The following is a 282,668-nucleotide window of genomic DNA, read 5'->3' on the forward strand; positions in this document are numbered from 1 at the left end:
GCAAGGGGATCTGCTCTGCTGGCTGGGAATGGTGCGGATCCCCAGGGCGCCTCTGGACTCCATGGGCTTTGATGCAGTCTGCTGACTGCCAGGTCAGGCTCCCTTTCCCATGCTGTGCCAACCCTCTCATTGGGAAGTAATAAAGCTGTGGCCTTGTTTATACCCAACATTGGCCTGTTGTGTCTTATTCCAGCCTAAAATGCCCTCCTGTGAGTCAACTTCTCCTATTGCTACCCTAGGTCTGCAGTCTCTTTGCCTGGAGTGCCTAAGCCCTGTCTGCTGCAAGACCTATTAATTGCCTTTGCTTCTAATCCCGTTTTTAAAAGCATTCTCAGAGCATTAACTGAAACCAATCAATAGTGGCAGTTTCTGTTTCTTATGTTGTTGATCTCCCCCATGTGGCCTCTGAGTTCTGCTGTATGCCTCAGGGGAACACAATCGTATCTATGTATTCCTTACATTCTCTTAGAACAATAATCTTCTCTTCACTGGATTTAGTGTCTTTAATACCAGTCTTCACAAGAGAGAAGCAGGCAATGGAAGGTCATTATTCATACTTGGAATATCCAGGGGGAATAAGTGCAAATGCCTTCAGAAATCATTTGAAGGAAGATTTAATTTTGGTAAAGGTGGCATATGAAAAAAAAGCCAAGGGGCCAAGGGATTATATTATTTAAAATGTCATGCAAAATTTCATTATGATATTTTCTGATTTTTAAATTTCATTCACAGCTGTTTTGCTCAGATAAAACACTGAGTTGATCTCTGGTGCTAAGGCAAACCATATAATGACCTGGGTATTTCTCTGATCAAATCCGTTCTCAGTCACAGACCCAGTAGGTAGCCTCAGGTATGCTTCTCATTCTCAGCCTCATTCCCTTAGCTCTACTGTGGGCATAATACTGGTCTACTTTGTAGGGTTGTTGTATTATTGAGAAAATGTGTACACTGCTGTATAAACGAAGCCATATTTTTAGCCTGGCATGTTGATATAAAAAGACAGTATCGTGGAAACAAGCTTCTTTATACCATTTCCTGATGTTCTTTTTCTCATTCTTTCTGGAGTGGCATCTGGAATGTGCAATTTCATATCCTGAATTCAGGATATTTGGCAGCAGGGGTGCACTCCTTAATAGAATGCTAACTGTTCACTGACCCTTTTCTCCAAAATGCTAAAAGAATAAATTATGTCTGTCAGCATGTTCCAAATGGAACATTGTTTGAGCTTCATGCCAAGATGATAGAAAAGCCCTTATCTGTGCCTGATGCATTTTAAAGCTCAGCAAGGCCACAGGTGCCTCTTCTAAATATTGCTATTCACATCGCATCACAGAGGACCAGATTAGGTGTCAACTTGTCTTATTATAAGGAAACTATGAGATACCTTCTTGGAATGCTTCAGTGGTGTTCAAACTAGGCAGTAACACATGGTATGGGAATATGCAAGGAAAGCAAGTTGGTTATATATAGTAAGATATTTTGGGATTGTTTTGCTGTCTTAACCCGTGAGAACTTATTGCAAATAAATGTGTGAATAAATGGAAAAAATAATTCCTGTAAAATGAGACAAGGTAAAAGCCGGAATGGCTTGGAATGGGCATTAAACAAACAACTTTTAAAAAGTGTGATGCATTATGGACACTCAAGAACAATATTTTAGAAATGAAAAGGTGGAAATCCCATACCTTTATTAACCCTTACCAGGCCAAAAAGCCTCCGGGACACCCTGGAAAAGGCTGGAATAATTAAACAAACAAGAGTACTGAAAAAAAACAGTGGGGTAAATTAAGGATATTCAAGCATAATAATTTAGGAATGAAGAAGTGTAACTCATCCCTTTATGCCTCCAGAAAACCTTGGAATGGACATAATGTTGGTCTACCAAACAACCAAACGAGAGAACCACAAAAAGAAAGAAAGAAAGAAAGAAAGAAAGAAAGAAAGAAAGAAAGAAAGAAAGAAAGAAAGAAAGAAAGAAAGAAAGAAAGAAAAGCAAAATGCATTACAGACACTCAAGAACATTACAGACACTCAAGAAATGAAGTGTAACTCTCACATCTTTATTAACCTGTCCTGGGCCAAAATGCCTCTGGAATGCATGCCACTGTTTTTGTTTGGTTGGTTGGTTGGTTTTTGTTGTAGCACTCTTGTTTCATGCACATTCTGCCCTGGCTGCAGGCAGCAGGCAGGAGTCAGATGTGAGGTGACATGCCATTCCCCCAGCTCTCTACATGCCACCACAGGTGATCTCAGGCCACACACAGTTCTTGCCCTCCAGAGAATGGGGCAACGTGCCAGAATTGGGGTTTTTTTTTGTTTTAATCAATAGACCAAGTTATCAAAGAACAGGAAACAAAACACTTAACGGGAATAGTTAGGACCTAAAAGGCTGAATGCATGTGTGAACTGGACAACAAGGTACAACGTGACTGAGAGTAAACATTCAGTTGGAATTCGGGTGCTTACTGGAGTTGTTGAGATATCTAGTGAAGCTAGAGAGGTCCTGATAAACTCTGAGCCTGAAAATGAAACTGGATATGACACAGCTATCAGATGTGACATTGATAGAGATGAGGTTGAGCTGGATAAGAACAGGGATAAGGCACCTGAGGAGATTGGGGAGATGAGTGTACATAGGAATGTTAAGCTGGGAAAGGTTGTTAGGATAGAAAGGGAGATTGAGTCAACTGAGGTGTTTGAGAGGAAAGGGGGGAAATTTTAGTGAAGGATAATTGTGATGATGGATGGGTAGTGGAGTTTCCTGAGGTATCTCCAGCATACCTGATATGTAAAGGACATTTTGGCAAACTTAGGGCTTTAGAAAAGCATATTAAAGGAGTACATGGGGTGAAGTAGTGATGTATAAGTGTAGGTCTTGTGAATGTAGAAGTGGTAAGGTTCAGTCTGTGTTGATTCATCCAAATACATGTCAAAGTAAGAATATGAGAGAGGTAGAAGGTGCTTTTGGATTAGAAGATTGTGAGTTGCGGTTTATGGCGAAGAATGGACTATCACAGCATAGAAGGTAGGCATCCTGTAGAAAGAGGGAAAAAAGGAAAGAATTGAAGTCAGAGCTTTAAAATGGAGATCTTTAAACTGAAGCCACAAGGGAAATGAGATGTCCAACATAGGGATTCTAATGTAGGAGAGCAAATAGTGATGGCCCTTCCGGGAAGGACAGGTAAAACCGAAACAAGGGTAAGAGGCTTTAGGTGCCTATATACTAATGCCCAAAGCATGGGCAATAAAAAGGAAGAGAAGCTTCTTATGCAGACAGATAGGATTCAGTAGACATTGCAGAAACTTGGTGGAATTATTTCCATGACTGGAATGTAGGAGTAGATGGAAATGAGTATATATCCTATGACTTTCATCTGCACAACCATTGAAGTGATCTATTGTGAATTTGAAGCCTAGTTGGCCTAGGGTTTGTTCTGTCCACTCCTGAACCCATGAGCAACAACTATTCAGCAACTCTCTGGAAACCTCTGCTCAGTTTGGAATGTGGCCACTTAACTGTGGAATCTTTCCTCCTCTCCATTCTGGAAGTATTTTGGCCTGAAAAGAGTTAATATGTGCATACTATTTCTGTATTTTGATTTCCAAAATATTGTTCTGGAGTGCCTTGAATGCATCCCACTGTTTTCTGAGGTACTATGGTTTGTTTAATGCTAATTCCAGCCTGTTCTGGGGGTGTTTTGGAGTTATTTTTGTCCCAAACAGGTTAATGTGCACAATTTTTCTACATTTGGAATTCCAAAACATTATTTTCGTATGCCTTATATATGTTCCACTGCTTTTTGATGTACAATTATTTGTTTAATGCCTGTTCCAGCTTGTTCCAGGGGTATTTTGGCTTCAAAAGGTTTAATAAAGGTGTGGGAATTCCTCTTTTTAATTTTTAAAATATTGTCCTTCAGTATCTGTAATGCATTCCCCTATTTTTTGTGGTACTCTTGCTTGTTCAATGCCTGTTCTGGTGTGTTCCAGTAACCTTTTGGCCTGGAATGGGTTAATAAAGGAGTGAGAGTTCTACTTTTTCATTTCTAAAATATTATTCTCAAATTTCTCTAATGCATGCCTCTGTTTTTGTGGTACTCTTGTTTGCTTAATGCTGGTTCTGTGGTGTTCAAAAGGCATTTTGGCCTGGAAGGATTGATAAAGAGGTGAGAATTCCACTTTTTCATTTCTAAAATATTGTTCTCAAGTGTCTGTAATTTATCCCACTTTTTGCGTGGTACTCTTGTTTTGGCCTGTTCCATGTGTGCCAGAGGCTCTTCGGAAGGTGTGGGATTTCTGCCTTTTCATTTCTAAAATATTGTTCCCAAGTGTCTGTAATGATTTCCACTGTTTTTTGTGTTTTTTGTTTGCTTAATGCCTGTTTCAGTTCTCTCCTGCTTTTACCCTGTAAAACCACACAATTAGTTTCTGCTGCAACCTTCTGTATATGTACTTATTTTTTTCTGTCTGTAGGAGGAAAGTCACCATAGCTGTGAATTTAAATATTATCAATAGGTACCTAAGTACATATGAAAGGTGGACCTATATTGACATGGTAAAGCCTTTAGAGAGTAACAACATTTTACTTCAGATTTTTATATCTTTGCCAACAAATAGTTAATTGAGCAACTTATTCAGCATAATAAAAAGGGGATGGTAAGAAAAATGGCTTTTAAATCACTCTTTGCCTTTGAAGAGTGGACCATGGAGAAACATACATAGCTATAAATTTCTAAACCTGTTTCTTTCATCCACAGTGAAATGGTTTAAGGTGGTAAATAATTAATTACTTCAGAGCTTTTTGGACTATTTTCATTATAGAATTCATGATTAAATGATGCTTCAGTTCTCAGTTAATAACAAAAAGGTTAGCCAAGGTCATAGCAAGTTTTCAGCCTAAGACAAGAAAACCTTGTGTCATCTTCAGCAGCTCATTGTTAAACTGAATGTATGACCAGCTGCAAATGTACATGAATTATAAGATCTTAAAACAGTTCTTCCAGCCCAGAATATCAACAAGTTTGTGTTCTGCTGGATTGCTTTTTTAAAACTACTAATTTCTGCTGTAGATTGAAATTAGATAAATGGATGAAAGCATTCTGATCTCAAGACTGCTGTGGTGAAGGTGGGACAAATGAGAAAGCCCTGATCATGCAGGGGTTGAACCTGTGAAGCCAGGCATGTCATGTGATTTGCTTACATATGATTGTATTGAGTATGGGGTATGTGAAGGGGATCCCTGAGGGAAACTTTATTGGGAGGTCCTGTGGTAGGTCTCAGTAGGCTGGTCTGAAAATATTTTTTCCCCAAGCCTGCTTGGATGATAATATTAAGCAGTCGTTTTTTATACGTTTTAACGTTTTGATGATAAATAATGATTACACAAAGAATGTCCCAGTCTGATAAGAAATCTTATAGAATTCATGGATTGTCCATCATTAACCATTTAAGTAATGTTTTTTATATTGCCATCTGTTTTATCTAGCCTCAGTACTGTATTAAATACATTTGAATTTAACCATTAAGTACAACCTAGCCTCATTTTGAATGGCAATCTAGAGACAGGCATTAGATATTGCCTTGACCTTGCATTCATAGAGTGACTTCTTTAGCCAAGGTTTTCTACCTTTCAGTCTCTTACTTGTTTTGCCTTTTAATATAGTTGTGAGAATGAATAAGAAGTATGAATCTCTTTTAAAGTTACGTCAGAGCTATACTTTTGTAAATATTTATTAGGAAGTAACTGCTTGAATGTAACTTGCCTACTCAGAAGTTGGTCCCACTTAATTAAATAGAATCTGTTCCCAATACATTTGCATAGTACTACTATATCTATGTGATAATCCTCTGGATTTTCTTACGCATAATAATGTGCTGAAGTCAATGAGACAAACTTCCAAGTAAAAATATGCAGGATGGTGGGGGGGGGGGTCAATGAATTTCAGGGAAATGATATTTAAGATGGGGCTGTTAGTCTGTTTTACGGAGTTACCAAAAAGCAAGCATAATTCATCATATTTGTGGAAGTAACCCATCTTTATTTGTGTTAAATTCTGACTGCCTAGTCATTTTGAATATAGGCTTTTTATAAAAGACTAGAGGCAAAACCTGTTGTATCTAGGAATACAACAGGCACTAGAGTGTGGGGGTGGTAAAAGCAAGTGGTGGGGAGGGGTATTAGACAGAGGAGCATTGCAGGGTAGGGCTGGAGTGTGGGGTAACGCAGAATTTCTGGAGACAGTTGCAGCAGAAGGTGTTTGGAGGGTGGGGGGGGGGGCTTTGGAGTCTTTGCTCACTTTGCCTTAGGCCACTGATGGAACTAGAGCCTCTTGTGGTGCAGAGTGGTAAAGCAGCAGACATGCAGTCTGAAAGCTCTGCCCATGAGGCTGGTAGTTCAATCCAGCAGCTGGCTCAAGGTTGACTCAGCCTTCCATCCTTCCGAGGTCGGTAAAATGAGTACCCAGCTTGCTGGGGGGTAAACGGTAATGACTGGGGAAGGCACTGGCAAACCACCCCATATTGAGTCTGCCATGAAAATGCTAGAGGGCATCATCCCAAGGGTCAGACATGACTCGGTGCTTGCACAGGGGATACCTTTACCTTTACCTTTTATTGATGGAACAGGGAGGTGCCTGGTGAGCAAGCTCCCAGGGAGTGGCCATTCATTGACCCTTAAATTGTGAGGCCAAAGGCAAGAGCATTCATTGGCCTTTAAATTGTGAGACCCAGAAGGGCATTGTGAGGCCCAAAAGCTCATTAGCCTTTTATTATAGTTACACATGGGTAGGAAGTGAAAGGGCTAATTATCTTTAACCACTCCTGCGGAGCAGATTAAATAAAAGGGTAAGAGCTATTGGGGAGGAGTTAGGGTGGGCCCTGTCCGGGATAAAAACTTGAAGGGCCCAATCAAGAGCCACGAAGCGGCTCCTGATTGGGCCCTCTGAGTGTCCATCCAGGGCCAAGCCGCAAAGCGCGGCTCCCCATTGGCGGCTTGGCCTGGCCTTGCCTGGCCCGGCCGGGGACTTGCCACACAAACAGACCAGCCAGCCAACATGGTAAGTCCTCTAGCCCGGGTTCTCCTCAAAGTCACGGCGTCCCTGCTCCTTTCCTGCCCCAGGTCCCTTACCGCTGGGGGGGCCCCGCGGTAGGTGGGGGCCTTCTCCCAGCCCCAGTAACAGCCTCGGGATGCTGCCGGGTGGGTGGGGGGGGGCCACGGCCTTCTCCCGGCTCCGGGACCAGCGTCCCAGCCCCCGGGAAGCCTTCGCCCTGCGAAACCTTCCCTGGGGACACGAGCCTAGCGCCCATTTATTCAAATTTAAAATGGGCTTAATTTCTAGTAAGAGCATAAAGGGACTATATTACTGCATTGCAGTTTTCTTGTGAGGCTTTCCTGATCCTTGGAGAGGAATTTGGAGTCAAATAGGATGCTGCTTGGGGGAGTGACAAGAACCATTCTACCAGCTCCTTATGGAAATTCTTCCACTGCATTTATCCCAATGTGAATCTGTCACTGCAGTCAGTCACATCTCGTAGTTATAGCCTCATGGTTGAGAATTTGATCTGGAAACTCCCAGATTAAATCTCAGCTCATTGACAAACTTGGCAAGGAATTACATCTAATTTTGGCAATGTAGAAATGACAATACTGACCAGTGTTCAGTGGATTGTAAGGAGAGTTATGTGAAGTGCGTTGATCATGCAGGAAATGCATTATATAAACTCAATAAGATGTAAAAGAATTGTTAAAGTTCCTGCTGATAATACAGCCCATTCTCTACTTCATTGATCAGACTAGCTGTCTCCTTAGCAGCAGATCCTCCCTGATAAAAGAAAATAATTCAAAATACTCAGCAGAGTTTTCGAAGGAGGTGGAGGCATAAATCAAGAAGGACATCATCTTTCTCTGAATATTGGATTTATTTACACTCATTTGGGATGACCACTTTACCCACTCATGGCTCCATTTCACTCTGTCACTCATGAGTAATCCTGTCAGCACAATTTTGTGTACATAAATCTTGTGCTGGAAGGAAACTGAAGCTCTGCAATCTTCCCTGTTGACAAAACCAGAAGAAAACACAAGGATCTTAATGTGTAAGTTTCACATGTGCCGATAACACTGTATGTATATCATGCTGTTAACATGGAGATGTGCATTGAGATGAAAAGAATTACAAGACAATAACATGATTTCCACTGGGAGGGCCTGGTGTTAATAAATAAATAAAGAAAGAATGGTCTTCATTCAAGGAAAGGAGGCGCTGCCTCATTTAAGGATGCACTATGGAAACCATTTAAAAGATGTGGAAAAATCTATGGTAGGATTGCCACGTATAGCATTACTTTGTTTAATCATTTTGCCCAAGGAGATATTTCAGCAGATTCTGCGGCTTCTTATAGGCTATTCTTAGAAACAGATTTAGAAATCTTATCATGTGATAAGAACTGAAATGCTACTTGTGTCATCTGTTGAGAAAGGAGTGAAATGCTCAATCCTATTTTGTACTGTGTCATAACACAGCATGATACCGCTGAAGCAAACTGAAATATAGGCTTTCTCCAAACTTATACATTCCAAATGTTTAGCATGTTCTCTAGGTACATTAAGATATCGTAAAACCTTAGCATTGAGCACTCTAGATAATTAGAAATTATGCCTTAGAGGTAGGGCCAATGTGATCAGCAGATGGCATTTCGCTTATTAGTTCTTTCAGACTGCAGAGCTGGGAGGTCAAAGTTGTGTTCTTCTGGTGTGCCTCCTTTTGGCTCAATGACAATCACTGCATAGCCTGCCAAGAGTCTCTGTGTTTATATGCCATGAGGAGAAGGCCAGAGAATGACAAATAACAACTTCTGCATTAGCACTCCGCTGTATCTTTCAGCTGGCTCAGAATTCCATGTTCAGCCCAAATTATTCTAAACAAGAGGGTTTCATAAGCTGCTAGAACCTGTATTTTTCACTGGGATTTCCTGTTGTTTAAAACATTTTCCAAAATAATCCACATCCAAGAGAGTTGATAGAGGAAGAAAGTAGATGACCTGGGATGTATTGCAGTTTATAAATCTATTCAGCTTTATTTCAAAATCATTTACACAAATATTATTGTTTTTCACCTCTTCCATAAATTTACAGGCTTGACATGAGCCACATTTATAACTACCTACTAGCAAACCTCGATCATTAAATCTAAACTGTTTTCTACAAATAATTTCTTTGATGTTTCTCCTTCTCTTCCATGCAAAGATTGGTTTTTGTTCACATCCCTTAATATGTGAGATAAGGTGCCAATATTTCAAAAACACATTTTTAATCTGGTGAGAATATACTTAATGTTCTAGCACACATACCACCATCAAGTTAGTAGTTTCCCGCTCTATAAGATAACTAGTAAAAAAAGCCCATTGTATAAAGAAGACAATGGGCTCTAGCAGACGGGGACAGAGCGAGGCGCAGGCGAGGGACTGAAGCTACCTGTAAGAGGAGGCTGGTGGCGCCTCCGCGGCTCTTCACGGGTGCTCCTCGGCGGCTGCTGACGCGGCTCGGCAGCGCTTGTCGGCTGTTTTTTTTTCTTTCTTTGGGTGGCTCCTCAAAGGTTTTTTTGTTCTGCAAGCAGGAGGGCAGGGAGGGCCCGGCAGGCGCACTGTGCGCACGCGTTGGAGGAGGGGCGCTCCTCGGCGGCTTCTCATGCGGCTCATCGGGGCTTTTCGGCTGTTTTTTTTCCTTTCGGTTGCTCCTCGAAGTTTACTTTTCTTCTTCAGCCAGGAGGGAGGCCCCGGAAGGCACGCTGTGCGCACGGGTCGGAGGAGGAGCGCTCCTCGGTGGCTTCTGTCGCGGCTCGGAGGGGCTTTTTGGCTGTTTTTTTTCCTCTCCATGGCTACTCAGAGGTTTCTTTTCTTCTGCAGCCAGGAGTGCAGGGAGTCCTCGGAAGGCGCGCTGTGCGCACGGGTCAGAGGAGGGGTGCTCCTCGGCGGCTTCTGTCGCGGCTCGTAGAGGCTTTTTGGCTGTTTTTTTTCCCTCTCCGTGGCTACTCAGAGGTTTCTTTTCTTCTGCAGCCAGGAGGGCAGGGAGGCCCCGGAAGGCGCGCTGTGCGCACGCGTTGGAGGAGGGGCGCTCCTCGGCGGCTTCTCATGCGTCTCTTGGGGGCTTTTCGGCTGCTTTTTTTCCCCTTTCGGTTGCTCCTCGAAGTTTTCTTTTCTTCTTCAGCCAGGAGGGCAGGGAGGCCCGGGAAGGCGCGCTCCTCGGCGGCTTCTGATGCGGCTCGTCGGGGTTTTTTGGCTGTTTTTTTTCTCTCCGTGGCTACTCAGAGGTTTGTTTTCTTCTGCAGCCAGGAGGGCAGGGAGGCCCCGGAAGGCGCGCTGTGCGCACGAGTCGGAGGAGGGGTGCTCCTCGGCGGCTTCTGATGCGGCTTGTCGGGTTTTTTTGGCTGGTTTTCTTTTTTCTTTCAGTTGCTCTTCATAGGTTTGTGTTGTAGGGAGCCCCCGGCAGCCGCGCTGCGCGCGGCTGCCGGGGGCTCCCTTGCGGGCGGCGACAAAAAAGCAACTGCGAGCCGCGCTGTGCGCGGCTCGCAGTTGCTCGGGGCTGGGAATCGGAGGGAGCAATCGGCAGGCACTGCGCGCCTGCCGATTGCTCCCTCCGATTGTCTGTCCAGAGGAAGGGTCCAATCCGGACCCTTCCTCATCACGGACACATCCCGCCTCAGAACGCCTTACCATTTTATTTAGTCCGTGGCGCCTGTGGCGCCACGGGCGGTGTTAAGATAATGATTCTCTAGTAATAGAGCTCACCCTGGCTTTTGCTCTATTAATTGTCTGGGGTGGATAGTGTCTTTCTGTTAAAGAGGCAGCAAGTTTATCTGCTGCTTTCTCAAAATCTGCTTTAGAGCTGTTAATTCTACGATGTCTCAAAAACTGGCCCACAGAGAGGTTCTCTTTCAAATGTTTCTTTCATCCAAAAAGCGTGTGAAGAACACAATATTATTAAAATAAGGATTATTTATGTGATGTCGTAACCATTTCAACTCAAATTCATACATAAATAATATAGCCAGGTTAGGAGAAAGGGCAGCACCCATGGATACACCATGTGTTTGTAAATATAGTTCATTACTAAATTGAATTTTTTACAATATCTAAAAGGTCCAATAAAAAATGTGCAGGTCTATCAGTTTCTCTATGATCCAAGTATATACTAACTACATTTCTAACTTCATCCAATTCAGAAAAAAGGTAGAAAACTATTTTAGTTACATAAAATTTATATTTTCATGTTATATAAGGTCTGCATGAAGACATGATATACTTTGATTTTGTTACAGTTTATTGAGGAAGTAAAATACAAAAATGAGGTTTTTATACCTAGGAACTTGTTCTGAATAAAGCTTTTTGCCATTGCCCGCTTGGAATTTCTTTCTGCTTAAAGTATACTACAGCAGACATGATGACTGCTTCAATCACTATCAGGTTTTTCAATGGTAGCTGAACTATAGAAATAGGGTTGCCCCATTTCTCCTGGCAACTGATGGGGAATGAGTGGGGGGGACTTACCAGGAAAAGTGAGAGGCCCAGACCTCATCTCCAGCATTGCATAGAAAGTGGCATTGTCATGCTGTGACATCCAGGTGACACTCTGGTATTTGGGCAAAATTTTATGGTAAAACTGGGTATTTGCCCAAATACCAGAGCATTGCTCAGATATTGCTGGTGTGTTGATATCAGTTCCTGTGCAATGCTACCCTCTAGCTAAGTCAGCTTTGATGGATACCAGTGGGGGGGAATGGTACATAAAATGACCACTCTCAGAACAAAAGTATTTGTCACTTTAAATCTAATTATAGGCAAATAATGAGGCAGGCCTACCAAGAAAACCCCACAATTTCTGAAAAATTTAACTAGAAGAAGATGGAAGGGAACAATTCCACTTTTCCCCCTTTAATTTTGCAGCAGGTGAATCACTCTGTTCAAACAGACAGACAAATAACCAAGCAAGAAGCCTGAAAGCCTAGGTAGTAACAGGGTTAGAATACTCTGCAGGGCAGAATGTTTATTGCCTGCTGCTTGTTCAAAGTGATGAAAGAGTTGGTATTGAGCATTCAATTATATTCCCCAAGCCATTTGTAAACTGCCTTGGTACCATTTTTTTTATTTTTCTTCATTTATTCATTTCTCTTGGCTCATAAAAATATAAATGTTTTATCCATCATCTGGCTTAACTTTTTTTCACCCATAAATCTTGTCGTCTATTGGCATATTACTGCTACTAACACCCTTCCTACTAGAATGCCACCTGTAGCTCCTTACTTAGTCCCAGGTATGTTTTAGGTGTTTTACAGAAAGCCATAAAGGATATTGGTGTAATCCTAATTAGGCAAATGTATTCAGAATGCTACTTAAGATGATTCAGTGGAGCTTACTTCCAGGAAAGTGTTGTGATTGCATTGTATGGCATCCAGCTATCTTTCTATCCCTACTTATTTATTTAGAAATGGGAACCTGTCCAATATGGCTTACAAGATAAAACATAATAAAAACACGAAATATAATAAATTATTAGTTAAAACCTTGCATTAAAAACCAAGCCAGAGAATAAAAAGTATACATGTATTTATGCATAATTTATAAATAATAAAGCAGTTTAAAAATGAATTTCACATGTTAAAAATCAACCCATTAATTAAAAGCCGGGGTAAAAAAAAAGAAATATTTTGACCTGGTGTCTTAAAGACTGATTATGCATGGGAGGGGGCTGGGATGGCAGTGACACTGGAAATTTTAAAACAGAGGCTGGATAGCCATCTGATGGAGAGGCTGATTCTGTGAAGGCTTAAGGGGGTGGCAGGTTAGGGTGGATGAGCGATAGGGTTGTGAGTGTCCTACATAGTGCAGGGGGTTGGACTAGATGACCCATGAGATCCCTTCCAACTCTATGATTCTATGATTCTGTGCGCATGTGTGGATTAGCCCCACTACCCCATTGCCACCAGCCTGGCCTTTCTGCCCCATACATAATTGGTCAAAGAGAGTAACATCAAGAGAAAAGGCATTCCACAGCCATGATCCCACCACTGCAAAAGCCATCAATATGTCTTTCCCATATTCAGGCAGTTATGTGCTTCTAGGTGTAAATATGAACAGTTCTAATGAGTAGTACAAAAGACGAGGCAAGATGGAGCTAAAGTAATCTAGAGAAGGATTTGTAAAGGAGGTGGATTCTAAAAAAATAGTAAGGGAAGCCAAAGATGTAGTCTGAAAGAAGAAAAATGTTCCAGGAGAAAAAGAAACATGACTGAATTAGGAGAGGTTATGCAAGTGAGACAAACAATGTGTGCTACAATTCATAGAACTGTATAAACATCAACACTTGACAGTTGCCATGGGGAACAATGCTATAAACAGTTTGCATGTGGTACCTTTCCACATAGTTTAATGCTGATCATCAAGGAGATCCCCTGGTGCCATGGAGAAAATTGCTACAGCTATCATTGCCTTGAAGGCTTTCCACATGATACAGAGGACCAACATGGCAAATCGTACTGTACAACATGTATATTTTTGGCAATCTGCACTTGAAAAGAAGGAGCCTAATGTGTAGATTGACCTGTTCAATAATTCCTAACTTCTCTGTGAAAATGAGTGCAGTCCCAGGATCAGTCCTATGCCCAAAACCACCAAATGTGTAGAATTATGAAAGATATTATGTGAATATAGAATGGTTTCTGAACTCTCACAACATATTGATGTTCTCCTTGTGAAAGGATATTTCACACATGCTTCTCATGATACCATTTCAGGCAATGGAGTGACCTGGGCTATAATGTTGAACAAGACGCAGTCCTATGAGATGTTGCTCTGGTTTGTAGAAAACCTGTGAGATGTAACAGAATGCCAGTATTGAAATGCTTCTGCTTAAAGGAATCATTTCTGTTCTTTTAAAGAATTGCTGGTTGGGGAACTTTTGGCTGCCTTGCACTCTGGCATGACCTAAGTTGCTCGGCAGATGGCAGATCTGCATTCTCTAACACTTCCTCAGAGCATATTGCATATTATTCAGAACCCCCAGTAATTTACATCACATATTTCTGCTATAAAAAGAACGGGTAACGAAGTATTAAATAATAAATAAGTATATTGAGAATGAGAGAAATACCTTCTGTTTCTTTACAGTTGGACTCATAGCTGGACATTGGACTTCACCAGTGACCTGTAGGGAATGCATAACAGGGCTGTCATTGATGGCAATGGGCTTGCCAGGGTGTAACTCTGCTTTGGATGGCACTGTAAGATACATATAAACAGAACTTCTGTGCACATTGCTTGCTAGGTGGTTTATTTTACTTAGTAGCCTAGTTAAGCAAGCAGAAGTTTGTTTGTGTAAAAAAGTATTGGTTTGATCATCATCAGCAACAATTTTAGAATCCATACCTCACACACTTGGAAGTATTCTTCTAATGTCACACTCAGATGGAACCCAAGATAAGATACCATAGGAATCCCACCACAGCCAGGGCAGGCAGGATTACAATGAAAAGCATAACACAGTGGAAAAACAAATAGAAGGAACTTCCAGATAGCCTCAGAAATTATCCAAAGCACTAGTGAGGGTTTTCACATCATATACAATGAATAAGTATGAGGACTAGATTTACTGGGTTTGACTTATGATGCCCCAATAAATGGTGCTCCCAAAAAGTGCTTTCTGGCAAAATGACAGGTGAAGGTTCAGGAATGTATAGAATAGATCATGTGCAAACTGGGGCACTGGGGGCATTCCTTGGATACTCCCCTACATGCCCTCCAAGTTCCTTATCCTCATTGGGTAAACATATAGGTCTAGAAGATGGTCTAGAAACGTAGCCATTCACAAATGGGCATGAGCTGCCATGAACTGTTTGAAAGTTCGTGGAAAGTTCATGCCAGTTGATCCACCATACCCTTGAGCTCTCTAACCACAAACTAGTCAAAATTTTGCCACAAATTTTAATTAATGAGCTGGTTCGTGCCCATCCCTAGATGTAACACAAGCAGGTAGGAACTATAGTGCAGAGCATGATTGGAGAATATCAGTCAGACTTAATGGATAGTCTGAGCCTATCAATATAACCATCATTCAGATTCACCCCAACTACAGATGCTGTAGAGGAAGAAACTCAAAGGTTTTATGCAAGTATCATGAAGAAATGGATCAGACACCTGATAATCATGAGTGACTGGAATCCGAAAGTAGGAAACAAAGCAGAATTGAACACTGTAGGAATATTTGGACTATGAATATGAAATGAAACAGGAAAATAACAGCATTTTTTGAAGACAGCATTTTGTTCATTGCAAAGACATATTTAGGGCCTTTCCGCAGAAGGACCAATGTTGCTAAATGTTTGCAGTATGCAGAAACTCTATATTTAATAGTGGAATTTTGTCATTCCGCATACCTTCAATTCAAGTGGAATATTGAAGTCCCAGTAGCGGTCTATTCATTCCCCACAGGTTCCCGGTCTTGTTGGAATCGCAACCAAGGAAGCAATATTTTTCCATGCTTCTTCCCGCCTCCGGCCGTCAATCAAACAGAACAGCCAATGAACTGTTGTGTTTATGTTCCCGAAAAGCCCCTTTCCCTTTAAAAACTGTTTTTTAAAAACCCAAACACACCAGTCGCAACGAATATTTGTTCAATCATTGTCTCAGAAAGACCTTTTTTGCTTGTGTAGGAGCTGGCACTTAATCATTTCCACGCTCTCCAAGTAAAAAACCTCCCTCCCCCCAATGGGTGCAATTTGTGGCCAAAATTAGGGGCAGTGTCGAACAGGTGGCTGTATTGTTCTCAGAAACTTTAAAGACACTTGCAGAAAGGAGATTTGTTTTACTGTGAAGCACTTCTGTGGAGGGACTTCAGCCGGTGAAACCTCGCTTATTCGTTGCTTTCGTCGGTCTAAGGGGAAAAAATGGCGATCGTGTCTCTGGAAGCTCGGGGCAAGAGTGAGGGAGGAACATTCTTTCTACCGCTATTTTGAGAATGCACATGTCTTTTGCTGATGTGTTGCGGCTTTTGCTCAGAAGTGTAGCATTTTTTTCAGAGGGAATCCACTTTTCTATATTTCCCTCTAACCGCTATAAAGTTTAGATTGTTGCTGGTGTTCAGTGGAAGTTTTGCGGTTTGTTTGCGACATCATGCTGAACTTTGAATTAATAGTGTTTACAAAAGGTAAGACTTTGGCTATATTTAATTTGTGCGGAATGGCTCTTGGAAACAGACATTTATATATGTAACCATTGCCGGATGGCCAATATAGAAATCAAATAGCTCAAGATAATTAATGCCATAATACTCCCTGTTATTTTGCATAGTTGGGAAAGTTGGACTACATAGGATGTATGAAGTGAATAGGTAATAAAACTGAGGTAACGTTGTATTTACAAAAGCACCAAATAATTTGTTGCCCAAAATGTTTCTGCTATTTAACAAGATTTTTAAAACTTTGAGGAGAGAGGCTTCATTTTCAATTTCTGCTTAAACCCTCAGACATAAGTTTCCAAGTTTCTCTGACACAAAGTTTAGAAGGCAGGAACATGCAACCATGTTCCCCAAATTATTTATACAAAGACCAGGGATCACTTCTCTTCACTTCTTAAGTGGGCAGGGAACACTTATCTTTACTAGAAGCTATTTTCCTTTTTGCTTAAATGGGTATTTTCCTTGATCTGTTCACTCTCTTTCCCAGTCCACAATCAGTGCTCCACTGTCTCTTTAACTTTCAGTTCCCAACTGCCTCTCTCAACATAATTGCATTCAAACAACTTGTCACTTACAGGTTCTCAAGGTCTGTTCGGCATTAACCCTTGCTAAACCAAAAAAGGAACAAAATCCAACCTTAACAGGTAGGAACTCAAAAGTTGAGCTGAACAATAAAAATAATGTAAAACTTGTTAATTATTTATTATAGTGCACTATAATAAATAATTAACAAGTTTTACATTATTTTTATTGTTCAGCTCAACCTCGGCATTAACCCTTGACAGCCCATCACAGTGCACTAGGATAAAGGCAATGAAAAGTTGTGTCAGAATGAATTACTCTTTCCTTGCATATCCTTGAAGTCACCGATATCTATATCAGGGCTAGAGTTCTTACAAAGATGCTAGCTTGGAGCTTAGTAACTATCATAAGATGCTCAGGGGCAGGATTTATGATGGTGTTCTTAGTTATTTTAAACATGAATATACAATTTATTGGGGGGGAGGGGAGACTGTCACAGCCACCAGTCCTAGCATGCAACTCCCTATTCTATTTCCTTCCTGTTGTTTGGGATATTTATTATGCTTAATCCATTTGAGCACCTTTGCCAAAGCATCTAGGCAGCAAATACTCTAATGGCTTTTCTGTTATCTTATAGCAGAAAATTTAGCAGCCAATATGCTGTTGGAAGTGCCATGCATTTTTAATGGCGAGCAGCATTCTTTTCTTTAATTAACAATTTCTAACATTAACAGTAATTAACAATTACTAAAGCATTACTACACAAGCCTATAAAGGGCACTCATTCAGATAATGTTCCTATGTTGTTTACAAATCGGAAATTACCACTTAGATTTATCACACCATTATAGGGGAAGAGTCAGGAAAAGTGATCTTTATATTTTTTTTCCCTACATCATGCTGAAGGGTATCTTTTGGTCTACATCCTGCTGAAGGGGTTTTGTTTGTTTGTTTTGGACACCTACCCCCCCCCAAAAGAACTAAACTAAATTGGAATATAAATATCTGCTTTTCAAATTATACAGATGGACAGTTCAAAGCCTCATCCAGAGCCAGATCAATTTATACCAGCGAGAGGGTGAAATAGGAATTTGCAATCTTAAATCCAGTTTAATAAGATGCTTGTGTATTAGGCAGTAAAGAGGATGTCTGGAAAGATCCTATGCTTAGCTACTCATTACAGCATTTAGTTGTACTAGATCACAGTTTTGAAAAGATTATGTTAAACAGATCCTTATCCATGATTCCTCTATATATTTGTGAAACAGCTTGGGGAGTGGAACGTGTCTGACTGCACTCTGACTGGCCCTGCCCCTGCAGCCCCTGCAGCTCCCATCCTCCGTCCCTAGACTCTAGCCTCTTTGCTCTCAGACGTGCCTCAGTGCCTGGAGCCAGCAGCAGGAAAAAGGAGAGGGCCCTGGGCAAAGGGTCCTGGTGGAGGGCCTGCTAACAAGGGCCTCTTGGCCTGCTAAGCAGAGTCTGCTAATGAGGGCCTCCTGGCCTGCTAAGCAGGGCTTGCTAACAATGGCCTCCTGGCCTGCTAACTGCCTGCTAAAGAGCTCTGTCCCGGGCCTGCTAACAAGCTGGCCAGCCCCTGCCTGCCCCACTTGATCTGGCTGCAAGCTGCAGCCCAAAGCCACCTTAAGCTGCCTGGCCGGGGGCCAGGGGAGGGGACCCTTTCAAGGCTCATTCTTAGGAACATGCTTTGAAGGTAGTCTTCTAATAAAAACACCCCAATTATTGGGAAATCATAAGACTTTTGTGTTCCATTGTAAGAACCATGAAAGTAGAGTTATTACAAGTGGAAGGAAAGTCATTAAAAGTGTTTTAAAAAGCCCCAACCCGGTTATTTAGAAGGGTGTATGTACCTAATCAGCTCCTGTAGAACTGACATCTTTATAACTGTGTTCTGAAGTTTATTTCTTGTAACTCAGTTTGGTTCAATAAATATATATTACTTGTAACCATTCTGTGTCTTGGCAATAAAGCTGCCAGATTTCATGTTGGCTAAATCCACTTTAAATGGTTTAAATCAAGGGCTTTAATTATCTTCCTGTACTCCAATTTCCATGTAGCTGTATTCTTTAGAAAGAAAGATGGAATGTGCCTTTCTTCAAGAGATCTGGGAAATGCACTGCTAAAAATTTGGAAATTGCTCTGGACCTAGAAAGTATTATTGATTGTCCCTAGAAGTCCAAGTTTCTAATCTGGGGTGTTTCTTTCAGCGTACTTGTGAAGGAATGTGTTTGTCTTTATAGTTGTTTATATTGATTATAAGAAGAAAGCCCCCCCCCTTGATCCATGCTCTAAGCTGAGGTTAGAAAAGCCCTACACCACATAAAAACATAAGAGAAGCCATGCTGAATTAGACCAATGGCCCATTCAGCCCAACATTCTGTGTCACACAGGTGCCAAAACCCACATGTCAAAACCCACATGCCAAAGTATATCACATTAGATGATGTACTCAGAGTGCATGGTCTCTACCCAAGTGACCAGTGCTAGCTCCTGAGATCCTGGCTTGACTGACTTCTGGGGTGTTTGCTTAAATTTAACCCACATCTGCCCCCATTTTTTTGCTGACACAAGCATCTTCACAGGTAAATTTTCCAGGTTTTTGGGCATTTGTGTCTCAAAGTTGAACTTTCTGTACCATGGTCCCATTTTCATCACTGCCTGGAGTTACATGGGTTAAGACATGCTTATTTCACACAAGCCCATTCTGCACAGTGGCAGCCAAACTGCTGGTATGGTGCTATAGAACTTTATGTTCCACAGCTTTCTGTGTCCCCATAGGGATCTGCTCCAGTGCTGAAATGTGTCCCCCTGGGAAACACAGTGATGGTGGAATGGTTCTGCTACACAGGGGGATGTGTTATTTTAAATTTTGCAGAATGGTGGGATTGTGTGGAATGCAATCCTACCTTCCTGAAAAATAAAAAGAAATGCTCCGGTCTGCCCTGTGCCATGGTAAAACACTGCAAAGCTGACTGGGGCATTTTTTGCCCCCTCTGGGCCACCATACAGTATGGAGGAGCCGGACATGGAAGGCCCAGCTCTTATCTGTTCACACAGACCTGCCACAGGACAGGCCCTGTTGGACCCCACAGCAGGCTATGGGAATGCGAATTCTTCCATGTTCCCTTAGTCAAGGGCAACTGAGGGCCCAATGTGTGGCAGGCTCATAAAGGGCTCTACCATATGACTGCCTCATGTGGAAGTGGGAAGACCATACTCCTAACCACTATGCCAAACTGGCTCTCTTGGTGAATGGAATTTGTTGATGTGCCTATAGAAATGCTGTGCTGCTTTGGATCCTACCTATGGTTTTTGTATGGCTACAAAAATCTACTGAGGGATTGAGTATGCTTGCATTACAATTTTAACCATGGAGATATGTATGCTTTAAGATTTTAAAGCACTGGGATTCATGTTTGGATTGGATTTTTTTTAGTGTTTGATTTTTATATATAAATTTGTCTGTGCTACTAGATAAAAGCTTTGACCAGACCCATGGACATGAGCAAGAATTTTATTTTATTTTAAATATTTCATTTTACATAATCTTGCCTTCCCCCCTTTTTTTTCTTCAGATTTTGAAGGCAGCTGGCAATTTGAAATATAACATTAAAATGAAATATAAATTGAACAAATATATGAAAGCCAGTGTTAATACCACAGAAAAGAATTGTTAATACAACAATTGATAATACAACAGAAACTGATAATATATTCAAATGGTCCAACAGCAAAGAAAACTGACCCTCATAACAATCTCCCATATCAGTAAACCATCAGAAAATTTGGAGGAGCTTTCTATGGTTTACTCCTTTGGGGCCAGGATGCTCATTGCTGTCAGGCAAGGGTTAATTGACTTAGTGGCCAACAACCAACAACAAAGGGTACTAAAAATCTGGGGCCATTCATCCCCCCCCCCAAAAAAAACAACTAAAAATGAAGTCGCAAACTTTTGAGTGGCTTTGGCTACACTTTCAAATATTCATTGAAGATTTATTCTTCTGCAATAATGATGCCCAGCTGAAAAATTCATATTCCTAACTTGTTTGTTCAGGTTTGTTTTCAATATGAGCCACAGGGCATTATTGGAAAAATATTGAAATTAAAAGGAAAGACAATCAATTCAAAAGAACCAATCAGGTAACTAACTTTCATCATGGCAATCATAAAGTCAGTTGGCAGCATGTGATTTTGCAAAAGATTAGAATTTTTGAGGCAAAGGCATAAACAGCTGAGCTATTTTCTGATTCACTGATGTGCGGGCACTGTATCACTGGCCGTGTTGCTTCATTCACAATAGTAAATCAAGATATTCTGTCAACACTTGCTGAAATGTATTTCATGGAAGCTTTCCTATCAGGCTCCATTACCCATACCCTACAGATAACAATATGATTAATCTTCCTCCTTTTTTGGATTTGGGAGCAAACAAATTGTCTTATTGACTTGAAAATGCTCATATTTATCATTTCATACCTCAAGCAAGACAGTTGAGGATGTTGTATGATCAGATGAGGGGAGGGGGGTTGTAATATTTGTCTATTATTTTAATCTTTTTCCACTATTGACAACTCTGTAGATAAAACAATTTCTCTAGCTCAGATTCACACATCACTAAGTTTTATACACATTACGGTCATGCTTGTGATAAAAATATTCCCAGTGTTCTCACTTATAGGCTCTGTTACGACATTAAGCAGGCTGCCAGATACGTTTCATTTCAGAAATAATGAAAAGAAATGAGAATTAATTTTATACTATTTCACTTAGGATTTGAATTTTTTAAAAAACCCACCCTACAAAATCACTTATCTTATCTCCTCTTTTTTTTGTTTTTGTTTTTGTTTAAATGTCTCATTGGGTCTGGACAAATTGGAAATCCGTTTTACAGAGCAAATATTAACTGTCAAAGGTGTGAGGTTATTTTTGCCATTTTCAGAATGAAAAGTAATAAAGGAGTAATAGATGAACCTCCCAATATACTTGTCCTGCCCCTTATCCTACCTACAACTGACTGAAGGAATATAGTTTATAAAGATCCAAAATATTTGAATAGCTTGTTAGCCTGGAACTGATCTGTACCAAATAGATATATGAGACCAGAGCTAGGCCAAAGAACTGGAGGATGGTGCCTTATATAGCTTCCTCCTATATTACCCTTACTGGGAATGCCTGTGCCTACTGCCTCCTTTCCATGGGCTTCCAGCAACCCTGCCCCTTACCCTTTGCTGGGGAGGGCATTAAAGAACATTGTAACTAGAAACTGTTGACAGAACTTGGTATGCATTTGAAGGCATGAAAGCTGGACTTGTATAGTGTGTAATTAAACAAGCAACCGTTTGTGTGAATTCTCATCTGCAACACAGAGCGTTTTTGTTAGAAGATTGAAAACATCTGGAACACTTTGATTTTTACTATATAATTTTTCTGCTATTGTTGTTGCTGCTGTTGTGGGATCCAGTAGTGTAGGCAAACTCAAAGCATTCATTGCTGTATGCTGTGTAACTGTTGGAATGTTGGACTAGAATCTCAGACATCCAGGTTTGAATCCACATTATGTCGTGGAAGCTTGCTGGATGACCTTGGGGTCCCAATGTGAGGTCTCCTGAATTTAGGTGGAGGAATTAGTAAATTAACTGGATACATAATGAGAGGCAGATAATAACGAGATCTTCACCTATGTATACCAAGTTATTCTTTTAAGAAACTCTGAATCAACCAGTCCAGAGTAAACTGGAAGTCATTCTATTAAAGGAGAACTCAGAGCAGTACAAGTACACAAAGGATATAACCACACACAGAGAAAATATCCCAGGAAAAGCTAGGTTGAATGGGAATAATTTTGGGAAGCAATAGCTTTGGGAAGGGAAGTCATCCACAGATTCAGCAAAATGGCCTGCATTTAATGGAAAGGAGAAAGGAACCTATGCACAAGTAGGTGGTGTATCCAGGGTTCGCAGAGAACACATATACAAAGACAGCTTCTAGGTGCTTTACTTTTAGGGGAAAATGGTGAGCCATTCCACACCCAATTAAAAAAATGAATTTTTTTCCTTTTGTAAAAGCCATATTTTTGGTGTTTTGCATGATGTTGTGAACATACAGCATTACAGCAGCAAATCGGCAGCTGCAGCCTCCATTTTAAAGCACTCGCAGGGGAATCACATAAACTGGATTCTCCTTGCCATGTAGCACGTGCAGGAGGAGAGCAGCCAGCAAGCCACTAGCAAAAGACACGCCTGGAGCAATGAATAGGTGCACAATCCCCCAGGCAGAGCACAAAACAAACTTTTCCTCACCAGTTTGCCTATAAAGCATGTCTCTTCCCCACCAAAAAAACAAAATAAACAAATTGCCAAAAATTTTTTTTATATAGCTTCAAGGATCCAGATTGCAAGAGGGCTTGCAGTAAAAGGAGCCGTATGCATCTATGCATCTATGAATAGATGCGTACGCATTTAAATACATAAGTCTCATTTTAAAAATTAGCTCGCATCACAGTCCCTTTAAAAGAGGGAGAAAGCAGGTATGTGAAATGGCAGTAAGCGCGAAATGGCAGCAGAGGAGCCAGCAGGTGAGGAATTTCATTCATTCATTCATTCATTCATTCATTCATTCATTCATTCATTCATTCATTCATTCATTCATTTATATACCGCCCTCCCCTGAAGGTTCGAGGTGGTTTACAGGGAACAGGAAACAGATACAGATAACATGAGGTAACACATGTGACTAACAGTACAGCAACAATAACCCCAACATGATAACAGCAATAATAATGTGATAGAACTGCAAAGGAGCCTCAACTCAACTCTTACTGGGACCCAGTGCGTTAGACAGATTAGTGGCAGTCATAATAGGAGGGGGGATCTGAGGGCCAATTGGAAGCGATGGTCCGGGTCAACCTCAACCAAATGCCTGGTGGAGGAGCTCCCTTTTGGAGGCCCTGCGGAACTGTTTGGGTTCCTGGAGGCATGCTTTATTTTAGCATTACACCATTGCACTGTTTTTTTTTTTTTTACTGTGTAGAATTTCCCTGTATCTTCAGGATATAACTGGTGTGATAACCCCCATGTAACAATGCACTGATTTGATTTCATGTGTATGACAATGAAAGTATAACAGACTATAATTATGATTGCTGTAGAGCTAGAGATGTTAATATTTCTTGACGTTTCCTGGATTGTTGGATAGGAAGCTGTCAAAGTTGCTAGTGCGGAGAGATCTGGCCACTAACAGGCTAGTCTCACACACTCGCAGCTTAACCATTCTCTTCAGAGTTGTTATAAGAATTAACTGGAAGAAGTGATGATTAAAGCCGCTTTATGAAGAAAGGCAGGTTATAAATTATTCAAGTATATAAATAAATCTTTCCTGACTTCTACTTCCTCCAGTAGCTTTTTGCAATGCCATAAAGTCCTATTTGAGAATTGGGACACCGTTGAGAAATGCATGGTAAATGGCACAATGTCGATGTGATTATTGTACCAAATTGCAATTTTTCTCTTGTGCAAGTGGACTGGGGAGCATAGACCAGTATGATGTATATTACCTTTAAAGACTGCTAATTCATATGGACTTCCAAGACATTATGCCATAAAATCAAAAGATTTTCTGCAAAAGGAGGGGATTTGATCTAGATCTAACTATAATGATGTTAATATAACTGAGATTCAATGGAGTAATACTGGACAAGAACATTAATAAATATGATGGTGGAAAGAAAAGGAAAGGAAAATTTGTTATGCTCAGATGGACTTGTTTAAATGTACTTGTCTCTGGTCAGCATTTACACAATTTCTTGACTGGGGTCTGGTCCTCTTCTTTCTATCATAATAAATAGGAATCCAAAAATGTATTTTTGGAGGGGCAAGAAAAGGGGCAAGAAAATATGGTTTGTGCAGGGGCAAGAAAAGATGGTTCAGTTGTCACAATGAGTTCAATTCATCATGACATCTATTGATCAGCCCAAAGTACTGAAGAAGTATTGATGGTGATTGTTTGAATATGCTGTCCAGTACACCCAGATACTAGTTTAGGGTACTCCCCTGCAATTGATACTTTCAAGTATTTCCTTTACTGCTATGCAGAAAACATAACTGTGTACAACTGATACACTGCTAGTCCCACTCCTGTTTATGCATATGTATTCTAGTGACAGCACAAAGCCTACATGCACATATGTACTACTACTACTACTACTACTAATATAATTTATTTTTTATATCCTGCACTTCCCTGGTCAGATTAGGGTGGGTAACACCAAATTAAACAAAAATACAATAAATGTACTGGATTATACGTGTATAGGCTGTGTGCTAAAGGAACAAAATGCTGGTAGCTGGTAGGGTTAATGGATGTAATCCTGCTTCTCTTTTATTTGTTTGCAAGTTTACAGATGTATATAAACAGATGACAGGGAAAGCCAGAATGACAGGGAGAGCTCTCCTTGCCATCCTATCTTTGGGGATTAGGAGCTTAAACCTTCCACCTAGGGTAATCCGACCCTCTTGTTACTCAAACATAAGGTGTCCAGATTGTCCCACTTTTGGAGGGACATCTGGGGGTACCTGACAAATTGTACTTATGTTGAAATTAATATATATACAATACTATTTTTGCATTCTATGCGTTCTATGAAACTTTTCGTTGCTCCATATAGACCAAATTGTTAATCAAGAACCCCCTGGTCAATGGTGTCCCGCTTTACCAATGTTAAAATCTGGTCACCTTATTCAAACAGCACCCTGGGCCTCTGTCCCAGACCCCAGCTGAGCCATGAAAACCCTTTCCCAATGAGTATACCAAATCAGGTATCCTGGAATGCCTCAGGAGGTGTAGACCTCCCACAGCCCACTCCAGTCTACCTTCTTTGAGTATTTGGGCCTACCCATCTGGGTTGGCCTTACTCAAAATTTCTGCCTCATCCTGAGGCCCCACCAATCAGGTGAGACCTAATCATTACCTCTTTCTCTCCCCCATCTTGTTTAGGCTCCTTTCCCTTGTCCTCAGCCAGCTGTGACAATGTAATAGACAACCATCTCCTAACCACAACACTTTTATAACATATACCAACTCCAAAAAATATATAGGGTGGGAGGGTGGGTAGCTGCATGTTAGGGTATCAGGGGGTAAAAGGCTGCTCTCTGGCATGTGGCACCTTTTATAGTGCCACACTCTATCCCGCCTCCCTCCTGACATGGTGTATTAGTGCCGCACATGCCCAGACCCCTGCTGGGCACTCACGCTTGGAGTGCTGTCCCTTGCTGCCCCTCCTCACTGCTTCATCAATAGTGGCTGCAGTAAGTTTATCCTCACAACAACTCTATTAGGTATATTAGGCTGAGAATATGCAATTGGCCCAAGGTTACCAGTGAACTTCCATGAAAGAGTGATGATTCAAACCTGAATATCTCAGATTCTAGTCTGAAGCTCTAACCACCATACAGCACTGGCTTTTGTGGGATGACTGCTGTTGAACAGTAGCAAGCAGTGGTCATGGATATGTCATGCAAGTTGCATAGTAGCAAATTTCTCAGTAGTTGTGGCTGGGCATACCTAAAATAGTCCTAGAGAGGATTCTGTCTCTTCCCGCTCCCTTTCACTGAATTGAAAGCTGGCAATACTGTTATGGTTGCTTAGCAAGGCCTCTGAGATTCCATGCATTTCTTAATGCCATAGGCACTACTTTTATTATTTTGTAGGGTTTTAATCCCTAGTCTATTTCTGATTTTTCTGCAAACCTGGACCATTTCTCAGGCTTGTAGAAAGATCTGTCTTGTCTGCTTGGAGCTCCAATTTCTGGATTTAAATATCCACAGATTTGGCCATGTTGAGAATCAGATACATTGATATATTAATAGTATCAAAAAGAGTAATTCCATAGGAAGATAAAAATATTAAATCACATTCTTGAACCATTGCTTTATAATATAGCCTATTGCCTTTATATAAATGCCCTCATGAACAATGTTATATCATTGGCCTGCATTCAGTTGACAATGTGCTGTATCCTATCATGTTCAAATGAAAGAACTGAACAAGCAGTTCTTTCCCAGACTTACCTAACAGTTCCTCATGGGGGACCCCGTGAACAAAACAGGGATGCTTTAAGTGATGCAGGGATGCTTTAGGATGCTTTGGGCTGATCCTGCATTGAGCAGAAGGTTGGACTAGATGGCCTGTATGGCCCCTTCCAACTCTATGATTCTATGATTCTATGATTCTAAAACATTTAACGGCACAGGGTTTGCAATATGGAAGGGAAATCAATCAAAATTATACCCATTGCACTAGCACAGCAAGCATGAGTCTGCGCTTTATTCTGGTAGTGCTGAGTGAGAGAGGTCGATCCTTCAATCATTCTTCCTCACAACTCTCCTTTCTCACCCTATAGTATTTTCTGCACAATAATCTCCTGAACAGCAGTAGAATGTTTTTAGGGAAGAAAGGGGACTGTTTAGGGAAAAGGATGCTAGTGAATATTAACTTATGTAGGATCGAACCTAATACCTTTTGGAACTCATTCGTCATGGATATAAGCAGTGGTCAACATATGTCATTTCTAAATTACCAAAAAAGAGTAGATGACGGTACTTTGAGAAATCTTGTTGTATTTCAGAATCACTTTTTAAGCAACCCATGTGGATATTTGGATTATTTTAATGTTTTGTATGAACTAGTATTTGTATATTTTGCAAGTTTGGGGATCTTCAGAAACGTTGCAATTTAAAGCACTAATGCTAAACTTCAGTAGATCTTTGATGATGGATCAATCGTTAATGACTCAGCCGACATGCAGTCAAGTCACCAAGCTGACACTGACAACAGTTGCTAGGGTAAGTTGACCAGATTGTCCCACTTTTGGAGGGACATCTGGGGGTACCTGGCAAATTGTACTTATGTTGAAAATAAAATATATATATTACAATAATATTTTTACGTTCTATGTGTTCTGTGAAACTTTTTGCTGCTCCATATAGACCAAATTTTTAATCAAGAACTCCCCACTCAATGGTGTCCCGGTTTACCAATGTTAAAATCTGGTCGCCTTATGCTAGGGGCCAGTGGGGTATGTCTAGCTAGGTATGAAGGTATAATGTGCTTCAAATGAAGATTGTAGAATTTGTTCCAGACAAAATGAGAGTTTTATTGGTGGATCTTTTCTGTAGAATATTTGGAAACTGCTAGCATATAATGTTTGGCATATGCTTTTATAAGGTTTGCAGCCCTGTAAAAGGCTATGGTGAGTCTTTGCTTCCCCTTATGACAAAAATTACAGCCAATATCCTGGAAGAATGCTGGAATCTTTCTTTTGATGGAAAATATTCAATGGGAAGCAGTTTAATGTTCAATGGGAAGGAGTTAATGTTCTCACTTACCCTTTGTTGTCTCAAAGCTTTCCTGCCAGAACTTAAGTTACCCTTATTTTAAGGGAATGAGGAGTGGTAAAAGGACTTTAATGACAGAGAAGACGCACAAGGGGTACAGAAAAAGAAATTATCTTATTTCTTTTTCCCTTGACTGCCTCATTCTGTAAATTGTTTCTATTACCTTTGTTTCTGTCTGGCTGCAATTTAAGAACATGGCACTTAGTTCTATATAGACCTGCTTTGGATTGTTCTGCCATTTCCTTGTAATTTCTTCCCTTTTCTCATTCTTGTGCCTCTTGGCACCCCACAAAGCCAAAATAAAACTGATTCAATCAACATGTTGAATTTCCCTGCACAAGATTTTACAGAGTTTGAAAATGCTATGAGACCCACATTGTTCCTGACAAAACCAAACAGCCAACATTTATCTTAATTAACCCTAATGGATATGGAAACTACTTATGGTTGACAATGACTGCTCCATGTATAATGGCAACGGATAACATGGTCAAGTACCTATGTTTGCTATGCAGGAAACAGAGAAACATATCTTTCTCTTTCTGGCTTGTATGACCTTACAAATCAATGGAACTACTCCTTAGAGCTGCCTGCTTTGAGTCAAGAGTTGGAAGGGATGTAGGGGTTTTGTATGCCTTCCTGTTGTCCTATTCACTTGTCAGTGTGGTTAATCCGTTGCTAAAATCAGTCTCCTGGCACCTTTCTTATTCTTCACTGCTCAAGACTGCTCTGGGCTCTCGTTGAACTGTGCATTATTCAGACATCTTGAATGCATGATAAACAGAACAGATGCTGTTGAGTTTCCTCAGTTACCCACAAGTTCTTAATGATTTTGTTTATTTAAAATAAAAACATATTTCCATTTGTTTGGTCCCTAACTACATGACACAAATAGCAAAATGTAAATGGGACATTATGAAATCTCTTTTCTCTTCTTTATTTTAATAAATTCTAGCTGCATTTCACTAGGCTTCTTAATCCACTGGTGTTGAGGGGGGAAATACCCAGCTGCAGTCTTTCAAAAGAAAGTCAGTTGATCAAAGCATGTCAGGACAGCTCCTGATGGGAGTTTTGAGGAGTGAACCTAACACCTGCTGATCATTGGTAGTTGAAATGGACAGGTGGGATAATGAAGGTGGCACAGCAACAGTTGGCGCAAAACGACTGGTGGTAATATTACAGTTCCATGCTCCTTGGTATCTCATCTATGAGATACTTCTTCCTGCTTTTTTTCTTTGTGCCATTGTCACAAGACTCTGCTAGTTTCTTGGTATTTTCAACCTTACCTGGAGAGTTCTTAGTTCCTTGCACCTTTAATCAACAACCAGAAACAATTAATTCAATGTTTTCTGTTTTACAGTTTAGCCTGGTGATAACTTATAATTTATCAGTGGTTTTCAGTCCCATAGAGAAGACTACCCATGCTGTGTATGATAAGGGGGTGATCTTGTTGCTCTTCATATCCATTTCCAATTGCTCATTCACACATACATATGGCGAAATGAAGAATGGCACAGGAATGCAGTCAGACGATTTTACACTCTAGATTGTAGGCCTAATGATGTTAAACTAAAGGATTCCTTTAGTTGCTGATGTACGCTTTAGATCCAAAGCAGAGCTCACGATCCAGGGTTCTGACAGCACTACCAAATTAGAATATATGGGGCTATATTTTATTTTCAAACAATCCTGTGAGTAGGCTTACACTGACAGAATGGTGTAGTGCAGAGAGTGGCGGACTAAATCCCATGAAGTTCATAGGTAATCTTGTTGGCAGACTGAATAACACAGGGAGATCCACAGCCTGATTAAAGAGTAGATACATGTTCAGGAATTACCATACTTGACAGGGCAGAGTAGAGACAAAGATAGATTTCTAACTGTATCTCTAGGTGAGAGAGAGAGACTGAACTGTGGCTTCTGAGAAGAAGTAGCTTACTGCCCCTAAGCGTAGCAGTCTGGAGACAGACAAGGAATGACACTTAATAGGAGAGAAGGTCCTGACCTCACTATCCTATCTTATAGTCTTCCTGCTTCCTGCAGGGTACCCTTCTCTTCTTATTTGTACACCAGACATTACTTATTTCAACAAAACTTGGGCCTGTCTATTTCTCAGCTTAGCTTATTTTACTGGGATAGTGTTAGGAGAAAAGGGATAATTTGTGTTGAAAGTGCCCTAAGGCCACAATGAATTCCATAGCTCAGCAACTGCTGAGCCCCATTTCAGTTACATCAGTGAAAGGAGATGTAGATCCTGTTTGAGTTTTGCATATGATTATGAGATTGTAATGGCTTGAAGGTAAAAACTGAACTGTATAGGATTCTACTATTAACCATGCCTTTCATTTTGGCTTCAGAGCTGGATATTATGAAGGATTTAGCAATTGCCTTCCAGCGTGGGAGTTCCGGGATGAATAAATACACTCAAACTTGTTGGCATGAAAGGCCACAACTTTATTAACCACAACCCAACGAGGGTTGACATGGCAGAGGATTGGGAGCTGGAGCAGTCAGCCAACTGCCTTATTTCCTGGCAACAGCTTGAACCCCTCCCGCTTAATTCCCATGTGGGAATACAGGTTCCCCAGCCATTGCCCCTAACTACCCGGGAAGTGTCCCACCCTGACTGCCATAGGAGGCACAAACCTCTTCTGCACCCGACCAGGGCCCCCAAACCACAGGCCCACCCCAACTGGGAGACACAAAGAAAAGAGAGGGAGGGGGGATCTCGACGCATCCCAGCCAAAGAGGGAGAGCCCTAGCATGAGGCTCTCTCCTGCGCCTGCACTCCCCTCTTTGGCCAATCAAAGAGTGCTGTGCCGCTAACAGGAGCGTGCGTGTTCAGCCTCTCCCTCCCTGCATTTTTCCCGCCCACCCCACCCACCGCAGCAATAGCGGCGTCGGATCAAACCAAGCTGCGAATTATCTGTGGATTTGAACTTGGCCCTAAACAGCAGCGTTGTTAATATAGCTGAAGAAATAGGAATGCCTCATATTTCTGCTTTCTGGAAATAAGGTAATATCGGAATACATGCCCTTTTGTGGAAGGGGTGCTACAAATTTGGAGCATCGGCTGGGGATTTAACTCACCAGGAAACAGCAACTATACTGAGGTACAGAAAAGGCCTCAGTAGACTTTTTATTTTCCTCATCTAGGATTAACTCTTTTGGGCTGATTCCACATGGGCAGAAAAGGCCAAGAGGGTGCTCATATAGAAGCGAGGCTAATCCCCACTTCCACATGACGCAACTGCTGGGCTGGCCCCCTTCCGGGCCTGCTGTGGGTCAGGCCCGCATTTGCCCCAGGCTAAGGGAACACGGGAGACTCTGCATTTTCTTAGCTTGCTGCAGGGGCCAATGGGGCCTATCCTGCGGCAGGCCTGTGTGGCTGGGAAGAGGCCTTTGGAGGCCAGGAGGAGGCAAACAATGCCCCAGTCAGCTTGGTCATGCTTCACAGTGCCACAGGGCAGACTGAGCATTCCACGCAATCCCACCTTCTTGCAAGATAACAAGTGGAACCTGTCTGCCACTGCCGTGTTTTCTGGGGGGACACATTTCAGTGGGGGGTGCTATGTGCCCTCCATGGGGACATAGAAAGCTGTGGATCATATTTCTCTGCAGCACTTAGTATGGTTTTAGTAGAGGATGGTTATATTTTATTATGGGGTTTTTAATGTTGTAACCCACCATGAACCAGCTTGCTGGGAGTGGCAGTAGCCCAGCATGGCCACCACTGTGCAGAATCGGCCTTGATGGCATCAGAAGGTGCTACTGGTTTATGGAGTGTTGGAAAAGCTTCAGCTAAGAAAAATAGATTGCTTTATGGCTCAAATTGAACATTAGACTAAGAAAGAGAAGTTTCATGGAGCTAAAATTACAGTTCTGAAACTTGAATAAGGGAGGATCTATGGGTTTCTGGTCTTTTGAGCAATGTGATAGGTGGATGTTAGGAAATGCAGGGTTTGGGGAGGGGAGGGACCTCAGTTAGATGTGGGGGCTACACTTCAATACATCAATTTTCAGCCAATGACTCTACTATCTCCAGATACAATCTGGAGATTCCAGATTGGTAACACTAAAGGAAAAGGTAAAGGTATCCCCTGTGCAAGCACCGAGTCATGTCTGACCCTTGGGGTGACGCCCCCTAGCGTTTTCATGGCAGACTCAATACGGGGTGATTTGCCAGTGCCTTCCCCAGTCATTACCGTTTATCCCCCAGCAAGCTGGGTACTCATTTTATCCACCTCGGAAGGATGGAAGGCTGAGTCAACCTTGAGCCGGCTGCTGAGATTGAACTCCCAGCCTCGTGGGCAAAGCTTTCAGATGGCTGCCTTACCACTCTGCGCCACAAGAGGCTCTTTTGGTAACACTGGACTCTGCTCAAATGCAGGTGAATTTTTGGAGAGGTCTTTTAGAGAAATTTTAGGGAAAACACTAATGAAATGTAATGTAATTATTTGTAGATCAGCTTTAATGATTAATAAAGACTTAGTTTAGCCCACATAATTGTCTGGTGTCTTCATGTGGGTGTATGTATGCAATGGCAGAAATGAATGACATAGCCAAGTAATGAAACAAAATACATTTTAAATATTTGTCAGTACTAGGACATTAACAAGTCAAATCACTACAGCTGCTTCATCTGTTAAGGCATGAACTCATCATTTGGACCATCATAACAAACACTGCATTTTGTCTGGGAAATGTGTCAGAAACTCCCTCTTGCTCTTCTTTCCAAATGCTTTTGACTTCCTGTGATAGTAAAGTAAAAACAGAACAGTAGCCAAGCCACTGCTTCTGGCTCCCAGGCAGATGGACAGCCCATGAAATGTGGCATAAGGGTCCCAGTTATTGGTCCCCTATGAGTCCAACTGCTTAAAATTCTTGCAAACCACAGTTGTGTCATGGAGAGAACAGCAAGGTGGGAAATGCCGGCAATAGTCTTGGCAAGGCCAAATGAAGTCAGTCATCATTATAGAAGCGATTGAATCATTCTAGGTTATTATATTCAGAAGCAGCAGAATAATATGTAGCCAGTGAATCTTGACACTGTATATACTACACTGCTGGATAAATTCCTCAATATTCTATTTTGTCTGACAATGAACTTCAGATGGAAACTAAGAGAGGAGAGTACTTCAGAATAGCCCTGTATATACCATGCTCTGTATGTTTGAGTGTGTACTCCAGATCATGAGACTTAGATAAGCTTTCAAATAATGGCTTAGTGAGTTACTGTTTGCTTAAAAAAAAAACATAGTGAATTAGGAAAATAATTAAAGGAGAGGCTAATGAAGGTCAGTGCTTGCCTTTCAGTGTGGCCCCTACAAAAGGAATTACATTACATTGAATTTCACTAGAGAATTGAAACTTAGTGGTTGAGAGTAAGAGATTATTAAAATTCTTTTCCTCAAAGCAGCAGAGACATGTGCAACTTGATAATAAAAACGCAAGCACGTTGTTATAAAGCAAAGGAAAATGGGGAAAATAATTGGCTCTAAGAGAGCAACAGGAACCAAGCAAAGCTTTCTGTGTTGCTCCTGCTGTGTAGTTTATTTTGTAGTTAAGAGGACAGAAAAACAACTTGAGAACAAACTTAGGCTGTCTTTAAACCCGTATGCTTTGTCACATTTAAATTCATTTTGTTCTTTTCTGTCTCAGTAGCTAGTGCTTATTTTCCCACACTTCTTTTTCATTTTCTTCCATTATTTATATATTAACACACAACCATGTCCGTCCATCCGTCTGTTCACATACAAACAAGGCAAAAGAAAATCTATCAGTATTTAGTATTATTTAGAAATTAAAATTGGATTTTTCTTTTTGTGGAGAAGCTACTAGATTAATCCAAGATATTGGCTTTGAGTCTGTCAAAACTGATTGCTGCCTGTTAAGTATGGTTTTATTACTCCCTTCCAACTGCACACCAAAACCCCCTACTGCTCCTGTGGATTTCCCCCTCCCCCGAACAACTTGAAGAGTTAGAGGCAGCCATGGAATGACCAAAAAACATGTCTTTGCTTATGTTCAACAGGTTCTAATTCATTATCTTCTACTGAATATCCTACCACTATATATTAAAGTTTCCCCTAATGGCAATTTATTAAAATAAGTTTTCTTGCAGTTGTGGCTTAACCAATTTAGCCATTTCACATATCTATAACCCCCATTCTAGAAGATTTTGCTTGTCCTCTTCAGTGCCAGGCATTAGTTTTTTAACTAATACAGTTGATACCATTTTTAACACAGTTCAAGAGACAAACAAATGGGTCAAGCCTCAGGTTCAAAAGACAACTTTCAGAAAACTCTGTAATTGTTCCTTCGCCTTCAAAACCCAAGACAGCCTGGTTAGGCTTCATCTGAGCCACTGAAGGGAATGTGGACTGAAGTTTCTTACCACCTGGACAATTTTCCACTTTTTCATTCACAAGGTATAGAGAAACTATGGGGGAGGGGTCCTGTTTCTTTTATCTGAAACGTTTGGGTTGCCACGTTCTCCCTGGCAACTCATGTAGGAGGACTAATTGGAAGTAGGGGAGACACAGGTTGATGATGTGGCAGTGCTACTGGTGATGCCAGGGATGCTCTGATGTTGCTCAAATACCAGACATTCCTGGCATTGCTACTGACATGCTGACTTCTGTATTTATGGTGAGCAATGTCAGCATGCTGGGATGCTTCTGGCATCATCTCATTTTTCATGCCATTTTCCCTCCCTGTCTGCCAGGTGGAGGGGCAACAGCTGGCGTCAGGGGCATGGCAACTCAAGTTTTAGGGAGAGTGACTTGAATTGGAAAAGAACTGCATGGCAAAAGGCTGAACATGCTATTTTTATACTTCCCCCTTGTTTTAGGTACAACATCCCACAAAACAATGAAATGGGATTTAGCAAGAGAATAACTATATGGTTTTATAAATTCGCACATTCGTATCTAATATTATAACTATTGTTAGAAATAATAGTACATCATTTGTATGAAGACTTAGAACATCAAAGTGCAACATGTTTCCTACTTGTGTATGCACTTTCCTTACACTGCACAGGCTTCAGAGTTTTCCCCTAGAATATGATTAATATTGCACTAGAATAAGATTAGATTTGCTCTCTTGCACTATATGTACTAGATGTAAAGGCAACAGGAGAGAAGGCCTTGAAATGTGATAATTCAGAAGGGAAGGGAAGTTAGCCAGAGGAAACATAGGCTGACTGAGGTGTTGCTGGATTACATTTTTATTGGGTTTCATTTTCATTTTCTGATGATGTATAATCTCTTTTGAGAATATTTGAACTTGTTCGAATATAAAGTAAATACATTAATAAATGCCTGAGTTCAGGGATCATGGACAGCTTCAGCTGAAAATAGCAATTACACATGAAAACTAACAAGAACTCTCAGTGAATCTTTGTGAAGATTCAATGCCATAAAATGAAAAGAAAGAAACAAGTTTCTGATAATGAAAGGGATAAAACAGCTTGGAAGAGGGATACTGCAAAGGTCCAAGTCAGAGCATATTGTAGATTAAGTGGTTTAATTGCTGTTTAGAGAACATTTGATGCAGTCTCCACTTCCTGTTTTGAATAGCTGCAAACAGACCTTTGCTTGGTGAATGGTGATAAACAGAGACCTTGAAACACTTAAATCCTTGGCTGACATCAGCCCTGGATGGGAGATACAGTTCTGGGGAGCAGTGTGTGTGAACATGATCTTGAGGTACTTGTGGACTGTAAGCTAAATATGAGCAGACAGTGTGATGCGGCAGTAAAGAAGGTGGATGCAATTTTGGGCTGTGTCAACAGAGGCATCAAATTAAAATTGCAAAGATGTCATAATCCCACTATATACTGCATTGGCTAGACCCCACCTGGAGTACTATGTGCAGTTCTGGAGGCCTCACTTCAAAACAGTTGATGGGTGGACCTGCCAAGATGTTAGGCTGAAGTGGCTGTGAGCCATTTCACCTTGTCATTCCCCCCCCCCCCCCTGCTTAGAAGTGGTGGTGGTGGTGTGGAAGTAAAATAGGCAGATGAAATGGCTCACTGCCATTTCGACCTAAAAGTAGGGGGGGATGTAAACATAATCGTTAGGCTGAAATGGCTGTGACCCATTTACCCATCTGTTTCATTTTCATCTGCTTGGAAGCAGGGGAGAACAAAATGGATGGGTGAAATAACTTGCAGCCATTTAGACCTAACAGCTGGTGGGCAGACCCAACCGGTTCAGTTGAGATGTTTAAATGGCCTAAACAGCTGAATCAAACTGGACTTTCCCTAAACATCCATTTGGGGGCTATAAACTAGGCCAAGTTTGCACTGAATTTAGGCTCATGAAGCAGTTCATGCTCATCCCTAATTAAACTGATTGAACAAAAATTTGATAGTCTGAAAGCTTCCTGAGTCTTGGTTTGGTTTATAATATAAAAGTTCTCTCTCTCTCTCTCTCTCTGTTTTCAGTAACATATGGCTGTTAACATCCCACCATTTATAAGAATGAAAAGCACAAAAGCTACAAATCATGGATCTTTCAGCATATGTGAGAAAGTTACTCAGTTTAATGTGATAGATAGGCCTCTGAAAATATAAGATCCAGTTTACTTGTAGATTTCCCACTATAAACCTATTAATAATTTAATTTGTTCAGTTACAGCTAATGTGTTTCAGAGTGACGTGTCAGTCAGAATAACTGATACATTTATGAATTTTCTTAAACAGTGCTATTAATCGTGTCTGGTGTCAGCTTCCTGAGAGGCTAATTCCTCAAGATTTACCCCCCATTGATTAGTCCTGTTATTGGAGTTTGTAGTTAGTAGATATAACAAAGGGCAAAAATTCCATGGCCTGTTAAATGGTAAGGCAGAATGTTGGATTTCACTTCAAATATAATTTTCATTGAAGATGGTTCAAAAAATGTGGTCAATACAATTTGAGGATTCTTTTAACCAGATCATTAAAAAACTGCCAAAGAAAACTTAGATTTGGGATTTCCTCATGCCACTTGGCAAGAGCCTCTTGTGGCACAGAGTGGTAAGGCAGCCGTCTGAAAGCTTTGCCCATGAGGCTGGGAGTTCGATCCCAGCAGCCGGCTCAAGGTCGACTCAGCCTTCCATCCTTCCGAGGTCGGTAAAATGAGTACCCAGCTTGCTGGGGGGTAAACAGTCATGACTGGGGAAGGCACTGGCAAACCACCCCGTATTGAGTCTGCCATGAAAACGCTGGAGGGCGTCACCCCAAGGGTCAGACATGACTCGGTGCTTGCACAGGGGATACCTTTACCTTTACCTTTACATGCCACTTGAGTGGCTTTAACGTTCAATGCCTAAAACTACTATGTATCTCCATTTTAGGAGTAAAAATATTGCAGCAGGGGCCCATTCAGGCCCATTCACATGACCTTGAGGTGGCTTTCACACTCCATGTGGAAAATAGTTTTCTGAAAATATATCAGCTGTCAGGAGAATGCCAGGCTAGGGCTTGAAGCAGAAATGCTATAAAGGTAAAGGTTTCCCCTGTGCAAGCACCGAGTCATGTCTGACCCTTGGGGTGACGCCCTCTAGCGTTTTCATGGCAGACTCAATACGGGGTGGTTTGCCAGTGCCTTCCCCAGTCATTACCGTTTACCCCCCAGCAAGCTGGGTACTCATTTTACCGACCTCGGAAGGATGGAAGGCTGAGTCGACCTTGAGCCGGCTGCTGGGATCGAACTCCCAGCCTCATGGGCAAAGCTTTCAGACGGCTGCCTTACCACTCTGCGCCACAAGAGGCTCTTAGAAATACTATGGTCAGAGGCTAATGAGCTAAAATGGATTGTGTGGGTTCAGAGGCTCCTGAAGTACAAAATAAAACAAAATGCATGATAATCCCTCCTGTTTTGCGTGGAAAGTATGAAGAATATAGATAGGCAAACATAATCACTGCAAACCTTGTCCTTCTATAGTTAACTGATCACCAGAACTGTAACTTCTGAAGGCTACATTTTAGTTCCTGGCTAACAACCTCATTAATCCTGAACTGGAGAATGTAACAGACAGATCACATTTGGGTATCACCGCCTTGGATAGCCCTTTGACATAATTATATCTTCAGATAATTTTAGAGGAATGTGGAATGGGCACTTAAGTATAGTCTGGCACTTGTGTAACTTTGATCACCACTCAGCAGTCGGAAGCATGCCACTTCTCCCTTCTTATGTGGGCATCTCCACTGACTTAATTAGCACAGGCTACATTTTGTCACACCTGATCTTGATTGCAGCAGTATGCTGTGGCCCTAAGACTTAATAACAAAAATAGCAAAAAAAACACCAATTCAGGTATAATATAACCATGACTGAAACCTGCGGCAGAGCATGTAATTTGTTCCCAATCATTGAAATATGATGGTAGTACCAGTCTACATGACCAAGTATTTCCCTTGTGAAGGGGTTTGTTGGAGAATATAACTACTTTTATTTTTTTTAATTGCACATAGTATTGCTCGACTCAAAGACCAATATTGCAAATTCCTTTTCTTCCTTATTTTACTATTCATATAAAATATCATTGGACTGTGATTGATAGCTATTGTCTTGTTCGATCGACTAGGCTAACTTTTGCGTTTGAAATTTGTTTCAGTGATTAACTGCATGGCCATCCATGTTAGGGGCTTCTGTCTGGGCTTATTGAATTAAAACTGATTGGAATGGATGGGTAGTAAAAGGACATCTCTCAAGGTCACCAGTACCTTGCTGATGTCAGAAGTAGATTGCAGATTGATGAAAGCACACACAAATCTGTATTATTTAGTGAGCCTCTTGGAAATGCATGCTTTTCTTCACTTATAAATATTAAATCCATGGATGCATTGTCTCTGACAGAAAAGAGTTGTGATCAAATCAGTCTCTAAAGGTAGAAGTGCAAAATGAAATCGATGGGAATGATCTTTTCAAGAAAGCATAGAATGTTAGGTTAAGTTGAAAACACTGGAGGGACAAAAAGAAATATTTTAAGAAGGACCAACCAAATTGCTAGCAATAGAGTTACCAGGTCTGGGCTGAGAAATACTTGGAGATTTTGGGGTGGAGCATGAGGAGGACAGGGTTGGAGAAGGAAGGGACTTCAATGGGGTATATTGCCACAGAGTCTACCTTCCAAGAGGCCATTTTCTCCAGATGAACTGCTCTCTGTTGCATGGAGATCAGCTATCATTGGAGAAGATCTCCAGCAACTACCTGGAAGTTGCAACCCTACTAGCAACCCTACTGTGCATGAACAGAAGTCACCCACCTAGACATGTGAACAAATGTATCTCAACAAAAGCAGAAGTCAAAAGAGAACTTTTTGTGAGCTGAGAAACTTGTAGAGGATACACAAAGGGAAAGCCCACTGGATTAACGAGAATGCTGGTATAAATGAGGTCAAGGGTAATTAACCAAAGGCTCAACAAAACTATTTCTAATGATCTTCCCTTTTCTAAAGAAAATACATTTTTACTGCTAAACTTACCCTAGTATGGCGAGAAAATGAATGCGTTGGAAGAAGAGTATGAGAGAAAATGGACTGAAAATGCTTAGGGGAGTCTAACATGAAGAAATCAATTGACAATCTAAACTGAAGAGAAGCTGCTGTGAAACCAACTTAATTTTTCAATACTGAAGAACCGCCTACTGAGTTGGAGGGGAATTCATTCCCTAGGGACAAACAATTAAATTCTAGTAAATCAGTCCTAGTCCAAAGGAGTCCAAACAGTAATTGTTCCCTGGAGGCAACCTTGTTACAAGCCAGACTAGTTTTCAATGTCCACTAATTCTGCTGTAAAATAGAGGTCTGAATGTCTCATAAGGTAGAAAATAGAAGTGCTGCAGTTCAAGGTAAAAAATCTGACTTTTTAAAACTTCTGTTAAATGGTAGACATATAAGGTGGTCATTTTGAGAATTGCCTAATGTCTCTACTGAGGGCTAGGATCCATAGCCATCCTGTAAAATATATGAAGTAATCCTATCCAGCCCACCCCCCCACCCCCCAAACGTCCCCTTGAAGTGGTCTACTGAGACTGTCCTACTGGCTGTCCCCACATCCCAGCTCAACATCCTGGAATTTGACTGGATGGCTAGGGGTGGGAAGTTATCTTTACTCAGGGCTTAAAACTCCCTTTAGCTCAGCAAATAACTTGCAGGACAGAAAAAAATGGAAAACTTGTCCAGGCAAAAAGAGGGAATGTAAGATACTGAAATAAGAAAGGGAGGGAGGATAAAATTTAGCATATTGTTCAGGTGGGTAGTTGTGTTGGCCTGAAGAATCAGAACAAAATTTGAGTACAGTTTAAGGCCTTTAAGGCCAACCATTTCATCAACATTTCTCAACTTTTTTCCCATTGAGAACCCCCTGACACATTCTTCAGGCTTCAAGGAACCCTAGAAGTGGTACAATCATGCAGAATATGGTTGGGAAGCATAGCTGTATACACACTCACTTGGGGACCCTTCCCTTCCCACCTCCTCCAGGCCCATCATTGAACATCGGTGGGGGGGAAGCTGACATCTGTTCTACTTAATATTTCTGGTAAGGGCTTGGAGCAGGAGCTGGTCTCATGGCTTGTGATACTCAGTGCTTAACACCCACTCAGGGCAGCTGTCCCACCCCTGAGTGCCTCCTCCTCCAACTGGCTTGCCTGTCTGGCCAGCGGCTAGTCAGTCACCTTCCATCCCCCAGTTCTGACCACCCCCTCCTCCTTCCACTTCCCTCTAAGGCTTGGAGGCTGCAGATCCCTGTGATGTGAGAGCTGACCCTGCTGGTTCCCTGATTGGGGCCTGCAGCTTGCAGCCTTTCCAGGTCCATCCCTCCCCATCTAGCACCCATTGTATTCCTGAATGCAATGGGCTTTGCCACTAGTAATCATATAAGGTCATATCAACTGATAAATGCTTAACAAATTTTATATATACATATACACATACACATACACATACACATACACATACACACATACATACATACATACATACATACATACATACATATCTATCTCCTTATCCATTGTTGTTCCTTTATATATTTGTGAAACAGCCGGGGGGGGGGAACATGTCCAGCTGTCCAGTTGGCCCTGCCCCTGCAGCTCCTGCCCTCCATCTGTGGACTCTAGCTTCTTTGTTCTCAGACATACCTCAGGGCCTGGAGCCAGCAGCAGGTAAGAGGAGAGAGCCCTCTCCTACCCCTTCAGGAAATTAACTCCTACCCCTTCAGGAAACTCATTCAGGGCTGTCAGGAAAACCCAGGTTTCACAAACCCCTTGTTGAAAAAGTCTGCTGGGGGATTAGTTGCTAGGAAAAGATAGTTAAAGATGCATAAGCAACTGGGTGATTATAGCAGAGATTGGATTAAATCAGTTGTTAAGACCTGTGAATGGCAGTAAATCAGCATACAAATACAAGAGTTTATTTTATTTATTTATTTATTTATCATACTTCTATACCGCCCTCCCCGGAGGCTCAGGGCGGTTTACATTATAACAGAAAACAATACATAAAACAGTCTGTAGAACATGTGTAACTGATAACTAATAATTGTAACCAAATAACAACACAGTATAACAGTAAACAATATAGTAATACAAACAGGTCCAGGGCTTATTGATGGGATTCTGAGGGGGGGGGAGCAGGGGCCCTTGGTCGCTGATTGATTACGTCTGGTCTCGGCCAAATGCCTGGTGGAGGAGCTCCTTTTTGCAGGCCCTGCGGAACTGTTTAAGCTCCGTCAGGGCCCTGATCTCCTCTGGGAGCTCATTCCACCAGGTGGGGGCCAGAACAGAGAATGCTCTGGCCCTGGTCGAGACCAGGCGGACTTCTTTAGGGCCAGGGATCCTTAGCTGATTGGAGGCAGTAGAGCGCAGAGCTCTTTTGGGGGCATAGGCGGGGAGGCGGTCCCTCAGGTACACTGGGCCCTGACCGCGTATGGCCTTGAAGGTAATTACCAGAACCTTTAGTCTGATCCGGAATTCAACTGGTAACCATTGCAGCTGATGGAGAATAGGCCGGATATGAGACCTCCACGGTGTTGCTGTGAGGATCCTGGCTGCTGCATTTTGAACTAGTTGTAGTTTCCGGGTCAGGGCTAAGGGCAGGCCTGCGTAGAGCGAGTTACAAAAGTCCAGTCTAGAGGTGACCGTCGCATGGATCACTGTGGCTAGGTGTTCCGGGGCCAGGTAGGGCGCTAGTAGTTTGGCTTGGCGGAGATGGTAGAATGCCAGCCGCGCTACCTTTGTGATCTGGGCCTCCATTGTCAAGGAGGTGTCCAGAATCACGCCTAGGTTCCTGGCGGAGTGAGCCGTAGAGAGCTGCACGCCATCCAGGGTGGGCAGGCGTGCTTCCTCGCATGGGCCCTTCCTACCTAGCCACAGGACCTCCGTCTTTGAAGGATTGAGCTTCAGGCGACTCTGCTTGAGCCATCTCGTCACTGCTTCCAGGCAGCTGGCTAATGCTTCTGGGGGAGAGTCAGGGCGGCCATCCATCAGGAGGAAGAGCTGGGTGTCATCTGCATATTGATGGCAACCCAGCCCAAACTTCCGTACCAGTTGTGCGAGAGGGCGCATGAAGATGTTGAATAGGATAGGGGAGAGGACCGCTCCTTGTGGGACTCCACAAGTAAGTTGCTGGCGGTCTGATGTTTTCTCTCCTATTGCAACCCTCTGTCCACGATCCTGGAGGAAGGAGATCAGCCATTGAAGGGCTGTCCCTTGTATTCCAGCATCGATGAGGCGGCGAGCTAAAAGCTCATGATCAACTGTGTCGAACGCTGCTGAGAGGTCTAATAATATCAGCAGTGCCGACCCGCCTCGATCCAACTGGCGACGGAGGTCGTCCGTCAGGGCGACTAGTGCTGTCTCTACCCCATGGCCAGGCCGGAAGCCTGACTGGGATGGGTCTAGGACCGAAGCTTCTTCCAGGTATTCCGTCAGTTGGTTTGCGACTGCCCTTTCTATCATCTTGCCCAGAAACACTAAGTGCGAAACGGGCCTGTAGTTGTTAGGCTCTTGTGGGTTTAGAGATGTTTTTTTCAACAGTGGACGTACCACAGCCTCTTTCAAACCCTCCGGGAATTCTCCTGTTGTGAGAGATAGGTTGATTATCTCCCGGAGGGGGCCCTTTATCTTTATGCCAGCTGTTTTTAGGAGCCAGGATGGGCAAGGATCTAGTGGGCATGTAGTTGGTCTTGTTGTCGCTAGAATCCTGTCCACTTCGGTCAGCGTGAGTCGTCTGAAGTTACTCATAGTTTTCTCCAAAGACGGCCAAGGGGCCTCTAGTTCGCTTTTTGTATCTAATGTTGGAGGGAGGTCGTGGTGGAGTGTCGAGATTTTGTCCGCAAAATGACTCGCAAATGCCTCACAACTGATGTCCAATTGGCTACTGTTTTGTTGCCCTTCAATCAGGGCAGTGAGGGATCGAACTACCTTAAACAATTGAGCTGGGCGTGAGTCTGCGGATGCGATGGTAGCCGAGTAAAAATTGCGTTTTACTGACTTCACCGCCATCTCATAGGCTTTCATCTGCATTCTATAAGATGTTCTCGAGGCTTCGTCACGAGTCTTCCTCCAAACTCGCTCTAGCCGTCTCAGTTCCCGTTTCTTGTCGCGAAGCTCCTCGGTGTACCAGGGGGATCGCTTGAGACGGGGCCGGAGAGGGCGTCGGGGAGCTATCTCATCAATGGCAGTCAGCAGTCTGTTATGCCAGTCATTGACCAGGCCATTGAGAGAAGTGCCGGGAGGCATTGGTTCCCGCAGAGCATTCAGGAATCCTATTGGATCCATAAGTCTCCGCGGGCGAGCTAAAATTTGCTCGGCGCCCAACTGAGGAGGTGGTGGGAGCCTTAGCCGAGCCTTTAGAGCATAGTGGTCTGACCATGGCACGGCTGTTGTTGTGACCAGATCCACATCCAAAACTGCGCCGAAAATTAGATCCAGGGTGTGACCTGCTTGATGGGTGGGGCCAACAACAAATTGCGAGAGCCCTAGTGTTGCCATGGATGACACCAGGTCCTGTCCAGTTCTAGAGGACAGCAGCTCAGCATGGACGTTAAAGTCCCCCAGGACTAATAGACTGGAGAATTGTAGCGTCCAGGCCGCCACCGCCTCTAGTAGGGCAGGCAGGGCATCTGGCGGTGCAGTGGGCGCGCGGTATACTAGCCAGATGGCCACGCTCTCGGTTGATCCCCATCCGAGGCCAACACATTCAATGCCTGGTATTGACGGCGCAGGAAGGGTTCTAAAGGAGAAAGCCTCTCGGGTTAGGATTGCCACCCCTCCTCCCCGCCCCGCTGTCCGGGACTGGTGGAGGACAGAAAACCCAGCAGGGGCTAGATCTTTGAGGGCAACTGTTTCCCCCTCCCTGGTCCAGGTTTCTGTCACGCACGCCAGGTCCGCTCTTTGCTCTGCAAAGTAGTTTTGCAACGTAGAGGTTTTGTTGTTTATTGACCTGGCGTTGCACAGCACCAGTGTCAGAGGCGGGTTGTTTACCTTTGCCTCCACCCTAGTGTCACGAGGGATGGGGCGGAGTCTGGAGGGGGCTCGAGTATGGTTGGTTTTAGGCCCCCTTAGTTTGATGTATCTCCGCCATCCGCTGTCCCTGCCTTTGCCCCTTATTATTGGGATCCCTGACCCTATCAAGGCCCCTGCTTTTTCTCCTTCCTCAGTTTTGTTAGGCATTATGAGCTCTATGGACACTGTTGGTTCAATTCTTAGTTCTATGGTTTGGCTGGGGTTGATTGTTGAACCCCGGTTCTGTCTTTGTGTGTGTGAGTTCGTGTATCTGTGGGAGGTTGGCCCTGATCACTAATTACAGCCTCTCAGGGCTTTCCAGTTCCACTTGTGTGTAGTTATGTGCTGGGTGTAGGGTGTGTGTTGTTGTGGGTGCCTGGAGGGGTGGTCCCGATCGCCTGTTGTGGCACCTCAGGGTTGCCCAGTCCAGGGGTGTGTGATGTATGAGTGGCCTGAGTGTTATTTCATGTTGGATTGTGATTGGAAGTTGTGGATTGGGTTGGCAGTTTGGGTTGTTTGGTGAGTGGAGGGTAAGTTGATGGGTTGGTTGGATTAATTACTTCGGCTGGGTTTAAGTAACTTGATTTTTGGAGTTTAATTGTTTTGGGAGGGGTTGGGGTAGAGTTTAGATTGTTGGGTGGGGTTAGGTTTTTTTTGGGGGGGGTTCGGTATTGGGTTGGTGTAGATTAATTGATAGTAGTTGATTGTATATGGTGGGTGGATGGGCAGGTGTTAATTTAGTGCGAAATCAATCAGGATTAGTTGATTGTATTGGTTTGGGTAGATCTGTTGGTGGCAATTTGTTGTTTTGGCTGGGTGGGGTGTTGATTAATTTGGTTTGGTTGGGTAGATGGGTGGGGTGGGAGTAGAAGTTAATTTGATTTGGAGTCTGTTCGGTGTGGGTTGGTAGTGGGTTGGTAAGGGAACTCTTCTTATTTCTCTCCTATCTCTCTCTTCCCTCTTTCTTTTTCCCCCTCCCCCCTTGTTTTTCTCTTCTTTCCCCCCTCTTTCCTCGTTTTCTCCTTCTTCCCCCCTCCCCTCCTTTTTTGGTCCTTCTTCCCCTCTTCCCTTCCTTTTCCCTTCTTTCCCCTCCCCTCTCCCCCCTTTTTTCCCTGTCTTTCCCCCCTCCCCTCTTTTCTGTGCATAACACAATATTCCTGCCTAATTCTTTCGCCGTTGCTGGTGGTTTGGCTGGCGTCTTCTTTTTTGCTCTCTCTGTCCTCTCCTCTTCCTTCCCCCCTCTGTTTTCTGTTTGCAGTTCCCCCCCTCCGCTTGATTATCTTCCCGCCCTATTTGTTCCCGCTCAATTTCTGACAGTTGTTTAATGTCCCTTCCCCCTTCTTGGGTGGGGTTTTCGCCGTTTAGGATCCTCTCCCTCCCCCCACCTAATTTGCTTCCCACTCAATTTTCTTGACGTTTGTTTGTTTGGTATCCCTTCCCCCCTCTGGTGTGAGCAGCGTCCGCCTGTGTCCCTCTCCCTCCCCCACGCAATCGAGATGTTATTCCCTCCCAGGACTCCCAATCGTTTGTGGGCAGTCTCCCCCCTTCTGGGCACAGATCAATTAAACACAGATATGGCATCTTATTTCACTACATATACTAAATCACTCAATTCTCACTTGTACCCAGAAATTAAACTTTGTTGGTCATAAAAGGGCCACTAGACTCAAACTTCACTCTCACCTTCCTATGTTATCTGTATGCCTATTTGCTGCTATTTACATGTCTTACCAAATGTGTTATTCCTATCAATACTGTATTTATTGCTCAGTCCCTTATACATCTTGAATCTAATTAGCCCTCTTTGTAAGGCAGTCTGTTTAAATGTAACTATAGGAGTGTGCATCTACACATGCTAGTCTCTCAGTTACTGCTTATACCCAGGAATTAATTTTGTTGGCCTTGGAAGTGCCATTGGACTCAAACTTCACTCTCTCACCTGTTCATTAACTCTTGTATTTATATACTAATTTACAGCCATTTACAGGTCTTAAATATCGTAATCCAATTGCGGCTATAATTACCCAGTTATTTATTCATCTTGACTTTGACTAGCCATTCTTGGCAACAGCGTCCCCCATAAGTTATGGTTGAGGGAATTCTGTTTCATTGTATCTGAAGAAGTGTGCTTGCATGCAAAAACTTTGAATAAAATGTAATTGGTCTTCATGGTGCCACTGGACTCAAACTTTCTTTATCACATGAAGGCAAGTTAATTGTCAGTGCAGATTAGCATTTCCTCAGTGGTAATGTAAGAATGTTCCTATTCTTTACAGTGCTCAGGTATTGTAAAAATTTGAGCTGTTGTCAATGCTGTATTACTGATGTTTGTATACTGACCATAATTCCTTCCTTGAGATGATAATTCTCAGCTTTTCCACATTAATTTGGTTAAAGAGCTATTGTTCGTTTTGCAATTAATTCAAGCAATCAATGGCAAAATATATTACTGTAATTAATTTCCCTTCTATGGTGGAATTGCACTAATTACACTAATTACTTGCTGCAATTAATTCCACCTTCACAAGCTGAAAGCAAGAAAATTCTTACAAGTTTCATGTCATATTACAATTCAGTATCAACAAATAAGATTTGGAAGGAAAGCACACAAACATGGGCAGGAAATAAATACCCTAATTACACTAACAAAACTCTCGGACAATGGATTTTGCAAAAGCTTCCCCCTGGTTAGAAATACAAAAAGCAATCTTTTCAAGGAATGGGATTTTGACATGAAAATGAGAGAGAATGAATGATACGTTTTAAATGATAAATTAAAAGGCTACTCCATTATTCAGAAATAAGCACTACATTCATTGTAGAGGGAGTTCTTGGCATTGGAGACGATGTATGCTTCATATGGACCCCTGGGCTACACTTAGCCACTTAGACCTTGGCTTGGTCTGTCCTAAACTATGACATTTATTTTAATGCAGAATTTGTCACCACAGGCTTTCTTAAGAGCTTCCATTAAACCATATCATTTTTATGCCTGTGGTGTTTTTCAAATAAAATAATGTTTAATCAATAATTCATTTCAGATTTTAAAAAATAACCATAACTAGATCAGTGTTTGAAAGCCTGAACATTCATTTCAACTGTATTATATATATTGCACATACTTCATACAAATTACTTTCTTCCTGAAAATAATGCAAATGAGATATTTCAGCAATAGGGCAGCATGAAAAAAAAAACAATATCAAGATAACCTGGGGGACCAATCCAACAAAAGTTTTTATTTCAGTGGGGAGTTAAACATATGAATGAATGGGTCTTCAAAGGCTGGATCAGGCTCACAGATATTTTTAAACCAAACAGAGAGAAACACACCTATACAATGGCAATACAATAAGTATATTTATAAAAGAAAGAAAAGTGACCTTTTTTCCTGTTTCTCTCTGTTTGCGTTGGATAGGTCTATTTCTCTCTGGTTATTTATTAGACCATCCTTCTTATACTCTTGTATGATCACAGATATTTTTACACTGATTAGTTCCATAGAGGAAGTGGCAACTCTTTTGATGAATTCCCTGGCATCATATTACCTCTTAATTCCCCCTCCAACTTCATTCTCCTAAAGCACTTCCTGTACATCTTCAGGAATTGCACAAGCAGAAATCCAGATGGCCAGAAGCAACAAGAATTTGAATAACCCCATCCTGGCTCAAAACTCAAGTGGTGATACATCTGTGCAAAACCCCCAAAACAAAACCCTGCACCATGGCTCAGAGACAAAGCTAGCTTAAGCAGCTGTTGAATGGACTGCAAAAGGCACTTGGATCACTTCAAACCCATGGAGCATCATGCTCTGTTTGAAGAGAGAGATATGATAGAAATTTTCCACAAGACAATGAGGCTTTCAACTGTCCTTTAATGGGGGTTAACATGTGAGTTTGTCATGTATATTTTAAATGCTTAGACATCATCATGGCCCTTGTGAGGGTAGAAAGGTGGGATAGAAATTTTGTAAATAAATAACTAAAGCTTTTTATTACTAGGCCTAGCTTGAGGTGACCAGATTGTCCCACTTTTGGAGGGACATCTAGGGGTACCTGGCCAATTGTACTTATGTTGAAATTAAATATATATACATTACAATACTATTTTTGCATTCTATGCTTTCTATTAAATTTTTTGTTGCTCCATATAAACCAAATTTTTAATCAAGAACCCCGCCCCCCCCAGTCAATGGTGTGCCGCTTTATCGATGTTAAAATCTGGTCACCTTAACCTAGCTGCCCATAGTTGGCAAGGACAAGAGCCAGGAAATGATTCTCTACTACAAAATTTTACAATATTTAGTTGTTGTTTTTTCACACTAATTCTAATTTACTCCTAGTTGCATTTTCAAAGAAGGGCAAAACAACTGTATTTACAGTCTTTTTGACCAGTACAAAAAAGGCTATGAAAGACTCAGTTATTCAGAACTTTCAGGTACAAGTTAGGCTCACCTGTACACATGCTTATTTGATTGAATTCCATAATACTGTCTTCCAAGGGAACACAGAGAGGATTGGGCTACCAAGTTGCAATCCTATGAGTACTTACTTGAGGTAAGTGCATTGAACATTAAATTGAACTTAATTTAAATAAACATACACACACTTTTCTGCTCACATTCTTAACGGCTACATTAATAAATCATATATATCAAACATGTACATATGAATAACATCAGTATGTATTTGTCTAACTGTACAAAAGCATATGCTCCTGTAACCAGAATTTCTTATATATTTGGATCCTTGAAATATTGGTATGAAAAGTATCTCAGAAAATTGTCTTGCAAACTCCAGTTGTATGCTCACAACAGTGATCTGGAAGAATTAAACCTGGCTGGAATTCCATCTGCTGTATCCCATTTGGCCTTCTATTGATACAGCAAAAAGGAAGAGACAGTTAAGATGGGATGGCATCTGCTATTGTATAGCTATTTGTCTCCCAAGACAAAGAGATTTCACAAAGGATGTCAAATGCTCCTGCCAATCTGATGAGGCTTGGACAGGGAACCTGGAGATTAAAGAAAACTTCAATGATTTCTCTTTATCTCTTGACTATAATTCACATATCTTGACAAGCCAGCCAGCTTTCCCTTCCTAACATTTGGTCCCTTCCTATTTTGTCTTTTACCCTTCCTTTAATCTACCTCCTTTTATAGGTTCCAACCACCTCTCTAAAGAGCCTGTATGTTATCATGTTCTTTCATGTTAAATTAAGCCATTTTAGCAAACTGCAATTGTGTCTATTCTAATGTGCTTCTATCCCTTTTTTCTCTCCAACTCATAAGTAAATAGATAACCATTTGCAATGTCTCCTCCAGACAACCAGATACTATAAAAGATTTAAAAAAAAGAAAATAAAACATCTTTAGAGTTGAAAGAAATACAGAAGAAAAGTTTCAAATGTGAAATACTAGGCTAAATTACTTGAATTCCTGTGACATTAAAAAAATCAACATGACTGTGAAATTTAGATCACTTGTCACTATTTTGTTTTCATTGACAGGTAGGAGGGCAGTTAGGCAGAAAGAAGATGTGACTCAAGTTTAGCTTTTAAAGGGCCACAGCTTTAATAATCAACCTCTCATGGAGAGCTGGCACAAGACGGGAATGAGCCTACATAATCTACGACATTCTGTTTCTCTGAAATTTTATTTTAGTATTGTTTTGCTTCATTTGTATTGTTAATTGTGAATGGAACACTGCTATAACAGGAGTTCAAGTCCTTAAAGGGTCAATACAAATTCTTCTATTAATGAATGGGAAAACTATTCTTGTTTATGTTAGTGAATCACATATTTGAAGAAGATATATTAATGGTTGTGGTGGTATGCTTTGAAATGTCAGCTACTTGAAGAATCAAATATAAATGTCCTAGTAACAGACTGGGAGAAATTCACAGGCCAAAATTAGGAATTTGAAGACAATTCTGCCCCTGGTATGGCACAGCTTACCTTTAAGGATCATGGACCATTAACAGATAAGATGTTCTCTTTGACTTCCAAGAACCTTGCTGCCTGGATTCCACGGAAGACAGTGGGTTGGATCTCATGTTACATCAGTGGAGTAGTGATGGTAGCAGACGCTGCTCCCTCACTGTCTTCTGGGAGCAGACCTGCACTGACAGAAAAACACGACAGTTTCATTCCCTTTCTTTTCCCCATTGTACCTTCCCTGCCTGTATGGTTATTTGACTCTATGTATCCTATGGCACCAGAATGAAGTGTAAAGCAATTTAGCTGCATGGCAGACAGAAAATGGAACAAAAATGATTATCCTTTCCCTGGCATATCAAAACACCAGGAGACAGATTAAAAAACATTAAAAATTAAATTTTTGGCATAATTAGCCATTGAGCAGTTTAAATTGGCAAGGACTTATTTTTGAAAATCGTTGCATAAATGGGCATTCTTCACAATGGAGGAACCTGCCAATGCTTAAGTGCTCTTAGAAAAACTCAGCTTTCTGCACTGTAGGACCAGTCATAAACAATGAAAAAATATCAGCTCTCCTAGCCAGAGTAACCTGATACATCTGTTGCCTAGCAACTATGAAGACATCTTGTAAAAACAGCATGAATCCCTCTAGAGCCATACCACTGCCTTCCTTATAAAATGTAGTGCAATTTACAAGTAAACACACTTCACTGCACAGCGTTTCTGGCCACTTTCTGGTATAAACTGTTGGTTCTCAAAGTATGAATGGCCATCCCTAGGAACTGGCCAGAGGCATTGCAAGGTCAAAAGCATAAGCACTCTGTCTCTTGCCTTTCTCTCTGGGGTCTGATTGGGCTTGGAAGCAGAGCAAGTTTCACTTCTGCTGCGCCTTCAGCATAAAAACAGTCCACAAACCAGCAGTCTTTTTATACTTTGATTTTCTCTACTTTAAGAACTCCTAAACCAGTTTATAATCTCCTTCCCCTCCCCTCTCCACAACAAGCACCTTGAGAGGCAGGTGGAGCTGAGAGAGTTCTAAGTAGAGTTATCAGGTTTCTTCTGGCAACTGATTGGGACTTGCCAGAAGCAAGAGGGAGGTCCAGTGATGTGGATATGTCATTTCCATCGTGAACCGGAAATGATGTCTTCACACTGTGATGTCATAGCAATGCTTTGGTATTTGAGAAAAAAAACTGTATGGCAAAAATGGCTTCTGCTATAGAGTTTTTACCTAAATACCAGAGCATCCCCCAGATGTTGCTAGCCTGATGATGTCACATCCTGTGTGTGCTTGAAGTGACATCACCTGAGCTTCCCTCTTTCTCCTGGTAAGTCCACCACTGGCCAGCTGATCAGTAGCAGGGGAGGGCCTGGAAGTGCCTCCTGCCTCCACGGGGGGGGGGGGGGGCTTGCAACCCTAGTTCTAAGAGAACTGCGATTGGTTCCAGGTCATCCAGCAGGAGTGGCGAATAAAACCTGGTTCCCCAGATTAAAGTCTATCACTCTGAATCACTACATCTTACTGGTTCTCATTTCAACAGTCTTCTTGCTTTTTTCTGCCTGGATGCAAAGAAGCAATAAGAGATGTATTAGAGCACCCTTTCTAGGACAAGGAATGCTGATGCTTGTTTGCATATCCATACCCTGTTTGCAATGGAATTCACAAGTAATGGAAAAACAATCCACACATGCACAGAGACATTCTGTATTATGACTTTATATGGTACTAGGTTCTAGCACTTTCATGGCAAAGTATGTGGATTTAATAAAACTTCTTCAATGGGAAAATATTAACCAGATGGAATGCAGCCTCCAGTAAATCAGTATCTGTTGAGAAGCTGACTTCCTGAAATATGAGCTATATTTTCAATAGTATCTATAAAGACTTCTACAGGCTAATGTTTACTATTCAGATGCAGTAAATGTTATCTTAGCTCACTTGTTCCACTGTGTTGTCTTTCTCTTTACGTTTGGGTCTCCATTTGCTTCTTTCAAAGAAGCCTTCTTGATTTTCTAGACATTCCAGACAAGCAGCACAGATTCCTCCTCCCCCAAGTTACTTATTAGTATCCGCTCCTTTCAGCAGCCACAGTATTTTCACTTGGCTGACAATCCCTCCTCTGCCTGTGAGAGGTAAGAAATCTAATTCCTGCCATCCCTTATAGATACATGTGATCTTGAAAATGGAAAATCTTCGTTTCCTTCTTTATTCCCTCATAAATAGGCAGTACTAACATTAAGGGGTATGGATTCCCTCATTCTTAATACATTAAAATGTATTTGTTTTGTTTGACTGTTTGATCACAGATATGAATTTTCTTTCCCATGGGGGGGGGGGGAGAAGGGAAGGATGGGTAAGAAGGGGAGGGTAAAGGTTTTTGCCTGGGCTCATCCTCCCCCCATGAGACATATCTCACATGCCCAACTACACTAGTAGCTGTAGCAGTGGATATTGCAGGCTGGCCCACGGTGGTAACAGCATGTGAGCAGGCCTTATTCACATATGGGGGTAGAGGTATCTAGGAAACCAGGAGCTCAAGAGTTGTGCTGCTAAGCTGTGGACTCTGAGTACACAGAAGACTGCCAGAATTTGTTTCATCAGCAGAGCTGGCTACTCATCCTAAATCTCAGTTTTGTTTTGTTCTTACATGTCATTCATCAGCTGAGGGTAAATGCCTTATACAGCAGTTGTCATGGATTTTTGGCCTACCGTTTTCATGGCAGACTCAATACAGGGTGGTTTTGCCAGTGCCTTCCCTAGTCATTACCGTTTTACCCCCCAGCAAGCTGGGTACTCATTTTACCGACCTCGGAAGGATGGAAGGTTGAGTCAACCTTGAGCCGGCTGCTGGAATCGAACTCCCAACCCCATGGACAGACAGCTTCAGACAGTATTTCTGCCGCTTACCATCTGGATATATATAAGAGGGTGTATGTCTGCTGCCTTATTATTTTACCTCATTTAATGTGTCATGTTAACTCTTATGTTTTGCTTCAGTTGTGTGTCTGTTTAGATTTCTGGTTGGTTCTACAATCCAAATATTATTTCATTGTTTACTGAATGCCCCTTCCTGTTGATTGTATGAGTTCACTCTGTGTACCGTAATCTGCCTTGAGTCTCAGTGAGAAAGGAGACTATAAATAACATACATAAATAAAATAATTTAAAAAAATTGTTATCAGAACAGGTTTCCAGTAAGGTTTCAAGACCTGAAATATGCTCTGCAAAGATCAGACAACTTGGCAAACTTTCAAAAATAACTAGAATTGTTAAATTGACAGTGCCCTCCTAAGCAGAGGTAGTAGACGGTATATAATAAGAAGCAACTTTTGATGTTAGTTGGAATTCTGGAGGAAAGAAGGAAGTAGATATAAACAGCTCTAATTACTTCACCTTCAAGTGACATTGGATGCAAAACAGAGTCTGATCTTTTGTATTTTGTGTATTGTGCAGCACACATGCTGGACTTTTTCTATGTAGCAAGAAAATTATATATTTATGCTATATTTACTTTTTTGATTGATTCATTGTAATTGTAGTTGTGTTCTGTATGTATTAAAATTTTAAAGGACAAAATATTTTAAAAATGAGAAGATGCTCTAGAAGTTTTGAAGCTTTTGATTGGAGTCACATTTTATTATATGCTCTTTCTGAGGATAAGAATATAGGGATGATTCTTCATTAATATACATTGAAGACGATGAATTGCTCTCTGGACTGTACAATAACTGCTGATGAAGGCAGGGCTTGGAATGGGATGGGGTATTTTTATTAGACCACTAAGAGAGAGTGAATTTCAGATTGATGACTTAATATTTGTTTCAAAGACTATGCTTGGAATTTTTGTAACAGATGTGATAGGTTTTAGATTAATTGTGTATTTGTATTGGGAGATTAAACATTAGTCTGAATTTATGTATTGCATTTGATCACCTTTCTATGAAAATAGTACTGAGGTATTTGGACTATCTCCGTTTTGCAGGAAGCTTGTTGCAAGGAATTTGTTTACTGAGTACAGTTATGAGCAACTTGTAATGATCATGATGAACAATGTGGCATCAAAAACCTGCTGTGAGAGAACTGCCACTGGGGGAATTTCTGTATATTCACTCACCAGTGGCACAGTTCAAGTAAAATATTTTGATATACACTACAATAGGGGTTACCAAACTGTGGCCTACCAGTTCAAAGAACTACAATTTGGCCACCCTGGCACTAAAATATCAATCACTGATAGGGTTGCAGCTTTGGTTGAAAAATACCTGGGGTTGGGGGTCTCAATAAGAGACCGGCTAACACCGAGTGTGGCCTTGCCTGGCTGGGAAGGTCATGGGCTCGGGGCCAGGAGGTAGGGATGGTTGTATGCGGTGGACGCCCGACAACCATTAACCGGCCTCCTCCCAGGGGAGGGCATTCAAAAGGCATGGGAGCCTTCTTCCCGGCTGGGAAGAAGGAGGACCCAGGGCGCCTCTTGAGCCTAGGTTAGCAGCCAGACGGCTGCATGGGGATCACTCCTCACCTCGTGCCAGGCCAACCCTAGGTTATGGGTTAGTTAATAAAGTTGTGGCCCCTTTGACGCCAAGGAAAGGTGTTGCATCTTTATTGGCCACTTACCACACTGCCAGGCAATCTCTGTAAACTAAATATCAGTTTTAATTCTAGGAAATCTCCAGTCACTGACTGGAGACTGGCAACTCTTATCAGGCTGAACTCAATGAATCAGTCATAAAGAGTGGCCTACCACTGCCATCTTATATGACTGATAAACCTTACTTTGCAGCTTCCTCTAGGATTACAAAATTTGGGGAAGAGGCGTTCAGCATACTGGCAGGACATGGGTGATTGGTTGTGCTTGACTTAGTGAATTAACAAGTACTAATATGATACTTCTACCCCCCAATAAATTGGTCATCATTGTTGGTGTGTCTATATATAAGAACCTTTTCCTTGAGTACACAAGAATATCAGTCTTGCTGCATCAAACCAGTAGCTCATGAAGGCCAATGCTTTGTTCTATATTCTAGAAGGCCCACAGCAGAAGCAAAAAGCCCCAAACCTTCCCCTAGCTTGTATCTGTTTCTGCCTGACCGATTAGGCTCTGATTTCCAATTGTTTGCATCTGTGTATCAGGCTCCTTCAGGGATGGTTCCAAGGCTGTCTCAACTTGTCTCCTCAGTTGGCCTATGTCAAGGGAATGCTCAGAAATTGGTGTTCCATTTTTTGACATCAGATCCAATAGAGTGTATGTTGCGGCTGGGGCATGTGGAGGTGGGAAAACTTGGGCCACCTTCCATCAGGCCTTCCCAGCCATTGCTCTCATCCTCCCCCCAAGCATCACTTTCATCCTCTACCCTCGTAACCTACCCCGGTCTTAAAAACAAAACAAAACCATGGCCAACAGTGTTACAACACAATTCCAATAGCATGAAATAGACATCCCCCCCAATTGCCACCGTGTTTGATTAGTACCTTTCCTTCTATCTCTTTTTGCCTTAGGATTCAACATCATACTTGGTTTTATTATTATTATTATTATTTATTTGATTTGTATGACCGCCGCTCTCGGAAACCGGCTCGCGGCGGTTCACAACATTTTAATACAATACAATATATTAATCATTAAAATTCCCCATTAAAACCCCATTAAAACAATGACTAAGTCACAATTTAGTGAGATCATGTACAGTCTGTGTGTGTGTGTTTGTGTGTAAAGTGGTGTGATAACACAGCTCACCGTTTTGCATCCCCTTGTTTATGTTGTTGCAGTTTTGCATTAGAATGCAATTGTGGTAATTATAAAAATTCAGACTTGGAGGAGGGGCGCTCAGATGTGACAAAATGGTGGTGGAAGATGATTAGGAATTTTCACCCCATAATTGACAAGTGAAAAAAAGGTGAGAAATTTTCACTTCCTGTCCCTTGGCTATCACATGAGGACATAAATCTGTGGGCAAACAGGTGGGAAGGAGGCAAGGGGTCCCCCATTTCCCCACCTGGGAAATGATCAAGAGAACCATCCCAAAGCAAAACACCAGGGGACATTGAATCATAACAGCTGGGTACGTCCTCTGTGTGGAAACTGTCTCAGTCAGTTGTTCATCTTAGGGAAATGTACCACCATTGTTTTTCTTTCCATTTAAGCCGGTTATCACTGTTATACCACACTAGAAATTAAGCCTGCTGTAGGCAGAATACAGCGGGTGCTAGCGGGGTGGGATAGAAAGAAAGAGAGGAAGGAAGAGTTAGAGGAAGAGGCTAAGTGATAGAGGGAGACAGGAGAGAGGAAGAAAGTAAGAAAGAAAGGAGGAATGAAGGAGGAAGGAAGGAAGGAAGGAAGGAAGGAAGGAAGGAGGAAGAGGGTTGTGCAGAGGGGTAGGGGGGAGGCAGAAGGGGGAAAGCATTGGCCGCAGGCCCCCCCGTGACGAATCAACCCCCCACCCCCTCGCCCCCGCGATTGCAGCATTCAGGGCCGGGAAAGGAGCAGGGCCGGTGTGTCTCTGACGTGTCGGGCCTGCTCCTTTCATGGCGCTGAAGGGCTCCCCCTCCCCCCCCATGATCGCAGCCATCAGTGGCAGGAAAGGAGCAGGTCCGGCATGTCAGAGACGCGCCGGGCCTGCTCCTTTCGCAGCGCTGAAGGTTTCCCCCCCAACCTTTCTCCTCCCCAGGATCGCAGCCTTCAGACCCTGCTCCTTTGGCCGCATGGAAGGCATTCCCCTACCCCCCAGTCGGGCGACGGGTACTAACCAGGGGCGAAGGCTCTTCGCCTGCTGTGGCTACTCCCTGGGTGGCCCAGGCGAGGCCGGGCCAACCAGCCAATGGGAAGCCACGCTTTACGTGGCTCCCCATTGGCTGATTGTGCTCTCCGAGTTGTTATCCCGGACAGGGCCCGCCCTTTCTCCTCCCACATAGACCTTACCATTTTATTTAGACCACTCCGCAGGAGCGGTTTAAAGATAATTGGGACTATTCCCTAATGCTAGAAATAGCATAACAGTATAACATCAGGAATTGGAAACACCCCCCTCCATTTTGATACCAGCACCAGAATAGCTGTAAGGTTGTGACAACCAAGGCTGTAGAATAAGTGACTATACAGTGGAGGCTCAAAACTGCTCAACACAAACTTCAGTGATTATTACTGAGGGGGAAACACTGAGGAAGTCAAACTAGGTTTCTTTGTTTGGCAATCATGTCTGCCCTTTCTGACTCCCTCCAACTATATAGAATCTGGGAAACAGCAGGATAGAAGGCAGATTCTGCTATGTGTTCCATGGAGAACATGTAACATAAATGCTCCTTTTTTATTTAATGGGTCAGTCAGGTTGTTTGCAGTCGAATCCCATGTGACTTACTCTAGTCTAAACCCAATGGAGTGATAGGATTAAAATTCCAGATTCTGGATACAGCGGTCTAATGCTTTCCCCTCTTTAGATGGAACTGGAATGTGTGATACTAAGGTGATAGATATTTGACACTGACTCACATTGGGCATGCCTTGGAAAGCATACCTGGGTTAGCTCAGGAGACCTAACACACTGTGGTCCCTTCACAAGGTAATATTCCATAGTTATCAGAGTAGCAATTTTATTCCTATGGGAGCAGGTTGGAAGAAAGGGTGTCACCTAAACTTAAAAGACAGCATTTTCTGTCATCTTGTGAAGAGACAGACTTTATTTATGCAGGCCAAGAATAGAAATGTGTCCTACCCAAAGGTACTTAAGAAAAATACAAACATTCATACACAACTCCCAGATCTGCCAATCACCAATAACCAAACACAAGTTAGAGCTTAAAATAGAAGTAGGGTTTAAATCATCAAAGAGGGATGTGGAATCAAAGCAGGACGTACATATACAAATCTCAGACGTAGACAATATGACTTACAGTTAAAACCAAAGAGGTGATTAGAGTCTTTCACTGTTTCCTGAAGCCTTCTGAAAGTCTCTTACACTCTGCCTCCTGTGTCTTGGCTATCTGTGGTGCTGCTACTGCAGAGTTTTTGTGTCACTGCAGATCTCCAGTGAATGCTTCCTGATGGGAAGTTGATTCCTGATGATTCCTGACCACAAAAGGAAGAAAGCTGAGTATCAGCCCAGGCTGGGTCAGTCTACTGCCTCACAATCATTCCCACTTAGTTACTCCTGCTGCAGCTATCCCCACACGTAATCCCCCCTTCTTTGATAAAAGAGCAGTGCTCATGCACATTGAGGTATGATGATGATGTTGAATTGTCACATTCAGATATTTGACTGGTAGATAGTCTTCTGCAACTTGAGATCCAACCAAGTTCCTGGGAATGGCAGATGTATTTTCACAGGCTTCTTGCTATTGCAAGAGATACTGTCTTCTGTAGCCAAGCTGGTGCTCAATATTCAGAGTGTCCAGGTGTTTCTTTAAACTTCTAGGCACTGCTCCATAGGATCCAATGACAACTGGCATGATGGTCACCTTCTTCTTCCAGAGATGCTTTAATTCTATTAACAGGTTTTGGCAATCAGTGATGTTCTCTTGTTCTTTCTTTTTTATTCTGCCGTTTCCTCAGGTTGCAATGTCAATGATCCAAACACTATCTCTCATTTTTTTCCTACAATTGTGATACCAGGGAAGTTGTTTCAGATGTCTACCTGTTTATAATAGGAAGTTCCAAATAATCTTTGTTTCATCATTCTCCATGATCTTGTCTGGTTTCTAGTCCCATAAATTACTGACTGATGGTCCCATAAATTAGTCTAGTCCCATAAATTACTGACTGATTACCATACTTCTTGCAAAGATTCCAGTGTAACATAGCTGCAACTCTATTGTGATGTTCTTTATAATCATTTGGAGCAATTTTACTGCAGAAACTGATTATATGTTCTATTATTTGATCCTTTGTCTTGTAAAGTCAACATTGGTCTTCTGAATCTTGACTTTCATACTTTTCGTTTTGAGTGCCTGTTCTTTTGCAGCTAGAATGAGTCCTTCCATTTCTTTTTTCAAATGCCCATTTTGAAGCTACTTCCAGGTATTTTCACTATCAACTTTATTCTTATTGCCCATGCAAGTGCTTTTGAAAGTGAGTTTTCACTGCAAATATTTTGTAATCTTTTTTTGGTTTTTGTAATCTTAAATATGTCTGCCGTATATGTCAACTCGATGCTTCTCTTTACTTTCCCTGATGTAGTCATTCAGTGCTCATTTTTCTTCTTAAACTGATTGCTTAGCTTCAAGAGCCCCCTTTCACTTATTTTCCTTGGCAAGTAAAGACAATCAACATCACTTCTAGGGTGTGCTGAGTAATACATTGTTCCTATTTTGTGAGTTTTGTGATCTATTGTTCTCATTTTGTTTGTTTCCAATCAATAATACCAGCTGTGTATCTCAGACCTGAGTTTGCCCATGTATTAATTACCTTTACCATGTTCCCCCCATTTAATTTTGTTTGCAACATCTTTTTAACACTTTGGTAGTACTCCACGGTTGTATTTTTCTTAACAAGGATATGTTTGACATTTTCAATTTTTAAATTCAAAGATTTTCTTTACCCAGTTGTTGTTTTTTCGCATCTTGATTTCTTCATGTTCAATGATCTTTCCTCTGTTCTGCACTAAAGCTACACTTTTGTCAAAGCCTAATTCTGTTGCTGAATCTTTGCTGAAAATTCAAATTCTATTCAGTAAAAACTCAGTCTCTGATGATGATTTTTCATAGTTTTTCAAGTAATCCATATTCGATGAGAAATCTTTGGGCCTGTCTTTGCATGCCAGTATCCTATGCTAATGCTGTTAATGACTGTGAGTAGGGTTGTGCGCTTCAGCTGCCAAAGTGGCTGTTCCAGCCCAAAGCAGCCAGCACCATGTCATGCGGGGGAGTGGGGGTGCCGGTGCTGGTGTGCCAGTTGGCGCCCGCACACTAGCGCAGAGCCTAATTGTCAGATGTATTAGGTCAATGACAATGAAAAATGGTGATAGGCTCTTGGAAAATTCCTCATTTGGTATTAACTGTTCCAGTTTCTTCTCCATTTTCTATCAGCCTGGTGTTCCATGATGACAGTTTTGATAAACAGTACTATAGTTTTGTTAAAGGAGCCTCTTGTGGCGCAGAGTGGTAAGGCAGCAGTCTGGAGGCTCTGCCCATGAGGCTGGGAGTCCGATCCCAGCAGCCGGCTCAAGGTTGACTCAGCCTTCCATCCTTCCGAGGTCGGTAAAATGTGTACCCAGCTTGCTGGGGGGTAAACGGTAATGACTGGGGAAGGCACTGGCAAACCACCCTGTATTGAGTCTGCCAAGAAAACGCTAGAGGGCATCACCCCAAGGGTCAGACATGACCCGGTGCTTGCACAGGGGATACCTTTACCTTTACCTAGTTTTGTTAATGCCTATCATTTTTAGTGTTTTCAGGATTCATGCTTGATGGAATGAATCAAATGTAATCAATCTAAGCAACATTCATGTTGGCTTCTTGTATTTTACAATTTTGTAACACCATTTTATCAATCAGTAACTGAGCTTTAATGCGTTAGGATTTTTGGAAAATTACTTTTTGTTCATGTGCTAAAATTGAATTGATTTGTAGATATTCCTGTATGGAATTGGATACAATTCTTATTAGTATTTTAGAATTTTTTTGGAGGTAGGTAAAGGGGCTGAAATTGCTTGGTACTGCTTCTTTCTCTTTGTTCTTCAAAATCAAACAGCTACTAAAAACAAATATGCAGTGGGGATCTGCAGAACAAATATTTCATTATTGAACGTTACCTGAAACACACAGTACAAACATACAGGAAGACTTGGGTGAATCTGGAGCAAAGATAGTGTTAATTACTATCTGCATTGTATTTTAATGTTATTAACTTTCATGGTATGGAATACTTTCTCATTTTAATTTTTGTATGCTTACTGCATCTGTACAGTAATCTGTTTTCTGGTCTAGTACTGCATTAATAAACTAAGACTGATTGTTCTTCTACTGTTTTGGAATATAGCACATAATGAAGCTGTTGTACCAACTATGGAGAAATATTTGTAAACTTTGTAAGCCAATAGCCATGGACTTCACCTCTTCCAATCACCATCTAGTTTTTCAATTTCTTCAACTGTTTTTGCAGACTTTCTAGAGTTATTGTAAGATTCTCCATTGGCTTTCCTTTTAGCTTGTTTTCCACATCTGTGAACTGGGTGGCTTTTCTTATATTCTTTTAAATCTTCACAAAATTCTTTCCAGAAAATTTTTGTCTTTTCTTTGTCTGTTTTTACTTCTACTTTTTCATCTCCTTCTAGTGATTTGTAGAACTGTTTTTAGCTAGTCTGTAATTGGAAGTTTGCCGGATCCAACTGTACTGTTGATCTTCTTAGATATTGCAACAATTCTTCGTTTGATTTCTTGGGCTATTGTTTTTATATTTAAGTGATATTTCTTCCTGAGATTTGCTTTTCTTCCTTTATGCTTAAATTTCCTGTCTTTCCCTTCTTTTCAAGGGCTGAAGTTTAAACTGCATTTGATGATTTTTTTCTTCCAATCTCATTTGCCAGTTTAGTTTCACCTTAAAATCTTTAACTGCCTTTTTCTTAATATCCATTTCCAGGTCTCTTATTATTACAACACCTTTGCTGTACATCAGTTTTCAGTTATGTTTGCTGTAGGAATTGTTTCAATTGCTGCATTGATATTTTTAATTGAGTATTGGGAGTTCTTTATTCAATGTTGTTCTGAGCACAGGTAATGTTTTTCTGTCTTCTTTACTGGTAATATGCTCTTATGTTTTTCCTTCAATTCTTCTTGTACAGAAGGGAGCAGATAAATGTATTGCCAATATCTCATTCATAATTATTGGACTTTCAAAAGCAGCTTCATTTCTATGGCCTGTTTCTTGGTTGGTTTCATTTATTTCTCGTTCTTCATGTTCTTCTTTGAATGATGGTTGTTCTTTATTTCATCTAGCTGTGTTGCTGTGAAAAAGCTGTTTCATATGATAAAAACTGATATTGTTGCTGTTCAGTTATGGTAGTATCTGAACACTTTTCTTTTTACATTTCAAATATTCATATCAAATATCTATGCTGTTCAGGCCTTGATTCAAAAGAACACTGCATGACGATTTTGTTTTGTTGTCAGCATTTTTTTTTGATGTTGCTGGTTTTCCAGTAGCTGATCTGGTTACTTCCCTGTTGCTTTATAGATAAGGTAACCAGATTGTCTCACTTTTGGAGGGACATCTGGGGGTACCTGGCAAAATTGTACTTATGTTGAAAATTACAATACTTTTTCGTGTTCTATGCATTCTATGGAAACTTTTTGCTGCTCCATATAGACCAAATTTTAAATCAAGACCCCCCCCCCAGTCAATGGTGTCCTGCTTGACCAATGTTAAAATCTGGTCAACTTATTTATAGAAGATCCTGCTTCCAGTAGCACATCAGGGCTTTGCCCTGGTTACACTTTGGGACAAAAAGTCCCAACTGCAAGTATAGGCTGGTGGGGTCTGAACTGGTTGAAAGTGAGAGAGGAAAAGCCCTTGTAGGGATAATCTTCACCATCATCTTCATCATTATCTAACAATACAAGATCTTGGGATCATAATGGATAGCTCAATGAAAGTATCAATCCAGTGTCCTGCAGAGTAACAAAAGGGAGTTAGAGAGTATTATTTTTTATTATTTATTTATTTATATTTATATACCACCCTCCCCCGAAGGCTCAGGACAGAGATTGAGAAAAAATGGCCAATATTGTAATGCCCCTGTATAGATCTATGATGTAGCCTCTTTTGGAATACTGTGTACAATTCTGGTCACGATGTACTATGTACAATTCTGGTCAATTTCTTCCTGTCCTAATATACTAGAAATTGTGGACATCCAAAGAAGCTGATGGGCAGTAGATTCAGGACTGACAAAAGGAAATACTACTTTACACAGAGAGAAATTAAATGTGGAATTTGCTGCTAGAGAATATAGTGATGGTCGCAGCAATAAACTGCTTTTAAAGGGGATTAGATTCATGGAGGATGTCCATTAATGGCAATTATCGGGATCCTCCACATTCAAAGGTACTAATCTGAATCCTGCTGTCAGGAGGCGATATCAAGGGAAGGACTCAGTCTCTGTGCTCTGTTGCTGACTTTCCAGAGGAACTGGTTGGCCACTGTGAGTCAGGATTCTAGACTACTGGTCTGATCCAGCAGGGCTCTTCTTATGCCCAACAGAAGAGCCTCTGTCATGTAGCCTATTTTTCACCAGAGATCCAAGAATCTTTGTTAACCTGTGTGATGACTGAGCTGATATAGACATTGAATTTGATTTTCTTACCATATTGAATGGGGCTGAGTCTAATTCCTTAGCAGAAGCCTATCGACCATGGGAGGCCCTGCCAGCATCTATGTTGTCAGTAGCATAAACCCCACCATTATGGCAAGTTAGCATCCCATGGAAGGATGATGATGATCCTGATTTCCACCTTGAAGTCTGATTCTGATTACATCGTTATTTTGATCTGTTGCCTACATCTTGAACCTCCTTCTGGACCCCTTGGCTCCTTTAAAAAAAAGAATCTCTGTGATGGTACAGGTGCACTTTATTGGTAGGGTTATAATCCTGTACAGGATTATGAGACATTGATTCTTGAATGAAAAGAAAATCTTCTGAGCTGCCATGCTGTGTCCGACTTTTAAGATATTTGCCACATTGTTTTTGATTGCTCCTTTCAGTTTATAAGCCTATATATCCCATCTCCTGCTTCTAGTAACACAGTGCAGTCTCACAGAGACTGCTCCAATATATTTTCTTTAAGGCTTGAACCTCTGTGGTTTCAAACCTCTCTCTCCATTTCATTCTTTAATTGTTCACATCCATTAGAGTGCTTTGGAACTCTGACAACTGCAGCACCATGCCAGGGCAGCATCAAACCTCCTGGAGGATCTTGAACTTGGAACCAAGTTGTTGTTCAGTCAGGTGGCCTCTTATCAGAAATGGTAGTTTGCAAATTCACTTGACTTTAGAGACGTTTCTTTTCAAGCAACTGTGTTTTATTAGCTTGACATTCCTTTGATTCTTTTTGATCTCTCCTTGTCTTGCCTTTGGGCATTTCTCAGTAACATTTTCACTGGCAGTTTTACCTCCCAATTCTAACATTCTGTTCCTTGAATTATTGTTAACTTGGATAATATATAGCCCACAAATCAATAATATGATCTTGTTTTATGCAACTACAGTGCGTTTGTGAGGACACAATAGTCTGAAGGAGTGTGATATGTCTATTTGTAATTTCCAGGATCTCTTGCCTGCTATAACTGGTAGGGATTAATGGTCTGTTTCTCCCACTTTTAACTACTTCATGAAATCTCCCTGTCCCTCTCTGGGCTCTGTGACAACAATAAATATAAGAAGAGCGCTGGTGGATCAGACCAGTAGTCCGTCTAGTTCATCATCTTGTTTCACACAGTGGTCAACCTGTTGCCCTGGACATAGGACATACATGTCCCTGATATTTGCTCCTAGTGCTGGTTTTCAGAGGTTTACAGCCTTTGGATGTGAAGACTTCCTCTGGTCACCATGGTTAATAACTACTGATAGTTAAGAACATCCTGCTTTTTGTAATCACTCCTCCCTTTGAAGAGGTATAAGGAACATGTTGGTAGAGTTCAGGAGATAGGGCCTAGCAATTTTGTTAAGGGACCTTTAACTTTCTTCCTAAAATTTGAACACTGCTCTGTGAGGCCAGAATGTTTGCTAAGACTTGCCTTTGCTCCCTAAAAGACATAGAACTGTGCATAATGCACAAGGCCAGGACATGGCTCAAAATATAGCAAATAAAACAGTGTAATTTTTTGGGAATCAAAGCTATAAGCCACTATCTTTCTTTCTCCAGTCCTTAGTATGCTTTTTCCTGTTATAATGACAATTTAAGAAGATCTTTCAGGTTCTCCAAAGGATAGATTTCAGCAACTTGTGAAGGAACTCAACAGGTATATATATGCATAATATAACTTGGGCCTAGAGACCCTAACAGCAACAACCCCAACAGCCATTTTAACAACAGCAACACAGCTTTTACCCAGCTACCACCAGGAGGCAGGTGGCTTCACCTCCAAATATTAACTCTTGTTTAACTCTATCATCCTTAGTACCTTTATCTAATGTTGCTAACCTCCAGATTGGGCTTGAAGTTCTTTCAGAATTCTGATTTTAAGACTCCGAAGGGATGCTTCAAATGATGGACTCTATGGCATCGTACCGCACTATGATGCTTTTCAAGCTCCACCTCCAAATCTCTAGGATTTTTCCAACCTGGATCTGGCAACCCTGCCTCCCCCCCCCCATTTTTGACCAGTGGCTGGGGGCCCTGGAAAACTCAACCCCGAGAACATGTCAGCTTTGCAGGACAAACTCTGTGGCATCACTACCATCCTATGCTCCTTCCCCTCTCCAAATTCTGCCCTCCCCAGACTCTGCCCCCAAATCTACAGGTTTTTCCAGTCTGGGGTTGGCGAGTCTATCTTTACAAACAATGGTTGGGTCCAGCTCACAAAGGAGACATGAAAAGAAAAAGGCAGAGCTGAATATCCCTGGTCAAGGTAGTATCTGAAGAAACTTTACACTGAACAATTTGCCAACTGTACATTTCATTTTAGATTTTTCAGCATATTTTAGTTAGTCTTAATTTTCCAATGAGAGGAGGTGAATGCAGGACAGCTGTACCAGATAGTAGAGAGAAAGAGAAAGGACTGGAACTCGACAAATATTATAAACCGTTTATATCCTAACCCATTTTGGGTGAAACCCTATTTCATGAGCAACCCAATTTATTGAATTTTATCACCAAAATTTAAAAAAAAAACCAATTGTGTGCGGCTCAATGGATGGATGCTTCTTTCCACTGAAAATTTGGCTTTCTCTGTTCCTAGCAGAAATGCTTTCCAAGATACAGCCAACATTTTTTTCTAGATTTTATAAAAGGATAACCTTAAGCCTTAAGATTAATGGGTCGCTTTCCTTTTTTAAATTGTTTCCAGATGGTGGGTTCCAATTGGCAGGGAGATTGCTATGCTGATTGACTGCATCTAATGTTACTACAGAACTGAGTTTTTAACAAGACTTGAAAGCATGAAGAATGTCCTGTCATTTGGTATTAGCTACTTCATGAAATCCCTGCATTTGGAAAGAGTTGGTTCTGATTCGTTATGCAGGGCTGGAGCTTTGGCTCTTTTCTTAAAGATGTTTCCAGGCTGGTGTAGCTTCCGAGGGATTATGTCTAGGCTGGTCATTCCTTTTTAGAGCAGACAAGCTGAAGCTCCTTTAAAAGCATTTTGTCTACCTGTAAAAATGAGAAGATGTGTACTGAAATGGCTACGAATATAAAGTGTGATCCCAGAGTTATCTCTGGTTCAGATCTTATCTGTGAAACAAGCATATAAAATTACCCCAACCATCACTAGGACCAATTCTACATGGAGGTGCAAAACTCACACTGCCTCCTGCTTGCAAATGCACGGTTGTAAGCATTAAAAAAAAAATCTCAGAGCAGGAAATGGAGAGGGGAGGGTGGTTGCGAGAGTGGGAAAATGCTGGAGGGACTGTTGCGCATTTCTTCCTTCACACAGGCTTGCCCCCTGGTTACTCCCTGATGTGAACAGGGATAACAAGTGGCAAATCCAGTTTTGGTGGATTTGGGTGGCCAAAACCCGAGCCATCCCCTTGACAGCCTCAGAATGCAGATGACATCATGTGGAGGAAGCTCTAAAACCCACCAGCAACTGTCCGCGGGCTGTTTCCTCATACGGAATCGGTCTGGGATGATGATTGGTCATATCATAAGAAGCTATCCCCATGTCACCAAGTCCCTCCCCACACCACCAAGCCCTGTCCCTAATCCATGTCAGCAAGCTTCACCAGCCTGCCTGCCCAACAGCCAAATAGGTTAGGTATGCTATTGAATTTAAGAATGTCCTCCCTGTCAAAAGCTCTTTCCAATCAGTTATGCAGTAAGGGTAGAATTATGTCAAAGTTAACTTGATTTCCAAACTGGGCATGATTTTCACCAGCAATCCTGTGACTATCAGCCTATGAAGAAGCTCTGTCCTGAGAGACTTTACAAATATTACTTTCCCCTTTTTACAGAAGGAAGTGAGGGTCAAATCTTGCAAGCTTTGGGAGCATGCCAGAATTACCTCACCTCCAGTAGGTGGCCACTGTCTTTGCCAGGGGAGAGGCCATGAACCTTCTGACAGCAAGAAGTAGTTGTAGTCTTCGATATCTTCTCAGGCATCGGAGAGGCAAGAAGCCTCTAAGAGTAGGATGTGTCTTGGGCTGTGTCTCCTCAGGGAGAAAAGAGGCCACAAAACATGTAAGAGCTGGAGGTGGCAAGTGAGGTGAGCCACCATTCCCTATCCCTCCCTACCTTCTTGAAGCTGTGGTGACCATGGGCCGCCTGCTGCCACATGCCACAATTCCATCAGAAGTTTTTCCCCATTGACCCAAGGCCTCTTTGCTGCATTCCTATAGCACAAGAGAGAATGCCAGGCTTTTACCCATCTGCTCCAAGCTCAGCTGATAGTGCCCTACCTGTCAGCCGAACACCTGGCCACAGTGATCCATGCGGCAGTCACCTCCAGTCTAGATTTCTGTAACTCGCTCTATGCTGGCCTGCCCTTGCACCTGATCTGGAAGCTTCAACTGGTGCTAGGGTCCTCACAGGTACATCTAGGAGGGCCCATATCCAGCCTGTGCTGAGGCAGCTGCACTAGTTGTAGGTAATTTTCTGGATCCGGTTCAAGGCTTTGGTTCTGACTTTTAAGGCCTTATGCGGTCTGGGCCCAACACATCTGAGGGACCGCCTGTCGCCCTATGGCCCCCACAGAGCCATGTTTTATTGTTTTATGTTTTATTGTATGGTTTTAGTGGGGGGGTTTATATGCTTGTAACTCGCCTCGGGCCTCCGGGGAAAGGCGAGATTAAATCCAATAAATAAATAAACAAATGAATGAATGAATAAACAAACAAACTGATAAATAAACAAACAAACAAACAAACAAACAAACAAATAAATAAATAAAGCTGCTGGACTCTGTCAGAGGCATCTGGTGGGGATGGGTGGGAATTGCTCTGCTGCATCAGCTCCAAGTGTCCCTCAGCCACCTCTGACTTTTCCTTGCTCTTTTGTTTATTATGGCAGCAGCCCCAAGGCAGAGAGGCTTGGCAGGGAGGGGCCCTGGCTTGCTCCCTCCAACCCGTCTCTCTCATGGCATTAGGGAGGACCGTTTGATGTTTTCACATAATCCCCAGGTGAGAATTTGATCCTTGCTATTTTTTGCCCTTTTATTTTTAGTCAAGTTTAGTAAGTATTACTGAAACAGAGGAAACATCTCCAAATAAGAGTGCTGAGCATACCTCTAAAAGAGGTCAAAAAGTCTATAGTGGTTTAAATGAAAAAAAAAAACTGTCTTAATTATGAAGATTCAGGCTGAGCTGTTGTTTACATAAATCTATAAAAGGTGGCCAACATTTGGCTTTTCCTTTCTTCTTTCTCTTGCTGCTACAAATCCAATAGTTTTGAACAATTAGCCATTCTTGAGTGGATAAACTTGCAGAAGATGGCTGTTTAACAACCCTCATAGATTTTCAACTGTCAACAGTTCAAGTTCCAGCATAGTAATCTTTTATTATATAACATTAACGCAACATATCAGTGTGCATTAATTAATCATTAATTTAATTATAGGTAGAATGTGTCTTTGCAGAAATCTTTAGCCCTTGGGGAAGGTCATTGCAATCTACCATGTAGAATATTGCCTGTCATGCAGAAGTAAACAGCATGTATGTAGCAGGTGAGAGAGAATGCAGACTCACCAAAAGTATCTGGGTGAAGGGAGTACCTTTGCTTTGCACAAGCAAATCTAGTATGTTTAGAGAAATTGCACCATGTTTATCAAGGTGGCACTTTTATTTTCACTCTGAATTACTTCTCTTTCAAACATTTTCTGCTTGAGAAAACTGTCTATCTTTGGCTGAATGTCAAGAGCATATACACGTTTTAAACTATCAAGGATTTATCATTTAAATTATACTTATCTTTCCATATATTCCTAGAGTTATGAGGTCTACAGCAGTTGTGAGGCTGTAAGTTGTCTGGACTCTGATGTCAATGAAAATGTGAATGAAAATATTCACGAAGAATTCCGTCTAGAAGTGTAACTGAAATGTGCATAATTAAGTTATTAAAATATCCCATCACAATTGTGGGTCCCTGTAATGCTACATTGCAATGAGTTTATAAAATAAAAATAGTTAAGATAAAAAAGATAAAACCAATAGAAAACCATCTGAATAAAATAAATCACATAAAAGAACATGAAACAAACATTAGACATCATTAGATTTTATTGGGGGGGGTTTATTGTGTTTTAATGTTTTATGATGTAAACCGCCGTGAGCCCATAAATCGAATAATAAATAAATAAAATAAAAAATAACATGCCCTAGCTGCTATTACTATCAATTATATTATTATTATTATTATTATATTTATTTCCCACCTCTCCCTATAGGCTCGAGGCGGGTCACAGTAGCCTCAACCCCATTAAAATCCCCATCATAAGACTTAAAAAAAATACCAACATGATGGCAAAAAGTCCCCAACCCTCCCCCCTACCGAATAACAGAGATAATAGAAGGTATCGATGTACACTTCCTAACTCATTGGAGGGGGGGCATGTCCCTGATTCACTGACCCCAGCAACCATAGACCTGGTGGAAGAGCTCCGTTTTACAGGCCCTGTGGAAAGCTGGCAAATCCTGCAGGGCCCGCAGCTCACCTGGAAGCTCATTCCACCAGGTAGGGGCCAGGACCAAAAAAGTTCTGGCCCTGGTCGAGGCTAGGCGTGCTTCCGTAGAGCTGGGAATGATCAATAGGTTCTCACCTGCAGAGTGTAAGGCCCTATGGGGTGATAGGTGGTCCCTCAGGTATGTGGGTCCCAACCCACATATGACCTTAAAGGTTAAAACCAAAACCTTGAAACGGATCTGGGCAGCAATTGGCAGCCTCAGCACAGGCTGGACGTGGGGCCTCCAAGGTGTACCAGTGAGGACCCTAGCAGCTGCATTTTGCACTAACTGAAGTTTCTGGGTCAGGGACAAGGGTAGGCCTGTGTAAAGCGAGTTACAGTAATCTATTCTGGAGGTAACTGTTGCATCGATCACTGTGGCCAAGTGGTCAAGGAACAGGTAGGGCGCTAGTAGCCGGACTTGGTGAAGGTGGAAAAATGCCTCCTGACTCACTACTCTCTTGACATGTGCCTCCATAGTCAGGGAGGCATCAATGGTCACACCCAAATTCCTAGCTTGGGGCATGATAGTAAGTTTTCGGTCCTGTCCCCTACCTGATGGAATGAGCTCCCGGGTGAGCTGCGGACCCTGCGGCATCTACCAGCTTTCCGCAGGGCCTGCAAGACGGAGCTCTTCCGCCAGGTTTTTGGTTGAGGCCGGGGTCAGCGAATGTGAGCCAACATCTCCCCCCCGCTTGGGTCTAATAAGTTATTTCTTCTCCCCATCCTCCCTGCCACTCTAATAGCAGGGGATGGTAATACTAGGTGTTTTTTCCACCATGTTGAGTTTTAAAGTCTTTTAATGGGTATTTTAATGGGGACAAAGACTATTGTTACCCACCACGAGCCTACAGGGAGTGTCGGGAAATAAACAAATAAATATAATAATAATAATAATAATGATAATGATAATAATGATAATAATGATAATAATGACAATAATGACAATAATGACAACAATAACAACAATAACAACAATAACAACAACAACAACAACAACAACAACAACAACAACAACAATAATAATAATAATAATAATAATAATAATAATAATAATAATAATAATAATAATAATAATAAATTGGTGGGTAGGCGTGCTGCCTGTTCTCACCCCATACCTCCCAGCCACAGGACCTCCATCTTAGAGGGGTTGAGTTTCAGGCGACTGCTCGAACCATTCAGACACTGCTTCCAAACATCTGGCAAATGGTTCCAGTGGAGAGTCCAGGCGGCCGTCCATTAAGAGATAGAGCTGGGTGTCATAGGCATACTGATGGCAACCCAGCCCAAAACTCCATACCAGGTGGGCCAGAGGGCGCATGAAGATGTTAAACAATGTGGAAGAAAGGACCATGCTCTGAGGGACCACACAAGGGAGTCTATAGGGCCGCAAGAACTCCTCCCCCACAGCAACCCTCTGGGACCGGTTCTGGAGGAAGGAGTGTATCCAGCGTAAATACGCGTATCCAGCGTATTTCGGGCTCTGCACAAATAAGCCCAGAATTTGGCCACTTGGTTTGAAAAAGACATGTTTTCACCATTTAATAATTTTTCTAAGCAAGTCTCTTCTGAGCAGTCATGGAGTTTACCCAGGAGTGGCAGATTAGCCCTTGGATCTTTATTGTAGGGACAGTGAAGGAGGACATACCCTGTAGATTCTGTACATGGACATCATCTTTCAGAATAAGGGATTTTCTTATACTTGCCCTCAACAATGGCTGTGGGTAGGGCTTCACACCTACCCAATGTTAAAGCTATTCTATTTGGATGGTGTTCAATAAATGATAGGTATGGGGCAGGTGATATAATGTGCCTCCTTTCCACCTGGGCTCTAAAACAGGGTGGCTTACTTAGCTCTTGCTGTGTCAGCCACTCTCTTCTATGCCAGCCACTCTCTGTTTGACCATACTTTGGCTTGTTCAGGAGATCGCTGGGTGAAAAACCTTTTCTTTTCTTTTTTTTAGTTGATTCCAAACTGCATCAATCCATTTAGGTTGATAAGAGTCTTGGGCAATCAGCAGGAATAGTCCTTTTGGATTCTGATATACTTTAAGCCATTGATAAAAGGAAAGAAGAAAAATCCTAGCCTCAATTTGCATACAGCCTGTCTCAAGTCGGATCATAGCATTAGATACACAAGAAGGGACATGTAGAATGTTTCGAAGGAATTTGGACTGTATCTTCTCTAATGAGGTTATGCAAGAGGTAAGTAGGCGAAATTAGATGCCATAGAGAAGTTGAGCTAGTTATCTTAGTTTGATACAGCTTTAAGGCCTCAGAAACATAGAAGTCCCTTTTAGATCCGTAGAATTTTAGGATGGAATGCACTGACCTCTCAGTGCTGTCAGTCAGGGAATTACAGTTTGCTGCCTGGGATCCTATTACCATTTATACTCCAGATCCAGCATTTTGGGCGCCTGCCGAATGTCATCACTTCAGTTTTATCAAGATTAATTGACAGGCAGCTGTGCATTATGGCTCCAAAGATTATTCAAATGCCTTTGTGTGTTTTTTGGCATAACCCGGCCACAGCTTTTATTACACTTAGAACTGTTGATCCCGGCATAGCGAAAAGTTCTGCTGGAGTGGTCAGCACACCACTCCCCTCCCCTCTACCTAGATCCTAATGGCCCTCAAAGGAGTTCCTTCCCATCTCCCAACATTAGGATCCCCCTTTTTGGGGAAATGTCCTGCCCAAGGTATCTCAGGGGGTGCACAGCTACATTGGTCCACCCGGTAAATAGCGTCCTTGACCTGCCCCAAAGGGTCTGGCCCCACTCACTTCCTACCACTTCTTAGAAGGCCCCCATCCTGGGAGTCCGGGATGCAGGCCAGATCTCCCACCAGAAACCTGACTCCCCTTATGCCATCCCACCAGCTGTGACAATAGCAAAACAGTAAAGTCCAGTTACAACATTTAACCATCTAGCAAACCAGAAGTATAGGGAGGATGGGTGGGAATAACCATCTGTCACTGGAGCCTTGAGCGAAAGATGCCAGGCCAGTGCACGTGGTGCTATTTAACGGCCTTCCTCTTTTCCCACCTCCTTTCCAGACACCCGTGCATCTGGCTTCCTCTTCTTTGGTGCTTGCACTTCTGCCCATCAATGAGCTAGTGCCTTCCTTTATTAATTGATCCTCTTCACAATATGCTGTTGTACTCTTCAACATTCTCTGCACCCCTATAGGTGTTCAGGATAATAGAATCACATTATCTGTGTATAATAGTATGGGTAAAGAAATAGTTTAGAAAAAACTTCACCTAGAGAGAAATGTGTAACAATTGGTTTCTTATTTCTTTTTGAAAAAAAGAGACATAAAAAATTCTGCTTAGCATAAAGGGAGGCAACATTTTCCAACAGACTAGGTTGAAAGAATCAAAATTTAATTAGTTAACTGAGCTCTTTGTGTTAAATGTTTCTATTAATGCCTCAGCATCTTAACATTTACAGTAATATCAGAAATGCCTTCTTTTTTATTTTGCCTGAATGTGATTCCTAAGCACTGTTTGAGTGCTATTCAGCATTGTTTTCCTTCTCCTTTCTTTGCCCTTACTGTTCTCTCCCTTTTTTGGTCGTCACTGCTTTTTAATCCATGTCATAACATGACAAAATGCACCTAACATGATAGCACCCATAAACAATGGCTACAGAACTTGTGCTCTGAAAAGCAGTTGTTGAGAAAAGACTCTTCTTTTGAGAAAGACATGAGCTAAACTGGAAAACCCATAGGAGACCAGACAAATTCCAAAACTGTAGCTCCAAAATGGCTATCTTAGGCCCCCCTGAAGCATGCATTATTTAAATGCATGTCTGTGTTCTTCTTAAATTGGGTTGCTCATATTTTGAATTTCTTTGATACTTGTCATAGACTGAATTAAATTATCTCTTCAAAGAAAACCCACTGCTCAAAACTTAAAACCCAATGTTTAAAACTTGGTGGATTTTTAAGTGTTTGCTTCTACTAAGAACCAGTGTTTGGAACTGATTTTAGCTCCAAGTAGATAAAGAACATGTTCTGAGACATTTTGATTTTTCATTCCCAGTATCATAGCATATCTGTAAAGCAGGTAGCTCTTGGTCATAGGAATGCTCTACTACTCATGCCCGAACTTGCAGATATCAAAAATGTTCATGCTGCTTGTTATAAATTGACTTTTGAAAGGAGACTTGGATTAGATTCAAAAGAATCAGAGCAACTCTTCAGTCTTCAGAACGTTTCTCATGTTCTATATAAGGAACCATTTTGGTCTGATGGATAATCTGGATATTCTAGGAAACAAGACTTCCATTCCAAATTTATTTAGTGACTTACTGGGTGTCCTTGAGCAGTTCTGTCCCAACAGTCCTATATCCCCCATATAAAATGGAAGTAATAATAACTTATCTCACTTGATTTTTATTAAGATGAATAAAATAACTACTTAATTTTATGCACTACAAAATGCCTTGACCTGGATAGCCCAGGCAGGGGTCATCAGACCACAGAAGGTAAGCAGGGTCAACTCTGCCTAGTATTTGGATAGGAGACCTTCAAGAATTTGGATGGAGTTCCTCCAAGAAACACTAGGGGCCATGATGTGGAGACAGGAAATGGCAAACCAACTCTAAGGGCCATTCCGCACAAGGACCAATGTTGCCAATTGCTTTCACAAAGCCGAAACGCTATTTTAAATAGCGAAATCTCGGCGTTCCGCATACCTTCATTTGTAGTGGAATCCAGTAGCGTTTCATTTGTTCCCCACAGGTTTCCGGTCTCGCAGGAATTGCTAGAAAGGAAGCGATTTTTTTCTGTGCTTGTTCCCGCCACTGGCCATCAATCAAACAGAACAGCCAATGGGCAGTTGTTATCATGCTCCCGAAAAACCCCTTTCCCTTTAAGCACAGGTTTAAAAAAACACACACACACACGTTGCAATGAATATGCCTTGATTCTTCGCAACGTAGAGACCCATCTAGCTGGTGTGTGAGCTGGCAATTCATCATTACCATGCTCCCCCGAGTGGAAAAAAAATCCCCCCCCCCGTACAGGCGTGATTTTGGGCCGAAATTAAAGGGAATTGGCGAACAGGGGGCTGTGTTGTGCTTGGGGAATTAGGGGAGCTTTAAAGCACTTCTGTGGAGGGACTGTAGCCGGAGAATCCTTGCTGGGTGAATGAAGCCTCACTGGTTCCTTGCTTTCTCCGCTCCAAGGGAAAAAAAATGGCGATCGCTTGGCCAGAAGTTCGGAGGAGAGAGCCAGGGGGAGGGACTTCGTTGCAACCACTACATTGAGAACGCACATGTCTTTTTCGCAAGTGTTGCAGGTTGTTGGCAAGAGTGTAGCGATTTTCTGAGGGTGAATACACTTTTCCCACTACAACAAAGCTATTTTGGTGCTAGTGTTGCAGGAGTGTCGCAGATTGCTCACGATGTCATGCGGAACGTAGTTTTAGTGGCGAAAATAAAATGCAAGACTAGTGCTATATTAAAGTCGTGCCGAATGGCCTTGCATAGCTGCCAGACAATCCTCTGGTCTCCTGGCTATGCTACATATGAGATAAATAAATAACACTACAAAATGCATTGGAAACGCACAGTAATTTGTGCTGTTTTCATGTCTGGATATACTCTTGGACACTTGAATATGATGGTGCAGTTGACTTTTACAATAAATATTGCTCCTTATAGCATTCACTAGAGTTCTGTCAACAGTGAAAGACTTATCCTGCTGCTAAGCTTGTTATGAGTTTCCCCCCCTAATCTGAAGCTATTTGAAATATAGCACTGCTGTTTGCTTTCAGAAAAGTTGTAGGAAGGCTTGAATGACTAACAATTGGTTCTATTTTGACATAATCTTATGTTTACAGTATATGGCTCAGAAAAAATAAGAAAATAAATCAGTCAAAATTAATGTAGTATATTCTTCTTCTGAACATTGATTTGTACTTTCCAAGGGTTTAAAAGTGTTGGGACTTCTGAACTACACTGAGCCCTAGGTCCCCCCAGAAAAACAGACCTGCTGATTAAGACAGCATTTTCAGTTATAGGCTACCTTTTGTGGTTTAGGCACAGCACTTTGAGGTTTAAAAGGAATAATCTTTACTGCTAGAAAGATTATATGTGAATATGTATCATATTCATCTGCCTCATTCTCTTTACTGAAAGAGTGCACAAAAGCTTAAATGTCATTTACAAAAGCAACACATTGCAGGCCTCTATGGCTAGACTGCAAGCAGGACTGCATGCCCATGCATTAGCAGATGGAGAGAGCTCTTAACAATGGAGGGTCCTTTCTCCTCACTAGCCAGGATACTTCTCTTCTTGAACAAGAGGAAGTGAGCAGTGACCCATCTTAAACAAAGAGATCCCCTAGCCAAATGGAATGGAAAATCTCAAGCACATGGCTAAGATTCCTTGTAATCTCAGTAATGACCTTTTGGTGTCCCTAGTAAGCACATGGTGCAATTTAGCTGCTTAATCGCTTTAACAACAACCCTTCAGGGTTGATATTACCAAATTACTTGCTGATTGTAATTTGAACAAGACATTTCTGGATAATTTGGCATTCTTTGGGCAAAATGCCAGAACTAAACAGCTCTCCTACAGAATCTGGTAAAATTTCTCTTCTTGAATTCTGATGTGGCTTCTATCTAGCTGAAACCCCACATTCCAATGAGCGTTACTGAAAAAAGTCAGTTGTTATATTTGACAGCTCCACAAACTGTTCAGCTGGGACTAATGGGATCTACAGTGTGATCCTATATAGAATTATACCTTTCTAGGTGCATTGACTTCAATAGATTTACAACAGTACTGTTAATGATATGAAGCTTGCAGAATGCTTTTAAAGCTGCTGATGAAAAAGTGCCACAGAAGTTTTTCCTGCAAGAGTTTACTTGAATGAAATATGAAATGTCCATTTTCTGGAAGTCCTGCAACTAGTCAATGTCTGTCTGAATTAATTCTTAAGACAGTTCCAGTGTTTATACAATTGCATGAGTTACATTTCACTGGGAAAGGGAATGGCAAACCACCCCGTATTGAGTCTGCCATGAAAACGCTAGAAAGTGTCAGACATGACTTGGTGCTTACACAGGGGATACCTTTACCTTTACATTTCATATCCTACACACTTCTTTTGTCCCCTCCTTTTATATTGTTATTATTATAAATGAGACTTTATGATGGCTTATTTTTGTATTCCTCGGGGAGGACAATGTATGATCTTGGAGTGTCACTAGGCATTCGCTTGGCCTATTATGAGGAGATGAGCTGAGGTTGTGTGGCTGTTACAGCCAGGCAAGCACATGTTTAAGTTACTAAGCCCCCAATTATCCAAAGTGCCAAACAAACATTTTTTGTAGTCCCAAAACATGAATATTGAATCACCCCTAAAGGCCAAATGGGGGATTCTTGCTTCTTTAAATAATGGAGCTGGTTTTTGCTTAAACACATGGTGGCTATGAATCATCTTCAAATAGAGATGATTAAACTCTGGGAAATGCTACTGCATTTACTAATGCAAATTGCTATAACTATCTTTTGATTTAAAAAAACAAAACAAAACAAGGTGACCCTGAAGTCTAAAACAGATTGATATAGAGATGAGAGGGGTTCATTTAATTCCCAAGAGGTTCTGACTAAGCAACAATGGTACTCTGAAAAAACTGCAGTGAGCTGTAGTCCTTTTTTAAATGAATGTATATCAAATCTAGCAGCCTAAGGGGACTGAAAGATACAACAAGACATTCGATGGTGTCATGATTAAACTCTGGATACAGCCTGCTTTCTCTTCAGGTCCTATCAACTTTTTATGTGCATGTTTCAAGAACAGCAAGATACAGAGCCAAATGCTATATATTGTCTCCGTGTTCCAATCACACCTTGCAAGTGCTGGCCTGGAAGACACTGTCAGCTAAGGGCCATTGCTGCAAAAGCTTGGCTGGAGCTGGGAGAGATGGACGAAGCAATCAACATGTGATTTATTGCCTAGCCTAAGTGTATTGAATGCTAATTACATAATTTTTTCTTTGGGAAAAAAATCAAGAATATATTTAATATCCGCTTGAGATTTTAATTGCTATTATCAAACCCAAACTGGCTTCCCATCACCCTACACGGACTGTTTCAAATTGCTTTCATGTCATGTAATTCCAGTGATCATTAGCCTGGGCTTCTGGCCTGGATGGTGTAGAATTCCAACTGTTTTCATTATTTAAGAGCAAGAACAGATCCTAAGGGTGTGTTTAATGTTTCTTTTCACCATGTAGTGATGGATGCAAGTAAAATAAAGCATGACAGTAGTCAATCAACACAGCCCTGAGCAGAGTTACACCCTCCTAAAGTCACTGCTTTTTAGGGTTTGGAGGTGTGTAATTTAGATCTACACAAGATCTCACTAGAGAAGTTAATTTATAAGCGATTACAACAGAGTTTTCCTTAGCCAAACTTATCTCTAGTGCAGGGTGCCCATATTGTGGCTCTCCAGATGTCCATGGACTACTGGCAGAGGATCATGGTAATTGTAGTCCATGGAAATCTGGAGAGCCACGGTTTGGACACCCCTGCTCTAGACTTTATCATTGGGACCTCTTTTAAGGTTTTGCCCTCTGGGTGATAGCAGCAAACTGAATCAATGAAATGCAGTTCCTTGTGTATTAGAGTCATTAAAAGGGCCTGTCTCTTGAATTACTTTAAAAAGTCAAGCATATCACACTGCTCCCCAAACAGGGGTGAGGAGACATACATACTCATAGTAACAAACCAACATTTGTAGAAGGCAAGAGTGAAGGTAGAGATTCATAGACTGAGGACTTGCATCCTCAGTGCAGACAGAAGACTCTCTGTGTCCTGCATGGCGGCACTGGGGCCAGGGGACCAGGCAGTGTCTCTCCTGATGGGGAGAGGCAGTGGCTGCCTTCTTAAGTCCCTTGCTACCACGGGGTGCAGAGAGAAGCCTTGCTGTGCCTGCAGGGGTTGTGCCAAGGACAGGGAGCTGGGCAGTGTTTCTCCTGATGGGGAGAAACGCTGCCCAGCTCCTTAAGTCTCTTGCCCCTGTTGGGTTCAGAAAGAAGCCTCTCTGTTCCTGCCCAAGCCCCTACCTTGCGCCCAGTGAATTCCTACCCACTTTATTTCTGGGCTTTATTTCTGGATGCCCCATCTTCTCTTCCTGTGATAAAGGACACAAAGCAAGTGGTGGCAATGGCCCAGTTCATGACATGGATGCTGCCTGAGATCCCACTTCAGTTGTTAGCATGGATTTATTATTAGTACTATACTATGATGGGACAGTCTCAGACCAGTAGTTTATTTTTTACTTTTATCCCATCATTCCTTGAAGGAGCTTAAGGCAGCAGAAATAGACTTGAATCTTATGTATGGAGTTGTGCTACAGGCAGGCAACTTCCCAAACTCCCCCAAGTTGTGATCCTGTAGTTCAGTGGGAGCAACAAACTGGGAATCTGCAGTGGGAGGAGGAACAGACAGAAATTTCTCTCTTCTCTTCTGCTAGAGTTGTCAGCTTTGGGTTGGGAAATACCCAGAGACTTTGGGAGTGGAGCTGGAAGTGGGTGAGATTTGAGGAAGGACGGGACCTCAATGAAATCTAATGCTATGGAGTCCACCCTCCAAACCAGCCATTTTCTCCAGGGGAACTGGTCTCTGTAACCTGGAGATGAACTGTAAAACTGGGGGATCCCCAAGTCCCACCTGGGGACTGGCACCCCTATCCTTTGCAGACAACAGTTTCATCAGAGGTCATCTTCTGTCAATGAGATGGCACTTTTGGCTCCAAGTCACAGTCCTCCTCCCGATGTATCCTAATAGCATTCTTAGGTAGTAGGTTAGACTTAGACATGGTTACTATCCCAAGGTCATTTAGAGTGGGGGTCGTCAACCTCCGGTCGGCGGCCCACTACCGGTCCACAAAGGCCTCGGTAATGGGATGCCACGCCTGCCTCTCCCCCCCCCCGCAGCGAGAAGCTCACCAGGCCGCTTCGCTCGCGGCCCAGCTAGCTTTTTGCTGCGAGAGGGGGGGAGAGGAAGGCGCGGCCGCCAGCACGCTGGCAGACACAAACACGCATGCGTGGAGCTGCTGCATATGCGCGTTAGCGCCCTCTGGTAATGAAAACGTGCATGTGCAGCAGCTCCACACATGCATGTTTTCACCACCAGGGGGCGCTAATGCGCATGCGCGGTGCACGGGCCACCGGCTTTTCCCCACTCCTTTTTAGGGTTGAGGACCGCTAATTTAGAGAGCTGCATGGCAAAGTTGGAATTCTGAAGTCTTCTCAAGACTTGAACTCTGAAGACCAAATTATATTTTCACTGGTACCATGCATATGACAAGTCCTGTTTTTCATCTTACACTGTACATATTGCATCATGCTGTTAGAGATAGCCAAGCTCTTCAAATACATGTCAATTATTCTTTCCTCTAGATTTGGGAAGCTGTTTATTGACTCATGTCTGATGTTTACTTCAGGTGGGGGGGGGAGCTTCAGGCAAGGCAGCATAACTGGGACTTCCTGGTCAGATTCATTAGTAAATATAATGAACTTGGAACCTCAGGCTAATTTTACCTTGGAATCTGGATCTCTCCCAGCTCATTTGCTTAACAAGGAAGCTTCACTGGGGTAATCACAGATTGCTGGAAATTAACAATCAGTGCATGCTTGCATGAATACTCACACAGAGTCTAATTCTGCCTTTTAGAATTTGCTATTCAGTTACAATTTAATTGCAACAGCATAAAGACTAAAGGAAAGCAAGTAAAATACTAAAAAGGAGGGGAAAGAGAACGCTGGCATAGACAGGGAGCACAGTGGTCCATTCCCAAGGGACGACATGAGGAAGGAATTAATGGTTCTGTCTGATGTGTCTTTGAATTAAGGTGGCAGAGAGCTGGATGGATATACTGCTCCAGTGCCTCCACTCAAACAGAAGGCATTATTTTCTTAAATAATCTGAAGATACATTTCCATTTCTTTCACTGGAGAGACACTTTAGGAACACAGAGCTGACCCAAGTCTCCATTACATCAGTGGGTACATCTGACAAGTGCAAGACAATTACTTCAGCGGAGATAGACCAGTAATGGTGGTTTTGTTTGGAAAGAACAGAGAAAAGGATAGTAAATCCTCTTGCCTTCTTATCAAAACAATTTATTATAGTAAATCCTCTTGAGTTTCAGATCTTTACAGATCTCTACCTGCTCACCAGCAGAAATTGGTTTAATAAAACATACCCGTTAGTTTGCTCACCTATAATCGTGAATCCCATGTTGTTGTAATAAGAAAAATCATTTTTACAGTACATGAAAATGGAATGGAAAATGGAAGCAATGGAAACTGGAGTGTGATTCTTTCCCACTCACTGGGATGGAGTCAAAAACATCCCACCCCCAATTGTAACATTCCATTGAGCAGAGTTGGAAGCCTTCCTTCCTCTTAGGTGGCTCTTCCGTTGGTGGAAGAGAGGGTGATGAAAAGCTCCTTTGACTACAATGGTAGGATAGCACTTTTCCAAAACAAGTGGTACTTTAACACACAATTTTCATGCCTAACTTTTTTCTTTTTTAAACACAAAACAACAACGTAAGCTCTAATTTCAAGAATAAGAAGTGTATGGGAGTGAAGCAATTTGACTACTTGGAGCTGAATCCATTTTCCTGAACAAATGTTCCATATTCCTGCAATACAGTGTTATTTGCTCAATGTGTTATTTTCTCAATGCTCAGAATGTCCAGGTGTTTCTTGAGACTTCTAGGCACTGCCCCAAAGGCTCCAGTGACAACTGGCACAATAGGCACCTTCTTCTCCCACAAACGCTCTCACTTTATACATGGGTCTTGGCATGTTCTTTCCTTTATGGGACAAAAGCTCTAAGATGCATCAGTTTTGAGCAGTGAATAGTTGCTGTTAATTACTTATCACCCAATCATCAAAAAGAGCAGAAATTGTTTGCAACAACTAGAGGTCTTTTGGATTCCTGCCAGAAAGTAATAAGGTAATTAAGTTATAAGAATATGCATCTGAATGAACTTGCAAACATGCTATCATATAATGTCGCCTAAGATTAGGGCCTTGCTGAAGAATATGTGCTATGATGTTCATCTTATCTAAGGGGCAAGAGCAGATTCATTCTGAATGAGGTAAATGCAGGAAACTACCCTGCAAAATTCCTTAAGATTCTAGCCAGAATGAACACTTATCAGGATTTGAGAAGACTACAGATAGGTGAGGGGGGGGGGGGGAAGAGATTCTGGAGGTGGAATACCAAAGCCCTCTGAGATGAACAGGCATAGTGTGCTCTAAAGGCATGGCTTTGGCGGTCAATTGATTTTAAATGAGTGCCTGAACATCAAGAGGCAAGAGTATATCAAAGACAATTTCAAAACACATTAACCCATAAGAATTTTCTTTCAGGAGTGTCAGATATCCCTTGCTGCTTAAGTATGACTTGATGAATAGTCTACATGCTTGTAACCACATGTTTATCTGTTGTAATAGTACGTCCCATAGAATCTTTGTTTTCTCATTGTCCATGATCCTGTCTAGTTTGTGTTCCCATGAATTTCTGTTTGTTTAACTTTCAGGACACCCCTTCATTTAATTTTTCTTGGTGAGCAGAGATGATAAATATCATTTCCAGGAGGTAATCAGTGATGCATTGTCAATGTCCTATGAATATTGTGATTTATTGCTTGTAGTTTATCATCAATTTATCATCATCATTGTTATTACATTTTTAGGATGCCTTTTTACCCAATCATGGTCCCCAATGCATGGCACATAAAATATTAACACATTTAAATAATTAAAATATTTCCCCAAACACATAAACAAACAATACCAATAACCACTATTGGTAATATCAGGGCTAGGTGAGACCCTGGACAGTTTTGCAGGGCCTGCAAAACATGGTTGTTCCAGGAAAGGTCTATGGTTGAGGTCTAAAATGGTGTTGAAATCTTGACCTCCCTGTTCAAAACACCAGTCAAATTTGCACCAGAATCTGAAACCTAGATTCATATCAATTCTTCCACTATCGGTTTTTTAAATTATCATTTTATTATGTTTCCCAAAAATAAAAGAAGCAGTTACAGAAAGATAAAGTATAAGTATACTTCTTAACAACATTCCACGTCCAACACCACCTTCTGTCCTTAATTAATTCCCCTTATCTAGTACATTTCAAGGCAAGCCACCTATTAATATATTCCATATAAGAATGCCAATTGTCTTTGAATTCTTCAGGTGGCCTTTGAGTAACCAAGCTGGTTAGTTTTGCCATCTTACACAACTCACCAATTTTGTCTATCCAATCTGACATAGTTGGTAGGTTCTGTTTTTTCCATCCATATTATTTTATTGTTGTTACCCACCCTGAGTCCTCTGGGAAAGGGTGGGCTATAAATACAATTTTATTATTATTGTTATGTTATAAATGTATGCTGTCCTTTTTCACCTGACTTGTTTTTCTCCTATCACTGTATTTCTTCTTACCTTGTTATTGATTGTGACATCAATCCCCCCCTCCATTCTGACCTTAGAAACATCCCCAGCCAGCAGATGAGAAAAGGCAGACAACCAAACTTAAATACAAAAGTCCAAATACCAGTTCCCATCTGGCTCTGGACAATACAAAACCACAAGATAACCAGCTCTCACTTGGTATGACAGAAAACAGAAAGGCATATTCCTACCTTCCCTCCTGTATAAAAATGGTGGCCCAGACACAGCTTCTTTCCAGATACAGAAGTAGGATTTCCCAATCCTCTTTAGCTCTCTGTAGCTTGAAGCCTAGGGACGGGACAGACATTAGGCCCTGGATATCACAAGCTTTTTGTCACATGGCCCCTTACAGGGGTGCAATCTGCTGGCTCATTGGAGCTCTTAGCTCTTCCACAGGTACTTGACCTATTTAAACAGGTGCCTGAGCTGAGGCATGAGCCAAAGAACCATGTAGTAAAAAGTTGGTAGCACCCCAGAAAACTCTATTATTCTCAAGTACTACGAGCTGAGTGAAGGTTGTGGATTAGGGGTCATCAACCCCTGGTCTGCGGCCCGGTGGCGGGCCACAAAGGCCACGGTATTGGGCCGCCGCCAGCCACGCCTGCCTTCCCCCGGCGGCAGCAAGAAGGAAGGGAAGAGGCAGGCGCAGCCAGCAGCATGGCGGTGATGCAAACGCGCATGCGCGCTGTTGTCGCGCACGCGTGTTAGTGTCCCTGGTGGCGAAAACACACATGTGCGGCAATTGCGCATGCGCATTTTCGCAACACCCAGGCCGTCGGCTCTTCCCTCACTCCGGAGGTGGTCCCTGACCTGAGAAAGGTTGGGGACCGCTAAAGGCAGGATAAAAGAAAGAAAATAAATAAATAAATTCTCTTCAGATACTATCACAAGTATACAATCTTAAAAGTCTTGAAAGAAAAATAAAATAAAATTAGTTTGGCATGCATCGCCCTCCAGACCCAGAGTAAAGGGGCTGTATATTTGTAGGACTAAATTAATACTGTGCATACTATCCTATGTTTACTCTTATCTTTAAACAGCTTTTTTCTTCTAATGCAAGATCTAAGGCCTAAACTTCCATGATAATAAGTGTACATAACTATAATTTTTTCTCTCTTCCAAAGTATTTGCTCTAGGCATTAGCAAGATTTAAAAAGAAAACCAACACTCTGTGACTCTGGACCCAGAGTGAGATAGCTGCCAAATAACCTTTCCAGGCACTTTTATTACTACTGATTGGTAGAAGTGGCTGACATTGGAAGAACAATGCAAAGCAGTCAATTCACAGAGGTGTCTTGTTTTGCTCGTTCAAGGAATTCTTTAGATTAGCAAACACCCCATTAAATATATTCTGTGGGATGTCTGCAAAATCTATTGTACAGCCAACTAATTAGAGTTGTAGATGATTCTGGAGTAGAAAGCAATATGTTTTAAAGCAATACAGGGTACTTTTATTTCAGCTATGCATTTTTGAGATGGGGAAGGTTAGTAAAAATAATGTTGCTTTGCATATTTACAAATCACATATATTACTGTGTTGTAAGCAAAGGCACAGATCTTGTTTTCAGTCTTAGAATATTAGCAGAGCCATTCTAAAACCCATTGCTGTTCATTTTCCTGTTTGCGAAACTCTTTGAACAGCTTGCAGTGCTTCCCATTATGAAATATGTTTTCTCATCCATCTACTATTCATCCATTCTTGTCCACTACAATTTGATCTATTCTTAACCTGGCACAAGAGCCTCTTGTGGCGCAGAGTGGTAAGACAGCCATCTGAAAGCTTTGCCCATGAGGCTGGGAGTTCAGTCCCAGCAGCCGGCTCAAGGCTGACTCAGCCTTCCATCCTTCCGAGGTCGGTAAAATGAGTACCCAGCTTGCTTGTTGGGGGGTAAACGGTAATGACTGGGGAAGGCACTGGCAAACCACCCCGTATTGAGTCTGCCATGAAAACGCTAGAGGGCATCACTCCAAGGGTCAGACATGACCCGGTGCTTGCACAGGGGATAACTTTACCTTTACCTAACCTGGCAATACCAAGAAAGAGTTGTGGAAATTTCTGTAGTTGTCAATTCAGTCATTGGGGAACACATATACAAATGTCACAACATTTCTCCTTTTAGAATTGAACCCATCAGGAATTATTTCATGTGAGACAAGCAAAAGAGATATTTTATTTCTCTTTAAGAAGGACAATAGCCACCAATAACTGGCATCTTTATTGCCCATCTGTTCAGAGGAATGGCAAGGAGAACAGAGATGGCTACTTTGATATTTGCAATCAATAGCCACATTTCTACGGACTGTAAAAAGCCATGCTCCCTGACTTACCTGGAGCTTTTTTTTGTTGTGGCCACAGGGTCGTATGTGTGTGTGTGGTGGGGGACTTGATGGCAGATTTGGCTAGGGTTGCTGGGTCCCTCCCAACGGTTGGTGAGGGATGGGGGCACTATCCAGGAGTGGGAAGGAGCACCACAACTTGCTGACATCACCTGAAGTGATGTTGCCATTTCAGTCATGTTGGGGTTGATACTCTGCCTTTTGGGCAAAAACTCTATGGTAAATTTAGCTTCTAACCATAGAGTTTTGTCCAAAAACTAGAGTGTCACCCCTTGATGACCCTTTTATGCAGACATTCTCTGAATTTTGATGTTTACATTTTAATGTTATTTCTCCCTACGGCAAAACTACCTTATAAACTAAATGGATAGCTTCTTTCTGGAGCTATGTATATCTAAATAAAACCCAGAGAGTCAGCTTGGTGTAGTGGCTAAGAACACCAGACTCAAATCTGGAGAACCAGGTTTGATTCTCCACTCCTCCACATGAAACCTGTTGGGTGACCTTGGGTAAATCACAGTTCACTCAGAGATCTCTCAGCCTCACTTACCTCACAGGGTGTCTGTTGTGGGGAGATAGGTAGGTGATTGTAAACTGCTCTGAGACTCCTTTGGGTAGTATACAGTAGGGTATAAAAACAGTTCCTCTAAATGTAGGTATATAGTAGCAATATACACATGATTTATGAAAATACATATCTTGTCTTCTCAGATCTTTGTATCAAGTAAAACTCTTTAGCAATCTCACACATAAATATTATATTGATATCAGCCAAGTGAAAAGGCAGCATGGCATAGTCTCATCAGAAATGGGAAGCTGAGCAGAATCAGCCCTTGGATAGGAGACTGTTCAGGACAGTTCAGCAGTGAAAGGCAGCATAGTACAGCCAGATCTCAGAAGCTAAGCAAGTTTGGTACTTGAATGGGAGACCACCAAGGAAGTTTCTGCATAGAAAGGCAATAGGAAACCAGCATTGCTTCTCATTTGCCTTCAGAGCCTCTTGTTGGATTTGCCAAAAGTTGGTTGCAAGTTGATGGCACATAATTATCAGCCATATTGATCACCACTTTAGTATTAGATTCAAATGAGTAGCCATGTTGGTCTGTAGCCAAGTACATACATTCCAAAGCTGAATAAATTTTCGAGCATGTTTAGCTGACATAATTTCTTTAAATTTCTTTAAAAGTAGCACAATAAAATCCAGTCCAGTAGCACATTAGACCAACATTTATTCAAGGCGTGAGCTTTCGAGTGCAAGCACTCTTTGTCAGACTAAGAACTGACCATCATAACAGTAGGAATATATAAGCAAAAGTTAATCTTGTTACATTAGTAAACTGTGTCAACAGCATCCAACATGATAACTCTCTGCCAAACCAGCCAATCAAACCCCTCGAACCTATTTGTAGTTCACAAAGACATATTAGAAATAAAATCAGAGTCCAGTACTACTTCAGACCAACACAGCTACTCATTTGAATCTATCCATATATTAGAAATAAAACTGTCAAAGCCAGTGATCCATGGCTCACACCCTACTATTTACTGCCGGCCCCATCTGTCTCCATACCAGTGTGAAACTTTCTTACAAATAGAAGCTAAGCTGGCAGCTATCTTATATAGTAAACCAGCATTTAAAATGTCACTGTGAGCTGGTTTTAGTAGTAGTTATAGCACATATTACCTTAATGCTATTACAGTGGTTTCTAAGAAAACATTTTTGGATACTTGTTTTCCACTGTTGGGTAATTGTGGAAAGAAGTGAGCCTGAGAATATAGTCATCTGACCAGTTCAACAAAAACAACAAAATAGTTTCCTATTTCACATTAAACCACAAGTAATATTTTCTGCTCCAGTATGAATCATAAGTGAAATCAGGAATTGGGCACATTCTGTAAAAAACAAACAAACAGTAAGGACACCTCAGTTTCCCAATAAATAGTACCAAAGAATCACCAGAAAGGGCAAAGAGGTCTCCAAAGAGGTCACATGAATCAGTGTCATAAAATAGCCCAACACAAGGCCAAAAAAATGTGCTAATCTAGTAAAATCAATAAAAACCTACATCTAACACACCCACAGCTGCCTACATATAAAAATCAAAAGAAGCACTAACAGACAATAATAAAAATGGATCTTAAGCACCTCATAGGATCACTGATGCCTAAGCCTCAGAATATGGGCTAAAAGTCCTAGAATGGAAATAGGTCAGGAGGAGCTAGTCAGAGTAAATCCAGTTTGAAGCCAGGCCAGGGGTCAAACCCAGCAGTGCAGTCCAAAGGTGATTGTCATACTGATCAAAAGTTGGTGGAGCTATTGACCAGCCTATCAGCTTTCATGTCTTCCTTCTTTAAGCTGGAAATCTAGGATCAGTTGACATAGCAGCCTGCTGGGCACCTGTGTGATCATGAATTTCTAACAACCCCAGGCATATTTAGAAAAGATGGCTGAGACAAATCTAGACCCCTCCCCACCCTTTCTCTCCCAGTAGGTAATTGTTACTCGATTGTGATTACCAGGATCTGTGGATTAGTGCAAATTTTAAAAGAAACCCAACTGTTGAGGTTTTTTGTGAGGAACTTTAGCTGGGCATGTCAAGAAATTAAAATCATTATGGGAATTCTCCATATCCCTTGCCTCTTTGGTTATTTGTAAACCCATTGGTATGCCCCACCAGTTAACTATACACACTGCAGTAGTGTTTTTTGGCCACAGGGTGGCCCCAAGTACATACATTCCAAAGCTGAATAAATTTTCGAGCATGTTTAGCTGACATAATTTCTTTAAATGAGCAAGGCTAAAGCAACATTGATACTTTAATGAACAGAATAACTATCCAATTAGACACAGCCATCAGACAATTACAGCTGGCTATACAATAACCCCAAAGTAATCCATTCATTTCTTTTAGAGGGTTAGGCAAATTGCATAAAGTAATTAAGATGTCGATGATTACCTCCAAGTGATTGAAGTCTGCCAGTCCTTTGAGTTCTTCTCTTTGAATGTTTTCATTGACTTTTTTACAGATCTTTCCTATGGTGACTTCGGCAGTTCCTGTGTTTCTCGCGTAGGGCACAGACATCCTATTCTACCTCAGAGATAATTCTTGGCTCTCAGCCAATGAATAGGCCATAGAAGACCACTCATTCTTTAAAAATCATCATAAGCCTCAGATACATGAATGGGCCATGCACTTGACTAGAGCGATAGTTCAGATATCGTAGCATTAGTGATCTTGAGGGCTCTAGTTCTAGATCTAAGATTGGTGCCTTGGTTCATCTTACTATACTCTTGCGACAATTAGCATTTGAATGGTGTTCGGGAACATGGACTATAACTAGGAAAGGAGACTTTCAAGTTGGATTCAGTTTTGTCAAACAAAGTGCCAGCACTGTGAGTAGGTGTAAATAAATGTGGTGAAGAGACTAGACATTTCCTATTCTGTTTGCTCATCAAAGCCTCCTGTGCGAATGGAATTATGAATAAAGATGACTCTACAGAAGGCAGACTGTTCTCAGGACTGTCAGGTAAACATTTCAAAAATAAGGACGGCCTGGTGTGTTTGTTTTGGGTTCGGAGGGACAACATACATCTCTCATCTCCTTTGTTAGATCGTGTGCAGACAATCGTTGTTGTGTGAGTTGGAGGTTGTACCACAGCTGTCACCGCCTGTGGTGCACACGTGCCTTTTCTGTCTCTGATCTAAAGCATTTCAAGTAGTGTCATGGAGAGCTGAAGCTTACTTTCAGAAATGTGACTTGTAATGCTGTCATATGTGTGTGTATTTTGAGACAATTGTTTTGAGCACTGTGCAATGATGTGTAATCAAGCAGTGTTGTGGAGAGTCAGCATGGTATAGTGATTAAGAATGGCAGAGTCTAATTTGGAGAAGTGGGTTTGATTCACTCATCCACGTGAAGCCTCCTGGGTGACCTTGGACCAAACACAGTGTCGGGCTCTTACTGATTGGCAAGACTCCCTGGACCTTCTGGAACACGTTATCTCCTCCAGCCACACCCTTTTCTTCTTTAGAGGCAGAGGGGAAGTGAAAGTCATTCAGTCTTGCCTTGGCTCCATCCAGCATCAATGACTCACAGCCAAACCACTCATGTTGTCTTTCTTTTTCCTTTAATCTCACTGCATTACAAAAAAGGACCTTTTCCCTTCTCCCATCACCCCTTTTAACCATTTCCGTTCACCTCTTCTCCTCCCCTCCTTAACCAATCAGAAGTTACAAATATCCCTTTCCTCTGTGTCTTTCACCCAGCGTGCTCCACTCTGTCAGAGCCAAAGGTGCCGAAGATAGCCCCCGCTATCTTCAGGCAAGAGAGGCACTAAATTGTCTCAATCATTCCCTCCCTGCATTGCAATTCTTCACCAGGACGCTCCCTCCCAGCCGTAAGTAGAGAGTTCATCTTCTGGGAGGACTGGGGGTGTGCTCAGCGAGGTGGCGTTCTTATACAGGGCATGGGGCTACTGGCAGGACTCCCACCCATGGCCACGGGCGAGTCCTGACACACAGTTCCCTCAGAACTATCTCAGCCCCACCTACCTCTGTTATGAAGAGAGGAAAAGAATGTAATTGTAAGCCATTTTGAGACTGCTTAGGGTACAGAAAAGCAGGGTATAAAAAACTAATCTAATGTCAAAGTTTGAAAATACTATCTGGGGGTTCCATTTTCCAAAACTGAAATATGCCAGCTACAAAGAAGTAACAGCCTTCTGACCAAGTAACTGGAATAGAAAGGCTTTCAACTGGAATGGGCCCAAGTTGATTGCACAGTCAGGCATTTAGTGATGTTTCCTATTTTGGATTGTGGTGTTAACTAGGAGCTCTTTGGATGCTGCTGTCTTAATGAGAATACACATGTTCAAAAAAACTAAGTTTAGAATGTTTGATAAAGGGCAAGGGTTTTTTAAAAAATAAAGTGAAATATGCTATTCCAATTATAGTTTGAATGAAGATAAGGTTGCCCATCACTAATCCCATTATTTTTTCTTAGGAAAGTTAGAGTGTTTTGAAGGGCCTTAATAAAATAAGGAGAGCCTTGCTGAATCAGACCTGTGTCCCATCTGGTCAAACATCCTGTCTTTCACAGTGGCTAACCAGTTCCCCTGGAGGGCCAACAACAGGGATGAGGTCTTCCTCTGATGTTGCCTCCTGAGATTTACTGCCTCTGAATCTGATGGTTCCCTTTAGTCACATGGCTAATAGCTATCCTCCAGTCTAATCCCCTTTTGCCTATGTCTGTGCCCATCCATACATCCTCTGTATCGTTTACCCAATAGGTGGCTTGCTGGTCTGATCCAGCCTTTTCTAGAATATCACAGTTGTCCTATAGTGAGCTGAATTAACGCCTACAATGTAGGTGTTGCGTCTGTAGACCTGCCAAGGACTGAGCTTCAGGTCTGAGGCAGGATTGCAATCCTGCAGTGCAATCAGCCAATGCATGGCTAAATCCTGACTACCATACTTAATCAATTTAAACAGAACCTGACTAATGCGCACACTGGTGGGAAGACCTATTGTGCTGTATTGTATATAACTTTGAGTGTAGAAGCGGGTTTCTGGTTTAGTTTTTGCCTCTTGTACCATCATGTGCTCACAATAGAGAAGTGAAATGACCCCCAATGTCCTGTCTCTGAATCCATGGATTTAACATAACTGTAAAGATAATCTGGAACTTTAAATTGAAGATAACTGGAAAGAACAAAGCCATTTGTTTGTTGCCAAATTAACTTAATGGATACATAAACATACCTGGTAAGTGGGAAAGGGGGCTTTGGTATTACATTCGTTCAAGAGAACTCCCTCCCCTGGAAATTCTCTACATTTCCAAAGTTAATGGTGTATATCCCTTAGTGACATAAACCATGGAGAATTTGAGTTATTACTCCTTTGTTGCTACTTCCTGCCTGCATTTGAACACTAGAGGCCTTTTTTGCTGCTTTATCTCATGTCAATTGGTTCTGCAGGGAGTTATGTCAACTTGCCATTTTCAGCATCTTTAGGGAATTCAAAGCTAGACCATGCATGTGTGAAAAGTGGGAGAGAGAAATGACTGTCCTCCTGTGGTTGCTTCAGGTTACACAGCCATGTGGAACAGTGTGACATGAGAAGTCCCTAAGTTGCAAAATACACTGGTGACATGTTGTTGAAGACATGAAGCAGAGTAGCAGCACAGGTTCAAAGCAGTTCCTCCTCTGATCTCAAAAGCTTTAAACCCACAGTTCTCAAATGCTATCATCCTCAATATTCAAAGAGTTAATATACACAACAGACTACAGATTGTGAGCTCAACCCTGTTTCAAGCAGGTCTTCATCAGACTATTTCTGTGTAATCTTATTTATTAAGTCTTAAAACAGACCAGACCAAATGCTTTCATTGGATTTTTCTTTATATTTTGCTTGGACTTTGCTGCATTTTATTGGTGACAATGCTCTTTTGTGCTCTTTATCATAGTTGGTATATTGTATTGTTGTTACTCTTTGAGATTTTTAGATTTAAAAAAATTACTCATAAACCACTGTAGACATGTAAGAAAACAACCATGCATTGTGTGATCCTGTGAAGACAAGTGCATTATAAAGATCATAGCACAGTAATTTTGACACTTTCCAGTGTATAGTATAGCTCTTAATTTTTTCCTGTTCACCTTCCTTGGGTCAGATGTGCTCAGCTGAAAAACCCAAACAAGTTTAACAAGCTGATGGCACAGTAAGCTCTACCTGGTACGGAAAATCAATCTCCAAGCTTTATGCTTCATAAATAACCAGGAGCAATAAATGTTTTTGGATCAGACATTGGTGAGCCAATAATGATACCAGAATAATCTTTCCTTCATTTTAATGAATTTATTATGATGGCTATCTCATAAAGGAAACAGCACCTGTTTTATTTAGTCAGAATAGCAAGTATTATAATGAATTCATATTAAGGAAGCAGCTCCTGGCAATATTAAAATGCATTTTTGCTCCTGTATATCAAATCTCATATATTTAGGAATACTCAGAGCTTTTAAAGTAATTTACCTAAAGAATATGGTCAGTATTTCTCCCCTTCAGCATCAGAATTAACAGATAAATTCTTTAAGAACCTCTTTGTGATTCCCCCTCTCAAGGGTTAATGTGTGTTGTAACTAACATGTTGGTCTTACAGGTGTTACTAATTGAGCCTCTCACCCTGCAAACCTCTGATCACCTTGAAGGTCAAAGTATTGAAGGGGCTAATTGGCTCTTCCTGAGAACTTTTGAGCCACAGGTGAGAAGGGAAGAATCAGGACTAGTGAGGTAATTTTCCAGAGAGTTCTAGCCAGGACCATATCCTGATTGGTTTATCATCATCATCTGATCCAGTTGGATCAAAAAATATAATTGGACTAAAATAAGATAAACTAGTTTGGATTCTGGTGGACTAAAGGTCTACACCTATGATCTGTTGGTTTGCAAGCTGATAGTACCATAGGAATGCTTGAGCAGATTTCATGATTGTAAGTCTGCCATCTAATATAATTCCTGAATGTATTAGATAGTTAAGCTAGTATTACTTATTTTCTGAACTGTTTGCTTTTAGGGCCCTGTGTTGCTTATTAATAAATGGATATTCAGAAATTTGTTGTAATAAACTTTACACGTATTTTCACAAAGTCTGTTTCTCATGCACCCTAGCCATAGGAACCCATGGGATTTGTTTAATGATGTAAAGTTATTTACATTATGAGGCTAACTTTGGAAAGAAAGCTTAACAATATCTGTGGAGGCATACAGTGAGTTAAATCAGAGTGACAGAGTGGCTATTGCTTCTAAAGAAAAGACCTGAATTCTCTACAGGCGAACTGATTTCTATTGTCTGGTGATGAGCTGTAAAACCAGGAGATTCCCCAGATCCGAGAGAGAGAAAATGTGTTTCTTTGCATATTTTGCTTAGATGTAAATTAACTAAGTTGGATGGAAGTTAGTCCCAAGGAAGTATGATAAGATCACACTGTGAGCTGTGAATCAGGAAGTTCACCCAAGCACAATGATCATATTCTACATTTTAAAAAAAAGAAAACATAAAATTATAAAAGGAATACAAAACAGAAAAGGGGCTGTATAACAAATAATATTCCTCAACAATGGTTATACTTCTCAGAGTACATCCTACTCCTCATCTTAACTATTGGCTATATATATAAAAGGGAAACAGCTTCCAGGGTAGGGCATGTCTGCCCCTGTCTGGCCTGCGGGACAATCCAGGTGTGCCCAGCAAAGTTGGGCACTCCTTGATTGGGCCAGCCCCCTAGAGGACCCACCGTCACCAGACAGCTGCATGCAACTTGGGGAGCCTGGTGGCCACAAACCACCTAGCCCCCGACGGAAAGGCCATCTCCTGCACTGCCAGCCCAGCCCACTTGAGCACTGCTGGCCGAAACCCATGGGGCATGCAGCAGTACTCACCACCGCAAAAAGCCCCTCCCCCCATGAGCTAGTGCTGGTGCCAGCTGCCACCTGTGAGACCCACCCTCATGCTTCCCATGGAGCTGCCCACAGAGGGAGCCACTGCCCCCATCTGCCTGCTGTCACACCAGCTAGCAGAGGCGGAAGCCAGTGGTGCTGGGACTGGTTGCCCCCTCAGCCTGCTGTCGGTGCCGACGTCCACTCTGGAAGCCCCTGCCCCTGGAAGCCCATGGAGCTGGAAGCCAGTGGTGTCGAGTGCCGGCGGTGGCAGCAACACCCATACCTCTGCCTGTTGGCCTGCTGCTGAGGGAGCTGCCTGCCATGGGAGCACCCGCCCCCCCTTGCCTGCAGTGCTGCAATACCCACCACTGGAAATCATCTGAAAAATAGATCCAGATTTAATTAGAACCACCTCTACAACACCTAAGAATAATATACACCATCAGCTGATTTTATTGTTTAGTAGATTTTCGTGTTGTTTTTATTGTTGTTTTATTGATCTGTTGTAAACTATCCCTGGGCTCCAAGATCACTGCAGATGGGGACTGCAGCAAAGAAATTAAAAGACGCTTGCTCCTAGGGAGGAAAGCTATGGCAAATCTAGACAGCATCCTAAAAAGCAGAGACATCACCCTGCCAACAAAGGTGCGTTTAGTCAAGGCTATGGTGTTCCCAGTTGCAATGTATAGCTGTGAAAGTTGGACCATAAGGAAGGCCGAGCATCAAAGAATTGAGGCTTTTGAACTCTGGTGCTGGAGAAGACTCTTGCGAGTCCCTTGGACTGCAAGGCGAACAAACCGGTCAGTCCTAGAGGAGATCAGCCCTGACTGCTCTTTAGAAGGCCAGATCCTGAAGATGAAAACTCAAATACTTTGGCCACCTCATGAGAAGGAAGGACTCCCTGGAAAAGAGCCTAATGCTGGGAGTGATCGAGGGCAAAAGAAGAAGGGGACGACAGAGAATGAGGTGGATGGATGGAGTCACTGAAGCAGTAGGTGCAAACTTAAAAGGACTCCAGGGAATGGTAGAGGACAGGAAGGCCTTGAGGATCATTGTCCATGGGGTCGCGATGGGTCGGACACGACTTCGCACATAACAACAACAAAAAACTATCCTAAGCTGTATATGCCGGGATGGGCACTGATAAAGCTGTTCTAATTGAGTAGTAATATCATGGCTCTCTCAGCCTCACCTACCTCACAGGGTGTCTGTTGTGGGGAGAGGAACGGGAAGGTGAATGAAAGCCACTTTGAGACTTCTTTGGGTAGAGAAAAACAGCATATAAGAACCAACTCTTCTTCTTCCCCTCTGCCAAAGTATTTTATTTTAATATATTAGAATCAAAAGTGTTTAGTGATGGGATGCAGGATTTAGGTATTTCAATCAGCATAGCATGTTCACATAGTCATATATCTTGTTTATGGCAGTCAGCTCACTCATGCAGATTTTTTTACTGCAAATTCCACATTGTTTCTGTAGAAACAGTAATATTGACATCATTCTGTCATGTTCTGTAATTTATGTTCTTATTAAAATCTACAACAGTACAACACATTACGGCTTTGTAATATTGGGAAAGGACTGTGGCTCAGTGGCAGGCTCTCTGTTTGGCATGCACAAGGTCCCTGGCATTTACCACTGAAACAGGTGATGTGTGTGCTGCCAAGTCAACACTGACTTATGGTGATCTTCAAGGCATTCAGAGGTGAGTTGTCATCCCCTGCTGTCTGCATCACAACCCTGGTGTTTCTTGGAGGCTTCCCATCCAAATATGAACCAGGACTGTCTCTTCTGAGCTTCCAAGATCTGACAAGATTGGGCTAGCCTGGGCTATGCAGGACAGGGCAAATCAATTGGTAGATGAGGTGAACCACCTCTATCCTGGGCCTTGACAGTCACTCCCCATCAGAGACAGTCCTTGACGGTCTGTCTCAGTATAAGGCAGCTTCACTTAGACACATTTTCCATTGTTTGATGTTCCTTGCTAGAAGTTCAAAGCAATGACCTTCAGTTGTATAAATGCTCAAACATCCTGACCAGTCATGTAAATTATTCTATAGAGTATAATGTACTCAAAATATGCTTTAAAAGGATCTAGTCTACTTGTTATGCCAGTTACATGGAAACCAGATAAAACAGCGTCCATAGAGGGAATGTAAGACTCCACATGGTCAAGTACTGAGCACAGAACAATGTGCTGCACAGACACCTGCATTTCATGAATAGCTCCTATGTCAAAACTGCCCTTAAAAAGCATGCACTCTCAACTCTGCAGAAGCCGTGTGGATCCTTTAACAAACTGTTCTCTTTTATGTGCCTAATAGGAGACTTAAGGGGGCTGTTGGGAGAAATGTATCTGATTTCAGGGCAGCCATTATATTGAGTTTTCTTTAATTGCTTGGCTGTTCAGCCTGATCTTCTGATTCACATCTGATCCAGAGCTATGTTGTTCATTTGGGGATTTCTTCAATGAGTCTTAGCACTTTTTTTTGTGGTCACAGCTGCAGATAAATTTCTGCAAGATCAATACACATTCAGAGGCTTCTGGTGAGACCCAGACCAGAGATAAAGGCGCTTTAAAATGAGACTCCAGTTGAGTGTGAGTGAGTCTTTCACTAGGACAGTACCAATGAAAAGGCCATGCAGACTCTCCATCTCACCAGCAATGAAGCTGAGTGAGGGATGTGAGGGTCAGCCTGGACTGCCCCTTCTGAACAGGCAGAAACATTCTGAACTCACACAGCATGGTACTTCCTTGGTGGTGTGTGGGGGATTCTGAAACCAGGGCTGGATTAAGGCCAACCGATGCCCTCAGCGCAGCCCAACTATGATGTCCCTCAGTCCTTCCATTGCTTAACTCACATCAAGACCCAGTAAGTGCTGCATGGGAAATAAGAGATTAAAAATTCAGCTTTCTTCCAGGCTACACCCCACAATTATACTAAATATAAACTTGATGCCCCCATGATGCCCCCCCCCCCCACGCCCCAAAACCTGTGCTTATTTTGTTAACCAGCAGGGCTTGGCAGGAAGATGAAAGTTGCTGTGGGGACGTTCCCCGAAGAGGGTGTTATTTGAGATTTCTTAGGGGATCATAGTACTCCTTTTAAAGGACACTTGTGTCTTATTTAGGGTTTCCCCCCCCTCTTCTGTTCCAGTCGAAGCAGCAATTCAGCAGGAGCAGCTTCTCTAAACACTCCCTCTTTATGCAGAGGAAAGCTTCACCTGTTGAATCTCCGCTCTTTGTTGTGGCTGGAATCCTACCGGGGAGGGAGGGAAAACCCTTACTCCACAACCCGCAACGCTGCAGTCTCAAAAACAGAACGAGCACTGTTTTTTTTTTTTTTTTTGTAATGTATTTGTGTGTGTAGGGGACGACGACGACGCACTAGACTTCCGAGAAAGCTCTCCGGCGTGCTTCTGGAAAGGAGGGACCCGCAAGGAAGCCCAGAACCGTCACAGCCTGGGGCGGGCGAGGCTTTCTGGCCCGGCAACAGATAGTTCGTCGACCGGGAGGGGCGCGGCAATCCCTCAGGATCCCCTCAGTCCAGGGCGCTCCAGAAGGCGGAGGGCGCCGAGGAGGAGTAACAGCCGCCGCCGCCGCCGCCGCCGCTCTGAGTGGGTGGACGAGCGGTGTTGGATCGGCAGCTCTAGCGCAGTTGGGACTGCGCGGCGTCTCTGTGCCCTGGCCGGCTCTCCCCCCTCCCCAGCAGCCGAAGCAGCGTCGCTCTGACTCTGAAGCACCCCGCGGCTGGGCATGGACTCGGAGGGCCCGGGAGTTCTCGGCGCCTCGCGGCACTTGGGCAGGAGGAGGGAGGGCGCTGGGGCTGATCCGGGGTTTCTTCCATGGGATTAAGAACTGGGCTGTGAAGCCAGCCAGCCAGCCGCGTGGTTCGACCCTCCTCCTCTTCGGTTTCCCCTGGACCAAACCATGCGGGATCTAGCTATCGAGGTCGGGGTACGAGTCCTCCTCTTCGGTGTCTTCGTGTAAGTACTGGGGCAACTTTCTCCTTCTCCTCTTCGGCATACACGCTGCGCTCCCTTTCACACGTAGTGAACCCCGGGTGGGAGGTTATGCACTGCCAGGCCCCACGAAGAGTTGCTGCCGCTGGAAGGGGTGGGATAGACGACTTGTGGCACACAGGACTGCGGGTAACTTCCAAAAAGAAATTCGGACGCATTCCTAGACGTCTTGCCTTTGGGCAGCCTTTCTCCTTAACGTCCAAGGTACCAGGGCAGCTTTTGGTCGTTTGGTAGAGAAAAGCGCTCTGCACATGCTTGGGAAACCCCCGTGTCAATGATACCGTCTCTTGTTTCTGAGCTAGCAGTAGAACAACAACAAGGGGTTGTCGTGGGCACATTTATTCCGAGGAGAGGTTTCAGGCATTAATCTGAATCTCGTTGGACCAACAATATTTACCTGAATGCTAGATTTGGCAATTTTGTCCACTTGGATAGGAGAAGAAAAAAAATTCTCAACTCTTCAGAAACTGTTTTATCTCCCGTTTAGAATAAGCATGAGGGAGTCCGGTGGGTAGTGAGGATGAAAAATCTTGGTTGCACCACCAGCAGATGGAACTGGTGGAGGAGAGGAAAATGTTTTCTAGTTCCCAAGCTTTGTGTCCATCTCTGTTGAGCTCCCTTTAGCAGGGGCATCTCTTCTCCCCATCCACTTGCACCATCAGCCAACTTTCCCGTCCTCTGCCATGTTGTAACTTCTTAATTTTGAGGGCTGGCAGCATCTTTGAGCCTGCTTTGTTCCTGGCTCTCCTCTCTTCATTTTGGGGCAATCCTTAAAGGGTTGACTGTGCTTAGTAGGACTTTCTAAACGGCATTCAGGATAACTGAGCGGAGAACACAGGTGCTGCAGTGGAACTTGGGTTTTCCTTTCTTTCCTTCCTGGCTGTGTTGAAATTCTGCTGAATAGTTTCCTCCTGCTTTTTTGCTGAAAGCTGACAAAGGAGAGAAAAATGACTGCGTTCTGAGGGGGAAAAAAATGCCTTTCCAGTTTGCCTGCACCACTGCTGACTTTTAATTGGCTGATCTTGTTATGATGGGGTTGCAGTCCATAATTGCAAAGGGCCTCTTATGCTTGTGGTGGGTAATTTTCACACAGCGTTTGGTTCTGGCAGTACAAACTGTAGCTAGAAAATAGTAAATACTCAGAAAGACAGAACTGCAGTGTCTTACCTTAAAACACCATGTAGCATGACTGGGAACCAGTTGTGCTTTGGTCCCCCTTCTGGTATATGTTATATAACATGACCTTAAAATGGTGCAGGATATACTTTGGTTAAAGGGACAGTTTCTTAAGTCTGAGGCTGAACAAGGAATTGCCATGAACAGGGTTATATTGGTTAAGAATGGTGCCACATGTCTCAATTTTAAGCGCTTTCTGCACATGCATCTTCCTCTTTCCCTTTGGAAAAGGGAAACCACTTTTTTTGTAGTGAAAAATGTAGTAGGTATTTTCTGTATTGAACTCACTCATCTGTCATTTCACAGTCTTAAAGTTGTACCTCAGTATAGCCGGTATCTGAAAATCAGGATCCCCTCTCCTGATGAAATGTACAATGAGGGCTGAATATCTGAAGAGTCTTACACAAGGCAAAAAGAAGATAGGAGCACTTTAAAATCCCCCTCAGTGTGAATTTTATTAACCACAGAAGATATTAACCATAGAAGATAGCATTGCAGTTCAAACATTTATCTTCTATCTTAATTTGCTTAAAAGAATTGTGAAGGACCTATGGCTGTCTTGTGCAAAGTGTAGTAATGGTAAAAAAGCTGGATGTGGATATTCTCTTTTACTTTAGCAGTCTTTTAATGTTGGCCTTCATTCTATAGAGGTGCAAACAAGAAAAGTTTATTGTAAAGATCAACTTTTTACTAAGTGTTTCTGCAGCTTTTAAACTGCTGGATGCTGAATTTCTGTGTGTGATACCAATTCAAGTCTTTTTTTTTAAATCTGTGTTCCAGATAGTATGGTATGTTGTTGCAAGCTGGATATGTGATGACCACGGACCCTGACTTTTGGGAATGCTTGTTTCAGAGGCCAAAGCGAGCCCCTCCTCTGCTTGTACTAGCAGAAAAGCTAGTAGGATCCAACTCAAAGATGTTCACGTACTTTCAATGAGGTTCAGCTCACCCTTGGGAACCTACAATGTTATACTGGACCCAGTGTTACTGCTGGAGAAGTGAGTTAATGCAGCTGCAAAGAATGTTTTTTTCCTAACTTCATTTAGCCAGGAAAACCCCCCCTACCTTTAATTCAGCCAATTTGGCCATCTGGATCTATGCCAGAAACTATGTAGAGAGTGTTCTACTGTAGTCTAATCTTAAATTAAAGATTAGACTACAGTAGAACACTCTCTACATAGTCTCCAACAAGACACTTTTTAAAAAAAAGTTATCTAATAAGATTCTTGTAATTTGTCTAGGATTTTTAAATAAACAGAACTTTCGGATCCATCAGTATAACTTGTATCCATGGGGACAAGAGCAGACTCACTATCTGATGCATATAGGTATTAATCTCCCTTGCTGAACAGGAGCAAAGGCGTTCAGGACTGGGATGTAAGAGGAAAAAAAATCGTTTTTGAGGCACATGTCACCAGAGTCTCTAGTCTGCAACTCAGTTGAGTTGACATGCTCCTCTGTGTGTGCTTCCATTGGAATAAAAAATAGCTTAAATAATAATGTACTTTAGTTTAACTTGATTGTGAAATAGTATTGGTTTTGAGAACAATGTATTATTGTTGTGTTGCCTGTTAGGAATTAGATGCCAGTTAATCTTGAAGGGTGATACTGGAATTACTACTGAAGGATGGAGATTGACAAAGTCATTAATTTATTGTTATTCACAATGTTTATAGTCCAGCTTCGTTCTTGAAGCTCAGAGTAGATTACCCAATGGCAATCAACGCAATCAGAAGGATATAGTTAATAAGCAATGTAATGAGACTGGGAATTGTAGAAATGAGCAACAGTTGTTGTGATGGAGCCCTATTTCCTTTACCACTTCACCCTGATGAACAGTTTGTTTTATGTAGTTTTGAAATGCTAGGAGTGTGGGAGCCTTCCTGACCTCCAAAGATAGATAATTCCTTAATGTTGAGGCCAGTACAGAGAAGGCATGAGGAGTTCTTGATCTTGCCTACCTGCAGGGTAGCACTTGTGGAAAGCCCTGCTCAGATAAGCAGAATTGCTGCAATGGAATTCAGTTAGAGGATTTTGCACATATGAGGCTCCAAAGCCAGGGAGGGCCTTGTACGTGAAAGGCAGTGTCTTTAATTGAGCTTGGTAACTCATAGGCATCCAATGGAGTAGCTACATATAATGGCTGTGATATGTGTATTCTGCCTAGCTTGATAATAACGGATTTGTGGAATTCTGCACCCACTGAAGTCTCAGAGCTTTGGGGAGAGACTATGTAGAGAGTGTTCTACTGTAGTCTAATCTTAAATTACACTGGCATGGATCCAGATGTCCAAATTGGCTGAATTAAAGGTAGGGGATCATTTTCCTGGCTAAATGAAGTTAGGAAAAAACATTCTTTGCAGCTGCATTAACTCACTTCTCCAGCAGTAACACTGGGTCCAGTATAACATTGTAGGTTTTAAACAGAGTTCCCAAGGGTGAGCTGAACTTCATCAAAAGTGGAAAACACAACATCACTTAAAACCCCAGACTTCCCAACCAGAATACTTTCTGTCTTGTCTGGGTTCAGTTTCAGTTTGTTCACTTTCAGCCATTTAAGCACAGCAGTCAGGAAATAGTTCAAGCTCTATTACCTCACTGTCAGGAGATTTGGGTAAAGGGATATTGAACTGACATATTGATGGCATCCAAAGCCAAAGCTACCAATTATTTCTCTTAAAGGCCTTCCACAGACATTGACTAATATGAGGTAGAGATTGCAATCTGTGGAACCCTAAAAGATAACTCCCACTCTGGAGGTAACTAATCTCCAACAGCAACTCTTTGAGTTGGATTTATAAGTAATAGTTCAGTAAGACCAGTTCAAGGCACATCCCTGATTCAGCCTCCAAATGCCCCAACAGGATGACTTCTGAAGCCTGTAGAAAAGCATAGTATGAGCAACAAAGGAGCATGGCCTTTGTTTACATTCAGGTGGAGGTGATCAACTCAAGAATAAGGATTTTGTTCCATTAAAGTAAAAACATTTAATCAGGAAGTACTCAGGTGGCCACTGATCAGGTGTGATTTTAGTTTTTTATTTATTTCTGACATTCAAGCCAGGAGTGGTGATTATTTTCGCTTGTTCTGGATTCAAGAAGTGTAACCTTGTTAACATGTCATATAGCAAAAATACTATCCTTTAGTATCTAGTGGAGAAATTACATTTTTAAAATGTAGGTCAATTACAGTGCAATCTTAAACAGATTTACATCTTTTAAAATCCAGTGGACTGGTGGTCTGTTGATGCTTTTAGACATAACTGAAGAAACTGGTTCAGTGGATTCTGATAGCTAGAAGATGCTTCTGCAGTTGTTGATGGCTTCTTTATTATATCTAAATCTTGCCTTTGCTCCCATCTAAGGTGGCCCAAAACAGCTTACTAAAACAATGTTATTCAAGCACAGTACACATTTGAAACTGAAACAGATTACCATATGATCCAATGTTCCACTCACCCAAAACTCAGGGGAGGGGGGTGAGCGAGAGGGTTGTGATCCTGGTGCATGCTGCTAGCTTTTCAGGAAATGACACAAGTTTGCATCTGAGTGTTCTCTCTACCAGTGTGGAGTTGTGAATGTGTGTACTTTGGTAAATTGCCATCAAACCACAGCTGACATGTCGACCCCAGCTAGGGGCTTTCCAGGCAAGTGAGAAGCAGAGGTGGTTTGCCATTGTGTTCATCTCCTATCCAAGGTCTTCCATCAAGTACTAACCGGGGCTGATCTGACTTAGCTTCCAGGATCTGATGAGATCAGGCTGCCATCTTCCCTTCTGTATTTGTGAATAGGTAATTTAAAGAGCCTCTTGTGGCGCAGGGTGGTAAGGCAGCAGAAATGCTCTCTGAAGCTTTCTGCCCATGATGCTGGGAGTTCAATCCCAGCAGCCGGCTCAAGGTTGACTCAGCCTTCCATCCTTCCGAGGTCGGTGAAATGAGTACCCAGCTTGCTTGCTGGGGGGTAAACGGTAATGACTGGGGAAGGCACTGGCAAACCACCCCGTATTGAGTCTGCCATGAAAACGCTAGAGGGCGTCACCCCAAGGGTCAGGCATGACCCGGTGCTTGCACAGGTGCTTTACCTTTACCTAATTTAAAAACCCTCCATAACTTGCCAGTACATTCACCTCAAAAAGGAAAGAAACAAAGTAAAATCTGCTTCTGAAAGATATCCAGATTTAAAAAGTTATGAGCCATGTGAAGAATACACCCATAGAAAAGGTGAAAGCAACCTTTATTGGGACAGTTTGTTCTGAGTGGAATTTAAGGTTGAGGTTTATCTGTAGGTGGAACTTGGGAGGGAAAACAACATAACACAGAGTGCTGATTGGGATGTATGTGTCATTCCTTTCCAATAGCCTCTAATAAAAATGATGCATATCCTTGCTGATGGATAGTTTGCTAGCTGTATTCCTCCTTCCACTTATTGCCAAAAGTCTCATAAGAGAGAAATAAATCATGCTTGATAAATGTGACATCTTCATGTTAGGGCAATTAGTGAATTTCTCCATAAATGTTGTCCTGTATCACTTTCTTGGAAGCCAGAAAGTAGAAAACAGCACCACAATTCATGCTTGGGTGCCCTTATTACAAAAATAACACACCAGCAGGTACGTAGTTAGGTAATATGATTTTAATGATAATTGCAGTGTATTATGTGAAAGCCTGGTTGTTTGATTTGTGATAATAGGCGTCAACTCGCAGAGCTGTGCTTGTCAGAAGTGTTTTCAATGGAATTCATGCTGGCAGCAGGGCTCCCACTAAGCTTTGCGCTTGAGCGGCCCCTCACTAACACAGGAAGCCCTGCTCAGCAGCAATCTGGAGCTGTGCAGGGTATTGCTCATTTTAAAATTAAAGCAGTTATATTCTCCTCAGAATGTGAACTGCTCCACTCAGGGGGGGGGAATAGAAGGAACATTGGTTGGCAGCTGGTCAGTTGTGTTGCTAACCACCATGGGAACTAGTCACTTGGATGTGTGCATTCAGGTTGCCTTCTCTTATAAATCTCTTAACACTAGAGATCTCCTTGGGCTGTGTTAGGTGTGTGTGTTTGAAGAAGAGGCAGTTAGCTCAAGCAGCCTAGTGACAGAGCTTTGGACAAGGAATTCCTTTTGCCATAAACAGCTTGCCTTTAGCAAGCCTCAGCCTGCTTTCTCATGTAAGATGGGAATCTACCGACCAATTTATCACTTCTTTTACCGATTATTCCAAGCACTTCAAATCTATTATTTCAGTAATGTGGTTATCTAGTGTGAGCTAGACCTGATGTGACCAGGTCATTTAATAACAGGACCTTACAGTACAGGTGAAGAACGCACATTTGCAAAATAAGTAGTGGACATTTCTCAGAAGTTGTTGTGAGTTGTGTCTTTAAGAGAGTTACTTTCTCCACTACTGCTGTTTAACCATGACCCCTTTTAACAACAAGCTGCTTGAAACGAACAAAAAACAACCACCACCATATAGAGCAGTTTTATTCATTTAAGACATTTATTAGCTGTGTTTCTTCCATATTGAGCTCACGGTGACATAACAAAACACATAACATAATATATATTAGAACATTAACCAAACATGATACTAAACTTATCTTCAACTAACAATTAATGATCGAAACTGAGGGCATACCTTCCTGGGGAGGAGGCTGCCACTGAATAGTCCCTCTCTCATGTACCCATGAAATGTTTTTCTTTGATTGATGCATGTGACAGACAGCACTTTGAAAGACAAGTTCCAAGTGGTGAAGTAAGACCAGCAGTAAGTGAAGGGTTAAGAATCTTCACTAGGCAGAGAGAGCTAGAGTGACAGGCTGCTCCATGTGCTGTGACTTGCTAGCAACAGCTGAGAGGGAGCTGATATTCTAGCTTTGTGCTGAGAGAGATTCAGTCTATTCTGAGATGAGGAAAGGCTGAGGGACTTGGGAATGTTCAGCCTGGAGAAGAGGAGGTTGAGAAGGGATTGTTGTCTTTAAGTATTTGGAAGGTTGTCACTTAGAGGAGGGCAGAGGAAAGTTCCTGTTGGCAGCAAAGGATAGGACATGAAATGATCGCTTTAAAATACATCTAAAACGATACAGGAAAAATGTTCACAGTCAATGAGTAGTTCGGCATTGGAATCAGTTGCTGAAGGAGGTGGTGAACTATCTGATAACTTCAGATAGTTATCATGGATGCTTTAGGTTGATCCTGCATTGTGCAGGGGATTGGCATGTAAGGCTCTTTTCAACTCTATGATTTTTTTCCATGACATTGCAGCCCAAATCTCTTGATATTCTCTTTCAGTAGTTTCACATAATAGCATAGGGGTGGTGGTGGGGGGTAAGATTGAACTTTGCGGAACCCCCCAGATGAACAGTCATGAGGCAGAGTAGGAATCCTCCAGCACCATTATCTCAGATAGACCCTCCCCCCCCGAGATAGGATTTGAACCACTGGAACATGACACCCCCAGCCCCAATGATGAGAGTTGGCTTAGTATGATTGGTAATATTGAAGCCTCTGTCTCAAAAGTGCTAAAACATGCAAGGCCAGTTGGATCTATAATGCACATGCTATTCTTGTTCAACAATACAACTTATAGCTATCTCCTTTAGGTTGTCTACAGTCACACAGCCAGGGTTCCTGAAACTGTAGTGGAAAGTCTCGTCTAGCATAGTTGTATTATAGAAAGTAATGCTTGAAGTGGACTGTGCTGGGTGCTCTAATCAATGCCTTTTACTGCTGAAGACAGTATGGATATTCTTTGTCCTGCCATACTATGAAGTGGTGGTGACTGTGGGAAAGAAAGATCTGCCATTCAAATGAAAGGGAATAGGCCAGGAGTAAGCAGGAGAGTTTAAAACACTATTTTCAGAAGTTTCAGAGAAGAATCAATGTCCTATTATCAGCATCAGAGAATGTTGCTTAGTGGCATTGTGATATCCATGAAGAATTAGTTGCCATGGTGTGGTTTTCTAGGAAGCCTCCAAGGTAGTGAACTATATATTGTGAGCTACCATTTTCGATTGCTATTTCTTGGGGGATCAAAATAGATTGTAATGCTGTGGATATTGTTGTGGAAATGTATGGGTTAGAGCTCCATCTCTGTTACTTGGAACAATAGCTGACTATGCCACCATTCCCTATTGCCAGGAGATATAGAAAACAGTTACTTAGACTTTGCAGAACGTCAATGGCCTTATGTTTATCAAACTGTTTGAAAGTTTGTGACCTCTTGTGACTTCCCATATTCTTTAAATATCTCAGAGCTGCTGACACTTTTTAATGACTTTCTGTATGGCAAAAGTTACACACCTACCTGCATATTCTCTAACTGTAAGACTTACAATCTCAAAACAGTTTTTGCCATCTGAGTCTGGATCCATACCACTGTCCTGGTAGTGGCTGTGCATTTCCTGGATCACAATTGCTGGTGCAATAAAAAAGCAAGTTGATTCTCTTAAGTTTTCTGTTCTGAAGCTTACAGCATCTATAGCTGAAATGCCCAGGGTACATTTTCGGTGTCTTTTCCTTGATTGTTTTCTGTAGATCTGGTGCATCACCTGAAAAATGTACCCATAGACCTCAAATGGTCCCTGGACAAGAGGTCTAATATGGCAAGTATGTGATCTGGATAAAACCCCATCTCATTTACTAGGCAGGCTGGAGGTCATTATTCTTAGCTTTCGACGATGTTAATTGGAGTTTCATTGGTGATGTGAGCCCTTGTCATTTCTTGTGTCCACAAGCTATGGATGCATGCTGGAAAGCTATGGGTAATTAATATCTCTGTTGTTCACAATGCTCTTCCAGATTCTGATACTTTTACAGTAAGCTACATGAGAAAGAGCCTCTTGAAGCGCGGAGCGGTAAGGCAGCAGACATGCAGCCTGAAAGCTCTGCTCATGGGGTTGGGAGTTCGATTCCAGCAGCCGGCTCAAGGTTGACTCAGCCTTCCATCCTTCCGAGGTTGGTAAAATGAGTACCCAGCTTGCTGCTGGGAGGTAAACGGTAATGACTGGGGAAGGCACTGGCAAACCACCCCGTATTGAGTCTGCCATGAAAACGCTAGAGTACGTCACCCCAAGGGTCAAACATGACTCGGTGCTTGCACAGGGGATACCTTTATCTTACATGAGAAAGAAAAATCTTATCTGTTGCTCAAACTGTAGCAAGTAATAAATACCATAAGTGATAAGTGGAGAAGTCAGCTATCCATTAGTTTAAAATATTTATATCCTGGCTTTCCGTTTTTACAAATGGCTTTTTACTGCGGATATGCAAGTGGAAATATAGTAATTAAAATCTGACATGTACTACAGCCATTTGTAAATATAGTAAATGATCCAGCTCTCAGCTGACTTATTTCCAACATTTGAGAGCAGCTAGAAACCTCCTTGTGCTTCTGGTTTTATTTGCCTGGGTAGAACGAGGGGTAATGAGGGCAAAGAGTGACTCAGCAGGTATTTGTCTGACAGGGACATCATATGGCCAGAACTTTTAGCCAATCTTCCTGCCGTGCAGGATCATTTCACTTGAAGCTTCTGTGCACTGAATCTCTACATTCTGCTGTTCATTAAACAATCACTTTGCATTTCATGGAACTTACTTTTTCTATATGGTGGAACTTGCTTTTTCTTAATACATACAAGTTCTACAAGCAGTTTTGTTCTCTGGCAATTTTGAGGGGTGGGGGAGGCAAAAAGGGATGATTGGTGGAGGAAGACTGGCAGAGCCTATGGCTCCCTCCATGAGCAGGCAGGCATATGTGCACATTTAAGATATGTGAGAGAAATTAGTGGTAATGAAGATTCAGATCATCTCAGAAAGAATCACTGATTGGGAAACAGAGATATTGCTGATATCTTTATTGTATTTAAAAGCACTGCAGCTATGGGATGAACCCATTCGTATGTAAAGTATGTGTCTGAGTATATGTGTATTTGTTTATTTTGAAGCAAAACTGGAGTATGTGTGGAAAATCAGGTGAGTTAAGAGATAAATGGTAGAATAAATGGAGTGCAGTGAAGTATGTGTCAGGGGGTAATTCCCCCTTATCTTTGAACACCATTTTGGTAGAAAACCATTGTTCCCACCATGGTGTGGCAAAATAAGATACAAATCTCTCTACAATTCATATCTCTTGTGCCAGCTTTGTGAGAATTTTAATATGGAACAAAATGCCTCTGCTGTCTGCCTATGATTTAGACAGGGGAATCGCTAGGGCAGGGTATGACACGTGAGAATTTTATCCCAGTTATATGGTGTGGAGAATTATACAAAGAAGTGTATTTTTCATTAAAGTAACTTGAAGTGATAGTTTTGCTGGCCAGCTTTGATATTAACAAGTCAGATTCAAGATGTTGTTTTAATAATGGAGGAACAGGCTCCAACTGTCTTTTTGACACACTCCTACTTTCCACCCAGTATGTCAAAATTAGGAAGACTGGAAAACTGCACATGTAAGTATTTTGCTGTGTGTTCTATTAATGGTGTTGCAGTTAAGAGATGCTGGCAGTGCAGCTGTTTCCTAGTTCCAGTTTAGAAAAGATCTCTTCTCCATGTAGCCTAACAAAGAATGGGCACTGTCCAGTGTGGTAGTGCTGAAATGCTTTTCTAGGTCAGAAGCAAATGCTTCGATTTAGTACTTTCCCCTCCTGCTCTCACAAATAGATGATGACTGCTGTTGCTGTTGGGTGGTGTGTAGATAAGCGCTGGACACATTCATGGACACAAAGTGAGTCCCTTCCCCTCAAGCAATAGCATCATTTTGTGTGCTTAAGTCTAAATCCAGGTGGGTGATTGGGACTAGCAAAACATTTTCTTAGTCAAAATCTACCACAGAGCCATGTGGTTCAAATATGTATTTGAGTTCATACATTTGAGTCTTGAACTGCACCAGTAAAAACCCTTGGGGTAATAAAACTACAAGCAATTGTTTGAGATGGTATCATTTACACTTGATGAACTAGTAATTAATAGCCTAATTAAAATCAAGCAGCTGAGAATCTTAGGCATCTAGAAAGATCAAAAGCTGAAGGTTGTCTCTTCCTTGAGGGTTTTCTCGCTTAGAAAGACATTATCTTGGTAGTACTTATGCTAAGTTACGTGTTTGAGTAGCATGATGATGGTTCAAGTGGCGGGCAAACTGAGATGTATGCACTTAGGGGACAGAATATGTGACCCAGAGATATCTCTTCAGGTATGATTCAAACCCAAGGAGATGCAATATGTGACCTAGATTCATCTCTCCAGGGATAGTTTAAAGCCAAATGAAATATTTCCAAGCTCAGTATAGAGTTTAAAAATATGTTTGTTTAATTAAAAAAAAATATTTGTTTGACTTTAGGCAGAAATAGGAGAGAAAATGGGGCTCTTGCAAATGCCCTTTCTTCACTCCAACTGGAAGGAAAAAGTTGAGGTGATTCTGTTAGGTTCTCTCCAAAATTAGGGTTTATGCCTGATCTCCACCTTGTCTTAATTTATCAGAAAAGATGTAATCTGCGGACCAATTCCTATCCCTTGACCTTCAATAGAAAAAGACTGAAGAGGAAGTGGGAGCTCACTTCTGATCCTTCACTTAAATAGATAGGGATTAAGACAGGATAGTACTTGAAAAGAATTTGCCTGTAATAATTTTAGTAGATTTATTTTTATATCTTCCTTTCTGTCTGAACTATGCTGAGAGTAGCATTATATAAAATGATGAAGAGTGTGTGGAAATCGGGACTTTGAATAAGAGTAAAGATGGACTAGAAGTTATGTAGGCTGACTGATACTAAAGAAATGAATAGGATTTAGAAGACAAATATCTGAAGATCTGACCATAACAATAGCTTGCTTTGTATGATGGTAACCTGGATGAATGAATCCATGTGGAAAGCTGTCTAGATGCTAAATAACACTGTTCCATTCTGAGGGTATAATTATTTGATATTTGATTTTTGGGGTATAGTTTTTGAACAGGAAGGATTAAGTATGGTTCACAATAACCATTTCTGTCAATGTTTCAGAGTTTTCTGACAGTGGCTGATGTGATTTTTAATCTTCCCATTTACACTGAGTGGTAGCTGATACTGATTGAAGAGCTTTGTTTTGTGTGGAAGTATGAACAGCATATTTATCAAACAAAGATGCTTGAGAAAGATTTGGTTTTATATCTCATAGCCTACAGAGATTTTAAGAAACACAAGGGCTAATCATCTGACAGAAAATTTGGAATATACCACTAGCAAGAGGGCTGTTGTTATGATTGACTTTTCTACAGTCCCATTTTGTACAATCTTGATTATTAAAAAATGTTATTTCTTGACTTTGGCTGGATGTCTAGAGCTTACTATTGATTGAAGTGATATTGGCTGTTATTAATAAGGATTGTTCCACATTTTGATTGAAAGCAAAATCTTTTGGTATTGTATATAATAATTTGTTTCATGATTTGTTTGCATCTAATTCAAACCTTATCCAGATGAAAAAAATATTTTATTTTTGCCCCATTTTGTAAATGAGGTCTTCTGGCTGAGAAGGAAATGACCAGAAGAGGAAGCGCATCTCTTCCTGTCTGGATGGACTGAAGCTGGAAGCAGTGCCCACTGTCTGGAACTTGGGCATGATCTTTGATGCCTCCCTTTCTGTGGAGGTACAGATCACTAGGGTAACTCACCAGGTATTTTTCTGTCTATACCACGTGAAGCTACTAGCACCCTGTCTGGCCCCAAAACACCTAGCCACCATGATCCATGCAACAGTGATATCCAGGCTAGCTTTCTGTTACTTGCTCTACATGGTCCTATCTTGACCTTAATCTGGAAACTACAGCTTGTCCAGAATTAAAGACCCTGGGTCCTAATGAGGACACCATGGAAGGTGCATATTCAACTGGCCATCCAGCAGCTGCACTGGTTACTGGTTGAATTCTGGTTCAAGGGTAAGGTATTGATCTTAATCTTTTAAGGCCTTACATTGTCAGGAACATATGTCCCCGAAGAGTGTTGTGTTCTACTAATTCCAATCTACTGGTTGACCCCAGCCCCAAAGAAGTGTGATTGGTCTTGACCAGAGCCAGTGCCTTTTCAGCCCTGTCTCCAGCCTGGTAGAACAAATTGCCAGTTGAAACCCAAGCTCTATCAGAGCTGTCACAGATCCTGCAAAGTGGAACTCCATTGCATCTATTAATACATATTTGGATCCACTGCATCTATTAATACAACTAATATTTCTATTAAATATTCAAACAATAGGTTGAGCAGAAGCACAGAATAGAGCATATTGAGCAAAGGGAGTGAAAGTTGAGGTGGGAATCTTTCTGCAGAATTTCAAGCATCCTAAAATAACATTTTTTTCATACACATCTTATTCTTGCCTTGAGTGGCAATGCAGCGGAATTTCTCTGTTTGAAGCTGTCTTGTATTTTTGCAAAATGCCTCAGATATGACTTTTTTTCAATATAATGCCTTGAAGAGCCAGAACAGCCTTTCACAATAATGTCTCCTGAGCACCTTGATCGGTAGTAGAGAGACTGTCCAGATCCTGATGAAAGTAGGAAGGGAAAAGTGAAGCTGTGATCTTTCATCTGGAAGAGAGCTTCCCAAATGCAATTTTTCTCTGAAGAATAGCAAGGAAAAATTATTCCAATTAGTAGATAAAGGTCACTGTGACGTGTCCAGTCCTCTAGACTCCGTCCACTGTGCCTCATAATTACACACCTGAAAACTCTGCGCTTATGATGAAAGGCAAGTCTAAGCTTTGGTGATCAAATATTCTCCCTGTTTGTGGTGTTGGGGGTGGGTGATTGGGTGTGGAAGCACTCAGCTACCACCATTATAGTTTGCAGTTGTAGATAATTTTGTGGTATTTATAATGTGTCTTCCAATAGATGGTGTTCTTTCTTTCACAGAAATAATGACACATCCAATAACCCAAAACAGTGAAATGGATTCCAGAGGGGTTTGTTAAGAAAGGACTGTGGAATAGGCCGTACAATTTGAATTAGGCACTGTGATTTTATGTGTTTAGTGAATGACATCCTTTCTACTTGAATATCTGGATATTGCAGTCATTACATACAGTGTGCTATACAGCTGTATACTAAGTACAAGAATTTTCCTTTTGGGGCCACTGATTGAATTTTAGTTACAACTGATTTCCTTTGTAATGATGATTGCATATGAAGAGTACTTTTGAGTGAGTGTGCTTTACTTGCAATACAATCATAATTAATTTTGTTTCAAAATAATATCAATGATCTCTTTCCCCCTAGTAGATAAACAATTATTAGCTCTGAGTTAGTTTCCTGGTGCTGGTTGCTTGTTCACAGTATCTATTTTGCAGTTTCTTGTTTTAAATATGTCAGTCTTGCAATTCCTAATAACTAAACAAAATTGTAAACTAGACTAGTCTTATGCTGACCCAAAAATCACTATTGTGAACCTTCCAAGAACTTCCACGCTCCTGACCAATTCCATCAAGCATACATGCAGAAGCTTACTCCAGCCCTATCAGTTGCCCGGAAGGGGGGGCTAGGGATGGGGATGGTGTCATGGAACAGTCAGGCCCCATAGGCAGTTCTGACTTCTCTGATGAAGAATGGTTGGATTCCTTGCTTGAGCCCGCTGCAGATGAGCAACCAGATGAGGAATCACAGATTGGGGACAATGAGTTATGTTTTTTCACTCCCCAGCCCAGAGCTAAAAGTTCAGGGTCAGCCACTGCCCTCCAGGTTCCCCAGATCCACAAGTGCAATGCTGGCACAGGTGTAGAGGAGATTTACTATCTCAGTGCAGGTCAGCCCACCTCAGCGCTGAACATAGTCGTAGAGGAAGAAGAAACCTCACTGGAGGAGATGTGAGGCAGCTATTGCAAGGCATGACATAGGGCCCCGATTATATACAATAATGATAGAGGTCCTCCTCAGCATGGCTTCAGCATGTTTACTCTGGACACTGACCTGCTGTTGCTGTATCTTGCTTTCTGGAAAACTGACTTTGGCCTGCTCAGACAACTTTCATGTAATCGCAGAGTTTATTAATTACATTTATGATTATATTGGTCCCTGCTGGAACAAAACCCATGAAACATTAGAGAAACCCCAGAACTTAGTGATCATGCAGAATATGGCTGGGAAGCATAGCCCACCTGCCCTCCCCTTCCCACCCCCTCTAGGCCATCACTAGCCATTTTGGGAAGAGAGGTGTGTGGGTTGACATAACCATATATGGCTATATCACCCAATAGTTTAACAAATTATACACACACACACATATAACTCCCACCCATTCAGGGAACCCTTCTAGGGCCGCAAGAAACCCCCAGGTTTCACAAAACACTGGTTGAGAAAGCCTGGCATAGACCCATTATGCACTGAGGGAATAACGCACATTCTGGGTAGAATGGCGGCGACTAAAATCACCGATAACGCACGGTGCCGGCTGCAACCGGCTGCAGCTTCGGTGCATGCCGCCAAAAAAGGCGCGTCAGCGAAACGCGGAAGAAAGCGCAGCTTCCGGGTGACCGGGGTGCAACCAGAAGCGGCGCCGGGATCGCCGCGTGCATAATTGGTTACTCTGGGTTTTGCCGCCGTCGTGCCCCGTCCCATGCATAACCGGTGTGCTTCGCGTCTTCCACCTCCGCATTTTCCATGTGACCTGAAATCGCCATTTTGGCGGCCGTGCATAATGGGCCATAGTGAGATCAAGGCTCTCCGGGACCTTAGACAGTTCTGGAGAGCCTGTAAGACAGAGCTCTTCCTCCAAGTCTAGGGTTGAGGCCAGGAAATAATACAAAATAGATGCTGACCTCCCTGCTTGATAACCCATCGACCAAATGCAATCCATCCAGCAGTGTCTAACCCCCATAAAAATAATTTTTAAATTTGAAGAAGTAGCTTTTAAGACAATTTTAAAATTGATTAATGTTTTTATATATGTAAGCTTCATATTGACTGTTTTTAACATATGATGTTACCCTCCATGAGATGATTAGGAAAGTGCAAGTTAAAAAAATAAAATAATTATTACTGGGGGGATTCAGGTGTCAATGAATTCAATGGGATTTGGTTCTTAGGCATTATTCATCGAATTGGGCTGCGCAGGTGTGCCTGTTTTAAGTCTGGAGGGAGACTTGTTTGTCTTAATAACTTCAGAGGAAGGAATAATTTCCCTGATTCATTCAGAAGCATGCTTGAAAATGCTGCATCTGAACCATAATCAGTATCATCCCTGTGGTGGATAGTGTGTTAAAGGATAGTATTGTGTTGTCCTGTCAAAAGTGATACTGATTCAGTAAGAAGACACAATGAAGTGAATCAAAGTGCTTGAATTTAAGTGGGTTTACTTCCACAGAAAGGAAAGCTGTGCGGTAGGAAAGTTCACGGAGAGACTTGGCTAAAAAGTTTGCAGTCACTGCCAGGCATTGAGACACTGAATGTGAAATGTGCTCAGCCTTGGCTTTGAAACTGAAACACTTCTAAAACTGGCTCTAATTCTGCCATCATTACAACCTAAAAGGTGGAATATCCCCCCTCCTCAAAAAGCATCAAGAGTGAAACATGTATATTGCCTTACCTTGGTGTATTTCAATGAACCTATTCATGCCCTTTGTATACCAGAAATGCAAAGATGCTTTTCATTCCAAAGGTATGAATCAGTCTGCTTGGGATTTATTTCATAAAGAACAGTGATGCTAGAAGTTCATTTTAACTCCAGAAGTGGTTTTTAAAAAAGTCCAAGAGAGAGTTAAAAAGCTTAATGTGAAGGTAAGCTTTGTATAATAAAGTGCATGTTGACAGTATATCAAACTTCAGATATTAAAATGCTTTTCTGCAGTGATTAAAAACTTTGCGGCTGCACCCATAAAGCTCCATGGAATTTCATTACTATCACACTAAAATCTTCTGATTCAGGCGCAGTGCCGAATGCACTCTGTTTGCTGTGCATTTTGTGAATCCCGAGAAAATGCAAGTTCCCTCCTGACCCTGGGAGGGAATTTGCAGTAACCTAAAGTAGAAGCTCAAAATTTGCCTTGGCTTCTTCCACTGTTTCCTGCCTCAAAATGATGACATTTGAGATCCGACCAATGCTGTGTCTCTGCCTGCCCTCCTCCATTCCCTGCTGTATTTAAATTTTTTTTAACAGGATTGTGTTAAAACGCAGTTCTGAAGTAGCACAAGCATGACCTGTCTCCCCCTCCAGCAAGATTGGACATTTAACAGAACACTCATCGATTTCATGATGGGTAATGGAGCCATGATCAGTTTCAGGCGGGAGGCTACCTTGTTAATTTCATCCAGCAGCCTCCTGCAGCTTTCCCCAAGTACAAAAAAATTTGTTTTACAAGGTAGGAGCATCCTAAGGTGTAATGACTGTTTTTTTAAAAAATTAAAAATAATAACATGCACTAAATGGGGGGGGGAAAGAAATTGATAGTGCAGCATGCTTGCCTTCCCAAGCTGTCTTTTGATTTGCATTGCTTCTGATAAGGCTGGGGGAGATGAGCCATACAGCATATGGAAAAGGGGAGCGCCTGGGCACTTTCCCCATGGCAGAGGGGGGAAGGGAGGGAGAGGGAGGCTGGTGATGAGAGCAAGACACAAGAACAAGTGTGTGTGTGTGTGTGGGGGGGGGGTTATGCCATTATGCTATTGTGAATACTCAGTTTTTTTTTTAAGGTAAGGAAAGCAAATTAGGAGCCAGGTACGCCTACTCTCCCAATGGAAGTGCAAAAGCTCCAATCTGCATCCCCACCTCAGAGGAGGGTTTTTTTTAGGCCGCCAATCTTCTGAGGCTACAGGGGGCTTAGAGCCCTGGGTATAATAAGTTTTATGTGGGGATTTTATGTGGTTTTTATGTTGTAGGCTGCCATGAGTCTTTGGAAAGCAGTGAGAAACAAGCTCAATAAACAGCAGCAGCTGACTGAGTGACTGACTCACTCCTGGATGGAGAAACCCATGAATGTAGATTGCCATGTGCAAAATCAGGGTCACATCCAGAAATCAATGTAGTGAGACCATGCCAGCAAATAACTGTGAAAAAGACCACAAAGAAGCAGCCATATGGGGATTGGAGAGGATAAAGGTTTTCGACCTGTTGTTCTGTTTTCCCAGTTGTTCCTTCTCTCCAAATGTCAGGCCCTGTAATAAGTGATAGAACTCATCATCTTATGGGGGGGGGGTTGGGTTACACTAAGTGGGCCTGATCAGGAGTCACTAGTTGCCAACTCATGAAATCTAGCAAGTGGTGATTAGTTTTCTCTTCCTCCTGTTTGCAGTCACTACATAAGCAAGTACATGAAAGTAACAAAACTATTCTTTGCATTCTTTTAGGTTATATTATTTTACTTTTAGCATCATAGTGAATATTGAGATGCTTAATATCTCTGGTCTATAAATTCAACAGTGTATTTAAGCCATTCCTCTGTTCTGTTGATATAGTGCCAGGTATATCTTCTGCTATGATTTTAAACCTCAGTGATTAAATGAACAAGCCTAAACAGAAGTACTCAGATTAATTCAATCAGAAATAATACCAGGAAAATGTTCCGAAACAAGCACTGTAAGGTCACAATCCCAAGAACATTTTCCTTGGTTTAAGGCCTGTTAAATAAAATAGAATTTACTTCTGGGTAGAGTCAACTGGTTTTGGATTGCATTGTTGTGAGCCTAGGTTTAGCCAAATTTTTGTTAATTTTCACTGGAAAAAACTTGTAAATAATGTAGTGATTTTGGCAGCACAATTTCTGGTACTGTTTAAGAAAATAAATACAGCATATCTCTTGATGCAACTGATGTTGATAGAGAAGTAATGTTGCCAGAATTTTTTTTGAGAAAACTGTAGCAAATGGTTTCTTACATACTTCAGATATCCTTGTTTAACCTGCATCAATGTAATCTTCAGTTGTACAGCTCAAGACATATTCCACATATTTCAACCTTGATATGGAAATCCATTATCAATTTCAAAATTAGATTTCTTAATGCCAAAGACCTGCCTGTTTTCACGTGATTAGCATCCTGTGAGAGCTGCTGGTCTTTGTCGATGCCTATGAACTTCTTAAAAGAGAAGAAAAGAACATTACTTTCAGAAACTTCTTAAAGAGGTCTGGGAACTTTTATTTACAGATGCTGGAAAGAAAAGTTCTCCACTTTATGTGCTCAGCTGATGGTCTCCAAACTGACACAGTCATATGTGATCATGTGCTTTAATGCGTTGTTCAGATGAAGGGCTATTAACTTTGGATACCTCCAGCACTTTTGTGACTGTCCCTTTGTCAGTGATCAATTCATTATCACATGTCATTTTCTACTATCCAAAATATAGAATAGAATTGCAGGGGCCATACAGTCCATCTAGTCCAACACCTTGCACAATTTGTGCAGGATCAGCCTATGTTGCAGCTAGGGAGAAATTCCTTGTAAAATGGCTTGTAAAATGGCTTGTAAAATATTTTAACACTTCAGATATTCATAAATTAAGATTATTTTTAAGTAGTTGCATCTAAACTTGCCCAGTTGATGTTATTAAATGCAGCTTTGTTGTTTTGTTGTTCCTAAATACTGCTTGGTGCATGGCCTATGGCTATTAAGTTTGAATAAAGTGTAAAATGTAATATCTAACAATTTGAACATCATGGCAAACTCTGATTAGTGTCAGACAGGAAACAGAAGAAAGCTGTGCAGAATAACGTGGTGCTTATGAGTCCAAGACTTCTCCAAAGCATGAAATGAGCCAGAGAATGAAGATTCAGCAACTACACTGTATTTCTATTTTCCTTCTCTATTGACTGTTTGGCTGCTGCATCTGTGCTTAAGATTTCTGAGACATTTTTAAAATTTGCCTGAGGCAGTCATGTGGATGTCTAATTGCAATGCTTTAGGGTCCTATGGGAGAAAACATATGTTCATGTTGTCATTCTATTGCCAAGCATTTTCAACTCTGTAACAATGTAATTTCCCGGTCCTTCTGGTTCTGATACTCTCTGGAGGTATTTCTAGAACCTGAACTGAGTCATAACCATTGCTCTGAACTCCTGTTCCCCCATGACATGCTGGGCCATGTTTAAAGATGAATCAGTTTCTCAGTTCCCATCACTACTACAAGCTGTGTCTTGTTGCAAGGAAAGTGTGTGGCGGCAGCTGACTTGTGCAGTGCTTGTCCTGTGTAGAACATTAGCTTGTTGCATAAGGCAGTGGGCCGCGAGAGCCTTGGCCGTGAGCAAATCGGCTTCCGAAGCGGCTGATTAGCTTGTGGCCCAGCAAGCTTCTTGCTGCGGGGGGGGGGGGGGGGAGAGGGAAGCATGGCTGCTGGCACGCCGGCAGTGCAAACATGCATGTGCGGACCTGCCACGCATGTGCATTTGTGCACAACGGGGGTGCATACACACGGCAGTTTCGTGCATGCGCACATGTGCAGAGCCGCTGCACATGCATGTTTGCTCTCCACTGGGTGCAAACGCACATGCATGGCAGGTCCGCACATACTCGTTTGCGCGGGCTGCCCTCTCCCCCACCCCTTGGCAGCAATCCGCAACCAGAAAAAGGTTGCGGACCGCTGGCATAAGATTGAAAGATTGCTAAAGCAGTCCCTCCATTGTATATAATTAAAATGAATTAAAATTAACATAAAGATTGTTAGTTTTGTTTGCCCACAGTCTGAGAGTTGTAAAAATCCTTATTGACATGCTTCAGTCCCTGGTGGTGGCCCATATGCTCCTCCAATTGTAGCAGGCTGCCATCTGGACTCTCTCCAATGGTGGAGGCGGATGATAGTTGGAGTGTTGAAAACAGCATGCTTGAGGCACTGCTACTTGTGTTCTGTGTCCTTATTTCACCATCTTCATGTGTCCCACATGGTTTTTTATCCCCCCCCCCATAATCCTGCCAAAATTGTGTTTGGTTAGTAAGGGGGGTTGTGTATATACATCCTGGGAAACTTTGTCTCTTTTGGGCCATGTTCCGTACATTTTTTGCCCCAGGCTTAGCATAGATCCTATGGGGGAACTCATGAGATGGGCAGCAGGAAACATCCATGTAGAAGAAATTTTATACCTCAAAAGCATTTCTCAAAAAACTGGGAAATCTACTTTCCATTTTAAAAATTGGGATTGCCCTTGAATTGTGTTTTAGTATGCTCCAGGTTTCTGCATGACTCAGACTTTGGACTTTTTTTTTCTTGCCATATGTTGCATTTGTTGCCCCTTTATAAGATTATTTGGGCTTTATTCTTCCACTGGGATAGGATATGTGATTTGAGCAGTGCTAAATGAATGACTTTGTTTGTTCGCCCATGAACTATGTTAGTGATGGGTAAACTCTCTGGCTTGATTTGAATGAGCTTGTTAATTACGTGCTTTCTGTGTGGTAGCTAGAAAAGCCCTCATCAATTTTCCAAGAATTTTCTCATCCCCACAGCTGTGAAGTTGCACATATGTTTATGAAAGCATGTAAATGCACCTTATTGCATTATTGAATGGGAATTAGACTTTCTGGTATCAACCATAGTAGAATTTTTTATTGATCTATGCTTAAAAGTATGTTGTAAGCCCTTTTATATATGTTTTAACACAGACAATGCATAAATATTTCAAATATAAGAACTGCTTGGAAATGTAATCTCTTACTCCCCCCACACAAACATCCCCAAAGCAAGTAACTGTTACCCCAAATGCTTTTAATTTGTGTGTGTGTGTGTGGGGGGGGGGTCAACTGAGATCTTTTCCTGGGTGTATAAAGGAGCCTAATTCTCTTGAAGAAACCCTGAAATAAGCAGTTCCAAAACGATTTTATATTTTATTAAAAAGACACAGAGAAAAACACAGTAAGTTCTATAGGGGAAAAGGTTAGCTAAATAGAGAAATGGAAAATATACTGCACCTGTCCTGAGGCAGGATGAGTCCAAGAAAGCAAAGCGACAGGGTTGACAACAATGGATGTGAAAAGTGACTCCAGGTGTAGAGAGATCACAGCACACACACACACACACCAGAGCCCTGGTTCTGACAAATTCCTGGGCCAGCCCACAGACCAGCTTGTGAGGTGGTGCTGCATGAGGTAACTTGAGTGGGAAGGTTAGAGTAATGTTAGGTCAAACAATACCTTGGCTAAGCATACCCTGAAGACATTATCAGATCTCTGCTAAAATCAACTTAATGGTGCATTTTGTCTAACCAGGATGGGTTCTGGGAGAACATAATATAAATAGTTAAAGCAAGGCAGATGCTGCCAATAGACAGTTTGAGATAAGGAGACAGAGACAAAAGAGCTTCTGGTTAGTTCCTGATGGGATATTCCTTTCCTATTGACATTCCAAGTATCCTGCCTGGTAGAGATGCTTTCCCATCTTAAGTGTTAACAATGTACACATTTTTGCTAAGTCAGCTGGGGAAGTTTCAAGAAGGAAGAGGCAGAAAGAGAAGAGATTTTTTGTTTCTAGTCAAGTCCAAATGAGATGGAGGTCGGATCCGGCTTTCCTAGGCTTGCTAACTGGGTCCTTCTGACTCCATAGTCAGTCTCTGCCAGGCCAGTGTCTGTGTGCAACAATGTGTGCAGAGCCAATTATGGACTGGTTGTGTGAGAGTGGCTCTGAGTGAGGCACTCTTCTATTATGGGGCTACCTTTTGGGGTAACATGACCACTGAAAACATCTCCAAAAATTAGTCCAATGAGTGAAATGGAGAAAATACATAATGATGTGCTGCTGACTTGGGTGGTCAGGTTCTGCTGTTCAGTCATCAAAACCTTCCATCAATACAAGCATTAAAGCATTTGTCCATGTGCCTATAAAAGCAGGAAGATTTGTTGTATGCAACTTCTCAGGGACCAAGAACTTGATAGAAAGTAGTCTTAACAGGTACTCGGGTACCTGTAAAACAGCCAATTTTGAGCTGTGTGGTCATCATATGTCAGCTGTAACTTCATGGCACTTTCCATTACCCAAAATTTGTATTGGAAAAGGAGGGAGGGGCCATGACTAAGCTTGCTGACAAGCTTAAAAGGAAAAATGTACTATCAGAAAAGAATCTTAGAAGCTGTCATTTAGCGTAGCGTTCCCCAACCCGTGGGCCACGGACCACATGTGGTCCTTCGACTAATTGGAGGTGGGCCCCGAAGGATGCCTTCTACCCTCCCCCCGGCCCTTTACTTCATCCCTCCCCAGCCCTTTACAATACACTTTGGGTGTCATTGTCTTCCATCACTCCCAGATGGGACGATCTCGTTGCAGAGAAACAAGCTCAAGGTTCCCATTGATTTGTCATTGTCATGAGTTAAAATTTCCATGAAAATAAAATGTTCCTTATGTTCATTGTTGTGGTGTGTCTGTATCTTATTTTGAAGGGATGTTTAAACATTACCATAGTGATCAGAGAGTAGAGGAGTAACCCCCCCCCCCACCGGGCCTCAGTAAAAGGCATTGAGTGGTCCCTGGTGGGTGGTCCCCGGCGTTGAGTGGTCCCCAGTGATAAAAAGGTTGGGGGCCACTGATTTAGCGGTCATCCAGAATTTGATTCTGTATGGGCCTTTTTGCTGCTGCAGCATCCTAAAGCCGCTAATTTACCTGCTTGCTTCATTGATTCTGGCTTATTTGGTGAGGTGTATATTTAGTTGCCTCCATCCTAAGAGATGTCTAGGCCATCACATTTATGATGCATGAAAGCGCTTTCCATTTAATAATCATGAGATGAATGCATGATCAAATGTGGGAAAGCACGGATGACTTCCTACAGTTGATCTATGCCCATCAAGCTCAGAGGTACCATGTAGTCACTTGCTTATTCAGCCATTTGCCAGTACATTTTTTCCTGTGATATATGGAGAGCTTATTCAGCAGTTGTAGCTACCTCTCCTGACCTTTTAAAAGTAGGAAAGGCTGCTGGGATAACATATGCTAGTTTCCAGTGTTACCCAAGCTGGAGGACTCTTGAATTTAATTGGGGAAAATAGAGATTAAATTGGAGACTTGATAGGAAGTGGGTAACTATGGGTTCTTCACCTATGTATACCAGGATATCCCTTTAAGAAACTCTAAATAAACCAGTCACGTGTAAATTGGAAGTTTGTTTTTATTAAAGAATAAAAGTAAATTATTTAATTTCTATCCCACCACTTTCTGTAGGCTCATGGCAGCTTACACAATACAGATAAAATCTCCAATAAAACTAATCAACTCTCCTTAAAATATAACCCCCATCTACTCACCCCCATCTTCAGCCAACCGCCACAGGGCAGGGTTTGCATGATGTTCCATCATTGACCGGAGGAGGGGCCCCAGTTGTTCCTAGCCCTAACCTCCTCCAATGACCTGGTGGAGGAGCTCTGTTTTGCAGGCCCTGCGGAATTTAGACAGTTCCGTTGGAGCACTCACCTCTTCTGGGAGCTCATTCGACCAGATAGGGACCCAGACTAAGAAGGCCCTGACCTGGGTCAAGAGCAGACATGCTTCTCTGGTGCCAAGGACCATGAGCATTTAGGGCAGTGGCTGAGTACAGCGAGAATGAAGTGTGCAATCACCAATCACTTAAAGAGAGCTACTGCACTAAGAATTTCTGAACTGTAACTAAGAGCTATATGACTAAAGAGGCAAATTGTTTCCCATGATACCTTATTGTGATAGACATGCAACCACATGGAGAGATAATCATGAGTCACTTGAGACAGTGTGTAATACAAATTTAATAAATAAATTTTCTAAAATTGTTGTGATATATATCCATGATACATATTCTTAACTCTTGCCTGATTGCATGTCTCTGTGTTAAGTCACCATGCAGTAAGTGATAGTCATGTATTCACGTTCTGCATGTCGAGAAAGCAGGGCGATGACAATGATGGCCTTTTTTATTTTTAAGGTACTGTTGGCTGTTGGGCTGCACTAGTAATGCAGTCATCAACAATCCCCGGCTGAATCTGTGGTTCCCAATTCAGTTTGCAACATTGAAACTGTGCTCCAGAAGACATTTTATTCCTTAGCATGGGCTTACTTAACTTACATCCTGATGCCCAAGCACTGGGCACTGTTTTGGTCGTGTGTATCGTTTGAATTTCATTCAGTTTTTCAGTTTTTCATTCTGATTGGATTCCCAATTTCTTGACCCTGTTATTACCAGCTTTTTTTATCTAGACTCTGCTTCCTATTGCAATCTGCATCATTTGTTAGCAGTAGCTGTCACTGCTGTCAGTCTTCATGTATGCTTGTGTTAAAATCTTTCTGTAATTACAGGCTTCACTAAGAATAAAAAACCCCAAGGTGGCCAGACTTTCATTTCCAAAAACACTTTTTGAATGATCTCTGCACACATTTTTTGGTGAATATTAAAATGCCCTTTGTTTTTAAGGACAATCAAAGGCAATAAAGCCCTGTGTTAGATTTATCAGTTGATAATCAACAGTGAGAGTAAGTACTGCTCAATATTTTGTTCATAAACATATTATGCAGAATTTCATAATATTATTTGTATGAGCCTCCGGAGAGGGCGGTATATAAGTATGATAAATAAATAAAATAAATAAATAAATAAATAAATATATGTGTGTATCTTTGGGTATTTTTTTCTGCTCAGTTAGCAATTACGTATATAGAGGTGGACCATGTTGATACCTCCATCAACAGAAAATGGTTTGTTTCAAGGATGTCTTTTCCACTGCAGACCAGTACTTTGTGCCCCCTGCCGTTTCCAAGGTTCTGTGATCCCAGTAGCATGATTGGGGGTCACAGTAGGCTGCAGCAGAAGGGGAAGTTCATTTATGCAAGCATCACTGTGTTTGTGCTAGACACTCCGTGATTTGGATATTTTCAGCGTGCATAAGCTGAACTTATTTTCAGCGTGCATAAGCAAGAACTGCTCCTATCATCATCAGTGGTAAATATTTGGCAATGCCTAATATAAGAGTGTGTTTCATGCTTCTCTTTGTTGTTTCTCCCTTCATATCCATAATGCATAAGAAAATAAGAGCCCTGCTCGATCAGATCAATGGTCCATCTAGTCTAGCATCCTGGGCCAAACAGTGATTAACCAGTACCTCCAGGCCATAGAGGATGAGACTTTCCCTGATGTTGCCTCATAACTCTCTGGGATTCAGATGTTTTAGTGCCTCTGAATGTGGAGGTTCCCCTTAGTCACAATGGTTAGTAGCTGCTGATATTCATGGAGGATACTGTCTAATTCAGTTTTTAAAGCTGTTCATTCCTGTAGCGATTGCTACATGCTCTAGCAATGAATTCTGCATATTAGTCACCCTCTGTGTACAATATTATTTCCTGAACCTACTATCCATCAGTTTTATTGGATGCCCTTGAGTTGTAGTATTGTTGGAGAGTGTTAGGGACCAAAGATACCCCCTTCTTGCGTCCAAGGAGTACTTTGACAAGACTTCCTTATATATTTCTGATGCACCTTAGCAAAATATGGCTGGACCAGGGAACTTGTTCATCGAACCTTGCTTTGGTCAGTAGTTGGGCTGTTCCCAAAGAAATCTGGCTATCATAGAGTAATTCAATTAACAACAAACAGGTCTCAGCCAGCAACCTTTCTTCTACCCTAGAAATGCAAGAACAAAAGAAACTACAGTATCTGGCTTTTGGCTGACACCTTCAGTATGGGAGGTTTCTGTAGATTCCCTCAATAACAAATCCTTGATTTTTTTCAAAAATTGATTTATTGCAAGCAAGCAAGCAAACCAAAGACTAGCTTACAAAGTTAAAATCAGACTTATATCACAGCCCCCCTCCCCCAATCCACAGTACACAGACTGGTACTGTGAGAATAAACAGACATCCTCATCCAAGGATACCAAGCTGTCCACTGTAGAGCCGCCACAAGACAAATGGGGGAAGGTGACAGGATAGATGGCAAGGCAACCAAATGGCAGACCAATCAAATAGAGGAAGGAACATCATAAACAAACTCAGCTATGTCTAAGTTCCTTCCTAACTACATAATTTATGGCATAATTTATCCCTCACAATGATCCTTCATTGTGTCTTTTTCCAAGGAAGTCATCCTTCCCACAGCTTGTCTCCATCCTTAAAGGTAAAGGTATTCCCTCTGCAAGCACCGGGTCATGTCTGACCCTTGGGGTGACGCCCTCTAGCGTTTTCATGGCAGACTCAATACAGGGTGGTTTGCCAGTGCCTTCCCCAGTCATTACCGTTTACCCCCCAGCAAGCTGGGTACTCATTTTACTGACCTCGGAAGGATGGAAGGCTGAGTCAAACTTGAGCCGGCTGCTGGGATTGAACTCCCAGCCTCATGGGCAGAGCTTTCAGACTGCATGTCTGCTGCCTTATCACTCTGCGCCACAAGAGGCTCTCCATCCTTAATTGCTGGCAAATCAGTAGGATGGGCCCATAATGTCCACAGCACCATTCATACTAGAATGCTAATGTAGCTCACACCAGCGTATCCCGTCCTTACTGGAGGCTTCCTCTATTAGCATAGTCTCCACTCCATTATTTTCCATTGACAACACATTGTGTTAGAAGCTAATCACCTAAATCTGGCCCTAAGATATAGCAATATTTCATGCTATAAAGTCCCCTTTTTTGTGTTGTTTTGGACGTGATATGCCTCCAGCATAGTATACTAGTTTGTTCTCAGCTGATTTCCTACATGAATTTCCTCCAGGCAAGGTTGGATTCTGGAGAGTTTTGGTGGAGGTATCACTTGGGCATGAAAGTGTGGGTGGGCAGGTAGTTGTGAGTTCCTGCATTGTAAAGGGGGTTGTATGAGATTACCTTGGAGGTCCCTTCCAACTCTATGATTGTATGACCTCTCTACCCACATGTCAGATAATACCTATCAAAACTTTTATTGACCCTGAAATTTAAGCCTCTTTCATACCATCTCAACTCATCTCAAGAGAGCCAGTTTGGTGTAGTGGTTAGGATTGCGGACTTCTAATCTGGCATGCCAGGTTCGATTCTGCACTCCCCCACATGCAACCAGCTGGGTGACTTTGGGCTCGCCACGGCACTGATAAAACTCTTCTGACCGAGCAGTGATATCAGCGCTTTCTCAGCCTCACCCACCCCACAGGGTGTCTGTTGTGGGGAGAGGAATGGGAAGGCGAATGTAAGCCGCTTTGAGCCTCCTTCGGGTAGGGAAAAGTGGCATATAAGAACCAACTCTTCTTTTTATTATTATTTTCTTGTGTGTGTTTAGTTTAATAGTTTGAATTGTGATAATTACTATTTTAATTTTATTTCCCAATAAAAATCCGGTTTGATTACTTTTTAAGTCTGCTTCTCCCTGAGATTTCAAGTGGGATCCTCTCCATGTAGTCACAGGAGGGATGACCTCATTCATTACCGCCTCTCACAAAGCTGAGTCTCTAACGATTGCTAATAATTTCAGGTGACAAGAAGGAGAAAAATTCCTCTTTATTAACTTTCTCTCACTGCATGCACCATTTTATAAACTTGTATCATATCATTTCTTTTCTAAACTGAAAAGATTTAGTAGAAAGTTCACAGAGATAAATATAATTATAGATGGTGACCCTCAAGCTATCACCTTGGGAACTTGCAGAGGTACTACTGAGCATGTGGATAGGAGATACTTGGGCACAGATGTCATTTTATGCTTTGGCACCTGTGTGTGGACAGCCACCGTAATATATATGAGCACAATGACTCCATTTTCCCTGAAAGTTCTACATGTGTTGTCCATGAACGCTTTAGTCAAGTAGCAGGAAGCGGCCTTGCAGAAATTTTAAAAATCTATTCGAGAGACAATATTTTTGTATCCGTAAGCGGCTTATTTTATTGTCTACTTCTGGCTAATGTATTGTGACTGTCTTTAAAGACAGAATCCCTCCATTGGGTAACCTTCTGCTAATATAACATCAGCTTATTTTAGTACCACATCTGGTCAGCAGTATTTGACTAAATGTAATAGAATCCTTACAACTTCCTTGTGGCAAACAGAATGACAGTGATAAGCCGCAGGCATCTGTACTTATCTTGCCTCGACAGTACCCCCAATGATCATATCCAACGTTTTTGGTCAGCTTTCCGTCAAAGCAGGTGTCACAAATTTAATAGCTGGCATTTACTGTACAAAGGCTGATTTTTTTTTAAAAGATGTTTTAAATATGTACAAAGGCTGATTTTTAAAAAAAGATGTTTTAAATATGTATCAAGGAGCCTTTGTTCAGTGTCATGGCATTAATTCCAAAAAAAACCCTAATAGCAGTATACTTATGGTGATTGTGTTAAAGGCATCCTAATTAGAAATAAGTCCTGATAAATACCCGTAATCTTATCTGAGAATGATTTTTATTATACACAGTTCTAATTTAGGAAGGACATCTGACATTGGGCAGTTTGCACCCATACAATATTCTGAGTATACACATGTTCTCCATCATTCTGGATCATCTAGTACTTAGGAGAAGTGGCACAATAACATCAGAGTCCAGTAACACCTTTAAGATCAACAAAGATTTATTCGAGGCGTGAGATTTCGAGTGCAAGCACTCTTCCTCAGACTAAGAACTCCCTACATGACAGTGCGAATATATAACAAAAAAATAATTCTGTTAAATTAGTAAACTAATTAGTAAATTAGTAAACTCCCTTGATGGCCACGGTACTTTTCAGAGTAAGAAAGTAGGCAGGGAAAGGGAGTTTAATCTGGATATGCTTAGGTGAGTGGAACAATGCTTTTTCACCCACTCTTCTTCATTTCCTTTGTAGCTTTCTCCTTGTAAATTATTTTTATGTTTTTTATTTTTTATTTCTATTTCTAATCCACCACTCATATTAATAATGATAACAATCTGCAACCAAATTGATGTTCTTCTCTGGCTGGACTTTAAATTTAAACGCTTCCAAGTGTCAAAGAGGGGCCCAAGATCACTTAATCACTGTCCTGGCCCTGTGGAAGAGTTAATGCCCTGTGGAAGAGCCCTTTGGAATTGAGTCAATTAATTTTTATTAATGTTTTTTATACCCCACCCCTCCTAGAATGAAATCTAGTCCCCAGTTGTGGCTTTCTGAATGTCCAACCCACAATGCTGTTCCATAATGAATGCTCATTCAAGATTCTGGTCTTGTCTGTTTGGAGGCAATTACTTTTTTGATATGAGGTTCATAGGACTTACTGTTAGTTTTCAAGTACCATTTCTTCATCTTGTTCAGTAGCCTCAGAAGATTAAGATTGCTGCTGGTTATAGGTTTCTCTGATTCCTATCTTAAGCTAGTCTGGCGTCTCTTGCTTCTGATGTCATGGTGCTGGTAAGTCTAGGGTTTTTTTAAACATCATTTGAGTGGACATTTGTTGCCTTAAATATATTTTTGGTAAAATTTTTGGGCTGGAGCCTGTATCAGACCTTGAATTATTGAACTCCGCCCACTGAAATTACTATATTCAACCGCCACATCATTTCCTAGCAGGCAAAATAAACAAATGATGGTATAGTTAAGTACAAATGGATCAGAGTGGTGGTTGCAACATGGAAATTAAACGTCAAATTGCTTTGGGTCACTCAGCAATAAGCTTGAACTGAGTATGGAAAAGCAAGGACATAAGCCTGATTATCAAATGTAGAAAAAGCAAGGACATAAGCCTGATTATCAAATGTAGATTAATTCAATCTATCATATTTCCAGTAGCCACTTATGGCTGTGAAAGTTGCATGGAAGAAATCGGACAGGGAGAGAGTTGATTTGTTCAAACTCTCATGCTGGAGAAGGTGTCTGCAGATTCCTTCGACCGCAGAAGTCACAAACTAGGAAATACTAGAGTGCATAAAGCCTGATATATAACTGGAAGGTAAAATCATGAAATTCTGGCTCACTTCCTCTGACCATATCATGTGATCCAACTCAATGGAGAGAGCAATTATGAAAGGATTGGCCAATGCTAAAAGGAAACCAGGCTGACAAACAACACAATGGTTAGATTCAATCAAAATGGACACTGGCCAGAGCATTATACAACTAAAAGAAGTGGTGCAAGATTGAAAAAACATGGTGACAGTTGACCCATAGGATTGCCAAGAGTTGGACAGGACTGAATAGCTAACGTCATCATCATCAATTAGTCAGTTGATGGTCATGAATTGTAAGTATTTGACCCAGTCAAAGGAAAAATTGCTGGAATACTTGAACCAGTTAATTGCAAGATCTTTAAATGGAGAAATTAAATCCAAGAGAAATGACTGTGAGTTGTTCCAATCCCAATGTTCATAGGGAGGGGGAGGGAAAGAGGGAGGAGAAGGGAGGGGGAGAGAAGAAAAGTAAATATATCAGCAGAGAACCTGCAGGACTCCTTACAGCAATGGTCCCCAACCTTTCTGAGGCTGGGGACCGGCAGGGCATCGGGCTGCGCCCGCGCATTGGGCCGCGCCTGCAGGCCGCACCCCTTTGGGCCATGCCCGCGCATCGGGCCGCGCCCACAGGCCGCGCATGCGCAATGCGCGGCCCGGCCCTAATTCTCTCTCCCCACCCTCCCGCAGTAAGAAGCTTCCCGGGCCGCAAGCTTGCGGCCTGGGAAGTTTTTTACTGTGGGGGGGGGAGGGAGGGAGCCACGGCCTGGCGCCATGGCCTTCGTGGCCCGGCACCGGGCCGTGGCCCGCAGGTTGGGGACCACTGCCTTACAGGACCTCTTCCTCCCATTTCAGTGGCAGGGTAGTTCCTGTTTCATGGCATTCATATAATTCCCCAGTTGTCCAGAGGCTTGGCTTTGCCCTTGCTATATTTGCAAAATCTGTATAGCAAAGTAAAATGGGAGTTCACTTTTTTGTTCTTCAAAAGATGTATGAGTTTGAAATGTATCTGAGGAATTATCTTTTGATTGCCTGTTTTCTATGAAGCTCTAGTTAAGATATTGCACATAGCCACCTGAGACACTTCAAAAAACATAGTTCTGAATTGAATTCTCAAACACTGAAGAATGTCAGGAAAGGATAATTTCTGATTTTGCATTTAAAAGCAACTGCAGGTTTTGCCTACAACTGCAATTAACCTAAAAATTTTTAAAGTCTTTTATATTATTTTGTATTAGAGTCAGAGAATCCTTGCATATGCCTCTAAATCACTTACAGGTTGAACCTGTTCCTGTTTATTCAAAGGTCAATCTCAGTGGGTTCAGTGGAATTTTTGCCTCATTGGCATTCATAGGATTGAGGCTTTAGATTGGTAAACTGGGAGCTAAATTCAGTTAGAAGTGATACTTTTCAAAGGCTTTTGATGCCTGATGAAAGTTGCATTAGGTGCCAAGGCCTGCTAAGTTTGTATTTAAGGCACTGTTCTTGCCTAACTTTATATTCTCTTTCTGTTGCTTTATCATTTTACATCAGTCTATTCTTGTCTATCCTGTTTTCCCCCCTCAGTTAGGGTTACTATTACATCTGTAGTACTCATTAGGGAGCGTCTAGACAACCTAGTTCAGTGCTTTCCACAAAACTAAGCACAAAAGCAAGAAGTTTTGTACTCTCTTCAGCTCGCATTCATTTGAGAGAAGCCTCCTAAATCATCAAGTAGGCCAGATGCAACTGTGCCCTTCTTGCTCCATCAGAATCTCTCTGGAATTCCTGTCTCTCCCTCTTCCTGCTTGATAGCCACAATCTCTGTGATTGCAGCTGCCTACTTTCAGTTCCTAAAATAACACTACCAGAGTTTTATCAAAATATCACAAATAAGAAACATTTGATACTGTTGTGAACCAGCCAGAGCCCATATGGGGAGAGGCAATGTAGAAGTTTAATTACTACTAATAATAATCTGTAGTAGTCATTCATAGAAGTGGGAGCATCTATTTTTTTAAAAAACCTCTACATCTGTTAGAGGTTTGTATGCATTATTCTCTTTTCCATCAGAAATGGAAGTTTTTGAAGTCATCAGCTTAAGGAGATGGCTGGAAGTCCTGGGTGATATTATTGCTTTCTAAAAAAGTGTGATATGTTGCTAGTTCTTCAGGAAAAAAACACATACACTGTGTCATGATAAAGAAAACTACCGTATTTGCTGGCGTATAAGACTACTTTCCCCCCCTGAAAAACATGCCTCCAAGTGGGGGGGGGGTCGTCTTATACACTGGGTGCACTTCAGTTGGGATAGACATAGCTGCCCATAGTGGCCTCCCAATGCCCGCCCACCTCATTCTACATACCATCCAGTATTGCGTGGTATTCAGCGCAGCCGCAGCAGGTCATCAGCATGGCTTCAGTGAGCATCAGCAGTGAGACAAGGGTGCCAGCCGTTTGGGCGTGACTGGCCCGTTCTGCTCGGTGGGAAGCAGCGGTGCTCCGGCCTGCCCCTCGTCTACACAGAGCTCACACATGCACACTTGTGCACTAGTGCCGGTCACAGGGAGATGCAGGGGTGGGCCGGAGACGCTGCGGTCGTACTGTGGCCGTACAATGGTGACAAACTCTATATTTTGAGTAGAAACGTTGGGGGGTCGTCTTATACGCTCAGTCGTCTTATATGCCGACAAATACGGTAATTGGATTTGTGCTTTGAGTACTTCTAGGAGTTTGTGGGGTATCTGTTTTTTCTGGTGAAAATCCAGTTAGATTAGTGGTTATCCTTCATAACTGTTGTTACGAATAATATGTCCCAGCATGTGCGGTGATACTTATGTAACCACACACACACACACACACACACACACACACACACACACCACTGGTAATTCCTTGAGTTTAAATCCTGTGCCCTTCAGATGAATGCTGTATACTAAGCAATAGTTTAAATGCTAAAATTTACCATATAGACATTTGTAAAAACCAACTTTGTTTATTTGAAATTGTCCAATCACTGAGATTTTCCTCTGCCTTTCTGTGGATCCTGCCTCCTGTTCCTTAGGCTGTCTGAGAGTTTGACTGGAATAAATGATTTTGGTTTAGTATACAATGTAGGTTTAAGACCAAAGAAGAATTGGTGGGATCATAAGGAATGACAAATTATCATGGTTTACATTTGATGTGATAGAGACCATAAAGAGACAGAGTGGTTTTTTTTTTTTGGGGGGGGGGGCTCTAACTAAAATGAATGTAGTCAAGTGAATGAAATTCACCCATTAATGTTTGTAAAGTAATGATAAACAATTTGACTATTTGCTGTAATTTTATTTTGTTGGAATGTTTATTCTGATGAATTGTCTGTTCAGATAAGTACTTTGAGTACAATTGTAAGGCAGATATTTAAATGTTACAAATATCTATCCGTTTTCTTTGAAATGTTAAATTATTAAGTTGGGTGTCTGCATACAGCAAAATAATATTTTGGCTTTCCTACATGTGAATTCCATGCTCCCATTCAGTTATCGAAAAGACACTGACTTGTTTGTTGACAAGTCTGATTAAAGTATTACAAACAACATATTGCACATCTGGTGTTAATTTTCCAATATAAATCTCAATTTTGATGGTGGTATTTTTTTAGCAGTTCATAAAGCATACAGACACTCAAACAAAATCTTGATAAAATTTGACTAGCTTTCTATGACATTTTGGAAAACCCTGTTCTCTGGGAGAGTTCCTAACAAAAAGCTATTAAAAACCAGCAGACATTATTGCACTGGCTTAATGGTACTTGTATTAAAGGTAAAGGTAAGAGTCTCAGATTTGAAATAGTTGTTTGTAGACTGCAGTAACTACACGTTTCTACACAGAACTCTACAGAAAGGGCAAAAAAAGCACAGTAAATATTTTGCTTTCAGTAACAGAACTATACATTGTAAGTAGGGTTGCTAGCTTTGGGTTAGAGAATTTGGGGATCTGGGAGTGGGTAGAATTTGGGGCTGGAAGGACCTCAGTGGAGTACCATATGTTTTAGAGTTATTGCAGCTCAGTCATTGGAGAATTCCTGGTGCAAGAGTGGAATTGCTTGCTTATGTCTAAACATTTCTTTGCATCTTGGCTCTCATGATTCTGATCTTTCTCATTTTGATAAAAAATGTCACTCTGACATGTTAATTCAGACCTTGTGAGATTGATGAATAGCCATAATTTCTCTTTATTACCCATTTGAGGCTGGAACTGCATTTTATGCATGGGCAAATATGCTACGAAAATGGCACCCGATGTCAGATTCTCCCCTGCCGTCTCTCAGAAAATTTATCCTGTGATTTGATGGTATTATTATCTTATTCTCTTTGAGACAGAAAAAATAATGTTTTGCTTGTTTTTTGTGGCAAGGTTGTTGTCTCGGACCTAAGGGCAACCCTTAGGGACTCAAAAAACAACCTGAGGCACCAAGTCCACAGAGAGCACTGGTAGGAACCTTCATGATAGGTAGGCACTGCTGAAAGCTGGGATCTCAGGTACAACTAGGGTTCATATAGGCAATCTTCCATTCTCTCCCCCCCCCATACACAAATTGCGTGCCAAAATCCGTTCCTATAATGGCTAGGCTTTTATCATCAAAGAGATAACCAGAGCATTTGCACCCATGTGCCAATAAGCCATTGAGGGCACTTGGCACTTTAGACACCACACTGGAAGAACACTGATAACACCCCAGAGAAAGGAGCCAGAAAGCGACCTGGGAGCCAGATGGAGAACAGGAGCAGGAGCTGGGCTAGGCAGCCCAGGTGGATCAGGAAACCAGAGTAAACACCCTGGAAAGATCAGGCATGTGGCACAGCCAAAATTAACTACAAATAATGGGGGGGGGGTGTTACATAACAATTGTACAGTTATGGCCTGACTTCCAAGTCTTGAGCCCAGGATCCCTCATATTCTTTCTTCAAGGCACAGAATAATTGACCTTAATAGAAAACAAGCCTTGAACTAATTAATATTTTACCAGACTCCTACAGCAGGGTTCTTCAAACTGGTAATGTTAGTTTGCATAAGCAAGGAACAACATTTCAGGGGGCATTTGAATCCAGTGCCCAGTAGGGACAGGGACAATTTCACACCCTGCATGCAGAAATCATTCTGCCTTCAGGAACTCGTGTGTTGAGCCTAAGCCAATATCTTCAGAATTGTTTTTCTGTGATGACTATAACAGACACTTTTCATCAGGTTGATTTCCTTGCCTTTCCTTCAATTTTGGCGTTAATCCATAATTTGACCAGTTTTTATAGACAACACGTGACAACATTTGCCTCTGAATTACAGGCAAAATATCATATTGGTCTAAACCATTTGTGATCTGCCAAACCAGATGTTGCGGCCGGGGTAGTGTAGAAGTTAAAAGAGAGCCAGTATGGTGTGGTTAAAAACAGCAGCCTCTAATCTGGAGAACCTTGTTTGATTCCCTCTTCTCCACATGCAGCCCCTCCACACGACCTGGGGCCAGTCATAATCTCAGAGCTCCCTCAGCCCCACCTACCTCACAGGGTGTCTGCTGTGTGGGGAGAAAGGGAAGATGATTGTAAGATGCTTTGAGATTCCTTTGTGTAGTGGAATATAGAAACCAACTCTTCTTCTAAAGTGTTGGGCAAAGTTGTGAGAGACGTGAGCTGAAATCTTCATTCTGTAATGGAAACTTGTTGGTTGACCTTAGGCCAATCAGACATTTTCAGCCTAACTTACCTGGCAGGGGTTTTATGAGTATAAAATGAAGGCGACAAGAATAATGTAAGCTGCTTTGGATCCCTGTTGGGTGTAAAGGCAGGATATAAATAAAGTAAATAACATGTGCAGTCCTGTGGCATGCCAAGTACCTGAGCCCACCATCTAGTTTTGTAATCCAGGACTTGTAGCAAACCTGGAGATTTATTGAACTCCTCATGAACCTTAAATGCAGCTTTGCATGAATGTGTATTTGTAGTAAGTGTTGAGTGAAACAAACCAACCTTTTGGGTGTTCTCCTTGGAGCAGGGGTAATCAAACTGCAGCCCTCCAGATATCTATGGACATCTGGAGGGCCACAGTTTGACTTCCCCTGACTTGGAGGGACGGCATTCAAATTCCAGCACTATACTTGTGACAGTGGGGATTTTCCTATGATACACTCTTTGAGATTTCTTTATCTTGGTATATGATAAAACAATGTTCTCTTTATTGCTTTGTTTTAGTTTCACAGAATTTTTGGATCCATTCCAGAGAGTTATTCAGCCAGAAGAGATCTGGCTCTATAAAAATCCTTTGGTAGAATCTGACAACATACCTACACGCCTCATGTTTGTAAGTACTAGAGATTTTATGATTGTTTGAAAGACTGTGTAAGGCTCACTTGGCTCTATGCTAGCTAGTATGAAGACAGAGATAAGTTTGTTGGGGGCAGAATGAATCTCAGCTGCATCTACATGCTGCTGTGGCATTATGAACAGGAATTTGCACATTAGTCAGTATTAACTTTCTCTAAACCAGTGGTCCCCAACATGTAGTCGGCAGACCTGACACAGGAGCAGTTTGTGCCCAGCAGGGCTTCATATTGGCCAGGAGAGTTCTGATTGGCTCTGCAGTTTGGAAACACAAACAAACAAGCAATGTTTCAGTGGCTGTGGCAGCCATAGCACACAGATCTTCATTTCTGACTCAGCTGTCCCAGCCCTTGGCTGTTATTCTCCCTTCCCACCTGTTTGACCAGAGGTGGGGGGAGGTAGGAGAAAAGCCCACTTCTGCACAAGCCAGCAGGCTTGCTCTCCTTGTGAGCACTTGACAGCCCAGCATCAGAAAAAGCCAACCACCCTGAATGGAAGAAGGAAAATGTGCCTGCCAGTACCCGCCCACTGGCTCTTGCCCCTAGCATCGCTGATGCAGCCTAGGACAAAGGTAAGCTGGCTAGACTGCAGGGGAAGGCAGAAAAAGTCCCCTCTTCTCAACTAAGTCTGCTCCCTCCGATGCTACTGCAGCAACCAGGGAGAATAAGATGGCCAGTCATTCCTGCTCAGCCCTGCTGTCTTATTCCTGTGCTGCTGCTGCAGCCATCTGGGGAGCAAAGCAGGTTTGAATGTAAGGTGTAAACCCTCCCTCAAAGCCCCCTCTCCCCCCACCCCCCAGCCATCTAGTTTCTTTCTATCCCAAGCTGCAGTGCCCAGCATAAAAGGAGATTGGATGGCTTAAAGGAGGGAGAGAGGTAAAGCCCTTCTCTTCCCTTCCTAGCTAGCCAATTACTTTCAATTCCAGACAGCACTTCCTAGGATAAAAGCAGGCTGGTTGTCTTGAAGGGGAAGGAATAAAGCTCTTCTCTCCAGTGCCGGGAGGAAAGCCGGCTGGTGGGTTAGAAGTTGGGTGCAACCCCCTTCCCCCCCAAGTCCCGCCATCCAGCTGGCGGGTATGCTTTGTGGCACACATAGTCTCGTCAGATCTCAGAAGCTAAGCAGGATCAGCCTTGGTTAGTATTGGGATAGGGGAACTAGGGTCATGACATAGGGTCAGGCAATGGCAAGCCACCTCTGAACATCTCTTGACTGACTGGCAGGTAATCCTACAGTTGTAGGATCTCCTGACTATCCTACACACGGGCCATATGTCAAAGTAATAAATAAATATGTGTGGTGTGTATTAAGTGTGTCTATATGTGTGGGAGGGAATTTCACACTGTTGGCATCAGATTATAGTGAAGGGAGGAAAGGGGGGGGTCTAAAAAAAGGAGATCTGCTTGCAGTTCTCCTTAGATTGACATGCTCATTAAGACTATTCTTATTTCACCATTTTGCTTATTGATGGGCTTTGTGTTCTTAAAGACTATGTGGGTCTTTATTGTGGTTTTTAATATTTTGTTCATGTTTATTTTAAGCAATATATTTTGAGCTTTGGTAATGCATTGTCATATATATTTTGGTAACTCTTCAAAAGTCATTTATATTTCTAACAATATTTGATCAGAATCTTTCTTTTTCTGTATGTACCACATATGCTATAAGCTCTGACCAGCCTTTCAGCACCAACTGTCATTGCTAAAAGAAATAGAGCAGGCTGAAAATGCCTGAGAGAGAAAGGCTCATCTAAACCTAGGAGAACCCCCCTCCCTGCATAAGTGAATAAGATGCCCACAAAATGAAAACAAATACAACCAGATGGAGAATGTTTTTAAACATATTAATTTTAAAAGACATCCCATTAAGCAGAGCTTCTGTCTGAAATGCTGAAGAGTTATGCCTAACCTCACTCCCTGGCTTTTTAGAGTTGGCTCTGCCTCTGATGGGAGCCATTTTGTGGCTGTGCCCACCACCTTTTGTCAGCATTCCAAATGTGTCTGCATGCTAAAAAATAAGGTTAGGTACCCGTGCTCTAAGTTCCAAGTTCTGGTTCGTTAAAGTTTTCTATTTATGAATTGCTTGAGTATACCATTGCTTCAGTAGGTTTACAAGTCCTGAGTTTGGCCTCATTGAAAGGGCTATAAATAAAATTGGGTTTCTGTAGTCCTCCCTAGGATGTCTTGCCTAATATCAGTTTTTAAATGTATTGATATCCTGTCTCTCCCCATTTGTGAGCTAAAGGCCATTGACATAGGATTCCCAGGAGGTCTCCCACTAAGGTAGTGGCCAAATCTAGATCTGCTTAGCTTCAGCTGCATCTCATGCCTTTCCCATCCCTTTCCTTCCCAACCTACTAGTTGGGATCATTGCTTTCTGGGTGTCTAAAGGATTGACAGGACTGGATAAGAAAACTTGAGGCAGTTCAACTAAGGAGCTGTCTAGACAAGTATCCTGTTCTCTTCCTAGTACAGATGGTAGATATGTGATCCAAACAGGGATTCCGCTAGACTGCCATCTGGCTTCTTGCTTTCTTTTATGAATTCCGTGAATTGTCTCAGAACTGTTGCAAAGTCAGTTTGCAACAAATTAGGATAAACAAGTGGTATCTTGAATCACCCTTTACTGGAGGCAACTTCACACTGAACATGGTGAACAATCACGCCAGAAAACCAAGTGCCCATGCAACAAATGTATTAACAAATGTATTAACAAATGTCAACGTACAGATGATTTGAACTTCACACAGGCTGCTTTGTTTCTGTAGTCTTCAGGCTTTCCAAACTCTACTACAGATGGTGGCATAGGGGCCATTGAATTTCAAGCATGTTCCAGGAAGTCATATGGCATCATATTCAGAGCTTTACGGCAGGAAGAAGAGGACCTAGTTGCCAATGCCAGAGCTGTGGGTAGCAGATGAAGATTATCCAAAGTATGGTTTGCTGTAAATGCAGAAGGATGAAAGAAGAAAGGAAGAGGGAGTTTGGGTGATATCTGGACTTTTGCACTCCTTCCTCAGGAACAGAATAAGAGTCTGATGTTCTGCTGACAGAACATCAGATGCTGGATCCATCCCATTATGTATTCACCACAATGAATATGGAACATATCTTACTTTTTTTATTCCACTCTGGAATTGTACTTGAGTACAAAAATATATATGAAGTGGAGGCCAGTTGGAGGGTAGAGATAGAAAGGAACATTTCACATTCTTTATTATGAAAAACTGGTATCGGATTTCTTCTGGAGAATAATATGGTTTCCTTTCCTCCTTCAAAAATAAGAAAACCCAGCTGTCTATGTCTATTGCAAGGTGGCACACATTAGTAGTCCAAGCTAGTCTCAAGCCATTGAGAATATCATCAAGGAATGAAGTAGCTCCTAAGTGAAAATCATTTTCCCATACACATTAAATCTTATCTACTGGTAGTGCTTCCTGAAATAATGAGAGAGCGAACTCCAGGTGTTTTCAAAAAAGTATTTGCCTGACTCTGTGCGTTTAGGCAGACAGGATGAATAATGAATGCACTTTTGTCTAAGGGGAGTTTTTCCCATGAAAGCTATCCTGTAAGATGGCACTGTAGGAACAGAAAACATTACCTGGAATCATCTAAGGCAGATCTAGGGTTTCTTTATAGCTATTACTAAAGAAGGGGGGGAAATTTTGTATCATACGGACAACAATATTTTAGATGTCTTGTAGTATTTGTAATGGCATGTGATATACTTATATAGAGCATAGTGTAGTTCGCACTCCTACAGTTCCATCATGTTTTCCTATTTGTTTACAGTGGTTGGGTGCAAGGCTGGCTTTAGTGTTAGGTGACCATAGCTAAATGGATTTTATAGCACTATTGTTATATCAGCTTCTAGGAGATATTGGCCTGCTAGTAGTGCTGGGTTGGTGCATGCATTTCAGCTTCTGAAAAGCAGAACAAAGAAGGAAATTAGATATGCAGCACCACCTCTATGTTTCTTCTATTGTGAGCTGACTAGCACTAAGTTAGGTCAGGCACACAGAAGCTCTGCATTAGCTGTTATTGTCAAGCTGCTGCACATAATTGTGGTCACGCCCTTACCGCTCGGCTGCAGGTTGTTGATGTGTAAGGTGGGGCCGGAAGGGAAGGAGTGCATGGGGCCAGGTAGCTCATAGGTGGGTCACATGGGTGGTTCCCACGTGTGCAGTGCATGGGTGGAACGGCGACTTTAAAAAGGTGGCCCACCCATTAACTGGCCTCTTACTTGCCTCAGCCGGCCAGTGGGAGAACAAAAATGGCCACCCACCCTCTTCCTTAGGTTCGGTTAGTTTAAGTCAACAGTTGTTAATTTGGTGCCATAGTTGACAAAGTAATTTTAGTGGTATCCATATACCACTAAATACCACATATAAACATGTATCCATATACACTGTGCAGATATAACTGTATCGAGTGAAGGGTTCTCAAAGATGTACCATATTCTGTTCCTTATGTTTGTTGCAATACGTTGTCGCAGCTGGCAGTTTAGGCCCAGGGTGATTCTTTTGTGAACTGAACTCATCAACTGGGGGAAGGGAAGCCTCTGTAAGAGAATTGATGCTGAAGCATGGTGCCTTCCCAGCTGGGGGGGGGCAAGCTTACATCTCTGGGCAGTTGAAGGAACCAAACAGAAGCTCACGCCTGTTGGGTCCCCCAATATATATGGCTGCTTTCCTGCTGTTCTGATCCCAGTGACTATGGCGTGCCGAGGGCTCAGCATCCGCGGGCTTGTTGCTGGGGTCAAGCCTCCTCACGGTCCGCTGATCGTGGCCCAGCTGTGGCCAGTTTCATACCAAACAAGATGCTGTGTGCTTACGTCTTCCTTGTCGGCCCTTAACTGCCTTCCTGTTAGTAACCCCCAAGAGATCTCACTTCCCATTTATTCATTCAAAGAGATGTAGAATGAGTACATCTCCTCTATGATCTTTCCATTTTCACAGGGATGTGCTGAGCTTTCTTATTGCCCAAAAAATAACTGTGCAGCCATCTGAATATTCTATTGTATTAGAAATGGAGGAGAGCTTTACCAAAGAGTGGTGTTCAGCTGCTGTTGCTATGAACAGAAGAACTATTAAGACATTAACAATCCTTTTAATTCCAGCAGCCATGTTTACTAGTAGGGTTAAGCACAAATTGGTCCCCAAAACAAAATTTGTTATGCATTTTGCCCTGTGCATGGTTCATGAACCAAAGTTTGTTATGGCTCTACTTCCATTAACTTTTAAAGTGGTTCATGGGAGTTTGTGGGTAGAGCAGAAAGTAGGGGCTGAAAGGGGTTCCAGGCCCCCCATGAAAGCCATGAAAACAGTTGAGTGGCAGGGAGGTACTCCTTGCTTCTCAGTTGTTCTTGGTTACCATATGCAGTCACTTTTGAATCTTTTTGCAGACTCAATTGAGGAGGAACTATGGTCTCTTTCAACAGGGTTTGCAGGGCCATGAACCATGGACCACTTTAGGTTTGTGAACAAACCTCATGGTTCAGTTTGATTTGACCATGAACACTAACTGACGGGAATGGCACTTTTCTGATTTGTGCCCATCCCTATTTACTAACATTATCAAATAATGAATTCTTCTGTGAATTTGCAAATGCATTGAGAAAAATTTGATAATAGGATATATCTGCTTATGATTGCAGGAGTATGAGTCCTGCCTTGATCTTCATAGGAGTACATAGTGACTAAAGAGTCTACCTTTTCAGTGTCTTTCCTTTTGTCATGGATGGCAGTTCTAGTCATCATGATTGTTATAGTGAATGCTGCTATTAGATGATGTTTCTGGCAGAAAATACTGAAATGGGGGAAATCATTCATGTTGGATATCCTAGTACATTCAGCTTTATTAGTCACATATATGAATTCCACATGTTTCATGTTGGCTGAAGCAAGCACTGATGTACAGGTATTGTAATTTCTGGAGTTTTCTGAATTAGGACCTTTCTTCATGTCATAGCACCAAATAGGTAGATTTCCATGGTGAATAAGAGACTTGAACCCCAGCACCGCTAAAGGCTAATCTCAGTTTTGGATATGCACTTTTACTCTAAATCCCATTTCAAATCTGAAACAATCCTTTCTGTTAAAGCGGCACATATGAGTAGAAATGATTAATGGTGGTATCATCCTTACCTTAATGAAACTTGCAATAAGACTGATGGCCTCTGTGAGCACTAGCATATTTCACAACAGATGGACCTCCACATATTTCCATTTATCCAAACTCTGAGCTGTAAATCAGACAGTGACCTCATTTTGGGGTGGAATTGAGAAGAATAACTCTGTAGGCATTGGCCAAGTGAAACCAGTTGGACAACATTTTTCATCATGTGTTATTAAAAATAAAGAGCAAACACTGCAGCTCTTCATTATCAAGGTTAAAACAGTCTTAAAAGAAAAAAAAACCTTGCATTTGGGCTTGCTGTGCTTATCATCAGAAATGAAAACAATCCCATCCCAAGCAATTTATGCAATAAAGCTTCTCTGACATAGTTGTTGCAAACTGTTGAATGCAGCACAATGGAATTTCTTCTTCTGATGTTTCGAATGTGATACATAGTAGTTTTGCTGTAGTTTTGCTGTTCTGCTTTAGTGTTCATATTACATAGTTCTACAAAATGAATCCTGATTTTGCAATCACTTAGGACCCAAGCACATATAGAGGGGAGGTTGCTAGAGGTGTGCATTTGGGGAAAACCGTGAAATTCGGAAATTTGATGGAGACCACCAATACCATTATCTTCATTATTTGAATTGCCCTTTGTCAGTTCAAATTTGTTTTCATAGGTGCTGGGAAGAATTTCCAGACTTAGGGTGCTGTTTTACCCTTCAACCTCCAGCTCCTCGTACTACAATGAATACTTTTCACAGGACACAAAAGATTCCAATGTGGTTTGAAAAGCTGCATTGCTTATATAAAGAAAGCAGATCACTGGAAACATATTCCATGGTAGTCAAGTAGCAGTGGCCATCAAACAAAGTTCCTGTGGTACCTTTAAGACCAACAAAGTTTTATTCTGAGTATAAGCTTTTGTGTGCCTACTGAAGAATCTAAAACATCTGAAGACATGTGTATGCACATGAAAACTTTTACCTAGAATAGAACTTGGTTGGTGCCACTGGACTCAAACTTTATTAAAGCAAAATAATGAAAAAGAAGGAGAAGGAGAAGGAGAAGAAGTTCGTACTTATATGCCACTTTTCTCTACCCGAAGGAGGCTCAAAGCGGCTTACAGTCACCTTCCCTTTCCTCTCCCCACAACAGACACCCTGTGAGGAGGGTGAGGCAGAGCCCTGATATTATGTTCGGTCAGTTTTATCAGTGCTGTGGCAAGCCCAAGGTCACCCAGCTGGCTGCATGTGGGGGAGCACAGAATCAAACTCAGCTCGCCAGATTAGAAGTCCACACTCCTAACCACTACACCAAACTGGCTATATACCAGGAAAATATTCACAAAGTTTGGTGTGTGGTTACATAATAGGATTACTAAAATCTTTTTTTGAAAGCAGAATTGGAGGAAATGTCCCCTATAAAGACACTAGACCCTTTTTCTCAGAGCTCACATTGCAGATCTCTGTGCTATCTGGCCAAGGTTAATACAGAGACATATAAGCTTCTTGAGTCTGTTGGGCTAGGAACATGAAGGGATAGTGCTTGTACGGTAGTGGTGGAAAGTGTTATCAAGTTGTAGCCAATTTATGGCAGCCCTGTAGGGGTTTCAAAGCAAGAAAGAAACAGAAGCAGTTTGCCATTGATTAGCACTCCCAGACCTCCTTAGTGGTTTCACATCCAAGTAGTAACTAGGGCAAGCTCTGCTTAGCATCAGAGATCTGAGGAGCTTGGACTGGGCTGGGCCATTCAGGGTCAAGGTGCTTCTACTGCATTTATTTAGGGCATTTTGTGCTGCCTTTCCAGACAATTGGCCCAAGCAGCAGAAGTTTCTAATATATTGACCTCTAATATATCTGTATTTATTGGTCTCCAGAAATATGCATATACCATTGTTTCCGTTATTATAAATTAAAAATTTATCATCAACACAATTTAAAGGAGTTTCTCCTTTGGGACAGTGGAGAAAAATACCTTACACATGAATAGCAGTTTTATATTGAACGACATTCACTCCTAATCCCTAGACTCCCTTTTGAATATAGAAGAGGTTAAAGAGTACTTGTTGTCGGAAGGCAAAAGGGGAAAATAAACGTGAACATTTATGTGAAAGACAGCTGAATGTTATTGAACTGCAACGGTCATTCTTTGCGATGTGTGTTTGTGCACACACACTTAACCACATGCATGAATACAGAATCCACATCCATTCAGAAAGGATACTTAAAAAAAAAAGCAATGGTATTTATAAACGAAGTGGCACAACAGGTAGTTTTTGAAAATACTACAGTAATGATTTTTAACTTTGCAAGAATCATTTTTTCAATCTCAGGTTTTATTTCATAAATTCAGATATTTAAAAAATCATTCCCGCTGATTAGTTAAAATTCAGAAGCAAGGGTATGATTATTTGATAAAGTATATTTGCTCTTTAGTTTCAGATATTAATCCTGTAGCTTTGCTTTAACTCAGTAACAAAAAAGAGTTGGTGCAGCCTGATCATCTACATTAAGTTAACTGGAAATCATTAATTCCATGGGACTGATGGAGCGATGGTGGTGACAAGTGATGCTTTATTATCTTTCATAGGCAATTTCATTCCTGACTCCGCTGGCAGTCATTTTTGTGGTGAAAATCATCCGACGAACAGACAAGACTGAAATTAAAGAAGCTTTTTTAGGTACGCTGAGAGCTGTATTGATTTTAAACATAGAAAAAATGCTACTTCATGAGTTGGGATATCTTTTTTCCCTGAAAAGAGATCTGCCGAATGTTTTTACGTTTAAAAGGGAAACACAGTTCTTGTGCTTTACAGGGCAGAAGCTTTTTATTCTTCCTGAAATTTTGTGCTCTTCATGGCTTTTAAGTCAGTAAGTAGTACTGATGTGAGTAGTAAGCAAGGAAAGGAACGAGGAGTGGGCAAAATTTATATGCAGATAGAGGAGTGTCCTAAATAGAGTTTTTGCCTTGGGGAGTAGAACAAGTGTGTTAATGTGTTTTCAAGTTAGTAGGAAAAAATTCTCTCTGTTGATATTTTTCAATGATTGCCAAACTTTTTAAGTCAAAGAAGTTCATATCAACCTCTTCCAGCTGAGTGCCACAAAATAATAAGCATGAGCTTTCACAGATTGTTAGGGACATAGAAGACAGTCCGTGATGTTCTACATAATTATCATACTTAGTTTTTCAAGTGTTCAAAGACATTCACATGTATTATCTGAGCAATCTTTGCAACAAAGCTGTAAGGAAGGGATGTATTAGCAGGTCTCCAGGATTCTGGGAGAGGAGTTATGGCATGGGGTGGGGTGGGGGGGGGTGGAACGTGGGGAGCTGAAGGTGCATATTCCCTTTCCTTATCACTAGGGCATCTGAGTGTACTGGACATTCTGGGCAGGCTTTTGAAGCTTTGACTCCAGCCCCAATCACAGTTGTTGCTGGGAGCTCCAGGCTAGGCCTCCTGGGTAGACCAGAAGGATGGTGTTCCCTCTCAGGTTTGCCTGGCCCCCTTTTAGGTGGACCCAGCTGTGGAGCCCATAGTCCATCATCTCGTGGGGCCAGATCCATTGGCGGGGGGTAGGGAATGCCTATGTGCCTGTCTCCTGTGGAACCATTCAGGGGCCTGCTCAGCTTGGGGTTGTCAGTCAGCATTACTCACAGTTGGCAGGAAGCCATTCAGTGGCTTACACCTATTTGAGATTCCAAGATCTGCCATCTCATGCAGTTTCACTCAGCAGTTGAGCTGGAGTGGGTTATCATCAGGTGGGTTATTTGATGCATGGATTGATTGAGGACCAGTGCTCTAATGGCTGTGATCAATAATGCTGTGGACAGCATTGTGTTACTCTCCTCTTGCCACTTCCTCTCTTATTCCTAGATCTGTAGTCATATCTGCTTTGTTCTTTTGGGGAAGAGGCTGAGTTTTCAACAGTGTCAGTTTGCTAAATAGCATTTATTGTACAATACTATGCAGTTACCCCAGTCTAATCTCTTTCATAGCAGTGAGCTTTGATTGGAGTAACTCAGCAGAGGGCTTCACTGTTAGTGAATTTGCAGCTAAGGGCTGTTCTAGATTTCCTCCCCCCCCCCACACACACACCCCTCGTTAATCTATCAGCTTTGTACAGACCCTCTACTTTACCAAATGATAGACAGATGAACATGAAAGGAATGCACTAACACTGTTTTTCTCATTTTACTAATTTAGAACATAATACTATACACTACATGAAACTGAGCCAAGTTGTTTCCTTTGAAGCATGAACACTGGGAATTAAAAGGTTCTGATTTTGCTGTGGAGCTGTTGGTTATTCACTGTTCATTTCATACCAACTTTGGTTCACAGTCACTGTCTTCATAGCACTTACTGGAGCTTTGAAGCCTTTCCATGAGACTCATCATTCATTGAGTTGGTACATATTTAGTGTGACATTTGATCTTCCAATCGCTGTAATCCTTAAAAAGTGGTAGAATGTTGTGCATGTCCACATCTAAAAGAAAGAGTAAAAGGTAAAGGTATCCCCTGTGCAAGCACCAGGTCATGTCTGACCCTTGGGGTGATGCCCTCCAGCGTTTTCATGGCAGACTAAATACAGGGTGGCCTTGCCAGTGCCTTCCCCAGTCATTACCGTTTTACACCTCCCCCCCCCCCCACAGCAAGCTGGGTACTCATTTTACCGACCTCGAAAGGATGGAAGGCTGAGTCAACCTTGACCAGGCTGGTGGGATTGAACTCCCAACCTCATGGACAGACAGCTTCAGACAGCATTTCTGCCCCTTACCACTCTGCACCACAAGAGGCTCTGTTAAAAGAAAGATGTTAGCATTAAATATGTGATGCGCCTTGCAAAAGAGTGCATGGAGACAGTAATATATTTGTGAAGGTTCTGTTCAGTATTTCCCTGCTGAAAGTGTGGAAAGTACTATGTTATGTTAGTGACCTACTAAATTCTGCCTCCTGGAAGAACTTCCAAGATCATAATGTGGACTTGTCTTACAACAACCTATTGTATGGAGTTGCGTTGACTTTTTGGATAATTGAAATTGCTGAAGAACACTTCCCTTCTTTATAATTTAAAAACATTGTGGTGGTTATAGGTATCCAACACCGAGGAAAGTGGAATACAGTGTCTACGGGGGTTTTCTGTTCATGGATGCCATAAAATATTGTTTTTGGAACAGTATTGCATAAATTGGGCTTTATACCTATTGATGTAACTTGTTCAAGAGCTCCATAGGGATCTTTTGACAATTCAGGGTTTCATAAATATTTCATATAGCAGTAGGAAATGCAAGTCTGAAAATTGTAGTCATGCAGTCTTCATGTCTGTAGATTAACAATGCTTGGTACTATGAGTTCAAAATATAGACATTGAGTAGACTCTTCAAAACATGAGATTTGATGATACTGTACTAGTGTGAGACTGTCTTCTGGTGCTAAAAAATTTAGACTCATTTGTGTGCAGTCTTGAGTGATAGAATTTTATTTTTGAGAAACCTACTATATTTGAAAACCAGGTTGGCATAGTGGCCAAGAGTGCCTTCTATCAGCTGTATTTGATTTGCTAGTTCTCTTGTTACCTAGATTCAGCTGATCTGGCCATGCTGATCCATGATTTTGTAGCCTCATGGTTGGATTCCTACAATATGATATATGTGGAGCTGCCCTTGAAGACAACCCAGAAACTACAGCTAGTCCAAAATTTGGCAGCCTGGCTGTTGTTGGGGGATAACCATCAAGAATATATGTTGTCCAGTTTGAAACGGCTACATTAGCTGCTAGTCTATTTATGTTCAATTCAGGATTTAAAGTACTTCATGACCTGGACCTGCATATTTTAAGAACAAACTTCTTCCATATGTCCCTGTGTACCAGCTGTCAGGCAGCCATCTGTTGGTCACCCTAATGCTATTCTGGCATTGACCAGAACCCAGGGTTTTTCCATCATAGTTTTCTTCTCTGTGGATTGGTCTCCCTGAAGAGGTGAAGATGGACCCCACTTCGGAGATGTTCCGAAGGCATTGCAGTTGCCAGTGCAGTGCCAGTTTGAATGGCATGCATCTCTTAAGGATGGGAGGCAGAGAGATTTGGGTTTTGCAGTTTTATTTTTAAGTTTTTTAACTGAAAATGTTTTTATCTGCTATTGTAAGTCTTAAAATGCAAGGAAAGGTGGTATATAAATGTTTTAACAAATAAATAAAAGTTCATCTTGCCTTGTGCCATTCACAAAGGCCTCTTGTACTCTCCTCAAACATAAGATGCTTTGCATGTCCTGCTGTTGTATGAAATATTTATGAGTCCTTATTTTGTTATGAGCATGTTATATCAATTGGTATAAAACCCTGATTATACAAAACGTTCCCAGAGGAAACATATTTTATGGCATCCATGAACAGAATAACCCTGTAGATTTTGGTTTACTCAGCTGTGCATTACTCAGGTTGAAATACCATACAAGCTTCTCTAGAATTATAGACTAAAATACTTAGCAGACATGTCCACAAGGTGAAGTGAATTTACCAATTCATTTCTTAATCCCTTCCTGATTGGCAATGAAGTAAAGCAGGAATAGATCAGTTCTTCCACTGCTTTCTTCTTGTTTATGTATGGTTATAGTTTATATAGTTCATTTTTGGAGTTAGGCCATTGTTAAGGGATGAAGTTTTCCCTTAGAGGGTTATGGCTCAGTGGTCGTGCATCTGCTTGGCTTGCACAGGGTCCCAGGTTCTATCCTTGGCACCTCCACTTAACAGTCTCAGATAATAGGTGATGTGGAAGACCTTAGCCTGGGATGTGGAGAGCTACTGTCAGTCTGAGCAGAAAATATAGACCTTGATGGACAAATGGCCTGGTTCAGTATAAGGCAGCTTTTTGTGTTCTTAGATAGTCCAAATTACTCTTTTTTCCTCAGCCACCTGTTGGTTAACTGGCTTGTATGCCATCTCTTGCTCCAGTGACATAATTTCATTGACCAGTTCCTAATAACTAGGCAAGGGGTAGCTGTACTGCTAATAGTGTTGTGTGCTTCACATTAACACTTTACGTACCTGAAGTCTATCATGAGGCCATATCATGTCTCATTAAAGCAAACTATGAAGGTATAGGCACATAACCCCATTAGATAAGACAGTATGTAGAGATCCAGGAAGTTCTTGTTTGTTTGTAAATAATCTGATTCCAAGTCTATTTTTTACTTTTTTAACAGTTACAAACTAAAAATGGACGTGTTGTGGTTCTAGATTATGTTCTCTTCTTTTTAGCTGTTTCCTTGGCTCTTGCATTGAATGGCGTCTGCACAAACACTATTAAATTAATAGTGGGAAGGTAAGTCCTAGTACATTATAACTATTGGCTGAACTTCAGTAGCAGCTGAATATAAGTAAAATACACTTTAATGCTGCTTTGGAGAAACAGTAGCCAAAGAGTTCATATAAAATAAATGAAGTAAATAAAAGCCAGCATTGTCATAACTTCTAACTCCTTTAGCAAGTGCCCCTATAAAATAAAAGAAAGGATGAAGATATTATAATGGATGTTTTTCTGCCAGCACTTTTCTTATTTAGAAATATTTAGAAAGTGTGGATTTTAAAACATTCATATTAAATTATGAGTCTTTTGCAAAAGCATTCATCGAATTGGAGTACTATTCCTCTTAGAAATCAGAGATCATACCTAGCTTTCTTTCTTCTGAAGACTGGCTCCCACCATCCTTTTATGCTGTACTTTAACAGGTGCACTGTGAAATCATGGGACTTTTTCCCCATGAGCCATCCATCAATATGATCAGTATAAATGGAAGAGTGTGTGCTCGAAGAAGCTATAAAAACAACCTGCAGCAAGGGACCAGTTATTCTTGTTTTATAATTCCTGAAACAGAAGGCTATAAGAATCCACTTGGGAGATAACACATCCATATTCCCATAAAGTGGCTGTGGAAGGGATGTAATAGGAATTGAATTTCTTCCCACTAGAGCAGTGGAAGTGACAAATCAGAGGAAAGAGGCACAGTTAAGAAAATAATACAGACAAGATATAAACCGAAATCTCAGGTTTCCCCTACAAGCTCCATTATATAAAATAGAGAAAATTAAGTAAAAGCCAGTTTAAAGAAATAGCAGGCTTCTGTTTGTTTTTAAAAAGTCACAACTGAGTATGTTTTACGGGTGTATGCTCTGTCTTACCATGCCTGAATGGAATAATTCTCATTGTTTCTATAGCTGTAAACCTATTTTTTAAATTTCCTTTGAGCCATATTTATTTATTTAACCATCCTTCTCTAAGGTTCAGGGTGGTTTGCATCATACAAATTACCATAGTAAAAGATATTTTTGTAATATGTTTTGGGTTCAGAATACCTTCCTTTTTGTCTCTAATAAATAAATTGAAATCCCTTCATTTCTCTGCTAGTGCTGACACAGAACAGCTTCCGTGAGCTGGGATTCTCCCAGAAGCCTGACTAAATCGAAATCAATTCACTGTATGACACAACTCCCAAAGCACCGTTTTGATTAATCTATATTCTTGCATGTGACCTTTTCCAGGATGTATATGGAGAAGCTCTTGTAAGTTTTGACTTAACCAATTAATGTCTGAAGAAGCTGCTCAGTATTGCCAAACAATTCCTCCTTATTCAGAACATCTTTCTCCTTATTCACCTGCTACTCTAGATTGTTAAAATTCTTACGTGTTTTCATGGCTGGAACACTGTTGAAGAAAATATCTGATTTCATTCAATATCCCTGCATAATATAAAATGTGAAGAAATTATCTCCCTCTGCGTGCATAGTCAGTTTAATGTAATGATTGTTTTGCTGTCTTTACTAATGGCTGTTTTTCTGTTTCAAATGTCTCTGGTGTTTCTTGTAGACCTCGCCCCGATTTCTTTTACCGCTGCTTTCCAGATGGAGAAATGAACTCTGAAATGCATTGCACAGGAGATCCAGATGTGGTGTCAGAAGGCAGGAAAAGTTTTCCTAGCATTCACTCTTCTTGTAAGTTCATTTCTACCCCTGAGGTACAATGTCTTCCTTGAATGTATCTTACCATTGTTCCTCCTGATTGTTCAAAACAGATTTGAGACAGAAGGAGCATCTTTGTCTTCAGTAAGGCATGGAGGAGTTCCATGATTCTGGTGTCCAGCTTCTGGAAGTCTTGGTTCATGGCACTACTGGAAATACTGTTACAGAAATATTTATTCGTCTGAATAGAATATTTTTATCCTATCTATGTTCCAAGGAGCTCATGGTAACAGTATACTTGGTTCTTCATTCCCATTCCATCCTCACAACAACTCTGTGAGGTAGGTCAGATTGAAAGAGTGTCCCAGACCTCAGGTCATCCAAAAAATGTCATGGAAGAATGGGGGGTTGAATTGTCCCACACTAACCACTACATATAATTGGCTGCCAGCAAGCCATCTTCATCCCTTGCTAAAGGACCCATTGCTGGATCCATGGGACCCAGCCAGCTATCGCACAGTCTTACATTTTGCGTTTCAGGGTAAGGTAGTTGAAAGGGCTATTGCAGACCAGCTCCAGACATATTGTATTTATTACTTAGGAATTTTTGGCACTTGACCCATACCAGTCAGGCTTCCATCCTGTTTATGGTATGGAGACCATGCTGGTTGCCCTGGTGGAAGATCTCCAGTGCCAGCTGGATAGAGGCAGTTTAGTCATTCTTGTGTTGTTAGATCTGGTTGACCACAAGCTTTTGGCCCACTGCCTCACCAGAATGGAGATACATGGGACAGCCCTTCAGTGGCTGCTTTCCTTTCTACAGAACTGGTCACAGAGGGTTGCAGTGGGATCAGACTTGTCAAACCCGTTTCGGCTCCCATGTGGGGTGCCACAGGGGCTAGTCCTCTCCCCCATACTTTTAAACATTTTTATGCACCCTCTGGCCAAGCTGGTCCTCAAGGATGGCTGCCTGGACTTCCCTCTGGAAACATTCTCAGATGTTTGGAAGCCATAGCCAGGTGGCTTGAGTAGGGTCGCCTGAAACTCAACCCTTCTAAGACGGAGGCCCTGTGGCTGGTTAGGAAAGGGGCAGACCAGGAAGTGTGTTTGTCCAACCTATCTGGGGTTCAACTCAACATCTTGCCCTGTGTCAGGAATTTGGGAGTGATCTTTGATGCCTCCCTTTCTATAGAGGCTCAGGTCCCAAAGGTAGCCTGTCTGGGATTTTTGCACCTTAAACCAGGTGAGGCTACTAGCACCCTATCTGTCCCCGGAAAACCTGGCCATGGTGATCTATATGATGATCACCTCCAGAACTGACTTCTGTAACACACTCTATGCAGGCCTTCCCTTGTTCTTAATCCAGAAATTGCAGCTGGTCCAAAATGCAGCTGCTAAGGTCCTCACTGGAACACTTTGGAGGACCCACATCCCGCCAGTGCTGAGGCAGCTGCATTGGTTGCTAGTTGCAGCCCAGGTCGTGTTTGAGGTTTTGGTTTTGACATTTAAGTCCCTTTGCGGTCTGGGACCCACATATCTTAGGCATCGCCTGTTACCTTATTCCCCCCGCAGGGTCTTGTGATCTGTGGATGTGAATCAGTTGGTGGTTCCTGGCCCACAGAAGGTTCGCCTGACCTTAACTAGGGCCAGGGCTTTTGGGGTCTTGGCCCCGACCTGGTGGAATGAGCTCCTGGAATTGCTGAGGACATTACAGGAGCTTTCACAGTTTCATAGGGCCTGTAAAATGGAGCTCTTCTGCCAGGTCTTTGGTGGAAGCCAGAATGTGGAAGATAAGAGGGCCCCTCCATACCCCCATACATATTTACATATATGTCAGCTTATCTGTGTCAGGCACTTGAGACCATCCTTGAGGCACTGGGTATGTGAGGATTGGTGGGGGGAGGGGAAGAAGGAGAGTTTTATGCCACTGAGTTTTTTACTACCAGTGGGCTTTAATTAGGGGGGGGTATGCTTTTATGTGAGTTTTATGCTCTGTGACTGTTATCTGTTGCAAGATTGTTCCAATCTGTGGGAAACAAATCTAATCTAATTAATTAATTAAAATTTGCACAAGTTGTAACTCAACAAGCCAAGTAACACCCACCAACCACTGACTTGTTGGGACAAAAATGTTTTGGCCCTGTCCCTGGCTTGGTGGAATGAGCTCCCAAGTGATCAAGGTGTCTTCCCTGTCAGGTAATTTACTCTCCACCTCCAAGGTAATATTTTTTTACCATCTCTACCCCAGTCGCCCAACCGTACTCACAATGGGATCAATAGGGTGGCATCTTGGTAGCCTATTTTATGGAAGAGATGGTGATGTTGGTATTGAATTTTTATGAGCATTTTTATCCTCCAACTTGCACATTTTATGGTAAATTCTATCATTTGTTAGCTGCCCCGAAACATTGTGAGGGGTAGGATATAAATTAAATAATAAATTAATAAATAAAGTTGTGATGATCTGTAGGGCAGCATGTAAATTAAAGCAAGGTGTTAGTACAAATGCAGACAATCTTGATGTTTTTGATTGTTTTTTGGGGAAAAATCTTTGAATAGTAGTCACTGCATGAATACAGGAATTAACCACATGACAAATTAAAATTTCTTTATAAAATAATTATAAAATTCTTTTATGCTTGCCTGATAATTTCTCCAAATGTTCATGGTAAATCCTCATTGAAGGAAATAGGATTTTCTGACTTATTTCCAAAAAAGTCTGGGAAATAAACTAAAACAAATGGAGGATGTGCCCTTTCTTTTGTGCTTCCCTGTACATTTGTATTTATTCTTAGGGAGACTCAAGAGGCAACTGGTGGTACAAAGAGCTTACTATCAACAGGATAATTCTTAATCAGAAATGACATGCCTGAGCATGATGTTGGAAAAAAGCAATTTCTAGCAAATTTTCCCATCAGCCGTTATCCTCTACCATTCTCAAGAGTAATTCCTCCCCTCCCGTTTTGTATGGAAAATATGGGTGGGGCCCCAGCAAATACCCACATTTGAATGCATCAAGGCCTGTTATAATTTCCATTCCTACAATTCCAAATTCACCCTAGTTATACACAGCAAAGTGTTGCAGCTATATGTGAGAAGTTGTTTACCCTTTTTAGAAAATGACACCTATGGTGCAGTGGAGTGACCAAATGATATCCTTTGCAAAAATGTGTGATGCATTGAGGCTGTTGTTCACGCTAAATTATATACTGCTTAAAATCAGTACTGTTTTAAAGGCTTGAGAAGCTAACTTATCTGCTTGCCATATCTCCCAATGTGTTATATGAAAGAAAAACCCCTCACACTATCCTCTAAAACTGTGTAACTTTCTGTAGAGCCTCATAGTAGATAAACAATAAGGCCTGACACATGTGTGAATGATTCTGTATCTCATTACTTGGGTAATTTATTTTGGCAGAACATATAAATTGCCTTCCTTGTAAAGGATTGTTCTTGAGATGATATGAGGTTTATATTAAAGCTCTCTCTGTGGAAATTGAACTGTGACTGAAGTGGCAGAATGCTGAGCATACATTTATCCTCAGCAGTTGTTTGGCTGGCTCAGTTAGTTAATTAATGTGTCTAATTACTGTGTATCTGGTCCTTCTGCCACCACATGCTTGGATTGAATCTGAACCAGAAAAATGGTGAGCTTTTGTGGAGCTGTAATCATGCACCATACTAGCCTTGACTCTAGGAGGTAAATGGGATTAGCAAAAAGCTGGGTTAGTCATTTTTGTGATTTATCAAGATACCAGAACTGCATATTCCCAAGAGGAGTTCCACATTAATACTTTTCTGGGTCATTTCAGATTTCTTTCACTTGTGCTTATTTCATTGAGATACATCCATATAATATTGTTGTTCTACTCGTGTTGCCTTCTTTACAGTTACATAAAACATAGTTATTTCAGAGTGTTTTGACAGTTGACATGATAAACCACGATGCATTTCCATTCTGGAAATGAGAGCTAAAAGGGATCTGCTACAGTTCAGTACAATGTTTTCTTCTTAGTGTTAGAATATGTGAAGGAAATAAATCATAGATGCAGGCAATGCGCTGTCAAGCTCCTGACAAAGACAGATTAAGATCTTTTGAAGTGGATGCTCTTTCTTGTCCTTGCTTTCAACTAATGTTTTACCCTATCCAAGCTCCCATGTTCTATTTGGCATTCAGGATGATTTTGGACTGATGCTTTTAATGAATTACATAATTACATAAAGGTCCTAGACCTGATACATAGTGTCAGCTGGCTCTTTTGCAAATCTGTATGATGGTCAAGGAAGAAGAGCAGAAAAAGCTCATGGGAGGGAAAGGTTGTACTCTGAGAATGAATCCTTTCCCCTGAGACCATGTTAGAGCCACCATGTCTGTGAATTGCATTTTCTAGACTGAAACCCACGGAATGAAATTACATGGCTGCCAGAAGAAGGTGGAAACATCTATAAACTTGCATTCCTCTATTCAGGTAACTGAGAGACCAGTGGAAAATGCTAGAACAAACAAGCAATATCTGAAACCATTTTAATGGTTAAAAGTAGCTAAAACCATTAAAATACAAGCCATCAGGCACAAGGAAGACAAAGTAATAGAGTTTTTTTGCCTTACAACATGCCTGTGAAAGACAGTAAAGTCAGATCTGTCTGGACCTCTCTACAGAGGATGTTACAGTGATGCCTATTTGGTTTCTCAGCTGAACGTGTACAAGAAGCATGGTTATAAACAATCTGACTGCAGTGGAGCAGGATTGAAGTGAGTGGCTCAAATGAACTCAGGTGCTACAAGTTGTTAATTTGGATTCCTCCCATTAAAAGTAAAACGCAAAAAGGACTTTAGTGAGTAGTGTTGGACAAGGATCTTGGAGGCCCAGGTTCAAATCCCAACTCTGCCATGGAAACTTGCTGGGTGACCTTGTACCAGTGACACGCTCTTAGTGGACAATCTACCAGTTACACAGGGTTGTAAGGTTAAAATGGAAGAGGAGAAGGATATAAGCTGCTTTGTGTCCCTGTTGGGAAGAAAATAAGTTATAAATGAAGTACCGTATTTGCTGGCGTATAAGACAACTGGGCATATAAGACGACCCCCCAACATTTCCACTCAAAAATATAGAGTTTGTTATATACCGGCCCACCCTGCATCTCCCTCTGACCAGCACTAGTGCGCAAGTGCAAGCTCTGCGTAGACAAGGGGTGGGCTGGAGCGCTGCTGCTTTCCACCAAGCAGAACGGGCCGGTCATGCCGAAAAAGCTGGCACCCCTGTCTCACTGCTGATGCTTGCCGCAGCCACGCTGATGACCCGCCGCGGCCACGCTGGATACTACACGATACTGGATGGTATGTAGAATAAGGTGGGCGGGCATTGGGAGGCCACTATGGGCCACTATGTCTATCTCAACTGAAGTGCAGCTGGCGTATAGGACGACCGCCCCCCCCCCACTTGGAGGCATGTTTTTCAGGGGGGAAAGTAGTCTTATATGCCAGCAAATACAGTAAATAAGTTTTATAAAGTACTGAATTCCCTTTTCTCATTCTGCTCTTAGTCTCTGTAATCTGGGTTAGAGTTGAGAGACAGCTGGCTGTTGTCTCTTGGAAGGGACTGTTTAGTTTTCTTAGAATTCTCAGGAGATGAGTTACTTTACCCCATGTGAATGAATGCCAGCAATTCACTCACCTAGGAAAAAATGCTGTATTGGGATGGGGTGTGGATACCATTGCAATGGGGACAAAGTTTGCTTGCTGCCCAAAAGTGGCAGTTTCATGCTCTGCTGATGGGAAGCCCAGTGGAGTAAATACAAAATGTCCCCGAAGGACATTGCCTATAGTTCTGAAATACACTGAAGTATTAAAAGAATGTTTTTTGGTCCCTTGATTTGCTTAGGAAACTCCAACATTATTTTAAGTGGGGAAAAGCATTTGCTAGTGTGTAGATTTGTATTCCATCAATTTCGGTGTAAGACTTGTCAACCTTTGAAGAGGTGCAAGAGTGCTAGCTTACCACCCAGTCACCTATATACTTTCTGATTCACGCACTGTTGGATGGATTACAGAGTGAAAACCAGCACTAGTCATGCTATTTACTGTTGACATCTGCTCCAGATTCAGTTGTGAGCTAATTATAATAATATTAAAAAACATTTACATTCCAACCTGTTCCTAAGTTCCTGTTGTTCCAGGAAGCAGTGCAGAATGATTTGCCTTTTATGTCCCTCCCCATTTTTTTCTAGAGAAGGATGGATGACGTTCATATGAATAGAACAGTAATTAGCAAAAGAACCCCTGAATTGAAGCTGACAAAATGTACAATGCATGATGAAAGACCAAACAACACAACGTCAGTATTCTTTTGGCAGCTGGTACAGTTAGTTGTCTGCAAACCAGAATGAGATGAGATGTGGAGCATGAGTATGCAAAAAGAAACTCCAACCATTGTCCAATGAATGTTTCCATCTATCCTGGCCATCTACACTGAATGGCGCAAAGTTTGTCATTTACACCAGCCTGTGAAGTCTAAGAATGTGAGCAAGGACATTTTATTCTTGTGTTAAAATATCACTACAGCCTGACCTTCCTTGATGACCACAGGAATTTCTCTGCCTCCTGTCCATTATCATTTTCCTGCCCTTCTGCCAAAGAGCTCATGGTGGCATTCACTGTTCTTTCTTTCTCCTTTATATCTTCAGGCCAGCCTATTAGGTAGAGTGAAAGATGGAGCCCCAGGTCACCCAGGGAAGTTCATGGCAGAGTAGGGATTAGAACCCAGTCTCCCTAGTGCTATTGTGATACTCTACCTTAACCCTTCTTTTTTGCAGATAAGAAATCCATGAAACATTCTCCAGGCTTTGAAAAACCCCAGAAGTGGCTCAATTGTGCAGAATATGGTTGGGAAGTGTAGCTGTGTACACACCCACCTGGGGCCCCTCCCCCTTTCCAGCCCCTCCAGGCCCATCATGGCCCTTTGGGGGAAGGTGCAGGTCGACTTGACCATATATGGTCATATCACTCGATAATGTTTAACACATTTAAAAAATATGTTAAAAATTAAGTAACTCTCACCCACTAAGGAAACCCTTCCAAGGCCATCAAGAAATCCCAGGGTTTTATGAAACACTAGTTGAGAAACACTAGTTGTAATGAAAGCTATGGCAAATCTAGACAGCATCCTAAAAAGCAGAGACATCACCCTGCCAACAAAAGTGCGTTTAGTCAAGGCTATGGTCTTCCCAGTTGCAATGTATGGCTGCGAAAGTTGGACCATAAGGAAGGCCGAGCGTCAAAGAATTGAGGCTTTTGAACTCTGGTGCTGGAGAAGACTCTTGCGAGTCCCTTGGACTGCAAGGCGAACAAACCGGTCAGTCCTAGAGAAGATCAGCCCTGACTGCTCTTTAGAAGGCCAGATCCTGAAGATGAAACTCAAATACTTTGGCCACCTCATGAGAAGGAAGGACTCCCTGGAGAAGAGCCTAATGCTGGGAGTGATCGAGGGCAAAAGAAGAAGGGGACGACAGAGAATGAGGTGGATGGATGGAGTCACTGAAGCAGTAGGTGCAAACTTAAAAGGACTCCAGGGAATGGTAGAGGACAGGAAGGCCTGGAGGATCATTGTCCATGGGGTCGCGATGGGTCGGACACGACTTCGCACATAACAACAACAACAACAACAACAACAACAAGTTGTAATGACTGGGGAAGGCACTGGCAAACCACCCCGTATTGAGTCTGCCATGAAAACGCTAGAGGGCGTCACCCCAAGGGTCAGACATGACTCGGTGCTTGCACAGGGGATACCTTTACCTTTACCTTTTTTAGTTGAGAAAGGCTGCTCTAACCATTGAATTTTACTCTTTGGCCATTAGCTCGTTCAGTGGAAGCTGTAGGCTTGTATCCCTTACACAAATTGACACTGTAAGCGCAATTTGGAAATGTGTGAATAATGACCTCTAGGACTTTTCCCCGAAGCAGCATGAAATATCATCCCAACAATGATATGAGTACTTTCAATGGATTTAATAAAAAGGCGTAGAATTTGCTTTGCATTTCTGGGTCTTCCCTTGTGACCTTGTCTTTTTCTCCCACTCTACATTACTTGATCTACCCTTTCTATTCATTTACTACCATTGCTGCCAATATAATATACAGCCTGCATAAACATGCATAATTATAAAATGGTCTTTAGGTTATCACAAAATTATGCCTTTTTGTCATGTAATACAACTTGCATTGTGCCACAGAAATTTCCAGTTTTCTATCTGAATGCAGGATGATCTAAAGCAGTGTGAACTGAATGACAGTCCCCAGTGTGTGTGTGTGGGGGGGGCATTCTGTGAAGTGTGATTAAAGAACATTTAGTGTAGTCTTAACGAATTTGATTATAGCAATTTGCGGATTTCAACGGTTTTAGGGTCACAGTAAATGTGACATGGGTTAAAGCTGCAATTGATATTTGCAATAGGTTCTTTTAAAAGTTCAAGGCAATGGGAGGGAGTCAGTTGAGGCTCCATTACTCAAAGGTTCCCTCTCCATTGAGTTCTTCTTTGTCCCCCTACAGCTGTGCTTTGATCCATAAGAGAGAGAAAGCTGTAGGAACATTGAATGATGCTTGTATATTTCTCTTGTGGCAAAAAATAACAGCTAGTGGGGGATTTAGATTGGAAGAGATTACAGGAAATTCCCAATCCTATTGTCCAGATCTGATTTCCTCCCCTCGCCTCCACAGCTGCTGGATCTACCTTGTCAAGTCTCATTTGAACCAGTTAATAAAACTTGATTAACAAAAGTTTCTGTATTGTTCAGGTTTCTGTTAGTAAGGCTAAACAGTCATTTATTTTCAACAATGTGGTCACAATAGGCCTACTAAAACAGATAATTAAGTGATTGTCGGGAAGCCTTTGTGAAGAATAACTTGTATCGTTATACAATGGATAATTTAATTGAACAAGGCACACAAACAGCAGTTGGCAGCTACTCTGTGTACTTTAATGGAAGAGGAAAATAAGACCACGGGAAAATATGTCCCGTGGCAAGGTCAAGTAATCAATGTCATAACATTCATTCCAGGCTGAAAAGATGTTTCGATGAGGGAGATACCTCTCTTGAGTCTCTAAGGTAATTTGCAAATCAATAATGCTTCACTCTGAATATTTTGTAAAGGATTTTCATTGGACAAAAGTCCCTTGTTAAGTATCATCTTGGCTCTCAGCAATGTAATGCTGGGAGACTGCATGGGAAATAAACTCTTCTAAAGGCATTTTATGCATGCAGTAAAGCAATTCCAAGCAGACCAGATGCCCAGTGATAAAAGGTTGGAAATTAAATGAGAGAGATTCTTTTTAACATCATTCCACTCTTTGTTACTGTAACTAACCCACTGTTTTTAGCAATTGAAGAATGATTTCTCAGTGCATCATTTCTGAATGCCATGCTTGCTGTGAATACTTGATTTCAGGCACCAGCTGCTGCTTGTGAGGGCTTGGGAAGTCTGAACTCATTCTAGAGCTTGGGAGACAAATGATTTAAAGGTGACCTAAATTTATTCTTGGATGATATGCAGTTGCAAACTTAAATATGTTTGCTATACTAGGCTCTGTGAAATCAGCAAAATTTTAAAATTATTTTACTGTTTGTGGCTTGATTGATTGATGTGAGCAGTAAAGCTAGAGACTCTTGTTATTCTGTGCACATACATAAGTGCTGTCAAGTCACAACCAACTTATGACAGCTCTAGAAAGTCAAATGAGAAGTGGAGGTGGTTTGCCATAGCCTTCCTCAGCAGTCTTCTTTGGAGGTTTTCTCTCCAAGTACCCACCATGTTTAGCTTCCAAGTTCTGATGAGATCCAACTGTACCATGTTTTCTTCCCTCCCTGGGCTACAAAATACAGTAATTTATCATATATATGTTTAGCTAATTTATCATATATATGTGTATCTCCAATTGACTTATCTGAAATAAAATGATAAGAGGGTGCTGGGAGGAGTTGGGACTCATCACCTACCAATCAGGTAGGCTGTCCTGGCTGTCCCATCTCTGATTGGCTGTCCATCAAACAAATGGCTAATCAGGAAGGATGTCCCTCCCCTGGCTGCATCCCCCTCCAACTTCTTCCATATGGAAGAAACGCCATCCCAGTGAGTGGGTGGAAGGCCTGAGACTGCCGGCCCTTTGGAGAAGGGAAGAAGGAAACCCCCCCACTGCTCACCCCTGCCCCAAGCAGTCCTGGGCTTGCCAAGCCTTGGTGGCAGTGCCAGAAGGGAGAGGGCAAGCCAAGCCCTTCCAGGGCTATCACCGCCTTGAGCAGCTCTGGCCACAGCCTTCGCAGCCCTTGGCAGGGTTGCCTGGGGCAGCAGGGGTAGGAATGTAGTCCCTGCCAGCGCTCCCCCATCCACCCTGGGCAGTCCTGCAGAGGCCTGTAGATGCCTCGGTGGGCCTTTTTGGGGCAGCTGGGCAAGTTACGGAGTCCCTACCTAAAGGACTACCCCGGCCTCTCCAGGTCTTGGCAGGCCTGCCCAGGGTGGGGATACAAAGGGCTTTTTTGCTAGCTTGGTTCATAAAACCATGCAGAGCTGATATTTCTGTTTCTTTCAGTTCCATTGAATATTGAAATAAAACATTGCATGGTTTCCAGGTTGCAGTGTATCTGGGTATTACACAATTATGTTTGATTACATTCCCACACCCTAGGCCAATGGTTCCCAACCTTCCTAATGCTGTAACTCTTTAATACTGTTCCTCATGTTGTGGTGACCCCCAGCCATAAAATTATGCAAGTGTTCTTTCACAGAAATAGCGTGAAGATCCATTGTTCATGACTGAATATAAATTTTTTTTTTCTAGGGTTTCTCAGCTCAGTTCATTTCTACCATCCCAATTTCACTCTTTTGCCCTGTCCAGACAGATGAATGCTCTATCTCGATCTGTCCCACAAGGCTGTTGTATGGATGGTGCCCCCCCCCAGCCAAGCTGCTTGCCCTGCCGCAACCCCTATGAAAGGGTTGTTCGACCCCCAAGGGGGTCCTGACCCCCAGGTTGAGAATCACTGCCCTAAGCAATAAGATATTTCCAAAGTCTGATGAGGAATTAGTAAAAACTCTACTTTTTTGAGATAGGGACGTTCTAGAAATTCCACTTTTTTGATATAGGGTCTTGCAAGTTTCTGGGGATATTTATCATGTCCCCCAGAAGCTGGGAAATGTTCAGCTACTAGGAGTCTACATGCAGATATTCCTCCTAGATAAACATACGGGTTTTCATTTTTTGAGAAACAAATCAAACAATTTGAAATCATACATGATTTTTATGTCCTATCATTTGTTATTAACACCTGTAGTAATACGAATCTTAACTTTCCAGTTCTTTCTTTGCTTACCATGAAAATAACCAGAACATCAGATGGTAGAATATTCCATTTTTCTTTCTTGATATGCCTCCAAGTACTTGATATGCATCAATAACCCTGAATCATCCCTCAGACCTCAAAGCTAACTATATAGCACAGTAAAAATAATGATTTAGGTACATTTCCCTCTCCCAAGTGGTATTTCCATATTTTAATTTGCTAAATAAACTAGTTGTGTATGCCTCAGTTTAACTTTTTCCTGCAAATGAAAGGGCATGCGTCTCCATGCCTGTGGATCAATGGATGTGTAAATCCATTTCCATGTTTGGAAAGGTGTATAGGTACCTACAGATTTGGACATTTGAATATGATAGTCTCTGAAACAAATGGAAATTCTTGACTCCTCACTAGATGTTAGTGAAATAGAAGTGGGATTAATCTCCAGCAAAGCAGATGGGAGGTCTGCTTTAATATCCTACAGTATATTAGCTGTCTATAGATGAAATGGAAGGGTCTGAGCAGTGCAGTAAGAGAATCTGTAAATTCTTTTTGCAATTATGGCTTTATAAGATCCCAATTCAGGGAGTAAATAGTAAAAGTGAAATTGTCTCAGCTCTGTTGGATCCTGAAAGGCTTTTCTTATGTAAAATATTTTTTACATAAATAATAAATATTTAACTGTTTGACTTAGATCTGTAGGGGGCTTGTTTATGAGGGTGTGAAATGGCTTGCCATGTATCAGTTTTGTTTACTGGTATGAGCATGATCTTGGTGGAACTGTGTCTGTTACTATATATACCCATATTATCTACATATGAGATGAGAGTCACCATTTAGACCATGCTGTAGGAGCCCGTATTTTCAGAAAAGAGGTTGGCAGGCACCCTTGGCAAGGATTTTTTACAAAATGAGATCCTTAGTAGAATTCTCTATTTCAACATATTTTCTGTTCTTGAAAAAAGTGTTAACAGTTGTAAAAACTCACGACCAGTGTCTCATAAAAATTTGAGTAGGTGAAACTGATGTATCACCAGTGGATTGTAAACACTGAAGTATTTCCCAGCAAACTCAGTATTTTATTTTCATCTCTGCCTTCTAGTGCAATAAAGACTTCTGCAGGGTCTTTTAAGGTAGAGCATTCTAAGTGTGCTAGGGTCATGAAAAGGCTTTGTGAAGTAGTTCTAATTAATGCTGCTCTGATTCTCTTATACTTACTACTTTCCCTCTTATTTCTACATAATTTTAATTTTTCTGATGCTTTTGGTAATTTTGGTCTGCATTACTATTTTTATAAGAATGTTTATAAATTATACTCTGTTTATGTATTGTATGAATATTTTTTCCCCCTTCAAGGATCGCTGCCTTGTTGTGGCAAGGGGGCTTGCGTAGCTCAGTGAAGCTATGAGCTATGCCGTGCAGGGCCACCCAAGACGGACAGGTCATAGCTGAGAGCTCTGACAAAAGGTGATCCACTGGAGAAGGCAATGGCAAACCACTCCAGTATCTTTGCCATGAAAACTCTATGGACAGTTCCAATAGGCATAACGATATGACGCCGGAAGATGAGCCCCTCAGGTCGGAAGGTGTCCAATATGCTACTGGGGATGAGCAGACGGCTAGTACGAGTAGCGCCAGAATGAATGAAGCGGCTGGGCCAAAGCCGAAAGGACGCTCAGTTGTGGAAGTAACTGGTGGCGAAAAGACAGTCCGATGCTGTAAAGATTTTTATTCCATAGGAACCTGGAACGTCAGATCCATGAATCAAGGCAAGCTGGACGTGGTTAAACAAGAAATGAGAAGACTGAACATCGACATTTTAGGAATCAGTGAACTAAAATGGACAGGAATGGGTGAATTTAATTCAGATGACCATCAGGTATACTACTGTGGACAAGAATCTCGCAGAAGAAATGGAGTAGCCTTCATAATCAATAAGAGAGTAGGAAAAGCAGTCTTGGGATACAATCCCCAAAATGACAGAATGATCTCAGTTCGAATCCAAGGCAAACCATTCAACATCACAGTGATCCAGGTCTATGCCCCAACCACTGCTGCTGAAGAGGATGAAGTTGATCAGTTCTATGAAGCCCTACAACACCTTATAGAAGCAACGCCAAAAAATGATGTGCTTATCATCATGGGGGATTGGAATGCTAAAGTAGGAAGCCAAAAGATAACTGGGATAACAGGCAAGTTTGGCCTTGGAGTACAAAATGAAGCAGGGCACAGGCTGGTAGAATTTTGTCAAGAGAATACAATGGTCATAGCAAACACTCTTTTCCAACAACCCAAGAGACGACTCTACACATGGACATCACCAGACGGTCAACACAGAAATCAGATTGACTATGTACTCTGCAGCCAAAGATGGAAAAGTTCTATACAGGCAATAAAAACAAGACCAGGAGCTGATTGTGGTTCAGATCATGAGCTTCTTGTTGCAAAATTTAGGCTTAAATTGAAGAAAGTAGGGAAAAGCACTAGGCCACTCAGGTACGAACTAAATCATATCCCCGACGAATATACAGTAGAGGTGACAAATAGATTTAAGGAATTAGATCTGATAGACAGAGTGCCTGAAGAACTATGGACGGAGGTTCGCAACATTGTACAAGAGGTAGCAACTAAAACCATCCCAAAGAAAAAGAAATGCAAGAAATCAAAATGGCTGTCTGAGGAAGCTTTACAAATAGCTAAGGAGAGAAGGGAAGTGAAAGGCAAGGGAGAAAGAGAAAGATACACCCAATTGAATGCAGAATTCCAGAGAAAAGCTAGAAGAGATAAGAATGCCTTCTTAAATGAACAGTGCAAACAAATAGAAGAAAACAATAGAATGGGGAGGACCAGAGATCTTTTCAAGAAAATTGGAGATATGAAGAGAACGTTTCATGCAAAGATGGGTATGATAAGGGACCAAAATGGTAGGGACCTCACAGAAGCAGAAGAGATTAAGCAAAGGTGGCAAAATTATACAGAAGAACTATACAAGAGCGAGCTTAACATCCCTGATGACCACAGTGGGGTAGTTACTGACCTGGAGCCAGACATCCTGGAATGTGAAGTCAAATGGGCCTTAGGAAGTCTGAGCAACAATAAAGCTAGTGGTGATGACAGCATTCCAGTTGAACTATTCAAAATCTTAAAGGACGATGCAGTAAAAGTGCTACACTCAATATGCCAGCAAATTTGGAAAACTCAGCAATGGCCACAGGATTGGAAAAGGTCAGTTTACATTCCAATCCCAAAGAAGGGCAATGCCAAAGAATGTTCAAACTACCGCACCATTGCACTCATTTCTCATGCTAGCAAAGTTATGCTCAAAATCCTACAAGCTAGGCTCCAGCAATATGTGGACCGAGAACTTCCAGAAGTACAGGCAGGATTTCGAAGAGGTAGAGGAACTAGAGATCAAATTGCCAACATACGCTGGATCATGGAAAAAGCTAGGGAGTACCAGAAGAACATCTACTTCTGCTTCATTGACTATGCTAAAGCCTTTGATTGTGTGGAGCACAACAAATTGTGGCAAGTTCTTAAAGAGATGGGAATACCAGAGCATCTTATTTGTCTCTTGAGAAATTTATATGCAGGTCAAGAAGCAACAGTGAGAACTGAACATGGAATCACGGATTGGTTCAAAATTGAGAAAGGAGTTCGGCAAGGCTGTATACTGTCGCCTTGCCTATTTAACTTGTATGCGGAGCACATCATGAGAAAGGCGAGAAAGGCGGGATTAGAGGAGTCACAAATTGGGATCAAGATTGCAGGGAGAAATATCAACAACCTCAGATATGCAGATGATACCACTCTAATGGCAGAAAGTGAAGAGGAACTAAAGAGCCTGTTGATGCGGGTGAAGGAGGAGAGTGCAAAAGTTGGCTTGAAACTCAACATCAAGAAAACAAAGATCATGGCAGCCAGCCCTCTCAATTCCTGGCAAATAGATGGGGAAGAAATGGAGGTAGTGACAGATTTTATTTTCCTGGGCTCCAAGATCACTGCAGATGGGGACTGCAGCCAAGAAATTAAAAGACGCTTGCTCCTGGGGAAGAAAGCTATGGCAAATCTAGACAGCATCCTAAAAAGCAGAGACATCACCCTGCCAACAAAAGTGCGTTTAGTCAAGGCTATGGTATTCCCAGTTGCAATGTATGGCTGCGAAAGTTGGACCATAAGGAAGGCCGAGCGTCAAAGAATTGAGGCTTTTGAACTCTGGTGCTGGAGAAGACTCTTGCGAGTCCCTTGGACTGCAAGGCGAACAAACCGGTCAGTCCTAGAGGAGATCAGCCCTGACTGCTCTTTAGAAGGCCAGATCCTGAAGATGAAACTCAAATACTTTGGCCACCTCATGAGAAGGAAGGACTCCCTGGAGAAGAGCCTAATGCTGGGAGTGATCGAGGGCAAAAGAAGAAGGGGACGACAGAGAATGAGGTGGATGGATGGAGTCACTGAAGCAGTAGGTGCAAACTTAAAAGGACTTCAGGGAATGGTAGAGGACAGGAAGGCCTGGAGGATCATTGTCCATGGGGTCGCGATGGGTCGGACACGACTTCGCACATAACAATAACAAATGAATATTTTTTAAATACAAGCTGACCTTAAAACTAGATTAAATATTAGAAGCAATTGCAGATACTGAGTAAACACCAGTTTTGAACTGTAGTGGTTATGTTTTTATATGAGCAGTGGGAGGCTAGTGTGATGTATTGCTTGACATGATAAAAGTGAAAACTGTTATTCTTAGAAAACTTTTATGCAACTAAATTGCTACAGTTGGAAATTTGTGCATTCAGAAGAATATAATATGCAATGAAATGGCCCAGCCAACATGAAATATGGAGAACATGGGCCTGAAAGCCACTGCTAGGCCAAAATATTTCCAGTTTTACTGTATTTTTATACTGTATATAAAATGCCTGTAAACAGAAGTGAACACCAGTAAATTACCAAAGTAATCACTTAGAGGTTTTAACTAGAGTTCCTGCAGTATCCCCTACATAGTGATCATCTTGTACACAGGAGCATATTTTTGGCATATTCCAATTTCATGGCCCCATGTTTCTCTTCTCAATTACACTGAAAGGTAATCACAGTGGAAGTAGCCTTAGCTTCCAGAGGATTGTCCATAAAGCTATCACTGACTGCCTTGCATCAGCCTCAGGTATGTCCCGCTTGAGATGGTAACCCAAAAACAGAGAAGGAGAGAGGGCCTAACACAAAAGAAAAATAGAAGCAAACTGTAAAGGTTTACACCTCTGCAAAGAGTGAATAAAATAATAACTACACATAAATATGTATATATGTATTCACATAAACAGAAATATCAAAAACGTATCAGTTATCACAACAGTATGTACCACCAGCACTCCAAAATGTGATCAATGTTTAAATAATAACAATTCCATGTGTGACAGTATCAAAATACCACTTAAATATACATTTGATGATTCCATCAACCTGTAAATTTCATAAAGATGAATTTCTGGGTACTACTCATTTTGAAAAGTAGTATTCAATTTGTTTTGAATATCCCCATTGATCGGAGACAAAACAAGTAGTTCATCTATTGCCACATACATCTTGAGTAAGAATGAACTAATATTTATTTATTTCTTCAATTTAATCCTTGTTGCTCTTAGCCAGGCTGGCTCGTGGCAGGTTACAAATTAATCATCAGGTTTCCAATAAAATATAGTAAGCTCTTAAAAATACAATGGTTATAAAACATAAACCAGTCAAAATTCCCCTCTTAATCCCTAATCAATCCCTAATTAAAAGCATTTGCCATTGTAGCAGTGTGAAGAGAGATAACAATGACCTATCTGAGCAGATAACTGTTTCCTCAGTTGTGTTCAGTGGGCAAGATGGTATTAATGATGTGAGGTAATGTCGTGGTAGTTAATATACACTTGTACATTTGTATTTACATGGGTATACATACATAGTCATGTTATTCACACTTTGCCAAGGTTTTACATCTTCAGTTATTACCATATTGCTGCTGTTTTACATTGTTGGCACTGTATTTCTTCAAGCAGAGGCTGCATATCTGTCTGTCAAGGATGCTCTAGTTTTGAATTCTCCTGTGCTGAACAGAGGCTAGAACTAGAAGCCCTATAGCAGGTGTCCCCAATGGCCCATTATCCATGGAGTGGAAGGTCCGCATTCGGGGTGGAATGGCGGTGGCTAAAATCACCAATTATGCACGCTGCAGGTGGCAACCGGAACTTAGTTTTTCATAAGAGCAATAATAATATTAACATTAAAACTATAACAGAGGTAATGGACTATAACAATGCAAACAGGTCCAGAGCAAAACGTATGAATGGATTTTTGGGAGGGAGGGAGCAGGGTCCCTGTAGATGTTGCTAGTCACTCGATCTCAACCAAATGGCTGGTGGAAGAGCTCCCTTTTGCAGGCCCTGCAGAACTGTCTTTGCTCCATTTTACAAGTAGGACAGAGCCACAGAAAGACTACATTGTCACTTTCAACAGCATGTGCTATTACCTTCTCTAAATGCATAAAGCCAACCACAAGGTATTACTCTTAAGGGAACTTCATATGTATATTCTCTCCATTAACATATTTACCTTCTAGCAGCTAGTCAGTAATAATTTTGGACAAAAAGCTAAATAACTTGGTTTTACTGATGACAGCAGATAGGAGATTGTGCTAATTACTCAGGATATATTTTGTGATTACCTTTGCATTTTTTGTCCTTACTGTTGCTCTTAAGCTGTCCTATAAAATAATATAATATGGACATACTGATGATGGTTGACCCATTCAAGGCAGCCATCTGTGATGAAATATATGCTGGAGAGATCTCTTTAGGCTAATCTGGACAGTCAGATTTGGTTTTAATATTGAATTTTTTGTTTATGATGATTTAATTTTTATACCACCCTTCCTCACAAGTGGACTCCAGGCATTTTACAGCAGTAAAAAATAAAACATCAAAACAGTTAAAAACACAGTTTGACGTCCAATCCCCCTCACTGCCTTTCTATTTCTTTGTTGATTTTTTATTATAGTTTAAACAAGAAAGGAAAAAAATAGTTGATTGATACATAAAATATAGCTTTTGCCCTATCAAATATCTAATACAACATAAGCTAAAACAAAACTACTTATTCAGAAATTCTAGAAACCATTTCCAGTGATCGTAGCATTCTTCCAGAGGTCTACTATTAGGCTTTCTAGTTCATGCCAGACTAATCATAGGAGAAGGAACCAAAAAGAGAAGGGGAGGGAGGCCCGTATGGTTTCTAAGCACCATGGCCTCAACCATAGGCCAAGTGGAAGAGTATGGTATTCCAGAACCTTCTGAACTTTGGAAGCTCTGTCAGGCCTGAATTTCAACTGGCAATGCATCCCACCATATTGGAACCAGAACCAAAAAGGCTCTGGCTCTGAAAGAGGCCAGGCAGATATCTTTGGGGCTAGGGATCATTAACAAGTTGGTATTTGCAGAGCATATTACTCTTTGAGGAACATATTGGGAAAGACAGTCTACTTCAACTCTGCTGACTTGGCCCGTCTGATAGTAACCCTGAAGATGTATTATTGTTCTACTTTGGGCTGCTGCTGCTGCTGATGATGATAAAAACTGGTGCAAAATGGTTCAGTTTGTTTGTTTTTTGCAAACTGTAATATGCATATTTCATCTGTGTTGAGAAATCTTCCCTGGTTACTAGTTGGTTTCTGCATTCCATTCAAGATGTTAATTATTACCCTAAAGCCATTAAAACCAAGGTATTCTCATCTGACCATGCTCCTGTGTAGCAGCTCCACTTGGACAGCAGAGCCTGTTGACAATGCCAGGTAGTAGGCAAATGCAGGTGGCCACTGTTTGTTCCAGAATGACTTCTGCAACCACGACCACTATATAGACTTTTCTTCCAGAATTTGTCAGGATTTAAGACTTTTCCCTTTCAATGTAATGAAGATCAATTGTTGGGATATGTTGGCTTGTGAGTACAGTATACAATTGATTTTGAATCCAAAGGACACAATAACACAATTGATCTCAAAAGCCTTACTTTTAGATTACAATATTAGAAAATTATTTGTTGCTATTGTCTGTGTTCATTACATTTCATTCAGTATGAGTTGTAGACCTGGTCTCTGCATTTTCATCTAGTTGTCATGTGAGTCGCATTAGCTTTAAAATAGTTGTCAGCAATTACAGTTGACAACAGCTGTTACAGATTGGAGTCTTTCATTAGAAATCTAAGATAAAGCATGTAATCAGTGTATTTGGCTGTAACTGCAATAACAATAATTATCACATCCTTTGCTTTGGGAAGTGGCTGCTTGCTGATAAAAAAGGAGGATTCTTTGTGTTTCCAAGAATTATGTCACTGTGTTAGAAAATTCAATTTCTAACTTTCATTTTATCTCTTTCTCCATATCAAGCCCCACATAGTATCTTGAGACTGGAAGTTTATTCATGGAGTTTTGGGCTGGGGAGGGGGGCTTGTTGACATTCTATCATTTAGTCCAGTTGTAGAGCTTGCTAAATTATATCCCAGTCTATATTAATGTCATTCACAGAGAATGGCAGAAGAGTAGAGAGGCTGAATCCATTTGGCAGTTTTTACCAGTCACTTATCCAGGGTGAAATGCATGTATTCATTTTTCCCAAGGAGATTGGAATGGCATAGAGTACTTTCATCTGGGATTCTTCTGAGTGTGACAGCCATGAAGTGCTGTGCCTGATGGCCTCACTCCAAAGTAGGCAACTAAGTTTCAACAAACCATAAGCATGTCTGGGGTGTAGCAATATGTTGGTCACACAGATTATGGGCAGTGTGATACCCTAATGTTCAAGTCTGAAATGCCTGGTTATGGACTGAATTATGTACCCTAGACCGGTGGTCCTTAACCCCTGGTCCGGGGACCAGTACCAGTCCGTAGATCAGTTGGTACCGGGCCGCGGATCCTCCTCATCCTCCTTCCCAGCTGCTGCCTTGGGGGCTGCCCTGCCATGACTGTGGCTCACCTTTGGTGCTCTCCAGCAGCCGCAATGGCTGGGGCTCCTCCTCGGCATGGCACTGCACAGCTGCTGCTGGCAGCACCCCCCAGCGTGTGGCAAGAAGTCAGGAGCTCCAGCGGGAAAGCAAGTGGAGCAGGGGCTCAGGCAGTGACGTCCCTCGGCAAAAGACTACCTCCCCCCGGGCCTCAGTAAAATTGTCAAGCGTTGACCAGTGATAAAAAGGTTGGGGACCACTGCCATAGACATTCAACTCCTGAACATGAGCTCTTGGCTGGGCATGCAGGCATTTATGGTAGCTGTAGACTGCAGCTATAATCATCTTGTTAGGCTTGGAGAGATTACATGACTCCATATTCTGTGAAAATGTTTCTACCTTTCATTTAAGTATGCTATCTGAGGACAAATATTTTTGCTTGTTTGTTTCTTCATATAGTATAGGTATTACAGCAAACTTCATATGCTTCCTCTTTTCCATGGCAGGTGTCAGAATATGCACTGCTCTATTTTCTTGATTGTGTTTTCTTGACTGTGATCTCAGATAGTCTACCCCAGGGGTAGTCAAACTGCGGCCCTCCAGATGTCCATGGACTGCAATTCCCATGAATTATGGGAATTGTAGTCCATGGACATCTGGAGGGCAGCAGTTTGACCTGTTCTACCCCATGGTTTCCCAACCACAGTGTTGCCTGTACAAAACCATGAAGGCTCCTCAGTGATACCATGACATGGCATGGTTCCAAAATAGTGACTGGGAATAGGGATAGCGCTCCCATCCTGTGCCTGCTGCTTTTGGCTCCAAGTGAAATAAAAAGTTTTTTTTTTTAATTGGGTAGTTGGACCCACCTCCTCCCAAAGTGGCCAGTAACAGGCCTGGAGGGATGGGATGGGAAGGGGAGGGTCCGTAGCCATTTAAACCCTTGCAAGCCGAGGCTCCTCTTGCTTCTGGGAATGTGGCAGAGAGGTGTGGCCAGCTGATATCACTTCCAGGTACCTCGAAAGCTGAAAAATATTTCAGCAGTACCTCCATGGTCAAAAAGTTGAGAAAAAGCCCCCAAGACTTATCTAAGGGGGCCATTGCTGCTGCGGGGGAGGAACACCGACAGGGACCTGGCTGGTGGGAGAGATTGCCCAGCCCTGGCATTCTCTGAGCAGTATGTGTGTTGGCATGGCAACAGGGTGTGTGGCTGAACTGGGCGTCAGTTAAACGGATGGCCGGATATTCTTTGGCCTCTTTCCCCCCTTCAGGGCGCCCAAAGACGCATCGCTTGGTGGAAGGAGCCTTTTTCCTGGCCCAACAGCCTCGCGATGTCAGGGAAGCCCAGCAATTTTATTTCATTCTACTTTTTGAGGGAAAAGGGATGCTAGACATGCTGCAGGGCATTGTTTGTTTATTTGTTTTTTAAACTAACAAACAACTAAGCCTCTCACAGGCCGTTTTGGCACATCTGTAAGATCACCCTGGTCATACGGCCAGGAGGCAATGCCTGGGTGAAGCTGGCAGCAACCTGGCCCTACGATGACTGGGTGGTATGGACAGGGTTGGCTGGCTCCACATCAAGGTATGCAGACCGTACACATGCACATTGCTCCTGATCACCCTGGTCATACGGCCAGGAGGCAATGCCTGGGTGAAGCTGGCAGCAACCTGGCCCTACGATGACTGGGTGGTATGGACAGGGTTGGCTGACTCCACATCAAGGTATGCAGACTGTACACATGCACATTGCTCCTATAGCAATTGCTATAGCAGCACATCAGGGACAGGCCAGTGTAGGTGCGGTTAGTATTCCTAGCTCCTCCAGGAATATTCAACAGGAAGGAACAGAGCAACAAGAGACAACTGGGTATAAGAGTATAATGTATGGAGGAAAGTACTCCAGGGCTTGGCAGGCTGCCGGTACCTCGGGTGAGTCTTTTCTCTGAAGGCCAACAGGATGGGACCTATTGGCGTCAGGATTCTTTGGTTCTGGGTATCTGATCTGGATGATGAATCAGCTGTAATCTTTGCATATTTATTATAAAGATAAGGCGGGGATGGGTTAGTCCACAAAATCCCCTTTGGATTATACATCTGGGAAAAACCCACCTGGTACTCACCTTACTAGGAAATCAAGAGGGCCCATGATGGGTATTGTTGACATATTTAACAGGTTGTGACCAGATGGAGATGTCCCAAAAATAGGGTTCAAAGGGGATTTAAAAACAAAAACAACTTTACTGTGGGATATAACAATCACTCCTTCACTAATTGGTTAAGGAGGTAAACAGATTTTCTATGCTTTGTTGCTGATGCTCACCCAGAAGGGAGTTGGCACTTGGAGAATCATTTAATAAATATTTTGGAGGCCAAAGCACTTTCTGGGGATGCAGAGGCCATGGTGCATAATGAGTAGGCTCGCAAGTGATCTTCAAACAACATCCAGACGAGGTGGGACTTAAAGGACCATGACACCTAGAACATGAAAGTGAGCCCATATGTCAGGAGGACAGAACAAGACAGATGTAAGCCCATGTATAGGTATGATGGGTGGGGCACCTGTTGGGAATTCAATATGAGCATGTGCCAATACTTTGAGCACTGCTGCGAGGCTTAAGGTGGAGCCCACTTGAAGAAGAGACGTGACAAGCCAGTGGTTACAAAAATGCCTTTTTGTGGGGATCAGCCCTCTTCTAAAAAAAGGGGGGGGAGGGTTGGGATCCAACAGTGGAGCTACAACCAACTACAGTTTTTGCAAGGGCACGTAGCTGGCAGAGACCTCATTGGGTCATCTAGTCCAACCCCATGCTGTACACCATGGGCACTGTTCGCATAAGCAGAGTTGGTGGGGACCTCCAGGGTCATTTAGTCTAACCCCCTGCTTCTGTAGCAGTCTCGGTTTGTATGAGCAGTCAGTCAGTCAGTCAGTAACTTTTTACTGGCATAAAGGTTTGTATGAGCAAAGAGTTGCAGGTACCTTTCAAGTTCATCTAGTCCAACCCCATGCTTCTGACAGCAGTCTTGGTTTGTATGAGCGAGGAGTTGGCAAGTACCTCTCAGGGTAATCTAGTCCAGCCCCCTGCTTCAGGCAACGGTTTTGGTTTGCAGGAGCACAGAGTTGGTGGGGAACTCTGGGGGTCATCCAGTCCAACCCCTTGCCTCATGCTGAGGCAGGCTGCTGTGCACCAGCTCGGAAGGTCTCCAGGGAAATCTGAGGGGGCTTGCAGCCATGGGGAACAATGGCATCTTCAACAGCAGATGGTGAGCACTGTCCACTGGCCTGGCTGCTGGTCCCTGGCTCAGGTGGGTAGGAAGGCACCCACCCCATGGGTGGGGAATGGAGTACCCAGTGGCCCTCAGCTGGCCACTGGTGTCTGGTGGCCACTGGGCAGGGCTACACCCTTGTCTTCGCCAGGCAATACACACCCATCAGAGAGGCAGTGGGTGCCAGCACTGGGGGAACGGGGGTGCCATGTACTCTGGGTCTTGGGGCATCGTTGGATGCCACTGGTGGGCCTCAGCCAGTGGCATTGTGATGCATGATGGGCCCTACAAGGGCCAGTTTACAGGGGGCACCAACCCGAAGGCTACTCCATGGGAGAATATCATTGCAAAAGGGTAGGGTGCTCCCTGGTGGCCGGGTCAACCTGCAGCAGTGGCCGGACATCACCTGTTGGCTTCAGGCAGGCCACGCCTTCTGCAAATGGTGTCAGAGTCGTCACCTGGTCTTGTTTTGCAGGGCGGCCAATCCCATGTTATTTGAAGTTAATGGGCCAGCCTGGCTTGGAGGGGTGTGTGCCTCATTACAGGTCAAGTATGGAAGTGCTGTTGGTGTGGATGGGCGAGCAATGCCAAGAGCTTCCCAGGGCTTGAGCTGGAATGTGCTTGGCACAGGAAGTGGCTGCTTAGGACCACACAAGGTATGCAAGGTGCTGCACCCTAGAAGCCGGTGGAGATCTTTGGCCAAGGAAATGAAGTTAAGGCACCCACATAGTAAGGTACAATGCTCTAAGGGAGCATTCATCTGGTTATATAGTCTCAGTTATGATAGACTGCAGGTGTGTCAACAACTGGTAGATCACTCTGATGCAGGTACCTCTTCATCCCATTCAGGAATTCCCTAGCTTCATATTTATGCCAGCGTGATTTGGCTCCCCAACACGTGATGCCAATGCTGTTTCCAGCTGGAGGGAGCAGGGGCAGACTACATATTAAGTTCTGCAGATCAATCCCTCATACCTCTTCACTTCTATGCATCCGATCTGTTTGGATGGCCTCATTGATCATCTGAGCTTTGCGTTGCAGCCCAGGTCTGCAGATATATGAGATACTGTCTGACCAGGCCAGCCTTGTGGGAGGAGGTGGCTGCAAACCTGTCACCTGTCCTCACCAACTCCCCACATAGCGTGGGGGCCTGGGGTTGCTCAGATTCCAGTTCTAGGAGTGATGGGGCCTCTTTTGACTAGAGAGACCAATTTTGTCCTTCAGGGAGGTTGCTTAAATTATGTCTGGGGCTGGGACAAACAAGTGGTTTAGGGGGAAGTGTCACATGGCCAGCATGAGTTCAGGGAGCTGTCTTGGGACTGCACAGACTCCAGCCTGGGAAAGTGGCATGGGCCCCATCTGCCTGTGCATTGGAGACTAAGCATATTGCAGGTTCAGGTCAATATCCCCCTGCAAGGCAAAGGTTGGTCTATCCTATTTATGTTGACTGATGAAGAGAACAGCTTTCATCTTCTGTTTCATGACATTTCTCTGTTAGCACAAATTTCTGGGTAGCTTTTAAAGTGATATTGATTGTTTTAAACTATGAAAGTTAGTCATCTCATCATGTGTGTTTTCTTGCCTTCCCCTAGCTTTTTACCATTCGGCATATGCTTGGTAGTTTCCACAGCAACACAACTTTATACAGGTGTCTCCTCTTTTCTCTGTTCACCATATATTCCCACTATTCTATATTATTCCATTTCATTTACATATATTTTATTTACATATTTTCAAGCAGGAAAGCAACTTTTTGGCAGCAAAAGAATAACATTTCAGTAAATTAGCTCTTAAACTAGCTCTTGTATGAGCTCTTTAGGATAGGAGACAGAATTTCAACATGTCTCTTCTCCAGAGACCATCAGCTTTTGCCAGCCATTGAACAGTATTGGATGCATTCAAAAGTGTATATTCATTTTGTAGGGGCCAATGGTGAAGCCCAATGAACCTGGCAATTGCACTGCGTCAGCTTAATTCATCTTGAAATGTGTCAGAATCTTCAGTTCTGAAAGGCTCTTTTGTAGATAAAAGTGGAGTTGATTCTGTGATTCATAGAATCATAGAGTTGGAAGGACCTCCTGGGTCATCTAGTCCGACCCCCAGCAGGTATGAAGTTTGAATATTACTGTTGTAATCTCCTTGTCTTCATAGAAATAGGGCAAGAGAATGAGTAATGGCAAGGGAATGAAATCAACAAAGATATGTGTTCCATGGTTTCTCTGTGCACCAGTGGTTGCCATCTGCTGTTCTCCCTCTTGAGTAGTTTTATGGATTTATGTGGGGAAAAACCTAGTGCAGCATAGTTCACAATGAATTTATTTGTACACAATTCTTCTACAACATCTGTTGGTAGAATGGCATTCCATTATACAGGCAAGTTAGAATAACAGACTCATGTACTTTCCCTCCTATGGACCTTGTAGTGTACAATAGCAGCTGATCAGTGTAGCTTCAGTCCATCCCAGGAAGCAGAGGGGACATATATGCTACAAATAGAGATTCTAACTCAACTGGGCAGTTAACTTGCTTTTCATATTTAACATTCTATAGCTGTAATATCAAGTGATAGATTGCATGCATGAAACGGCAATCATAGATGAATTCCATGGCAAGTCATTATCAGGAGGTAAGAAGTGTTGTCCTTGCACGTAGGAACTGTCTCTTGGATTATTCCAAATACTACATGACTTACAAACTTTATTTTAAAATATTTATATATTTCCCTTTCTCTCCAGTCCCCTAAGGCCTAAGTTTCAATGCTACATTTCTGTATAAAATTTCATGGGAAGTTTGGTGTTGGTTGAAGTATCAAGCGCTAATTTGTACTGTCAGCTAAATATTTACATTACGTTTTACAACTGATGCATGTATGTGATGTCTCCCCTCCTCTTCCACGCACTGATGCTTTATGTGGTGAAAGATCACTGTGAATTGATTTAAATGGTTTGGAATAGCAGCTAAATTAGCATATGCCTGTGTGTGCACATTATTGTCAGGATGACGAAATTATCTGTTAATGTTGAAGATCCAACTGCTTTCAGTTCTTTGAGGGAATCTCAGCTCCATTTCGGAGAAATTCTGAGAATTCCAAAACGTTTAAATCACTGCCACTGTGAACTTTGTGGCAGGTATGTTGACAGGTAAACATGCAGTTTTTGACAGTAGCAATCACTCATGAGCTGAGCCTTCGGTCTTCTTGCCCTTGCAAGCGGCATAACAGCTATGGCGGTGGAGTTCCATTTCCTTTTTCCTTGCAGCCATTTTTGCATCTGTGCGTATGTTAAATTGATTCTCCCCCAGGGTCATGGATAACTGGGTCAGGTAATTAATTGGCATGGGGGGAGCTCTGATTCCCATAAAGCTATTTGAAAATAACACAGGCTTAGATAAACACCAAATGCTCATTTCTTTATTAAACTCCTGGAGCATGAACAAAGAAAGAATAGCATACAGTGCTGCTGACAGGTATGTCGGAGGGACGACGACAGACGACTAGACTGCGTGAGAACACAAATGCTGCTCTGTTTCAATAAACGGGGTAACCCTTCAGATAGGCTGAAGCTGCTCACCAACAACCACACTGTCCAGCAAAAACAAAAACAAAAACAGATCCTTGCTAACAACTGGCAAGCACAGTGTGAGCTGAACCGCTGGGTTCTTAATCAGATCTAGTTTAAATTATGGACTGCTAGATCTGATTCATCCATGCATGTATGGCACTTGGTGACTCAATATGTAGATTTAAGAAACTTATTCCTCTGTTGTAGGCAACATAACTATTTCCCATACATAAGCTATGTAGTGATGACACACATGTCCCTAACCATATAGCAAATTTTAGGGATGTGTTTGTAGAAAAACACGTTGGCATACATAAGGATGATGACAAGTATCTAAACTAACTGGAACATGAATTAATTGTAGAAAACAATAGTCTCGTTTTCCTTTTAGCTATTAATTAGAGTTTGTTTAAAATGAAATAGTCTGTGAATTTTGTGATAGAAAAATAATTTAGTTTCATTGCCTGTTTTTTGTATAGTAGGGGAATTTACATCATGCATGGTTCCCGTACATAATATTATACTTGGGTTTGAGAATCTGAGCCATTAATTGTCTTCTGTTAGCAATTTCATGGACTATAACCATATTTCCTTCTGTAGTGATTGAAAATTTTAAGTAATAGATGAGCTACAAGCTTCAGGTCTTTGGCCCTAATTGTCACCACTTTCCTATTTTGAAGATAAATCTGTTAATTAACAGCTATGTAGTAATGTCTGTCTGAAATATTTCATCCTCATAAGAAGACATTACAGCAAGAGAAAAAATTCTGGGAAAAAGGCAACCTCCTACAGAATTCCTCTGCTTATTCATTATTTAATAGAGCATTTAGCCAGATCACAATCCATGTAAGTAGATTACCAGCAGATAGTGCCGGCCATCGCAAATCTGTGTATGATAAATTTTGAAAAGGTACATATAAGCTGACAGTAATCTTTTACATGCCTGTATTTAATAATTGAGATTTCTTGATGATCTCTTTCTTGCTTGATAGTAAGGTTGATTTCCATCAATTTAAAGATTGGTGAAATACCTTAGATGGTTCTTTGAAATTTATGGGTGAATTTAACCATAGGAACATAGCTTTTTTTTTGACATGGAGGCATATATTAATGATAACTTAAAGTTAAAGGTACGTCCCTATAGGAAACCTTACATTTTGATTCTTTCCATCCTTTTCATTTAAGATATAATTTACCCTTCAGTCAATTTTTTGAGAATAAAATGCAACTCAACTGCTAGAACAGATTATATTAGAGAAGCTGATCATAGAATCACAGAATCACAGAATTATAGAATCATAGAGTTGGAAGGGGGCATACAGGCCATCTAGTCCAACCCCCTGCTCAATGCAGGATCAGCCCAAATCATGATAATATGAAACAGGATGTCTCAGAAAGAGGATACCCTATTAGGGTGGTCAAACAGACAAGAAAAAAGAGCAGATGAAATAGAGAGGTATTTTTTCACTGAACAAGAAACTTAGACCTAAGAATAATAGGTTATTTTGGTCCTTTACCTTTTCTCTCCTGGTAAAACCCATAGGAAAAAAAAAACATAAAAGAGAAATTGGCATTTGGAGGAGGACATTCCAGGCTGTAAACATCCTCCATTAATTGGTCTTAGGAAATCCAAAAGTTTAGGTGACTACATTGTGCACACTGACTTATCTAGTTATGACCATAAAGAAGTAAGGGGTTGTGGGACATTTCCCACGTAGAGGAAGTATCGTTTGTACAGTCTTGGACCACCACACAAACAGAATTATCGGAATATGGCTACAGTCAGAAAGTAAGATTCTTCAGTAATTGCAACAGCCAGAATGTCACATATTTGTTAGAATGCAACTGCAATGAAGTTTATACTGGGTCAACTACTAGAAAATTAAAAATTAGAATATCTTTTCCCTCTTAATAAAACAGTAAGGGGTGTTGGGGTGGACTCAGTCCGTGATGGGGGGGGCAACAATTGGCCCCTTGGCCCCAGACTGACAAGCGGAGGGGCCAATCGGAAGGTGCGAAGTGCCTTCCGATTGGCCCCTCACCAGAACAGACCAAAATTCCATTCACCCAGCCCAGTCTGGCTGCCAGTCTGCTCCTGACCACCTCAGGGAGAGGAGGTCAGTAGGGCTGCCAAGGGTGATGAGAACACAGGCTGTGCCAGCCCTTTTTTCCCCCGAGGCTGTCCTAACAGTCATGTCCAACAGCAAATTGCCTCAGAACCCTGACAGAGCTGGCAGGAGGTTCCCCCCCCCTTCAGGCATGCTGTGAAGGAGCCTCTGACAGGCCCTGACTGAGGGGAGGAAGGCATTTTCCTTTAGAAAGCAACACAGAGGAGCCCGAGGGCCTTCCTTTTGATGGGGGGTGGAGACTTTCCCCTTATGCCAAACGGCTGACAGGGAGGTCACAGAAAAGCCCCTTCTCACTTAAAATACTGCTCTGGCTGGGGTTTAGACACAGCCAAGCCATGTGTCTTTCTTCTTTGTAACTCTCTGCAGATTTGAGGCCACTGCACAGTGTTATTCTGCAGAAGAAACTGGCTCTTTTGTCTCCTGATTCATCTGCACAACAACCCTGTGCAGTAGGCCTCAAGTCTTTCAATTCAACAACAACCTGTGTGAGAGGCCTTAAATGTTTCTTCTCTACCACAACCCTGTCCAAAGTAGCCCTTTCTGCCTGAGGTGCTGATCTTTATACTCTGCAGGTGAGCTGTAATTCCAGGAGCTCTCCAGGCCCCACCTGGAGGTTGGCTACCCCTGATTTGGAAATATTCCTGGAGGTTTGGAGGTGGGACTTCAAAATTGTACAACACCTCAGAGTCCAGCCTTCAAAGGAGCCATTTTTTGCCTGCAGTTGGTAGGGAGTGGTACAGGTATGTCCCTCCTGGGCTATGGGCTATGGTCAGCCCTTACCAGCAACTGTTTGTATTCTGAGGCGCAGACAGGCAGACCAGCATCAGTCCTGTGAGTCTGGAAAGTGTAGGAAGATCTAAATAAATATTTACAGCCTGAAATTGTAAATAGAGAACAAGTAAATTGCTGGAGACACATGGTAACCGGAATGACTTTTTGGCATGGCAAATAACCTTGGCCTGGCAAATAAAAAAACAGTATAAAAAACTTTATTAAGGTCAAGACTGCTGTGCACAGAGAGTATTCCTCTTAGGGTTGCCAGCTTCCCTGAGGCTCGCTACCCCACTTCCCTCATTGGGAGTCTGCTATGGGGAGAGAAAGGGAAGACAATTGAAAAATGTTTTGAGACACCTGTGGCCTGCTGAGTCACTGCGGCCCATTCCCAGCTCTCTCAGACCTCTCACAACCCCACATACCTCACAGGTTGACTATTGTGGAGAGATGAATGAAAAAACCGTTTTGAGACTCCTTTGGGTAGTAAGCAATAGGGTACAAAAATCCGTTCTTCTAAGGGGCAACCATGAAAGAAGCATGTGGGCACATAACATTTTATCAACAGTGAAAAAATGGAAAAGAAGGAACAGGGTGGACACCTGTGTACTGTGACTACCCCATGTGTATTAGGACGTAAAGCCCTGCAGGGAGCATAGGGCGGTCCCTCAGGTATGTGGGTCCCAACCCGCATAAGGCCTTAAAGGTTAAAACCAAAACCTTCAACCGGATCCGGGCAGCAATTGGCAACCAATGCAGCTGCCTCAGCACAGGCTGGATATGGGCCTTCCAAGTTGTGCCAGTGAGGACCCTAGCAGCTGCCACAAAGGAGTTTATAGGGCCACGAGAACTCCTCCCCCACAGCAACCATCTGGGGCCAGTTCTAGAGAAAGGAGCATATCCAGTGCAAGGCTGTCCCCAGTATCTCCATGCTGGCAAGGTGATGGACCAACAACTCGAGGTCCACGATGTTGAAGGCCGCCGACATCAGGAGAACAAAGGCATCAGGAGAACAAAAGAAATATGAGAACAATATGTTGTTTCACAACAACTGTGAGCTGACATTTTGATCATGGTTGCCTAGTTTTCCATATTTGTTTCCATATTTCACAGGTGAAAAGAAAGAAGCCATCTTGAAAATATTTCTGGAGTCTGAATGGAGCAGATTATGAAAATTTATATTCAAAATTTGTTTCAAATTACTTAACTATCAGTGACTGTTGATGCATAGCTGGAGATAGATGGCAGTTAAGTTCTAAGTACATATATTATGACCGTTTATGCACTGGAGGTTTCATGCTGGGCTGCAAGTTGGAGTTTTAGTCATGGCAGGTTGCCCCACCTCTTCCTGCATCCACACGGGGGAGCATTTGGCCTGGTGCTCCTCATCTGACCCCGATTTTTGCTCCTGCACAAGAGCTGGGGCAGTGAAGTTGCCAGTGCATAAACGGTCTATGGGGCTACCAGATCCCACACACCCCCAGAAAAAAGAAGGAAAGAGTCAAGAGAGAAAGCATATAATAATGATAATGATAATAATAAGTTGATACTTATATAAAGCATATATAAAGCCTATTAAGGGTGCAAATATCTGGATCAGTTAGTTTGCCTGAACATTATAGGCAAGTGTCTTTGCAAAATATGCATTGCTGATATAATAGCTCTGCTATAAAATGTAGAAATGTCCAGTATGGTAAATAAAATTCTCACAAGACTAGAAATAAAATCAATGGAAGACCAAAAGCTGTTTGATAGGAAGATTGTAACATTTAAATAGTTTAGGCCAAACTTGGAGTCCTGTGTAGTTTTTATCCTGATGCTTTTGTATTGCAAAATGCAGCAAAAGTCAAGGGTTTTTTTTAGTCTTTTTTCCCTTTCCAACTTCTTTTTCCCCAATAAAGAAAAAGACATGAGTACCAGTCTCCTTTTCTCCGCAGAAATAATGAATTGTGGAGTTAAAAAAAAAAAATTACAGCTCCAGTGGCTGCATTGTGTAAAATAAACTACATGTTACTTAAGAACAGAGTTCAAGTCCAGTGACATCCTTAAGACCAGGGGTAGTCAAACTGCGGCCCTCCGAATGCTGGCAGGGGCTCATGGGAATTGTAGTCCATGGACATCTGGAGGGCCGCAGTTTGACTACCCCCGCTTAAGACCAACAGTGTTATTCACAACATAAGTTTTTGTGTGCACACACACTTCCTTAGAAATGTTCATGCATATGAGTTTATACTTTGAATAAAACTCTATTGGTCTTAAAGGTGCCACTGGACACAAACTTTGTTCTGTTGCTTCAGACCAACATAACTATCAATCTGAATCTATCTCCATGTGCCTGGAAGGCATATCAGAAAGCAGAGAAAGTTCCTGCCCCCCTGCCCCCATCCTTGTGTAGAAAATTCTTCATGCATTTAACTTTTAAACTTTGGATACAAAAAAGTTTTCTATTGCATTTTTCTTATTTGTTTGTTTTTAATCTTAAGTGTTTAAACCAGTCTTCCAAGTCAAATCTCGAAAGAGGCCTAGAAATGATGAGATCTGCTTTCACATTTTCTGATTTTATCCTGAAAGACTCAAAGATTATAACTTTATTATTGCAAATGTCTGTTGGGATCCTGTAGTGCCACAAAATCCAGCTGCCTTTACAAAGCCCTTGTGAAGTGCATTGGGAAAAGTCCTGTGGGTTGTATGTAGCCTACTCACATTATAGATCATAAATAAGCATTTGCTTAATGGTATTCTTTGGAAATTACATTCATTTTTCAGTGTATGCCAGGGTAGTTTAAGAGCTGACTACTTCATTCACAGTCCAGAGAACTGTGCATCCAAGTGTCTCCCAGTGGAGATTTTAATATTTAATTTTTCTAAAATAACAACCTGCTCTCTCCATCTTTACTCTGCATGGCAAGCTACTTTTAAAACTCTGGAGAACTGTACTTATACTTTTCATTGTGGATTGATATCTGAAGATGACAAAGGAAGAACAACAACAATAAAATGCTCAACACTCAGAGGTACCTAAAGTGGTTCTCTCCAATTGTGATACTCATATTTTTAGCCACAGTCCTTAAACTTATTCCTCCTGGAACCTAATCTTAATTACTTCAGTCTGTTTTACACAACAGTATGAAACATTAGATACTGTGAAACACCTTGGGATCACAAAGTCATTGTTTCCTCAGTTTGTAACCTCTCACGTAAGATATAGTTTATAATGTAAAGTGATCTTTAAAGATACTAATAACAGTTAAGAGGTTGAACTGGGACATGGCAAGTTCTGGCCTTGGGTTCAAATTTAGTCTCAGTTATGAATTCGCAAGATGGTCTTTAGGCAAGCCACCATCCTTCATTCTCAATTGCCCCCCCCCCATCTTATGTGGAGTTAAACTGATACTGGATGTGCTTGAGGATTAAGATACATGAAGCACATTGAGTACTGAGAAGGAACCTATATAAGGACAAAGTACCTTACTCTACTAGATCTAAAGCCCATTTCACTTTGTAATGAAATGGGCCCTAGATGGCCTGAGAGCAGGCCCACCCCCCACCCGAGGCTCTTTTGAGCCTTCTCCCGGCCGGCGGAGAGGCCTCCCTGCGTCTGCGACGCAGCGAGGCAGCTCCGGAGGCTGGGAGAAGGCTGCAAGGCCCACCCCCCACCCGAGGCTCTCTTGAGCCTTCTCCCGGCCGGCGGAGAGGCCTCACTGCGTCTGCGACGCAGCGAGGCAGCTCCGGAGGCCGGGAGAAGGCTGCAAGGCCCACCCCCCACCCGAGGCTCTCTCGAGCCTTCTCCCGGCCGGCGGAGCGGCCTCGTCGCATCATAGACGCGGCAAGGCTGCTCCGCTGGCCGGGAGAAGGCGGCGCGGCTCACCCCTCACCTGTGGCTGTCTGGGCGGGTGAAGCAGCCAATGAGGAGCCGCGCTTTGCGCGGCTCCCCATTGGCTGCTTGGGACGGGATGGACACTCGGAGGGGCTTCTGATTGAGTTTTTATCCCGGACACGGCCCGCCCTAACTCCTCCCACACTGCCCTTACTGCTTTATTCAGTCCGTGGCGCTCCGCGCCACGGGGCTGTTTAAAGATATTGGAAAAAGCATTAGAAAAAAATCCATCTTGGCTTATGATCCTACTTATTCCCAAAAGTCTCATTCCCCTGCCAATGATTACAGTATGTTCTATTTTGAAATATGTGTCTATTCACTGCTCTTTAGGATAGATATTCATATTGCAATTTAGCCTTCCATTTGATGTCATGCATTTTTCTACAACCGAAAGGTATGTATTTATTTGGTAGAACAGAGAGAGGCTCATGGTATAAAACTGGTTGCCCCATCTTCCACTGTTGCAAGATGCTGTGCAATTCTAGTGATGAGTGTTATCTCTTTGTGTTTGGAAAATGTACAGTAATCATGGTGTGCATCAAGTTCTGCAAACAAAGGTTGTTTTTGTCTTGTGCTTGGGTAGTTTTTGTGAATGGATGATTGGCAATCTTGTAATTTGTTCCCATTTAGAAAGAATATTTTACTTTTGGGTGCAAAGTAAAATAGGAAACAGCATAGCATACACCATAACATCATAATATTAGGCTGTGGGCCCAGCTTTGTCAAGGAACTGCAACTAAACAATGATAAATCAACAAGAATCAGACAAAAAATGGAGGAGAAAAGGTAGAGGGCTGGTAGAGTCTCAGACCATTTCCACATGAGGAATTTACCCTTGCCCAACCTCTCAACCAGAGAAGCGGAGAGAAACCTGTGGGTCGTCCACACTTCTGTCTTCACGACTCATCAGGAAGGGAAAAGCCGCGACGAGATGGTGAAATAACGCCTGAGGGGGCTTCCGTGAGGAAGCAGCCAAATGTGCAAATTACAATCACACATTTGCAAGCAGGAGGCAGTGCACCTAGTCTGCCTCCATGTAGAAATAGTCTCAATTGGGCTCTTACTTGGCAATTTTTGTGCCAGTTGCTGTTCTACCTTATATGGTTGTTGTGAAAATGAAAGGGGCATTCTCCTGCAGAGCAGATTAAATAATCCTAGCGGAGCAGATTAAATAATTTGGTAAGGGCCCCAAGGGCATGCCCTGTCTGTGATGAGGAAGGGTGCCAATAGGCCCCTTCCCCTGGACTGACAATCGGAGGGCCCAATCGGCAGGTGCGAAGCACGCAGTGCGCAGCGTGGCTCGCAATTGGTCCCTTGCCGCCAGACTGACTAATTGGGAGGCGCAAAGCGCCTCCCGATCTGCCCCCCTTCCAGCTTGCCTGCATGCGGCTGGCCATCGCCATTTCCTCTGTCGCATCCTGGCCAGCTGCTCACTCCCTCGCAGAATGCCTAGGAAGGGCCAGCCGCCATGGCCCTGCCGCTGCCTCCGACTCTGCGACACCTGGCACCAGCCCACACGTCTGGGAGCAGCCCGCACCGCCTCCCGCCGCCGCAGCGGCCAGCTGCAGCGGCGGCCGCGGCTGCGGCGCCGGCCCATGCGACGCACCCACATGGCCCACCCGGCCTTGGACCCCTGCACACACTTGCGGCGCCACGCCCAGCGCTGCCACCAGCACTGCTGCCACTCACCTCGCTGCCAACACACTCAGCCACCGACCAGGAACCTAGACTGCGGCCTCGCCTCCTGCTCCGAAGAACAGGTAGGCCACGCCGCCCGACAGCTGGGCCCAGGCCGAGCAGCCCCTGCCCCAGCATGACCCACAAGACTCGCGAGCCCCACTAGCACCCGCTGCATTCAGACTGCAGCGGGCTTATTTACTAGTATCTTTATAAGATACAAAAAGGAGGATGAGTAAAAGACAAGGTGGAAATCCCACTGAGCTCAGAAGGAGCTTCATGGAACTCTTCATGGCTGCACATTGTTTTCAGATGACCAGTTTTGAGGCTGGTCACCCACTTACTGAGAAGCAAGCACCATAGGGGACGCATCCGGCTGCCAGAGACCCCAAGGAGCCACCCGGAGCTCTAGAGTTCCACTCAGCTTTATCTGAGTTGGAGGTGAACAATGTTGTGGCAGCAGCTCCTCCCCCTCCCCCCCGACCCGGATTGGAATGCTGGAGAGAAGGACAAGCGGGCCTCCACAAAAAAGAAAGGTAGAGTCGCAGGAAAGGGACAGGTGGCAGTGGTTGATTTCTCCAGGGATACACCCTCCTTTGTTTCATTGTCTTCTTAGTGTATCTACTCAGACACAAAAAATTTGAATGAATTGTAGGAGAATCTCTGGCGACTATTCGGCTTTGGGTTCCTCTCCCAAAATTTAGGATTGTGAAGGCTCACTGAGGATTCAAAACAAGGTCCATCTCTTTTACCTTGATTCCTGAATTGAGTTCTTATAAAATTGATATCAGCTCAGAGTTGTTTCTGTTTCATAAATTTCACAAAAAAAGAATCTAGGCTAGTCACTCACTATACAGTCAAAAGAAAACTGCAGTCTGTCTCAACATTCTGTTCAGTATATGCTTTTAGCACCTGTTTAACACAATAATGCTTTACATATTTAGGTGTACATTTAAACATTGCAGTTGTACAGCAAAGAAGCAAGGAAAGGGGGGAAGCTGTTGTGTGGCAAGGAGGTCTCTGAAGTGGAGAGAAATCCTATAAAAATCCTCTTCAGGATGCTGGGTTCATGCACTGCTGTGTTGCAGTTTTGTGATTCAGGAAGGAAGCTACCTGTGTGAGGCTATGTGTGTTGCTGCTTTTGAGGTCTGAGGACAAAGAAGCTTTAGTTATGCCCTCCTTTTCTTGGTTACTCATTTCTGTTCAGTGCTGTATGCAAAACTCTGCCACAACATGGCCAGGCATACCCTGAAAATGTCTTTTGTTTCTGTTTTTGTCAAGAACCTGTTCTTGCTTTATAAATAATAAATAGTCACACTCAATTATTTTCTGTCAGATTCCACACACACCCTTTACGTAATGTATCTGCAGTTGAAAAAAGCCAGGGGAGAGAAAATTACCTTTCTGGGGAGTTGCTCCCTCAACTTTCCCCAAAGTCACTGGCATCAATCAATAATATAAAAACTCATGTTTTATGGGGCAGGAGCCAGCTCATCACACAGTTAGAAACCTCTGTTGAGAACCTGTTCCACAACCAAATCAACAAATAAATATTTACTATCTATTGCCGCAAGCTAAAGTGTGCTATGACAACTGTAGAAACACAAAACACCTATCCTAGTTTGTCATATACATCCCTCCACAGTTTTTAGAATAAATAACATTTTTTTTACAAAATTCTGCCCCCATGGATAATAAATATTGTTCTGTTCATCTTGCATCAATTTCAGCATATATACTTTGGTTTTGAATCTTCTCTGTGTTGAAATAGTAAAATAAATAATAAAGATTTAGCACCATGGAATTTTCCTTCCTGTTTTGTATCACAGTTTGCCTTCACTACTGCTTATAGAATACATAGATTTGTATTGCAAAACTAGCAGTTTTTTTAAGACCTAAGGGCTCAGGAACAGCCTTTTAAAGCATTGTTTTCCAACCGCCAGGCCACAGCCCGCTACCCGGCCACAGAGGGGGGGGAGGGAGGTGCGGGTACCTGCCTCCCCCCCTGCGGCGCGGTGCTTGCTGTGCTGGGAATGATCGGCCATTTTGGTGGCCGAATCGTTCAAGCTTGGGGACCGGGGGGGGAGAGGAGAGCCGCGCTCACCAGCAAGTGCAAATGCGCAGGCACGGAGCTGCCGCACCTGCGTGTTTGCGCCTGCGCCTCCCCCCTGCAGCGTGGCACCCGCTGGCGGGCGCAAACACGCAGGCACGGCAGCTCCTGCTTTGGTATAGTCAGGTATCGAGAAACCACTGCTTTGGTATAGTCAGGAAACCACTACAAAGTACAAACATCCATCAAAAAACAAATCCACATGGAAGGGATTTTCCATGGTAGGAATTTTAGAATTCCTAAGCAGTTTTTTTAACCTGCTGCTAGCTTTCAGTGTTCCAGGCAATTAATGTACAGACACCCAGATGACTGGAAAATATTTGGGTACTTGGCACTACTTAAATTTTAGTAAAATATAATTAAGTAGTTTAGAAATAACAGAAACAATGTATCGCATTAAGGTTTTTTCTGTCTCATGTTGACTTGCATCCTTCATTACAATAACCCAGCCTTTTTCAACCTTTTGACCATGGTGTAACCCCAGAAATAATGCCAGCTGGGCACGCTTCCCTGCCATTCCCCTGGAAGTCACATGTTATTTTCCTTGCTTTTAGTCAGCTGGATACTGTCATCTTTTGTGGATGTGATCTGTTTTTAAGGGGTTTCTACCATATGTTTTATTGGTTATTATGTGACTCGCTTTTTTTGTAAACTGCTGCAAGCCAGTTCTCTGGGAGTGTGTGATATAGAAGTTTAAACATAAATAAATAAACAAACAAACAAACAAACAAAATGCCTATGAAATAAGTTAGTTTCATTTTTGGGTGGGCCCTACCTTACCTGAGCAAAACAAGGAAGCATTCAGTTGTCATAATGCCCACCATTAAAACCAGAAATTCTTTGCAGGGGAAATGATCTGTGTGATTTGGAAACAGACAATCCTAGCAAGACCTAAGAATATATTTTTCTACAGTTGGAAATGGTTGCCAGGGAAAACCTGGAAAGAAAGGAATCCTTGTACTCTGTTCTGGTTAGACCTCAGTTAGAGTACAGTGTTCAGTTTTGGGCACTACAATTGAAGGAGGATGTAGACAAACTGGAGTGTGTCCAGAGGAGGGCAACAAAAATGGTGAGGGGTTTGGAAACCTAAATGTATGAGGAATGGTTGGGCTGCTTAGCCTGAAGAGAAGGCAACTAAGAGGTGATATGATAGACAAATTCAAGTACTTGAAGGTCTGTCACATAGAGGATGGAGCAGAGTTGTTTTCTGTTGTTCTGGAGAATCGGACCAGAACTAATGGATTGAAATTAATTCAAAATAATTTTCGGCTAAACATCATGCAGAAGTTTCTGACAGAGTAGTTCCTCAGTGGAACAGGCTTCCTCAAGAGCTGGGAGGTTCTCCTTATTTGGGAGTTTTAAGCAGAGGCTAGATAACCATCTGACAGAAATGTTAATTCTGTGAATTTAGGCAGATTTTAAGTGAGTGGACAGGAGGGATTGTGTGGGTGTTTGGCTGTTGTGCCCATTTCCTGCATTCAGCAGGGGGTTGGACTGGATTACACTGGTGGTACCTTCCAACTCTGTGATTGTATGTATGATTGCCAGGGATCACAGCAGCAACATTGCTGTAATGATCAGTCTCACCAGCATTTTTCCCTGCTTAGTATCAGTGCAGTGGTACCCATAAAGGCTTAGAAAATGTGGTGTTTGTCAGCCTTGTACTGTCCTAAATGGAGAGAGAAGTGATGAATTTCCTTCAGCTGTTCATTAATTCCCTGTAGCTCTTACAAAGCAGATATAAGTTGCTTTGTGTGATATCATCATGGGAGCCTGTATGAACCAAATGAGCCCTGGTTTACCTTTGCCAATGGCAGGTTGCTTTAAGGATAGGGAATTCTAGAAGAGAAAGATTGCTCCCTCTAGTCTACATCATATGATAGATTTTGTTCTGTGCTATTAATGAAAAGGATAGCAGAACAACTGCAGAAAAATTAGACAGTTCTGACTTGCTGGCTTTGCAGACATTTAATGCTACTCTAGAGAAAACAATTCACCTAAAATAAACATACAGACTGCAACAATATAAATGTATACTTTCATAATTAATGTTATTCCATAGACTCTTTTTATAACTATTACAGAATATACATACACCAAAAATAAGATGTTGGGAATGAATTTTCATCCAGATGCTAGTTTTCGTTAATGATGTGACCAAATTCAATGTTAAGAAACAATTAAATTACATGCCTTGGAAATATATGGTTGGTTTTTAATGTAAATCCCAAGATTACCTTCCCATATTTTTTGAAAGGTGCAACATTTGCAAATATCCTTGTTCAAAAAAAGTTGCTTATACTTCACAGAGTTCTTTAAACAGTATGACAGATTAATCAAGAAAAAATGGTTATAAAGTAGGTATATTGTTTCATTGAACCTTTGTTTTACCTGTTTTGCATATTTTATATATGGCCAATTGAGTCATATTCTAATATGAGTACTTCAGTAGTAGTAGTAATATGTCCCTAATGTAGCTTTATGAGAGACAGTGATGGTCTAAGTCAGGCTTTCTCAACAGATACCCTGTTCCTCCACATAATGCCTGCTGGGTTTTCTCAGAACTCTCTCAGCCTCACCTGCCTCACAAGGACCATTTCTGCACTGGGAACCTTGTTGCCCTGGCTTCCATATGGGAGCACAAATCAGGGGCAGACATTGTGCACCAAACCAAATGCTCCCCCATGTGGGAGGAGGGAGAGGCGGGGCAACCTACCATGGCTTAAATTCCAGTCTGCAGCCCAGCATGAAGCCCCTGGTGTGGAAATGGTCCAAGGTGCCTGTTGTGGGGAGAGGAAGGGAAGCTGCTTTGAGTCTCTTCAAGGTAGAGAAAAATGAGGTATAAAGACCTTTTCCTCCTCCTCCCCTTTGTCATCTTCCTCTTCCACTAGTGCTGGTATGAGAATGTTTCAAAGGATACCCTAACAACTCTTCAAGTGTACCTAGTGGCAGTAAAACATTTTTTTAAAGTTAAATGTCAAGCTCTTTATTAATTCTCTATAGTAGATATGGACATTTCTGTGGAACAAGATGATACTATTATTCATCAGCAAGCACAGAAAAGGGCAGAGTACATCTGTGGGAAATTCATTCCAGGGTTGGAGGAAATTTTTGAGCTACATGGCTTTAATAATTACACTAGTCAAAAAAGATAGAATTGACCTTGATCTTTTGAATGCAACCTTAGTACTCCCAGCATTGCAGATCAATTATTTCTCTCTTGTTTGTGTCTGTTTTTACTCTGGTTGGTACCAAAAAGGGTGTTTGTTATGCAATGCTGAGTTAAAGGGCTTGAATTGCTTGATATGCACAATGGTTGATTCCATCCTTTAACCTGTGAACCATTAGTATTCCCTGGTCTTCCATAATATTGGAAATATTATCCATTGCCTTGGGGTTAGGTAACATAGCAGCATTTACTAAGGAAGAAGAACTGAGAATATTTGTTCAATGCATGCACAAAATGGAAACTAAGATGGTACTGAATTATTAACTCTAGCTGAGGAATCATCTGGGGGCCTCTTCCATTGGGTCCATTATGATCCTACTGTAGTATTCACTCTGCAATTTACAGAAAGTCACATTAGTAATTGCCATTTACCAAAAGAATCGAATTTATTTCCATTCCTGATCATGACAACTGCCCCTCAGGGAGGTTTGCAGCTTATCTCTTCATCTGGTGGTGGATGTTTCAGGGTGAGAACCCCTTATCATCCACAAGTTCTGCCAGGCGATGGCCTTGCTTACTTTCTTAAAACATGGGGGAACAGTGCTCAGAAGAGCCACATGTGGCATGTCAAAGAGCTAGCATGGTATAGTGGGTAAGAGGTACAGACTGTAATCTGGAGAGCTGGATATGATTCTCCACTCTTCTACATGAAGTCTGCTGGCTGACCTTGGGCCAGTCAGTTCTCTTAGAGCTCTCTCATTCCCACCTCAGAGATCTCTCAATCCTACAAGTTTCTTGTTGCAGAGAGAGGAAAGAAAGCTGATTTGCAAACTCATGTGAGTCTTTAAGGTATAGAAATAGAAAAGTAAGGTGTAAAAAGCAAACCAGCTTCCTCTACTCTTCCAAATGTAGCTTCCAGCTTTTGAGTAGAATTTTATGCCCACCTACCAAATATTATAGAATCCTTGGTTCTGTATTAAACATGTTGGTAGGCATGCTTTGAGTTCTGGAGAAATTCTTTAATACTCCAGCAGGTCACAGAAAGCTGCTTATCTATTGAGCTGCTCATTCACATTTTCAATCTGTCTTGACATTGAGGTCTTGTACTTCATGAAGACAAGCACATCCTTAAACGGATAACCTAAGTGTGGGTTGGGCTTTCATTTGCCAACAACCCACTTCAGCCATAACATAAAGGCATAGTTCAATTAAATTAATTGTTGTAGTGTAATTGGCTGAATAAGAGCCTCTTGTGGCGCAGAGTGGTAAGGCAGCCGTCTGAAAGCTATGCCCATGAGGCTGGGAGTTCGATCCCAGCAGCCGGCTCAAGGTTGACTCAGCCTTCCATCCTTCCGAGGTCGGTAAAATGAGTACCCAGCTTGCTGGGGGGTAAACGGTAATGACTGGGGAAGGCACTGGCAAACCACCCCGTATTGAGTCTGCCATGAAAATGCTGGAGGGCGTCACCCCAGGGGTCAGACATGACTCGGTGCTTGCACAGGGGATACCTTTACCTTTACCTTTAATTGGCTGAATACAAGCCTCTCCACTAACTAGGTTTAGTTAGGACAATAGAATCAGAGTCCAGTAGCACCTTTAAGACCAACAAAGATTTATTCAGGGCATGAGCTTTCGAGTGCAAGCACTCTTCATCAGACTAAGAACTCCTTACATGACCGTGAGAATATATAGCAAAAATTAATTCTGTTACATTAGTAAACTGTGTCACACATCCAAATACAGCCAATGATAAATCTTTGCCAAATCTTTGCCTTGAAATTCAGTTGTTATTCACACAAACATGGGAGAAATAAAACTGTCTGTTAAAGTGATCAAAGGCTATCACATCACCACATGTTGCTTGACCCATCTGTTCCCATACCAGTGTGAAACATTCTTACAAGGTAATTTCCGGTAACTATCTTATCCCAAGGCCAGGGAGTAAACTCAACATACCATAACATTACCATTACTTCACAGTCACATTATCACAGTATCACAAATAAAATAAGTTGTGAGGAATATGGATACACAAGCTGAACAAGGTTAGTATGAATAGTGAGATAAAAAAACTTTGTCCTGGGTATGTTGTAGCATTGAGTTTTGCAATAACTTGCATTTCTGCAATCAACCTTTCTAGCCTGTTCTTGAAGTTCCTTTGCAATATAACAGCTACTTTCAGGTCTGTTATTGAATGTTCTGGAAGGTTGAAGTGCTTCCCTACAGGTTTTTCAATTTTGTGGTTTTTGATGTCAGACTTGTGTCCATTAATTTTTTGGCATAGAGTTTGACCTGTTTGCCCTATGTATAGAACAGAGGGGCATCGTTGGCACTTGATGGCATATACTAAGTTCGAAGATGATCAGGTATATAAGCCTTTGATGGTATAGGTGATGTTGTTAGGTCCAGTAATTGTGGCATTGGAGTGTATATGGCTGCAAAGTTGGCATCTGGGTTTGTTGCAAGCTCTAGTACCAGTGTCCATGTTCACATTAGATGCTTCTTTGTTGTGGTTCTTAACTTTTTTTTGTGCCATGGGCCTCTTTGGCAGTTCAGTGAAGCCTATGGATGTCTTCATGGAGTAATGATTTTGAATGCATAAAATAGGATTGAAAGCATCAGATTACAAAGAAAAAACAATTATATTAAAATACAGTCATCAAAATATTTTAAACAAATTTGTGATGTAGTAATTCATGTGTTTTTGTATTAATGATGTTGATGATGTTATCCATTCAGTCGTATCTGACTCTTGGCGATTCTATAAGAAAGTCTTTGCCATGTGCCCCTGTCTCTGACAGTTGTATTTAGTTGTGTTTTTGTATTAATGCATTAAATAGAAGTTTGAACTTATTTGAACTTGCTTGGTCTGTACTGAGCCTGAACACCAGCCCATGTTACAAAAAACCTTGCTGCCCTACAGAGAATGACCAGCTTTGAAAAATCACTCACTTCCTTCCATGTAAAGGCAAAAAGGTAAAGGTATCCCCGGTGCAAGCACCGGGTCATGTCTGACCCTTGGGGTGATGCCCTCTAGCGTTTTCATGGCAGACTCAATATGGGGTGGTTTGCCAGTGCCTTCTCTAGTCATTACCGTTTACCCCCCAGAAAGCTGGGTACTCATTCTACCGACCTCAGAAGGATGGAAGGCTGAGTAAACCTTGAGCTGGCTGCTGGGATTGAACTCCCAGCCTCATGGGTAGACAGCTTCAGATAGCATTTCTGCTGCCTTACCAATCTGTGCCACAAGAGGCTCTTTCCTTCCATGTATTGATCAACAAACAAGTATAAGAGATGGCAGGTCCAATAGGAGTGGTCTATAAATATGACTAATAATTAAATTAATAAGTAGGGAATACTGGAAAGCAACATAGATGTCTAGGTCCCCATGTAAAAAAAAATGTCCCTTCACCATTTGGTAGTTGCACAACTACTAGGCATAGAGTTGCACGATAGTTGGCCAGCTATGTCCCATGAGCGTCTGTAGAAAGCAAGATTGTGGATATGTGCCAGTAGTGATGAGCATATACTCTGGTTTCTCTTCAGATCGCATACATTTTTCGCATATTGTTATTTTGAAATATCTGCAATGATATGGAAATATCTTGGATTTCTATGATAAAGTCACACAGGTACTACTAATACTACTGTGGTTTGCAGCCTACATTCATAATGGGAAGTTATGCTAAGTTTCAGTTAGAGGCTAGTGAAAAAAGATGTATTTTTTCCTCCAACCAAGTTCATGGATCCCCTGCAATCTATCTCCTTGGGAGTCTGAGGACCCTAGGTTAAGAATCTCTGAGTCACGGAGTGTAAAGCTAGATTCTGAACATGGTTTATTACCCATAGCTTCAGCTATAGTTTGCATGACATCTGAATAGAGACATCCTGTCTTAAGCCTGGCTTGTTCTCTGATGACCTCCGAGGCTACCAGAGGAAAGCAATGAAACCAGCATTTGTTAGGCAGACTGGATATGAGTGGTCATCTGCGAACTGAATCCTGGTTTTACATACTTCCCATAGTTAAAATAAATCACAGCTTCTTGTAATGGCTGAACCAGTCCTCTGGGTTTTTCTCTTCCTCTTGTTGTAAGTACCACTAAAATATTCTGGTGCAATTGTATCAAATTTCAAAAGCTATTTATCTTGGCTTCTGTTAATGGTGCATTTAACTTAACCTGACAGACTTTTTCATTCCCATTTGTGCCATTTGTTTCCTCAGCATGTTCGCTCGGGTTGTATGTCACTCCTTGTCTTCATTATACTCCCTGTCTCAGAATATTAATGTTTCATGACCCAGGGAGAACACAACTGATAAGGGAGCAAAAGGCTAGATTAGAGCAGTCGACAGTTTATTGCTTGCTTGTTTAAAAGTGGTAATTAGTGTTTAAATATGACACTGCGCAACTTTATTTCTGTGCTTTAACTTCCATAATTGTATTAACATTATTGTGTAGCGATTGGATGAATTTACATTATGCAGGGGAAGAGCTATTGTCTCCAAGGCATTGCACTGGTTAATTGGCTTTTTGAATGTGATATTTCAAAGCCTTCTGATGATTTTCTGCATTGTGAAAGAGTATTACTGAGAACTCAGACATTGAAATGGCCATGTGCAGGCTGGTCAAATCATATCCCAGCCCAGTTGTCTCAAACTCTGTAACTATCTACCATGCTCTCCCCACCTACACACCCACATTCTTTTTCCTTGTGCTGGGTCCATATTGTTCTTTCTGTAGTCTTGGGATTGCTTGTATTCTATAAAATTAACCAATTAGCATCTTTCTCTCTTTCCGCCTTTGCAGTCTGTTAATTTGTGTATACTGGATGCATCTACAGGGGAGGAGTTTTTACACACAAACATCTGACCTCTGCATAACTGGGATTCCTGCAGAAAATAAGCTCCTGGATGCCTGTGAAAAAATCTATACATTTATGCTTTGTGGGCATATAAAGATTTATGAAAATATTCCAAGGAGTGCAGAGAAGTCAAGGGCAGGGCCAGTAGCCATGACCCTAGTCACCCTCTTCATGCATTTAGTGTACACATGACTGAATGTCTATTGAGGATTTTCTTCTTTTTCTCTCTGCTAAATGTCCTCGATAGAAGTACAAGTACTTGATAGAAATTACTTGGTACAATCAGTTCTCTTTCTGCTATGTCTAGATGGGAGTTAGGTATGATATGTTGCTGATGGTATTATTATTGATTTGCACTGTCCCTGACCTAGACAGCCCAGACTAGCCCAATTGTGTCAGATCTCACATTGGCCCAAGTTGTTTCTTGGATGGTAAGTCTAAGGTTGCTACGCAGAGGCAGGTAATGGTAAGCCACCTCTGTTTGTCTGTTGCTTTGAAAACCCTATGGGTCACCACAAGTTGACTGTGACAGAAAGGAACTTTCTATCACTATTAAACAAGGGGAGTTTCTTAAGCTGTTGTGATGAATGAGAGTCATTAAGAGTTATCTTTTTTCTTAAAAGCAAAACTTGCATCCTGCCTGTGCCTTGTAACAGCCTTGTTCTGGTGTTCCTGTTAACTAGACAAAAGAGATCTGAGTTAGGAGGAATCTTTTTTCCGACAATTAGTTTGTTTTCTGATCTGATTTGGGACTATGGAAGTAGAACTGCCAATCTTTAGGTAGCACCTGGGGATCTCCTGCTATTATACCTGATTTCCAGATGAACAAGATCCATTCCCCTGAAGAAAATGGCTGCTTTGATTCTATTATTTGTAACATTCTATTACATTTTATCCTGCTGACTATATCCCTCCCCCCACACTTTCCATGTATTTCCCAACCCAGAGCTGGCAATCCTATATGAAAGACATATTAGTTACTGATGCTAGTGCTACTCAGTCACATCTATGAGAGATATACAACCTTTTTGCCCTCCTTTGGGCTGGTTTTGGCTCTAGTCTTCTGAGCTGAGGGTATACAAGCAGCATGTTTTGGGCAGCCATGAATGCAACTTGTCTTCTGTGCAGTGGCTGGATCTGTGGGTCCCTCTTTTGTTCAGGGAGTGCCACAATCCTTTCCTGCCTCTGCCACCTGTAACAAACATGCTGTAGGTTTGCTTTCCCATTGGTAAGGGCAAGTGGAACAAGCAAAACTCATGTGTTGGAGAACAAATTGTTTTACCACCCAAGTTTACATCTTAATAAATCTACTAACAATATCATCAGTAAATGGTAAGTGATCAAAATAAATTCCATCCACACTACAAAGTTATTTACCAATTTCAAAATTTACAGGCATCTCAACAAGCGATCTTCCAACTATACATTTCTTGCTCTCCCCAGCCCCTCTCACACTTGTCTTTTCACACATTGAATATTGGATATAATCCTGGATGGTAAAAGAGCTAGGGAAGACAATCTTAAAGGAGATATTTCATTAGAAAGGCTAGGCTTCAGGAAATTAGATTAGGTTCATAAGCACAAACAGAACATTATTCTTGGTGTCATCTTTCATGGAACACAAGTTCCTCATAACAAGGTATCTGATAGTATTTGTGTGTCTGTATGTGTGTGCACGCCATTGCTTTCTCCCATTTCACTTTACAGGAACAGTCAAACAATATTTTAAAAGTTTATCAAATTTCTTGCAGCTTGTAGTCTTTCTTTTACTGGGTTTTACATAGTTAATACATGAAAAAAGGAGGAAGGTTCCAGTGCTAAAATGATTATAACAGGTCACTTGAATTCTGTCCTATGGACATTGTGATATGTCAACAGGTATTTTACCCTGGTGTAGCACAGCCAGATTATGCCATATTTTACAACTGAATACAATATACTGGCCAATGACATTTTTCCCTACTTAGTTTTGTTGCTTTGACTTAAATTGGTTCATTTTATTATTTCTTTCATTAAAATAGTTATACCATCTTTCCTCTTGGTGCAAGGTATTTTGCAAATAGTAATGAAAATATTACACATTATCTGATTACATTTAAGGCTGCTCATGAAAATTAATACTATTGAATATTATTGAATATTATTGAACTCCAGGATATCATTCCCAGTTTCCTAACCATAACCATTGTTCTGTGAACTGGGTGGGGAAGAAGGCATTTTAAAATACTGTGATACTGACCCAGGTCTGCCTCAAACTACATCTTTTGATTTGGAATCTGCCCTCCACTCTCGAAGGGGCGGTGGTTGGTTGTGAGAGTGGTGAGGTTACTTCACTGAGAAGTCATGCTAAGCTCTGTGATGAACTGCCTTGCACTTCTAGTGAGGCTTTGCTCAAATTAAGGCCCTTTTCTTTGTTCCTTGCACATAAAAAGCTGATTTTTGCACATAGGGAGCTGATTTTTTTTGCTGATAAGCTAATGTCTGTATCAGACAGTTTCAAAACATATGTTCAGGGAAGGACATAAATACTGTTCTGGCTGTCTTTACTTTTGCGTTTAATGGCACATTTTCCGGAACCAGTGTTAGCATTCATGTTGGGAAAGGTAACCCGAGAATCACCCCTAAGGTGCAGAAACAAATTATATGTCACATCTGATGGTATCTGCACCAGACAGCTTAATACAATATTAATAGGTTTCAGTCCAATTTGTTTCACAAATTATATTAAACCATTATATTTGTTCTCTTGCCAAAGAAAAACATTAAAGCTTTCCACTTCCTGAGTACAGTTTGGAAGCCCCCTGGATGTGATAATGTGTACCTTATTCATGTTGCCTTTGTGGTATAGTTAAAAGGAAAAAGAATTTTCTCTTGTAATTTTCTTGTGAACGTTCCCGAGACTTTTTTTTTTTAAATGCTGTCAAGTCGCAGCCAACTTATGGTGACCACATAGCATTTTCAAGGCAAGACATGCTCATGGTTTTCCTCAGAGGCCTCCCATCCAAATAGTGACCAGGGCAGGTCCTGCTTTGCTTTTAAGATGTGACAGGACTGGAATAACCAAAGACAGGACTCCTGAAACAACCGCTTCTGCCAAACCTAAACCTCAAGCAAATGCCATACTGTTCAGTGGCTCTTCTTTTAGCAACTCCTGATGATCTTACTTTTTACAAAAGACTACTATTTAATTTTTTACCTTTCAAAAGCCATTTCAGTTCATTAATATTAAATCTTTTTCTTTCTTCATTCTGTCATGTAAATAAAGCTGCCTTATGGTGTTGTGATTCAAATGAGTAGCCGTGTTGGTCTGAAGTAGCACAATAAAATCAGAGTCCAGTAGCACCTTTAAGATCAACAAAGATTTATTCAAGGTGTGAGCTTTCGTGTGCAAGCACTCGTCATCAGACTAAGACTGACGAATTGTGCCCCAATTGTGCCTTCAATTGAAGAAATGACCCCTTTACTGAAGAGCTATTGCCTATGTGATATCCTGTACCTGTAATACTGGTGATGTTATATGATGTTATATTAAGACTACAATTGCATCCACTGAAGAAGCAATAGAAAGTGGGATTGAATACCTGGGATCCCGTTCTGGTTGCAAAATTATTTAGGTTTTAATAAATCTCAAGAAGACACATCCTTTTGCCTTTTGGTTTCATTTGCTTTGGGTGTGTTTCAGCTTTTCAACATATTTTTGTGGATGAGTAGCAATGTTATTATTTTAGCTGTGAAGTTTTTTCTTGGCCACCAGTCATAGGAAGATTTGCCCTTTAGCTGTATTCCATTAATTACTTTCTCTCCACAGCCCTGGTGAATTGTTCTCTTCTTTATGGCAACCTATTTAAAAACTGTTAAATAGTTTCTGCTCCATGCACTCCTTTGGTGCATCTTTTAGAGTGAATGAACATTTCCTTGAACTTTTCCTTGAACATTTCCTTGAACTTTTCCTTCAGGGTTATACCCTAAGTATTGCCTGAATAAAAGTTTTAAGAATATTTAACAGTTATTCCTTTGGGAAAATGTTTGAGCAATCTTAGTGAAAACTAGCTGAGTTGCAGTTAGATTGACTAGTAGGAGGGCACGCTTTTCTGTAATAAGACGTGACACAGAGTTGGTGTGAACATGGGCACAGCTTTATTTTGCATCTCCCATTGGGGGGTTGGACCAGCACAATATGGAGCCCAACCCATCAGCCATCCGGCTGCTCAATCATAGGGTCCAAAGGTGCCCTGGGACCTGCTGCATTCCCAGCCGGGAGAGCAGGCCCCTTACCTTCTGGATTCCCCTCTGGGAAGCAGCGTGGTGGGGGAGCCAAAGGGCGCCCACCTCATTTGGTTACCCTTGGCCACTTGGCAATGAGCCCTGGCCTCCCAGCTGCATCAACCATGCTCGTTTTCTGTCGGCCCCTTAATGGGGCCCCCAAACCCCGGGGAGTCTGGCATACAAACCAGACTCCTTGCCAACAGGCTCCTGATCATGCATTACACCACTGCTGTGATGAATTATAACATAACCAGTAACCATAACAATTACATAACCGGAATGAACAACAAGCAAATAGGGGAGGGTAGGAGGGCAAGCTGTCCCCGCAGCTGAAAAGAAAGAATTATTCATTAGAAAGAATTATGAGACATAAGCTTGCATTGTAAAGCTTATGTTTCTACTGCAGATGGGTCTTCTGTTTGTGGGAAAAATCAGTAACATGGCAGATTCAGTAAACACATTCGTGTACCCAACCTTTCAGTTCTTCCAATGCATCAACGTTTCTGTTTGCAGAAAAGACAGTCGAGATTTCTACCAATTCTCCCTTCTCACTGCCAGCCACCACTTTGCCCTGTGCTGTTCCTGAGGGTCCACTGTGATTCTTCCTTCCCTCCTTACCCAAAACTATCAGAAAAATGGTGGGGTCAGTTTGTGTGTGACAGAAGATTGCCACAATTGTCTCCCCATCTTTTGCCTTATTTTAGTAGCTGCCACCACTCAAGTTCTGCCCTTTCTTTTGCTGTCTGTGGCTTAAGGCACAGACAGAGATTCCATGTGTTTGTGTGTATAAACTGTTTCACATATATCCTCCTGGGGTTGGCTAATTGTAGTCCAGTAAGCAGTTTCTGGTCTATGCATGAGTGAAAAGTCAGGTGTCCACAGTCTTTGACTACAGTCTGTGCTCTTTAAAAGTAAAATATCTGTACCTACCAAAATAGGATCTCAGGTCACCACAGCATATGGAGATTGGAACAAAATGGTATAGAATGTTACAGAACTAAGACATGATACTAATTAACTTGTACAATCACTGGTTACTTAGGAATTCCCTTCAGTGACATAGATTCAAAGTGGAACTTTGAAAGCAGAGGCTGGTCAAAATAGACTTAACTCCATTTCTGCTGTGTTCCCCACTTTTCAGCTTGCATGCCACTCACAGTTTGTCTAGACATTTTAACCCTTCCTTTCCCTTCTGGAAGGGTTTCGATTTGACCTGTCATGAAATTGGGTTTGCGTCCTCACATGTATTGTTTGGTATTTTTTCTCCAAGGTACATGCCTCAAGAACTTCATGGCCCAACTTGGGATATCCAAACAGCCATCTACCTTGCATTTTCCTGACAAGTGGGCGGGCAAATGGTTATCTCTATCCTGCCAATGTGCCACCAAAAAAGAAACTAATATTTCTTTTTTGTTTTATTTATTGTTTTATTGTTCCTTTTCAGAAAATAATGTTTTCTCTGAGAATCAAAGTATCCTGCATTCCTCCTGTCATTACACAATATCAGGAATAGAATTTTGGGAGATTGGGTGGGTGGGTGGGTGCAGAAGGGGGAGCCAGAAAGTCCTACTCTGCAGATCACTAGATGTCCTCTACTAATCTGTTTTTAACATACAATCAGATTGTGATTCAAGTTGACCTGGACTTAATTCTTCATTAGCTCTTAGGTCCTCATCATACACAACCCAAAGAATATATCCTTCCCTTCCTACATACATGGTGCCTAACATTTGCACATAAATCTCAGGTGGAAAAGCCTATAGTGGTATCACTGGGACCAACTATTCTGACCCTGACTGCTTGGGGATTTTTTTTCTGCAAGGAGATATTGAGGTCAACACAGAAGTCTTCAGGTTTTTATGAATTCTTGGCAGAAATATTATAATATGGTCTCATCCTTGATTACTTGTTTACAATCCAGTAGATTATCTTCCATTTTATAGATCCTTCACAAATTGCCATTTCTTAAAGTTACCATTTTATAAGTTGAAATGCATTGTGTGAAATCATAGCATGTATGGCTATTGAAAACCTTTGAACATGTAGAAGAGTTCACACACAAACACAGATTTTCAGTGGGTAATTTTTTTTTAAGTTGCACTATAGCACCTTCCTGTTCTTGGTATGTGTCTTCTTCAATGTATTTATGATTATATGCGTATCCTATCCATTCTTCAAGGAGGTTCATATGGCATACTTAAAGGGATTAAAAAAAATTAATATCACAAAAAACACTTTGAGACATTTAGGCTGAGGATAGTAGGCCTGGGAAAGATCATCCATGGTTCAGTAGGGATTTGACTTTCAGTCTCCTTAGTCCCATCATATTACAGTAGCTCCCTCAGAAGAAAGTCACAAGTAAATGGTAGTAGTTTGCTACAGCAACAAAAATGGACACCTTCCACTGATGGCAAAGACTCACATCATATCAGCATTCAGGCAACACAAGTACATGAGATGAAACTGAAAGCAGACACAAAGACAGGGTGCTCCTATGCTCGGATTTCCCCCTCCCTCATCCCCTTATGATTCAAAACTTGTGGATTTCATTAAGCTTCAGTTTGCCACGATGTTTAAATGCAGGTGCATCAGCCATCTGGAGTTCTCACAAACTGGGATTCCAAACCTCATTTTAACATATCAGCTTGTGGAGCCCTAAATGAACTTCAGTTTGCCAAGACATCTGCATTTGTACATTACGACAAATTGAAACTTGATCAGACTGAGAAGCTTTTAGAGCATACAAGCAGTGGCAACAAGCTATTCTTTCAGCTTGTCATGATGTCTGAGTGCAGTTGATCCATTTGCAAGCACATTAAGGACTAATTCACACAAGAGCAGAATGGACATAAAAACAAGGTGGAGGATTATACCCTCTTCTGTTTTATGTTCATTCTTCACTTGTGTGGATTAAAGTGATGTGTGTGGAAAGGCGGCCAGCACAAACGTTTCACAAACTTTGGTGCTGTTCTTGATGCTTAGTGAATGATTACATTTCCAGACTCACTGTCTCCTCTCAATTAAACTGTTTACAAAATTCCATGACATTGGGGGGGGGGGGAGCAGAAACCTCCAACCTTGGAAACACTAATAAGAGCCCTTTAGATTTTAACAGGCACTGCTTGCTGCCAAAAAGAGAGTTCCCATTCTGCTCTATGGGCTTTAAAAAGATAGATGGATGGATGGTTGATAGAAGATGATAGATAGATGGTTAGATAGACAGATAGACAGACGCTCAGCTCAATTTCGTAGCCTAGGGTTTTAGGCAGAGTCAAAGTTCTCAGCCACCTTGGCCGATTCCACACCAGCAGCATCACTCTGGGCTGCCGCCACTGCATTTCTGCAGAGCTGTATGCGCCGCTGCTTTCCCCACGGGGGAAACATTTCAGCACTGGATCTGCTCCAGTGCCACAGTGTGCCCCATGGGAGACGCATTTCTGCAGGACACATTCCAGTGTCCTGCTGAAATGTGTCCCCTTCAGGAGACACAGCCACAGAAGAAAGGTTCTACTGAATGGGGGGGGGGTTATTTTGTAGGAAGATGGGATGGCGTGGGAACGCAATCTCACCTTCCTGCAAAATAAAAAAAAAGCCCTAGTCTGCCCTGCAGTGCCCTGAGGCACTGCAAAGCTGTCCAGGACATTTTTTTGCCACCTGCCAGCCTCTGTAGGGCCTGCCATAGGACAGACCTCGTTAGCCCCAGCAGTGCCAGAAGGGTGCACAGAAGAATCCATGTTCCCTTCATGCAGGGCTTTTGAGGGCCCAATCCGTGCCAGGTCTGGGAGGATGGTGATCTGGCAGTGGACATGGGGTTTAGCCCCAGGTCCATAATGACACTGCTCCGTCTTTTTCTGCCTGTGTGGAATTGGCCCTTGTCACTCTGTTCATGTTGAGCAGGGGGGCTTAGCTACTGGGTTCCTTGGTTGAGGAGCCACATTTTATACCCTCCCACCCCATCTGATTTTAAACCAATCTATCTGTGTCTTGAGGGTGAAAGTGGGTGCAAAGGGTGCTTGTCATAGGGGAAATATGTTCTCAACCACATTTATCATAGGCCCCTGTCCCTAGGCACCAAACCCATCCTTCCAGTCCACTGGATCCTGCTTCTAGCAGGGCATCACCAGAAATCTCTGATCCTCCTTTCCTTGATCTGTTCCAGAGGTTCTCCACAGAGAACAAAGGATTGTTAGCAGTGTTCATAGACCAGTGGTTGATAACATGCTTTGGAGAAGTCTCTAACAGCAGTGATTCAAGGGGGAGGAAAGCATCCTCCCCTTCCATAGAACTCCCTGTTGTTCTTCATGCCACCATTACACCCCTCCTTGGCTCTTCCTAGTCCTGTGACAGGAAGCATCTGTCCCTTTCCCCACCTTCTCAAGTCCTAGGATGTCATTTCCAACCTATACTTTGGTAACATTTCCGCAACCGCCCTAGTCACCCCTGTGTTGCAGAGTGCCAGGTTTGCCATTCCCACTTCTGAAGGGGTACAAACCTCCAACACATGATCCTCTCCATAATCCACAGGCTTCTGAAAAGGGTGTACCCAGTGACTTGCCACTGGGGAAAAGAGTGGCAGTCCGGGGGGTGGGGAATAATTCCCTCTCAGCAGGTAAAGTGGAGGGGGAGCAGGAGGCCCTTCAAAAAAAAAAGGCTCTCTGCACTCAAGCTTCCATCAGTGGTGGGACATCAAGGTAGGCTACCCTACCAACTGCTGGAACTCCATCTACAATATGATGGTGCATTTGGTGGTACTGCACATGGAAGGCTGCCATCTGGCCTAATGTCTCTTGCATGGCCACAAGTTTCCTCTCTTGCTCTCATATCAGTGTCCAAAGTATCTAGTTTTCTCCCACCTGGGAGACATTCCCACCCCCTTCCACTCTCATCTGGATCTAGCCAGGGTGGACAAGCTCGCCTTTCTCAAGGTCGACCTTGCACTCTTTGGGCCTCTCTAGGTAAGATCCCAGACTCCCGTTGTCCCCCTATTTTTCTCCCATTCCTCCTACTTTTTGGGTGATCCAGCCTGTGGTTTGTGCCCTTGGCACTTGGTGGAAAGATTGCCACTTCTTCTGGATGGGGGTGGGTTCCCTCATCCAACATCTACCTCAAAACACAATACCTACCTGATGATAATTTAAAGTGGAAAATTCTGATTTCCACTGGTCTGGTGGGGTTGGGGTATCTACCCAGTTGTTGTGGGGCTAGTTTGTCAAAACTCTGGGGATGTCTTACTTTATGTCCTTCTGAACCTGTTTTTGGTGACTTGGAGGGCAGTCTACAAACATATGGGAATCCTTGCCTTGCTTCTAGTGTCTGGCTTCCAGTGTCTGGCTGGCCAGGTACATTTTCTCTGTGAGTTTGGTACACTGACTTATTCCTAAGCCATGCCATAAACTCCTGTAGCTTAGTGGTTGCACCTGCCTGGCATGCAGTAGTCCCAGATTCGATCCCCAATATCTCCAGTGAAAAGATCTACCAGTAGGTGACAGGAAGGACCTCTGCCTGAGACCCTGGAGAGCCATTGTCAGTCTGAATAGACAATGCTGACTTTGATGGACCAAGGGTCTGATTCAGTATAAGGCAGTTTCACATGGAGACCATTTAGGGGGCAGTCTGTAACTGGGACTGCATAAATGTAATCTGCCCCCAGCTTGAAGAGATTGTATAGGAGCGGACAGCAGGGTGAGGATTCCTGTGCTTTTGGTGTCTGTAGCTTGCAGGGGATTCATTCTATACACATTTGAACCTCTATCTGACATTTCCCTCCCAAGCACCTTCCTGATTTGAGCTTGGTCCTGTTCGGTTATCACTGCCACAGTGACACTGGTTCTGCTAGGCATTTTTCAGTCATTCAGCTGGGCTTGAAAAAATACCCCTCAACTTTAGTTTCTATTGAGAAATTCTCTGGTTTGACTTTAGTCCATTAGAAACAATGAAGAAGAATAAGAATTGGTTTTTATATGCTGCTTTTCAGTACCAGAAGGAGTCTCAAATCACCTCTCCCCACACCTCCCCTCTGAGGTAGGTAAGGCTGATAGAGCCCTGATATTACTGCTCATCGGAATAACTATCAGTGCTGTGATGAACCCAAGGTCACCCAGCTGGCTGCATGTGGGGGAGTGGGGAATCAAACCTGGCTCACCAGATTAGAAGCCACTCCACCAAGCTGGAGGATGGGAACACCTTCTTCGGGAGATCATAACTTAGACCCCATAAATTCAATCTTCAGTCTTGGAGCAAGATATCTTCTGTGAATTTGGTATCTCTAGCATGCTGGGGGGTGTTCTACAGCATCATGAACTGATTAATCCAGCACCAAAAAGTTATTACCAATCCAAGGTTTGTAAACTGCATGCACCATGAACTATGAACTGACCCCCATTTCCATGGTTCATGCCCATCCCTAAGTATGTTTTCTGCTAACCTCTTGCCCTTGACAATTACTCCATTGTGGCTAGTGTATTTTTCAAAAACATTCTTTCAGCATTATGGCCAAAGGATGGTTAAGAGGAGAATTCAGTATTTGAGGCTCCAATTTCTCTTCCCCCCCCCCTTTTTGATTTCATAGATGCATTCCTATTGGTTTGATTAAAGGCAAAAAGCATCTTTTTTTAAATTGCACACAATCAATTGTAGGCTTAAAATTGCAAAAATAAAAGCCCTATTATTATTTCAGCTACAAAAATTTCACTGGCAATACTTTGAAATAATTAAATAATTCATTTAGAGCAGTAAAAGTCCATACAGTGAGCCTGGTGGCTTGTGGCAACATTTTTTTTTAAATGAACATTTTAATTATTGAACTCTAATGCAGTGGAACTTTTCTTTTAAGTTACATGCATGCAGGTTCAGTAATAGTTTTGTCTAAATGTATCTAACTTCCATGCATACTATATTTGCAAAAGTAGGATCCAGTAAACCCTCAGGGAGACACCCATTGCGGTATAGGAGTCAGAGTGTTGGACTAGGATCTGGACTTGAATCTGCAATCTGCCATGGAAGCTAGCTGAGTGATCTTGGGCCAGTCCCTCTCAACCTAACCCACCTCACAGGGTTGTTGGGCAATAAAAAGAAGGATATAAGTTGCTTTGGGTCCCACTGGAGAGAAATGCAGTGTATAAATTGAGTAAAATAAATTAACCGTATCTGTAAACCGCTCCCGCAGGAGCAGTAGGAATAAAGCAGTAAGGGCTAAGTGAGCGGAGAAAGGGGTGGGACGAGTCTGGGATAAAAACTCGAAGGCTCCCAATTGGCCCCTTGGTCCTGGACTGACACTTGAAGGGGCCAATCGGCTCCCAATTGGCTCCTTCAAGTGTCAGTCCAGGACCAAGGGGCCATTTGGGAGCCGTGCAGTGCACGGCTCCCAGTTGGCCCCTTAGCCCATCCCAGACTCGGAGGTAAGATGGCTGGGGCGAGAGGCTTCAACATCAGGAAAGGAGGGGCCTGCTCCTTTCCTGGCCACGGCCTCAGGGGGGAGGGAGCAGGGAGCAGACTTCAGAGCGGTGAAAGGAGCAGGCCCGCCATGTCAGAGACGCGGTGGGCCTGCTCCTTTCCCCATGCCGAAGCCGTGGCTTTAGGGGGGGAGGGAGTGGCGGGGGGGGAGGGAGCTGCCTGGAGGGCTGCAAGGGGGCTGGGAGCAGCAGCCGGCATGCTAGCGCCCATTGTATTAAAAATACAATGGGCTTTAACTCTAGTAGTAGTATAATGCCTTTGGACCACATTGAAAATGTTACATTTTGCCATTGACCACTTTTGTGAGGCTAGAGTGCTTCACATATCTTGAGACACCCTTGTATTGTAAAACCTCAAATTTCTTAAACTGGACATTACAAGCTTCAGTGGCTGTGATGCCATTTAATGTAGATTAGCTATGGGTATATCTTGTCATATTTCAATATTTCAAATTATGCTACTTTGATCATAGACTGAAACAATACAAAATGAAAGTAGTGTGGGTAAATGGATCAAGAACCTCATAGGAATGTGTCTGTGAAATCTATCCGTGATGCACATGAATACCTGAGTACTGAACTGAGTCACTGGTGTAAAGAATAATTTACAGCTTTGAGGTTCTGTGTACAGCTCTATGCAGGACTCAGATTCTATAATTCCTTTGTACATCATGATGTACTGAAACTTTCTGAGTATGACTTTGAATATGAATTTGTGAGCTATGGCTATATAAGACTTACATCTTATGAGTAACAGCCATTTCCTTGTAGTAAACAATTGGAAGACTAAGTGGATAACCAACCTCTTTATATTGAACTAAGTAGTTCACTAGCTATTTCTACATTTTCTTTTTTCTCTCTTTCTCTCCTTTGGCAGTTGCATTTTCAGGTCTTGGCTTTACCACCTTCTACTTAGCGGGGAAATTGCACTGCTTCACCGATAAAGGCCGGGGGAAAAGCTGGAGACTCTGTGCAGCAATCCTACCCCTGTACTGTGCCATGATGATTGCTCTATCACGAATGTGCGATTACAAGCATCACTGGCAAGGTGAGCCATAGCAGTCCAGTCCTTGTGGTAACTATCCTTGTGCTTTACCTGCTGTACAGAGTCTAATACATATGGATTGTTAGGAGCCAGCTAAATTGTTAGCCTTATTCAGTACAGGATAGTTTCATATTGTTGAAATAAATTACACGATAGGCTTAGTTAAGACATTTGTTCTAACACAGCTTTTAAGCTATAGTTCTGCAACACGCTTTATCCGTTCCACTAACCTTCATACCCAATTATTTTGATATGATTGACCAGTTGCAATAGTCACCATTGAATCAGTCAAACCAAGCAAAGATGGATAGGTGCAGACCTCCCTTGCTGGCCCAAATATACTGATGTTTGAAGTTGAATGCTCTGGACTGGTTGGTCAGTCTGGGAGCAGAGAGAACAAACTGTCTGTATATGGTTAGTTTAAAGCTGACCAGGTGATAACATTTCAGCTCTTTGAAAATATGTCAAACTGTTTGTTTAACTGAGCAAATTTCTTATAACTGTAACTTTATTTTTATAGCCTGGCCTTCCCAGTTGGCTTAGGGCAGATAACAGTGAGAACTGGGTATGGGCACAAACTAATCTGTGAAGCAAAATGCATCACAATTGTCACCCTGTTCATGATTGGCAAACCGAAATTTATGATGGACTTACTATCATGAACTTCCACCAACTTTTAAAGCAGTTCATGGATAAAGCAGAAAGCAGGGGTTTCAAAGGTTCAAGTTGACACAAACTGCATTTTTCCAGTTTGTTCCAATCCCCACTTGGATCCATGCCATAAAGATTGTTCCAGAATTTGACTTGTACATGATTGGAGATCTTCCTTTAATTTCACTTAGCGATTCCATACTATATCATTCAATACATAGATACTAAATGGTGCTATATAATTGTTTTTCTGGTCCAGTATGCAGTGTATAGTTTTCCCAATTTCTGTGCAACTATCAGGGCATACATTATATAGGGATGTAAAATGGTAAAAACTATTCTCAATATAGGTAAGTTTGGGAGAATATTATTTAGAAAACCATTCTGCCCAGAGCCAGAATTATTCATGGAGTGAAATGTGTGCTGTGAGGCAGATAATTAGAGTCACATTTTCCTGTATGGTGGAAATAGAGTGAATCCAAGGGGATTACTGCTGTGTCCATTACAGTTGCATATACTTGCCTTTGAAGTTTAAGGAGATAGAACTGGGGGAGATGACATTCTGGATGCTATTTGGAAGCCAGGGAATGTATTTGGCAACATTTTTTTTTGTCTTCCAGTGACCTTAGTGTTTACCTGAAAGGACCACATCTTCAATGGGAAAAGTAAATCACTCAGTACAGCATAGCCACGGGCTTTGTTGCTCAGCCATTGTCTTTTATGTTCAAGGGAGACAGGCAATTGTGCTGAATTACCTGTGGTGGCTTTGTGATAAGAACCTTAACTGCCCAGCTGGGAACGAATGAGGGCCATCAGTATAGTGTATGGGAACACAGATTCTGTTGGTGAAAGTCAAGTAGGACAGCCTTGCATTAAAAAGCCATACATAAGTATTGACCTCGTTGATACCATGAGTAGCCTCAGCATGGATATCCCTTAGGACAAATTAATTTGTTCCATTAAAAATTCCAAGCATGTGCATAACTATTTTTTACAAGACTTTTCCTTCCCACTTCTGAAAAGAATGCAATTTATTTTACCAACAAGGTAAGCAGAAATAATTATTGTGAATAAAAGGCCACTGATTGTCAACACTGAATCTGGGACAACCTTTTCTTTGTACTTTTTAAAATGAGAAATGATAATGAAATAACTTTGGGATAGTTCCAAGAAGTACAAAGTCACGAGCCCCTTCTGGTTCAGGGGGAAAACACTTTTATAGCTTATTGGCTGTTTTCATGTACATTTTGCAAGAAGGTTACTACTGAATATCCGCCACATTAGCAGGCCCTGATTACTTGGCCCAGACAAAAGTGTTTCTGTGCATCTGCAAAGTACATCCTTATCCCTGACCGTTTATGCACTGGGAACTTCACTGCACAAATCGGTAGCAGATGAGGTGCACCGGGCCAAATGCTCCCCCATGTGGATGCAGGAAGAGGTGGGGCAACCTGCCACAACTAAAACTCCAGCCTGCAGCCCAGCATGAAACCTCCAGTGCATAAACGGTCCCTGTATCACCATAGTGAACCAAAGTTTTAAAATCAAACACGAGGGAACAGATAATACATATTTTGTCTGTTCCATTTTTATTTATCTCTTCTTTCCAAGAGCTCAGGAAAGCATTAGGAAAGCTCCCCTCCTCCATTCTATCCTCAAAACAAACCCCTGATGTAGGTGAAGCTGGAAGTTAGTAACCAGCAAAGGGTCAGTGAGCTGTCCCTTCAGTCCTGCATCTGCCCGGCCACCCTTACTCCCTATTTGTGTAACCATCTCACAAATAGACAAGTGAGACCCAGCCCTGCTTAGATGTCACAAAAGACATTATTTTTACTGAGGAAAACCTCTTCTTCCCAGCTGGGATTTCTCAGAGTTCCACAACTTTCTCTCAGGAGCTTGGGGGGGGGGGGGGCTTCTCTCAAAATCCTGTCACACCCATTTTGATGCCAGGAGGAGGTGTGCAGCTACCACATGGTGTGCAGTAAACACAAAAAGGCTACTACTGACTTACTCACAGAAAGTAACCTTAAGCAAGCCTCTGGAGAGGCAGGAAGCAAATGTTAGAGTTTTCCAAATGGCTTGTATAATGGACCCTGGTGTTCCTGAAACATGGTTTCCTTCTTCACTGCAGACGTAAAGGTGATTCTTCTGACTCTCTAAAGCACTTTGTGGTGCAGTGAGTTCAAGAAAAGCCAGGACTGAATATTTGCTTTGGGGAAGAAAGAAGTGGGCACCAGAAAACAATTGACAGTGCACTACTACACATGTATGCCATGCTGAGGATTACTACTTTACATTTTCTTCCTCCCATTCTACCCATTACCTTGGTCTTTCCCTTCCCTTCCATATATACACATAGCAAAGCCATCTTCCTCTTGCTCCTCCTGTTCCCTACCCATGTGGCAAACTCTCATGTCCACAAGGGTAGTATGTTAGATGATGTGCTGGTTGTGTTGTGAGGATCATCCTCATGTTGGCAATCACACAACTGGAGCATTTAAAGCAAAACCCTTTTTCAGTCATACTGGTGCTGGCTGCTTCACATTTAAACATGGCTGTCATTCACAGCCCAAGATGCATACAAATCTCTTTACAAAAGGATTTGCATTGTTTGCTTGTGTAAACCTTGTTTGATCTTCTTTGGAATGCTTTATTTTCGAAGGGGAAGGAGAACTGATAGGGCAGTGGTCCCCAACCTTTATTAGGCTGGGGACCGGCAGGGCATTGGGCCGCGCCCGCAGGGACCGCGCAGGCCACGCCCACGCTTCCGGCCGCGCCCGCGAGCCGCGCCCGGCCGCGCCCGCGGGCCGCACCCGCGGATCGGACCGCGCCCGGCCGCGCCTGCGGGCCGCACCCGCGGATCGGGCCGCGCCCACGAGCCGCGCCCGGCCGCGCCCGCGGGCCGCACCCGTGGATCGGGCCGCACCCGCGGGCCACGCGGGCGCGGCCCGGTCCTGATTCCCTCTCCCCGCCCTCCCGCAGTAAGTAGCTTCCCGGGCTGCAAGCTTGCGGCCTGGGAAGTTTTTTACTGCGGGGGGGAGGGGCGGGGAAGGGGAGCCGCGGCCCGGCGCCATGGCCTTTGCGGCCCGGCGCCGGGCCGCGGCCCGCAGGTTGGGGACCACTGTGATAGGGCACTGGGGAGTCATTCAGAATGCTAAATAGTTTGGATGCAAAGTGAGGGTAAAGAGAAACAGGGGACAAAACCATGCTTAATTTTGTATGGACCAGATGGTGTGTACCAGAAAGTGCTCAAAGAACTTTCTGAAGAGTTTGTGGAAGTTTTGTCCATGATCTTTAGGAACTCTTGAAGGACTGGAGATGTGCCAGAAGACTGGAAGAAAGCAAAAGTTATTCCAATCTTCAAAGAAGGGAGGAAAGATGACCCATGAAAATAAAATCCAGTGAGCCTCAGTTGCAGGAAAGATAATGGAGTAGATAGGGGGTGACCTGCAACCAACTGAAGGGCAATTTGTTGATTGGGGGAGATCAGCAGGGATTTGTCTCCAACCTGTCAGACCAACCTGGTTTCCTTCTTTGACCGAGTGATGGGCTTACAAGATCATGGAAATTCAGTTGATGTTGCTTATCTGAACTTCAGTAAGTCTTTTGACAAGATTCCCCATGATGTCCTGATGGGTAAACTGGAGGACTGAAGACTGGATTTTCAGATGATTAGGTGGATAGGGAGCTGGTTAGAAAACTGCACCCAAAGAGTAGTTGTCAGTGGTATTTCATCAGATTGGAGGGAGGTGAGCAGTGGGGTGCCTCAGGGCTTGGTACTGGGTCCAGTACTTTTCAACATTTTTATCAATAATCTGGATGAGGAGGTAGAGGGACTCTTCATTAAATTTGCAGATGACACCAAACTGGGAGTAGTATCAAACACCCCAGGAAGATAGAAATAGAGTTCAACAAGATCTGAACATGGTGGGAAAGTGGGCAAATAAGAACAAGATGCACTTCAATAAGGGTAAGTGCAGAGTTCTACATCTGGGTCACAGAATGAGAAGTATACATACTGCATGGGACATACACTTCAGGGTAGCAGTGTGTATGAATGACATCTTGGTGTACTTGTGGTCTGTAAGGTAAATATAAACAGACAGTGTGATGTGGCATAAAGAAGGCAAATGTAGTCTTGTGATGTATCAACAGGGGTATAACATCAAAATTGCAAGATGTCACAGTCTGACCGTATACCGCATTGGTCAGACTATACCTAGAGTACTGTGTGCGGTTCTGGAGGCCTCACTTCAAAAAGACATGGACAAAATTGAAAGAGTGCAGAGGAGAGCAATGAGGATGATCCATGGCCTAGGGACCAATCTCTATGAGGAAGGCTGAGGGACTTGGGAATGTTCCGCCTGCAGTAGAAGAGGGGACATGATTGCTCTCTTTAAATATTTGCAAGAGGAGGACAGGGAGCTGTTCCTGTGGGCAGCAGAGGATACAACCTGCAGTAACAGCTGCATGTAGTGGTTAGATAACGGGGAAATTTTCAGTCAGGGTAGTTCAGCAGTAGAATCGAATGCCTAAGGAGATGGTAAGCTCCCCCTCATTAGCAGTCTTTAAGCAGCAGCTGGACAGATATTTATCTTGGATGCATCAGGCTGATCTTGCATTGAACAGGGGATTGGACTAGATGACCTGTATGGTTCTATAATTCTATAATTGCATGATATCCAATCAGAAATATTTATAGATCTTAAACAAGACTTTAAAAACCACAGGTTTGAAGAACTTCCTAACGTAAAAACAGACTGGCAAGATCAAACCAAATGTCTGTCTAGATTATCATCTTGTTTCCCATGGAGGCCAGGTAGAGGCACTTAAGAAAGCCACAATCAGAGTATAAAGAACAATAGCTCTTCCTGGTGTGGCTCACAGTATCTGGAATTCAAAGTTGTACTGTTTCATTATAAACAATAGCAGAAACCCACCCATGATTTTCATGGGTGAAAATTTCTTATGTGAAAAGGGAGTTCCTATGCTAGACTGTGATACGTGGACTTTCATTTGTTTACATTTTTCAAGTAGTCACTGAAGTTCTTAGTGATGAGATGAATGTTTAGTATTGCCATTTTCAGGACTGAATTAGCACTTCATTGGTACTTTGTAAGGTCATCTCCAAGGATTCACATGAAATTAAATTTTCCAGCCATGAATATCTGATATGTGAGAGTCTGTGGTCTCTTCTGAAATGAAATCCGAGGGATATTTTTCAGACATGAATTTCATTTTTGTTTACAGAAAAAATGGGTACATGTAGTCTATGATGTGCCTGTTTTGCAATATGTATGTGCCATCTCATTCAGTACATGCCATAGGCTAAAGTTGCACAGCTGTCCCCTACACATCTGCATAGAAGTGGACCTAAGTGACGGTTGTACAAGTGACATGTGCTGGGTTGCCATCTGATCCTTGCAGATTATATCAAATCTTGTTATATAATTTTTTTTTTGCCAATCTGCAGGGGTCAGTGGAAAATTCCATGCAAGATACAGAAAGCATTCAAATCCATACACACATATACACATTCCCACATATCTTTATATCCAACTAGCAAGAAAGCCCATTGCAAGCAGGAATGCAGCATTGCTGGCTGCACCCTGATTGGCCCTATTCCAACTTGGACAGCCAGACACGTTCCACCCCCCGGGCTGTTTCAAAATATATACAGGAACCATGGATAAGGATAAGGTATGGGTTGACACAAAGTACAGTCCTGCAGGTATCTTTTTTTGGGGGGGGGGTTTGATTTATTTCCAATAATAGAGAGAGATTCAAACCAAAGTTGCATATGAATCATGTATCTAACTTTGCTAGTCACTGTCTTCCATACTGTATAACCAGATGTGATAGTTGGTTTACAGTCATTGAACTTATGTTTCCAGCAACATGTTTTTCATTATGTTTTTTTCCCCCTCTTTCAACCTAGATGCTTTTGTTGGTGGGGTCATTGGCCTTGTATTTGCTTACATTTGCTACAGACAGCACTACCCTCCATTGAGTAACATGGCTTGTCACAAGCCCTATGCCAGCCTTCTGGTTCAGATGTCGCTGAAGAAAGAAGAAACATCTGCAGTGGATAATGCTACCAGCCTGCCTCTAGAAGGGATAACAGAAGGTCCAGTATGACTAATACCCCTACAAGATGAACTTTTAGCTCTTTCATACATTCCGCCAATCCAAACTGGTCTCTCTGCATAATAGTATCTCTTAACAGCTGTGAGTCTGCCATAGCCTCTTCCTTTCATGACTCCATTTCTCTGCACTTGCATACTTTCTTCCTTGGGATTAATTTCTTGTTATTTTGTTATTTGCTGTTCCCTACAAAATAAAATAGTTATTCACAGAAAGAATGTTCCTGACAGAAGCTAACATTTCAAAAGGACAAAGATGGAGATGATCCCGTGATGCTGTTGTTAATTATTATTAACCAACATTTATCTGGCACTTTTTATGTGGAAAATCCTTTCCAATCCATAGCTTATTCATACTTGCTCCAGTCAGGCGGAGAAGGTCATTGTTATTCCCACTTTATAGATATAGGACTGACAAAATGGAAGAGAATGGCTTATTCAAAGATACCCACTGAAATGGTGGCTGATCTGAAATGTGAGCCACTTTCAGGACCAACCTTCATCCATTGGATTATACCAACTGCAGATGTGGGTCCATGTCTTCTGCTGAGAAGTTCTGGGTGATCTGAACTGCCACTGATGTCAGACCTACTCTCTTAAGACGTATCCAGCTGATGACAAAACTGGACTCCTGGATTTGTTCCTTTGTATCTCATATCTTTATATACAGTTACAGCAATTCTATTGCCAGTTGTCTTAACACATGGTGTGATTTTTTTTGTGTCCTGCCCATCAAATTCTGGCAGGATTATTCTGAGCTGGCTACTATGAAGTAATGTTTTTAAATACACAGAAGCACGAGAGCCAGAAAACACCAAGACTGCTGGCATAAGTCATTCCTGAGAAAAATGTTGACAGCACAGTCATGCAAAACTATTGGACGTGTCAGCTGGCAATAACATATGTTGATAGGATCACTTGGACACTTTGTATTAGCACATTAGTGTGTGTCCCCCCCCCCTTGAGAGCATGGTAGTAATTACTTTCAAGCTGAATGACTCAGTTGAAAATAGCAAGCTGTATTTCTTTTAAAAATATCAAAAAATTTGCAAAGGTGAAAGAACACATTTTATTGAGTGTGTGAATTTGTGAGCTATATATTCTTGTGTAATGGTTTCTGTTGACTTGCTGAAGCACTGGGGGTAGTTTCCCATTCCTGCAACCTGCTCTGGAAAGCCTGACTTCCAGCACCTTATGTACTTAGTAATTTATTTTTAAGAGCTTTATTTGCTGCCTCAGCAGTTATGAATCTAACTCTTCCTTAAGTGCAGAGCTGAGATAACTATTATGCCACTAGCCATGCATGTGTGAGGGAGTTGTGTGTTAGCATACATTCTAACAGTTGTAGACTTCATTTCAAAGCCACAGAAAAGGCCCCTGGAGAAGGCTGAACTGAAAAATTCCATAGGGAGATATAACCCATGCACAGAATTTCACATAGAAATGCAAGACATATGTAAATGGTCAAAATTGGAATGGGTGGGTGATCATTTGGCCCATACTTTTAAGAAAGAAAAGTTGCAGCTCAGATTTATGAACCTGCAGTGGCATTTAACAGATGTGCAAGATAACAAAACTAGTTTCTTGATGGAAATCTTGCATAATATTAACTACCCCTTAAGTCCTTTTCCAGATCTTGAACATTTCTGCAATACTTCCTGAAGCTGATGACTAGAATATAGTGAGGTGAAATATGGCAGTACCATGGATGTTTTCTTTCCTGAGATCCCTTATCACCAGTGCTGTCCATAGTTACTGAGTCTTGGATGCAGTTCTTTGGGCCATAAGACCTGAAAGAAAAAAATACGGCCCTGGAAACACTGTTGGACGTTTCAATCCAGCAAGGGATGCATGGATGAAGTCCTCCAATGTTGTCCTTACTGGATTTAGAGTAATTTGTGAGTAATTAGTTCACATGGATTTGGGTGTATGCGTGTGAGAGTCTGTATGTGCTGGCTACCCAAATATTCCTTTTAATGTTGTGGCAAAAACAACACTATGGAGGATGATATTATATATGATCGTCCCCCATACTGAAAAAAGAAACTTTGCTTGATCAGGCAACTAGACTAAGACCTATTATGCATGGGGCGGGTAATCCGGGGTGGTGGCAGCAGGGCAGCGGGGCTAATCCCCAATTATGCATGACACTGCTGCCATCCCAACCATGGCCCAGCGCAGCACCCCAGGTAGCCCGTGGTATATGAATGTGGGAACTCCTGTCTTCCCTGCAATACTGATGCCGCCATCCATGGCCCTCCAGCACCAGCCCCATGCATAATCGGAAGAGCCTGGCCTTTAGGCCCGGCTCCACCCCCAACCTATGGTGTACCTGCAGGAACAACACATGCCCCTGTCAGTTCTGTGGAGCTGGATGGGGTGTTCCCCTACTGCCACCTTGGTGGGAGAGCGGCATGCTGCTCCCCTGCTATTGTGTAGTGGGGGGTCCCCTGCACCCCACTCTCCCCCCGCTGCTGCTGCCATGGCACAACACACTGGGCTTTTCCAGCACACTATGCCGGGGCAGTCTGCGTATGCCGGGGGATTCCCTCCCCCATGCATACGCGGGAAATGGCAGGGCATGCCACCCTGGCGTAAGCTCCCGGCAGCAGCTCGGCGTGGTTGCTGCCATGCATAGTGGGTCTAATGTAGTCTGCTTTGATCAGTGTTATCCTTTAGATGGGAGTGATTAGATGAGGTTGCTTCCATAGATACTTTTATAACTAATGTAGGCTTGATGGACTATACATTGGTCTTGAAGGTATTCTGTGGTTCAGCAATCTTTTTGTCTTTCTGTAGAAGACGGTTATTTTCTTTGTCAGATTTGATACTTGAAAAGCTATGTGAGGGAAATCTTTTAGTTGATGTGTGCAATTTTTATAAGAAATAAAGAATAGATTATCTCTTTAAGAAAAGATCAACTGAATTTCAAAATCAAAATAAAGATGTGAAACTCATGTATGGAATATACAGAATAAATTAAGAAAAAAATACTGTAAAGTCCCATAGCATTTAATGGGAAGGAGACCTTTCTTTTTGTTTGAATACTGTGTGTAAATATATTAGGAGGTGAAATATATTATGGAAATTTGGATTTTGCACCAATGTGGGAGTGGGGAAAAGAGACAAGTATAAATGGATGCAAAACCATCCTGGAATGAAAAATTGCCTTTACTGACTAAATATGCAAAAGTGTACCTTTGCCCTATCCAGTGGTATTTTGGTTCCCAGTTATCAGGCAGTTATTTTGTAAGTCACTTGTGTTGCTAGGGGAGTTTTCACACTTGATGGTGCTGTGTCTGGTTTTTTAAAAAATATTACAGAAAGAATTCTGTTACTAGAGGTGCTCTATTTTTTCATTCAGGTATCTGTGATATGAAACATTGAAATTCCAAATCTGTGGTATATGCCAGCTAAAACTGTAGGGGAGAGCTTAGATAGAAAATGGCCCCAGATTTTCTTCTTGGCTGCCTTTTTATGAATGCCTTTTTATGAACAGGAAAAATATCAAGTCATTGTTGGATCAACATATTCTAGGAAGTATAGCTGTTCCCTCTAATTTCAGATGTAATGCTAAGTGAGTTTTTCCTCCAAGGCTGTTTGTCAACAATACCATCTTCCACCCCTTCTAATGTTTTTCTCAGCCCATATAAACAGTTAGTAAACGAAAGCAAAAAGTGGCTACTTTTGGCACAATTTCATTTCAACTGTGGCTTTTTGAGAACCATAAGAACTGTGATGGAGATTTTGGTGCTATCAAATCAACACACTGTTTTGAATATATTAACTGAAAGGTTGGCTTTCCATGGTGTATGTCTGTGAAGGGCTGTCAAATCACAGCCAGCTCCATGGGTTTTCAAGCAAGAGACCGAGAGAGGTAGTTTCCCTTGCATAGCAGCCCTGGAATGTCTTGGTGGTGTCCAGTCCAAATACTAACTAGGGCCAACCCTGCTTTGTTTCTGAGATCCAATGAGATGAAACTAGCCTGGACCATCCAGGTCAGGGCTTTCCATAGTAGCCAAGTTCAAATGAAAGAACTGCCACATTTTAGAGAGCAGTTTTACCCGGCATGCAGATTTTCACTCTGCCATTTTAAGGAGAAAGGGGTTAGGACATATTAATGTTTGACTTCTATTTTTGGCCACAGGATCCAACCTAAACTTTCTTACTGATGTAAGTGAATTGTGTGAGTTGCTATATAAATCTAGCTAATTAAAAATGTGTGAGCTTTCCTCAGAAAATGCTGTTTGATTTCTCTGCAACATGGGGGCAATGATAGGATTGATACAAATACCTCCTTTCCTCTCCCATTTCTTAACACATTCCACCTTCCTTTGAATTTAATCAGAGTTTTACCCAACAGTTAAATGAGTCCTAACTAATAAAATGTCAGAATATAAAATTCAATGCAACATAAATATGTATACTGCTGGATAAATGGTTGGAAAGGACTTTGCAGTGCAGTGAAAGAATAAAGTGTTTTTAATGGAGGTAATTACACTGAAAGTCATAAAAACAAATCATGTAAAAGCTTTGATTTCACTGTAATTAAAACTTACAGGGGATGTAATGATGTAAAACATATGGATGGATCCAGAGCAGCTGCAATTACTACTGTGAACTGGTGAAGAGAAGTCATTTTTGTGGATCCGTGTCTTTTTAATTTTGTGCTGTTTATGTGAAGGAAATGTAAATGCTGTAATGCACCAATAAAAATGAACGTGAATGTGGGGTTTTGTACATCCCTGTGTTTATAATTGATTTTGTTGGAGAGCAGTTTGAGTTTCTTAGTAAGTAGAATGCTGCCAATGTGACTACAGATATTGTTAGAATTTAAGAAATGACATTGAGACGCCTTGGACAAGATATTTAGAAGCAACAGCAGATCCTCTCCAAAGAGAACACTCATTCATTTTTGTATAGTGCCCTTGATCCATTTTTTCTGACTGTGTCTTCAGCTTCATTTACTTCATTCAGCTTCATTCACTTCATTCACTTGTGGAACATATCTGTGCCTGTTGGCTTGTGATACATAGAGGCTGTAACAATTATCTGGTTTAATAGAGATGGTATATTCCATGGACAATACCAGATGGTCAACCCAGAAATCAGATTGACTATTTGCTCTGCAGCCAAAGATGGAGAAGTTCTATACAGTCAGTAAAAACAAGACCAGGAGCCCCCGAGGCAGCAGTCAGGGAGGAGGATGACGGGAAGTCGTAGCCCGGTACCAACTGATCCACGGACCGGTCCCGGTCCCCGGACAGGGGGTTGGGGATCACTGGTGTAGGATACATATCAATGAAGCTATATCCAAATGAATTGTGGCAGTAACAACTAAGGAAAGAGCCTTTCAAAGCCGTATGTATTGTCAGTCTCTAACCATAGAAACCAATGTCCTGAAATATATATGTAATGTATGAAAGGTTTTTACCTAGCATACATTTCAGTTTTGTCACAAAAAATATGTGGCGTTATCATACAGCTCACTAGATCAGCTTTCCAAAGGAGATAGGTGCCTTTTAAAGAGTCTTCAATAGAATCTGGCTGCTACTTGAAATGGCTGGTTGTAGAGTTGGAATGGGGAAGATCAAATGGAATAATATGAGGAATGAGCAAAAGAATGCAATTCCCTGTGAGGAAGAGAATAAAGCAAGAGGCAGTGAAGGGACTATGGAAGCCTTGGCAGTAGATCCAAGAACATTTTCAGTATCAACTAGTGCCATTGCCAGAGGGGTTATGAGTCTCCAGAGGAAGTACAGCTCCAGCACTGAGAAACAAAGCAGACGTGTAAAGATAAACTCTGTGGCCCATTTGGTAATCAATCATAAATGCCAGGAAGACGTTTTGTCTGATATAGCGTCAGGAGAATTTGAACAGACCTGGAAGGGAAAGGTACGAAGAGTATTAGGGCTTAGATTACTTACAGAGATGGCCAAAAGGGAGCAGTTTTTTATCCCCTCACACAGTTCATTTCTTTTTTCTTCTAGGGTAACAGTCTCTGATCCCTATAAAAGCTTTCTCAGCTTTTCAGTCACCCATATTTACCTTTACTACATAATTAGCAAAATAATAATTCGAATGTTCTGGTCAATGAAAAATATGCTTCTGTGTGTCAGTGGTGAAAGCATATCATTTCATTTTAATTCCAGCTGCTAACAAAATATCTTAGAAAGTAACGATATGTTTGTTGAATCTCAATGCTGTTTTTCCTCACACAGAGTTCTCAAAGCACTTTGCATTTTTAAAACATCACAGAATGAAAACAAAGCTGGCAGGCAGGAGTCCTCAAGTTGATCTGGATCTAGGCCTAAGGGCATCTCTCCGAGGAATTTGTCACTGGCAGCTGGAGGGACGAGGTCCTTGCCTAGACCTGGAATTAGACCTAGCTGTTTGCTTCCCATGCTCTGATAGCCTAAGAGACTGCAGTTTTGAAGAAGGCAGATGGATTCCTACAAGGGGCTGGTTAACGGTATAATGGGAGATTCTTGGCTGCAGATTGTGAGGTGGGTGGGGCTGAGAGCCCCAGCAGAACTATTCTGCAAGAACAGTCCTAAGAGAACTGTGATTAGCCCAAGTTAGCTGTATGGGGAGGAGTGGGGGATCAAATCCAGTTCTCCAGATTATTTTTAAAATTTTTGAAATTGTATTTATTATTTGATTTATCAACTGCCAGTCCTGGGCCAACCCATCTCATGGTGGTTTACAGTAAAACCCCAATAAAACAGTAAAATTACAGTTAGAGTCCCCTGCTCTTAACCGCTACGACAGAGAACCAGCGTGTGAAAACCAGCTTGATGCAGTGGTTAAGAGTGGCGGCTTCTGGCAAGCCGGGTTTGATTTCCCACACATTCCTGTTCAATCAGCTGGGTGAACGTGGGCTAGTCACAGTCCTGTTAGAACTGTTCTCACAAAGCAGTTTCTCTCAGACGTGTCTCAGCCTCACCTACCTCACAGGGTATCTGTTGTGAGGAGAGGAAGGGAAGGCACATATAAACCACTTGAAGAATGAAAAGTGGGGTATGAACCCTTCTACACCATGCTGGCTCTCAGGCATGTTGCTGATCAAATCATCATGCTGTTCCCCAGCAAAGTTTGTCTTAAGCACTGCACTTGTGCCAAGCCATACTGTGCTTGTTCAGTAGTCACTTGGCTGTTCCCCTGTACAAAATGAGAAGATCCTGTTCTGGTCATTAAAGCATGTAATAGTTTGCCTACTTTTGTGCTGCCTTAGCCAAAGATACTTTATGTGACTGATCTTCACCCCCCACCCCAGCACTGTCAGAAGCTGTGGACCCCACCAATAGCTCTGAGCTTGGGCAGTTGCCTCACCTCAGGATATACTGATGCTAATCTGCGCTCACCTACACATTAAATAGTTGTATTTGCCAGATGAAGCCTGGCTGCCCTAAAAGCATTCTTATTTAAATAGCTACACACCTCAAAAAGGGCATCTTGTATGGCCCAAATCCTCAAATCAGGCTAATGAAACCACTATAAAGATTCCACAGAAAGCCAGGGGGGGAAGCCATCCAGGCTCAAGGCAAATGCTTTTCCACGTTGATTTTCTTAGTTTCAATCCATTCTTAGGAGCTATGCAAAATCCCTAATTTAGAAACCAGTAGACTATCTATCTATCTATCTATCTATCTATCTATCTATCTATCTATCTATCTATCTATCTATCTATCTATCTATCTATCTATCTATCTATCTATCTATCTATCTATCTATCTATCTATCTATTGTATAGAGTGGATAGTGCAGCCAGGAAATCAGGATTGTCTGACAGCCAAGCAGGGGACATTCATTGGTTTGTCATTGCTTGGTTCTGCATCATTACCCTTGGAGGAATTTCCTGCCAGGTCCTTGGAAGTCTCCCATCCAAATACCAGCCAGGGTCAGCCCTGCTTAGTTTCTGAGATGTGACAAGTCTGGGCTTGCTTGGGCTATCTGTGTCAGGGCATAAGAGCCAGACAAAATCAAACTTCTCCTAAAGCCAGTATTGTGAAACTTTGCTTCACTTTAGCACATCTGGAAAGAAATAGCTTCATGAACATATGTCACTGCTTCTGTAATTCTTCCTAGAAGAGAAAATATTTTTTTAGTTTGAGGAATTAGCATCAAGTATTGATTGTTTTGTTCCCAAGGGTTGGCAGCTAGAGAATATAAAGAGAAATATTTCTTTCTACAGATGTTCCAAAGCTTTCTTGATTTTCTTTCTTGTTCCTTGTAAAAATATTTACCATATGCTCAGTTACCATAGTATTTAATGCAGTTCTTGGATACTAATATTAACTAAAACAAAAATGTTTCAGTTGATCACTAAACTCAACATTATCGTATATGGAAAAATCATTGCTAGCACAATCTGTTATCCACCACTTTAGAGTAAGTACTCTAGATATAGTATGTTAATTGTATTTGGCACTAACATTCATCAGTGCTCAGTTTTTAGCACACAAATCCAGAAGAGATCAAGAAAAATAGAAACCATTAAAAAAAACAGACAACAAATGAATTATACTTCATGGGGCTGTCAGATGGTAGACCTCCCATACATGAGAAGAATGATTAATAGTTTCAGACACAATTTCCTGATCCCGCTTCCTTCTAAACACATTTTTAAAATCTTTAAAAAAACAGCCTCTATAATGTGTGCAATTGTACTGCAATTAGCAGCATGAGAGAGACATGAACCAGAGAGAGACTGGACCAGAGGAGATGCAATTGCAGCAGGGGGCAGGACACAGTTGGAGTCAAGGCACTGATGAATGAGGTTGCCAAATGGGCAGGGAAAAAGTCCTGCCCCTTTAACAGAGGTTGAACGAGTGGAAATCAGCAGCTGAAGCCTTTCACAGCATGCAAGCTTCACAATGTTGGTCCCGAACCATAGAGGCTTTGAAGGAGACCCCAGCCCCCAAACAACTTGGAAGCCAATAAGGTTGACAGAAGTTAATCTGATCCCTTATTAATATCAGTTTGATCTACAACAACCACCTGATGATTGCTGTAGATCAAACTGATAATATTTAATGGCTAGGACAAAATTGGCAGCATATTTATGCTAATGTTGGTGTCCATCAATATATTTTAAACTGTGCTATTTACAACCATTATCTGTTTTCTTGGACTGTCAAATATCTTCTTGTGACTCCTCTCTATGCCACAATTTTAATTGCTTATGATCTGAGTTCTCCTTTCTGGTTGAAGTATGACATGAAGGGATAGGAGGACAAATTTTGATTCCAATTAGAAGGTGGGAAAGTAATTTCCAGTATGATGTAGTAATAATTACAATATTGGAGAGGGATCCCAGGGATCCATATTCAAATCTCTGCCTTCCTGTCGAAGCTGTCTGGGTGGATTTAGGGTCAGTCAGATACTCTCAGCTGAACCACCTCACAAGGTTGTTTTGTGGATGAATTGGGGGAGAAGAGAATGAGTTAAACTGCTTTGGGTTCCCATTGGGAAGAAAGGCAGGGGATAGCTGAAATAGCTGAAAATACCTCAAAATAAGTTTCCCATTGAAACCAAAGAGGATTGAATAATTAAATGCAGTAATAGCCACAGAAATGAATTCAAAAGAAGTCCTCCCCGTCTTTTAATGTGCTTATCCCTATTGCGTGCACTCAGCTTTCTGGATGTGCATCAACAGAAATGTAAGGTCAATGTGTCCCCTTTCATCTCTGTAGAACTTTTACTTGGAAACTTTGATTGAGCAATTCTGTTGCAAACTCCTGTTAAGCTCCTACAGCTGTTTGATTCTCATCTGCTAACAGTACCATGAAATGTGACATTTGAAAGGAAAGATGCGAATAGAAAAAAGTCACAATATTTCTTTGCTCCCCCCAGGGCATTCTTTGTCCTAATGAAATTATACCCCTAGTTATATTGTATGAGATGCAATCACTCCGTAAAATAATTAGTGTGTGATTTTATTGGATACCACCTGCTCCAAATTACAAGAAGTGTGGCATTTTTATAATTAGAAAATTAAACTTTGTCATTCAGTTGCCTTTCCATTTGCCCATAGGTGGCAAACACAATGCTCAAGAAATTGTGATTTGTTTTCTTGCTTCATTGGTGCCAATTTTCAGTTCTTTTGTATCCCGTAGGGCCGATCTGCCGTCTGGGCAAGGCCTAGTAGCTTGCTGCAGACATCTTTCGGCATCCCTCCATCTCTATAGGTGTTTTAGCTCTTGGTATCACTCTGATTTCCAAAGCACTGGAATCATTTCCCTTCCCTGGGATCTTGAAGGAGTGTTTCCCTCTCATTTTTTACTGGTGCTTTGCCAGCATCAGGTACTTAATTAGCAATCTCCCTTCTAATTTCATCACTTCTCACCAACTAAAGCCTATAATTTCTTGGCTGCTCTTAGAAAATCGCAGAGAAACCTGCAATTACAATTTTACTAATTCCACTATGTTCTGTAACCTGGATACTTTACAGCAGAATTACTAGCTTGCTGCTTATGAGCCATCTGTAATTCTTAACTGGTCCATATATGGCTCTTAGCAGAGTTCACCTTCCTCCTTTTGCCAAACTGAAACAAAAACAGGAGTGAAGAAAGGAAGAAAAAGCTTTGATTGGATTGCTTGTGACTCATTGCTTCTTTTCCTTCCCATCATGTGTAAAGTAAGAAAAACGGCACATTTATTAGTTCTAAAATGTTCATAATTAAAATGCTCTATCTTTTGCATTCATTGTACCTTAACTTTGTGTTCCCCCACCCCCTTTTTTACTAACCTTCTAGGACACAAGTAGGGGCATCTCATTTTCATCTTCACAATTCCTCCTTTGCTTCCCTGAAAGCCCCCATATCTCTCCCTCTTTCCTACTTCTTCCCCTCCTTCCCACTCACCAGTCAAAGTACCTATATCTGTTCCTCTCTTTGGTTTGCCCTCCTTCTGTGACCCTGGCATCTTCTACCAGGGAAAATTGCACGGTGATGGCTCCTGCCCCCCAACCCCCTCCTCACACTATTCTTTCTTTCCTTTCTTCTGCCAGCTCCCCTACTTTCCCCTTGTATCCTTCTCACTCATCAGGTAATCTACCTTTTATCTACGCCGTATCTCAAGCTATGACATCATTTATTTACTACATTTATACTGCAGTGTTATGTATGTAATCCAAGTTGTGTTAATACAAACCACTATACAAATGGATTGTAAATACAACCAATCAGGGACTGTAATTGGATGGCAGGAGGGCATTTTGGGCTGGAATAAGATGTAACACCACAGATTTATTTCCTCCCACTGGAGGGTTGGTCCATAATGAGAGATGGAGCCTGACCTAGCAGTTAATGCCCAGGAGGCCAGAGGTGCCCTGGGAACTGCACTATTCCCAGCTGGAAGAGCAGGCCCCTTGCCTACTGGAATCCACCACTAAGAGAAGTGACGTGTGTGTGTGTGTGGGGGGGGCAAAGGGTGCCAACCTCCTTTAGCTATCACCAGGCTGCCCCTAGCCTCCCAGCTGCGTTGGCTGTGCTCGTTTACATGCTGGCCTCTTAGGAGGCCCCCAAGCCACAGGAAGTCCAGTACACAAACTGGACTCCCTGCCAACAGGCTCCTTCTCATGCCCTAAATGGCAGCTATGATGAATGAGTAAAAACATTTTAACATAACACTCAATTAACAAGAACCAAACACCTAAACCAAAATTCCAGGCTGCTGGGATGGTCACATCCCTTCTCAGCCATCCCTCCATGGTGTCAACTGGTGGCCCCGGTAAGTCATGGCCACACATTGTGGACAATTGTGGACCAATGAACTGTGCCCATTAAGGACCTATCAGGTTCTTCGGCTGGCTAGCCAAACTGCATATAAGTTTCTGGTTTTCCCTTGTTCCTTGTTTAGTGTTTGTTTTTTGTTTTTATTCAGTTTTTATTGTTATTTGTTCTTATAAAAAGCATTTACAGAAAAACCTTGTTTAGTGTTTGGAATCAATAATGTACTGTTATTCTGAATAATTTCTTGTCTGTGTTAATACCCACCTTCCTCCCTAATGGGGATCCAAAGCAACTTACTGCATTTTCCTGGACTCCAACCCTGTGAGATAGGTAATATCGAGAGTGTGTGACTGGTCCAAGGTAAACCAGTGAGCTTCCATGGCAGAGTGGGGATCCACACTAAGGCCCCTTAGATCTTAATCTCACACTCTAACCACTAAATCACACTGGGTATAACTTCCCCACCATCTAATTAGAATAAGAGTTTGTACTATTATCCCAATGAATACCTCATTTCTAACCAAGCAACTAGAATTTTCTTTCTTGTATACAATGGCAAAGTATCTTGAGGGATGTAGCTTTAGTGTGGAATCATATAGAAATTATAGCCATTTCCACACAGGGGCAAAACACAAGTGGTTTCCTATTGGCAAATGCAGGATGGTAAATCTCCTATTTGTAGCCCTCCTCATGGGGAGACCCCTCCCATGTTTTCCCTCTGCCCCGTCAAGACTTTTTGACAAGGCTGCAAGGGAAAACAAACTGAACTTCTCCTTCCGCTCCTTGGCTTGTCAATCACAGCAAGTGACCAATCACAGCACAGCAGTTCTGTCATGGACTGAAAATTTCTTCCCCTCCCAGCTCTGAAATTATATTTTTAAAGGCACTTCCACTTTGCTATGCGGTAATGCCATAACCCAGATGCATCTTTAATAAATTCAACACTGCCTCATTGCTATGGAGAAAAACCAGAATGATAAAGCATCCCCTCTCCCCTTTTTTTGGAATTCTAGTGTTTTTTTGCAGTTTATTTCTGTCTGGGTGGATTTCCGAGACACTGAACTTTGTCCCTGGAGCCCAAGAAAACATTTTGTGTTAATGGTTGGCTTTAAGTCAAACTGCTAAGACCCTTGTATGATCAGGAGGAGTCAGGTCAATCACCTGCCCCCCCCCCTTCCCAGCTCATTTACCACCACCAGAAAATGCAAATGGAGCTGTTTTATCTGCCCCAGCTCTTAGAAGGCTGGACAGGTAACTGAAGCCCAAAAATACACTTTGTGCTAATAGTTGGCTTTAAATCAAGCTGCTCAGACCCCTGTATGATCAGGAGAAAGCTGCTGGATCACCCACCCACCCTTCCTTTCCCAGCTCACTTCCCACCTACAGAAAACAGAAAAGGGGCTGTGTTTTGCCTGCCTGATCCCAAGAAGACCATGGACACTTTAAAGAAGATTTCATTTCACCTTGGGAAAAAATAAAGCAGGAAATGGAGAGAACAGTGCAAGGGTGGGACAAACAACTGCTTTCAAGCACCAATTTTGCAAGTGAATTAATTATTTGCTATGCTCCAGTGCAAAGCCGTCCTCTTCAGCAAGCAAAGTTAGTTGGACAAATGATGTAGTCCAGTTTGTTTTTATTGGATGAGAAAATAGATGTTCAGGTAAAAGATTTCAAAGTTCTTTGCCTCTGACCAGCTTTTGATGGTCGCTGTCTACCATGCTATGAAGACCTACTCTTTCACATCACGTAAAAACATACCTAATTTTATTTGACACACCCTGGAGACTCAGGAGGTTTAGAGGAAAAGACTAAAATGAGTTGGGTGTCTTGAACAAAGCTTCAAAAGCTTTGAGTGGAGCCATCACTTTGCCCTCAGGCCTTATTATTCATACCTTGAAAACTCATTCCCAAGGAAAGGAATCTATAAGTGATATCACAACTACAGTTTCATTTCTTTTTGCTAGCAGTTGGCAGGTCTCTAGAGTTCTTCCAACTAGTAAATTGGCCCCCACTCTTTGTGTCAGAGCAAATCTTGTGTCAGAGCAAACAGAAATTACATTCTCTAGATTTCTGAATGGGTCCATGTTTTTATAACTATGTAATAATTCTATAACAAATCACCCAGTATGCAGACACAATAAACTGAATTCTTTTCTTGCTCACCAAATGGCCTTCTATATGTTCATGAGAGTATTTAATCTAGTTTCAGAGTAAGTTGGGTTGCCAGCTCTGGAATTAGAAATTTCTAGAAATTTGGGGGCATGAAGATGGGAGAGGGTGGGGCTAGGAGAAGGACAATACCTCAGCAAGGAGCCATTTTCTCCAAAGGGCTTGAGCACTGTAGTCTGGAGAATGGTTGTAATTTAAGAAAATCTCCAGGTCTCACTTAGAGGTTGGCAACACGATGAGTAGCTCACGATAATGATGATATTTATTGAGTGTTGTGGTGGGTGGGGGACATCCAGGAGACAAGGTGGTTAGTATATCCTTTTCCGTTTTGTTTCCAGCAGAGTAGTTGGTGGCCTTGTCTCATGTGACTGATATGTGTGTCAATAGAAAGGTGATTCAATGTTTGATTATGGGTAGGAAATGCATTCTGGTTGCACTAAAGGAGTGTAATGACATTGGTGGAATTGGTTCCGTTGCATCTCATTTTGTCTCTATGAGGTCCTTCCTGCCTATGGCCAGTATTCTGCACCAATGTTCCTTTTATTCTCTGAGAGCTAAAATGAACATGGATGGTTATACTCCCATATGCCTTTCATAGCTCTGCTGTTCTGGGATGCCATTTAGGTAGACTCTCTTCCTGTCACTCAGTAAGCACCATTCCTTCTGTTTGGCCTACTTGTTATGAGCAGCTGTTCCAGTGTTGGGGAGCCTTAGAAAGAAAAGTCAAGAAAGAAGGGTTTGCTTCTTATTTTAATGATATTTGCTTACTTCAGAGAGCCAGTTTGGTGCAGTGGTTAGGAGTGTGAACTTCTAATCTGGCATGCCAGGTTCGATTCTGCGCTCCCCCACATGCAACCAGCTGGGTGACCTTGGGCTCATCACGGCACTGATAAAACTGTTCAGACTGAGCAGTGATATCAGGGCTCTCTCAGCCTCACCCACCCCAGAGGGTGTCTGTTGTGGGGAGAGGAATGGGAAGGCGACTGTAAGCCGCTTTGAGCCTCCTTCGGGTAGGGAAAAGCGGCATATAAGAATCAACTCTTCTTCTTCTTCTTCTTCATTTATAGTCCATTTTTGTCACTGAGATTCAAAGCAGTTTACAAACTAGAAACAATGCCGTAAGAATGGTATACATACAACACAACATTATAGAAAATTTTCTTTAAACACAATATAACGGAGTAAATCAGGAACTACAAGGCTGTAGAACAATGCAGTGAAATGTTACATTACAAACATCCATCAATGTAATATAACTGTATTACATTTAAAAAAATCAGTACAACAAGTACAGTGTAATATATACAAGGGAGATTGTTTTAAATTCCATGGTAGCTACAGCCTTATTCAGTTAATATTCACTCTTATTATAAGTTTATAAGATAGGTCTAGAGAAATAGCAGCAAATGACATCTAGGAGATGTCCAACCATCAGTCAACCACATGACTGGGGGTTATGAGTCTCATATGCTAACTTCACAACAGCAACCTAAAAATACATCAAATCTTGTTGAGTTTAAATGAAATTGGTTCTGTAGTAAGTATGCTAATCATTTCCTAAGCACTTTGTGTTCAGTTTCTCATCGGTCCTCTGATTCTTCCTGTGTTTCTTTACTAAACCTCCCACCCTACCCTCTGGAAATTGTGTAAGTTGTCCCTACTTATTCTAATGAATGCCAACCAAGTTAAATCTGCAATGTCGTGCATGCTCAGTTTTGGGGGGAAACTGATGTAACCCTATTTCACAGGTGTATGCAGTTGTTTGGCATGAACCAAACAGGTTGGTAGTCAACTCACATCTGATCAAGACCTTTGAACATGCTGTATTAGACAGTAAAATGTACATCCCTAGTTGTTCATAAACCTTGTTGATCTTAAAGGACTCAAATTTTGTTTTGCTGCTTCAGAACAAAAGGTGACTCATCTGAATCCATCTGCTGCTTTGGTTATCATGGTTTATTCATAAGCTTCCTTGAGTAGATTTCTTGGAGAGGGATCATGGAAATATTCTAAATAAACTATTAAGCTGGATGGTCCGGCTGGCATCCAGTTCAGGCATAATTCAGAATCAAGGCTTATTTTAATTGGTTTGTAAAACTAGCACTGGCCAGATCATCAGTGGATTTTGTTTTACTATTGTCACTCTTTCCTAATTCCGTGTCAGGGATTTGACACTTCCAGCCTGTTCTGGGATGATCAACTGGCAGCAAAGATTTGTTGAATTTTCAGCTTGATTGCCATTGGCAATATGAGGACACTCTTCCACCAAACACACACATTCAGCCAAATATCCCACACAAGCACCCCTTCTCCACTCCATTCCATTCATGAAGCTTGTAGCAGAAATTAGGTTGGATCCCCTGGAAATTTCTACTTACAGAAGGGATTTCTGTCAGTGGATTGTGCCTTTCTCATCACCTCCTTCACACTGCAGCCCCAATTCTCCCCAAATGCTTTTCCTGGAGGAATGGGAGAGAGGAAAGTATATAGAAAGAGAAGTCTGTTACCAGGAAGACTCAGGGGCTTTTCGCACGCCTTCAAAATCGCACAATGGTTGCCAATTGAAAACGCTATTGATTTGCCGTTATGCACAACGTCGTTGACAATCTGCCACACACCTGAAACCGATCCACAAAAAGCGCTTCCTTGTAGCGCTTTCAGGGAAATCCCCAAAAGTGGATTCACCCTCCGGAAAGCGATACACTCCTGCAACCAATCTGCAACACTAGCGAAAAAGACCTGTGCGTTAACATTGTTGCGGTTTCTACAAAGTCCCTCCCCCTGGCTCTCTCCTCTGATCTTCCGGCGAAGCGATCACCATTTTTTTTTCTCCGAGCGAGCGGGGATAAACGCACCAGCGAGCCTCTTTCTGTTTAGAGGCTTCCCCGGCTTCAGTCCCTCCCCAGAGTCACTAAGCACAAACAACACTTTGGACACAAACAACAGAGAAGCCCGTTTGCTGATGTATTTTCCCTTTATTTTTTAAACTGTTTTCGGCCGAAAATCGGGCCCGTGAGAGGGGGGGGGGATTTTTTTTTTTCACTCGGAGGGAGTGTGGCAACGAGCAAACAACAGCTCAAACACACCGGGCAGCTGGATGGGTCTCTCCGTTGCAACGAATCAACACAGATTCGTTGCAATGGGTGTGTTTTTTTTTAAAACTTTCTTAAAGGGAAAGGGGCTGTTTGGGAGCATGCTAATGGCTGCCCATTGGCTGCTTGATGGCCAGGGGCGGGACGAGCTTGGCAAGAGCGCTTCCTTTCTAGCGATTTTTGCCGAGACCGGAAGCCTGTGGGAAACGCTACAAAACGCAACTGGATTCCACTACAAAGGCAGGTATGCATAACGATGAATTCCACTATTTTAAATGGCGATTTTTCATTCAGCAACCAATTTGCTACAAAGATCCCGGTGCGGAAAGCCCCTCAGAGCAGAGGGTAGGGTGAGTTTTCCAGGCAGGTACAGAGTATGGGGGGGGACAAACCAGGTTAAACTAGGATGCTGGCTACATCCCACATATTGGAGGGGCTGCCTATCTCCTTATGTCCCCCACAGGGCCCTTTGCTCTGCAGGTTTGAATCTGCTGGTGGTCCCCAGCCCATGTGAGGTATGTCTGGCCTTGACCAGGGCCAGGACCTTCTCAGTCCTGACCCCAACCTGGTGGGATCAGCTCCTGGAAGAGCTGAGGACCCTGAAGGAGCTGGGACAGACAGAGCTCTTCCACCATACATTTGGTTGAGGCCAGGCTGTGAAGATCTGGGGTTTCTCCTCAGGATGGGCAGGAAGTGCCCCTCCTCCTGAGACCTGCTGGGCAGGAAGTGTAGGCAGCAGGTATTTAGACCCAGACTGGACTGGTGAGTTGAGATGGTCAAAGAGGGATTATGCTGCCAGGAGCTTTTAAAACTGCATTTTATTGTTAGTTTATGGAGGTTTCTTGTAAACTGTCACATGCTGGCTTAGTCTGGGAATAGCGGTAGGTAGGCAAGTAAATAAGTAAATAAATAAATATGTTAGATGAGACAATAGCTTAGAGTGACTGTGTAAATTAGCTCCAGATCCTAGATGGTTTGAAATAGCATTGTAGCATAGCCTCAGATGATTAATTAAACAATGATATTATGATATCTAAACCAATGAGTCCTGATGACCTGTGCAAGCTACAGCCAGCATGGTGTAGTAGTTAAAGTATCTGGAGAACTGGATTTGATTTCCCACTCCCCACTCCTGCAGCCAGCTGGGTAAACCTTGGGATAGTCACTATTCTCTGTTCTTGCAGAGCAGTTCTCTTAGAGTTCACCCAGCTCCACCTACTTTGCAGGGAAAGGAAAAGGTGTTCGTAAGCTGCTTTTGGACTCCTTCAGGCAGTGAAAAGTAGGGTATAAGAAAACAGCTATTGTTATTCTTGGCGAAATGCCCTTTTGTAATGACTGACAGGTGTTGTTAAGTAAACCAGTGCCATTACCTCTCACCACAACCTGCACCCTCAGGCCTATAATAGCAGGATGGTATCTGTATAGGTCCATGGTTTTGTTCTCATATAAGTTGGTATGTTTGTACTTGAAGAATAAAGAGAAGATGTCGTGGAAAAGTTGTCACAGTGCCATTTCCCCTGGCAATTCTTAGTTTAGGCACAGAAGCTTTGGATAAGACGACGACCGATTTTAACCGTGAGCTGTAAATTTGAAGCTGAGGCGCTGTGTTATACAGAATATTCAAGTAGGGAAGGTTTTGCAAAATGAAATTTATTCTTGCAATGTCAGAGTTAAACATTAAATATTGATATGTATGCAGGCTATCTACAAGGTAATGTTTTCTTGTTAAATGCTCTGTGATAATTGTGTCCTAAACTATATTCTACTGTACCAAGACGTGTGTTATAGAGATTTATCTTAGGATATACGCCATGGCATGCTCGAAAGTAATTGCCATTGTAACCTATGAATTTGGCCTCTGAGTAAATATGGATGATTTGACTACTGGCAGTGAGCTGAGGCATATCTCTTCCCTCTATCTCCAGTCCTCATGATCTAGAGAAGAAATAGGTGTGTAGAAAAAATACATGGAAATAATCTTGCTCCCAATGTATTGCGCTACTTCCTGGACATCTAGTACATAGGGATGGACAATCGTTTTATGTTTCAAAATGTTTTTGTTTGGTTTATTGGGTGTTTTTTTTTCAAGGGGTGGGGAAACTTTTTCTAGTTGCTGCATATTTGTTTCTATCAAACTGAAATGAAGTATGTGGGAACTTTCCCAAAGCCCTGGCCATACTAAATCTTAGAAATAGATTTGCCAACCTCCAGCTGCTAGATGGAGATCTCCTGCTATTGCAACTGATCTCCAGTTCACCTGGAGAAAATGGCCACTTTGGATATTAAACCACATTGAAGTCCCTCCTCAACCCAATTTCTACCCTTCTCATCCTCCTCCCGAAAATGCAGAGTAGGCAACCCCACTCAGAAAGAACACCCATTTTACAGGCAGAGTATGTAGAAATACCCCCCAAATGTGGGGATGGGCTTTCATTTTATCAACCCAGAAAATTGGATAGTGGGCACAAATAACATATGCATTAAAAAGAAGATGCCACTAGCCCCCAACAGCTAGCTGAAATATCTCTGTATGAGCCATGCAAGGATCAGTGGTATAAAATTACTCCGTTTTTGGAACTGCAGTTTGATCACTAATTGGGTGCAGCACCTGTGAACACTCAAAAACAGCTCTTTGTGAGAACTCATTTTTTTAGTCTTGTATATTGTTTAAATACACTATATTTTCAATTGTTGACAAATGACTGATGCCATTGGATTTGATGCTTGGAAAGTCCACAGTATTTGCCACAAGGCCAGCTCAAATATTTCTTGTGGCCAATGCAAATGTGACAGCCCTTTGTGTCGCAAATAGATCTCTAGAACCAGTTTGGTGTAGTAGTTAGGAGTACGGACTTCTAATCTGGAATGCCAGGTTCGATTCTGCACTCCCCCACGTGCAGCCAGCTGGGTGACCTTGGGCTCACCACAGCACTGTACGAATCTGTTCTGACCGAGCAGTGATATCAGCGCTCTCTCAGCCTCACCCTGTTGTGGGGAGAGGAATGGGAAGGCGACTGTAAGCCGCTTTGAGCCTCCTTTGGGTAGGGGAAAGCGGCATATAAGAACCTACTCTTCTTCTTCTTCTTCTTCTATCAGAAAGCAATACCTTATCATGAGCTGATGAAGATGCCCCTGAAATAATAATATATCCTTTTCTCAAATATATTAAATACTTATGTTAACTACTTAAGAAACTTACAGCATACCAATCAAGGTTGTAAATCAACATGCTTAAAATTAACATGTATTTATGATTGCATCAGACAATTAGTATTACCTTTTACTTAGGAACTGTCTGAATAATAAAAGAAAATCATAATTTATTGGTGATTTAAATCATGAGTCACATTGCTGATGTGATCCTGTCCCCATCCCATACATTTGGCAACTCCGATTCATTTACATTCATTCATTCACTGTGACTCATTCACTTTTACCCTTGGCATTTAGCTCAGACAAGAATTACTAACCTTCCTCTCTTTTCAAAGAACCCGGAAGCAAATTTCTAGATAAGGCCCTAGCAACTTTTCCCTCTTCTTCTTCAGATCTTGAAAAACTCTCATTCCTGTTATCCAATGATGATTCCTCTATCACTAATAGAGTAGCACTCTTTGCATTGTCTGCTAAGAAGCAATGATCCAAGCAAGCAGAAGTTTTGGAAACAAATACGTAGCAGGTGTATCAGCTTCCTTAAATCATGAAGGTCCATGATTGGTCTCACACCATGATTGGTCTCACACACTGTTTTATTACATGAATTTATTTCTCTGGCATCTTTGTTTTAATCTGAACTGTGTATTTTGTATTGTATATTTTGTATTTATGCCCTATGTACATACACAATAAATTCAACTCACTACTAACCTACCCCTGATGACTTTAAATTTTGAGGTAGGGACACTAGCTTCTGTCTCAGGAACACTGAAATGTATTTATTTTATTTATTTATTTCTTAGATTTTTATACCATCCTCCCACACGGCTCAGGTGGTTTAAATATAACATCGCGGGGTAGTACATGGAATTACCTAAGCGTATAAAATAGTCAGAAATAACATCTCAATAATCCAACACTGGTTTTAAATTAATATAATTTCAATTGTTTGATAAACAATAATATAACCAGAACAACAACTTAGATAACCCCCCCAGAGAGGTCACTGGTTCAGGTCATGGAGGAGGTGTCTGAGGGGGATCTGTGGATGTTATTGGGTTGGTCAGTCTCAGTCAAATGCTTGATTGAGGAGCTCCCTTTTGCAAACACTGCAGAATTGTGGGAGTTCAGGCAGGGCCCTGATCTCTTCAGGGAGCTCATTCCACCAGGTGGGGGCCAGAACAGAAAGAGCTCTAGCCATTGTTGAGGACTACTGTGCTACTTTGGGGCCAGGGATTGCCAATCAGTTGGCAATGGCAGAGTGTAATGCTTTTTTGGGGATATGAAAGAGGGCTGGCCAAATGGAATAGTCCAAACTAGAAAAATTCAACCAATTGGCTAGTACAAAAATGTAATCTTTTTTGTTTATTGTTATTTCAATTTATTCTGTAGATATTGCCTTCATATCTATGATGTACAAACATAAACCAGAATGGGTTCTAGATAAACACATTTTTTTTTTCTTTTTCAATAGCCCGTTTTCAAAGGTGTTTTCTTCCTCAGTGGTTTTTATCATATAAATAGTCCCTCAGGCTCAGTGTTTCATGGAAGTTTCTTTACTGCTCTATGGCTATGAAAAACCCCTCAGGAACACTGGGCCCAGAGCGTGTATGTCCTTGAAGGTAAGAACCAAAACCTTAAGTCTAATCCATAATTCAATTGGGAGCCTGCTGAGTTGTTGAAGTATAGGCTGGATGTGGGATCTCCATGGTGTATTGTTGAGAATCCTGGCTGAGGCGTTCTGAGCCAGTTGTAGTTTTCAGATCAAGGATAAGGGTAGACCTGCATACAGCTAGTTGCAGAAGTCCAGTCTAGAGGTGACCATCACATGAATCACTGTGGTTAGGTGTTCTGGTGCCAAGTAGGGTGCTAGTAGCTTGCCATGGCATAAATGGTAGAAGGCCTGCCACACTACTCTCATGACCTGTGCCTCCATGGAGAGGGAGGTGTCAAGAATCACACCCAGGTTTCTGGTGGAGTGGGCTACTGCTAGACGCACTCTGTGCAGGTTGGGTAAGCATGCTTTCTTGCTTGGTCCCTTCCTACCCAGCCACAGGACCTCTGTCATTGAAGGGTTGAGCTTCAGACAACGCTGCTTGAGCCACTTCGTCACTGCTTCCAGGAATCTGGCTAAGGTTTCCGGGGGGTAATTTGGATGGTCATACATCAGGAGGAAGAGCTGGGTGTCATCTGCATATTGATGGAAACCCATCCCAAGCCTCCATACCAGCTGAGCAAGAGGGTGCATGAAGATGCTAAATAAAATAGGAGAGATGACTGTGGGACTCCACGTGTGAACTGGTGATGGTTGGATACTCTCTCTCCTATTTCTACCCTCTGTCCATGACTCCGGAGGAAGGGGATCAGCCAATTGAGGCTGTCCCCCATATCCTGGCATCGGCAAGGCAGTGAGCTAGGAGCTCATGAACTACAGTGTCAAATGCTGCTGACAAATCTAATAGTATAGGGACCGCTGACCCTCCTCAGTCTAGCTGGTGGTGGAGGTCTTCCATCAGGGCGATTAGCATTGTTTCCACCCTGTGGCCAGACTGGAAACCCAACTGAAATGGGTCAAAAACTGACATTTCCTCCAGGAATGCTGATATTTGGTCTGCCGCAGCCCTTTCAACTAACTTCCTCAGAAATGCTAGGTGCGATACGGGGTGGTAGTTGTTAGGCTTCTGTGGGTCCAGGGATGGTTTTTTGAGCAACGGATGTACCACAGCTTATTTTAGTCCTTCTGGGAATTCTCCCATTGAAAGAGAGTGGTTGATTATTTCCTGGCAGCAGCTCCCAATTCTTATGTCTTGTTTTTAGGAGCCATGATGGGTATGGGTCTAGTGTGCAAGTGGTAGTCCTCACTGCTGTTAGCATCCTGTCCACTTCAGCTAATGAGAGTGGTCTCAAGTAACTCAGTGTTCTCTCCAAGGACGGTCAAGGGACCTCTAGTTCACTTTCTGTGTCCAAAGTTGGAGGGAGGTTGTGACAGAGAGTTGAGATTTTGTCTGCAAAATGACTTGTGACGTGACTCACAGCTAATATCCGAAGAAATTATGATGGATTGGCTAAAACACAGAATTCCATTGATGGAATAAGATGTGAACTAGTTTCATGGCCTTGTTTACCAGCACCACCTGTGGCAAAGACACTTTTTCTCAGGTATTCCTAGACTTGCCTAAAACTTTCTTGTCATTTTCCCCACTACTTGAAATAGCTGCTTATCTCTACCAATTTGCCTTTCCAAAATTTGTTAGAGGAATGATGACTAAGGACTTGGCCATAAAATGCTTCACTGAACAGAAAATTATGAAGTCAGAGGGGAAAAATGACATCTTTTCCATAGAAGATCAGACTTAGCCAGTCAGTTTGATATTTTACTTTCCACAGAAATGCTTTCACTTAGCAGTTTAAGGGCACATTACACCTTTCCAATACAAAGTGGGTTTTTATGTCTTGGGTCATTACAAAATGCTGACACTAAAAGCAGAGCAGCTTGACTTGGTCACTAAACTTATTGATGTGCTAAAGATTTAAAAAGACTATTCCCCAAGAAACATCATCTCTGTTCATCTACAATTTACCGTTATAGAGCAGAGAAACCCTAAGAAGATAGGCACCTACCTGTTTAGTTTAAGGTAGGCATCTACCTGTAATTCAGGACATGCTAAGGGCTATAGAAGAATAATATCTATATGTATAGCTGCAGCAAAGGGACTCAGCAGCAAGTACCCATTCAGAACTGAAATTTAATTTGGAGACTATATAAAGGATAACCAGGTCAATCCTAAACACTGATGCTGTGGGTTTAGAATAGTATAACTTCGTGTAGGATTGCACTGACAGACTATTAAAACATAGCTTTTATTTAACATCCGTAATAGAATTGTCTTTGCATGGACATGATGAACATGGGGCTTTTCTGTCTAAATTACTGGCTTCTTTTGCCCCTTCTTTTCAAAGCTAGGAAAGCTGAGCTGCTTTCCAAAGGAGCCCTAGGATGAAGTGAATATAGGCCTCAGGAAATTTGCAGGAGTCAGAAATAGAACAAGGGAATGTTTTTCATTCCATGTTGTCTCTTCCAAATTATGCTGTCAATATATCACTCAGAGAAACTGTGATGGCTATACTGAGGCAGAACCCTCTAAATCTGTCTGCCACCTTTATTAGAACTTTGTCCAACCATAAGTACTCTGTTTATGAGGGAGATGGAAGTAGCCCTACCTGCCTGATTCCTACAACTTTCCACTCTTTCATTTGTTCCTCATAGGTCACATCCAATTCTGTCCAAGCAAGTTGAAATTTCCATACAAATTCTTCTTATGTAATACATTCTATTATGGGGGGAAAGTAGAACAGCACTTATCTGCAGCAATAATTCCCTTCTCTGCCCCCCCCCCCATGCTAATGAGAAGCCCCGTCAAACAGATTCTTCTTGGGAATGGGCATCAACTGAGATATAAGACAGAAAACAAAGACAGCAGTGTTGCCTAGTAAATTATTCCTTTCACTCATCAAACTCTCCTCAATCTATCTCCTCTCCTCACTGTGATATAATTATGTTCACGGGATTTCATATTGGTGTATGGTGGAACATTTCATCTACCCACCACCAATTTCAGAACACATTTATTTAAACATAAATTTATTTGTTTTCATTACTTGTTCTGAATCTTCATAAATAAAAAGGAACTCCTAGTCTTCAGTTGGCACAAACTGGGAAAATGTGGTTGGGTTCATGATTTGCAACATGTGCTATTCACGAACCATGGACCATCACAAATTTTTAGCGAATTGTTCAGTTCATGAAGTTATAGAGATAGTAGAATGTCCCCTCCCCCCAGCACGTTAGACATGCCAAGGCTAATTCAACTCTGCCTGCCTGCCAAATTTGGCGAGAACTGGATTTATGGGATCTGAGTTACATTCTGCATTCTGATTCCTCTATTTTGGTCCATCTTCACACCAGCCTCAGCTCTATAAAGGAAAGCTTTATTCCTTGTTAAGGTGACCAGATTTTAACATTGGTAAAGCGGGACACCATTGACTGGGGGGCTTCTTGATTAAAAATTTGGTCTATATGGAGCAATAACAATTTTCTTAGAACGCATAGAACACATTATTCACCTTATTTCTTGTACCTCTTCTGCCTGGAGCAAAGAACACTATCTCATTTACTCCTTTCTTGTTTTTAAAGAGGGGCCAAGTCCTGCACAGCTTTCTGGCTTTTGTGCAGAGAAGTTTCCCCTTGAGAGTCAGAAAGCTAACTGTGCAATTGATTCAGCCTCATTCTTGTTTGTTTTAACCCCATAATTGCCCTTCCTTGTGGATGGCAAGTATTCCTATAAATCAGCTGGATGGTGTCTGTGGTGTTGGGGTCCAGCCAACCCTCAGACATCTCAGTCCCACCCACAGTGGGAATAAGAGATACCCTTATCTCTTAATAGCAGAAAAGCCATTTTGGGATTTCAGTTCAAAGAAGACACTCATTTCAGTTATATTTTAAAATACCTGTTCAGGAAACAATCCACCTAATAATCCTTTGGAATTCCCTTTTTACTGTTCTGCAAACCAGTCCTGTTTCCTATTTACAAATATTGCTCAATTTAGTATTGCTCAATGTATTGCTCAATTTAGTAACTTGTATAGTAATTAATTATCACTCACTATGTTTGGTAGAAATAGAATGGGTCAATTATAGTTTACAGTGTAGAAATTTTCTTGCCTGCTTTTTAAATTACTGGACTCAACTGACTTATGTGTGAGCTCATAGTGTGCTAATTTCCCCCAAGGGATTAACATTTAAAATGACAAAACATTCAGGATTATAATTACACCATGCCTAATGTACTTCAGGACTCTAACCCCCCCCCCCAATGCCTTATTTCCAGCTTTATACAGGCACATTAGTAACTGATATCTCATGTATTGCTATAAAATTATTTTCTAAAAATCGATTTGCTCAAATAGGCTAACATGAATCTAAAATCTGTTTCACATAGTATAATTCTGGTAAGACTTTGGAGGAGGAACGTGTCTCATGGCTTAAGTGCCACTCAGTGCTTAACACCCATTCAGGGCAGATGTCCCATCCCTGAGTACCCCTTCCCTAACCAGCTTGCCTGTCTGTCCAGCAGCCAGCCAATCGCCTTCCTTCCCCCACCCCTGACCACCCCCTCCTCCTTCCACTTCCCTCCAAGGCTTAGAGGCTGCAGACCCCTGCTGAGTGAGAGCTGCCCCTGCCAGTGAGTTCTGTTCCCAGGGACCCCAGCCAGGAGCCTTTCCTGGGGGGAGGGGGAGGCCTACAGAATTCTTCCACAAACACACACCCATCTAGGGCCGTTTGTATTCCTGAATGCAGCCGGCTTGGCCCCTAGTAAAAACTATAATTACAATAAACACAATGGGTTAGATCCATCAGCAAAATGGACATTTTTGTTCCTTACCCCTCCCACTGCAGTCTCTGATCTCCACAAAATATTTTTCCTCAGGGATAAGAGACCATGGGGATCAGCCTGAAGGGAGTCTGCAGGTGGAATGGAGAACTGGTGGGCAAATGCATTGTAGTCTGGATCCAACACCAAATATATGGAATTGTAATAACAATATCACTATATACCTGTAATAATTCAGACCTAAAGGACAACAATTTTGTTCAAATCTCAAGGGAAACAGCAGCTTAACTAAATGCTGGTTGGAATAAACGGGTATTTCCGTAGCATCAAAACTACAGGACTGAAGACATCCAAGAGACCAGAAGCAAGATGCTGCAACTGAGAAGGCCCCATCCTCATTGGTCACCTTCCAGTGCACTTATGTGATAACTGAGTTCTCCTTCTCCTGTGGCTTAGCTTTTGCAGGAAAACAGAAGACTCAAACAACTGCTGATGTATGTCTTCCCACAAAGGTAATAGTTTGGGTGGAAAGATCTATTGGCATCTACTTAGTATTCTCGCAAATGTTGTTGTTATGTGCGAAGTCGTGTCCGACCCATCGCGACCCCATGGACAATGATCCTCCAGGCCTTCCTGTCCTCTACCATTCCTCGAAGTCCATTTAAGTTTACACTAACTGCTTCAGTGACTCCATCCATCCACCTCATTCTCTGTCGTCCCCTTCTTCTTTTGCCCACGATCACTCCCAGCATTAGGCTCTTCTCCAGGGAGTCCTTCCTTCTGATGAGGTGGCCAAAGTATTTGAGTTTCATCTTCAGGATCTGGCCTTCTAAAGAGCAGTCAGGGCTGATCTCCTCTAGGACTGACCGGTTTGTTCACCTTGCAGTCCAAGGGACTCACAAGAGTCTTCTCCAGCACCAGAGTTCAAAAGCCTCAATTCTTTGACGCTCGGCCTTCCTTATGGTCCAACTTTCGCAGCCATACATTGCAACTGGGAATACCATAGCCTTGACTAAACGCACCTTTGTTGGCAGGGTGATGTCTCTGCTTTTTAGGATGCTGTCTAGATTTGCCATAGCTTTCCTCCCTAGGAACAAGTGTCTTTTAATTTCTTTGCTGCAGTCCCCATCTGCAGTGATCTTGGAGCCCAGGAAAATAAATGTAGAAATGTAGAAATTAGCATATATACAGATGGATGTATTCAATAACACTTCTCCAGTTATAGCAATGCCTTAATACCTTTCTGGCAACTGGAAAAGGTATCAAACTACTGGAACAGGTTGAAAGGTTATTTTTTCCTTTGAAATCAGTGTAGACTTTCTGGTTTATTATTATTTTTATTGAAAATATTTTTATGCCACTCTTCCACCCAATCTGGGTCCCCAGGGTAAGGATGATTACCATGCAACATCTTCATTATCTAGTCTATCAGAATGATCAACGATGCTGGAAAAGCAAAACAACACATAATCTTGAGCTCCAGGGTCCCGCTAACGGCACAGTGTATCATTTCCGTTGGCATTGTAGCATCACATTGGAGGCCAGTCCAGTCCCTATGTCAATGTGGTGGCTATACTAACAAAGACACCCTGTTTTCTAAAGCACTGTGGGGGTATAACTAGGTTGCTTAATAATAAAATTACCCTGCCTTGGCCTGCTCTTATCTCGATCTACAGAAAACAGCAGGTCAAGCTTTTCATAACATATAGATGAACAGTATAATCGGCTAATATTTATCAGTCACAGATTTGCTAAAGGCACAGCTACAGAGGGTAGCTGAGAAGTTCACAACTCTAGGCACTACACAAGGGCTAAAAATGGAAAGAGAAGTGGAAAGAGGAGGTGTTGATACCAGTTGACACCTTCACAAACCAATGCACGGTGCTTCAGTTCAAAGTGTGTGTGTGTGTATCGCTACAAGTGTCTGTGCCCGTTCCCAAAACTGTGCATGCTGTGTTCCTCCCACAAACAAGCTAAGAATACAATTTCTTATTTTTGTTCTTGTATCTAATGAAAAGGAAACACTTCTCATTAAAAACTGACATTTCCAAAGTGGCATTGTTTGAGGAGCTATTTAATTTTAGACTGCCCGCTTGAACCTTATGTTTCACCCAGCTCAATGCCATTTAAAATCCAGCCCCACCTTTTTAATGATCTAGTCACCAGGCACAACACCACCTGAGTCTGAATGTGCATAAAGGCCTGCCTGATTCCAAATGTAATATCTATTATAATTCATACCTTCCTGTATAATACCATGTACCTTCTGACAGCAAATTATTTCATTATGAAGAACAGTTAAAATGTTTATTGAAAAGATTCCCAGTATGTCAAGAGAAAAGGCTTGAAAGATCTCATTAAGTTCTCCTCCTTACTGCTAACCTAGATAAGATATGGAAAAAGAGAAACTGCATGCTCATATTAATAGTTGCTACTCTTTGTGGGTGTTGACAGATAAAATATGCCAAATCTCTGGGTATTTTTATACAGCTAATGCAATTTGGTTCATTGCTGAGCTGATTTTGTGTCATTTTACTTCAAAGCCTCATAGAACAATTTCCTCATACTGGTCTGTCATGCAATTATGAGCTTATGAGGTATTAAAGATATGATTTATGTATAACATTTACCTGTATACTAGTGTGGAATTTGCAAGCTAATCTATATAGGTCCTTGCCAGGCATAGAGATGGGCACAAAATGGGGGGAAATGAGGTTCATTTTTGTTCATGGCATGCCCAGTTCATGAGCCACAAATCGTAATGAACTTTCAGGCAGCAAACAAACCATTTCAGTTTGGGAGGCCCATGATGTTGTAGAAACCACACCTCCTGGCATGCTACAAATACCGAGCTCACAGGGGATCTTCAACTGACTCTCTTCTATATGCTCTCCAGGTTTGGTGCAGATTGTACATGGGGGGGGGGAGGTCTGAGTAATGCCCTCCCCAAAGAAGATCCCCCTAGGAAAGTGCTTTGGGGAGGGGGAAATGTTAAGCACAGGTTCAAAAGTGTCTAGAATTGGAGCCCTTGCAAACTACACACACCAAACACACAGGGAACCTCATCCTGCTGCCAGCTCCTCTACAGTCTTTCCAAACTGAGGGCAAATTGCATTTCTGGACCCTCCCCCAATAAAGGTCTCCCCTTTATGGGAAGGCGACCGTAAGCCGCTTTGAGCCTCCTTTGGGTAGGGAAAAGCCGCTTTGAGCCTCCTTTGGGTAGGGAAAAGTGGCATATAAGAACCAACTCTTCTTCTTCTTCTTCTTCTTCTTCTTCTTCTTCTTCTTCTTCTTCTTCATTGCTTTCTCTGGAAAACACAGCTACGGTTACAAGAGTCTATGGATAGGTTCAGGTAATGTCGCACAGGAACAATTCAGTAAAACCAAACTCCTATGAAAACTTCACCTGGACAGACTACCCCCTAGCCAGACACTGGTAGCATGGCAAGCATCCCAACCAATGTTCACAGCCTCCCCCCCCCCATGCCAATCTTCAAGGGAAAGTACTGAAGGATAGAACAGCAGACATGCCTAGAGTTCTGATAGAGGCTCTGCAAAGTAACCCTACAGCAGCTTGGCAGGCAACCTTACAACACAAGCAAGGGAAGTGTGTCTACAACTCGAACTTCCCTCTTGCTGAAACACACAGGTCCAGAGCACACCCATCAAGTATAGTGTACTGTTCTACATGGCAATGGTGTAGCTGGTAGAGCCACCCCCAAGCCTCCAAAGGCTGGTTTTGGAGGCTAGAAAGGCAGATATCCCAGAGTTCTTTAGTGGAACACATTGTACCAATAAGAGATCATGTGTTGTGAATTGTACAAATGCAGTCAGAAGGACTAGCCAAACAAGGTCTTGCTTGTACAGGCAGATGTTTGTTGAGATAGGTGCTCACTGAGGTAGATGCTCTTTCATGAGGTGGGTGTTGGGTGAGGAAGATTGCCCTTGGAGGGTAAACATAATGGGGGGTATCCAGGGTTCTCTTCAGTGGGACAATTTTACTGAGAAAGGGTTAGATGGGGGCCAGCCCACCCCTACCTGGCAGAGGTGGTTGTCCTCCCTCCTAAACACCAAGCACACAAATGGAAGGCTGCATGCTGGATAACCCAGAAAGGAGGAGGGGGAGTGGAGTGACCGCAAGGGACAACTTAGAGTTCTGGATCTTATTCTGGAAAGGGCTAGATCAAAAGAGAAAACTAGAGTGTCACCCAGTTGCACGTTCCCTGGGCACCCTCTCTCAAAATTATTAGTACTTCCTGAGTGAGTGTTGGGAATGTTGTCTGACTACTCAGAATCAATTGTAACCCTACAGTGGGAAAATAGTGTTATTCAGAGCCATAGCTTGGGGGCTGAAGTGCAAACCAGGCAGTCAACCTGAAATTAACTAATCAGTGCTGCTTTACAGTCTTGAGCTCTGATTGAAACACAGGAAAGCTCAGGGCTTGATCTGTATCTCCATTTATAGTCTTTTGATATTTTCTTATGCATTCAGTAGCCACATTATTTTCTTAATTGGTTTTTTTATGAGATAGTGCAGTAAATTCTGTATTGTGAATTGCCTTAACAGTTGGGCTAAATTGTGTAGCTGGCACAGCTAAGCTTGTGGCAATGTAATGAGGCAGAGAAAACAAACAAAATGGGTTTTAAGTTTATCTCTCAAAATTTAGAATTGTTCATTTGAGTTGACACTTTCAATTCCAGTTCGCTACAGGATGAACCTGCCTGAGCCCCTCTGGCTTCCTATTGCCTGTGCTGACTGGTGGCCACTTTCAGGAACAGAGATGTCTTTCCCAGTATGTGCTACCTGGAGATACTTCTCAGCATTTGGAGATGCCCCAGACTGTATCTGGGAAATCTGCCATGAAAAATGAGTGTTCCACCACTGAGCCACAGAGACTTCATGCTGTTAAATGAATTTGGTTAAGAACCCTGCCATATCTGATCTTTGTAAAACTCATCAGGAGGTAAGCAGTTAATCTTCATTCAACCCTGTTCTTAAATTATGATCTCACATCATTTCCAATTAGGTTCAGTTCTTTGCAGCAGTCTGCAACTGTTATTTTTCAATTTACACAATAGGGTGGGTATCATGGTGGATCAATAAACTGTCAGTTTAAAAGGATAGCCATCTACACTTTGAGGACTATGATTCCTTGCTTCTTTAGACAGAGAGTCATTAAAATGTGAAATCCATTGCCAGAGGGTGTAGTGATGGCCACAGGAATAAACAGATTGAAAGGGAAATTGCATAGATTCATGGAGGCTTGGTCTATCATTGGCTACTAGCTACAGTGACTGAGGGGAACCTCCACATTCAGAAGCATTAAACGCCTGAATTGGAGAACCAGGAGGCAACATGAGGGGGAGGTCTTGGTCTCTATGTCCTGTTGTTGGCCCTCCAGAGCAACTGGTTGGCCACTGTGTGAGACAGCATGTTGGACTAGGTGGTCTGATTTAGGAGGGCTCTTCTTATGTTCTTATTCCATCTGTCTTCTCTCTCTAAAAATACCTTTTTGGAAGATATATTACAAAAGCAGATTACCCCATCCACTCTGCTCATTTATAGAATCAAACAACGTGATCCAGACTGATTTCTAGTCCCACCTACCTCACAAGATATTTGTCCTGCAGAGAGGAAGGAAATGGTGTTTGTAAGTCACTTTGGGACTCCCTTCAGGTAGTGAAAAGTGGAGTATAAAAACCCAACTCTTCTTCTTCTTTAATATTTTTTTCAGGAACCTTGGCCTTAACTTGAGCTTTGTTCTTCTCCTTTCTTTTCCCTTGCAAAGGGTAGTGTCATACAGTAGGGTTTGTTTCTGCAAATCTCGGGGCAGGGGGATTGTGGATGTGCATTCAAGTATTGTTTGTGTGTGATGGCCCACTCAAAGAATATTACTCTTATTTTAATAATGTAACCTGGACATAAACAGAATTTATGAATTACATGCTTCAGATTATTTTTAACTTGCACATTACATTTGACAGAAAGTAGCATGCATCATTTCCTTCAATTAATCTGCAAAGATTATATTTAATAACACACTGGATTTTCCTTTCTCCCATGAGAATTGCATGCTAGCACTATTTATGCCACACTTCCTAATCATGTAAATGACTATGGCAAGCACGGGCATCCTTAACTGAAATGGTCTTGCTCTGCTTGCTTTTCCTTGTGAGGGTAGCAAGTTGGGGAGCCTGGGAAATGGGCTGATGTATTCCCTAGCCCATTAACACTTTCACATCATTACTTTAAAACCCAAAACCACCTAAACTGGGGGAGGAGTGCTTTCATAATGTCTCTACAATTTAGCCTTCCTTTGTGATTCAGGCTAATGTGCACACTTAGATAAATTGAGGTCAGCCCAATTTCAGTGGCCATCATTGATGTTCCTGTTTGAAATAAAAGCATCTGATAGACTGATTCGTCCTCCCTTTGAATTAGCATTACAGATTCCTTGGTGAAGTGTGCTCAGGGTGGTATTTTGATTCATCATATATCTGGCATTAAGTGGGCAAAATCTCCTAAAATAAATTAAGTTGGTAATTTTGTCTTTTCCTCACCTCAGTTGATAAAGAACAAGATTTGACATAGATCTGTGGCAGAGGGCATGTTTTTGCATGCAGAATTTCCTGGCCTTTCTAGCTACAAAACAATCTTAGGGCTGTAAAGAACTTCTGAATGAGAACTGCTCATCAGAGAATACAATGATGATGAATGGCTCAAGTATAGCAATTTCATAAGATTAGTGGGACTAACCATAACTGTGCTTGAGCACATGGAAAGATAAGATGAGGTTCCTTCTTTGATTTCTGGTTGCTGCTTTCTAGAAAAACAAAATGGTGGCTGAATTCTCACTTCTGAAAATACAGGAAACTCTAAAGAGAGCAGGGGTGATGAGGGTTATCACCTCCAGCTCCCAATGGGGCAGCAGTCACACCCAAATAGCTTTAGCCACTAGTAATGATTCTTATAATCTGTTGAGAAGTAATATATCACTTCTTAAAAAGCAAATTTAAGACCTTTTTTTAACACCCTGCAGAACTGCTTTGGGGACCTTTCAGACCCTGCTAGCCAATACTACAATCACAACTAGATAAAATAGTATGTAGCATTTTTATGACCATTAAACAGATTGTGAATTCCATTCAGCAGATGGCTGCATTGGGGTTCAGAAGGAAATGAACAGTTTGTTCCCACATAGCTATATTTTTGTTAAATTTTTAAATTTGCTTCTGGACAATGGCTCTGTGGGTAGCACTATAGAATGTTTGTCTAAATTAACCAGATGTCCCAGAATGGACCTAGGAAGCACATACTGTGTCCTTTCATCACATGCCACAAGTTAGATGTAATGGCTCTTAGTTTGAGTAACTTTTTGAGTAATCTGAACACATTTATGGCAGATATGGAAAAGTTAATACATTCTTTCTATGAAGATGCATAAAGCAAATAATTTTTAAAACACAATATCCTGGCCAAGGTTTGAAACAAAATAAAGATTTTAAAAAATTCCTGCTATTGCTCCAGTTACAGTGCTTCATACCCCTAAAAATCCACTTCTGTAAGGTGGGAGACCCTTATTAAGACTATATCAGTCTTGCTCTGTCTTGCAGGTCCTATTCTGCCATGTCTTCCAGGGTTTTTTCAACACCTGGAGAAGCTTTTCTCTCTCTCACTCTGACCAACCATTGCCACCACCTGACTTTTGTAGGAATTACCAACTGGGAGGGCCAGGACTCTGATCTTCCAAATGTTGAGGCCTTGTCTGTGTCTTCTGCTAGTCAGTGTCTGGTTATTACAGGGACAGCTTACTGCTTTGGGCACCACTGGGGAATAGCCACTTCCCAAGTGACTTGCCCTCCCCTTCCTCCTGATGCTCCTTTTAAAATAGCATGTCCAAGACATTGGAGGTCTATGTGGTACAGAGAACTGTTACTAGTGTCAACAATTATAAAGTATTTATTTAAAAGAAAGTTTACAATCATACCCTTGGTACAGCATCAGTCTGTGCCATCCTACCTGGGTGCCCAGGCAGAGTTCAAGTTTCACCACCCTTAGCCGTCAAGTGTACATAGTACTGCTTTTTGGATTTTAACCAAATTATTTGTATAGCATTTTAGAAAAAGATATGAAACATCCTATTTGGTCCACTTTTCCCTCCGAAAAAAAGTTTTCTTCCATTTGGTCTCAGGACAATATGCTCACAAATGGATCTTCTTGTAGTATAGGGTTACCAACCACCAGCTGGGGTCTGAAAATCTCTTGGGAGTTACTACTGATATCCAGTCTATGAACATCAATTACCTACCCTGGACGAAACTGCAGCTTCAAAGGGTGGACTCCCCCCACCCCAAACTCCACCCTTCCCAGGCTCCACCCATAAATCTCCAGGAAGTTCCCAGGACCAGAGTTGGCAACTCTAAGATGGTATTAACGTGGGCATAGGCTACTGCCCACACAGGAAAGCTTTTGTGGACCTATTGAGGGGGGCTACATTCCTTATCCTAATTACAATGAATCACTGGTTCCAAAATGACATTTCATGTTTGATTCTGGAATATAGAGAAGCCAGGTCACAGACAGCAACTCCCAAGATAATTAAGAGGTAAGCATACCTGTGTCATGCTGTAGTGGTAACATCACTTTTAATCATAGGAGCATTATGAGATACTCTAAAAGTTTTTGCACATCCTAGAGTGTCCTGTAATGTCACTTCCAGGGTTTCCCGGAAGTGATGTCAATGCACCAGTGTATTGATGGTGTGCACTCCAACCTGGCAACCCTACAGGAAATTTACAATACTATAATGGCTAATGTGTGTCATGAGATCATATCAGCCTGCAGTCCAGTCATGGGAGCACATTGTTCCCCTTTTACCATTCAGTTCAGGGTTTCTGGCCAACCACCCCTGGACCTGAAACTGGAACTAAATTACTTGAGTAGCAGGATTCTCTTTTTTGGGGGATTTCTATCCAGTTTAAACTCTTGGAGTACAAACTAGATCATAACTGGTAGTTTGCTCTGCTACTATAGAAATCCCAGAATGGGACAAACTTCCCAGTATAATTACTCCTTCTCAGATTCTCATTTTTCCCCTCCCTTGCATCCAATACTATCAATGATGGTATGAAATCGCTGAGCAGGCTATGGACTTATTTTTACTTTTGTGTAAAGAAGTTCCCCTTCTCTTTCCAAGGATAACACTCTTTGAATTCTCAAATGGCTTTATTCTACCACAAGTCTAATTTGAGCAGGAAATCCACATATGGTAAGAAAGCAACATTCAGAAAATGCAAGTATATAGCATGAATGGCTAAATGAATGTAAACAGAAAGTGATCACAGCAAAAGAGCACTTGCTCTGTAGAACATCTCGGGATTTTACCTGGACCAAAGGTTGAGCACACCTTGTGTTTGATGTCGCAGCAAGGAGCCCCTCTCTTCTCTGGACTAATAAAAGCTGCACAGCTCTTTTTTTTACTTTTCCTACCACAAACCTGTTTACTAATTATATTCCCATTGATGGATCAGTGGATTGCTGGTCCTACTCTGCAGTCTGGGTTTAGGATCATTTAGCTTCGAGAATCTCAGGGGCTAGGGCAGGATCTTCCATCAATGAAAAAGCGACAGCTTAGTAAAGGTATCAACTGCTTGCTTCCCCAAATCATCCACTACACCAGCTGTCCCCAGCCCCCAGTCCAGGGACCGGTACCAGTCATGGATCAGTCGGTCCCGGGCCATTGCTTCTCCTTGTCCTCCTCCCTGGCTGCTGCCTCGGGAACTGTCCTGCCACTCTGACGCCAGCTCACCTTTGGTACTCTCCAGTGGCCGCCATGGCTGGGGCTTGCAGCGTCTCCCAGTGGGTGGCAGGAAGTCCGGGGCGCCGGCAGGAAAGCAAGCGGAGCAGGGGCTCAGACGGTGGCGGCGACGTCCTTTGGCAAAAGACTACCCCCCCCCGGAATTCAGTAAAATTGTCAAGTGTTGACTGGTCCCCAGTGATAAAAAGGTTGGGGACCACTGCACTACACTACAAGTACCAGTCTGCCCCTTCTGGTAAAGCTGGGGATATGGTTGCACATTTCAGAAAAAAAACAAACATTCATTATTTCAGCAGCAGAGCAACTGCCATTCCCAGCATATGCATATTTTGAGTACATGAAAATGACACATCTGCCTCACCATGCCACTATAAAAATGGCAGTTGTCACATTAGGCAAACAGGTGACAAATTCTTAATTGAATCATCTGAGATCCCACACGGTACTTCAATCCAGTATGCTGCTGTATTTAAAAGAAATATCTTAGAATTAGATGGATCACTGAGATTCTGTACAAGAAAGAAAGAAAGAAAGAAAGAAAGAAAGAAAGAAAGAAAGAAAGAAAGAAAGAAAGAAAGAAAGAAAGAACTCTTAATGGATTCCAGCAAATCAAAGAGTTCTTCTTTTTCAATGGGAATATCCCCCTTGCTTCTTATTAAAAGACATTTTGCTTCCTTTCTACAGTTGATTTATTTAGTAGTGATAGCTGAAAATGTCAAGGGCATGGCCATACTAGTAATCAGTATACTTTCAAATGCGAACACATGGGAAGAGATATTCAATTTTAAGACAAGTCTACATTCAACTCTGCTTGTGTAATTAAGGTGGGTCTATACAAGGCATGTGAAAATGCTAGAGGGCGTCACCCCAAGGGTCAGACATGACCCGGTGCTTGCACAGGGGATACCTTTACCTTTATACAAGGCATGTAATGAGCCTCTTGTGGCGCAGAGTGGTAAGGCAGAAGACATGCTGTCCGAAGCTCTGACCATGAGGCAGGAGTTCGATCCCAGCAGCCGGCTCAAGGTTGACTCAGCCTTCCATCCTTCTGAGGTTGGTAAAATGAGTACCCAGCTTGCTGGGGGGTAAACAGTAATGACTGGGGAAGGGAATGGCAAACCACCCTGTATTGAGTCTGCCAAGAAAACGCTAGAGGGCGTCACCCCAAGGGTCAGACATGACTCGGTGCTTGCAGAGGGGATACCATTACCAATATACAAGGCATGTACAAGAAAAAAAATGTTGTTTTTGGATTCTTGTATAGTGGTCTCCCCAAATATTGTTATTTACTGATATACCCGAATACCAATATTGGTACTGGTATTTGGGTCTGATGCTATTCAGGAATTTTTGAAATTCCATTATGCCCTATGGGGCCATTAAATAATGGCACATCTATTCTATTCAGTGATATGATGGGAATGGGGTTTGAGCTAGAGGCACTAAATTTGCAGTATAGCTGCTGGGGCCTCTCCGCAAAAGAAACAAGTTTCAGAAAGATTGGTCCAATTTTATAGGCACTCAAAAAAGTTGTCCCCATCCTCCATTGTTTCCAATGGAGGGAAATAGGTAGGCCAGTGGTCCCCAAGCCCCGGTCCGGGGACCAGTACTGGTCCGTAGATCAGTTGGTACCAGTCCGCGGCTCCTCCTCATCCTCCTTCCTCCCTGGCTGCTGCCTCAGGGGTTGCCCTGCCACTCTGCCACCAGCTCACCTTTGGTGCTCTCCAGTGGTCGCCATGGCTGGGGTTCCCCCTCAGCGTGGCACTGCACAGCTGCTGCTGGCAGCATCCCCCAGTGGGCGGCAGGAAGTCAGGGGCGCCGGCGGGAAAGCAAGCAGAGCAGAGGCTCAGGCGGCAGTGGCAACATCCCTCGACAAAAGACTGCACCCCATGGGCCTCAGAAAAATTGTCAAGCGTTGACTGGTCCCCGGTGATAAAAAGGTTGGGGACCACTGAGGTAGGCAACACTACAAGCCCAGTAGAATGTCCCAGAGAATCTTTGTATTGTAAATGAGGGGAGGGGGACTTTAATGGCTTTCCATAGGATATAATGAAACTGAAAATATTCAGTATTCCACATTTTTTCAGGTTTTTTCCAGCATTGACTATATGGTTACCTGTAAGAGTAATTTTTCAGAGTTTTTTTTTTTGGGGGGGGGTTAACTAAACCAAATGCACAGGCATTGTCTATATCACCACAGCCTGTAAAGATTCAAATCAACCCACAGATACAACTTCATATATTCAGAATGTCCTGAGTACGCAGTAGCAAGTCCTTGAATCCAGACTGAATCTATCATAAAGACTTTATGTTTGCCATTAACTGTAGGTTCCATGCCCACAGCCCAAGCATATGGATCCCAATTCAGTTTGAGACCCAAACACTTGGAGAGTGGGGCCTGAAGCCATTTTTCTGACCTGTTATGGTCCTGGGCATGTGCTATTTGCCCTGTTATGAAAACACAGAACTTTCCCCATTGAGACAAATAGTAGCTTTCAGAGGTCCTTAGAATGAGAAAATACCGTGTGAGCTAAGGCTTAAGGTCCTGCTCCCTATGTGTCGTAGTCCTAATCTGAACGTGTGCTCTGTAGGCCTGAGCATGGAATTCGCAGTGGCTACACTGACAAGAGTCCTTGTCTAGAACTTGCAGTGCATGTCTGATTAAAAATCATTTTGATGGTTTGAGAAAGGATTTGGGGATTTGCTGTAAAGTGAGGTACTGGTTATATATAAAATATAAAAGGAATACTGCTTTTTGTTAGGTAGTTGTGTTGCTTTGCTATGGTATGTAATAGCATGAGTGTTATCTTTCCTTGGCAATTCACCAGAGAATCAGGAACAAATCTTCCCTGAGCAGAAAACAAGCTTATTCAAATTAATTTTAAAATGCATGCTTATTGACTCAGCATCAAAAAGTCATATTTGTTATTAAGGTTAGATGGATATTGAGTGTATCTCTAATCAGTTGTTTGCCAGTTACCCATTATAGCAACAAATTAGTTGTCTTATTGCTGTTGTGCATGGTTGAAGGACATGACTGATGCTATGGCAGCTGAGGGACTGGACGGAGCAGCAACATGGTGTTAAAGCTACATAATTTTAGTGAAAGGGAGTCTACCTCCAACAGGGAAATAATTATTCACATCACTAGTTTATTCACCAGAAACTGTTAATGTAACTAAGTGTATATATACCATAAAACCTCATTAAGCCCTATTTGAATGCATAATAATTCACGAGTGTCATTTATCTGCCATTTGTTTCTATACTTGGCAGCGTATCAGATAAAATGTAGACAATGAAGCAATTTGAATGCTATTTCTTGTGGAAAATGGAACACTGTAGAGACAAAATATTACTAATTTTTTAAAAAGCAACCCTGGAATCTGCCAGCTTCCAACCAATGCATCAGATGAATGTAAGGATAAGAAAATGAATTATCTTGCAATACTTGAATCCCATCAAGAGACACAGTGGGGAATTGATTGCCTAATGTGCTAATGTTAACCCACTGTTCAACACTTGCAGTTGTCACAGCCATGCACTTCTTCCTGAACTGAAATGCTCCCTTAACCTGGGTGGCATTGTCCTACACCCAAAATTGTCTAGTGATATTGGATGATCTATCCATGACTTGTGGTCAATGTTTAACACAGAAATTCCTCTTTGTGAAAATAACTCTTTTGTTAGGGGATAAGATTTGTAATACTCCCTGACCCTAAAATCCCTGTGATCCTCAAAGACGGGGAAATGGGCACGCAGGCGGAATGTTTCCCACACTGGATCTGGCACTGAGTTGATACTGCCAACACTATTATGAAAGAAAAGCAAGAACAAAAGGAGCCAATCATAACAACATGAAAACAGGAGAAGTGGGTGACGCCATGAAGTGAGTGGCTGGGCAGTGTGATGGGTGCCTACTTTATCCCCAGTCCACTGGCTGAGTCCCACTCCTCCCCCAGCCACATCTGGTCTCACCTCCGGTCTCACCTCCACAGCAGCCTCCAAGCTAAGGTTCACTGTGCCATCCATGAGTGTTCAGACCTCCATCCTCCTCTCATGGGCCCCCAGACAGGACCTCAGCTGAGTCCAGGATCTATCCTGTTAGTCAATTATGCTAGTTAATACTTCTAGATTTTTGCTTCTCAGGTTTTATAGATCCATTTGTATTGTTTACAACTATCATGTGGTTTTTATATGGAAAAGAAGCCTCTATATGGCTATCTGTATAAGTTATGTAAATGCTAGTTTGCTGACACCCAAATAATGGTGGAAAATATATACATATAATTATATGAGTGTGAAGAGAGTGGCATTCAAAGAAAGAAACCTGGGCAGAGTCTGCACTTTCTTTGTTTATTCCATTGTCAATCCTGTTGAATTCAGATCAATTTGAACTCGGCTCTTCCTCTTCCCCCCTCCCCATTGAAACAGAAAGTGTTCTGCACGTGGTTAGGGTAGTTCAGAAGGAGGGGGGGGGAGCCAAGCCTCTTTCTTTCTTTTCTTGAAGGGGGGGGGAGAGGAGCCAAGTAGGGAGCCTCTTTCTTTTCTTGGAGGGGGGGGAGAGGATTGAAGAAGGCAGAGGAGGGAGGAAAAAATCCAAGAAAAACAGAAGCTGAGAGAAATTAGGGGCTTGTCCTTTAAGGCAAGCTGGTCACATGACCAGCTTTGGTCAATCAGGGGTTCTCTACCACAGAGCAAAGCCCAGATTCAAAACAGCTTGCTTTCTCAATTCGATATTTAAAATATTGAGCATTAAAAGCACTCTAAGATATTGCGCAATAAAGGTAGGGTCACTCCAGGGGCCTTTTTGCACGGGGATCTTTGTTGCAAATTGGTCACTGAATGAAAAATCGCCATTTAAAATAGTGGAATTCGTCGTTATGCATACCTGCCTTTGTAGTGGAATCAGTTGCGTTTTTTAGCGTTTCCCACAGGCTTCCGGTCTTGGCAGAAATCGCTAGAAAGGAAGTGCTATTGCCAAGCTCGTCCCGCCCCTGGCCGTCAAGCAGCCAATGGGCAGCCGTTAGCATGCTCCCAAACAGCCCCTTTCCCTTTAAGGAAGGTTTTTAAAAAAAAAAAAAACACACCCATTGTAACGAATCTGGGTAGATTCGTTGCAACGGAGAGACCCATCCAGCTGCCTGGGGTGTTTGAGCTGTCGTTTGATCATTTGATCGTTAACATGCTGCCTCCGAGTGAAAAAAAAAATCCCCCCCCTCTCACGGGCCCGATTTTCGGCTGAATGGAATGTGTGAAATGTGTGTGCTTAGTGACTGAAGGGGAGGGACTGAAGCCGGGGAAGCCTCTGTTTGAGCTGTCATTTGATCGTGGCCACGCTGCCTCCGAGTGGGAAAAAAAATCCCCCCTCCCCCCCCCTCACGGGCGCGATTTTCAGCCGAAACAGTGTGAAAAATAAAGGGAAAATACATCAGCAAACGGGCTTCTGCGGGCTTCTTGTGCTTAGTGACTGTAAACAGCTCTGAGGAGGGACTGCAGCCTGGGAAGCCTCACTGGCTAAACGGAGGCTCGCCGGTGCGTTGATCTCCACTCGCTCGGGGAAAAAAAAATGGCGATTGCTTCGCCGGAAGTTTGGAGGACAGGCTCAGGAGGAGGGACTTTGAAGAAACCGCAACAATGTTAACGCACAGGTCTTTATCGCTATTGTTGCAGATTGGTTGCAGGAGTGTATCGCTTTCCGGAGGGTGAATCCACTTTTTGGGATTCCCCTGAAAGCGCTACAACGAAGCGCTTTTTGCGGGTCGGTTTCAGGAGTGTTGCAGATTGTCTACGACGTCGTGCGTTAAGGCAAATTAGTAGCGTTTTCAATTAGCAACCATTGTGCTATTTTGAAGCCGTGCGAAATGGCCCCAGATCAATCCTTCTTGTTGCAGAAGGAAAATTTAAATCACCCTAAATCAAAACGGAAATCACATTCTGTGTAGACAGCAGGGACTGAATCGACCTGGGATTGGAATAAAAGCTCCATGCAGTTTACACCAGGTTTGAGTCACAGGAGGGGGAAGCAAAATTGAAATGGACATTTTCACACTAAAACAGCATATATAAGGAAATAGGAAATAGGTTAATGCCTTGCCAGAAAGGAGGAAGCCAGTTAGTTTTGAAACATTTTTAATGTTAGCCAGCATGTGCTGCATTAACTATTAATTCCCCAACCATTAGTGATTGTGCTGATGTTTACTCACATATTCTATTTATAGCCATCCACACAACATATAGATTATCTGCTCTTGTGCTTTAAAATGGTTGAGCTATTGAGCAATGCTCACTTGGACTTTGATTGTCAATTCTTACTGCACTTTTTTCTGTACTTTTTCCTGCAATGGAAACTGTTTGCATGTGCTGCTACATGACAGGTAGAATTCTGCAGGTACAGAAGAAGAAAGCAGGACTTGTTCAATTTTTGCCTGTCCCATAGCTGTTAATGACTCTAATTTCTGTACTTTGTTTGAAGCTCTTTGTGTGGGACATGGGACCCATCAACAGAGGCAGCTGCCTGTCTTCACAACTAGTTCCACTGATCCAGTAATTAGGGTGATCTATGCAGAATGATAATGGAATAAATTCCAGGGTTTTTTTTTTTAGATGATCCCTTTCTTTCTTTCTTTCTTTCTTTCTTTCTTTCTTTCTTTCTTTCTTTCTTTCTTTCTTTCTTTCTTTCTTTCTTTCTTTCTTTCTTTCTTTCTTTCTTTCTTTCTTTCTTTCTTTCTTTCTTTCTTTCTTTCTTTCTTTCTTTCTTTCTTTCTTTCTTTCAATTTATATGCCTCCCCTTTTACTCATGCTTGGGTCTCCAGAGCCCTGTATAGGAGACAGGTTTATCCCAAACCCAACTAAAAATGTGCACATGTAAAACTTACCTTTTAAAGGCATTGCACATCTGCAATCTGCATTGCCACTGTCTGTGGCTGTATTGGTATGGTGGATGCAGCCATGAAATCAAATGGCAGATAATGCTGGGCCGGAACACAATTTTAAGCATGAACCGAATATGGAAAATTAAAGATATCAGCCTTAATACAAAATACTGGCTAGTCAACGCCACTGTCTTCCCCATAACAAGCTGTGGATGTGAAAGCTGGACCCTAAAGAAAGAAGACAGGAGGAAAATAGATGCTTTCGAGTTACGATGTTGGAAACGATTGCTGCGAATACCACATACAGCCAAAGTTACCAACAAGATAGTTTTAGAGAGGCGCAAACTATGTCATTAGAAGGCAAGATATTACGGCTAAAGCTCACATACTTTGGACACATTATGTGATCAAACTTGTTAGAAAAATCATTAATGCTCTGCATTGTCAGCAGCAAAAGGAAACGTGGTCACCAAAGGATCCGCTGGCTCGACACTATCAAAGCCGACACAGGGATGACCATGAATCAACTAAAAGAAATGATCATTGACAGAGCCACATGGTGGAAACTTTCCTATAGACTCACCGAGAGTCAGACATGACTGAACAGATGACATCATCATCACCAGGAATTCTGTGCCGTGAGAGCACCTTTCTGCATTGTTTCTGTTCACTGGGTATATCACTGTATGCTCTTGATTGCATAGACTGAGGTATGGGTTAAGGGATGTGACTTGGTGGCTGCATAAGTGCGGCTTCACAGCAAGAGCATACACACAATGGACTTTTGTGTGCTATGCAATTTTGGGCTGCTATTCACCTACCCTTCCTAAACGTTGTCCCAATCTGTGCGCTTTCAATCAGGAAAAGATCTGGCTCTAATTTACTGTGAACTCCTGAAGAAGAGTTCATTTTGAACTAATATTCAAAGTGGAGGCAAGGTACATGAGAAGTTTTAAAGTGATCATCATAAAAATCACCCCAATGGGAAATTAAGCGTGGCATTAATCTGAAACTGATCAGTGGAGATAATCATGTATCATTTCATAGGTGGATGCTGTTCTCTAAAATTTAATTAAGTAGCACTTTAAAATATCACCATTACCATGGCTAATCAAAAAAGTCATGTGCTATTTTTATGACATCTGGATGAAAGTTTTGAAAGCTGCAGAGCAATGCCTGTGAAGAACAGTTTATATGAAGTAATGCCCATAGTCTATATAGAAATGTGTCTCATATACTGGTGACTTCTGGGTAGCTTATTGTCACCAGTGGCCATTTCACGCTACTGTATATCATAGCATATTGTAGAGTAGTAGATCTAGTAGACCTAACCATAGTGATCCATATGTTACCTCTATACTGGACCCCTGTAATTCACTCTACATGGGCCTACCCTTGACTATGACCAGGAAATTTCAGCTGATACAGATTGCAGCTGTATGGATCCTAACAGGGACCCCATGGAAGGCCTGTATTTCACCTGCCCGTATTTCATCTGGTTACCAGTATGTTTCTGGATCAAGTTCAAGGTATTGGTATTAAACTTTAAGGCAGTCTGGGCCCTGCGTACCTATGGGGCTACCTTTCCAGTATGCTCCCTGCATAATGTTGCAATCTGCAAATACAAACTTGCTAGTGATCCCTGGTCCCAAAGAAACCTGGCTGGTCTCAACCACTTGGTGGAATGAGCTACCAATAGGCAAAATCCTGGCAGTGCTCTTTAAAGTTCTGCCTTTTTAACTGATTTGTTACTTTCTTTGTGGGAAGTTCCCATACAAAATGAAGTACCTATCAGTTTCTTTATTTCAGTTATAAGTAGCCATGCTTTCTCTGAAGCTGGATTATTGGCCCTAATTCAAAGATCTTCAAAAGCATTCAGGAAGAGTTTTTTCTTCTTCCCATCAAACAGATGGAAGTGGGAAGTAGAAAAGGTACCAGGCCTGAGTTAATATCTTCTGACAAAGAGCACTAAGATGGAGGGGGGCTTCATCAACACATACAAAGCCATATCAGCTGCTAGTTTCTGCTGGAAAAATTCAGGGGAAAGTCTGGGGGGGGAATGAGTGGGGGAGAAGCTTCCAGTCAAGTTGCTTCCCCCCCCCCCCCCACCTGGGACTTCACATATCTAGTCTGGATCAAAGCATATTTCTGTGCACATATAGCTTTGCAAGGGTGTGCTGCCTGTCTAAAGGATCTGGAGAAAAAAGCTGATGGATATATTAAGAACCATAACCACTTGGTATGAAGATTCGGTCACTGTGGATGATAAATCTAATCAAATAACTTTTAGATTTATTCAGGAATTTGTCTTCTGTTTCTGATAATTACTTGCTTTCTCACATTCAAGTATTAATATAAGCAAATTTCTTTGCAACATTATTGACCTTGAATACGATGCTTTTCTCAGCTCAGATACACGATGCAGGCTGAATTCTTATTTCCCATTAGTAATTCTTCAAACAATAGATATTTACTTTTAATTTGGCTTCAAATGTGAATTTCTCTATATCCTTAATTATTGTTTGAATAGGAGGTGGAGAAAACACTGCAATCTTTCCTGTGTAACTGTAAGGTAAAATAGTATGTCTGAAAATAATCAGCATGTTAATATCATGGGCTGTGATCTGCAGCATTTTTTAATTAATGGGAGTTTGATAATTCACATGATCATACACACACACTGAGGCAGCAGAGTCTGGTCTGTTTCCTTGGAAAGTTCGGCCTGTTGGATCTATGTGATGGAACCACTATATATTTGAACTCTGCATCCTCCACGAATGCATTTGTTGTGAGCTGAAGAACAGAATGGAGGTAACTGGTAAGATTTTTTAAAAATATTAACTGAAAAGGAGACTCTTTCCTGGCCTGTCCTGCCTTGTTCTTGAGGATAAAGGGGCTAGCTGGCAGGAAGAGTAGAGGTGAACCTGTAACTGGAAAGCACCCTGAGGCATCTGATGATGAAGAGTGGCTCGATAGACAACAGGGCAAGTGGGACACTTGGGGAGAGTGCATGGCAGTATTGATATTTGAGAAAATAGATTTTTTTTTTAAATTTTGGATTTCAAAAACAGGGTCTGTATTTTGTATAATTTAGGTCTCCAATACAGTTTCAGAATACAGATTTGAGTTGTTGGGGTTTTTGTCTATTTGGAGTTCTGATATCTGATATTTTTACAGTGGTCATTATTTTTGTCTTTTTTAGTGTTTAAGAAAATGACACCAAAAGAGAACCTAGTGCTGTCTGTCTACTAAAGTTGCAAAAGAATGGGATCAAAGTTCATCAGACCTCTGAACAATGCAGAGTTTCACTCTACCCTCCTAATCTAGCGTCTGTGGGATTCCTGAATGCAACAGGCTTGGCCCCGAGTATACTTACAAAAACACACACAAACACAACTTCACCAGGGAAGGCCTCAGAAAGTGAGAGTGAGAGGAAAACAGTACTACTGTCTCTTCAATCTGCATCCTATACTATGACTGGCTTGCAAGACGAACCTCAGAACCGTCAGCTGCCTTTCATCACTTGTGCTCCTGTTCCCTCCAACCCTTATAAGAAACACAACATCAGTATAGCATCCATGAGCTTCATTTTGGGTCCTTTTAGGAGATCTGCTTGTTTTATTTGAGTTCTAACATCATGCTCCAATGATATGGTGTGTTAGGCGGATTCTTAATGAGAGTGGTAAGAACAACTTTTAAACATATTTATGTTCTGCTCAGAATTTTTTTTTTTTTGCAAAGAATTGTACGGAGAGGTGCTGAGTGGTGCTGAGTCTTGCCAAAATTACCCCATGCCAAACAACAGCTAAAGTTCAATTGAAGGGTTTCTTTTCAAATAAATTTTATATAATGTCAATCAAATTGGATAACTTTAAGTATTTGAAAGGTTGTCACTTGGAGGCGGGCAGGATGCTGTTTCTGTTGGCTGCAGAGGAGAGGACACGCAGTAATGGGTTTAAACTTCAAGTACAACGATATAGGCTAGATATCAGGAAAAAAATTTCACAGTCAGAGTAGTTCAGCAGTGGGATAGGCTGCCTAAGGAGGTGGTGAGCTCCCCCTCACTGGCAGTCTTCAAGCAAAGGTTGGATACACACTTTTCTTGGATGCTTTAGGATGCTTAGGGTTGATCCTGTGTTGAGCGGGGGGGGGGGACGAGATGGCCTGTGTGGCCCCTTCCAACTCTATGATTCTATGATTCTACTTCCCTGCTGTTTCTTTTTAATTTTGGAAAGAGGATTTTGTCTGGCTACCCAACACAGACTGAGAGAGGATGCAAGCACAAGTATGTGTTCACATCATTCATTCTTGAAGTCTAGGCTGGGTAGTTTAAGAGTGGCAAGCTGACCTTCAAGAAGACCAATTGCTCAACCCTCCAGGGAAGCAGATGTGAGCAGTGTAAGCTGACAATATTATCCATCTGGAGGAGAAAGATGCTAACACTACACATTTTTCAGACACTATGAGAGGAACCTCTGAGCCAGAAGAGGGAGTTCTGGCAGGACTGTCTCTTTCATGGCCCAGTAGTTCAGCAGTCCATGCAACTCATAGGCATGCTCATATAGGTAATCTCCCACTATTGCATCTGCCAAAGCCTTGCTTGTATGCATCACATTCTTACTGAGGCTGATTGCCTCTCTGATGGCCTGCATCACTGGGGCCATCCTGGCTGTGGTGACAAGGAGAACCTGTCAAGAAGGGAAGCAGTGGGCAGCTTGGCAGAGCTACTTTCCAGCTCCTCTTCTGAAGGCAGCATGACCTTCTTAGCCTGCAAATGCCACACAAACCATGAGAGCGCATCTCTTTATTGAATGAGCTGGCCAACATGCCAGATGAGGGTGTTTTTGATTAATGGTGTTACCTTCTGGTTCCAGTTAGGATTTCACATTTGCTTGCAGCCTCTGCACTAGTGCATAAAAGAATGCCTATATGGCCTGTGCCTGGGTCAAAAAAGGCCATCACCTGGTAGTGCTTCTTCAAAGGATTCATGAGGCTAGATATTAAGGGATTAATTCTAGGTTGTACTTTCATCCTTGGGAAGTGCTTCCAGATCATGGAGGAATATAGGGTACCTATGCTTCAGGCAGACGCATTGTGTCTGGGGCAAGAGGAGAAGGAGACCACTGAGGAAGAAGGGGTTAAGATGGCAGCATCTCCTGCTTTTCTACCACCTTTTCCCTTTCCCTCTAGCCAGAAGCCCTTCTGGATTTTGTAAGAATCAGAAGACGCCTCTGCTCCAGTTCGCCACTGGCTTCCGTTAAGTACTTTGAATTGTGTGAAAAGGATAGATTGGAAATGTGCAAATTGGACGTGCCAGTATGTTTGAATATGTGGATTCCCATCAAGCTTTTATGCAGGATACTGGTAATGGTAGATATCTATGAATATGTTCTACTCATACTGAAGGCTGTCTGTATTTTAATTATTTAACCTATTTCTACTCCCCTTTTAACAATGACAATGAAGAAAATTACAACTAATTGCAATTTCTTTAAACCTCAAGGCATTACACAAACCATGGTTAATTACTAGATGCACATATCAGAGCATTGTTCATAAACCTTGATGAATCTGCTCCATTTTATGTGTGTGTTGAACCAGGCTTTAATAAATTTGTTAGTCTTCAAAATGTCACGAGGCACTTTTTTTGCTGCCAGAGACTAATAGAGCTACTCTTCTGGAATCTGAGACAAGTGTAGAGTCCTCTTAGGTAATTATGTACAGCTTTTAATAATAAACAAAACTTTCAAATGGTTGAACACAGTTGTGAAGGAAGTTTCTTTTGTTATGTAAATATAACGTACATCTAATAATCTTATTTCTCCCATTTCCCTATGTGTTATTGTGACTGTATATTTTAAAAACCAATTTTAAAAGGTCTTCCTATCACTCCCCAGTTTTTAGATAATGGGCCTCAATGACTGAATTGCACTGAGATGTCCTATCTTAAGCTATAAGCAATAATGGCTGCTATCTTATCATTCACATTTAGCTAAGGACTCTGGGCAAAATCAGTCCTGAGTCTGAAATTACAAAGCATAGCTTATGAGAATCCACCAATTTATCATGCAAGAACAAAAACAAAAGGAACAGGGAAGGAAAAAAACGTTTTCATATTGTAACTTTTATTGTCCATTCACCTTAAGCTGTGGTTCATTAGAATTTACATTATTTATTGTAATGTCTGAATGTCAGTCACCCTTGCAAGCCAGTTTGCCAGAAGACAGTAAAAAAGGATTCTATACCATAATTCATACATGACTTATAAACCATTTCTTAATGCAGAAATGTTGTTATTTTATATATTAGTGCTGGACTTCACTACTGCCCAAAGTGAAGCTTCCAAGCAGTAGAAAAGTCTAGTTCTTCTTTCACCATTCAGCTTCCACTGCCATCACCTCTGAACATCGCTTCCCTCTCTGCCTGACTGCCAGTCATTGCTTCATGTTCATTCCCTTTCTGCTCATAAGTGGGTGCATGCACCCAAAAGCTATTACCCAGAATTAAACGCTGTTAGTTTTAAAGATACCACGGGACTCACATTTTGTTCCAGCTGAACAGGAATATTTTGAATTTAAAAACGGAGCTGGCCTTTCCTAATGCATGCTGGATTCAGAAACATGTGAACCAGCTATTCATGGATGTCATCAACTGCAAAGTCTCTTTATCCTGGTAGTAATTTGCCCAGCCTCTGGAATTACAGTCCATGTTGTTTAAAGCAGGATGATCTTTGCTTCTGTTGTTAATAGGTTTGCTGACTGGCCTGGAGAAAAATGTCTAGTCCCATCAATAGATGTAATTTACCAGGTGTTGTTATTTATTTCCATACTATGAAAAGCTTTAGGTTCCACAGAAACCTGATACTTAAGACTGAGGACGGGCATGTATAAATGGTTGGCAGATGGAAACTGGATGACTGGTTGCTTCACTGGAGCTATGAACATTTGGGTTTTGCCTTGTGTTAGTGCAGGTCCTAGTGATTGTCCAATCTGCAATAGGTTTCTTTGAAATATGCATTTGCCTAGCTCATAATAAGTGAACATATATAACAATCCAAGAAGTAGATTTTCCTGTTTCAGGCAGGAAAACCCAGCTGCAAAAGCACATTGAAAGTGTATTATCCAGTATGTGCAAAACAGACCCAGGTGTCCATTGTAGCAAGAAACTGCCTGTCCCTGACTTCTAGATTTCTGTTGCTGCTTGGAGCAAGAGAGGGAGAAAAATAGTGGACGTGACATCACATCCAGTCATGAAACCAAAAGTAATGTCATGTGTCACCACAATGTTATAGCCCCCCCCCCCCCAATTTCTATGGAATGTTGTAACACTGTGTGACAGAAGTGTTGTTGTTAGGTGCAAAGTCGTGTCCGACCCATCGCGACCCCATGGACAATGATCCTCCAGGCCTTCCTGTCCTCTACCATTCCCCAGAGTCCAAGTGACATCATAACATTACACAGTGCTGCATAATACCTAGACCCTCCCCCAAAGCTCCCTCTCCTCAAACTCTAATACAGAATCTTCTTTAAGTCTATTGTTCAAGTTCTGGGCACCAATCACTGTTCACACAAAATTAAACATATTTCTCCAAAGAGTGATTGGGCTCTAGAAACTTGGGAGAAGCTCAAGGGCCTCTAAAACCCTGGACAGAAAAAAAGCTGTACAATCTCCAAACTGACTTAATAAAGTTCTGGGAATTTTCCAGTTATAAGGATGAAATTGTTTAAGTTTCTATCCTCCATTTTCTTGTTTGTTAAGCATATGTGAGCATAAATAAATAAAAGTTCCAAGTAGCCCAAGAGTGAAATGTTGCTTCAAAAAGCCTCAGCATATAATGCAAAATATTGAATTATTTAATAGAGGCTTGTATTATGACCAAGGTAGATCAAGGAAGGAATGAAGTTGCCCCTATAATACTCAGGGACATTGCAACTTCCTCCAAGATATATTTGTATTGTTGAGGTATTAAATGCTTAGTCTTATACCCCCTCCCCATTAAGTAATTACATGGCCAGTTATTCCATGAATTTAAAAAGTACACTTGCATACAACTTTGTACACTGTCATGTAATGCCCTGCTGAGTTTGCAAACCTTGATCCAGTTTGGACATCCAAGGCATGCAGGCAACATGTCGGGAAGCACTACCTGGTGCCCTGCCTAAATCTCTGAGTGGTTTCCCTGCTTTCTCTGATATTTCAAGCAGGTCAGACTATTGCTCTGCACTCCTAGCACTCCATCCACAGTATCATTTAAAAGCTCCACCTAGTGCCTTCTGCTACCCAATGTCTGGCTACCATGGGACACTTTACTGCACTCCTGGGGAAATAGCAATCTAACAATTAACACCACTACCCAATTCTTCTGGTGCCCACTTTAGATAGTGTGCTCCAATGATGTAGGTCTCAATGGTATGGAGAATGACTACCAGTATTTAAAATAATTTTTTAAATAGAAAATGTTAACACTTAGGTTTTGCTTCTGTTATAGGGTTCTGGTTTGTTTAAAATCAACCCTAATCCAATTGCATTGTTCATTGTACATTCTGTGTAATTCACCTTGAGACCAAGTGGGGAAGGTGGGAATAAATAAATTCAAGGTGCTAAAGGTAAAGGTAAAGGTATCCCCTGTGCAAGCACCGAGTCATGTCTGACCCTTGGGGTGACGCCCTCCAGCGTTTTCATGGCAGACTCAATATGGGGTGGTTTGCCAGTGCCTTCCCCAGTCATTACCGTTTACCCCCCAGCAAGCTGGGTACTCATTTTACCGACCTCGGAAGGATGGAAGGCTGAGTCAACCTTGAGCCGGCTGCTGGGATTGAACTCCCAACCTCATGGGCAAAGCTTTCAGGCGGCTGCCTTACCACTCTGCGCCACAAGAGGCTCATTGACTTTTAAAACCCTGTATACCTGGCACAAACCTACCTCAAGGACTGCCTTCCCTCCTATGAAACTACTCATTCACTGCAGTCATCTTCAAAGATCCTGCTTTGGTTGCCCTCAGCATTGTGGGCAAAACGTGTGGTGGCCTGAGAAAGGGATTCTTCGGCTATAGAATTCCCTCCCCAGGGGTATCCTTCTGCCTTCCATCTGGGGATGGAGCCTTTTTTTTCATTTGTCATGCCTCCAATAATGGCAAAGAGTAGGATTAAATGAATAAATCGACAGTTCTCACAATGAAGGGAAGTAAGAAGTGGGGTTTCACAAGGATTGATACCAGGGCTGGTCCTATTTAACTTATTCATAAATGATCTGGAGCTAGAATTGAGTAGCATCGTGGCCAAGTTTTCAGGTGACACAAAATTATTCAACATGGTAAAAACGAAGGCTGTGAAGAACTCCCCGAGGACCTCCACAAACTGGGTGAGTGGGCAACAGCATGGCAAATGAAGTTAAATGTTGGTATCAGGTGATGCATACTGGGACCAAGTACAGGCTAACAGAATCTGAACATGCTGAAACCGAGACTGAAAAAGATCTTAAAGTTGTAGTGGATAGTTAATGAAAATGTCAATCCAGTGTCCTGCAGCAGTGAAAAAGGCAAACTCTAATTTAGGGATTGTTAGGAAAGAGATTGAGAATAAAACAACCAATATTGCAAGGCGTCTGCCTAGATCTATGGTGTGGCCTCACTTGGAATCCAGAATCTTTCACTGCTATCAGCAGCCATGCTCTAATTCACAGAGAAGCCCGGAACACAGTCAAGAGGCTTCACACACTGTTAGTCCTAGGGTCAGCTTGTAGAGATCTTTTCCTAAGGGCAATGGGACAACTCTCCCATCTCCAGAAGCCTGGTATACAATCCATAGGAATCAATGGTTGGAAGAATTTGGCCTACAAGCCCACATCATTTATTTATATATCATATGGCATATTGTGTAGTATAGCCAGGAGATCCCAAGCTAAAGATGTTTGGAGGTGGTTTGCTACTGCTTGCCTCCATGTCATGACCTGAGTGTTCCTTGGAGATCTCCCATTCATATAGGGCTGGCCTTGCTCAGCTTCCAAGATCTGATGAGATGGAGCTTGCCTGGGCTATCCTTGTTTGAGGTCATGTCTGCCTGCCATCAGCTATATGTGGGTGCCTGAGCCCATTTAAATTTTAAAGGGTTACAGTTTTCTATAGTGACAGAGTTGGCTTCTGGCATTCAGAGGTGCCAAGAAGAAAGACAGGCAGGGAACAATATATCTCTTGCTTAGATTACTATCTGAACCAGAAAACCGTCAGAAGTTATATGGATAGCTGTTAAGGTTAGGGCCATTTTGTTGTGATGCCCAGAGCTTCATTTTCTCCCAAGATGCCTCAATTGTACCTACTGAAACACCTACTTTGCTGATTTTCTGGTGTCTGCTCAAGATCTTTTATTAATATTAGCCTATTAAATTGGGAATAATTCTGTTTTTATATTTTTTTGAGTCTGATTGTAAGCCATCATGCAAGCTGGTTGGGGTAGAAATATTTTAAAGAAATAAACAATGTTTGTTTTGTATAGCAGGCTAGCTTTACAAACCACTGAATTCTGTATAATGAGCTAGATAAATATGAACTGGCAGCATTACTGTATTACACCAGCTCTCAATAGCAAAATGGGGATGATGAATTGGTTGCGTAGGAAGCTCTCTTGTGGTTTTACCCTGAATAGGTGTAAGCAGTTATTTCTTTAAGTATGTGAAAATTGCTTTTCTGGATCAGACCAAGGTCATTGAGTATTGCATTCTGTTTGCAGTACTGGCCAGCCTGATAAATCTAAGAACAAATAATAAACTGCCACTTAGCCTTGTCATGGGGAATTAAGGACATGAAATCCTAACCCTGGGGGACAGACGGATGGACCCTTAATGCAAATGTAAAGCTAACCTTTTTCCAAGTTCTTTTTACACACTCCTTCTGTAATAGAAAGATATAAAAAACAATACCATTCTTACTGTAAAAACAAAAAAGTTGCATTAATTAATTTACCAGTTATCTCTTTTTAAAATATAATCAAACTTCTCGGGTAGCCTGTTCATTTCATTAGTGAACTCTCAGGACAGTTTACTTACGAAGAAATTGATTAATGGAACACTTTTACAGCCTGCACATTATTGTTTCTTTGTTCTGGACACCTCATTATGGTAGCTATATGTCTGCAATGCCTCGTGATCACCAGTGATGGATGTTGAGCACTTTGTTTGGGAAGGAACAATAAAAAGGGGATGTTGACAACCTTTTAATGATGCCATGCATGTTCCACTGCCTACAATGCGATAATGTCAAGGCATAGAAAAGACTTATATAATCAGCAAAATAAATATCACTAAGGGAACTAATGGGGGGGGGAGAAGGATAAGGTTTCGGGCTCTACATTATTTCCCCCTCCCCCAATTTTTCGCAAAACATAAATGAGAAAGAAATGAGCTTGCTTTTTTGCTGAATTCAGGAATGAGAAGATTCATTTTATTGCCATGTAGGAGTAAAATGAGTTCCCCTCCCTGTGACAAATCTCTTTGTTTTAGTTAATAATCACATTCCTCATTATACCTTGGCTGAGCTGAATCCCAGAGGCTAAGTGCTTTTATGAAATCTCTTAACATATCCATGCATTAGATCTATAATACAGCCCAATGAGTATACTAATGGACTAATAAAAGAATGAATATTCTTTTGTTAATAATGAGATGACACCAAGCAAAGAGAGTAGTCTTCTGTTGTTCTGTTATACTATAGGCTGCATTTAAAAACCAGAATGGTCAGCATTCAGGGAAATGAGAAGCAAGGAAAGGAGATGAAGTATATGCGATATAAAATCCTACCTGCTAGTGCCACACCATGCAAGAGCCTCAGAACCCCCATGATTCCATCTGATCATGCAACGCCATTGTCCTGTGCAAGCATGGATCAGTCATAGTTCTGCCTGAAATGCACTTTATTAGTTTACTCTTTTTATATTTTCATGGGGCATTAGTTATAAAAATATTTATTTACTTGCATAATTACGATCCCATCTTCTAACACAAATGTTGGTTTACACTGCAGTAAAAGAAAGGAACTAGAGATCAAATTGCCAACATACGCTGGATCATGGAGAAAGTTAGGGAGTTCCAGAAGAACATTTACTTCTACTTCATTGACTATGCTAAAGCCTTTGATTGGGTGGAGAACAACAAATTGTGGCAAGTTCTTAAAGAGATGGGAATACTGGAGCATCTTATTTGTCTCTTGAGAAACCTATATGCAGGTCAAGAAGCAACAGTGAGAACCGAGCATGGAATCACTGATTGGTTCAAAATTGAGAAAGGAGTTTGGCAAGGCTGTATACTGTTGCCTTTGTATGCGGAGCACATCATTTGTATGCGGAGCACATCATGAGAAAGGTGGGAATAGAGGAGTCACAAGTTGGGATCAACTTGGGATCAAGATTGCAGGAAGAAATATCAACAACCTCAAATATGCAGATGATACCACTGTAATGGCAGAAAGGAAGAGGAACTAAAGAGCCTTTTGATGCGGGTGAAGGAGGAGAGTGCAAAAGTTGGCTTGAAACTCTACATCAAGAAAACGAAAATCATGTCATCTGGCCCTCTCAATTCCTGGCAGATAGATGGGGAAGAAATGGAGGTAGTGACAGATTTTATTTTCCTGGGCTCCAAGATCACTGCAGATGGGGACTGCAGCAAAGAAATTAAAAGACGCTTGCTCCTGGGGAGGAAAGCTATGTCAAATCTAGACAGCATCCTAAAAAGCAGAGACATCACCCTGCCAACATGTCTAGTCAAGGCTATGGTCTTCACAGTTGCAATGTATGGCTGTGAAAGTTGGAGCATAAGGAAGGCTGAGCGTCAAAGTATTGAGGCTTTTGAACTCTGGTGCTGGAGAAGACTCTTGCGAGTCACTTGGGCTGCAAGGCGAACAAACCGGTCAGTCCTAGAGGAGATCAGCCCTGACTGCTCCTTAGAAGGCCACATCCTGAAGATGAAACTGAAATACTTTGGCCACCTCATGAGAAGGAAGGACTCCCTGGAGAAGAGCCTAATGCAGGGAGCGATCGAGGGCAAAAGAAGAAGGGGACGACAGAGAATTAGGTGGCTGGATGGAGTCACTGAAGCAGTTGGTGTAAACTTAAATGGACTTCGAGGAATGGTAGAGGACAGTAAGGTCTGGAGGATCATTCTCCATGGGGTTGTGATGGGTCGGACACAACTTCGCACCTAACAACAACAACAAAAGAAAGTAAAGTCCATATACAGTTAAAGTATTGGTGGATTTGAACTGAAGACTGTGTTCCTTAATAGTTTATAATGACCCTATGTAGATAAAGTTTCTTTGATGTTTTAGTGCTACAGCAATTAGTGTGACTTATATTAGCTGTAGGAATACAACCTAAACAAAATTCATTTCATTCTGAGTTAGTTCCAAGGGTTTGAAGCACAATCATATTAAAATGCTGGTTATGAAATTAAAATAATCTGATGGATGAAGGTCCATCTAAATTAGAACAATTTTTTAGTTATATAGTATGGACGTCCAGAAAACAAACCAATAGCTATCCCCCATTTTGCCCTTCCTCTGGAGGCTTTCAGCACATTCTAAAACTTATCAGCACAGGCTGATGCAAATGGTAAAGACTCACTGAATAAGGAAAGCCAGAGCAAATTAACTAAAACTACCGTTCACAGCCAAGCAATTCACTTAACAACATTCTGAAACTTGTTCCGCACATTTCTCACTCTTTGCCTGCCACCATCCAATCAAAAACTGAAGAGCACAGCTGTTTGCTGTATCAGTGTTTCATGCTTCTACTGCATTCTAAGAATTACAATCTTCTTTGTAGTGAGATCTTCTTAATTTCTGCATTACAGAAGAATCTTGGAAAGAAAAATTACCATTTCTTGGTAATGTGCGAAGCTCCCAGTGTAGCTTCAGGTTACTGCATAGGTCCCTTTGATCTTTAGTACAATCCAGGATTTTGCAAGTATCTAAAGATTTTGTATTATTTACACATGTTTAGGAAGGGGCACATGGTTTGCCCTACTTGACTTGTGACATATTTTCATTTTCTATCATTTTATGTGATATTTTAAAATTAAAAATTGTCTTTCTCTGTGACAACAGCAAATTCCAAGTTACTCACTGAATCTCATAAATATGAACATTTATCTATAAGAATAACCAGTAGTTAATTTTATCTGCTATTTTGTTGCACCTCTACGATAAGAGTTTGAAGCAGTAAGCTGGTCAAGAATATTAAAGTTGTATATTTTGAATATTCTAAAATAAAACGGACAACTTTTTAAAACATGCTTTGTTCTTTTAAATTTCTTGGTATGGTTTTATGTGATTTGCAGGCCTGTCTGTTATGCCACCCTAATTAATGAAGGACAGGTCTCAGTTCTGAACATTAGTTGATCAGAAGATACATCCCTCTTTTCCCATAATTACTCAATTTTCTTGTTTTTAAAACACTTATGCAAAGTTCCTAATCTGAACATTATCATCTCCAAGTTTAATACATGACCAGCACATGATTTTTCTTCATCAACACCATTCTGATTATTCTGATTATTCTGAAACAGGTCAGTGGATCTAGTTGTTACAAGAGGGCATTACCAATTTGACTTTCAGAATATCACCGGCTACTTATTCTCCAGTGCTTTGCAGCCTGTGGTGCAAAGCCAGCAATGAGTTAGAAGTCACATTTGAGATTTCTGGTCCTGAGACCTATTACAAAGTTATTTTACAATTTGCTTTAAAACCAGAGGGCTTTCTGATATTCAGTACTGTGAAAGAAATCAAACAAATTAAGACGCTCTCCAAGAAATGATTGTAGCTTCTAATGCCTTCATTAAGATCTTATCACTTCTTCATGGGATCTAAAAGTAACTTGACTTTTCCTCTAAAGTCCACCTTTTATATCAACTGTTGATTTTTAAAACATAATTTGTGGGTAGCTTTCACCACAGAGATGATTGTCCATATAAAACCAATTCAAATCCACAGTGTAAAGTTTGAAACACTGTTCAAACTGCACCAAGAACAACCTGTTGTTCTGATGCAGTTCTCTGGTGGAAGTGTACTGTACAACTTTCTGCTGTGAAGCTTACAAGTTGAAAAAGTTATGATCACACTGCACATTTTCCTTGAAAAATACTGGGAATGTATCATAGTAAAAAATGTGCTTTTGCTGTGGTGCTTTTGTGGTGGTATATATGTGCTGGAGCACATTCACACATACACAAACATGTTGTTGTTGAGTGCAAAGTCGTGTCTGACCCATCATGGCCCTATGGACAATGATCCTCCAGGCCTTCCTGTCCTCTACCATTCCCTGGAATCCATTTAAGTTCGCACCCACTGCTTCAGTAACTCCATTCAGCCACCTCATTCTCTGTCGTCCCCTTCTTCTTTTGCCCTCAATCGCTCCAAGCATTAGGCTCTTCTCCAGGGAGTCCTTCCTTCTCATGAGGTGGCCAAGCAACCCATAAGAGATGTTCAAATGACACTTTGCTATGTTGCAGCTCAGAGTGTCATCAAAACTGGAAATAAAATATTAGAAAAGATAAGTCTTAAGAATGACATGGAAAAGAAAATGTCAGGCTTGGGTATACGGTTGCTTTACAGCAGAAGGACTTCATTGGAAAAAAAATAACAGGGAACATAAGCAGAGCAAAGAAAGGAAAGTGTTCCTCAGGACAAGTTTTCATTGTGAATGATGAGAGCATTTGCCTATTTTCTTCTTTTAATATCAAGTGGTGTTTTATTCTCATGTTAAGATTTCTCATCAAAGAAGAAAGCAGCGCAGTAGAAATTCATTCCCAATCTGTTATCTTACTCAGTATTGTCACTGAGGACAACCCTTGACATTAAGATGAAATAAAAGCAGCTGCTTTTCCTGCTTTGGTAGGTACAGGTGAAGAGGGAGTAGCACATTTCCCATGGAGAGATACCACAGCCTCTACTGGCATAGGTTACCCATACCTCTCACTGCCAAGGAGATGATTAACTTTCCTCATCACCTATTAGACTGGAACACTAAAGTTATCCTTAATTGGGTTTGCGTTTAACATTCCAGTTCTGCGTATCTTCATGCAATGGTGTCACTCATAGCCACCTGGAGATCCCAGGGATTAAAGCTTAAACTTTATCTTTCATTGGAGAACCCAGGGATTAAAGCTTGGCCCTTTCTGCATACAAAGCAGGCAGAGCCTTGCACTCTTCTTTAAAAGCAGTAGAGGCAGGTGAATGAAGCTGTGTCCTACTAATTCAGGCTTCCCCACTTCCCTGTCTTGTCACAGCAGTCAGTAATGGGCATGTCAGGCCATCTCATCTTTATTTAATTTATAGCACAGATTTCCCTGCCTTAAACCAGACCTATTTATACAGCACACTAATGCATTGGGCAGGTAACCCTCCCGATGGTTCCTGCTGAGGCTATAATTAGTGAATGGATCCATTAAAAAACACTGACCCGATTTTATCATTGGTAAAGTGGGATCCCATTGACCGGGGGGGTTCTTGATTAAAAATTTGGTCTATATGAAGCAACAAAAAGTTTCATAGAACGCAAATATAGTATTGTAATATATATTTTTTAAATTTCAACATAAGTACAATTTTCCAGGTGCCCCCAGATGTCCCTCCAAAAGTGGGACAATCTGGTCACCAAGGCCTAATGGATCCTCTTATTTTTCAAGGAGGGAGGAGGGACAGAGAAACTTCCCAATCAGGAAGACTCTGAGATAGTTTCTTGTTTGTTGTTAACTTTCAAAGCCCCAAGGAGTTTTCATACTGTTTGTTTAAATCACCCTTCCCACTTTCAAAGTTAGGCACATGCCATAGAATGAATACAAGGGGTTGAAGGTTGGGTTGGTTTGGGTTTTTTTTTTTTTTTACACATACCTGTTTCACTGAAGGTATTTATCTAAGTCCTTTCAAACATAGAAGGTGGACAATTTTTGTTAGTAAGATGGGATACTTTGGACACAAGAGTTATGTAAGTATTTGTACAAGATTTATGTAGGTTTTGATATTAAGCGGTAAATCCAATGATACAGCAACAATCCTGTAATTGTTGTGATGGTCTTACTATATTATGCAGCTTTTGGACTATAGAGCCTCTTTTTATCCGTATCAGACTTTGGATCCCTTTAATCTCTAGGCTGAATATTCATGTGACTGCTCCCAGATTAAATTAATATTATGTATAGATAAACAATGGATATATCCAGGCTTTGTGATAAACCAGAGTTTGATTGAATTCCAGTTTAGTGACTATCTTGACATGTAGTACATAACAAAGTTTGTTTACCCCTTGAATTTATATATATATATCATTATCATTATCATAATTTCCAAGAATAATTATCATAATTTCCAAGAATATAAAACTGCAAAGAATGATGTCCAAACAGTTTCCAAGAGAATGAAAGGGGAATTAAAATTTTCAAATACTCTTTACAAATTAGTTCAGGCTACCTTGGTTACAGACATATCATTTAGCACTGTAGACTCAGTAATGCCAGGAATGAATTTTCTGCCTGGTAGGTTAGTTATTATTAAACAAAGCCCCATTAATCTTCTGAAACCGATAACTGTACTGACTTCCTCTATGATTATTCTTCTCAAGACAGTGAATGCTCTGTCATTTTTATCCTCAAATTAATCCCAGGTCTCTGAGTCTACCTTCTACTAATTAAGTGGTTCAGCAGTTGCTACAAGCCAAAAAAAAGGGTAAATTCAGTGAAAAAAATATAGACCTTTTGCATCATATGAGCCATATGTACAGGAACAGATAATGTGAAAGAGGCAATTTATTCTGGAAAATTTCCTTATTAATCTTCAGTGACTAAAAAAAAATGCAGGGTGCATCCTGCTAGCTCAAATATACTTATGATGAAGATTGGGACTTCTGTGGAAATGGTGACCTGAGCAGAAGTGTTTCTAAAGGCTCCAGATTTATCTCACTGAGGACAGAGAGAATTTATTCCTCTATCTCCACCTGTGGGGAAGATCCAATTGACAGGTGAATCCACAGAGAGGACCTGATTTATACGGGTTCCACTTGGGTTCTGATAACATCAAGATCAGCAGAGAGTAACTGTCACTTGCCCCTCAAGTAAGGTGACCAGATTGTCCCACTTTTGGAGGGACATGTGGTGGTACCTTGCAAATTGTACTTACGTTGAAATTTAAAAATATATATTACAATACCATTTTTGCATTCTATGCGTTCTATGAAACTTTTTGTTGCTCCATATAGACCAATTTTTTAATCAAGAACCGCCCCCCACCCCAGTCAATGGTGTCCCACTTTACCAATGTTAAAATCTGGTCACCTTACCCTAAAGGCAACCTCTACTCTTACCCTTTTTTCCTTATCTTTTTACAAATATGCAACTTTTTGACTAGCCCTTAAGGACCCTCTCTGGAACTGTTATTCATGTCAGAAAATTAGCAGTCTGCCAGCACCATTGCATCTCACCAACGTGGTATAGTGGTTACGAGCAGCAGCTTCTAATCTAGAGAGCCAGGTTTGATTTCCCACGCCCCCACATGTAGCCAGCTGGGTGAGCTTGGGCTCATCATAGCCCTGATTGAGCAGTTCTGGCTCAGCAATCCTGTCAGGGCTCTCTCAGTCTCACCTACCTCACAGGAGAGGGCGAGAGCAAAAGGAAGGTGATTACAAACCATGTTGAGGCTCCTGGTAGAGAAAAGCGGCATATAAAAACCAACTCTTCTTCTAAAAAGGCCTTTGAACAATTACAGATACAAATTATAGAGAAACAACAAAAGATTTATGAAATTTTTCTCGGTCGCTAAATTATTGAACTGTACTTACTTTAACCATCTTCCCTCAAGAAACCTCTAACATAAAACAGAACAGCTATCAGAGCCTGAATTCAGACAAGGAGTCCCAATCCAGCTGCAATTGGCATTTTCATCTCTAAGATTAGCGATTCCCAACCTGTGGGCCACGGACCACATGTGGTCCGTTGACTGATTGGAGGTGGGCCCCGAAGGACGCCTTCTCCCCCCCCCTGGCCCTTTACTTCATCCCCCCCAGCCCTTTACAACACACTTTGAGTGTCATTGTCTCCCATCACTCTCAGATGGGACTATCTCGTTGGAGAGAAACAAGCTCAGGGTTCCCATTGATTTGTCATTGTCATGAATTAAAATTTCCATGAAAATAAAATGTTCCTTATGTTCATTGTTGTGGCGTGCCTGTATCTTATTTTGAAGGGATGTTTAAACATTACCATAGCGATCAGAGAGCATTAGGGCAGTGGTTGAGAGTAGAGTAGTAAACTACCCCCCCCCCCACCGGGCCTCAGTAAAAGGCGTTGAGTGGTCCCCGGCGTTGAGTGGTCCCCAGTGATAAAAAGGTTGGGGACCACTGTCTAAGATCATATTTTTATTATTGTTTATATTTGTGGAATATCCTTTCTTTTCCTGTTTCTACACACACACACTCGTACACCTTTTTGGAAGAAAAATGTTGATTTTAAAAGATCAGCATTCTGTTCTACTGTGGCACAGCAATTAAATTGCAATATACAGACTGGCACAGATCAGCAGATTCACCAATTAGATGGTCTAATGGGAATACATATTATCTAGTAGAGTACTATTCTTGATACTACCCAGCAAAATAAAATAATTAAAAGGCTTTTGACTCTGAACTAATGTTTTACAATATTTCTGCTTTAGATTATGAGAACTGCAGATGAATCAGCATATTGGGAAACAAAGCACAGCTACTGGGCAATCCCCACCCACCCATGAATGTACTGCCAAAACTATTTTTTTTTTTATTTTAAATGTTTCCTATGCATATAGGAAAAAGAATACTGAAAGAGTGATAGAGACAGATAAATTTATCTGGAATAGTAAGAACTCAAGACAAAGCTTTAAAATACTACAGGTTGAGAAAAAGAGAGGAAGATTAACAGTTCTAAATATAAAATTATAATATCAAGCAATAGGCCTAGTCAGAATTATGGATTAGATTAAAAAATCAAGACAAAGAACAGCAAAACATGAATCAGAAGATCTAGCAAGTGGCTTACTTACTTGATTAAGAAATCAAATAATACAAGAAACCATATAATCAGAGATGGATTTGAGAATATAATTTACACACTAGAATTTACTGAGTCCTTCAATCTCTCCACTTATGTCCCCAGTAGAAGTCTATAATGCTAAATAAATACATGAGAAATTTTTAAAAAATCAAGTTTTATCAAGATATTATAGATGAAGGAATAAATATTAATTGGTTACTATATTATTAAGTAAACAGGCATTAAAAGGAAATGGGTACAAATGTTTTTAGATGGCATATAACCCCAAAGGACATTGAGAATGCAGAAAAAAACTATGAAGGAAAATGCCATGAAACAAATGGAACTTTTTTCATATGTTGTAGGCTTGTAAAAAAGCAAAAAATATATATTGGAAAGAAATATGGAAAACTGCATGCTAAGAAAATGTTATTAGGCATACTGTCTAATAAATTACCAAAAGTTCTGGAAGAGATATTGAAATATAGAAAAATGGAGACTAGGTATCCGTCCCCCATCTAGAAACAAAACTTACTGAATATGTAGTAAAGGCAAAGTTAACAACTTATCTGAGAAACAGATAAATCATGAACTCTGATGAGAGATCGAGACTGTATTATGCAAACAGGAGACAGATTTATTTATTTTTATTTTATTTATTTATTTGGATTTTTACACTGCCCATTCTTTATGGCTCTGGGCAGTTTACATGGAACACTCCATAAATTTACATGGAACATTATAACAACCTATAACATTATACAATTTTCAACAGAACATCACAATCTATCAGTAACAATTACATCACAAAATGAATAACAATAACACTGGGAAGATCAAATTGTTCAGTCATGGAAGGGTGTCAGGGTGGGGGACCAACAGATATTCCGTCGGCCTCAAGCAAATGCCTGGTGGAGGAGCTCCCTTTTGCAGGCCCTGCGGAGCTGTGGAAGTTCAGGCAGGGCTCTAATTTCCTCAGGGAGCTCATTCCACCAGGTGGGGGCCAGGACCGAGAAGGCTCTGGCCCTTGTTGAGGTCCGACGCACTTCTCTGGGGTCAGGGATCCGAAGCCAGTTGGAGGTGGTGGAGCATAAGACTCTTTTGGAGGTATAGGCAGGGAGGCGGTCTCTCAAAATACATTTAGAATAAGTAGATTATAAATTTGTACACAGATGTATAGAAATGTAGAACCAGAAGTTTTAAAAATAACATCTTGATTATAAGTGTATAAAAAATGGATCCTGAGTAGAAATGTCTACCTTTTATTATTAGATATATAACAGATTTTCTTTCTGCATTCTGATATTACTTATTGTTAAAGTTATGCTGAGTAAGTCAAAGTGGCAATCCTTATCCATGGTTCCTCTATATTTGTGGAACAGCCTGGGGGGTGGGATGTGTCTGGCTGTCCAAGTTGGAATAGGGCCAATCACTGTACAGCCAGCAACGCTGTCTGCACCCTGATTGGCCCTGCCCCTACAGCTTCCGCCCTCTCTCCCTGGACACTAGCCACATTCCTCTCAGACATGCCAGAGACAGAGAGAGACACACATATCTATGATGGAGATATGACATATATTGGGAAAACCTAAATGTGATGTCTGTCTGCTCTAGGAATGTAGAAGTGGAGCCTGTTGAGGGTGAGGTATAATGTCTTCCAAAGCAGCCCTGTTATCCAGCAGAACTGATAACTGTAATGCAAGGATCTATAGTGTTGAGATCAGCTGTAATTCCTGGAGATATTCAGACCCCACGTTATGATAGACATCATTTCTAGTTTCCTTCCCAAAGTGATATAACACTCTTGTCCTAAGCATAATTTTTTCCCTCTTGCTGGGAGTAGTAGCAGTGGGAAATGTAATCACATATTTTTTAATTATGCCTAGAGGCTGTTTGCCAACCTCCAGGTGAGGGCTAGATATCTCTGGGAATTACAACTGATACAGAGAACTGAAGAAAAAGGCTGGAGAGTTGACTCTATGGCCTGTACCCCACTGTCCCCAGGCTCTGCCACAAGTCTCCAGGAATTTCCTTGCTCAGAGCTGGCAAGCCTACTAGGGGCCTCAGAAGCTGGAACAGGATTTCTGAGGGGGCCTACTTAGTACTATCAACAAACCACATCTTAACCCATTGTAAGCAGCCAAGCCATAAGAACTTCAGTCTGACTCTAGAGCCAACAGATATGCACTGTTTGTAAATTACTGGATCAAAGCAAGAGTACCACAGAGTAGCAATTAATGGTCAAGAGCAGGTGTGACTGCATTGATAGTGCTGGTACAAAATGCAAAAGTAATGCATAAACTTCAAATAAACCTAATTAGAACTTCAAATAAACTTCAAATGAATTAATCAACATATTTGATACAAAAGTAATGCATAAACTTTGAATAAATATTCTTCAGGACATACATGGCTTTGTCAGTAATCCAGTAAGGGTTAAGGCTTTGTTTTCAGCAGCTATTAGCAGACTGCCTAGTGCAGGGTATGCAAAAAGAGCATGCAGTGTTGAAAAGCAACTTGCTTCCGCAGGGGGCATTGATTGTGCCATAATAAGGACTTGGACATGACATATTTGTCAAATAATTAGGCCACAGCTTTACTCATATCTGAGTGTGGCTCAACATGGGGATTAAATTTGCCCCTTTTGCAGCCATCTGACCGCAAAAGGCATTACCAAAATAGCAAGCCCCTGCCCCGGTTCTTCTGGCAAGCCCACCAGGCACACAGGAAGGCCCCTGAAAGGCTTGCTATTTTATGTTAGGTAGTTACTAGTGGAACCCACTGGGCATCAGCCTCTGTTGGATTCCCTGCCACCTGGACATGTGAGCCACCTTATGGCCCTCTCACCCCTTGGGAGAGTGCCTCCAGGCTTGCATCCTCACAGCCCCCATACCTTGGGGAGGCTAGTGTGCAAGTTTGGCCATCCCCCAAAACAATGCTTCCCATGCTTACTCCCACCACTGAACCTGTGGGAAAGGATATATTCCCCTGAGCTCCCACCAATGCTCACACTGCAGCAATTCCAATATTGTTGCTCGCAGCCCATTCTGACAAATATCTACACACCATCCTCTCTGAATAGGGGAAGCTGTCTGTGCATAATGTCT

At 42.0% G+C, this 282,668-nt stretch overlaps 1 protein-coding gene across 9 annotated transcripts; it reads left to right on the forward strand.

The window, feature by feature from the left end:
- The first annotated feature begins 52,621 nt into the window (after positions 1-52,621).
- PLPP4 (phospholipid phosphatase 4) lies at positions 52,622-221,030 on the forward strand. 9 transcript variants are annotated; one of them, XM_077349935.1, is made up of 9 exons: positions 90,580-90,625; positions 93,388-93,489; positions 98,039-98,654; positions 135,804-135,912; positions 144,641-144,731; positions 149,309-149,372; positions 150,915-151,039; positions 209,329-209,499; positions 216,086-221,030. In XM_077349935.1, exons 3-9 carry the CDS (start codon positions 98,599-98,601, stop codon positions 216,283-216,285), a joined length of 816 nt encoding a protein of 271 aa, XP_077206050.1. In that variant the 5' UTR covers positions 90,580-90,625; positions 93,388-93,489; positions 98,039-98,598; the 3' UTR covers positions 216,286-221,030. The 9 variants fall into 9 exon arrangements, with proteins under 9 accessions (XP_077206053.1, XP_077206054.1, XP_077206056.1 ...); XM_077349938.1 differs by lacking the exons at positions 90,580-90,625; positions 93,388-93,489 and adding an exon at positions 52,622-52,728; XM_077349939.1 differs by lacking the exons at positions 90,580-90,625; positions 93,388-93,489 and adding an exon at positions 53,387-53,526.
- Positions 221,031-282,668: the final 61,638 nt, after the last annotated feature.

This window comes from Paroedura picta, chromosome 8 (assembly GCF_049243985.1).
Source record: "Paroedura picta isolate Pp20150507F chromosome 8, Ppicta_v3.0, whole genome shotgun sequence".
Classification (NCBI taxonomy): domain Eukaryota; kingdom Metazoa; phylum Chordata; class Lepidosauria; order Squamata; family Gekkonidae; genus Paroedura; species Paroedura picta.

Bases quoted from the DNA above. Each gene is read 5' to 3' on its own strand.
- PLPP4 (XM_077349938.1), top strand. From the start codon at position 98,599: ATGCGGGATCTAGCTATCGAGGTCGGGGTACGAGTCCTCCTCTTCGGT. The intron at 98,655-135,803 runs GTAAGTACTGGG...GCTTTGTTTTAG, and splicing joins CTCCTCTTCGGTGTCTTCGT to TTTCACAGAATTTTTGGATC. The intron at 209,500-216,085 runs GTGAGCCATAGC...CTTTCAACCTAG, and splicing joins TTACAAGCATCACTGGCAAG to ATGCTTTTGTTGGTGGGGTC.